The 278,918-nt window shown below is 38.1% G+C and overlaps 32 protein-coding genes, 1 long non-coding RNA gene and 2 pseudogenes across 41 annotated transcripts; 21 read left to right on the top strand and 14 right to left on the bottom strand.

The window, feature by feature from the left end:
* Nucleotides 1-3,274: 3,274 nt before the first annotated feature.
* LOC131789818 (uncharacterized) lies at nt 3,275-8,238 on the top strand (annotated as a pseudogene).
* A 4,787-nt stretch (nt 8,239-13,025) lies between these two features.
* Nucleotides 13,026-22,079, bottom strand: LOC136277067 (uncharacterized). 2 transcript variants are annotated; one of them, XM_066158715.1, is made up of 11 exons: nt 21,964-22,079; nt 20,736-20,824; nt 19,727-19,790; nt 19,401-19,474; nt 19,160-19,239; nt 18,379-18,440; nt 18,140-18,249; nt 17,421-17,627; nt 16,865-17,023; nt 15,887-16,012; nt 13,026-14,671 (listed from the first exon to the last, which is right to left on the bottom strand). In XM_066158715.1, exons 1-9 carry the CDS (start codon nt 22,036-22,038, stop codon nt 16,996-16,998), a joined length of 789 nt encoding a protein of 262 aa, XP_066014812.1. In that variant the 5' UTR covers nt 22,039-22,079; the 3' UTR covers nt 13,026-14,671; nt 15,887-16,012; nt 16,865-16,995. The 2 variants fall into 2 exon arrangements, with proteins under 2 accessions (XP_066014812.1, XP_066014811.1); XM_066158714.1 differs by lacking the exon at nt 13,026-14,671 and having other exon boundaries at nt 15,618-16,012.
* A 598-nt stretch (nt 22,080-22,677) lies between these two features.
* LOC136284127 (uncharacterized) lies at nt 22,678-24,143 on the bottom strand. The gene is made up of 3 exons (XM_066173952.1): nt 23,522-24,143; nt 23,139-23,225; nt 22,678-22,802 (listed from the first exon to the last, which is right to left on the bottom strand). Exons 1-3 carry the CDS (start codon nt 23,754-23,756, stop codon nt 22,678-22,680), a joined length of 447 nt encoding a protein of 148 aa, XP_066030049.1. The 5' UTR covers nt 23,757-24,143.
* A 6,475-nt stretch (nt 24,144-30,618) lies between these two features.
* LOC136276990 (uncharacterized) lies at nt 30,619-35,249 on the top strand. Its single transcript, XM_066158541.1, has 4 exons — nt 30,619-30,753; nt 33,200-33,329; nt 33,800-34,108; nt 34,766-35,249. The coding sequence occupies exons 1-4, from the start codon at nt 30,690-30,692 to the stop codon at nt 34,959-34,961; spliced, it is 699 nt and encodes a 232-aa protein (XP_066014638.1). The 5' UTR covers nt 30,619-30,689; the 3' UTR covers nt 34,962-35,249.
* A 1,410-nt stretch (nt 35,250-36,659) lies between these two features.
* Nucleotides 36,660-41,274, top strand: LOC131789821 (fibrinogen C domain-containing protein 1-B-like). The gene is made up of 3 exons (XM_059106992.2): nt 36,660-36,960; nt 40,510-40,659; nt 40,742-41,274. Exons 1-3 carry the CDS (start codon nt 36,660-36,662, stop codon nt 41,272-41,274), a joined length of 984 nt encoding a protein of 327 aa, XP_058962975.2.
* Nucleotides 41,275-46,352: 5,078 nt separating this feature from the next.
* Nucleotides 46,353-48,190, top strand: LOC136284126 (uncharacterized). The gene is made up of 3 exons (XM_066173951.1): nt 46,353-46,653; nt 47,420-47,569; nt 47,658-48,190. Exons 1-3 carry the CDS (start codon nt 46,353-46,355, stop codon nt 48,188-48,190), a joined length of 984 nt encoding a protein of 327 aa, XP_066030048.1.
* Nucleotides 48,191-51,849: 3,659 nt separating this feature from the next.
* On the top strand, nt 51,850-53,684 carry LOC136276792 (fibrinogen C domain-containing protein 1-B-like). Its single transcript, XM_066173950.1, has 3 exons — nt 51,850-52,150; nt 52,912-53,061; nt 53,152-53,684. Exons 1-3 carry the CDS (start codon nt 51,850-51,852, stop codon nt 53,682-53,684), a joined length of 984 nt encoding a protein of 327 aa, XP_066030047.1.
* A 1,933-nt stretch (nt 53,685-55,617) lies between these two features.
* Nucleotides 55,618-58,882, bottom strand: LOC136284467 (uncharacterized). The gene is made up of 3 exons (XR_010719209.1): nt 58,724-58,882; nt 58,283-58,363; nt 55,618-56,639 (listed from the first exon to the last, which is right to left on the bottom strand). It is a non-coding gene; the product is annotated as an uncharacterized lncRNA (long non-coding RNA).
* A 2,876-nt stretch (nt 58,883-61,758) lies between these two features.
* Nucleotides 61,759-63,677, top strand: LOC131789816 (uncharacterized). Its single transcript, XM_059106989.2, has 3 exons — nt 61,759-62,059; nt 62,832-62,981; nt 63,068-63,677. The coding sequence occupies exons 1-3, from the start codon at nt 61,759-61,761 to the stop codon at nt 63,598-63,600; spliced, it is 984 nt and encodes a 327-aa protein (XP_058962972.2). The 3' UTR covers nt 63,601-63,677.
* Nucleotides 63,678-68,207: 4,530 nt separating this feature from the next.
* LOC131789815 (fibrinogen-like protein A) lies at nt 68,208-70,015 on the top strand. The gene is made up of 3 exons (XM_066173949.1): nt 68,208-68,508; nt 69,263-69,412; nt 69,489-70,015. Exons 1-3 carry the CDS (start codon nt 68,208-68,210, stop codon nt 70,013-70,015), a joined length of 978 nt encoding a protein of 325 aa, XP_066030046.1.
* A 1,440-nt stretch (nt 70,016-71,455) lies between these two features.
* Nucleotides 71,456-77,644, top strand: LOC136284125 (paramyosin-like). Its single transcript, XM_066173948.1, has 13 exons — nt 71,456-71,480; nt 72,664-72,725; nt 73,202-73,263; nt 73,588-73,681; nt 74,144-74,187; nt 74,776-74,821; nt 74,907-74,944; nt 75,309-75,354; nt 75,740-75,771; nt 76,935-76,968; nt 77,089-77,136; nt 77,392-77,423; nt 77,575-77,644. The coding sequence occupies exons 1-13, from the start codon at nt 71,456-71,458 to the stop codon at nt 77,642-77,644; spliced, it is 633 nt and encodes a 210-aa protein (XP_066030045.1).
* A 2,901-nt stretch (nt 77,645-80,545) lies between these two features.
* LOC131789842 (serine/threonine-protein phosphatase 6 regulatory ankyrin repeat subunit B-like) lies at nt 80,546-84,836 on the top strand. The gene is made up of 2 exons (XM_059107015.2): nt 80,546-80,741; nt 81,726-84,836. The coding sequence occupies exons 1-2, from the start codon at nt 80,718-80,720 to the stop codon at nt 84,834-84,836; spliced, it is 3,135 nt and encodes a 1,044-aa protein (XP_058962998.2). The 5' UTR covers nt 80,546-80,717.
* Nucleotides 84,837-86,955: 2,119 nt separating this feature from the next.
* LOC131789847 (uncharacterized) lies at nt 86,956-90,325 on the bottom strand. 2 transcript variants are annotated; one of them, XM_059107020.2, is made up of 4 exons: nt 90,256-90,325; nt 89,107-89,384; nt 88,453-88,602; nt 86,956-88,068 (listed from the first exon to the last, which is right to left on the bottom strand). In XM_059107020.2, the coding sequence occupies exons 1-4, from the start codon at nt 90,273-90,275 to the stop codon at nt 87,518-87,520; spliced, it is 999 nt and encodes a 332-aa protein (XP_058963003.2). In that variant the 5' UTR covers nt 90,276-90,325; the 3' UTR covers nt 86,956-87,517. The 2 variants fall into 2 exon arrangements, with proteins under 2 accessions (XP_058963003.2, XP_066029955.1); XM_066173858.1 differs by having other exon boundaries at nt 89,107-89,439; nt 90,256-90,314.
* A 5,643-nt stretch (nt 90,326-95,968) lies between these two features.
* Nucleotides 95,969-101,998, top strand: LOC131789843 (uncharacterized). Of its 2 annotated transcripts, none has more exons than XM_059107017.2 (8): nt 95,969-96,094; nt 96,678-96,810; nt 97,851-98,135; nt 98,498-98,634; nt 99,237-99,372; nt 99,845-100,129; nt 100,881-101,023; nt 101,663-101,975. In XM_059107017.2, exons 1-8 carry the CDS (start codon nt 96,016-96,018, stop codon nt 101,845-101,847), a joined length of 1,383 nt encoding a protein of 460 aa, XP_058963000.2. In that variant the 5' UTR covers nt 95,969-96,015; the 3' UTR covers nt 101,848-101,975. The 2 variants fall into 2 exon arrangements, with proteins under 2 accessions (XP_058963000.2, XP_058962999.2); XM_059107016.2 differs by having other exon boundaries at nt 96,015-96,094; nt 96,690-96,810; nt 101,663-101,998.
* A 40-nt stretch (nt 101,999-102,038) lies between these two features.
* On the bottom strand, nt 102,039-108,508 carry LOC131789814 (uncharacterized). The gene is made up of 8 exons (XM_059106987.2): nt 108,260-108,508; nt 107,380-107,594; nt 106,195-106,374; nt 105,693-105,930; nt 105,182-105,552; nt 104,510-104,747; nt 103,854-104,242; nt 102,039-103,170 (listed from the first exon to the last, which is right to left on the bottom strand). The coding sequence occupies exons 3-8, from the start codon at nt 106,316-106,318 to the stop codon at nt 102,923-102,925; spliced, it is 1,608 nt and encodes a 535-aa protein (XP_058962970.2). The 5' UTR covers nt 106,319-106,374; nt 107,380-107,594; nt 108,260-108,508; the 3' UTR covers nt 102,039-102,922.
* On the bottom strand, nt 108,508-129,591 carry LOC131789848 (gem-associated protein 2-like). Of its 3 annotated transcripts, XR_010719067.1 has the most exons (14): nt 129,449-129,591; nt 129,016-129,103; nt 127,950-128,039; nt 127,272-127,328; nt 126,853-126,926; nt 126,493-126,562; nt 126,214-126,258; nt 125,373-125,441; nt 124,750-124,860; nt 120,049-120,107; nt 111,909-112,073; nt 110,273-110,372; nt 109,667-109,887; nt 108,508-109,102 (listed from the first exon to the last, which is right to left on the bottom strand). XR_010719067.1 is itself a non-coding variant. In XM_059107021.2 (11 exons), the coding sequence occupies exons 1-11, from the start codon at nt 129,553-129,555 to the stop codon at nt 119,213-119,215; spliced, it is 819 nt and encodes a 272-aa protein (XP_058963004.2). In that variant the 5' UTR covers nt 129,556-129,591; the 3' UTR covers nt 118,340-119,212. The 3 variants fall into 3 exon arrangements, 2 of the variants coding, with proteins under 2 accessions (XP_058963004.2, XP_058963005.2); XM_059107021.2 differs by lacking the exons at nt 108,508-109,102; nt 109,667-109,887; nt 110,273-110,372; nt 111,909-112,073 and adding an exon at nt 118,340-119,230 and having other exon boundaries at nt 124,719-124,860; XM_059107022.2 differs by lacking the exons at nt 108,508-109,102; nt 109,667-109,887; nt 110,273-110,372; nt 111,909-112,073 and adding an exon at nt 118,340-119,230.
* On the top strand, nt 114,742-115,936 carry LOC131789849 (uncharacterized). The gene is made up of 2 exons (XM_066173861.1): nt 114,742-114,969; nt 115,337-115,936. The coding sequence occupies exons 1-2, from the start codon at nt 114,795-114,797 to the stop codon at nt 115,789-115,791; spliced, it is 630 nt and encodes a 209-aa protein (XP_066029958.1). The 5' UTR covers nt 114,742-114,794; the 3' UTR covers nt 115,792-115,936.
* LOC131789844 (uncharacterized) lies at nt 116,480-118,278 on the top strand. Its single transcript, XM_066173860.1, has 3 exons — nt 116,480-116,680; nt 117,259-117,775; nt 117,932-118,278. Exons 1-3 carry the CDS (start codon nt 116,480-116,482, stop codon nt 118,276-118,278), a joined length of 1,065 nt encoding a protein of 354 aa, XP_066029957.1.
* LOC131789845 (armadillo repeat-containing protein 10-like) lies at nt 129,534-133,434 on the top strand. The gene is made up of 6 exons (XM_059107019.2): nt 129,534-130,005; nt 131,047-131,181; nt 131,374-131,559; nt 131,901-131,972; nt 132,053-132,163; nt 133,208-133,434. Exons 1-6 carry the CDS (start codon nt 129,655-129,657, stop codon nt 133,352-133,354), a joined length of 1,002 nt encoding a protein of 333 aa, XP_058963002.2. The 5' UTR covers nt 129,534-129,654; the 3' UTR covers nt 133,355-133,434.
* On the bottom strand, nt 133,411-136,276 carry LOC131789851 (small ribosomal subunit protein mS25-like). Its single transcript, XM_059107026.2, has 4 exons — nt 136,082-136,276; nt 135,223-135,329; nt 134,430-134,526; nt 133,411-133,660 (listed from the first exon to the last, which is right to left on the bottom strand). The coding sequence occupies exons 1-4, from the start codon at nt 136,267-136,269 to the stop codon at nt 133,645-133,647; spliced, it is 408 nt and encodes a 135-aa protein (XP_058963009.2). The 5' UTR covers nt 136,270-136,276; the 3' UTR covers nt 133,411-133,644.
* A 94-nt stretch (nt 136,277-136,370) lies between these two features.
* On the top strand, nt 136,371-137,900 carry LOC131789823 (small ribosomal subunit protein mS25). Its single transcript, XM_059106994.2, has 3 exons — nt 136,371-136,696; nt 137,308-137,398; nt 137,530-137,900. The coding sequence occupies exons 1-3, from the start codon at nt 136,462-136,464 to the stop codon at nt 137,714-137,716; spliced, it is 513 nt and encodes a 170-aa protein (XP_058962977.2). The 5' UTR covers nt 136,371-136,461; the 3' UTR covers nt 137,717-137,900.
* Nucleotides 137,901-138,079: 179 nt separating this feature from the next.
* Nucleotides 138,080-146,713, bottom strand: LOC131789822 (rabenosyn-5-like). The gene is made up of 9 exons (XM_059106993.2): nt 146,324-146,713; nt 144,986-145,086; nt 144,065-144,128; nt 143,237-143,398; nt 141,729-141,852; nt 141,210-141,267; nt 140,133-140,203; nt 139,535-139,621; nt 138,080-139,091 (listed from the first exon to the last, which is right to left on the bottom strand). The coding sequence occupies exons 1-9, from the start codon at nt 146,601-146,603 to the stop codon at nt 138,566-138,568; spliced, it is 1,473 nt and encodes a 490-aa protein (XP_058962976.2). The 5' UTR covers nt 146,604-146,713; the 3' UTR covers nt 138,080-138,565.
* Nucleotides 146,714-146,947: 234 nt separating this feature from the next.
* On the bottom strand, nt 146,948-160,520 carry LOC131789796 (muskelin-like). Its single transcript, XM_059106969.2, has 24 exons — nt 160,400-160,520; nt 160,239-160,308; nt 158,709-158,851; nt 157,680-157,768; nt 157,272-157,381; nt 156,321-156,458; nt 156,055-156,109; nt 155,487-155,564; nt 154,428-154,723; nt 153,657-153,755; nt 152,929-152,987; nt 152,716-152,802; nt 152,248-152,302; nt 151,617-151,669; nt 151,428-151,504; nt 151,250-151,317; nt 150,496-150,575; nt 149,963-150,152; nt 149,426-149,487; nt 149,178-149,229; nt 148,336-148,386; nt 147,918-147,987; nt 147,668-147,714; nt 146,948-147,369 (listed from the first exon to the last, which is right to left on the bottom strand). Exons 1-24 carry the CDS (start codon nt 160,483-160,485, stop codon nt 147,289-147,291), a joined length of 2,196 nt encoding a protein of 731 aa, XP_058962952.2. The 5' UTR covers nt 160,486-160,520; the 3' UTR covers nt 146,948-147,288.
* Nucleotides 160,521-160,574: 54 nt separating this feature from the next.
* LOC131789797 (uncharacterized) lies at nt 160,575-162,532 on the top strand. Its single transcript, XM_059106970.2, has 3 exons — nt 160,575-160,654; nt 160,893-160,956; nt 161,577-162,532. Exons 1-3 carry the CDS (start codon nt 160,586-160,588, stop codon nt 162,128-162,130), a joined length of 687 nt encoding a protein of 228 aa, XP_058962953.2. The 5' UTR covers nt 160,575-160,585; the 3' UTR covers nt 162,131-162,532.
* Nucleotides 162,533-163,683: 1,151 nt separating this feature from the next.
* LOC131789827 (uncharacterized) lies at nt 163,684-165,323 on the bottom strand. Its single transcript, XM_059106999.2, has one exon. It carries the CDS (start codon nt 165,120-165,122, stop codon nt 164,346-164,348), a length of 777 nt encoding a protein of 258 aa, XP_058962982.2. The 5' UTR covers nt 165,123-165,323; the 3' UTR covers nt 163,684-164,345.
* Nucleotides 165,324-167,449: 2,126 nt separating this feature from the next.
* Nucleotides 167,450-185,818, top strand: LOC131789813 (VWFA and cache domain-containing protein 1-like). Its single transcript, XM_066174464.1, has 16 exons — nt 167,450-167,632; nt 168,079-168,247; nt 168,400-168,572; nt 169,344-169,586; nt 170,073-170,214; nt 170,939-171,228; nt 171,553-171,694; nt 172,397-172,691; nt 173,407-173,600; nt 173,971-174,066; nt 174,666-174,993; nt 176,266-176,692; nt 177,775-178,022; nt 178,853-179,470; nt 179,663-179,776; nt 185,536-185,818. Exons 1-16 carry the CDS (start codon nt 167,450-167,452, stop codon nt 185,816-185,818), a joined length of 3,945 nt encoding a protein of 1,314 aa, XP_066030561.1.
* Nucleotides 185,819-186,700: 882 nt separating this feature from the next.
* LOC136284073 (uncharacterized) lies at nt 186,701-192,302 on the bottom strand (annotated as a pseudogene).
* Nucleotides 192,303-193,949: 1,647 nt separating this feature from the next.
* Nucleotides 193,950-199,612, top strand: LOC136284072 (heat shock 70 kDa protein 12A-like). Of its 2 annotated transcripts, none has more exons than XM_066173865.1 (5): nt 193,950-194,509; nt 194,918-195,219; nt 195,528-195,752; nt 196,498-196,675; nt 197,306-199,612. In XM_066173865.1, the coding sequence occupies exons 2-5, from the start codon at nt 195,028-195,030 to the stop codon at nt 198,388-198,390; spliced, it is 1,680 nt and encodes a 559-aa protein (XP_066029962.1). In that variant the 5' UTR covers nt 193,950-194,509; nt 194,918-195,027; the 3' UTR covers nt 198,391-199,612. The 2 variants fall into 2 exon arrangements, with proteins under 2 accessions (XP_066029962.1, XP_066029961.1); XM_066173864.1 differs by having other exon boundaries at nt 194,823-195,219.
* Nucleotides 199,154-208,036, bottom strand: LOC131789795 (carnitine O-palmitoyltransferase 2, mitochondrial-like). The gene is made up of 12 exons (XM_059106968.2): nt 207,862-208,036; nt 207,687-207,754; nt 206,596-206,801; nt 205,482-205,541; nt 203,723-203,826; nt 203,278-203,411; nt 202,737-202,939; nt 202,205-202,475; nt 201,954-202,062; nt 201,380-201,634; nt 200,374-200,599; nt 199,154-199,696 (listed from the first exon to the last, which is right to left on the bottom strand). Exons 1-12 carry the CDS (start codon nt 207,916-207,918, stop codon nt 199,365-199,367), a joined length of 2,025 nt encoding a protein of 674 aa, XP_058962951.2. The 5' UTR covers nt 207,919-208,036; the 3' UTR covers nt 199,154-199,364.
* Nucleotides 208,037-211,933: 3,897 nt separating this feature from the next.
* On the top strand, nt 211,934-219,891 carry LOC131789812 (VWFA and cache domain-containing protein 1-like). Its single transcript, XM_066173947.1, has 14 exons — nt 211,934-211,960; nt 212,719-213,309; nt 213,708-213,855; nt 214,108-214,391; nt 214,869-215,004; nt 215,468-215,741; nt 216,344-216,540; nt 216,717-216,797; nt 216,942-217,254; nt 217,506-217,694; nt 217,910-218,250; nt 218,346-218,496; nt 218,572-218,798; nt 218,884-219,891. The coding sequence occupies exons 1-14, from the start codon at nt 211,934-211,936 to the stop codon at nt 219,243-219,245; spliced, it is 3,321 nt and encodes a 1,106-aa protein (XP_066030044.1). The 3' UTR covers nt 219,246-219,891.
* Nucleotides 219,892-221,387: 1,496 nt separating this feature from the next.
* Nucleotides 221,388-230,630, top strand: LOC131789804 (VWFA and cache domain-containing protein 1-like). Its single transcript, XM_059106980.2, has 14 exons — nt 221,388-222,134; nt 223,315-223,905; nt 224,304-224,451; nt 224,727-225,010; nt 225,430-225,565; nt 226,023-226,296; nt 227,003-227,199; nt 227,376-227,456; nt 227,602-227,914; nt 228,167-228,355; nt 228,571-228,911; nt 229,006-229,156; nt 229,232-229,458; nt 229,545-230,630. The coding sequence occupies exons 1-14, from the start codon at nt 221,970-221,972 to the stop codon at nt 229,940-229,942; spliced, it is 3,495 nt and encodes a 1,164-aa protein (XP_058962963.2). The 5' UTR covers nt 221,388-221,969; the 3' UTR covers nt 229,943-230,630.
* Nucleotides 230,631-232,769: 2,139 nt separating this feature from the next.
* Nucleotides 232,770-241,709, top strand: LOC131789807 (VWFA and cache domain-containing protein 1-like). The gene is made up of 14 exons (XM_059106983.2): nt 232,770-233,002; nt 234,176-234,766; nt 235,165-235,312; nt 235,590-235,873; nt 236,351-236,486; nt 236,944-237,217; nt 237,974-238,170; nt 238,347-238,427; nt 238,573-238,885; nt 239,137-239,325; nt 239,541-239,881; nt 239,976-240,126; nt 240,202-240,428; nt 240,513-241,709. The coding sequence occupies exons 1-14, from the start codon at nt 232,838-232,840 to the stop codon at nt 240,902-240,904; spliced, it is 3,489 nt and encodes a 1,162-aa protein (XP_058962966.2). The 5' UTR covers nt 232,770-232,837; the 3' UTR covers nt 240,905-241,709.
* Nucleotides 241,710-242,735: 1,026 nt separating this feature from the next.
* Nucleotides 242,736-255,270, top strand: LOC131789787 (VWFA and cache domain-containing protein 1). Its single transcript, XM_059106958.2, has 15 exons — nt 242,736-242,936; nt 245,255-245,833; nt 246,043-246,178; nt 246,495-246,799; nt 247,011-247,140; nt 247,879-248,158; nt 248,674-248,870; nt 249,209-249,289; nt 249,372-249,690; nt 249,915-250,103; nt 250,922-251,268; nt 251,703-251,850; nt 252,919-253,166; nt 253,640-253,770; nt 254,175-255,270. The coding sequence occupies exons 1-15, from the start codon at nt 242,763-242,765 to the stop codon at nt 254,895-254,897; spliced, it is 3,987 nt and encodes a 1,328-aa protein (XP_058962941.2). The 5' UTR covers nt 242,736-242,762; the 3' UTR covers nt 254,898-255,270.
* Nucleotides 255,237-265,130, bottom strand: LOC131789788 (VWFA and cache domain-containing protein 1). 2 transcript variants are annotated; one of them, XM_059106959.2, is made up of 15 exons: nt 264,935-265,130; nt 263,732-264,325; nt 263,173-263,317; nt 262,239-262,537; nt 261,867-261,999; nt 261,486-261,759; nt 260,994-261,190; nt 260,466-260,546; nt 259,878-260,196; nt 259,287-259,475; nt 258,543-258,886; nt 258,198-258,345; nt 257,672-257,913; nt 257,171-257,352; nt 255,237-256,822 (listed from the first exon to the last, which is right to left on the bottom strand). In XM_059106959.2, exons 1-15 carry the CDS (start codon nt 265,079-265,081, stop codon nt 256,007-256,009), a joined length of 4,110 nt encoding a protein of 1,369 aa, XP_058962942.2. In that variant the 5' UTR covers nt 265,082-265,130; the 3' UTR covers nt 255,237-256,006. The 2 variants fall into 2 exon arrangements, with proteins under 2 accessions (XP_058962942.2, XP_066030239.1); XM_066174142.1 differs by having other exon boundaries at nt 257,171-257,319.
* A 1,867-nt stretch (nt 265,131-266,997) lies between these two features.
* LOC131789799 (VWFA and cache domain-containing protein 1) lies at nt 266,998-278,385 on the bottom strand. 2 transcript variants are annotated; one of them, XM_059106973.2, is made up of 15 exons: nt 278,148-278,385; nt 275,987-276,580; nt 275,601-275,745; nt 275,062-275,363; nt 274,440-274,572; nt 273,430-273,703; nt 273,068-273,264; nt 272,401-272,481; nt 271,703-272,021; nt 271,274-271,462; nt 270,123-270,466; nt 269,534-269,681; nt 268,879-269,132; nt 268,296-268,486; nt 266,998-268,114 (listed from the first exon to the last, which is right to left on the bottom strand). In XM_059106973.2, the coding sequence occupies exons 1-15, from the start codon at nt 278,319-278,321 to the stop codon at nt 267,389-267,391; spliced, it is 4,071 nt and encodes a 1,356-aa protein (XP_058962956.2). In that variant the 5' UTR covers nt 278,322-278,385; the 3' UTR covers nt 266,998-267,388. The 2 variants fall into 2 exon arrangements, with proteins under 2 accessions (XP_058962956.2, XP_058962955.2); XM_059106972.2 differs by lacking the exon at nt 278,148-278,385 and having other exon boundaries at nt 275,987-276,279; nt 276,369-276,517.
* Between the last annotated feature and the right edge of the window lie 533 nt (nt 278,386-278,918).

The following is a 278,918-nucleotide window of genomic DNA, read 5'->3' as shown; positions in this document are numbered from 1 at the left end:
TACATAAAATCTGACATTTTAACTCTTAATTTGTAAGTTAGTACAAGTATGGATATTAGTCTTAGTGTGATTTTTATTACTATACACCGCACAGGTGAATAATGGTTTTTGCGTGCCCCTGTATGCTGGTTCAGAAGTGATTAGCAAGACCTATTACCTCAGAACTGCCGAAGAGACAAAATCGCGCGTCAACAATTTCATTTCTGACCATTATTTGTTATATTGACAGAAATAAACTTATCTTTTTGGTTTCTGTGTAGTATACACAAGACAGATATTCCCCTTTGTTCAGTGAAAGAGGTATTATTTACCTCCGCTTCAGTAAATAAAAGTTAATTATAACTTATATATTCTTCATCGTTTATTAATATACATATTGTTTGAAAAAGTTTTGTCGAGTGTTTTTAAAACAAGCTTTTTGCTTGGAAGATTAGGCATTCACTCCCATATTTTAGACATTAAATAAAGTTATCCTTATCCATATTTTCACAAAGTTTGTATCAAAAATTCATTCAAACTGATTGAGAGTAGCAGGTGTTTAGTATTTTAATTTTATGGAAAGAGGAATGTAAGTATATAAAAGAAAGAAAAAAAACTCTATTGTCGATATGCCCTACAAGTAAATAAGATGCTAGTCGGGAGCCTGGTAAACTTGTATGTTTATGACATCAAAGTGAAAAATCCCTGTGGGATATGTTACTCTAACTGTGGTTGTACTCCTCCCTTTTGAAATAACAATTGTGTCTTTTGTTTTCTTTCCTTACTGGTCTAAAAACATATTTGATCCTGTTACATAGTCGTTAATTGATAGATTTGTAGACTTGCTATAAAAATAAAGCTTTCGAAGCTGACCCTTACGAAATGTCAAAGTTGGACTGAGACTTCAAGATGCATGCGCCATCTATTTTTAAAAGGTTTTCATTTTCTTTTCCTTTGTTATTTTTATTTTGGATTTTAGTTCACAAAAGTGTCAAAGGGTGTTACGGTCAATTTTAGTATTATGCATAGTATGACAGTTTAAAATTGCTTAATTGCACGCCATTACCAAAGAAAAAAAGGTAATTTCCCTGAAGCCAGTTGGTTTTGAGATCTTTGGGGCACGAACACGGTCACGACTGCAGGTGCTGACAATACTTGATGGATGTTTTCAAATAAAAGTTCAACAGCATATAAACTGCCTTATGGCCATATGCCTTACAGTCGAACGACTTTAAATTTGACAGTAGTTTCACATCTAAGTCAAATAAAGACAATCTCCTTTGAGCTGGCTTATACGTGGTTCAGCCACCTTACATGGTCTTCTCACGTGCACCTCCTTTGTATACATGATTCCCCTCACATGAAACCTTCTTTTGTTTTCCTTGAAGTCTTGTGCTATTATGTAACAATTTCGCTCCAGCCTGGTTAATGTCAAGTGTGGAGGGTGCCAGTTATTTAATTGTACATAATCTGAAATTTTTATTCTTAATTTGTAAGTTAGCATAAGTATGGATAGTGTTATTTTCATTACTATATACCGCACAGGTGAATAGTGCTTGTCACGCACCCTTACGTTCTGGCTCAGAATTGATTAGCAAAAATTGCTCTCTCCGAGCAGCCGAACAGACAATATCGGGCGTCAACAATTTAATTTCTGACTATTTTTTTGTATATTGATAAGAATAAACTACTCTTTCTGGTTTCTGTGTAGTATATACAAACATGAATTCACCTTAGTGTCAGTGAAAGTAGTAGATATTTACATGTATCTCCACTTCGGCGAATAATTGTTAATTATAGCTTACATGTTCTCTATTGTTAATCAATGTGTGCACTGTTTAAATTTAGGTTTTGTCGAGCGTTTTTTCAACAAGCTTTTGGCTCGGGAGACTAAGCGTCTACTCTCATGTTTTGAGACATTAAATAAAGCTATCCTTATCGATATTTTGACGGAGTTTGCACCGAAAAATTGATTCAAACTAGTTGAGAGTAGCAGGTGTTTTATATTTTAATTTTATGGAGCTAGGAATCTATTACGAAAAAGAAAAAAAAACTCAATTGTCGATATGCCGTGTACAAGCAAATAAGGTCCCAGTCGAGAAGCTTATGACCTGGTGATGTTTATCACATCAAAAATGAAAAATCCCTGTGGGAGATGTTACTCTTACTGAGGTCACGTACCTCCCTTTCGAAATAGCAATTGTGTATTTCGCTCGTTTTTTTTTCTGGTTTACAATCATATTTAAACCTGCTAGATAGCCGTTACATTATATATTTATAGACTTGCTACAACAATAAGGTTTGTGTCAAAGATGACCTGAGACCTCAAGATGCATACGCTTTCTATTCTTAAAAGGTTTTCATTTTTTTTCTCCTAGTTTTTTTTCTTTTTTTTGTATTTTGGATTTCAAGTCACAAAACAATGAAAAGTTTCAAAGGGTCTTACGGTCAATATTAGTACTATGTGTTGTATGAATGTTTAAATTTGCATGATTGCACGACATTATCCGAGGAAAATGTGTTAATTTTTTTATTTAAAAATTCTTGTCAACTTATCATTCAGAGTGGTTAGGTATTTATATATATATATATATATATATATATATATAGATATAGAAATCGCGTGCCTCCCTGGAGGAGTATTGTGTATTTTTTCTCGCGTTTTTTCTTGGTTGAAAACATTTATAAACTTGCTAGACAATCGTTAGATAATAGTTCATGGATTTGCTAAAATATATTAAAACTTGTTGAGGGTAACAGGTGCTTTATATTTTGATTTTATGGAAAGAGGAAGGTAATAGAAAAAAGAAAAAAACCCTAAATGTCGATATGCCCTGTACTAGCAAATGAGGTCCTACTCGAGAACCTTATGACCTGGTGATGGCTATAACATCAAAGTAAAACTTCCTGTGGGTTATGTTACTCTAACTGAGGTCACAACATTTGTGTATTTTTGCTCCCGTTTTCTCTGGGCTGCTACAAAAGTAAGGTTTTTGAAGCTGACCCTTACGAACTGTCAAAGTTGACCTGAGACCTCAATAAAACATACGCTATCTATTCTTTTAAAAGGTTTTGATTTTCTTTCCTCTTGGTTATTTTTTTTTCTATTTTGGTTTTCAGGTCACAAAAGAATGCAAAGTGTCAAAGGGTCTTACCGTCAATATTAGTACCATGCGTTGTATAACTGTTTAAAATTGCATGATTGCACGACATTGTCAAAGAAAAAGAATACTAATTCCCCCATAGCTAGTTGGTTTGAGATCTCTGCGGCACAAACAGTTACTGGCGATACCAGATGGATGTTTTCTCGTTCTGGTTCATTTTGGCATCGTATTCGGTGAAGGTATTTGCTCAGCAATGTAAGTTGACGCAACGATCTGAACACGGCTTAGTTCTCCTTGATCACGTTTTCAAATCATTCACTGTGGATCGGTTGGTTTCGTGTTATATTGCCTGCAATTCACAGCCTGCGTGCCAAAGCCTTAACTTCAGGCTGAGTGACAAAACTTGCCAGTTTAACAAAGAAACTAAGACTTCCTGCCCAGCCAGTCTGAAGCAGAATCAAGGGTTTATCTATGCTGATAACCCAGATCGAGGTGAGAATATCTTAAGAACAATTTTTTTTCCTGGTTATTTCGACAACCGAAGAAATTGCAAGACGTAGCGTCAAGGGAATTGGTTACGTAATGAGTCCACTTAGTTACAAGGTCTCAAGAAATGCAAAAAGTCTACGTCATTCCGTCAAAGAGTATTAAAAAGAAACTAAGATTTCCTGCCCAGCCAGTCTGAAACAAAATGCAGGGTTTATTTTTGCTGATAACCCAAATCGAGGTGAGAATATCCTTAAAACACTTTGGTTTTTTCATCGGTCCGTGTTTATTAAAAAGTATATGGTTACATTTTTTTCATGGATCTGCCATAATAATAATAATAATAATAAGTCTTTATTAAGCACTCTAAACAACAAACGTGTTTAGTTACAATGATATGAAATCAGCAAGTATAAAACTAATAAACTAACTAAATTACTAACTGAATAACTAATAAGAGAACAAACATCTATTAATAAAGGTCCTTTTGAAACGTTCAGTTCTGACAAGCGGGAGAATATAATTATGGCGCCTCTTACGTAGCGTATCCATTGTTCGCTCTGGTGGCAAAAGGTCATCTAAAGCTGTTGGAAAATCGCTGTCGGTGATCTTGGCCCACAACTTCTTATCTTTTAGAATAATAATATCTTCAATCGAAAAAAGCTCTTTACAGTAGCCAAGCTTAAAAGCTCTCTTGAACAGCCTGTCTATGCGACTCAGATACTTATGATAATACGCGCAGCCCCATACTTCTACAGCATATGTAAATATAGGTAGAATAAGACTGATAAAGAGAAGATGAAGATGATCCAGCGGCAGTCCATAGAATTTACAAACACGTAAGATGTACAGACGACTACTGGCTTTCGATATAATATTATCAAAATGTAAGTCCCAGTTACACGGATCAGATTGAAAAGTTACACCCAACAACTTCAGACATGGTTTACGCTCTATAGAAACCAGAGGAGCAGGTAAGGCCTTAGTGGATTTGCCTCTAAGAAGCATCTCCCACGTTTTCTTGAAGTTTAGTTGCATACGATTAGCAGATGTCCATGCGACGATCGATCGGACCTCCTCAGCTGCTAAATTGCCGTTATTAGCCAGCGATTTTACTGGAATACTTAATGTTAAATCATCAGCATATTTCACAAGTAAATTCTGATTTGGTAGAATGGCCTTAATATCATTGACCATAATAGAAAAAAGTATAGGGCCTAAAACTGTCCCCTGAGGGACACCTCTATTGATATTTACATAGTCCGTGACAATGGCATCAACAACAACTCTTTGTTTCCTGTTCTGTAAAAAACTAATAATCCAATTGGTCACGTATGGATTTATATCAAGTGTTTTCAACTTAGAGCAGAGGATATCATGAGGGACCGAATCAAAAGCTTTGCTGAAATCAAAAGAGAAGATTCTAACACAATCAAAACCCGACTCAAGTCATTTCAGCCAAGCATATTGACACTTAATTAAGGCCATTGTCGTATTGTGGCCTTTGCGGTATGCAAACTGGTCGAAGCTAATGAAGTTCTTCATATATTGAGATAATTCTTGTCTGTATACAAGACGTTCAAAAACCCTCATTATTACATTAGTCAGCGAAATAGGCCGCAACTGTGTGCAATTTTTAAAGTTGGGCTCTTTAGGCAAGGGAGTTATGTCGGCCAATTTCCAAAGATCAGGCACAATGTGATTTTCCAAAGAACAGTTGAAAATATGGGTAACAACAGGAGCGAGGTCGTACGCAAACTCTTTCCAAAACCAGTACGGGATTCCATCTGGACCAGAGGCAGTTCTTTTTAATTTCAGTAGACTCCTGGTAACACTGGAGACCGTTAAAACAGGCATCTCGCTTGATTCCGGGATAGTGACAGTGTCAATGGGTTTATAAAGGGGATCAGTGTTAATGGAACAGAAAAAATTATTGATCTCGCTCGGGGAGATAATTGAGCTTACTTGCGAGTTGGTAGACTTCCTTCCTGTCAGGGAATTGACTGTTGACCACCAAGATTTGGATCCTGCACTATGTTTCTCAAAATTCCCTTTAACTGCTCGAACTTGATTATCTCTGATCAACTTGTTGATTTTCTCTTGAAGAGTTTGGATCTCAATCGAAACAGAATTTCCTGACATGTTACTTCGCCGAATCAATTTTCGCCGTTGGTCCAGTAGATGTTTGATTAGAGGAGAAAAGAACGGGGGGTCCCTATTAGACACACGTACTGATATACCCGGAAAACACTCATCAAACATGGTCTTAATCTTGGTACAAAAAAGATTAAGTTTTCCATTCACATCTCCGCATTGATAAACATTGTCCCAGTTATGAAACTTCAACAGTTTATCCATATCCAGTTTATGATGATCACGAACATCTCTGAACATCACAGTTTTCCTTTCAGCCTTAAGTGGGATTCTGGGATATACCAGGACCACAGAGTGGTCAGATCGAACTAGTCCTTGAGTGACCGATACTTTCCTCCAAAAATGTGGGACGTTAGTAATCAAAACATCCAAAATTTTGTTCTTTCTTGTCGGTGTATTTACCATCTGGAATAAATTTAGTTGTGTAAGAAAATCATTGTAATCTAGCTGATTGAGGTCACCACAAATTATAAGGTTGCTGTTAGGATTACCAGTCAATAAATGATCACAACTATTTGTTAGATGTTCCAATAAATCATCAGGACAATATGGCGGATCTGGAGGATGATAAACAGCAGCCACATAAAAGCTTGAGTTGGGAGTTGTAATTTTAGCCCACAAACATTCAAAGGCATTATAAAAAACGCTGTCTAATCGTTCCAACAACCAATCGCTCCTACAGACAATAGCAACACCACCGCCTGACCGGTCAGTTCTATCCTTTCGCAAAATTGAGTAATCCTTCGGACAAACGAGATGAGATGGAAAATTTGGTTTAAGCCATGTCTCGGAGATGATGCAAATATCGCAGTTGTTTGAGTGCAATTCCATATGCAAAGCAGAAGCAGCATCAACTTTCACAAGTGATCTTGCATTAATGACCATACATTTGGGGATTATTCGGGGTAAAGAAGAAGAGTGAGTAGAAATGAAATGCAAATTTGTATCCTTGGGTCGAAGTCGTGCGCGTTTGGTCGTTGATAAAAAACAGTGGTCAGTGACACGAACTGGAATCTTGTGATGTTGTTGACGAGATCCAAATCTAGAATTAACACCAGCTCTACGACCTCTAGCTCTATAAATTCCCAATGACTTTAAGCGATGAATAAGATAATAATCCAGTTTAACCTTAGGACAACAGGAGCGAAGTTGAAATAAATTACGTCGACTGAAAGAAAATCTAGGTCTTGAAGTTTGAAGTGAAGCAGTCGGCATGTAGTTAAAATTTTCCGGACCCGGGTTAATTTCAACATCCACTGCAATAGATAGGTCCTTGATGAAACCTCTTTCAGACAGAGCAGCAACCGTCGAACCATAGTGTTATCAAGGAAACTTTTGTTGACCAGCAAACTTTTATTCCTTGTTACTCGAACAAATGAAGAAATTGGAAGATATAATTTCAGGGGAATTGGTGACGTAACGAGTCCACTTAGTTCTAAGTTCTCAAGATTACGTAATTAGTCTGTGTCATTCCGTCAAAAATTAGGCTTCTACCGTTATAGTTGCTAAAACCTAACTTTCATTCGTGAAATAGACCCATTTTTAAGAGCCAAACGGCATAACACCTGCCCTGTTAAAAACACCCTTTAGTTATGGTATTATTGAAACTTGTCTTTAACTGCAAATTATGATGTAGATCAATAGGTTGTAACAAGTATTTTCATTTATATAAATGTTAATTGTGTTGTTTACAATTGTATGATATGTTGATTACTCATGCAAAGTATGATGATTTGTTTGCATATTTTTGGTTGCAGCTCTTCTCGGGTCAGTTCCCTTCAAAGCTGCAAAGTCCTGTCAACATATCATTCAGAGTGGAGATTCTACTGGGAATGGAGAATACTGGGTCGACCCAAAAGGCACTGGGAACTCCTTCAAGGCTTTTTGTGACATGACAACTGATGGAGGTACCTCAGTCTTTTTTTTCTTTTTTGTTTTCAAATGTTGGGTTTTTTTCTTTGTGGTTTATATAACCAGGCTTTTTTTTATCGATAGGAGGCTGGATGATGGTGTTGAACGTTATTTCGCCAAGCCCCCAATCTTCAAGGTGGAATGGCACAGCTGAACAAACGTTTCAAGGTATGCGTAACTACGCAAACGGCAAAATGGCTATAACCAAAAGCGCCATGAAACAACTAAGAGCGTACATTAACTTTACCCAAATAAGATTTCACTGCAGCAAAGAAAAAGGAACAACATTCCACGTCAGAACGACTCTGAACAACAAAGGTGCAGAAGTGGTGCGATTTTTCAGCGGTGAAAGAGATGAGATGCCAGACTCGTGCGACTCCTTCGTCCGTATGGATGGTGATAACTCAAGACTGGCTCAGAATTGTGCGATATGGGCAAATGATGGTAAGTGGGGACATGTCAAGCATAGTGTTGTCTGTACAACCACGCAGCATTTGTGGGCGGTAAGTATCACTGTATAATTTCTATTGGTGGCCAATGGAAATGCGATGATCGTACTAACATCCTGTCTACTGGAGACTTTTGGAAAGTTTATATCCGTTGAAATACACGTTCTTGCAATAACTTTGTATTAGGACAAACCATAAGGGAAAAAGCGAAAAAGTCAAATGGAATTTCAAATACATATAAACTACTCTCTGGCCACTTGCCTGACAGTGGAATGACTTTTAATTTGATAGTTTTTTGACCTTGTAAATCAACTTAAAACACAGTCTCCTTGGATCTGGCTTATACGTGGCTCAACCACCTAATATGGTCTTGTCACGTGCACCCCCTTTGTATACATGATTCCCCTCACATTGAACCTACTTTCGTTTTCTGTAAAGCCTTGAACTGTTATGTAATAATTTCCCTCTACCAGTGTCAATGCCAAGTGTTTAGGGTGCCAGTTATTTAAGTGTACATAAAATCTGACATTTCAACTCTTAATTTGTAAGTTAGCATAAGTATGGATCTTATTCTTAGTGTGATTTTTATTACTATATATCGCACAGGTGAATAGAGCTTTTTGCGCGCCTTCATGTGGTGGTTCAGAAGTGATTAGTAAGACCTATAACCTCAGAATTGCCGAAGAGACAAAGTCGCGCGTGAACAATTTCATTTCGGACCATTATTTGGTATATTGACAGGAATAAACTTATCTTTTTGGTGTCTGTGTAGTATACACAAAACAGATATTCACCTTCTTTTTAGTGAAAGTGATATTATTTACCTCCACTTTGGTAAATAAATGTTAATTATAGCTTATATATTCTTCATCGTTTATTAATATACATATTGTTTAAAAAAGTTTTGTCGGGTGTTTTTAAAATAAGCCTTTGGCTTGGGAGACTAGGCGTGCACTCCCATGTTTTAGACATTTAACAAATTTATCCTTATCCATATTTTCACAGAGTTTATATTAAAAAACTTATTTAAACTGGTTGAGAGTAGCAGGTGTGTAATATTTTAATTTTATGGAAAGAGGAAAGTATATAAAAGAAAGAAAAAAAACTCTATTGTCGATATGCCCTACAAGCAAATAAGATACTAGTCGGGAGCCTAATTATCTTGTGATGTTTATGACATCAAAGTGAAAAATCCCTGTGGGATATGTTACTCTAACTGTGGTTGCGTTCCTCCCTTTTGAAATAAATCATATTTAACCCTGTTACATAGTCGTTAATTGATGGATTTGTAGACTTGCTATAAAAATAAAGCTTTCGAAGTTGACCCTTACGAAATGTCAAAGTTGGACTGAGACCTCAAGATGCATGCGCCATCTATTTTTAAAAGGTTTTCATTTTCTTTTCTATTTTGGATTTTAGGTCACAAAAGAATGCAAAGTGTCAAAGGGTGTTACGGTCAATATTAGTATTATGCGTTGTATGACAGTTAAAAATTTTCTTAATTGCACGCCATTACCAAAGAAAAAATGCTAATTTCCCTGAAGCCAGTTGGTTTTAAGATCTCTGGGGCACGAACACGGTCACGACCGCAGGTGCTGACGATACTAGATGGATGTTTTCAAATAAAATTTCAACAGCATATAAACTGCCTTCTGGCCATATGCCTGACAGTCGAACGATTTTAAATTTGACAGTATTTTCACATCTAGGTCAAATAAATACAATCTCCTTGGATCTGGCTTATACGTGGTTCAGCCACCTTACATGGTCTTCTCACGTGCACCTCCTTTGTATACATGATTCCCCTCCCATGAAACCTTCTTTTGTTTTTCTTGAAGTGTTGAACTATTATGTAACAATTTCGCTCCAGCCTGGTCAATGTCAAGTGTGGAGGGTGCCAGTTATTTAACTGTACATAATCCCAAATTTTTATTCTTAATTTGTAAGTTAGCATAAGTATGGATAGTGTTATTTTCATTACTATATACCGCACAGGTGAATAGTGCTTGTCACGCACCCCTTATGTTCTGGCTCAGAATTGATTAGCAAAAGTTGCTTTCCCCGAGCAGCCGAACAGACAATATCGGGCGTCAACAATTTAATTTCTGACTATTTTTTTGTATATTGATAAGAATAAACTACTCTTTCTGGTTTCTGTGTAGTATATACAAACATGAATTCCCCTTAGTGTCAGTGAAAGTGATAGATATTTACCTCCACTTCGGCGAATAATTGTTAATTATAGCTTACATATTCTCTATCGTTTATCAATGTACACATTGTTTAAATTTAGGTTTTGTCGAGCGTTTTTACAAAAAGCCTTTGGCTCGGGAGACCAAGCGTCCACTCTCATGTTTTAGACATTAAATAAAGCTATCCTTATCGATATTTTCACGGAGTTTGCATCGAAAAATTGATTCAAACTAGTTGAGAGTAGCAGGTGTTTTATATTTTAATTTTATCGAGCAAGGAATCTATTACAAAAAAGAAAAAAAAACTTAATTGTCGATATGCCGTGTACAAGCAAATAAGGTCCCAGTCGAGAAGCTTATGATCTAGTGATGTTTATCACATCACTATGAAAAATACCTCTGGGAGATGTTACTCTAACTGAGCTCACGTGCCTCCTTTTCGAAATAGCAATTGTGTATTTTCGCTCGCGTCTTTTTCTGGTTTACAGTCATATTTAAACCTGCTAGACAGTCGTTAGATTATATATTTAAAGATTTGCTACAAAAGTAAGGTTTTCTAAGCTGACCCTTACGAAATGTCAAAGTTGACCTGAGACCTCAAGATGCATACGCTATCTATTCTTAAAAGGTTTTCATTTTCTTTTCTCTTGGTTTTTTTTTCTTTTTTTCTTTTTTTTTTTATTGTATTTTGGATTTCCAGTCACAAAACAATTAAAAGTGTCAAAGGGTCTTACGGTCAATATTAGTACTATGTGTTGTATGAATGTTTAAATTTGCATGATTGCCTGACATGTTAATTTTTTTTGTTTAGAAATTCTTGTCAACTTATCATTCAGAGTGGGGATATATATATATATATATATATATATATATATATATATATATATATATATATATATATATATATATATATCTAGAGAGAGAGAATATAAATGAATGTGGGGGTAGGGTTTACCTTGGCATAAAGTGCTCAATGCTGTGGTAGCAGAGCTAAGTATGCATAAGTTAAAGAATTAAAGAGGACGAAGTACCGGTTGACGAGCGCTTAGGCGCGAAACCCAGAGTCACAGAGAATCGTCGCGTCCTCTTTAATTCTTTAACTTATGTACAAATATATATAGATATATATATATCGCGTGCCTCCCTGGAGGTGTATTGTGTATTTTTTCTCGGGTTTTTTCTGGGTTGAAAACATTTATAAACCTGCTAGACAATCGTTAGATAATAGTTTATGGATTTGCTAAAATTTATTAAAACTTGTTGACGGTAGCAGGTGCTTTATATTTTGATTTTATGGAAAGAGGAAGGTAATAGAAAAACGAAAAAAAAACCCTAAATGTCGATATGCCCAGTCCTAGCAAATGAGGTCCTACTCGAGAACCTTATGAACTGGTGATGGCTATCACATCAAAGTAAAAATCTCTGTGGGTTATGTTACTCTCACCGAGGTCACGTGCCTCCCTTTCCAAACAACATTTGTGTATTTTTGCTCCCGTATTCTCTGGGCTGCTACAAAAGCAAGGTTTTTGAAGCTGACCCTTATGAAATTTCAAAGTTGACCTGAGACCTCAATATAAATACGCTATCTATTCTTTTAAAAGGTTTTGATTCCCTTTTCTCTTGGTTACTTTTTTTCTATTTTGGTTTTCAGGTCACAAAAGAATGCGAAGTGTCAAAAGGTCTTACCGTCAATATTAGTACCATGCGTTGTATAACTGTTTAAAATTGCATGATTGCACGACATTATCAAAGAAAAAGAATGCTAATTCCCCTGTAGCTAGTTAGTTCGAATTCTCTGTGACGCGAACAGTTACTGGTGATACTAGATGGATGTTTTCTCGTTCTGGTTCATTTTGGCATCATATTCGGTAAAAACATTTGCTCAGTGATGTAAGTTGACCCAAAGATCTGAACATGGCTTAGTTCTCCTTGATCACGTGTTCAAATCGTTCTCTGTGGATCGGTTGGCTTCGTGTTATATTGCCTGCAATTCACAGCCTGCGTGCCAAAGCCTTAACTTCAGGACGAGTAACAAAACTCGCCAGTTTAACAAAGAAACTAAGATTTCCTGCCCAGCCAGTCTAGAGCAGAATGAAGGGTTTATCTATGCTGATAACCCAGATAGAGGTGAAAATATCTTTAAAACAAATTTTGTTTTCCTTGTTACTTCGAAAACTGAAGAAATTGGAAGACATAACGTCAAGGGAATTGGTTACGTAATGAGTCCACTTACTTACAAGAAACGGAAAAAGTCTACGTCATTCCGTCAAAGGGTATTAAAAGAAAACTAAGATTTCCCGCCCAGCCAGTCTGAAACAAAATACAGGGTTTATCTATGCTGATAACCCAAATCGAGGTGAGAATATCCTTAATACACTTTGGTTTTTTTATAGTCTGTGTTTGTTAAAAAGCATATGGTTACATTTTTTACATGGTTCTGCCATAGTGTTCTCAAGGAAACTTTTGTGAGCTATCAAACTTTTATTCCTTGTTACTTTGACACCTGAAGAAATTGGAAGATATAATTTCAGGGGAATTAGTTACGTAACGAGTCCACTTAATTCTAAGTTCTCAAGAATACGTAATTAGTCAGTGTCATTCCGTCAAAAAGTAGACTTCCACCGTTATAGTTGCTACAATCTAACTTTAACTTTCAATCGTGAAATAGACCCATTTTTAAGAGCCAAACGGCATAACAACTGCTCTATTAAAAACACCCTTTAGTTATGGTATTATCAAAACTTGTCATCAACTGCAAATTATGATGTAGATCAATACGTTTTAACAAGTACTTTCATTTATAAATGTTAATTGTGTTGTTTACAATTGTATGATATGTTGATTACTCATGCAGAGTATAATGATTTGTTTGCATATTTTTCGTTGCAGCTGTCAAGTCAAGTAAGGTTTTCGAAGCTATGTATCCTAAGAGACCTCAAGACACATACCCTATGTATCGTTAAAAGGTTTTGATTTTCTTTTCTTTTCCTTTTTTTATGATTTTGGATTTCAGGTCACAAAACGATACAGGGTGTCTTAAGGTTTTAAAGGGCAATATTAGTATTATGTGTTGTATGACTGTGTAAAAATTCCATGATTACAGGACATTATCCTAGGAAAAAGTGCTTATTTTTTTGTTTGAAAATTCTTGTCATATTATAATTCAGAGTGGAGATTCCACTAGGACTGGTGGATACTGGGTCGACCCACAAGGCAATGGGAACTCCTTCAAGGCATTTTGACAACTGATGGAGGTACCTCAGTGTTTTTTTTTCGTTTTCAAATGCTGGTTTTTCTCTTTGTTGTTTACAAAACAGGTTTTTTTTTCCAATCAATAGGAGGCTGGATGATGATGTTGAACGTTATTTTGGTAAGCTCTCAATCTTCACTGTGGATCGGTTGGCTTTGTGTTATATTGCCCGCAATTCACAGCCAGCGTGTCAAAGCCTCAACTTCAGGCTGAGTGACAAAACTTGCCAGTTTAACAAAAAACTAAGATTTCCTGCCCAGCCAGTCTGAAGCAGAATGCAGGATTTATTTACGCTGACAACCCAAATCGAGGTAAAACAAATCAAAACAAATTTTTTGTCCCTTATTGGAAGACATAACTTCAAGGGACTTACTTACGTAATGAGTCCACTTAGTTACAAGGCCTCAAGAAACGCAGAGAGTCTGGGTCATTTCATCAAAGAGCATTAAAAGGAAACTAGGATTTCCTGCCCAGCCAGGTTTATCTATGCAGATAACCCAAATCAAGGTGAGAATATCCTTGAAACACTTGGGTTTTCTTTTATCGGTCTGTGTCTATTAAAAAGCTTATGGTTACATTTTTTACATGGTTCTGCCACACCATTATCAAGGAAACTTTAGTGGGCCAGCAAACCTTTTCCCCTTGATACTTCGGTAATTGAAGAAATTGGAAGACATAATTCCAGGCGACTTGGTTACGTAGTGAGTCCATTTAGTTCTAAGGTCTTAAGAATACGTAATTAGTCCGGGTCATTTCGTCAAAAAGTAGACTTCAACCGTTATAGTTGCTACAATCTAACTTTCAGTCGTAAAATGGACTCATTTATAAGAGCCAAACGGCATAAAAACTAACTTATTAAAAACACCCTCTAGTTGTGGTATTATTAAAACGTTTGCTTGCTTGTCATCAACCGCAAATTAAGATGTAGAGCGATCAATACGTTGTAACAAGTACTTTCATTTATAAATGTTAATTATGTTGTTTACAGTTGTATGACATGTTGATTACTCATGCGAAGTATAATGATTTGTTCGCATATTTTTCGTTGCAGCGCTACTCGGTTCAGTTCCCTTCAGAGCTGCAGAGTCCTGTCAATATATCATTCAGAATGGAGATTCCACAGGGAATGAAGAATACTGGGTCGACCTACAAGGCAATTGGAACTCCTTTAAGGCTTTTTGTGACAACCGATGGAGGTACCTCAGTGTGTTTTTGTTTTCTTTTTCGTTTTCAAATGTTTGTTTTTTTCTTTGTTGTTTATATAACTGGTTTTTTTTTTTCAATCAATAGGATGCTAGATAATGGTGTTGAACGTTATTTTGCCAAGCTCTCAATCTTCAAGGTATGCGTAACTATGGAAACGGCAAAATGACTAAAACCAAAAGCGCTATGAACCATCTAAGAGCGTACATAAACTTTACCCAAATAAGATTTCACTGCAGCAAAAAAAAAAAAAAAAAAGGAACAGCATTCCACGTCAGAACGACTCTGAACAACAAAGGTGCAGAAGTGATGCGATATTTCAGCGGAGAAAAAGATGAGATGCCAGACTCGTGTGACTCCTTTGTCCGTATGGATGGCGATAACTCAAGACTGGCTCAGTATTGTGCGACATGGGCATATCATGGTAAGTGGGGACATGTCAGGAATAATGATGGAGAGAATCGTCTCTAAAACTACGCAGTATTTGTGGGCCGCAAGCATCATTGGATAATTTCTACTGGTGGCCACTGGAAGTGCGATTATGATACTAGCAACAACCTGTCTACTGGAGACTTTTGGAAAGTTTATGTCCGTTGAAGTACACATTCTTGTTATAACTTTGTAATAGGACAAAGCGTACGCGAAAAAGAGAAAAAGTCAAATGAAAATTCAAATGCATATAAACGACCCTCAGGCTATATGACTGGCATTCGAATGATTTTAAATTTGAAAGTTTTTTGACATGTAAGTCAACCAAAAACACAATCTCCTTGGATCTGGGGGAGATTCAGGACTGTGGAATCTGACAAGGGGAACGGAATTGGAAACATTTTTCTTCAAGGAAACTAAAATCAATTATAATCACATGAACTGTCTCATTTTCCTCGATGATTCTGTAGAGTTGTAACTGGACAGTTGGTCGTAATCGGACACCTGTAATCGGACAGTTACATGGCCAATTACATTGAGTATACTCAAATGAATCCAATAATCATAGAATTTATTACAGTAACCATAGCAAAGGCTTACCATCCCAAGCTGGGAATATTTAAAAAAACAGAGAGATGTAACCGCACGATGAATCTATTGCGCGCCCTACGCATCTCTAGACTGTCAAATTCTTCATAGTTCGGAGTTTCATCTGCACGTGCTATCTACCTGTTTCCTTCATTAGGCCATGGACTGTTGGCTCTGGACCTCTGCAAAGCATCCTGGGAATGTTGATTATGGATGTCTTCAATAAAGTACAGATTCCAAGACTCCACTCGTGTCGCTGGATTCGTCCTGAAAAAGAATTCATTAGAGACTTGAAAAAACCTTCATGCATGGCGCCCAAAGTTGTCTCCCATAAAACTGATCGGCTTCTGGAAATGATTACATACGTAATGACTGAGTTGGAAGGCCGGTTTCCCGTCTGGTCTGACAAAACTCAGTCAATTAGCATTTTATGATTTAAGCACCAAGTGGTTTCAAACTTTTTCTAACAGCCTAAATAGGACGTACTTGCAGTACTTGAAGAGAGCCTAATGAAAAACTATTAAAAAGATTCTACAGTAAAATCGTTTCTTTTTTTTCTTCGATTCAGCGCAAGAACCTTGTAATTCATCGAGAAGGCCGACTCATTTTCTCACTCTTCTTAATTTCAATTGAAGTCCACAATTTATATTCACGTTTTCAGAAAACGCAAAAGAGCCGTGTGAGTGTACGGCCGAACGGCCTTCTACAGACAGGTTCACGTCAATCATCTAGCCCTACTCACCTCTGCCTTCACTATGGCTTTCTAAGGAACTGCGCACTTAGGCCGTACCGTCATATGATACATTTACTTGTTGACTAAGTGCTCTCAGTCTGAATGCATAGACTGAGGGTAGCAAGCTCCGTGCGTCAAAACCGAATAAGCCAAATATTTTCCCGTACGGTCCTATCTGTCAAGTAACTCAGTCTGTAAGGTTTTTATCATATGACTGTCGCTTTTGCTTTCCACACTTCCATACTCACGTTTTGTTGGGGAAGCACAAAAGATATAAATAATGAAAAACATCTGATAACGAAAGTGTGGAAGGAAAATATTTCCCCTACAATGGTGCAAACTCGTGGTTTTAGCGCTGATCCAGACAGGTGTCAACGGATTCTTACCTAGTATAGTAGACCCAGATCTCTTGCTCATCAATTAACAGGTACATCATGTTAAACTCCCTGTTGTATGCCACATCTTTTAGCATGTTTACAGGAGAAATGGATGGCGGCGGGAGGACTGTGGAGAGGTTCTAACGCTTCCGAGAAATCAAACGAACACTACAATGCAAGAAACAAAAAAAAATGGTGATTTCAGTGCAGAGTAACTCCTTCCTAACTGCCTTCAAAGCTCACTAGAAACATCATCGAGTGAGTTTTAGTAATAAAAGATACTTAAGGCAGATAAGTTTAATATGCCAGAATGACGATTTAATTTGACACTGTCGTATTTTAGAACCGATTTCATTGTGAGTAAAGACAACTAATAAAAAGAAAATTGAAGGAGATTGCTTAAATCTTTCCAAAATTAGTTTTACCAAACTCTATTAGAGTCTGTAGATATTTAGTGTTAAAATCACTTCAGCAAAACCATGGCACCAGCCCCTCCCCCATTACCAGGAATAACTTGAGAACATCAATTGCACCATGCCCTCCCCCATTTTGTTTACGACTTTACCTGCTGTCATTTCCAACAGCCATAACACGCGTTGACTTTCCCTTACACGTGACCAGACTGAGTGACGTCACTGAGCAGCGTGATGAGGCCCAGAAATCACACAGATGGTTGAGTGAGAATACTTCGATGAAGCGATTAGAACAGCAGTAAAGAAGCTTTGAAGAGACGATGTTCATCCAGTAAATTCCCTCAGAAAATACAGGAATGCTGAAAAGTTTATGATAAAGCGCGTTAAGCTGGCTTGAGAATCAAGAATGACGAACAAAATTTTGTGCCCTTAAGAATTATAGTTCACTCTACAGCTACTGTAAGACTGGAAAGCAGGGCAACTGATTAAGAACTAGGGAGTGGTAAGTCACTTGGCCAAATGTACAATTAAATGTCACGGGGAATTAAGGCACACAAATTTATCCAAGAAGTAGTAAGTGCAGTTGACATAACACGGCGACGCAAGGTGGTATTATACTTTTATTCTGGACGCTGTTTCTAGAGCGCAACAAATCGTATCATCATTTGACTTTTTCAGCTCCGCTTATGCCATCCTATGGCGAACCACAATTAAATCGTTTGTGTGTTGGGCCGAACGGCTTAAACTGAGCGAAAAAGGCCGTCCATCTCCGTACTCGCTCGTCTCTTTTGCTTTTTCCGAGAACGTGAATTTTACTTTCGGACTTCATTTCAGTCGATAAGTACAGAGTATGGACTGTTAGTGCTCTCACCTGTATATCTCCTCCATAAAGTCAAGAGAGTTTACTTTTATGATACCATCCATGGCAGCAGTTATCACCAGCGCCGAATTCTCAGGGTGAAGCAATATCTTTGTTATGGCCTGAATATGGCGGAGGAAAAAAAACATCAGGATCCTTGAAAACCCATATTGTGGTTACTAGTGTCGTTCATGGTGTCTTCAGTACAAAACAGACAGTACAAAGCTGATATCGAATGGAAATAAGCTCACCTTAGAATGGCCTGAGAAAGTGTGTACTTTTCCTCCACTCTTTGCTCTGCTCCAAACATTTACTGAAAATCAATTGATATGAATAAAATGAGAAATACTAAGTTCTATATCTAACAAAAAAAAACAACAACCACAACCATAACAAGCTTTGACTTGATGAGCACATTTTGGTTTTTTGAGATTCTGTTTCCTTGCTTTCCGCCAGTCATGTGAACTTGTTTGGAGCTTACGTTCTTGCTCTTTGTCATAGGACAGTTTTAGATTAAGTGACAAGGGCACTGTGGGATTGCATCACCTTAGCCATAGACTAAGCTCCTACTGTGTTACGCGTATAGGCGCTGCTTCACGAAAATATCCCACGCTTCTTGCCAAAATCGCGGGAAGTCTCGAGTTTTGCCACTCGAAGACCGCGTCACATCACGAATCAGCCAGGAGTGTAGTAAACTGCGATCTTGCCATTCCATGAATTTTGGTGTAAGAAAAGTAGTAAAAACTCATATGTATAAAACGGACGAGGGGTCCACACCCCCCTCCCCCCCTTCCCCCACCCCCTTGCTTGTATGATAGGCCTCAAGAGAACTCACACCAAATAAACCAAATAAATCATAGTGACTTCCTCATTCTCGCTTTCGCGCGCTTTTAGTTGTTGAGCTACAAAATCTACCTGTGTTCGGGGTGGGTTCTAATTACTTTGGCTTTAGTTTTTCGACACTCAGTCAAAATATGCTCCATAACATTCGCTCACAAAACACTCAGCAGAGTTAAAACCATGAAATCTTACCATCACAATCAGTTCCTACGGTCACCAGAAAGTTACAAGCTTTTGAATAAACACATCCAGTCACTGGACCTCGGTGAGCGCTGCCAGAAAGAAATAGAAAATGACAAACATTAATTTGGCACTTTTTGTTTGCTCATAAAAACAAACCTCCGAGACATTTAGGCCTCGCACAATGTAGTCTCAAGTGTAAATTGAAAATTGAAAAAAACCACTAACAAAGGTTCACATGTACATCACTCACTCCAGTATCTGAAATAGAAGATTTCCTTCCATGTCGTAAGCCACTACATTCCGTTCAGACAGACAATAGAGACGCTGTCAAGAAAATATGTGTAGAAAAACAAAAGTAAGGTTTGAAGTGGATCAACATTAGCAGATTTGGCGCAGACTTCGAAAATAAGTGGATTTCAGATCGGGAGTCAGTCACAAATTTCAAAGCATGGATCCTCAACAAACCTTAGATAATGGATTCTGGATGTTCCTTCAAGACTGTACAGATTTCATTATATACTTAAATTTGACATTTTCTGCAGGTTTTCAGGACCAAAAGCTACAACATACACCAACCTGCATGGCTTCATCCAGCTCTACTTGTTTTACCCAGCTTCCCCCCATGTCAGGATAAGATGCCCTGTGGTTGTGATCACACACTATGCTAGTATCATTCAAAATGACCTCTAATTTGACACAATAGTACAATGACCACCGTGGGTGGTGGGTAACTACCGTAGAGAACACGCCCCTTTAGTTTTGGGTCTTCCAGTGTACTGGGTTTCAGATCATTCTAATGCTCTGCCACTTGCAAATTAGTAAACGCTTTCCCACATACACCACCCTTACTGGTTTAGTTCATTGCTCTCTAGTGCCAGCGTCTCGTTCTGCTAGTCAGTAAACTGTTGGTCAGTGTTTGATATTAACAGTGATTAGTTTACTTCTAATGGTATCTATATTTCACCAACCCAAAAATTATCATTTGAATTAACCAAGAAGCAGAGGAGGTCAGCTGGAATTAAACCTTTGTAGATCACACTTCTCCCTGCCCAAGAACATTTTTGTTCCTAATAAAGTTCCAAAGTTTTTTTTCCTATTAAGTCCCCATGAAACGAGTTAACCCTATGAACCCTGAGAGTGACTAGCAACTACTATCGCCTAACAATATCATCCCTGAATCCCTCATGAAGCTCACGAGAAGAAAGGAATTATCTCTCTCTAAAGAGGCCCATCATTATTTTAATGAATTTGCTTAAAAACAAAGTGTAGAGAACAGTGTTTGGAGAATGAGCATAGTGATCTTAGGATGTAAAGTAGGACTCTTGATGAGGGTTAATTAGGACTCTTGATGCCTGGTAAATCACAGAATGTTAGCCAAAATTGGACTAAGGGAAGGGAGATGAGTGAAAATGTAGCCTTTTCTTTTCTTTAAGCAATTTGAGGCTCCACTGGCACTTTCACACTCAGATTAAAGTTTGTACTTGAGTGAAAAGATCAAAATTGTAGTCAGTGAGGATGTTCGTCACAAGTGGTCTATATATGTTATGAAGTTTTAGATTGGCACTGTTGTTAATTATCATTGTACCTCAAAACCAAACCATAGTTGGCCATGGGTCTTGAATCTCTTTCCAAGGCTTTTTGTCTGTTTTTATCTAGTTCAACAAATGTCCAGAACTAAAAAAAAACATAATAGTCTAAATTAAAAGTGTTACCTAGAAAGCTTGTAAAATTCACCCTTTGATTCCCAGAGGTGTTAAATACTTACATGTTACTTCTTCTGACAGTTATCAATACAGTATGCAGAAAATCAGTGGGATAATTATAAACAAAACCATCAACTACAGAGTTCTATCTTGATGTGACAACAAATCATCTTTTGTTACCCAATTCACAAGGTACAAGCAAGTGTAAAGCAACTTTAGGGGTTAATAAAATGTTTTGCTGTCTTCAGTTGCATGTGTGGGACAAAGAATAGAAAACTCCTAGTCCCCTGTGAGAAATTGAACCTCATACCTTCAGATTTTATACTTTCATGCCTTACAACTGAGCCTGAAAGACTCCAAGCTGAGCTGAGTCATGGCTAGGTTCATATATAACACACATTCCCCATACAGCTAGGATCAGAAATGTTGTAAGTCTTTTTGCCAGTTAAGTATAACAGAGCATGAAGTATGATGAATTGTAAGGTTAAAGAAAAAATGACATACAAAGATGTTTCTTTGGCTTGTCACTAGTGTGGGGCAAATAATTATCACAGTGCAGAAGGAGAAAATTACCTGTTACTAAAAACTGGATCATTGCCTAATGCAATTCAAGAATTTTTATTGGCTTAGCCTTCATGACAAATTTGGGAAAATTTATCTATATTTTATAAAAGAATTATTCCATTTGCACTTGTTGGATGTTAAATGATTATGGCCACCTTGGCCCTCTGGGTATTGTTGGCTATCATTCATCTCACATTCAACATGTGCCTCTGGAATAATTGTTTGTTACATGATACTTAAGCTGAATTATACACGTATTTTGATAGGTTCCCACTTGTGATTTATTGAAAGGTAGATGCACAGGTGACATCACTAATGCCAAAATTTTGTCCTTTTCCATTATAATAAGTATAAAATAAATAGATTCCATGTTGGTCTGTACAGTTACTGTAATAGATTACAGAAGACATCCAAATGCCTTAAGGAAATCAATGACACAGCTGGCTGTGCCCATGTGCATCTTTTTTGTTTTTATTCGCTTTTTGACATCATCCACATTTATTATCTATAAAAAATTAAATTGTTAATTAGATTATCGGATTATACCTTCATGCCTCCTGTCCCACCAGTGATAAGTTCATCTTTAACATGATTGAAGACCATACACAGAACTGAATGCATCTCAGCTGCCACTGAAAATACTTCATGGAAGTTTAGATTGAAAACCTACACAAGGAGGTAAATAACAGAACATAAGACACATGACCCCTGTGAAAAAGAGGGTAAGTCAAAGTTGGTCAGACAATGATACATGAGCAGTACTGCACATCAAACAAATGATTACTGCTCCAGAACAATTAAACACCAGCCTGAGGGCGTAAAGCTGTTTGGGTGAACCAGCTCATCAAAGGCGACTGATGGAAAATGTCTTTACAAAATGACACAACAGATGAACCCAAGTTCTCCCACATTGCCAGCAGAAAAATAAAACTGGTACAGTCATTCAAATACAGAGAGAAACTGCACATGACTAGCAAAAAGATAAGGAACCTACTCTCTGGTAATTACTTAAATTCCAGCCAATGACTGTCACTTTTTTATCCAGAAAATTTTTCCAGCAGCTGCCCCTTAGTGTAGTACATGCATGTGCATGTACATCTGCATGACAACCCTGTAGCCTCAATTATACAAATATGTGATTTTCAAGCCATCTTTCCTCCTGTCAACTTTAAATTGTAAGTCCTGTATGTACCAATTGGACTGTATGTATGGGGAATATATCTCCTTTAATAAAAATTGTTTTACTTATTTAAGGAGCGTTTATAACTTGCCTTTAATGCATACTCTTTGGATAATGCAAAATAAACATAATTTGAACTTCCTTGCAAATATAATGAGCCTAAGAACATTAAACTGGTAGGAGGGGTAGTTCAAATGTCTTGTGACTGAAAACAAATAAACAATAAATTAACAAATTGTTTGAAAGCAATTCTAATCAGCTCATAATTTGCACAACTAATGGTCCTCTAAAGCTACAAAGTGAAGCCCATGTTATAAGAATACATTACAAATAAAAGATTTCAAAGAGAATAGCAGGTAATTAAAGAGATCATAATATTTAGTGTCTTATTTTGTAAATTCATAGATCTTTATTATAAGTATATTAACCCACAGAAATTATTTGATCATTACCTGTATAATGTCCTGCACACATCTTTTCCACAAAGACCACAATTTGATAAAGACAATTTGCTTGTTACTGTTATTCTTACATATTGTACCTGTATTATAGACACTTTCATAAGACCAACTTGTGATTCCTCTCGAGTCAAGGAATACAAACTGCCTGAATCGTGAATTGTGTGTCACTGAGGAAAAGAGACAAATTAAAACTAATAAAATCACAAGTAAATCATACAACTACTAAGAAGGGTGTCAATCATATGATCACCAACTCCTAACAAGCAGAAGACTAATTTTTTTACGACAGCAATGTCTATGCATGTGCTGGTTATTTGGATGTCAGATTTATAACTTTATGGGCATATTAACTTTCCAGCATTATCACTTAGATGAAGATAAAAAAGTTGGAATTTCCCTTCTGCCAACACCCTTCCTGTGCACCTTTTCTCCATCCCATTTTGGAATCATCCCTATCTCCTACCTCCGACAATCTCACAGTTTTTTGAGGCATGTTTGTATGACCCTCTACTCTGGAAGCCATACGGGATTTGCAAATAATTGCTTCTTTCACTGATGCTGTATGTTACTTCGCTTTCTGTCTCCTCGCCCTGTGATTCCACTCTGCCTCTTTCAAAGCATTCTACAGTCCCAGCATTTCCAGCATCAGGAACTGCTAGCTCCTCCTCTTTGTTCTCCAGCTTTGTAGGTCGATCCATTTTATATTTTAAAAGTTCTGGGACTTTTGCAATTTAATAGTATGTTGTGTTTTCAAAGAGAGGTCCATCACTATGCGAAATGCTATTCTGTCAGTTCACTGAACATCATATAAACATCTTAGACAAGCCGAAATAACTTCACTGCAATATATACAACGCGATATTGTTTTTTAGTGAAATGCCTTCAAAGAAACCCATGCAAAAGCGGAAAGCTTGCTGTCACGATTGAATCAAATTACCAAAAATTCCTCCACATCGGCAAATAAACCTCTCGAATGTTCCTTGATAGTTTTCGGTCGACAAGAAATTCCTTATGGACAACTGTTTACTCCACAGAGCCATTGTAGACTTGTATTCATTGTAGTATGGTACAAACATTCACATGTCGCCATTACCCTTGCGAAATGGCTTTTGGAATTCCTAGGAATTCCTAGGATTTTCCTAGGAATTCCTAGGAATTTATTCCTAGGAATTCCTAGGAATTCCTAGGAATTCCTAGGAATAAAGGTGTGAATTTTCACGGTAAATTCGGACTGGGAATTCCTAGGAATTCCTAGGAATTCCCAACCATAACAACTCTGGTTCTAAAAACCTAGAAATTCCTAGAAATTCCCAGAAATTCCCAGAAATTCCCAGAAATTCCCAGAAATTCCCAGAAATTCCCAGAAATTCCAAGCTTATAGCCAACAGGACTTGGAATTCCTAGGAATTCCTAGGAATTCCAACTCAGAGAACCAATGACTTTCCCTGAAAAGCTGTAAATCTAAAAAATTTCTAGGAATTTCTGGGAATTTCTGGGAATTTTTGGGAATGTTTAAGAATTACTGGGAATTTTAAGCAAAAATTTGAGGCTAATGATATAAAATAAATACTTTAAATTAAAAAAAACCCAGCTAAAATTCAAGTATTCAATGAAATTTATTTAGAAGCTTAATTAAGGCTTACATGTAAAATATTTTTGATTAAATAACATCAATGTGTGGTAATATTAGGATGGAATTTGATTTATTTTTCTTTTCTTGAAAACTTCATACGGATTAATCCTCAATTACAGCTATTCATATAAAATAGTTCTAATCAATCATTAAATTTGGTTTGACACAAATTGTGAATAAAATCTGTTGATTCTTTTCCATAAAATACAATATCTTAAGTTATATTTGAAAACCAAGCACTCTTGGGAGTGAAGGGGCTAATTACAGACAAATAAAATTGATTTTTTGATTAAAATCTTGTTGTAACTGTAACAATAAATTAGAATGAAGTTATCCTAAACTGCAAACTTAGCTGCTGTTTGTACTGTTTGTATTTTTTTTCCTGGGCTCACAATGAGTTGGCCTTGAATGAGGTTGTCAACAAGAACCTTGACCATTTTGTATCTGGATTCCTTGACATCTGAATTTGAAAAAAAATAATATATTAAAATATGTATATTTAAAGCTCAGACCAGGCTTTTAAGATGGCTATGAGGAAAAGGGCATTCATTGGATTCTCAAATTGGGAAATCTCTGTTATATTGAGTGACTTTTATATTGGAGTTAGTACATCTCTCTCATGGATTTTACTAAAAAAGGGCTGAATACATTATTTTGTTTTTACCCAGGAGGGCTTCTTTATGTACTAAGGTTTGTTTAATAACAGTTCCTATTATGAATCTTGAATGTTCCCAAACGTGACTAGAGGAATCTTGAAACCTTACTGATAGGTTTATTTCATTGTAAAGCATAAGCTTAAGAAACTGCGGCATGCAAGTGACCGATTCGATTCTCAGAATTATTCTAGTTTCAGTTGCGCCGAGCGTTACGTAAGCTTAATTCAACCCGCTACATCTATTATTTTATAAGATTTTGATCACGTAACGAATATCGCAATTTTTACTCACCACAAACTTTCAAAATCGTAGCTTTACAGATGGCCACTCGACCCTTGTTTGTACCAGTCAATATGTCAACTGTTGTCCCTTCTTTTAACTCCACGGCGCCAACGACTTTCTTTTCTTTTACAACACTCACGCTATTCTCGTTTTCCCATTGAACCACAATAAAAGCTATCTTTAGAAATGTTATATTAAGCAAAACAGTTGAGAAAAGCGATCAACCGATGAAAAGTGCATTCAAAGATGAGCGCCAAATGGAGTCTTCTTTGTTTCCGATCACGGGCATGATCACGTGGATCTTTTAGGACTTATCATTGGCTAGCAAAGTGAATCCGCTGGCTTGCCGATTGCAGTGTTAAGAGAAGCGCCTAACTTTATTCTGACTTCTCCGACCGGTTCTCTGCTTCTAGAAAATGGATAGCTTGGTGATACAAATAAAGATGTGAGCTCACTCTATGTAGAAATAATCGAAAAGAATCGATCGTATTACAAATGCACGATTTGTGGCCGAAAGTTGTCGAGGAAACAAAGACTCGAAACTCACTTGAGTTGTGTTAATGGCCAAGGTGAGAAATAACACAAGCCAATCACAGTTTTGAATGCGACTACAAATCATCTTTTACCCTCATACTTATAAAAGAAGGATACCACATTCGGAAGTATAAGAGATACATAGATGATCCCAGTGTACCAGTACCTTAATCTACAAAGCTTGACCGTAGCAAGCGTTCAGCAACACGTTCCAACACCGCCATCTCGATTCCTCAGTCAGTCGTTTCCAATGAACTTAAAGCAGTATTGACAAGAGAGTAGAGTGCGTCTTACAAAGGAGAAACATTTGTACAAGAGACAGGAGTAGCTATATGCGATTACAGAGGTGCGTTGGAACTCTGGTCCACAAATAGTTATGCACTGCCCGAAGTATAAAACAATCTTGTTGATAGCTGACAGACAGAGAAGAACAACAAGTAAACTTAAGAGCTGTTATTATTGAAGTGTGACTATCACTTTTCATTTTTATATAAAGAAGGACTTGTAATTTGCACCAAAAATAAAAAGATGTAATATTTTTTTGGGAGATCCAGTGATTGGGACATTTAAGAAATTAAGTTATGAAAGGAAACTTGGTTGGTACTTCTCACTACTAACAAGTCTTGTTGACAAATATAATTTCAGATCAGAGTTTCAAATAAAGTAAATTGAAGACGTCATATAAAAGGTGTTTTTCCTCTAAGGGAACATTGACTTCCTCTGTCTTGTCTGCATGCCAAATGTTTGCAAAGTGTGTGGATGATCCACAAGTATTGGAACATATACAAAACATTTTTGTAAGAGTTCCAATACTTGTGGATCATCCACACACTTTGTAAACATTTGGCATGCAGACAAGACAGAGGTAGTCAATGTTCCCCTTTTCTTACAAAAATGTTTTGTAAGAATAAAAACAGCAAAACAAATTACAGCAATTAGTCATGAAAATAGAGCAAAAAACTGAAAAAAAAAAAGCAGCAAAAACAATCATGAAAAAAGAAAGATTAATTAGGTGTTGAATTTGTTTGTCTAAGGCATGAAATTTCTACTAAAAGTATTGTCAACAAAAAGTCTCTGACAGCGTTTGAGGCAACTGAGCTTGACTGTTCCAAGGTTTTCTAACAAAGGCAACCAGTAATGTAGGTTAGGGAAGTAAGATAACAATGTAATTATTGTTAATTATTGTGGAAGTTGGCAATTTCCATTTAACATAACCGACAGCTGGTTCATGAGAAAATCCATATTAATGTCAAGATTTACTAAAACTTAGTTTGAGTGATAAATTTTATGATCTTTAAGTTATAAACATGTACATGTATGTATATCTCTTGGTAAGTTTTGTATAGCATACCTTTTATTGAGCCAAAGTTTTAAGCCTCTGAAATTACTCTTTTTCTTAAAACCTTCACATTCAAGGTATTGAGAATTTCTTAGAATTTATGTGGACCTCAGGGTATTAAAATTGCCTCAAATTCAATTCCCAGAAATTCCCAAGAGTTCCACACTTCTTAAATTATAGGTAGTTTGTAAAGCTGAGAATTCCTAAGAATTCCTAGGGATTCCAAGTCCTCACAAAACTGGAGTCTTCCTTTCCCAGAAATTCCCAGTAATTCCAAGCTTTTTAAATCAGAGTTCATTTGCATAGTTGGGAATTTTTGAGAATTCCTAGGAATTCCTAGGAATTCCTAGGAATTTTTAGGAATTCCTAGGAATTCCCAGAAATTCCCAGAAAACTGGGAATTCGGTTTGCAAGGGTCATTTGCATAATTGGGAATTTTTGAGAATTCCTAGGAATTCCCAGAAAACTGGGAATTCAGTTCGCAAGGGTAATGTCAAGAACACATTCTGCAATGCGGTCACAGTGTGATGGAATCCAACCAGCTGCAACTTTCTCGCCAAGCTTTGAAGTTAAAAATATGCAACTACCCACTGATTATCCAGAGTTGTTATCAACTTAACTAAAGTTTGAAAACACTAGGAAAAACTAGTTTCATTAAGTTTGAATAGGACTCGATTATTTCCATATTTTAAACAAATTAGTATTAATCTGTCTTGTCGAGTCTTGTCGCAGGTTGCTAAGATACGAGAAGGAATAGGTACTAGAGATTTGTACGGTGGCTACAGTGGCCCATAGGGGACACGTTATCCACTTTTTAAATTCAATTTTATTGCGTGATATATAATGGTAATATGACGGAGTGGAGTCCAATTCGGTCTGTAATCCTAAGAGTGATTAACAAAATCGGACGACCGCCAAGCGGGAGTCCGATTTGTCAATCATGAGTATGATTACAGACAGAATTGGACCACACGAAGTCCTTTCACCAACAAATCAGATCTGTTACAATTTCCGAAAATAACAAATACATTTAGGACAAATATGTGCAGTAGGGACAATGTCTCAGTAAAAAATTCCTCAACTTCCACGACTTTTTTTTAGGATAAGTGGTTGTTGCTAATTGGTTATTGTGATCAATTCTGTGATTGGTCGATTTGACTGAAAGGACTATGGTTGGCTGCTTCAACTGCCTGATTACAGGTGTCCGATTACAGCCAACTGTCCGATTACAACTCTTCAGAATGATTAGTGAAAAAAAAAAGCAGCTACTGCACCAATTACAGGAGCACAGTCAAGGCTTCTCTGTTTGTATTATTATAAAGAATCCTTTAAATTCCCCACGCATTACTTTCAATTTTCAAAACAGGCTTTATTTCCAAAACTAACAACGGTGTCGTTAGCATGCTCTATACTCTCATAGAGCACGCTACAATAAGCCAATCAAAATCCCTGTTAGAATGGTTCAAATAATCTGACTGGCTGTACAAGACTACAGCTGTCAAAAATGTCAAACAATCAATGTTCAAAAACTATCAAAGTTCACATTCTGCAATAGTTTACAAGCTGAAATAGTTCGGCAGGTCGAATTTAACACTTGCCTGAAGTTTTTTGGTCTCTAATACTGAATCTGAAAGTGAAATGTTCAGTGAAATCCGACTGAATTATGGCTCATAAAACACAAAAGTTTTTCACATGATACATGATAAAAAAAATAAACGACAGCCGAAATTCACCGAAACATGAAGATTGCTCGGGATGACAGAGCCGTAAAACTCGGCTGCAGTGACTGATGTTTGGTTCTTCTGTTGCTACATGCCGGCTCGCTTCTTCCTTAATTTCACTTTTAATTAACGAAAAAAGGCTAGAAAGAAGTCCCGGAAAAGGTCGGACATAGTACAATTTGGCAGATGGCGTGACAGCTTTAGCTCAACTCCTTGCTCGATACTCTTATAGATCACGCTCTTTCAATCAATGATAGCATGCGTTTCATTCGAAGTTAATCATAGATGGAAATTATCGCCCGATGAATGTTAAACTATCACGCGATAAACGATAAACTATCGCACTATAAATGAAAAATTATCGCGCGATAAATGATAAATTATCGGGCGATAAATGGGAAACTTGTTGGGTAGCAGGTGATTGTCTGTCACGCACGTTGTTTCCGTGGACGAGGGGACAATGGCTGCAACAGTTGGAAAGTTCTTTCTTAACGGGTTGGCGATGCAGAAGTGACATAATGTAATCAGAAAGATTAGATAATCCTCTCTTGTTCTCAGACACTGACAGCGATCGCAAAATCAAGGTTTACTGTACTGATTCACAGAGCTACGTGTCGCAGAAGTATTGTAAAGTACCGCTAAATGGTTTTTTAACGAAAATAAAACGAACTATTGACTTCAAAACATACCTCAACTATGGCAGCCATCGTCGTCCGCGGAAACAACGTGCGTGACAGCCGATCACGTGCTACGTAACAAGCCGTGGAGGCCTGTTTTCTAATCTGGAAGGCCCAGGAGTTATTACTTTACTTATTTCACCAGGGTTCAGCGCCCAGTTATTCAAAGGCCGATTAGCGCTAACCCGGGGTTAAGTTTCAATCTGGGTTACTTTATTCCCTTCTTAAAAGACCTATTTCAGATAATTTCTTCAATTCTTTTTTAGAACATCCAGGCATCAAATTGTAGGCAAAAATAAATATACTGAATATGCCTTTAAAGGTTTTAGATCTGAGGTCAGATTTAACTCTAACCCTAGGTTATCTTAACCTAGCTTTGAACAACTTGGCAAAGGGCAGATAACATTATCCAACGGAAAAATCGCTATCAGGCGGAAAAGAGACAGCAAAACGTGTAGCTTTATCTACCGGATTGAGTTTTATCCAGTGTATAACACCATCCAACCTTTGAACAACCGGGGCCAGGTGTTCATGATTTTGTTTACAGAAAGACATCCGTCAACAAAAATTAGAATTCATAATCTTAAAGAGATCATGAGCAAATAAGGTAATCCCTGTGGAGAGTGCAGCGAAAGGGATAAAACTCTACAGTCTTCTTTCAGTCTGATTGGTTCCCGCAATACAATAACCCCACAGGGTATATTTCTAGACCGTTGTTGAACTTTGCAATAGTAACATGAGCAAACACTTTTTGACTACAAATCTTTGCTTTTTTACGTTTCACCTCAAATGGTTCTAAAAATGTACAAAGGGATTTTCGCTCTGGTATCACTGGCGTGCATCTTGCTCGCAGGTAATTCTTCTTTTTCATTTTCGTGACCTGTCTGTTTAATATGACCTTTAAAGTTTTTTTTTTTTTTTAAAAATGTTGAATTAGTAATCAGCAAGAACCGTTGGACATGAAAAAGGGATGTTTTTAGTTTGTATAAGACTATTTCATGAGAAAAAGTTTCTCTATGGATGAGCAATTTCTTTCCGGTTCATCCACAGTGCAATCTAGATTTTCAGACGGTAATAAAATTTATCCCTACGCTAATGCTTCGCCGAAACATCTTTACCGGCTTATTTCAGAGACAAACTCTACTTGACTCACGAGTGAGATGCCTTGTGTGAGTATGTGCATCCAAATAATTTTTAAATGAAATCACGTTCAATGTTATCTTACATAAGCAGAAAAAAATTGTTACAAAACGTGTTTATCGCGCTTCGTTTTGATCAGTTGTTTCGATCAGTTGATGATCAAGAAAACAAAAGTAACAGATAAAAGTTTGTCTCAAAATAAAATTGGAGGCATTTCTAGCGACAAATTTAAAATGATGTATTTCCGAAAATCACATTTGCTTCCCCGGAAAAATTGTATCGCTTAATATTGCACGCAAACATTGCGGATAACTGTACAGGTGAAAACTACAAAATTCGCTGAAGTAACCTGATTTTCACAGTTTTACCTTATCTTGTATGCTTTTTTCAATAATATTTTTGATCAAGTTTCCCAGGTATAATCCAAAAACACTTGGAAAAAATTGGATATATATGACCTTCTAAACTTGTTTGTAGTAATTATACATATCTTCGTTAGCGAATCAATTTTGTCGGGTTTTCGTAACACTTCTGTTAAAACGCTCTCACATGTTTGCTTAGCAGAAGAAATCTTAGCAGAAGATCGACAGATAATGGAATCTTAACTCGAGATCTTAATTCAAGGCGCTGTAAAAAAGAGAAGAAAAAATCACCGCATTATATTGGTCTGAAATGATATGTAATTAACTTTCAGGCTGCATTGTGAGTAGTTCCTCTCATTCGCCGCCATTTTCAACATTTTTTTAATGGGGTGCGTGTTAAATTCATCCACCCTGGTAAAGCAGTCAGAGTTATTTTTGCATAAACTTATACAAAATGAAAATAGCTGAGTCAGTTTTGGCTGACGGTCGGTTTGTACAGAAGACACTCAAAAGAATTACATAAGGCGGTACACAAAAGGTTTCTGCAAATTTAACCTTTCTTATGCAAATATAGACCAGAAGCGGAAAAAAAAACAAACAAACGCAACGCTAGATTTGGCATAAAGCTGAGAACAGTTGGCTTTTTTGTGCTGATTGAATTTAATCAATAAACTATGATAGGAAGTTCCGAGATGAAAATCGAAAGGCTTCTTTTTTGTGATGAAATGTACTTTCTTGAACAGACTTGCTGGAAATTATAATTGATTCAAGTACTGTAAATAACATACGCATGTAATAATATTCGAAATGATTCTGTGAAAGTACTTGATAATGACAGTTTTACATGAGAAAGAAAAGTTCAGGTGACAAGCTCCATAACAATTTCATCTGTCAATCAGGCTTTCTGAGCGAATGTACAAAGACAATGACTTTAAAAATGAAATCATTAATGAACATTATGAAAATAGTGCTCGTAAAATTTAGGAAAAATTTAAATTTAACGGAGAGCACCAAAATATTTTTGCCGGGGATGACTACTTGGAAAAGTTATTTCTTTGAGTTCTGTCTCTTAACGATTATCGTTACTGGAATGAATTATAATTTGCCTAAGTGATGTTCTAATCAAGATAAAATTATTGTTAATCTTCTAAGCTGAATGGCTAGAAATTCCTTCTCAATAAAAGAATGGGTGAAAATATTGTTAAAGAAAAAACAAATTATGTGCAGGTCTTAAAAAAAAGAGGTGTCTGCAGAACGAAGTAAACCCATTTAATTTTACCTGCTTGACATGTCGTGGTTAAGTGCACTTCTAATGAACGGAGCACAGTGGTACAATTTTCTCCCGTGCACTAAGTGTCCGGTGAATGCTGCACGAGCTGTAATTGGTCACGTGGTGTAGCTGACGTCAGATGAATCTGGTTTTTTACGGCGTACAGCTCGCAAGCTTTTATTCGGATTTACTCAGAATTTTGTTTATAGATGTTTCTACGAAATTAACATGGAGATTTGTACAAGCAACTTTGGAGAAAACGAGTTTCTAACAACTCAAAAGACACGTCAACAGAGACGTTGAGGATTGTTTTGGCGCTCAGACATAATCTGTCACCTTTCTTCTCTTGATCATTGTCTAAATCGGACAGTTCTCCATGCTTGTTATGTACGTACATTTAAGAAATTTGATGACAGAATCAGTGGCATATCCCTTTCCTTCAATAGAATATAAGTAAGAACTAATCAGAAAGCTTGTTTCATTCAAGTTATCAATTAATTCCTAATTATTTGATTGTTTCCTATCAGATCTGCCAAAATCCGCTGGTGATAATCACGTCATCGTGAATAAATGCAGTGAAGATATGAAAATAGAAAAAGACATGATGTGCGCGCACACGTTTCTCAGGAAAATGAAAAATGGCACCGCAAACTGCAGGTTACTTATTTCAGAATCTGATGCTCATTGGTTATTAGATTTTAATTTTTTTTATGGCTTCGTAAAAACTACCTCTACCTCGAACTAAACTTCAAAATATTAGATTGCTAAGGATCCAGTTATTATTTATTGCCGGAGTGTGAGGGGGAAGTCGGAAGGTTTTGGGGAAATCACGTGGTTTGCAGGGCAAAGGAAGACTATAGAAATTGACCACCAAGTGACTGCCAATGAGGGGGAGATCGTGAGAATGCTACAGAGCCTTACAGGGGGATCCGGTCCCTCGGAAGCTGTTAGAGGACACAATAGAGGCAACAACAAAGCATTTGGAGAAAAAGGGGCTTGATATAGAGAAATCGCGAACGAGAGGAATCGAGGGAAAATATTCTTTGATGAATAAACCATCACTTGAAAATAAAATTTCTGCCATTTTCGATTCTTTGACTAAAACATTTTTTTGTTCACTTTTTCAGTCATGAATTAATGAATTTCATGGGCTGCATTAGGAACTTTACACTCGACCAGTGCTATGGTGATTACCTGAAAACTCATCACAGCATGATGGAACCAATGAGACGAATGGCCGACATGAAAGCCAGAATTCACAATTTTGGCCGCTTGATGTGTGGTATGGACGGAAATGGTTATAATGTCACAGGGCTACCTAAGAACATTACTGACCTGCTGAAATGCAAGAAAGAGTTTTACGACAATGGAAAAGCCTGTGCTAAACCGTTCCACGACAAATTCAAGGCCAAGACTAAACCAGAGAACTTGTGCAAGTAAGATACCAAAACTCAAATGAGGGTTACTGAGTAATCTGGGATTGGTTCAATTTTCGTTATTAAGCATTGTGATTGGTTAAAAACTAACTCCCGCCACTTTCTCAACCAATCAAAACTTGGTTACTTGCGTTTTACCGCGCTTCTGGCCGTTTGTATTTTTCTTTTCTTTTGAGATGTAATTAGCTGTTGTAATAAGTTTGGTCTTGATTTAAGACATTCAATCGAAAAGCGCTTTAACGAGCTTTTTTTCCGAGTTTTCTTTAGGAATCCTATCACAAGGCCATGCCTAAGCCTGGACGAGGCTTTTCTTCTAGATATCTTAAACAACTGTGATTAATCCGCTCAGACCCAAGACTAACTCGTTAAATTGGAATACTCTTCCTAAAATGTTACATGAAAACAGTTGAATTCCATAGCGTATCTGGGAACGAATGACTTTATTAATAACTACATTACATTAGATCTTCATGATTAATGAAAAGCATCATCGATACATTTGAGTCGGGAAAAGAAACCTCTAGGGAAAAATTTCCATAGATCATCTGGCTCTGTACGCCAAAGATTATTATTTATTTTTTTTTAAATGAAAGCTAACGAAGATTTATTTACCTCACAGTTGAAACGAGAACAGTAATAACTGCTTTTTTCTTTCAGATATTTCATGAAAGCAAAGGAGTGTCAGGTAGATTTGATGAAGAAGTACTGCGCACCGAGCAGGCCCCACAAGCCTGATCCCTTTAATCCATTCTGTCCCGGTGAAAAAGATCCGTCCTCTCATGCAGGAGCAGGAAAACTAAACACGGGTGTGGCCCTCGTATTTGTGGGCCTTGCTGGCCATTTTTTGTCGTAAGCCTCTGACTGCGGATGCACATGAGTTTTTCAGTTTACACTATGACACTGTTAGTAGAATCATAGCAGACGGCTTGAACAAAAGAATTTTGCGAAATCTTTATTTCATGTAGATGTCGAATGCATCCGTCCTCACGAAGCTCAGAATTTTACTATTGAATCAGCAATTGGAAGATTTTCCCAGATGTTATGCGAATGACAAATGTTAGTTTTCAAAGTTATCATATCCATTTTATAGTTATCATTTATTAGCCTGCCGTGCTTGGAAATTCCTTTGCCTGTTTGCTAGCACTGGAAATGTATACGTACAATAAAGCACTTTGAACACAAATAATATGGCGTGTTTGATTAGTGTTGCAGACAGAAGCCAGCCATCCGACAGATCACAGGGTGGGTAAACTTATTAAGCTCCATTATGTTGCAAAGAGAACTCTTTTGTCGGTTTAAGAGACAATGACGCGAAAAACTGATTTTAGAAAACGAGCTAAAATAAAAACCAAGCACGTTTGGACACTTCTAGTTTTTGATTAGTGATTTTTTAGGGAATTTTTGCTAAGCATCAGCGAAAATGAGAAAAAATCAAAGGAGAATTTATCAGCATATAAACTGCCCTCTGGCCATATGCCTGACCGTCAAACGATTTTAAATTTGACAGTTTTTTTCACAGTTAAGTCAGCTGAACATAATCTCCTTGGATCTGGTTCATGTGTGCTTCAGCCACCTTATATGGTCTTGTCACTATTTCTTGGTCATGGTATAATGACAGAAATAAAGTACTCTTTTTTTGGTTGCTGTGTAGTATATTAAAACAGGAATTCACCTTAGTGTCAGTGAAAGTGTTAGGTAATTACTTCCACTTCGGTGAATATTTGTTAATTATAGCTTATATGTTCTCTATCGTTTGTCAATGTACATATTGTTTCAATGTAGGTTTTGTCGAGCGTTTAATAACAAGCCTCTGGCTCGGAAGACTAGGCGTCCACTCTCGTGTTTCAGACATTAAATAAAGTTATCCTTGTCCATATTTTCACGGAGTCTGCACCGAAAAATTGATTAAAACTTGTTGCGAGTAACAGTTGTTTTATATTTTAATTTTATGGAAAAGGAATGTAAGTAAATAAACGAAAAAAAAATTAATTGTGGATATGCCATGTTCAAGCAGACGAAGCGCCATTCGAGAGCCTTCTCATGTGGTTATGTTTATCACATCAAGGTAAAAATCCATGTGGGATATATTACTCTAACTGTAGTTACGAACCTCCTCTTCGAAATAACAATTGTGTATTTTAGTTTGCTTTCTTTTCTGGTTCAAAAACATATTCAAACTTGCTAGATAGTCGTTAGATGATAGATTTGGAGACTTGCTACAAAAGTAGAGCTTTCGAAGCTGACCCTTACGAAATGTCAAAGTTGAAATGAGACCTCAAGATACCTACGCTATCTAGGCTTAAACTAATATCATTTATTTTCCGATTTCTTTCTTTTCTTTTCTATTTTCTATTTCTATTTTTCTTACAAAAGAATGCAAGGTGTCAAAGGGCTGCGGTTAAGGTTATTACTTTGTGATGCATGACTGTTTAAAATTGCATGATTTCACAACATTATTTAAGAAAAAAAATGCTAATTTCCTTATAGCCGGTTGGTTTTGAGGTCTCTGGGGCACATACACGGTCTGGACTGCAGGTACTGACGATACTAGATGGATGTCTTCTCGTTCTGGTTCATTTTGGCATTGTATTCCGTGAAAACATTTGCTCAGCGATGTAAGTTGACGCAACGATCTGAAAATGGCTTGGTTCTTCTTGATAAAGTGTACAAATCATTCACTGTGGATCGGTTGGCTTCTTGTTATATTGCCTGCAATTCACAGCCTGCGTGCCAAAGTCTTAACTTCAGGCTGAGTGACAAAACTTGCCAGTTTAATAAAGAAACTAAGTTTTCCTGCCCAACTAGTCTGAAGCAGAATGAAGGGTTTATTTATGCTGATAACCCAAATCGAGGTGAGAATATCCTTAAAATACTTGGGCTTTTTTATCAGTCTGCGACTGTTAAAAAGTTTATGGTTACATTTTTTATATGGTTTTGCCTTACTGTTTTCAAGCAAACTTGTGTGAGCCGACAAATTTATTTTTTCCTTGTTACTTCGACAACTGAAGAAATTGGAAGACATAATTTCAAGGGACTTGGTAACGTAATAAATCCACTCAGTCACAAGGTCTCAAGAATACGTAATTAATCTGCGTCATTCCGTCGAAAAGTAAACTTCAACCGTAAAATTTGCTAGAATCTAATCTTCTATCGTCAAATGGAAACATTTCTAAGAGCCGAACGGCGTAAAACTGCCTTATTAGGAACAGCTCTTAATTATGGTATTATTAAAACTTTTGTTGGCCTATCATCAACCGCAACTTAAGACGTAAAGTGATCAATACGTTGTAACAAGTACCTTCATTTAAAAAAATGTTAATTGTGCTGTGTACAGTCGTATCACTGTCTACAGATGTACAAGATGGCGGCACATGCGAAGCGGGCGCTCTGCCAAGTCTCTCTTTTACTGTTCCTATTTTTGATATTTTGTCAATTCAAGTATGACATGGCTTTTTATAAAAGCTCAACCTATATGCTGGTGAGCGCTGGTTATGATGCTAAGTACTACCCGGGCCGTAATGATGGTTTGAGAAGATCGCGTTATGCTGCTTCGGATACCACTCTTCCCGCTCTAAAAGCCTACAGAATTCTTAACATTGCACAGTTTAGTCTGTTTGCTGCTGGTCTTATACTGTTAGCTGGAGACATCTGTCCTCAACCTGGTCCTTCTTTTCAACTAAAAAATTCTGGCTTATCGTTTGGTCCCCAAAGTAGAGGATTAGCAATGGCTCATCTTAATATTCGCAGTCTGCTACACAAGATGGATCAAGTGAACCTTATCATGGGCGGTACTAAGTCGTTTGACATATTATCATTCTCGGAGACTTGGCTTAATGATTCGGTTACTGACGACGAGATTCTTTTGCCCGGCTATAGCTGTGTGAGGCGGGATCGCCAAGGAAAGGTTGGTGGAGGAGTGGCAATTTATTGCCGCGATTCTATCAATTTTACTATTCGCGAAGACCTAAATAATGCAAATGAAGCCGTGTGGATTCAAGTCAACCGAAAAAATTGTACACCTCTTGTTATTGGTTGTATCTATAGACCACCAGATCAACCGATCGACAACTTTACTGATAACTTCGGTAAATCATTGTCCAAGATCGACCCTGCGTTTGATAAAGTTGCGCTTGGTGATTTTAATATAGATTTTTCGATTAGAAGGAGAAATGCAAATTTGGCTCATAAACGATTGCTCAAGGGAATTGCTGAGCTACACGATCTCAAGCAAGTGATTGAATCTTCGACACGTGTCACGGAACACTCCGAATCTCTCATCGACTTATGCTTTACCAACGCTCAGCAAAAAATTACGGAGTCCGCTGTTTTAGATCCTGGTTTGAGCGATCATTCTTTGATTTACTGTGTCATGAAGAGCGGTCGTCACCGAGCTCCACCAAAAATGATCCAGTTTCGCTCGTATAAAAATTACGACAAAGATTCCTTTGTATCTGATCTCCGCCAAGTACCTTGGCATGTGGCTTTAAATAACCATGAAGATATTGATGACTGTATTGACACCTGGAACAAATTATTCTCAGAGGTTGCCGCAGTACATGCTCCAATAAAAACAAGCCGGGTTAGAGGCTTTTCTATTCCTTGGATAAACTCTAGCATTATAGCTCTAATGAATAAGCGAGATCACCATCTGAAAAAAGCCAAGGGGAATAAAAATAACACTCATTGGCGCCTGTACCGTGAATTGAGGAACAAGGTAACCCACAGTATCAAGAAAGCCAAATCTGATTATTACACTAACCTAATAATTAACGGCAGTAAATCAAGCTCTAAAGACTTCTGGAAAGCTTTAAAACAAACTCTACCTTCGTCTAAAACTTCCTCCAGGATTACCAGTTTGTTAGCTGATGGTGTCCTTCTCACCTCAGCTCAATCTATTGCCTCGACTCTTAATTCATATTTCGTGAACGTGGGTAAATCCCTTGCCGAAAAAATCGTTTCCGAACCGTACATAGCTAAAGCTACGGCCTGCCACTCGACTTTTACGTTTCAACCGATTAGTGAAGATTTTGTCTCCATGGATAATGGTTGCCTGACCGGTGCGGTTTTTTTAGACCTCGCCAAAGCGTTTGACACTGTCAATCACTCAATACTGCTCCAGAAGCTCTCAACTTATGGTGTTGATGATGCTGGCAAAGCCTGGTTTACTTCATTCTTAACAAACAGAACACAAATGACTAGCTGTGATTATGCTTGCTCCAAAGCTGCCGCTGTATCGACTGGCGTTGCTCAAGGCTCTATATTGGGCCCACTTTTATTTATAATTTACATGAATGATCTACCTGATGTTTTGCAATCCTGTCAGGTTACTTTATATGCAGATGACACTGTTTTATACCTCGCTTCCAAATCTACTGTAGACTTACAAAGTAAGATTAACGATGACTTAAAACGTATATGTAGGTGGCTTCGGGCAAACCAACTGACTCTGAATGTTCAAAAATCCAAATTTTTGCTTATCGGTAGTAGTTCCCGCTTGAACAAAGTTGAGTCCATACTTATTTCGGCTGATGATACCCCTCTCGATAACGTAGATTCTTTTACTTACCTAGGCATTGTGATTAATAACCACTTCTCCTGGACTGACCACATTGATTATATTCGTAGTAAGGTCAGTAGAAAGTTAGGTCTTTTAAGGCGTATTAAATCTTGCCTCCCCCTCAACGCTAGAATTATGTTTTTCAATAGTTTCATTTTACCTATTTTTGACTATGGGGATATCATCTGGGGAGATCGCGGAAATGCGTCCTTAATGTCTGAGCTGCAAGTGTTGCAGAATAAGGCCGCTCGCCTCATTTTAGACTTACCTGTTTATTTTTCCGCAACTGAGGCCCTAAAGAGACTTGGCTGGAAACCATTACTGCGTCGTAGAAAAGAACACCATGCCATCTTTATGTACAAATTAATTAACAACCATTCATGTAATACTATTCCTGTCACATTTAATCGGGACTTTCATGGTTACAATACAAGATCGAGAAACGACGTTCGAAAATCCAGTGCCACAAGAAGATGGGGTCATTGGTCGTCAGTTAACTTTAGCGCAGATGTATGGAATGGTTTAGACATCTCACTAAGAAATGCAAACTCACTGCCTGCCTTCAAACGTGGCCTGTCTAAATTTAATTTTGAATTTTAATTTACCTTACTAGTATTACTCTTAGTTAATACTTTGTGATTAGTATTTTTAATTAGTTCTTAGATTTAGTTTTAGTTATTTGTTTTTTATTTGTAATTTATCTTTGTATTAGTATTTAATTTAAGAGGACCCTCCTGTAAACCACTTTTGTGACGCTGGCATCCTCATTAAAGATTATAGTATAGTATGATAAGTTGATTACGCATGCAAAGTATAATGATTTGTTTGCATATTTTCATGACAGCTTTACTCGGGTCAGTTCCCTTCAGAGCTGCGAATTCTTGTCAACATATCATTCAGAGTGGAGATTCCACTGGGAGTGGAGAGTATTGGGTCGACCCGCAGGGAAATGGGAACTCTTTCAAGGCTTTTTGTGACATGACAACTGATGGAGGTACCTTGGTGTTTTTTGTTTTTCAATTGTTGATTTTATTTTCTCGCTTATTTTTACAAAAGAAGTTTTTTTTAATTCAAAGGAGGCTGGATGATGGTGTTAAACATTATTTTAGCAAGCTCTCAATCGTCATGGTGGAATGCCACCGCTGAACAAACGTTTCAAGGTATGCGTAACTATGGAAACGGCAAAATGGCTATAACCAAAAGCGCCATGAACCAACTAAGAGCGTACATAAACTTTACCCAAATAAGATTTCATTGCAGCAAAGAAAAAGGAACAACATTCCACGTCAGAACGACTCTGAACAACAAAGGTGCAAGAGTGGTGCGATATTTCAGCGGTGAAAGAGATGAGATGCCGGACTCGTGTGACTCCTTCGTCCGTGTGGATGGTGACAACTCAAGACTAGCTCAGAATTGTGCGACATGGGCATATCATGGTAAGTGGGGACATGTCAGGCATAATGTTGGAGAGAATCGTCTGTACAACTACGCAGCATTTGTGGCCCACAGTTATCACTGGATAATTTCTACTGGTGGCCACTGGATGTGCGATGATAATAATAGCAACAACCTGTCTACTGGAGACTTTTGGAAAGTTTATGTCCGTTGAAATGCACATTCTTGCAATAACTTTGTAATAGGACGAAGCATAAGTGAACAGAGAGAAAGTCAAATGGAAATCAAATAGTATAAAAACTGATGTCTAGCCATATGCCTGACATTCGAATGATTTTAAATTTAATAGTTTTTTTCACATCTAAGTCAACCGAAAACACAATCTCCTTGGATCTGACCTACATGTGTTTCAGCTACCTTAGATGGTCTTGTCACGTGCAACTCCTTCGTATACTTGACTCCCCTCACATGGAACCTTCGTTTGATTTCCATGAAGTCTTGAACTATTATTTAACAAATTTCGCTCTAGCCTTGTTAATGCCAAGTGTTGAGGGTACCAGTTTTTTAGCTGTACATAATATGACATTTTTATTCTTAATTTGTAAGTTAGTATATGTTTGGATACTAGCCTTGGACATATTTAGAGTGATTTTCATTACTATATACCGCAGGGGTGAATAATGCTTTCCGCGCGCCCTTATCTCTTGGTTCAGAGGTGATTAGCAAGTACTATTACCTCCGAGCAGCCAAAGAGACAAAATCGCGCGTCAACAATTTAATTTCTGATTATTATTTGATATTGACAGAAACAAACCAATCGTTTTGGTTACTGTGTAGTATATCCAAAACAATTTTTCACCTCAGTGAAAGCGATAGATATCTACCTCCACTTCGGTGAATAATTGTTAATTATAGCTTATATTCTCCATCCTTCGTCACTGTACACATTGTTTAAATTAAGTTTTATCGAGCGTTTTTAAAACAAGCTTTTGGCTCGGGTAATTAGGCGTCCACTCTCATGTTTAAAACATTAAATAAAGTTATCCTTATTCGTATTTTCACGGAGTTTCAACTGAAAAATTGATTTAAACTTCTTGAGAATAGCAAATATTTCATATCTTAATTTTACGGAAAGGGGAATGTAAGTACATAATCGAAAAAAAAAGAAACTTAGTTGTTGATATGCCCTGTAAAAACAGATAAGGTGCCATTCGAAAGCCTTCGCATCTGGTGATGTTTATCACATCAAAGCAAAAAAAATCCCTGTGGGATATGTTACTCTAACTGTGATTGCTTGCCTCTCTTTCCAAATAACCAATGTGTTTTTCTGTTTGCTTTCTTTTCAGGTCTAAAAACATATATAAACCTGCTAGATAGTCGCTAATTGATAGATTTGAAGACTTGCTACAAAATATTAAGCATTCGAAACTGACCATTACGAAATTGGATTTCGGGTCACAAAAGAATGCAATACTTCAAAGGTTCTTACGGTCAATGTTAATACTATGTGTTGTATGGCTATTTAAAATCGAATGATTGCACGACATTTTCGAAGAAAAAAAATGCTAACTTCCCTACAGCCGGTTGGTTTTGAGGCCTTTAGGGCACGCACAGGGAACAGGACTGCAGGCACTAACGATACTAGATGGATGTTGTCTCGATCTGGTTCATTTCGGCATTATATTCGGTGAAAACATATGCTCAGCGATGTAAGTTGACGCAATGATCTGGACTTGGATTGGTTCTCCCAGATGAGGTGTACAAATCGTTCACTGTGGTTCGGTTGGTTTCGTGTTGTATTGCCTGCAATTCACAGCCTGCGTGTCAAAGCCTTAACTTCAGGCTGAGTAACAAAACTTGCCAGTTTAAGAAAGAAACTCAAATGTCCATCCTTACCAGTCTAAAGAGTTTATTTATGCTGATAACCCATATCGAGATGAGAATATCCTCAAAACACTTGGGCATGCTTATCAGTCTGTGTCTGTTAAAACTTTGTGATTACATAGTTCTGCCATAATGTTATCATGCAAACTTGTGTGGGCCCACAATTTTTTTTCCTTGGTACTTCGACAACTGAAGAAATTGAAAGACATTATTTCAAGGGAATTTGGTTTCGTAATGAGTTCACTTAGTAACAAGGTCTTAAGAATACGTAATTAGTCTACGTCATTCCGTCAAACAGTAGACTTCGACCGTTAAATTTGCTAGAATCTAACCTTCTACCATCAAATTGACCCATTTCCTAAAGCCAAGTGGCATAAAAACTGTCCTATTAAGAACACCCTTTAGTTATGGAATTATAACTTTTGCTTGCTTGTCATCAACCGCGAATTACGATGTACAAGTACCTTCATTTAACAACGTTTATTGTGCTCTCTATAGTCGTATGATATGTTGATTACGCATTCAAAGTATGATGATTTGTCTGCATATTTTTTGTTGCAGCTTTACTCGGGTCAGTTCCCTTCAGAGCTGCAGAGTCCTGTCAACATGTTATTCAGAATGGAGATTCCACTGGGAAAGGAGAATGTTGGATCGACCCACAAAGCAATGGGAACCCCTTCAAGGCTTTTTGCGAAATGACAACTGATGGAGGTACCTTGGTGCTTTTTGTTTTCAAGTGTTGATTTTTTTCTCGGTTATTTATGGAAGCAGGTTTTTTTTTGTTTTTTAATGCAAAGGAGGCTGGATGATATTGTTAAACGTTGTTGGAAAGAATCGTCTGTACAACTACGCAGCTTTTGTGATTTCTACTGATCAACAACGACCTCTCAACTGGAGACTATTGGAAAGTTTATCTCAGTTGAAATACTCCTTCTTGCAATAACTTTGTAATGTAACGAAGTATGAACGAGAAAGAGAAAAAAAGTCGAATAAAAATTCATTAGCATATAAACTTCCTTCTGGCCATATGCCTGACAGTCGAACGATTTTAAATTTGGCAGTAATTTCACATCTAAGTCAAATAAACGCTCTCCTTGGATCTGGCTTATACGTGGTTCAGCCACCTTACATGGTCTTGTCACGTGCACCTCCTTTGTATACATGATTCCCCTCACATGAAACCTTCTTTTGTTTTTCTTGAAGTCTTGAGCTATTATGTAACAATTTCGATCCAGCTTGGTCAATGTCAAGTGTGGAGGGTGCCAGTTATTTACCTGTACATTATCTGAAATTTTTATTCTTAATCTGAAAGTTAGTATAAGTATGGATAGTGTTATTTTCATTACTATATACCGTACAGGTGAATAGTGCTTGTCACGCGCCCTTATGTTCTGGCTCAGAACATAAGGGCGCGTGATTATTGATTAGTAAAACTTATTTTCTCCGAGCAGCCGAACAGACAAAATCAGTCGTCAACAATTTAATTTCTGACTATTTTTTGGTATATTGACAGGAATACACTACTTTTTCTGGTTTCTGTGTAGTATATACAAACATGAATTCACCTTGTGGTGTAGATATTTACCTCCACTTCGGCGAATAATTTTTAATTATAGCTTACATATTCTCTATCGTTTATCAATGTGCACATTGTTTAAATTTAGGTTTTGTCGAGCGTTTTTACAACAATCCTTTGGCTCGGGAGATTAGGCGTCCACTCTCATGTTTTAGACATTAAATAAAGCTATCCTTATCGATATTTTCACGGAGTTTGCATCGAAAAATTTATTCAAACCAGTTAAGAGTAGCAGGTGTTTTATATTTTAATTTTATGGAGCAAAGAATCTATTACGAAAAAGAAAAAAAAAAACTTAATTGTCGATATGCCGTATACAAGCAAATAAGGTCCCAGTCGAGAAGCTTATGATCTGGTGATGTTTGTCACATCAAAATGAAAAATCCCTGTGGGAGATGTTACTCTAACTGAGCTCACGTGCCTCCTTTTCGAAATAGCAATTGTGTATTTTCGCTCGCGTCTTTTTCTGGTTTAAATCATATTTAAACTTGCGAGATAGTCGTTAGTTTATATATATAAAGACTTGCTACAAAAGTAAGGTTTTCTAAGCTGACCCTTACGAAATGTCAAAGTTGACCTGAGACCTCAAGATGCATACGCTTTCTATTCTTAAAAGGTTTTCATTTTCTTTTCTCTTGGTTTTTTTTGTTTTTTGCTTTTTTTGTATTTTGGATTTCAAGTCACAAAACGATGAAAAGTGTAAAAGGGTCTTACGGTCAATATTAGTACTATGTGTTGTATGAATGTTTAAATTTGCATGATTGCACGACATTATCCGAGGAAAAATATTAATTTTTTTGTTTAAAAATTCTTGTCAACTTATCATTCAGAGTGGTGAGGTATCTATATATATATATATATATATATATATATATATATATATATATATATATAGGAAGTCTGCAAGTCGATTTTCGCGTGGAACAGTGCTCAATACGTTGAAGCAGAGCAGGATAAATATTACGAGAGGAAAAAAAGGGACGTAACTACATTTCCCGACAAGCCTGTTTAATTCATTAAACCCCTGAAGAGTGAAGCGATTCACGAAACAGGCTTGTCGGGAAATGTAGTTACGTCCCTTTTTTTCCTCTCGTAATATTTATATATATATATATATATATATATATTTATATTGACATATATCGCGTGCCTCCCTGGAGGTGTATTGTGTATTTTTGCTCGCGTTTTTTCTGGGTTGAAAACATTTATAAACCTGCTAGACAATCGTTAGATAATAGTTTATAGATTTCCTAAAATTTATTAAAACTTGTTGAGGGTAGCAGGTGCTTTATATTTTGATTTTGAAGAGGAAGTCAATAGAAAAAAGAAGAAAAAAACCTAACTGTCGATATGCCCTGTATAAGCAAACGAGATCTAACTCGAGAACCTTATGATCTGGTGATGGCTATGACATCAAAGGAAAACTCCCTGTGGGTTATATTACTCTAACTGAGGTCACGTGCCTCCCTTTCCAAACAACATTTGTGTATTTTTGCTCCCGTTCTCTCTGGGCTGCTACAAAAGGAAGGTTTTTGAAGCTGACCCTTACGAACTGTCAAAGTTGACCTGAGACCTCAATAAAACATACGCTATCTATTCTTTTAAAAGGTTTTGATTTTCTTTTCTCTTGGTTATTTTTTTCTGTTTTGGTTTTCAGGTCACAAAAGAATGCGAAGTGTCAAAGGGTCTTACCGTCAATATTAGTACCATGCGTTGTATAACTGTTTAAAATTGCATGATTGCACGACATTATCAAAGAAAAAGAATGCTAATTCCACCATAGCTAGTTGGTTCGAGATCTCTGTGGCACAAACAGTTACTGGCGATACCAGATGGATGTTTTCTCGTTCTGGTTCATTTTGGCATCATATTCGGTGAAGGCATTTGCTCAGCAATGTAAATTGACGCAACGATCTGAACATGGCTTAGTTCTCCTTCATCACGTTTTCAAATCATTCACTGTGGATCGGTTGGTTTCGTGTTATATTGCCTGCAATTCACAGCCTGCGTGCCAAAGCCTTAACTTCAGGCTGAGTGACAAAACTTGCCAGTTTAACAAAGAAACTAAGACTTCCTGCCCAGCCAGTCTGAAGCAGAATGAAGGGTTTATCTATGCTGATAACCCAGATCGAGGTGAGAATATCTTAAGAATAAATTTTTTTCCTGGTTATTTCGACAACCGAAGAAATTGGAAGACGTAGCGTCAAGGGAATTGGTTACGTAATGAGTCCAATTAGTTACAAGGTCTCAAGAAATGCAAAAAGTCTACGTCATTCCGTCAAAGAGTATTAAAAAGAAACTAAGATTTCCTGCCCAGCCAGTCTGAAACAAAATGCAGGGTTTATCTTTGCCGATAACCCAAATCGAGGTGAGAATATCCTTAAAACACTTTGGTTTTTTTTATCGGTGCGTGTTTATCAAAAAGTATATGGTTACATTTTTTTCATGGATCTGCCATAGTGTTATCAAGGAAATTTTTGTTGGCCAGCAAACTTTTATTCCTTGTTACTCGAACAAATGAAGAAATTGGAAGATATAATTTCAGGGAAATTGGTTACGTAACGAGTCCACTTAGTTCTAAGTTCTCAAGATTACGTAATTAGTCTGTGTCATTCCGTCAAAAATTAGACTTCCACTGTTATAGTTGCTAAAATCTAACTTTCAGTCGTGAAATAGACCCACTTTTAAGAGACAAACGGCATAAAAACTGCCCTATTAAAAACACCCTTTAGTTATGGTATTATTGAAACTTGTCTTTAACTGCAAATTATGATGTAGATCAATAGGTTGTAACAAGTATTTTCATTTATATAAATATTAATTGTGTTGTTTACAATTGTATGATATGTTGATTACTCATGTAAAGTATGATGATTTGTTTGCATATTTTTGGTTGCAGCTCTTCTCGGGTCAGTTTCCTTCAGAGCTGCAAAGTCCTGTCAACATGTCATTCAGAGTGGAGATTCCACTGGGAATGGAGAATACTGGGTCGACCCACAAGGCACTGGGAACTTCTTCAAGGCTTTTTGTGACATGACAACTGATGGAGGTACCTCAGTCTTTTTTTTGTTTTTTGTTTTCAAATGTTGGGTTTTTTTCTTTGTGGTTTATATAACCAGGCTTTTTTTTATCGATAGGAGGCTGGATGATGGTGTTGAACGTTATTTGGCCAAGCCCCCAATCTTCAAGGTGGAATGGCACAGCTGAACAAACGTTTCAAGGTATACGTAACTACGGAAACGGCAAAATGGCTATAACCAAAAGCGCTATGAAACAACTAAGAGCTTACATAAACTTTACCCAAATAAGATTTCACTGCAGCAAAGAAAAAGGAACAACATTCCACGTCCGAACGACTCTGAACAACAAAGGTACAGAAGTGGTACGATATTTCAGCGGTGAAAGAGATGAGATGCCGGACTCGTGTGACTCCTTCGTCCGTATGGATGATGACAACTCGAGACTAGCTCAGAATTGTTTGACATGGGCATATCGTGGTAAGTGGGGACATGTCAAGCATAATGTTGGAGAGAATCGTCTGTACAACTACGCAGCATTTGTGGGCAGCAAGTATCATTGGATAATTTCTACTGGTGGCAACTGGAAGTGCGATGATAATATCAGGAACAACCTGTCTATTGGAGACTTTTGGAAAGTTTATGTCCGTTGAAATACACATTCTTGCAATTACTTTGTATTAGGACAAAGAATAAGCGAAAAAGCGAAAAAGTCAAATAAAAATTCAAATGTATATTAACCACTCTCTGGCCACATGCCTGACAGTCGAATGATTTCAAATTTGATCTTGTAAGTCAACCAAAAACATTATCTCGTTGGATATGGCTTATACGTGGCTCAGCCACCTTATACGGTCTTCTCACGTGCACCTCCTTTGTATACATGATTCCCCTCACATTGAACCTACTTTCGTTTTCTGTAAAGTCTTGAACTATTATGCAACAATTTCGTTCTAGCCTGGTCAATGTCTAGTGTTTAGGGTGCCAGTTATTTAAGTGTACATAAAATCTGACATTTTAACTCTTAATTTGTAAGTTAGTATAAGTATGGATATTAGTCTTAGTGTGATTTTTATTACTATATACCGCACAGGTGAATAGTGGTTTTCGGGTGCCCCTGTATGCTGGTTCAGAAGTGATTAGCAAGACCTATTATCTCAGAATTGCCGAAGAGACAAAATCGCGCGTCAACTATTTCATTTCTGACCATTATTTGTTATATTGACAGAAATAAACTTATCTTTTTGGTTTCATTGTAGTACACAAGACAGATAATCGCCTTTGTTCAGTGAAAGAGGTATTATTTACCTCCACTTCAGTAAATAAAAGTTGTATATAGCTTATATATTCTTCATCGTTTATTAATATACATATTGTTTGAAAAAGTTTTGTCGAGTGTTTTTAAAACAAGCCTTTTGCTTGGAAGACTAGGCATTCACTCCCATATTTTAGACATTAAATAAAGTTATCCTTATCCATATTTTCACAGAGTCTGTATCAAAAATTCATTCAAACTGATTGAGAGTAGCAGGTGTTTAGTATTTTAATTTTATAGAAAGAGGAATGAAAGTATATAAAGGAAAGAAAAAAACTCTATAGTCGATATGCCCTACAAGTAAATAAGATGCTAGTCGGGAGCCTGATAAACTTGTGATGTTTATGACATCAAAGTGAAAAATCCCTGTGGGATATGTTACTCTAACTGTTGCGCTCCTCCCTTTTGAAATAACAATTGTGTTCTTTTGTTTTCTTTCCTTACTGGTCTAAAAACATATTTAACCCTGTTACATAGTCGTTACTTGATAAATTTGTAGACTTGCTATAAAAATAAAGCTTTCGAAGCTGACCCTTACGAAATGTCAAAGTTGGACTGAGACCTCAAGATACATGCGCCATCTAGTTTTAAAAGGTTTTCATTTTCTTTTCCTTTGTTATTTTTATTTTGGATTTTAGGTCACAAAAGTGTCAAAGGGTGTTACGGTCAATATTAGTATTATGCGTTGTATGACAGTTTAAAATTGCTTAATTGCACGCCATTACCAAAGAAAAAATACTAATTTCCCTGAAGCCAGTTGGTTTTGAGATCTCTGGGGCACGAACACGCTCACGACTGCAGGTGCTGACGATACTTGATGGATGTTTTCAAATAAAAGTTCAACAGCATATAAACTGCCCTATGGCCATATGCCTTACAGTCGAACGATTTTAAATTTGACAGTAGTTTCACATCTAAGTCAAATAAAGACAATCTCCTTTTAGCTGGCTTATACGTGGTTCAGCCACCTTACATGGTCTTCTCACGTGCACCTCCTTTGTATACATGATTCCCCTCACATAAAACCTTCTTTTGTTTTCCTAGAAGTCTTGAGCTATTATGTAACAATTTTGCTTCAGCCTGGTCAATGTCAAGTGTGGAGGGTGCCAGTTATTTAACTGTACATAATCTGAAATTTTTATTCTTAATTTGTAAGTTAGCATAAGTATGGATAGTGTTATTTTCATTACTATATACCGCACAGGTGAATAGTGCTTGTCACGCACCCTTATGCTCTGGCTCAGAATTGATTAGCAAAAGTTGCTCTCTCCGAGCAGCCGAACAGACAATATCGGGCGTCAACAATTTAATTTTTGATTATTTTTTTGTGTATTGATAAGAATAAACTACTCTTTTTGGTTTCTGTGTAGTATATACAAACATGAATTCACCTTAGTGTCAGTGAAAGTGGTAGATATTTACATGTATCTCCACTTCGGCGAATAATTGTTAATTATAGCTTACATGTTCTCTATTGTTAATCAATGTGCGCACTGTTTAAATTTAGGTTTTGTCGAGCGTTTTTACAACAAGCCTTTGGCTCGGGAGACTAAGCGTCTACTCTCATGTTTTGAGACATTAAATAAAGCTATCCTTATCAATTTTTTGACGGAGTTTGCACCGAAAAATTGATTCAAACTAGTTGAGAGTAGCTGGTGTTTTATATTTTAATTTTATGGAGCAAGGAATCTATTACGAAAAAGAAAAAAAAACTTAATTGCCGATATGCCCCGTACAAGCAAATAAGGTCCCAGTCGAGAAGCCTATGATCTGGTGATGTTTATCACATCAAAATGAAAAATCCCTGTGGGAGATGTTACTCTAACTCTAGGTCATGTGCCTCCCTTTCGAAATAGCAATTGTGTATTTTCGCTCGTTTTTTTTTCTGGTTTACAATCATATTTAAACCTGCTAGATAGCCGTTACATTATATATTTAAAGACTTGTTACAAAAGTAAGGTTTGTGTCAAAGTTGACCTGAGACCTCAAGATGCATACCCTTTCTATTCTTAAAAGGTTTTCATTTTTTTTCTCCTGGTTTTTTCTCTTTTTTTTTTTATGTATTTTGGATTTCAAGTCACAAAACAATGAAAAGTTTCAAAGGGTCTTACGGTCAATATTAGTACTATGTGTTATATGAATGTTTAAATTTGCATGATTGCACGACATTATCCGAGAAAAAAGTGTTAATTTTTTCATTTAAAAATTCTTGTCAACTTATCATTCAGAGTGGTTAGGTATTTATATATATATATATATATATATATATATATATATATATATATATATATGTGTATATATATATAGATATCGCGTGCCTCCCTGGAGGTGTATTGTGTATTTTTGCTCGCGTTTTTTCTGGGTTGAAAACATTTATAAACCTGCTAGACAATCGTTAGATAATAGTTCATGGATTTGCTAAAATTTATTAAAACTTGTTGAGGGTAACAGGTGCTTTATATTTTGATTTTATGGAAAGAGGAAGTCAATTGAAAAAAGAAAAAAACCCTAAATGTCGATATGCCCAGTATGAGTTCGTACTCGAGAACCTTGTGATCTGGTGATGGCTCTAACATCAAAATAAAACTCCCTGTGGGTTATGTTACTCTAACTGAGGTCACGTGCCTCCCTTTCCAAACAACATTTGTGTATTTTTGCTCCCGTTTTCTCTGGGCTGCTACAAAAGTAAGGTTTTTGAAGCTGACCCTTACGAACTGTCAAAGTTGACCTGAGACCTCAATAAAACATACGCTATCTATTCTTTTAAAAGGTTTTGATTTTCTTTCCTCTTGGTTATTGTTTTTTTCTATTTTGGTTTTCAGGTCACAAAAGAATGCAAAGTGTCAAAGGGTCTTACCGTCAATATTAGTACCATGCGTTGTATAACTGTTTAAAATTGCATGATTGCACGACATTGTCAAAGAAAAAGAATACTAATTCCCCCATAGCTAGTTGGTTTGAGATCTCTGTGGCACAAACAGTTACTGGCGATACCAGATGGATGTTTTCTCGTTCTGGTTCATTTTGGCATCGTATTCGGTGAAGGTATTTGCTCAGCAATGTAAGTTGACGCAACGATCTGAACATGGCTTAGTTCTCCTTCATCACGTTTTCAAATCATTCACTGTGGATCGGTTGGTTTCGTGTTATATTGCCTGCAATTCACAGCCTGCGTGCAAAAGCCTTAACTTCAGGCTGAGTGACAAAACTTGCCAGTTTAACAAAGAAACTAAGACTTCCTGCCCAGCCAGTCTGAAGCAGAATGAAGGGTTTATCTATGCTGATAACCCAGATCGAGGTGAGAATATCTTAAGAACAAATTTTTTTCCTGGTTATTTCGACAACCGAAGAAATTGGAAGACATAACGTCAAGGGAATTGGTTACGTAATGAGTCCAATTAGTTACAAGGTCTCAAGAAACGCAAAAAAACTACGTCATTTCGTCAAAGAGTATTAAAAAGAAACTAAGATTTCCTGCCCAGCCAGTCTGAAACAAAATGCAGGGTTCATCTTTGCTGATAACCTAAATCGAGGTGAGAATATCCTCAAAACACTTTGGTTTTTTTATCGGTCCGTGTTTATTAAAAAGTATATAGTTACATTTTTTTCATGGATCTGCCATAGTGTTATCAAGGAAACTTTTGTTGGCCAGCAAACTTTTATTCCTTGTTACTCGAACAAATGAAGAAATTGGAAGATATAATTTCAGGGGAATTGGTTACGTAACGAGTCCACTTCTAAGTTCTCAGGATTAGGTAATTAGTCTGTGTCATTCCGTCAAAAATTAGATTTCCACCGTTATAGTTGCTAAAATCTAACTTTCATTCGTGAAATAGACCCATTTTTTAGAGCCAAACGGCATAACAACTGCTCTATTAAAAACACCCTTTAGGTATGATATTATTGAAACTTGTCTTTAACTGCAAATTATGATGTAGATCAATAGGTTGTAACAAGTATTTTCATTTATATAAATGTTAATTGTGTTGTTTACAATTGTATGATATGTTGATTACTCATGCAAAGTATGATGATTTGTTTGCATATTTTTGGTTGCAGCTCTTCTCGGGTCAGTTCCCTTCAAAGCTGCAAAGTCCTGTCAACATGTCATTCAGAGTGGAGATTCCACTGGGAATGGAGAATACTGGGTCGACCCACAAGGCACTGGGAACTCCTTCAAGGCTTTTTGTGACATGACAACTGATGGAGGTACCTCAGTCTGATTTTTGTTTTTTGTTTCCAAATGTTGGGTTTTTTTCTTTGTGGTTTATATAACAAGGCTTTTTTTTTTATCGATAGGAGGCTGGATGATGGTGTTGAACGTTATTTCGCCAAGCCCCCAATCTTCAAGGTGGAATGGCACAGCTGAACAAACGTTTCAAGGTATGCGTAACTACGCAAACGGCAAAATGGCTATAACCAAAAGCGCCATGAACCAACTAAGAGCGTACATTAACTTTACCCAAATAAGATTTCACTGCGGCAAAAAAAAAGGAACAAGATTCCACGTCAGAACGACTCTGAACATAAAAGGTGCAGAAGTGGTGCGATTTTTCAGCGGTGAAAGAGATAAGATGCCAGACTCGTGCGACTCCTTCGTCCGTATGGATGGTGATAACTCAAGACTGGCTCAGAATTGTGCGACATGGGCATATCATGGTAAGTGGGGACATGTCAAGCATAGTGTTGGAGAGAATCGTCTGTACAACCACGCAGCATTTGTGAGCGGCCAGTATCACTGGGTAATTCCTACTGGTGGCGGCTGGAAGTGTGATGATAATACTGGCAACAACCTGTCTACTGGAGACTTTTGGAAAGTTTATGTCCGTTGAAATACACATTCTTGGAATAACTTTGTACTAGGACAAAGAAGAAGCGAAAAAGAGAAAAAGTCAAATAAAAATTCAAATGTATATTCACCACTCTCTGGCCACATGCCTGACAGTCGAAGGATTTCAAATTTGATCTTGTAAGTCAACCAAAAACATTATCTCGTTGGATATGGCTTATATGTGGCTCAGCCACCTTATACGGTCTTCTCACGTGCACATCCTTTGTATACATGATTCCCTTCACATGGAACCTACTTTCGTTTTCTGTAAAGTCTTGAACTATTATGTAACAATTTCGCTCTAGCCTGGTCAATGTCTAGTGTTTAGGGTGCCAGTTATTTAAGTGTACATAAAATCTGACATTTTAACACTTAATTTGTAAGTTAGTATAAGTATGGATATTAGTCTTAGTGTGATTTTTATTATTATATACCGCACAGGTGAATAGTGGTTTTCGGGTGCCCCTGTATGCTGGTTCAGAAGCTCAGGTTAATTAAGGCCTGGGTCACCCTGTCTTTAACCCATATTTTCACAAAATTGAGAATAACTTAGCTATTTTGCGAGGGATTCTTCTCATACTTGGCAGAAATGTGTATCACTACCATCTCTCTCGGACTGAATTGTGGCAGCGTGATATGATACTCTCAACTGCCAAAAACAGTTAATTTAGGCGCCAAATTCGTCGGTTGCTTTCTTGAGCAAATTCCCACCACTAAACACAAGGCAAATCAAAATGCAGTTATCGCTATGAATATTTGAGACGTTTTTCATTGTTTTCCCACTTGGAATGGCTGCCAAAAAAAAGAGAGAGGTGCTAGGCAGATTAAATCAAGTTTTGTCTCTGCGAAGCTGCTTGCTCTATCATGGTTTTCGCCCGAAAACATCTTAGCCTTTACCTGGTTCCAACCGCTATCAACGAAAGTAATCCCACAGGTTCCTATTTATTTGGAAAAAAAGACAAATTAAAACTGTTTAAGAGGTGGGAATTTTGAAAACTCACAGTCACGTAATTCAACTTAGTGTCCGCCATTTTGACACGCGAGTGTTCAGAAGCAATAATTTAACGGCTGATACACCACCAAATACTAGTTGGAGCAATCTCAGAAGTAATACAGGCAAACTTTGTATACTTTTGATGATATTTATTTCTTTTTCTCGTTTTCTGAGGTCGATTGCATCTCTGTAAATCCAGGGTTAGATCGCCTTTGACAGTTCTAATAAAACACAATTGCAAATTTGGGCGGTAAGAATAAAGAACGTTTGTAATTTTATCCCAAGTAGTATCATATGACGAGACTGAATTACAATTTTGGCGTAAAAATTGAAATTTATCGCGAGATACGCACACTGATTCCTTGAAACTCTTCAAGATTTTGTTCCCTAACAATGGTACTACTCGATAACGAGCTAAGTGTATTCGTGTGAAACGAAAATGTCTGTCATTTTTAATTGTGGTTTGCAAGAGTTGCTGTAAAGGAGAGCTTTCGTAAGGTTGGAAGTGCTTCGGTTGAAACTAACCCTATTGAAAAGTGGAAGAACTATCTTGCAGCGTTCGAGGGTGACAGTCAGGAAGTCTTTGCGGTCGAACGTTCCACCTACGTCAAGAAATCCAAAGCAATTTGCAGCTCTTTCCGAAAGATGAACTCAAAAGCCAGGGCCCAGTACCAAGACACGTTTTCAATGGTAAAGTGGAAAGCTCTTAAAACAGCGCAGAAGAAACAGCACACTGTCAAATTGTGGAGGTTGTCAAGTGCACTATTATGCCATCCATAATTTTTTCCCTAGTGCAGAAACTCTCAAAACCCGAAAACTTTTAAAAGAGGCCCTTATTGAAAGTGGGGTGAAGACACAAAGTAAAGTGAAACCAACGCAAAAAGCCATTAAAACTGCTGTAAAACACATTTATTCCAAAGTGAATGGCCACTTTGAGAAAATATTTAAAATAAGCTTTGCTCAAGCACAAACAAAAGTGAAGGAACTTCAGCTCCAAAAAAAGAAAGACGCAATTGAAAAAAAAGGCAGCGTCGAGGGAGAGCACGCCAAGAAAAAAAAAAAACCAATGCTAATGTCTTGTCCATCTGGAGGAGGAGTAATGTTTCTAGTTACTTTGCCGTAATTTGCATGCCAAACAATGAGATCAACAATCTTCACCTTTACTTTGTTGCAATCTAGCATTTATTTAAAATAAGCACACTCTCTATAATATATTTGCCTTCATTTTCCAGTTTTTTAAAAGGAACGCAAGTACCAAATATTCCACTGTAAACTTAATCAATCATACTGAACTTCTTCCAACCAATGGAGAGAATATAATACTGGGAGAAGGAATTTTATGGTCGATGCCTTCTGAGACAGTACACACGATTTGATATAAAGGTTGTGGAAAAACAGTCTCTGATGCAGGACACCACAGAGATAATGAAGGAGGCTCACATTATGCAGGCACTCGCACCTAAAAATATCCCAACCATAATAGGTGTGCAGCTTCAAAAGCAGCCCATTTCCTTAATAATGGAGTTTAAAGGGGAAGACAATACATCTGTAACAATAAGCAAATTAAACTATTGTCTTGTCAGAAAAACAGTGCAACAATGCAGAATGTGCAAAGCTCACTCATAACAAATGACTGGTTGATTATTTCACATGATTTGACAGAAGCCCTTATACATATTCACACAAAAGGCTTTCTTCACTGTGATTTGAAGGCTAATAATGTTTTTGTGAGTAACAAACATGGCTACATCATCGATTTTGGAAAAACATGTGACAGCTCCTTTCCTCCTGCAAAGAAGTACAGCATCTGTTATCCTCATATTGCTCCTGAGGTTGTTAATGGTTCTCCCTGTAGCAAAGCCAGTGATATTTTTTCCCTTGGTAAAATTCTGTTTAAAGTAGGTGTTAAGCAAAACATTCCACTTTTGGTTTCCATGGCTCAAGAATGTTTGGATGCCAGCCCTGTAAGAAGACCAACAACAACAGGCATTATGGCAACACTGGCTTCCATAATATCTCACTGAATACTTTAAGCTTAAGCAGGGGTTTCACGGGCCTGACACTGGGCAAATTGACTGGCTGGGAACATAATTTTTCCTGCATGTTGTGACTGACATAAATCAGAATCAAAACATATTTTGTCTGCTTCCTTGTACATTTCCCATCACCTCAAAATCTTAATGAAACACTCTAATCAGGTAAAGTGACCCTAGCCATGTCACGGCAGGAGTCTTTTTATTGGGCTTTGCAAGGTTAAAATTACAATGTATGTGCATGTCTTTAGCAAGTTTATGTGTGCCCTTAGTCTAAACTAATTTTGTACTTCTGCTTTATGAATTGTGATTGAATGTTAAAGGGACATTTTTAATAATGCACAGATAAGGTGCTCTAGGGTCCATCAGGTACAAATTACTTCATAGGTCATACACATGTCTATAATTTTACATTGCTGCTAGATAACACACATGTACTTATTTATTTCCCAATTCCTGCCAATTATTGATCTATGAGATTGAATTTAGGCAAGCAACTGGCAGATCAAACTTAAAATTATAAACCAGAGTTTTAACCAGTTAGGCCACCATAGCCTTCTAACAGGAATATTGACTTGGAAGAGCAACAAAAAAAGCAAGAAATACAATTTTAAAATTTTCCTTTCTGACTTTGTAACAAGGGCAACCTATCCTGCTCTTAAGATGGCACATCATTTATGAGTAGGGCTGAGAAGATGACACATCTTATACCAGTTTGTGTTTGCTCTTGTCACAAAAAAAAACAGTGCCCCACTTGGGGCAACAGTAAGCACTGATAATTAATCATGTCTTATCAACAAACAGAGAAGGCTATGGTCAGAATCATATGCATGTATCAGAACTTTTGTGATGCATTTGAATTAAAAGATACTCCACTGGTGTAGTGGGTAGAATATTTACATTCAAATAGACACATATATCAGTTACAAATCCATCATTGACAATGATTGTTGCAATTATTACCAGTCAAAACTTAAAAACCAAACGGTTGACTATAATTAAAACTGATATAACATAATTTAAAAACCAAAAAAATGCCTCATAAATAACACCATTAACATGCTTGTTATAAATTAGTTGTGTGGAATAACTGGAAGGACCTCTTCAAGAAAATAAATAGGGATCAAATAGACACATATATCAATTACAAGTCCATCATTGACAATGATTATTGCAATTATTACCGGTCAAAACTTAAAAACCAAACTGTTGACTATAATTAAAACTGATTTAACATGATTTAAAAACCAAAAAAATTGCCTCATAAATAACACCATTAACATGCTTGTAATAAATTAGTTGTGTGGAGTAACTGGAAGGACCTCTTCAAGAAAATAAATAGGGATAACAGTAAATAAAACTGATTTTAATCAAGTAGATTCCCTTTGGAATCTGCAAGGGCTGGCTGGTTTTCTGTGTGAGTAATTAAAATTATTATTATATATTTATAGCAATTCAGTAAGGGAGCTCGGAATAAACTAACACACATTAGTACAGCTTTTTTCTCTTAGTTTTCAAGGAACAATTTATGACAAGACAATCTGCATCTTACATGTCAGCAATTAAACTTACCTAACAACTGCTTTGGGGGATTACGTTGGTCAGTAAATTCATCTGCTTCTTGGAGAAATTGTTTCCAAAGCATTCAAAAGCCTAAATTTTGATAAACACCATAAGTTTACACATCCTGATGTGATAGAGGATTTATCAAGCTAAATTTAATTTCAAAATTGAATGGTATATTCACAATGAAACTTTTTTCTATGCATTTGCTACAAAACATAGTACTTTTTTCTATGCAAAAGTTACAAACATTGTAAAACGCTATTGAGCTCTAGAAATGAGCGCTATATTATAAATTTATGTTGCATTGTATTTGCAGTGAAATCAATGAACATGTTGAGAGCGGTGTTTGTAGTCTTCGTAGGTTCAAAAGGGTTCTCTTTGGCTTTAATATAGCGATATCATGCCATTTTTTGAGGAAATGAAGATAGGAAAAGAAAATGTTATTACCTTCTTTTAATGTCTTCCTCTAGATTGTCGGATTCACCAGCGAAGATGGGAAAAACCAATGCAAAGCTGTCACTTCAAAATGGCGGATGCCGTTCACGAACTACGCGATCTTGATTCCAAGTAACTATGGTTACTCGCGCAGTCCACGCGAATTCCGCGAACCTTGCTGGGGGGGGGGGGCCGGGGGGGCACTGGAGGCGAAAATCATTATTGACCCAGGCCTTAATTAACCTGAGAGATCTATTACCCCAGAATTGCCGAAGAGACAAAATCGCGCGTCAACTATTTGATTTCTGACCATTATTTGTTATATTGACAGATATAAGCTTATCTTTTTGGTTTCTATGTAGTACACACAAGACAGATATTCACCTTTGTTCACTGAAAGTGGTATTATTTACCTCCACTTCAGTAAATAAAAGTTAATAATAGCTTATATATTCTTCATCGTTTATTAATATACATATTGAAATTAAGAGATCCTCGCAGCTAGGAACACTACTGAAACGAGTAGTTGTAAATAGGACCTGAAAAAATTCAGGCCCGTACGGGATTTGAACCCATGACCTCTGCAATACCGGTGCAGCGCTTTACCAATTGAGCTAACAAGCCAACTGGGAGCTGGTCAATGAATTGGGTCCAAATAAACATCCAAGTGAATGAAGATTTTAGATATATGAAAATTCACATATTTCCACTGCGGTAGAAAGATGAAATTAAGAGATCCTCGCAGCTAGGAACACTACTGAAACGAGTAGTTGTAAATAGGCCCGAAAAAATTCAGGCCCGTACGGGATTTGAACCCATGACCTCTGCGATACCGGTGCAGCGGTCAGGTCCTATTTACAACTACTCGTTTCAGTAGTGTTCCTAGCTGCGAGGATCTCTTAATTTCATCTTTCCACCGCAGTGCAAATATGTGAATGTTCATATATCTAAAATCTTCAATATACATATTGTTTGAAAAAAGTTTTGTCGAGTGTTTTTAAAACAAGCCTTATGTTTGGAAGACTAGGCATTCACTCCCATGTTTTAGACATTAAATAAATTTATCCTTATCCATATTTTCACAGAGTTTGTATCAAAAATTCATTCAAACTGATTGAGAGTAGCGGGTGTTTAGTATTTTAATTTTATGGAAAGAGGAATGTAAGTATATAAAAGAAAGAAAAAAACTCTATAGTCGATATGCCCTACAAGCAAATAAGATGCTAGTCGGGAGCCTGATAATCTTGTGATGTTTATGACATCATATTGAAAAATCCCCGTGGGATACGTTACTCTAACTGTGGTTGCGCTCCTCCCTTTTGAAATAACAATTGTATTCTTTTGTTTTCTTTCCTTACTGGTCTAAAAACATATTTAACCCTGTTACATAGTCGTTAATTGATAGATTTGTAGACTTGCTATAAAAATAAAGCTTTCGAAGTTGACCCTTACGAAATGTCAAAGTTGGACTGAGACCTCAAGATGCATGCGCCATCTATTTTTAAAAGGTTTTCATTTTCTTTTCCTTTGTTATTTTTATTTTGGATTTTAGGTCACAAAAGAAAGCAAAGTGTCAAAGGGTGTTACGGTCAATATTAGTATTATGCGTTGTATGACATTTTAAAATTGCTTAATTGCACGCCATTACCAAAGAAAAAATGCTAATTTCCCTGAAGCAGGTGCTAACGATACTAGATGGATGTTTTCAAATAAAAGTTCAACAGCTGCAAACTGCCTTCTGGCCATATGCCTGACAGTCGAACGATTTTAAATTTGACAGTATTTTCACATCTAAGTCAAATAAACACAATCTCCTTTGATCTGGCTTATACGTTTTGTTCAGCCACCTTACATGGTCTTCTCACGTGCACCTCATTTTGTATACATGATTCCCCTCACATAAAACCTTCTTTTGTTTTCCTTGAAGTCTTGAGCTGTTATGTAACAATTTTGTTCCAGCCTGGTCAATGTCAAGTGTGGAGGGTGCCAGTTATTTAACTATTGTATTTTTTTTAGTTTTTAATTTTTTCACACCCTCCCCTGTGTATATTTCCATTCACGCGCTTATATTTTTTACATTCGTTAAAGGCTATAGTATAATAGCCGAAAGCTCATATTTTAAAACCTTTTAACCAGAGAACGTTTTTTTTTTTTAATTTTTACCTTTTTCACAATGTGCACACTGTTTAAATTTAGGTTTTGTCGAGCGTTTTTACAACAAGCCTTTGGTTCGGGAGATTAGGCGTCCACTCTCATGTTTTAGACATTAAATATAGCTATCCTTATCGATATTTTGACGGAGTTTGCACCGAAAAATTGATTCAAACTAGTTGAGAGTAGCAGGTGTTGTATAATTTAATTTTATGGAGCAAGGAATCTATTACGAAAAAGAAAAAGGTTTTTTACTTGCCATAAAAATAAAGCTTTCGAAAATGACCCTTACGAAATGTCAAAGTTGGACTGAGACCTCAAGATGTATGCGCCATCTATTTTTAAAAGGTTTTCATTTTCTTTTCCTTTGTTATTTTTATTTTGGATTTTAGGTCACAAAAGAATGCAAAGTGTCAAAGGGTGTTACGGTCAATATTAGTATTATGCATTGTATGACAGTTTAAAATTGGTTAATTCCACGCCATTACCAAAGAAAAAATGCTAATTTCCCTGAAGGAGGTGCTAATGATACTAGATGGATGTTTTCAAATAAAAGTTCAACAGCATATAAACTGCCTTCTGGCCATATGCCTGACAGTCGAACGATCTTAAATTTGACAGTATTTTCACATCTAAGTCAAATAAACACAATCTCCTTTGATCTGCAGGCTTATACGTGGTTCATTTTCTTTTCCTTTGTTATTTTTATTTTGGATTTTAGGTCACAAAAGAATGCAAAGTGTCTAAGGGTCTTACCGTCAATATTAGTATTATGCGTTGTATAACTGTTTTAAATTGCATGATTGCACGACGTTATCAAAGAAAAAGAATGCTAATTCCCCTGTATCTAGTTAGTTCGAATTCTCCGTGGCGCGAACAGTTACTGACGATACTAGATGGATGGTTTCTCGTTCTGGTTCATTTTGGCATCATATTCGGTTAAAACAGTTGCTCAGCGATGTAAGGTAACGCAACGATCTGAACATGGCTTAGTTCTCCTTGATCACGTTTTCAAATCGTTCACCGTGGATCGTTTGGCTTCGTGTTATATTGCCTGCAATTCACAGCCAGTGTGTCAAAGCCTTAACTTCAGGCTGAGTGACAAAACTTGCCAGTTTAACAAAGAAACTAAGATTTCCTGCCCGGCTTGTCTGAAGCAGCATGAAGGGTTTATTTATGCTGAAAACCCAGATAGAGGTGAGAATATCCTTAAAACAAATTTTTTCCCTTGTTATTTCGACAACTGAAGAAATTGGAAGACATAACTTCAAGGGACTAGGTTACGTAATGAGTCCACTCAGTTACAAGGCCTCAAGAAACGCAGAAAGTCTGCGTCATTCCGTCAAAGAGTATTAAAAGGAAACTAAGATTTCCTGCCCAGCCAGTCTGAAACAAAATGCAGGGTTTATCTATGCTGATAACCCAGATCGAGGTGAGAATATCCTTAAAACATTTGGGCTTTTGTATCGTTCTGTGTCTGTTAAGAAGGTTATGGCTACATTTTTTTACATGGTTCTGCCATAATGTTACCAAGGAAACTTTTGTGAGCTAGCAAACTATTTTCTTTGTTACTTCGACAACTCAAGAAATTGGAAGACATAATTTCAAGGGACTTGGTTACGTAATGAGTCCACTTAGTTCTAAGGTCTCTAGAATACGTAATTAGTCCGCGTCATTCCGTCAAATAGTAAACTTTAACCATTAAATTTGCTAGAATCTAACCTATCGACAAATGGACCCATTTCTAAGAGCCAAACGGCATAAAAACTAAACAATAAGGAAGACCGTTTAGTTATCGTATTATTAAAACTTTTACTTGCTTGTCATCAACTGCAAATTAAGATGTAGAGCGATCAATACGTTGTAACAAGTACTTTCATTTATAAATGTTAATTGTGTTGTCTACAGTTGTAATATGTTGATTACGCATGCAAAGTATAGTGATTTGTTTGCATATTTTTCGTTACAGCTTTACTTGGGTCAGTTCCCTTCAGAGCTGCCGAGTCCTGTCGACATATCATTCGGAAAGGAGATTCCACTGGGAATGGAGAGTACTGGGTCGACCCACAAGGCAATGGGAACTCCTTTAAGGCTTTTTGTGACATGACAACTGATGGAGGTACCTTGGTTTTTTTTTTTTCCGTTTTCAAATGTTGGTGTTTTTTCTTTGATCTTTATATAGCCGGGGTTTTTTTCAATTAATAGGTGGCTGGATGATGGTGGTAAACATTATTTTAGCAAGCTCTCAATCGTCATGGTGGAATGGCACAGCTGAACAAACGTTTCAAGGTATGCGTAACTACGCAAACGGCAAAATGGCTATAACCAAAAGCGCTATGAGCCAACTAAGAGCGTACATAAACTTTACCCAAATAAGATTTCACTGCAGCAAAGAAAAAGAAACAACATTCCACGTCCGAACGACTCTGAACAACAAAGGTACGGAAGCTGTGCGATATTTCAGCGGTGAAAGAGATGAGATGCCAGACTCGTGTGACTCCTTCGTCCGTATGGAAGGCGATAACTCAAGACTGGCTCAGAATTGTGCGACATGGGCATATGATGGTAAGTGGGGACATGTCGCAAATGGTGTTGGAGAGAATCGTCTGTACGATCACGCAGCATATGTGGGCGGCAAGTATCACTGGATAATTTCTGTTGATGGCAACTGGGACTGCGATGATAATACTAGTGACAACCTGTCTACTGGAGACTTTTGGAAAGTTTACGTCCGATGAAATACATATTCTTGCAATAACTTTGTATTAGGACGAAGCATAAGCGAAAAAGCCAAAAAGTCAAATGGAAATTTAAATGCATATAAACTACTCTCTGGTCACGCGCTTGACAGTCGAATAATTTTAAATTTGATAGTTTTTTGATCTTGTAAGTCAACCAAATTCACAATCTCCTTGAATCTGGCTTACACGTGGCTCAGCCACCTAATATAGTCTTGCCACGTGCACCTCCTTTCTATACATGATTCCCCTCACATTGAACCTACTTTCGCTTTCCGTAAAGTCTTGAACTATTATGTAATAATTTCGCTCTAGCCTGGTCAATGTCAAGTGTTTAGGGTGCCAGTTATTTAACTGTACATAAAATGTGACATTTTAACTCTTAATTGTAACCAAAAGCGCTATGAACCAACTAAGAGCGTACATAAACTTTATCCAAATAAGATTTCACTGCAGCAAAGAAAAAGGAACAACATTCCACGTCCGAACGACTCTGAACAACAAAGGTGCAGAAGTGGTGAGATATTTCAGCGGTGAAAGAGATGAGATGCCAGACTCGTGTGACTCATTCGTAACAATTTCGCTCTAGCCTGGTCAATGTCAATTGTTCAGGGTGCCAGTTATTTAACTGTACATAAAATGTGACATTTTAATTCTTAATTTATAAGTTAGTATTAGTATGGATGTTAGTCTTAATGTGATTTTCATTATTATATACCGCACAGATAAATAGTGCTTTTCGCGAGTCCCTAAGTTGTGGTTAAGAAGTGATCGGCAGGTACTATTCACCTCCGAGCAGCCGAAGAGGCAAAATCGCGCGTTAACAATTTAAGTGTAGATGCTTAAAAGAAATTCAGCTACCAGCGGCCAGAGTGGAAACTTTTTTCCGCTCATATTTTGCTTATCGATAGGTATTGGTAAGTAACTAAACGTGATGTAGTTTGTTTTCATAAAGGCCGCTTTAATTTGGAGAAAATCGAAAAATCTGTTTTTGCTGTCGGCGACGTCAGAACAGCCAGAACTTAAGACGAAGTGGGCTGTTCTCAAAATTTCGCTTGCATGCAAAAGGGAAGAAAGAGAGATAAATATTTTGGTTATCCTTGTTTCTTCTTCCCATGTCAACATTATGCTCAACGAACTTGAGGCAGAGAACCTTTCAACTTCACCCGGGAACTTCAGCTGTCGAGCATTTTATCGGAAATGTTAGATTCGATCAACCTTTCTTTGCGATTTAATTTTACATCTTGTACACTTTCAAAGTTTAAAATTTTAAAAATCTCAAAATAGGTTACAGTTGAACGTTCCAGTAGTCAAGAGCACATTTGTCTTTAATTATGTTGTAGCCCTGCTGTGGAGTAGCGTGACAGAACAAAATTATTCCTTCCGTGAGGGTGTAGAGAAACAACGACGCGAAAAAGTGCCGGTCCTGTTTCCGTTGTTTTCGATTTCACTTCAAGTGGACATTTCATAATTCTCTCGCATCCTTTTCTTCAAATTTCGACTGTCCATCAAGCCGTAAATATATATATTTTAACAAAATATGGGGCCTTACAAATTTAAAAATATTTCCACAAACTTCTCTTGAGTTAAGTTTTCTATGAGACTTTTGCTGTAAAGCACTGTACTGTTGTTATGCCGATGTTTATCGGTTGACCTTCATAATGTGACACATTGCTATCAGACATCTTCTCGTGATGTATATCAGCCAGAACTGATGCGAGCAACTCAAAACGATCGCAGATTTTTAGATGATCATGTGAAGAGGTCATCTGATAATCTTTGTCCTTTGGATCACTCAGGGCATATGCTCTGCAATGGTCTGGAATGTTGGATGCTTCGAAACGTGCCCCCTGCAAAGACAATATCAGTTAGTCACACATAATAAATAGTCACCTTTTTTATGTTTTGGTCAGCACATGAAATAAAATATGCTTCACTAACGAGTAAAAATGCAATTTCAAAGCCGTCTTTAAGAAACTTCGAACGTTCTAATCACATGACCAGTGACATAACAACCTGAAGGTCGCATAGAGTGTATCTTCATAAACAGTTACCAACACGTTAGATTAAGTTTCTGCTTGTTTCAAAAAAGAAAAGATATAACCCCCAACGTAGTCTCCCACATTTTTTCGCTTAGGCAAACTGGCCACTTCTAAATGCTCTATAACATTACTCTTTCAAATATGTGAAGTGCTTTCAGTTGCTCAGAGCATGTCCTCGCACTGGGATAAAATGCACTTTTAGACATGGTCACGTGATTGATGGCCTTATCACACCAAGTTTGCGGAAAATACATGCTTCAGGTCAAGTTTCTTTTTTTCAAGCTTGAATCTGTTTGTTGACATCTCTATACATGCATATCATAAATTTCTTTTTAAATTTTACTTTAAAATCGACCTTCAGATAATGCTTTGCAGACTTCAGGCGCTCCTTTAGTTCCCTTACCTTAGACATTCCCAGAAATTCGTCGCCAATCTGTTTACTACGTCAGCGACATCGTCGAAGGCTTGACTCTCGCAGAATTTATCTAATCGAGACTTTGAAGAGACTTTCGTACTGAGGCGGAACAAAAAGTCAGGTTTCGCGACGATGAGACAACATTGAGGGCTCCTTACACTTGTTCGGAACACTGCACTGTCCATCCAATACCTAGGGATGTTCTATGTGCTGAATAGACTGTCGTCTGATCAATATTTCGGGGAGAGAAGGTGGTTGCTCTCGCCCGAATCAAGTCAACTTTATTATCTATGCCATGAAACGCAAACATCGCCTTGCGGCCGGTTACATCCTGCTGATAGCTAACCAGTGGAATACATTCCTTTGCTCTGTTCCTGTTTCTTCTGTCGTGACCACTTCAGACTCCCACAATCGATAGAAATAAACGAGTATTTTCCATAGTTCTTAGGTGGCTTGAACCAGTTTCCGTGTATTCAGTTCTTTAAGTTTATTGACGCAGATGTCAGAAACTGATTGTTGTAAAATTAAATTAATTACCAGCCAGACAATGTCTGTCTTAGAAGTATGTAATCGTAAAGATATAAAAAGATATAAAGGTCGAAAAGTTTAAAAGGTTTATAAACAGTGCTGTTTTTTGCTATTTTAATAAAACAATCCCTTTTTTCAGTCAGCCGGAGCAGACAGAAGGATTTTGCTCTTTGTCACGCAACTCCGCTCCTTATCGGTTTATCTCCTCAATTTACAACTCTGTTGTAACTAAATTAGAGGGTGGCAACGTCAATCAAATTGAAGTTGTTCATTCAGCCAACAAAGCTTGTCACAATTGAATGTTTGTACTAATATATCGTATTTAAGAAGTACGTCCAATTTCGATTTGGAAAAAAAGTTATCGTTCCTTTTCAGAAAAAACAAGACGTTTACGTTAAATATTCAAATGTCTCGTATTTCAACTAAATTTTGTTCAACTTCAGAGAGTTCGCGTGAGGCGCAAACTGGTAATTTGAATATTTACCACCAAACTAGAAGTAAAACCCTCTATGAACTCATGCATTTGAAAATATTTTATCTCGCTTTCTTCCCTTTTGCATGCAAGCGAAGTTTTGAGAAAAGCCCAATTCGTCTGAAATTTTGGTTGTTCTCAAGTCGCCGACAGCAAAAATAGATTTTATTGATTTTCTCTAAATTGAAGCGGCCTTTCTGAAAACAAACTACATTACGTTTAATTACTGACCAATAACTATCCATAGGCAAAATAACAGCGAAAAAAAAAATAAGGCTCTGGCCGCGAAATTTTAGTTTTGCTTGATTTTTATAGGCATTGGCTCTTAAATTCTGACCAGTTTCTGATGTATGGACAGAAAAAAACTAATCGTTTTGGTTACTGTGTAGTGCATACAAAACAGTTATTCACCTCAGTGAAAATGATAGATATCTACCTCCACTTCGGTGAATAATTTTTTATTATAGCTTATATTCTCCATCGTTCATTAATGTACTCATTGTTTACGACATTAAATAAAGTTATCCTTATCCATATTTTCAAGCAGTTTGCACTGAAAAATTGATTTAAACTTCTTGAGAATGGCAGGTGTTTCACATTTTAATTTTATGGAGAGAGGAAAATAAAGCGGAAAAAAAAACTTTATTTTCGGTATGCCCTATACAAGCAGATAAGGTGCCAGTCGAGAGCCTTCTCATCTGGTGATGTTATCACACCAAAGTAAAAAATCCCTGTGGGATATGTTATTCTAACCGTGATTGCGTGCCTCCCTTTCGAAATAACAATTGTGTATTTTTGTTTTCTTTCTTTTCTGGTTAAAAACATATTCAAACCTGCTAGATAGTCGTTGATTGATAGATTTGAAGACTTGCTACAAAAGTAAAGCATTCAGAGCTGACCTTTACGAAATGTCAAAGTTGAACTGAGACCTCAAGATACATGCGCCATCTATTCTTTTTTTTTTTTGTATTTTGTATTTCAGGTCAAAAAAGATTGCAAGGTGTCAGCAGTATGTGTTTTATGACCGTTAAAAATGCATGATTGCACGACATCATCAAAGAAAAAAAAATGCTAATTTCCCAATAGCCGGTTGGTTTCGAGGTCTTTGGGGCACGAACACAGTCAAGACTGCAAGTACTGACGATACTAGATGGATGTTTTCTCGTTCTGGTTCATTTTAACATCATATTCGGTGAATACATTTGCTCAGCGATGTAAGTTAACGCAAAGATCTGAACATGGCTTAGTTCTCCTTGATCACGTATACAAATCATTCACTGTGGATCGGTTGGTTTCGTGTTATATTGCCTGCAATTCACAGCCTGCGTGCCAAAGCCTTAACTTCAGGCTGAGTGACAAAACTTGCCAGTTTAACAAAGAAACTAAGACTTCCTGCCCAGCCAGTCTGAAGCAGAATGAAGGGTTTATCTATGCTGATAACCCAAATCGAGGTGAGAATATCTTTAAAACAAATTTTTTTCCCTTGTTATTTTGACAACTGAAGAAATTGGAAGATATGACTTCAAGGGACTTGATTACGTAATGAGTCCACTCAGTTACAAGGCCTCAAGAAACGCAGAAAGTCTACGTCATTCCGTCAAAGAGTATTAAAAGGAAACTAAGATTTTGAGGCTGAATGCAGGGTTCATTTAGGCTGATAATCCAAATCGAGGTGAAAATATCTTTAAAGCACTTGGGTTTTTTTATTTGTCTGTAAAAAAAGTTTATGGTTAAATTTTTTACATAGTTCTGCCATAATGTTATCATGCAAACTTGTGTGGGTTAACAAATCTTTTTTCCTTTGTACTTCGACAACTAAAGAAATTGGAAGACATAGTTTCAAGGGACTTGGTAACGTAATAAGTCCACTTAGTAACAACGTCTCAAGATTACGTATTTTATCTGCGTCATTCCGTCAAAAAGTAGACTTCAACCGTTAGAGTTGCTTGAATCTAACCTATCATCAAACAGACCCATTTCTTAGAGCCAAACGGCATAAAAACTGTCCTACTAAGAACACCCTATAGTTATGGTATTATAACTTTTGCTTGCTTGTCATCAACCGCGAATTACGATGTAAAGTGATCATTACGTTGTAACAAGTACTTTCATTTATAAATGTTACTTGTATTGCCTACAGTCGTATGACATGTTGATTACGCATTCAAAGTAAAATGATTTGTTTGCATATTTCTTTCGCTGCAGCTTTACTCGGGTCAGTTCCCTTCAGAGCTGCAGAGTCCTGTCAACATATCATTAAGAGTGGAGATTCCACTGGGAGTGGAGAGTACTGGGTCGACCCACAAGGCAATGGGAACTCCTTTAAGGCTTCTTGTGACATGACGACTGATGGAGGTTTGTTTTCAGCTGTTTTTTTTTTTTTTTTTCTTAGTTGTTTATATAACCAGGGTTTTTTTTTTTTAATTTAAAGGAGGCTGGATGATGGTGTTGAACGTTATTTTGGCAAGCTCCCAATCTTCGTGGTGGAATGGCACAGCTGAACAAACGTTTCAAGGTATACGTAACTATGGAAACGGCAAAATGGCTATAACCAAAAGCGCTATGAACCAACTAAGAGCGTACATAAACTTCACCCAAATAAGATTTCACTGTAGCAAAAGAAAAGGAACAATATTCCACGTCAGAACGACTCTGAACAACAAAGGTGTAGAAGTGGTGCGATATTTCAGCGGCGAAAGAGATGAGATGCCAGACTCGTGTGACTCCTTCGTCCGTATGGATGGCGATAACTCAAGACTGGCTCAGAATTGTGCGGCATGGGCATATCATGGTAAGTGGGGACATGTCAGCCATAGTGTTGGAGAGAATCGTCTGTACAGCTACGTAGCATTTGTGGCCTACAGTTATCACTGGATAATTGGTGGCGACTGGAAGTGTGATGATGATACTAACAATAACCTGTCAACTGGAGACTCTTGGAAAATATATGTCCGTTGAAATACACCTTCATGCAATAACTTTGTAATGTAGGACAAAGGATAAACGAACAATAGAAAAGTCAAATGGAAATTTATTAGCATTTGGAAGGCTATACACCTGACACTCTAACGACTTTAAATTTTTTAGTTTTTAATATCTAGGTCAGCTAAATGCAATCTTAATATTATTGGATATGGCTTAAATTTCCGTTGAAACTTAGTCAACGATAACCGTCCCTAAAATGATTGTAGTTGCGGGAATTCAACGCACAATCAGAAGCTGAATTCATTGACGGTTCCTATAAAAAGAACTAAGGGTAAGGCCAATTTCCTTGTAAATAGCCAAGGCAATAATTTTTCATGTTACTCATATCGTAGTCTTGTTCACGTTATAGCAATAACCTCAACAGCAAAGTTACTGAGTCTGCTCATCCGATTCATTTGTATTTATAATTATTTGAAAGCATGTAAATTAAATCACAGCAAACGATTAACTAGAAGAAAAAGTAGGGAAATTTCTCGTGCAACTCAAAATCTTTTTACAATTTCTTTTTCAGTTATTCAAAGATAAGATTCTATGCTACTGTTCCTGGGTTACACACATACAAAAAAGTGAATTGTATGTCCTTGTTATATTAATATACTATAACGGTCGTCAAACCCCGTCTTCATTTTAAATCAGTGTCGTGAAACATCCGGCTAAAACCAAGGAAATCGAAACAGACAACCAGAAGAAGGAAAATATTAATTTGGCATGGATTTGTTTGATCAATGAAGTAATGATTTGTGTCTCATGTAACAGCTTTTAAAAATGATCATGTTACTTCAAGAAGCTGGAGAACTATTAATTCTGTCAAAGCTTATCTTCATAATACCACACAGATACACCGCGTATGACATAAACCATTAAACATTTACACTTATTGGACTTACTGCAAGTCTTCAGTGCGGAAAAAAAAAAAATTTTTCATGTCTGATGCATGTACAGATGATTGATCTAAATCAATATGAAAATAATAGTAAATCACTTTTGTGTTACGAGTCGAATTTAGCAACAGACCCTTGAATTCATCATCCTAACGAAGGTACATCAAACACCTGGCAGAATTACCAGAAAATCGCCCGTGATAAAGTCACTATTTTTAACATCTTTGCTGGTACACAAGCAAAGGATGTGATCGAGAGAAGCGCATGTTTGCTAATACTCTGTCTCTATTTGAATGATCCAAGAGATTTCTCACGAAAAAAAATGAATATGACCCTAAGAACCCATATTTGGACAAAAGCCAAACGTCGATAATCCAAAATTAGAATTGCTATGGCAATTTCTGCTGGAAGAGATAAGCGCGCGCGACAAGTCAATGTAAGCTTTTGTGACGTCAGCTATATGTGACAGCACTCTACATGAGTCGCACGTCTGTTAAATTCAAAAGAGAAAAGGTTTCACAAAAGTTGCGCAATGGCCATGGCATCTCAAAATGCAGGTAAGTTAAAAGCTTCTCCTCTGAATGTTCCCGATGAATAACTCTAGTTGTATATATCGAGATCTTAAATTGCAATCGAGAAAGGTTTTAAAAGCCGAGTCAGTAGGCTGCGGAATGTAAGTATCTTCCAAACAATGCTAAGTTCGTAAGTTTGGGTGGAATCCCGAAAGGCTATTCACAGAGTTTAGGTCAATATTCGAAAAATAACTGTATTAATACTGATTGCTATATGAAATTGGAAATGGTTTAAAAGAAAAGTGAGGCGCAACAACAATTCAACTTTTACAGAGAAACATGAGGGAAAACAGGGATATCCTCTCGTAGAATTGCTTGCAAAGTTAAACCAATTGAATAGACTTAAACTAAGTATGTAGCTTGTGAAGGTTTTGTTTTTTTTTTCCGTCGCTGCTGAGGGTATATTGATTTTCCGGGTTCAATTTGTTTAAAAATTATTCCTGCTATTTTTCTTGTATCTGTGGCTGTTTACAAAACAAACGGTTCACGCGCGTGCGCCTGTTTGCGCGCGCGTGATATTCCTACGCTAACTTACGTATCGTGCACCAGTTTCTCTCGGTCTCTTGCAACTAGCGAGTATTTTCTGTTCCTTACATGGTCGAATCGCGAAGTTTAGGCTCGAGCTTTTCGAAGGTTGGATAACGCTACCCAATCAATTGCGATCCAGTGGATAAATGTGAACGAAACGTAATGCGCTGCTGTCGGATAGAGATTTTTTTAGTGGATAGTGTTATCCACCCAGCTGGTGCTAACAGTTAGATTTGCCTCGTTTTTTTTATACTAATTTTTGATTTTTTGTTGAAGTTACGCCGAAGGTTATGGAAGTCAAACGAAGGAAATAGTAATTTAGACATGTGGTTCAATTAAAAAAATATGTCTGTCGGTATTATGAAACAACGGTCTTTACCGATAGCGACATAGATTCACCATGGACAGCAGATCACATAGCTTTTCGGCGGATGCGACAACAAACTTGAAATTGGATATCTACTATTGTTTCTGTGAGCCATAAACACTATCCTTTTACAGACTCTGAAATTTTAACTAAACTGAATCATAAGGATATAAAAAGTTCCCTTGAAGATGTAACATCCACGAATAGCGAGTTTTTATGTGAATAATATAGATCTATTAATAATATTTTCGTCGCTGCCTTTTTATATGTTAGATCCCCATCAGAGTAAAGAGGAACTTGAAAAACTTCTCTCCGTTTTGGAGGAAGAGAATAGGGTAAAAGCATACCTTGTTATTTTCCATATAGTCTTAAGCGCATGAGACCCTGTGAACGATCGACTGTGAGGATTTATTCAAGGTTCTTGTGTACAAAATTTCGAATTCCATTTTTCTCCTTCCTCGTTATGTTTTGTTTTCATTCATGATGCACTTGAACTAATCAATTAGCCAATCATTTCCAGATAAACTAACCTTGAATCAGAAATTGGCACGCTTCATCTTTTTATTTGGTCGACAAAGTTTTAAGTCGCTTGTTATTTCAAACTTTTCTCTCGTTTTGTGTTTCTAGTTTGAGACTTCCCAATGGCTTTATTAACAGCGAAATGATGAATTTTTACATTTGTTATACATTAACCGACGAAGATTGGACCCAAGCCTTTATCAACTTCTGGATGCAACAGTATTTCTGGATCAAGATTGAAACTATTTGAATTACTAATACTTTTTTTTAAAACTTTTGCTCTTTAATTCAGAAATTAGAGATAGATCTGGGTGCTCAAAATAAGAAAATCGCCAACATATCGGCATTCCGTGCGTAAGTAATAAATGAATAATACAAATGAGCAATTACTTAAAGAAATTGATGGCTAGTTTGCACACAGTCACAGACAATAATAACAACTCGTTTGCAGCGTTTTTTTCGTTAAATGATCCACGATATGATTGTGAGCACAAGATTTCAATGGAGTGATATTTCTAGTTTAGGCCTTATTTTAAAAGTTACTCGGCAATTTCAACTGAATTGTATTCTTTAAACTTTTTTCTTTTCTTGAAGTCTTCTCGCTATACTCAAGGAAATTCGTATCCTCGAAACCGAACACGTCTCTGTTTTTTTTGTTTTGTTTTTTTCCAATTTCAGGGATACTAGACGAGCTATGGCCGAAGAGTTATACAAACTTGAGAAGGAAAGAGAAAACGTGATGGTAAAAGTAATCATTATTGATGCTGTCAACGTATGATTGTCAATAGGCCGTCTTGTTAGTGAAACGATTTCACTGGCTTTCCTTATACTAGGGAGATGCACACGTCTGTACTTCTCACAAATCTGGTCAGTGCTATTTCCTTCAGTGGTGCGAACCAGATGGAGGGCTCGAGCATCCGTGGGTCCGGAGGTCGGGGGAAGGGGGGGGGGCGTATGGGTTTTTTTACTAATTGTCTGATACCAATATTCTTGCATTGACAAGATCGTATATTACCATTCAACTTTCTGATTTTGTTCCTGAGGGCGACCGGGGGGAGGGGTGGGGGGAGCGCAGGTTGGTTTAGAAGTAATTTTAGACCTCCCTGCCAAAAACTCCTAGATCCCGTCCTGTTCCTTTTTGTTGCTATATAGAATATTATGATTGAGAAACTTCAACGAGATGACCTCGCAATGTTTTTACTCATGTCTTATTAAATCTTTTATCTGTCGACAGGATGAGCTGAAGAAGTTGCAGAACGAAAACGAACGCTACGAGAGGCAAGACTCTGAAATATGCTATTCTATCTTGCATTATTTAATTGAAGTTTCTAGCATTGATCAAAGTCAGTATCTGAGGGATTTACCACCTACCCCTCCCCTAGTCCAACATTAACCCTAACTTGTTATCAGTTGAAAGTAGTTTTGGGGTCAGGGGAGGGCTTTGTGCGCATTTGTTCAGATACCGTCGTAAATCCAAGTTTTTAGTAGTGTAGATTTCAGTTATGAAAGTGGAATCCACTTTCTTAAATCCGCTGCTTTTTATTCAATGATTAAGGGGTCCCTCACCGGTATCTGGATGTCCCATAGTGCGGTTATGCTGTAAAGAATAACTTCTCATTTACGAATCTCATTCCCGGTACCGATGATAGCTTATATTCCGCAAAGCTCTCTTCTCAATCAGACTCGTTTTCGAAACAAGAAGACATGTTCTACTGTTGAACCACTGAAAAGTGTAAGAATCTGTCAACGCTCTCGCGGTAAACTCCTCTGATAAACTTCCACTTTGCGACATATCTAAAAGATTGGAGGCTCTAGGCATTGCTAAAAAACCTTAGAGTGATTTATCGTTTTTAACATTGCTTTTAGTGAGCTGGACCAACTTGAAAGACGATCACGTGACCGACAGGAGCTGGTAAGCATAAAATTTACGACAAAATTCTGGAGAATTGTCACTTACTTATCAATATTCAGCTAAGAATCCTTTGAATTTTATGCAGGAAATTGTTAGCGACTCTGATGTAGAGGAAGCTGAGAGGTAAACAATATAATATAGCGCAATACTGAATACACCATTTGTAGGTATCCCTTCAAAGAATTGTTTAACGATAAAAATTTGGGTCTGTTTAATTATATCTGAGCACACTTCACCTTCAGCAAATTATAACAGATCCATTACAGGTCAACTTTTCATCGATTGCTTTTTAAGCCTTACTAATTTATTTTATTTAATATTCAACGAGATCTAATTGCATCTCAAAGTTTTTATGTAAATGAATAAACCTCCCTTTCCAGTTAGTTTAATTCCGTTCTCGTTCTCCTGATCCTTACCTTATCGAAACAACATAAGAATTTCTTTTCAGAAAAATTGACTATTTAACTTTATATTCAAATTCTTGTAGAAGAAATGCACAGCTCACTGAAGAAATAACAGATATTGAACACAGAGTAAGTATTTGTTTGTATTTAGGCGCAAGAAAGTTTCTTCTTCTCGTCCAGCTAAGAACTTGCAATCACTTTGAATGACTATTCTTAGTACATTTCTGCTATATAATTCATGGATTTTACAGATGACTAATTGTTTCCATTGTTATTTCATTTTCCAAATAGATTGAAATTTTGATATCCACCATAGCTGCATTAACCACATCAACGCAGGTTTGCAAATAGCACTTAACATTTCATCTCAAAAATTATCATCTGTGTATCATGAACTATTTTCTTACATTTAAGAACAAAGAGCACTCTTATTTTTCGCGCGAGAAGCTCCTTGAACGGTAGAAAAAAAAATCTCATCCATTTTTATCATAAAACTATTGCCATTTTCGTTTAGATGACAGAGAAGATCACAGCAGATTATGAGAGGTGAATAACTTTTTCTCTAAATTTCGATTTTTTTTCTTTTCATTTGATTATAACTATTGACAGCAGTTGATAACAAGTAAGCTTTTATTTCCATATATCATCCACAGCGAACTGGAAAATCAAAGGAAACAATTAAATGCCGTCACAAACAAAGTAGGTTAAAAGTTTTTTTTTTTCGTTGTCGATAAAAAACGTAGCTCTGATGACTTTGATGAAAATGTAAAGCGTCACTATTTTTCAGATTCAATAAAAAATAGTTTAGACCTATCAAATCTTGTATAATCTGGGAGAAAATCAGTATTTATTTCAGCATTGAGAAAAGCAGTGATGTCCATATTTCTCATTTCCTTAGAAAGCATTCGAGGAATTCGAAATCGAAAAGTTTCTAAATGAAATAAAGGTTTGTTCGAAATCATCATCATTTTAATATCTGATATCGAGTGCCCGTTCAAATAGGGGGAGGGAGGGGGGGGGGGGAGCGGTGAGGCCCGTGTTCTCCTCCACCACACACGGTGTGAGTTTTTAAGGATTTTAAGAGTAGCTTAAACAATTTTTAAAAACTTTAAAGAGGCTTAAGCGTTTCTTGAAAGTGACAAAAAACCGCGAAAACTGTTTCAAATGCGCCAAATGGCACCGCGACGTGTTTGAACTTGATACATGCCTCCGAATCCCTCTCCATCCGACCCTCCCTACGGTACATTATGATACATCACCGGCTGTTTCTATCTCCCCTCACTTCAAAATCGTTGGTGCTAAATTATAGTTTGTTATTTTCAATTATTTCCAATTATATCTCTTAAAAAATATAAGAGGATCGTAAGTCCCGGTCAAATGTACAAATCATTACCTTGCTTCTTAGAATCGAATGTGATGGAATAGTCTTTTGAAAGCTCCAAAGCAGAGCGTCAGGGACTAGGACAAAGAGACGAGAGGAGGAGGTTGAACACAAGATTTCTTAAAGCTCATACCGTTCCTAGTCCCTAAATACTCTCCCTTGTTCCGAAAATCTTTATTTCTCAGGAAGCAAATTTTGTTGTTTTGCAGATCATGGATGCTGATGTCGAAAGGTTACTTCCGTGTGAAACTTTCTTTTTTTCAAAATTTAAAAATTAAAAAGGTTCGTAAAGGTTCGTAATAGGCATTTCTTTTCTTTTTTTTTCCAGGAAAGCTGCCGCTTTGACAAAAGCAGAACAAGAGGTAGATGGAGCTTCTCTTTTGAGAATCTTAACTTTACTCTCGTTTTTCTTAGAATCATCATGTTTTTTTTAGTTATCAAATTACTTGTAGTGAATAATTATTAAGGCATTTTCTCCTCAGAATTCAAGTTTGGAGGAGTCTATCAAAAAGGACAAACTTGAAGTGAAGGTAAGAAATGCGAAGAGCTTCGTTAAATAACAGAACTAATAAAGGACGTGAGGCGATTTTCAAGTGAGTAACCAAATTTATCCTTAATTTGATTGCATGTGCTTTACTACGCCCTGTGATTGATGTAAAAATCCCCCCCACGCTCTCAACCAATGCAAACTGCCACCCATTATTACTAATCCACTCGAGCTTTTAGTCAGTTTTAAGAAAGTTAATGAAAGTATCGTCCATTTATGGTTTATTTATGTCTTTTAGGCTTTTAGAGAATCGATAAAGGAACATGAAAGGTAAGGAAAGTCTATCTCTTGGTAATATGTACATATTTAAGAAGAAAAGATCAGGGGATAATTAAATGCACATAGACTATTACAGACTTATTCAAATAACAGTTTTAAAGCAGCAACGATTTAATGCTTTCTCTATATGAATTTATTTCAGAACGGAACAACAGATTGAAAAGGATTTCGAAAACGCTCGTCTAGAGGTAATCTGCTGGTTTTCATACTAACTAGAATTTATTATTTCTCATCCCCGTGTTGATTTATCCCTTCGGCGTCACCATAATTTATATTTGTTTACATGAACAACCTGAGATACCAGGTGACCCAGTTTTTTTCGAACTAACTTGAATTCGACACTATCAGATATCGAAATTAGAATTTTTCTGTTTTGTAAGGAAAGCTTCTCAATATTGTGGCAAGGACATCAATAATAAACTTGTATGAGATACGAACGGCTTTGACCGTCGTTATCTTCTAAGGGACTGATTATCCCCGGGGAGGGGGGGGTGTGTGGAAGATTTTGACTGTGTCACGATTTAAAAAAAACCCGATACCCCCAAAAAGCTCTGTAATATTGTTATGACCACCTCCCACCCTCCTTGGCAGTTAATAGGCGGTCAATTTTCTTTCGTCCCCACGTTATACTCTGTTAGCGATGACTGATCCCCCATTCGATCCCCCTGAAGCCCATGTGATCCTCCCAAAAATCCTCAACATTTTATTCATCAAATTCTACTTCTTCTTTCAGTTTGCGTCGGTAATGAACGAGAGACAAACGTAAGTATTTCTCAAAAAATGGATAACTTTGTGAGACTTGCTTAACATCAATGATTTAATGACCATGATGGCTCCTCTCTGAATCTCTGAAGATTCACTGCTTCTAATAATTTTTTTTCTTACTTTGAAGCGTAGTGTTGTCGTCGGTCAATTATCTTAAAGTCTTGTTTTAGGTTTAACCAGTAATAAGACAAAATATTAACACTTGTTTTATTTCTATAGAGAGATTGATTACATCAAGATACAAATCGCAGATTTGCAAACCAAGTTACTGAATCATGGCAAACAAAATGAAGAAAAAAACGAAAATGTTAGAGGATAATTGTAATATAACCTTATTTCCAAGAAAAGCAACTTTTTTTTTATTTTTTGCTCTTTCATTTACGTTTTTTCTTCCTCTTTTTTATATTTTCTTTTTTTCTTTCCTCTTCTTAGGGTTTTGCAAAGAAGCCAAATTCACTTAAAAGAAGAGTCACTCGTTTTTTCAGAAGTACCACGGATTGATGGATTATTGAAAGATTTTATAAGATAACTTAACCTCCTGTCGTTACTGAAACTAATAAAATATCTTGTTGCTCTTCTGTGCAATGATATTATCTCGTTACTGCGTTACAGAAGGTTACTTAAAATTTGTATAAACTACAAGAATTGTTCGTCAACTATTTTGAAAAGAAATCCTTCTATTCGCTATAAAAATTGATCGGATGAAATAACGGCACCTGATTGTCAAAATGTGGAAATACGGTGGCCAATATTTTTTTAACTCTCAATATGCAGTAAGATTCATTCCAATTAATATTTAGTAATCACTCCTTTTAGTTTTGTTTCCGATTTGCTGTGACTAGAAAATAGGGTAATTGACCGCAGTTAAGGACCCTTAACAAGCCACTTTTTTCTCTTGAAATTACCTTGGTAGCTTATAACCTCTTGCCGAGTTTTTTCTGTTGCTAACGATCTTAGAAAAACCGCACTCATCATGCATCATCGATCATGACAGAAGCCCTACTCAAATGCTGTTTCTTTGTTGCTAACCATCATAGAGAAACCACACTCATCATGCATCATCGATCATAACAGAAGCTCTAGTCAAATACTATTTCTTTGGGAATGAGTGAGACATCTTGAACATTGCCTAATGAACGAGAAATCGAACTATTCATATCCCACTGAAAATGGCACAGCCAAACCAAGCTCTCAGCGAAACATGATCAAAGGAAGGGTAAGCAAGTTTTAAACTGTTTCTTTATGACTTCAAACTGTTTCAATCAATTGATATTACTCTACAGTTTCTCACACGTTTCTAGCTGTCATAATCAACTAAACCCGTCCTGACTTCAAGTCAATTTTCTTTGAATCTGTCACATGCTTGGGGTCTTCGAAAAACTGTTAATCAGAAAATTCGACTAAAAAGATGGCTTGTTTTTTTGCGAATAACATGGGGCACACGAAACTATCTTTGATGGTATTTGTAGTTCTCGTGACTGAAGTAATTTGCGTAATCATTTCATTTCCTCCTGACCAGCTCAGCATACATGCATGAAGTTCAGTATCTATTCCAAGTCGGCTGCATCAAGGTGCAACAACGATTTCGTTAGAGCTAGACTTCTTCATTGTAAAAGCCTCAATGATCATAATAACGAAAGGATTCTGCCGCGAGAGTACAAATTTCTTCTTAAACTAAAGCGTTAAAATTTGTAAGTATTTTCATTTGCATTTTCTTAATTTTTCTGGTCTGTCTTCAAATCAGAATATTTAAAGAGTTCTATTTTTGGAAAATTTTAAGGTCATTTCACCTTCAACTTTTTTTTTAGTTCGTTTCTGTTGTAATGCGAGGGGCTAAAGATATGAGCAAATCATTAAAATTGCATCTATGGTACATCGCTTAAAAAGAGCAGAAGGGGGAAGGAAACTTTGATCATTGTTTAAATAACCAAAATGACATCTTGAAGCTAATGAAACAAGATAATCGTTTCAAATGATATGACGCACATTGTGAACTAGGCCAAGGATTGTCGTCATCGTAAACTCGTTAAAAAGAGGCGAGCTCGCAAACAACAATTTAAGTCTAAGAAAACACTAAATTTCTTTTATATTAATACCAAGGTATCGACATTGGAAATTTTAAAACTGTTTTCAGTATATTTTGTCCGACTTCAATTCTAGACACAATCTTATCTTTGAAGAATGAGCGAGGGCAATGTTGTGATATCTTTGTTGTTAACGTGACTCAGTGACTTAAACATAATAGACTCTTGTTCCGTTCGAGTGATTATTTGGTAAACAACTTGATATTCGTTGTACTCATTAGATATGCCATCTGGTTTAATTAGTGGCGCTTCTGTCTGGAAAAATTTAGACGCGATCCAAAGCAAATATTAATCCCAGTTTTCTTGCAACCACGCCTTGACAAAAAAAGAGATTTGTTGCGAATGACAGCATTCACGTTGAGAACTGAGTCCTACTTTGTTAACGTAATGATCCATCATTTGGAGGGAAGAAGGATTACTTGAGTCACCGATGTAGATGGAATACGATTTGAGCTCTACGGTAAGGCATTCCAACCTATTTGAACCTGGGATCTTTGCGGCAGGATTTACGGTACAACATTGTCAATTCGCAATATTGTGTAGATTTGCGTAGTTTACAGATGAGTCTAAAAGTGAGGTCTATGTCAAAAGGTAACATGCTATCCTCAATACTGGCTTTGTCTTGGATAACACATTCGCTAAAAGTTCGCAATAACATTGAAGTCGTTTTGTCTGAAGCTCTTTCCCGAATCAAGCCACACAACTTGAGACAAATTTGTACAAACAGGCAATGATTGAAGTACTGAGCTTGCAAACAATGGTTACTGTTTACAAATTCGATGTTGTTGACAAGATACAAAAGCGATCTTTGTTCGAAGGCAGAAAATTCAGCTAATCTGATCAGTTCGTTTCGTTTTCTAGCACATCTTTCATTTTAAAAACGGAGTCAATCTGCAGTCTGTAACCGGGGTTGCTCAGATTACAAAAAGCAACGCTGGAAGCGGTACGAATGTTCTAGAAACGAGACATCAAAAAAATAAAGGGAACAATCGATCGCTCCGCAAAGAGGCCATTATGAAGTGAGCTGTAGCACGCATAGGTTAAGTAAACAAAACAGCTCTATCTATTCATTTGTTTCCGCGGAAATAATAGCGATGCCTGTTTACTGCAATAGAGATCTCTTCAATAAATGCATCTACGCTGGTGCAAGTGAAATGGTGCCGGGGACCAAATGAAACAAGACATTTGCTACAAAACATGGAGAAAAATGCAAGTAATTATCAACATTCGAGCGATACTTCATTTTCTCAAACTATTGACCCCTCGGGACCTGCTGGTAAACCACTCAAGACAAGTAAAGCTGAATTTCTGACTCCTAATAGCCAAAGGCAATATTTCATTTTCCAGAAATCTCTAAACTTGGGATTCTGCTTGATGGCTATTGTAAGTGCATCGGTCAAACTTAATTATTCATAATCTTAACCTAAGAATTTTTGGCTTTTAGGCGATGGAAAACTTTGCGAGGCACCAGGATATTCGAGGGAGACCAACGAGTCTCAGCTCAGTGATGGGACTAAGTACGCCTGAGAGCGACCTGTCTCTGCCATTCGAAGAAAACCTCACTGACCTAGTCCATGACTATCGCACTAATGAAGAAAGCTTGTTCGTCGAAAATGCAAAAAGAAGAACAAGAAGTATAGACTCTACAGGAGAACTCATACGGGAACTAAAGGAGATAAAAATAAATCAACTCCAACAATGCGAAAAAGTGGAAAAGGATCTGGTGAAGTCATTGACCCCTTTGCACATCGCAGCAGTGATGGGGGATGCATCAGCTGTCGAAAGGCTTGTCAGGGAAGGTGGCCATGATGTAGATCCACTATCTAAAGATCAGCGGACCCCACTTATCATGGCATGCTCATCAGGTAAAACTGACACCATTCGCACTTTGGTACACCTCGGAGCCAATGTCAATGCTTGTAGTGAAAGTGGTATGACACCCTTAATATTGGCTTCTTTAAACGACGATAAGACCACGATTCGCCTTCTATATAAACGTGGGGCGAAGGTGAAATGGAAAAACTCAATGGGCCTAGCAGCCCTACACTTTGCGGCATCTAATGGAAATGTAAACGCTGTTAGGGAACTTTTAAAGAGGGGAAGCGACCTCGATTCAAAAACAAATGAAGGATGTACCCCGCTGCACTTAGCTCTCCTAAATGTGCAACAGAATGCTATCGAGGAACTGATCAGCAGTGGGAGTGATCTTCACGCAAAGGATCAACATGGATACTCTCCAATGCATTATGCAGTCTTCTCGGGAAAAGCTCACATAACAAAAATTCTTCTCAATTACAAAGCTGATGTCAAAGCAAAAGACAACTGCGAATTCACCCCGCTGCATTTTACAGCACAAACAAATTGTGTTGAGGTTGCTAAGGAACTTATACAACATGGAGAAAAATTTAATGCACAAGCGAAGGACGGCATCACTCCGCTGATGATTGCTGCATTTCATAATAGCACACACGTTGGGAATTTACTGATAAGCAGCGGAGCAAAACGGAATGCGAATAACAAAGCTGGAAAAACAGCTCTTCACTTCGCTGCTCTCAAAGGAAATGTTCAGTTTACCCAGTTTCTGATCGATGTTGGTGTCCATGTTGATGCAGTCGACAACAATGGAAATACAGCATTACACCGCGCCTCGCAAAATGGACAACACAGAACCCTAGAAACACTTTTGCAAGCAGGAAGCATGGTAAATGCCAAGAACGATAAAGGCCTGACGCCGCTCATGATAGCATCAAACAATGGCCATGTAAAGTGTTGTAAACATCTCATTAACTTCAAGGCTAACTTGGATGCACCCCATCACACAACTGGAACCACCTGTCTTCATTTTGCATCAGAGAGAGGTCATTCGGATGTTATCCAGTTGCTGATCGAAAATGGTGCAGACGTTTCTGCAAAAGACAAACGGGCTCTTACGGCCCTGCATAGAGCGTCAAAGAATGGACATCTTGAAACAGTCAAAGTCCTCTTGCTGCGTGGAAGCGATCCAAACAGCAGGGACAGCTGGAGCTACACTCCCTTGCATCGGGCAGCGGAGTGTGGTCGCACTGAAACAGCTACTTTACTTATTAAACATGGGTCTCATATCTCCGCCACTGACAAATGGAAGTTTACGCCACTGCATAGAAGTGCCAGCGAAGGCCATGTCAACACTGTACGAACCTTACTGCTACATGATAGCGAAATACATGCAATTGATTGTCTGGGATACACACCACTCCACAGAGCTGCAGAACGTGGCCACACGGACGCCTGTCGATTGCTAATCAGAAGTGGGAGTAGCGTGCGAGCAACTGACTTTCAAGGGTTCATTCCACTTCATAGAGCTTCACAGAACGGACACAAAGAGACTGCAAAGCTTTTACTAAGGGAGAAAAGTGACATTAAGGCGAGAACATACACTATAAATTTGTCATCATCGAGCCTGAATTTACGAACAAATTCCTCAACGGGTCAGAATGGCGTCGCAGAGGAAAGCCGCCGTCAAGATGGCCATACGTCACTTCATTTAGCTTCAGAGAATGGTCATAAGGAAACAGTCGAGTTATTACTGAGAGAAGGCGCTGATGTCAATGCTCTTGATCACTGCGATTGTTCAGCATTGCACAAGGCATCAGAAAATGGTCACACCTCCGTTGTGGAATATTTGCTTCTCAAAGGGAGCAACATCAACGGTACGGACAAATGGAGAAACACTGCTGTACATCGTGCAGCACAAAACGGACACACAGATACTGTTGAAAGTTTGCTGGCTAATCGTGCCAGTGCACATGCAGTAAATCAATCCGAGTCCACGCCCCTGCACTGTGCTGCGACATCCGGACATCTGGAAACAGTTCAAGCTCTGATAGTCGTGGGAGGAAGCAACATTCATGCTAAAGATTCACGTGGACACACGCCTCTGCACCGTGCTGCTCAAAATGGTCATACTCAAGCCGTGGATTGCCTTCTTAGACAAGGTAGTGACGTGAATTCGTCGAGTAAAGAGAAGTCGACGCCACTAGTTCTTAGCGCGTATGGTGGCTTTACAGACACTTGTTGCGTGCTTATTAAATATGGTTGCTCAATAAATAACTCAATGAGTAGTGGACTCACGGCCCTTCACCTTGCTGCTCAGAACGGACACACGAAAACTTGCGAACTGCTAGCGACACGTGGGGGAAACGTACACGCTAAAGACAACTGGGGTTATACGCCATTACATCGGGCGGCGCACAACAACCACAAAGAAACTATCCAAGCTTTGTTGACGCATGGCAGTGATGTAACATCCGCTGACAAATTCGAATTTACTGCATTACAGCGCGCAGCGCAAAGAGGACACAGGGAATCTTTGGAACTTCTCACATCACATGCGATTCAGAGAATGAGGAGGCACAGTACTTTGGATCCTCCCAGGGGGAGACATGTTCACTTTGAGAAAGCAGACTCTGACTGCAATACCTGCCGAATGATGGGCCTCTACATCATCCCAGAAGATAGCAACGACGAAAACATCGGAGAGACTCGGAAAAGACGGCAAAGATTTCAGACAATGTGATACATTTCTGGAATCACTTGGCATAATGTTTTCTTTTTTAAAACTTGATTCCAGTGCAAGCTCTTCAATTAACGATTGATAAAAATATAGGCGAAAGTAATCAAAATTTAGTCGATTTAGTCATTTCAATGATAGACATATAATTTATTTTAAAATTTTATACGATTGTTGAATGCTGCGATTTACTATAATGACACTTTCAGAATTTCGTTGACGCCATTCGTGTATTCAATGTCACTACTTTTTAGCAAACGGGTCGTTGTGTGTTTAAATAACTGAGATGCAAGACGTGAAACGGGATCGACAATGATGGAAAAAGACGGGGGCTGGGCATACCAACTTGGGAGAGCGAAACAATTCATAAGTATTCAAACAAACATTTACTCACTTGCTCGTAAAAAATATTTTGAACAGTTCGCTTGTATAACATAACTTTAAGTGGGGCTGGAAACATAATACAACAAATTTAACGTCTTTTTTTGTGATCAAGTCGCTGATTCTGAGGAAACCCGTCAACGAGCGCGAGAAATCAATCGAAGTACCCAAGAAGACATGAACCGGCGCAAACAAAAACGACAGGATTTAGGAATCGAATGTTGCCGAATATCTAAGAAGAAGTTAGCGAAAACGGAATAGAAGTAGTGGTTTGTAAAACAAAGGCAAAAAAAAAACCTTTTCGAAAACGCTTTATGAATTAGATATTTTAAAAAGGCGGAGTTGAATAAACACGATTTGACAATTACAGAATTCGATCTTTTAAAATGTTCTGAACTTTGATAAACGGAGGGCGAAGCAAAATAAAGTGCGCTAGTACAATTAAATTACCAACAATGAGCGATCTCAGGTCCTGTCTACAATATACTGAGAAGACTTATAGGCCAAAAGCATCGTTTTAGAACTGATCCCGCCTTGTGTACTCGAGGGAAGTTTGCGGGCAGACGGACGAAAGAAAAAATCTTTTGTCAGCCAAAGTTTTAAAAAGAAACTGAGAAAACGAAAGCCTTTCGGAAATGCTGCCAGAGCCGCAAAGAAAATACTGTGAAAATTATATTGCGGCAACTAATGTAGTCCTCTTAAAAATTATTGCCTATCTGTTACGTTATTCACATGACCCGGCTAAGTGGAGGTATTAAACATTCGGGATTGTCATCGCGTCTGTGACACGGAGAATGGAATGACTTAATGATCAAACATTCAGCCGATGAAATTTTTAATCCGGATTATTCAAAGTGGCCATTTAATTACAACGTACAGAAAGGCCATTATACGGTCAAACATGCTCCTCCAACAGGATGTTGGATAAAAATGTTTGATTGCTCTGCCGGGACGATGGTGTCGGCAGTATCAGGTAAACAACGGCTTTAATGAATGTAGCAACCGCTGTGCACGTGCGTATAATTTTGAAGGGTTTCCTGAACCAATCCATGCAAAACAACATTACCTACCAAATAAAATAGCTTTCTGCAACAAGTGAAAACCAATGTCCAAATTTTCACTCGTGTATTTAGATAAAACTCCTCCTTTTTGCAGTGATTTGAAAAAATTTTCTATCAATGCAAAAACTGGAGCAATCCAGTTAATTCCGAGATTCTTTTTCAATTCGCGTCGTCTTGATTGTGTCAGTCGCTTTTGCGAAAACTCCCCACATTAAAACTTAACATTCTACAATTTAGAAAATACAAAAGAGCTCTCACCAGTTTTTAGCGCGGTTGATTCCTACTTGAGTCAAATTCTTCCCACAACTGCTCGAGCGGCTGCAATAAAACTCTTGCGACTTGCAACACATTCAAATTTAAGATCTAAGCTTTGCTAACAAATTTCTTGTGCGGTGTGTCTCATGGGAATTAACCTCCACTGTCTCACAAAAAGCGTGCGCGGATCAAAATTAGCAAATTATCAGGAACGCAGTCAAACAAAGCAACCATCTTTGATTTTTTGTGCGTCTTCGTTCACGACCAACAACATGAGACAAAAAAAATAAGCTATTTTCTGTAATTTTTTCTCAAAATTGATTTTTTTTAATTTTCACAACACAGAATGCAATGCTAACATTCGGTTTATACCACTGAAACTAATTAGATTATTTAAACAACGGCACATTCGCTACTATAGACATAACTGTTCTAACATTGATTAAAATTCTTGCAGAGTTTCTGAAATTAGTCAGGATACCTCACAATATGTAAAGGAGAAGTTTCTACGGGGAGGTGGGGGGGGGGGAGGGAGGGGCATTCATTACAAGATCACTGGTTTTACTATCAACTAAGTTGATAAAATAATTTACCCATTGTAAAAACTGGCTTGCGGCAGACACGACAGTATTTAAAGATCTTAAAATCCTGACTTTCATTAAATTACGTTATCTCACAATACGCACATTACTTTCTATAAACATGACAGTCTAGAAATTCCACCCACAGCGGTTTCAAAGGAACTTTTTTACAAAGAAAATCTATTCGGCTTGATTTTTTAGATGAAACATGCTGTGGAACGTATGCACAGTATAAATAAAGAAATTTTTTTAAACCATCAGTGGGCTGAAACAGGAAGCGGGGAAGGGGGGGGGCATGCTTCCTCGAAAAATCGTGAGTATGGAATTTCACAGTATTTCGGAGACTCAACCTCTATACGAGGCGTGTCTCGTTGCCAACTGCTTAGTTTCTGATCTCTTTTTCAAATAGTTAACGAACAAAGACCTGCCATGTATCTCCTACGGACAGAGGGGCCGAGGAACTGTATAAATCGTCACAGGCCAAGACAGAAGGTTTTATGTTCACATAATATTTGCCTTCCCAGAATATCGGATCGTTATAGATACGAAAACTGCCCTTATTTTTGAAATTTCCCCACTTCTCACATTCACCACGTGTCCCATTATTCCCCCATTTTGAACAGTTAACCGAAAGATAAGCATTATCCCCAGGTAACCTTTCAAACGAGGCACAAGCTCTTGGCTGACTGTTAGGATCTTCAATGAAATATTTCACCACGCTGTGTCCATTGATGTCGTTTTTGGTCATAATATGAAGAGTCCTGCCTGTGGTTTTTTTATGGCAGTAGAACCGTATCTGCGTGAAACCCGTGAGTTGTTTTAACTTAAATATTGCAGACACATCAATACGTATGATTCCTTTGCTGTAATTACTTATCATTCTGTAGTTTTTCTCTCTGACCATTGGCGTTAATGACGTGGTGTTTTTGACCACAGTTTGTGCGATCAGAGTCCAGCCACCTGAAAAAAATTTGTGACACTGAAACTCAGAATAAAACTAGCCAGATATCAGCCGGCTCAGAGTGAAATACACCTCAGGCAGAAATTACGTACATATACGAAAGATAAGCGAGTTCTGATTGGCTACCCGAACGGGCAAGATGGACTCATCTTACCCGCTCACGAATGCCCGTTTTGTTCCCGTGTTGCACTAAGCAGACGACTTACGAACTTGAGCGGAAGTCATCATCAGAGTCAAGTTACTTTGATTGCAATTTCCGTTTTGGTTGTCGAAACGTCAGTCACTATTACAGACAGCATTCCTTCTTAAGATTACTCAATCACACAACACAATCAATTGTTGCTCTTGCGTTCAAACCATTTCCTGTATTTCATTTATCGTACCTCCGTTTGTTTGCATATCACAGAAAACTGTAAAAGGGGCATCAGAGTTGGATGGAGCGATCCAATATTCTCCATTGGGAGAGTTCTCCTGCGAATCTTTTATATCCTTACAAGACAAACCAGGAAAGTCTTCTTCCTCGCCTATACGGCCTAATGCAAAAATAGATTGGAGGAAAGTAAGAATGAAGCAATAAAATCCAATAAAAATAGCCCAATTATTTTATCCATCCTCATAGCTTTTCCGTTCAATTATCTTTAAAGGTGTAAACGTGGAAAAAAATCCGTGGAAAGGTTGTAAAAATACTGAATCAGTAGGAGCGAAATCTTTGTTCATGAAAAGAAACATTTCGTATACGATGCAAAATGCCCACCTCTGATTAGCTCTTTTTCTTTCAAAAAAAAAACCCCGTTTGTCAAAATTGAAACGACAGGTTTTAATCTGGAAGGATTTTTTGACAGTCCTTTACCAAATGGCCATGACCACTAATTTAAAATGGCGCAATATTTGTTTAGTGTCTGAGTTACTTTGACATCTAATTTTGTGGGAGACTTAAATTTCTGCAGCTAACTAGCTAGATAAATTATGGCCTTTTGATTTAAAACTTAACGACTTGGTGAAAACATAATATTAAGATATGATATTTTTCGACTTACTTCTGAAGGGATTGTCCACATACACGTTTCCGTCTGATGGAACAAACCGGACTTCATTCCCGTTTTTAGTTCTGTTATTCAACTCACAAATGGATTTTTCTGCGTTGTAGTTAATACTTTGACACTTGACGTTACTTTTACACAATTGGAAACAACTCCAAATGTCTTTTTCGACCTGGCTTGTGATTGTGTGTCCCAGTAGTTTGTAATTCTCAATCGAGTTGGTTCTCGTGCATCCTTGAGCTAAAAAGCTGGCAAAAGATGCGAAAATCCATATGCTATGGAAATGGCAAAGTTTCAGTCGTCGAAGACAAATTTTTAGAGGCATCTCAACTAAAACGAACAAAGAAAAATATATTATTAAGAATCACGTTCAGTAATATTCAGTTTTGATATCAAAACAATGATGTGATTGGTTGTCCCTGTGATTGCCGGTCGTCAGTAGGACTACACTAATAAATCTTAAGAGAATCTGCCAATTGATTAAATGCGGCAAGGGCCGGATCTTAGTTCAGTTTAGAAAGCAAGCTACTTTGTAAAGGATGTCATGGTCAGAATTGTGGCGGGATCAGCGACATGATTCCGACGAAATTCTCGAAAGCCTAGTTAACTTAATGGGCCCAAAGCTACATTTTAAAGTCTCAATCTTAGGAATAGTAATGCAGGTCTTACCTCAAAAGCAAATACGCTTTTTTTTTTTTTTTTTTAAATTTCCTGATTGCTCCATTGTTTTACTTTCAAAGCATTCAATAAATCGATCGTGAATTCTAACAGGAGCGACAAAAATCAACTTTTCGGAGCCAATAAATAATTCCCGACCCATTCATATGCCAAAATTACCCCTGGGATTCAAGTCCGGACCCACGAAGATTCTCGTGATCAAGGGATTCCCTGTGAGCGGTAACTCAGTAACAAATCTTCCGCCTTTTTATATACTTATGATCGACTCAGTAATGTGGTTTAGTGAATAGCTTTACGCAATTCATCTTAAACCAAGTTTTTTTAGTGGCAACCAAGCTTCGAAACAGGATCTTCTGATAGTTTTAATTTCCTTAACTAGATCAATAGATTTGGAGCGTTTTTTCCCTTGCACATTATCTGGCATAAACCGATTCGTTTCAATCAAAATTAAAACGGCACTAAACTTACCTCATTGAAATATTCCACATCCTTCAGCACAACTATACCTCAAACAATTATGTCTTTCATGATGTTAAATCTTCCATTATGCAAATTTTTCATCAGATAATGTAATTCGTAATTTTTGTGTTGTCTTTTCTTATTTGCGAATTGTCAAAGCTCGGTGAAATAAATTTCAAATAAGATAACAGATTATTTTACAAAGCGCACCGATCTAAATAGAACTAATATGTTTGCCTTCTGTAATGTATTACGTAACATGACGATCAACATTGATCCTTTTTCATCATGAGTCGAATAATTCATCGAATAATGGCTAGAGCTTCAATCAGTTTAGGTCAGTCGTTTGGCCCTCACTCGTTCATTCGTTAGTATAGCTCAACGTCTTGCGTTTGTTTTCGTCCCGTTTATTTTTTCGTTCGTTGAATTAGTTAGCTGGGAAGTTTGGTTGTTAGGTTTGCTTGTTCCTCTTCTAGTGGGTTTCCCTCTCGCGTCTGTTTCATGTGCTCTTTTATTTACCTATTGCTTTATTTCGTCCGATCATCGACTGCTTACAAAGCGTCTGGCTGCTCATTACTCCAGTTACCCTGTGTGCTTTAGCAGCTCCAGCTCAATAGGTTGAACATCGGTTATAAGGGCAGACAATGTGTCTTGTTTCAACGCAAGTCACTGGGGTGATTTCATGCTTTCCCGTGTTATCCTACAATGTCTATCACGTCAATTCAAGCAAACAAATGATAAAAACCAGTAAAATGGGAGAATCGTTGATATCGAAATTATTAATGGAGGGAGGGGGGTGAGTTTCTGAGGAAACTAGGAGTTACGTCTATGGGAGCCAAATTATGTCATCAATTCAGTTGACAAAACCAAACTATCAAAAGTATTATTGTGTCATTGTAAAACATTCTGAACAGCAAAGGTACTTGAAACACTTAGGAATGAACTGTAAAAGTTGTGAAAGTTTCGAACCATGAAAATCACCCCCGCTCCTTATCTGTTATTTAGAATTTTAAAATAGCTCACCATTACAATGCTATGTTTTATGCATGAATGGTTGACAGTGGTTCGTGAAAAGTGTAAAGTGCGTTTTAAGCCAGGGGGCGGGATCACATCTTTTCGCAAGAGCAAGGCAATCAGTAAGAGACAAATAATTTTGCAAAACATGCTTCCCTTAGGTCACAAGTATGTTTTACAGTGGTTTTCGTTTTTCGAAAAGGCGTTTTCCAATTGCACACTGCACATTGCTACCTTAATGCACTTCATGATCCAAGTTGAAAGTTAATACGTGTCTATCTACCGCTGATCAACATTTTAAACATAAACTGAGTTTCATCGACACTCTAACCTTTTTGTTTTCAAATAAAGGCGCCTTTGGAATTGCGAGGTTGATAAGTACAGGAAAACTCACCGAGCCAACTATTTTACACAGACACCATGTATTAGTTATCTGAGCTGTGTGTCCGTGATACGCAGCTAAAAAGTTACAATTCAGTAGATTTAGCTAATCAGTTGTGTTATTGATGGTAGCAGGCCCCAACTTTGTCTACTATATTTATTAAACTTGCATGAGTCGTACTCTGACCGATTGATTTTTAAATCATTTAACAAGAACGTCCGTTGAATACTGCACTTTAACTTCAAAACACTTTTTTTTTACATAAAATTGAATGAAGATGAAAGAGAAAGCAAACACTTAATATATTCTTACTTTTGAAGAGGTTTCCATCTTATGTGGCTATTTCACCGCAGTAAACGTGCCTGCAGGTTTTGTTTTGTGTCAGTAATAACTCAACACTAATTGCTTCTAACAGAATGTACTAAGTAACTGTAAACGATGATATTACAGGTCACCTTAATCCTGATTTTTGGAAAGGAAACATCGTGGACGAGCTAAAATGTGGCTGATGAATACAAAATAACCTTGCATGAACTTTCTTGACTACCTCACAATAACCTGAGGCCGAATGACTTTCGATAAAAGTAATAATCTATATATATCTTATCTATAGGTAAGTGTTACCTCAGGCTTGAGAGAACCACTTACAGAAAAGATTAGTTTAAGTTTGGTAGAGCACGAACATTTCAAACACCAACGCTATTTTTGAAGAAACAAATATATACAAAGAAAGAATGAACAAATAAGTCAGTAACATTACTATGGACGTTAATCATTAAACGTGGAAAAGGTATATAAGTGTGAAAACATTGCATTTTAGCGTAGGACGTCACACATAGGTAATGTGCCTTAAAACAGGAGGAAAACATGAAGTTGGTGATTCTTCTGACGTTTCTTACGCTTTTTCAGGCTGGTAAGAATTTGAGAATGACTCTCTGTCTAGTTTTAGCTTCAGAAAAAATCTGACTTATAATGACTACTATAAGATATTCCTTTATTTCCTTCCTCTAGAAACGATTTTAATTTGTTTCGAGGAAATTGCTCTTTATGGACATCATATGATAGACAATAAAAGGTCGTGACTTAAAATTATCGCACATGTATCTGACCCGAATAACATCAACTTTAATTTCCGTTTGAGAAAGTGAGTGACACTTATTGATTTTCGTTCAATAAAATCAGCTAATCGTAGCAAACTCTTAACAGTTTTTACCGAGTGGATGTCCAGGTGATTAGATTTCAAATGCAATTCTTCATAACGACAACAAAATAAATAATCATAAAGTACTACTAAAACTGAACCAAGATAAAAGAGAGAACACCAAGAAAAATAGTAATAATAATAATAAAAATTAAACTTGATATATCACCCAGATTTTGCTTCGTTTTGCTCCTCTAAAAAACCAAAACACAAATTCTTGAAATTCTGCTTTTCATAGAGGAAGAAAGATAATTTTTTAATCCTACAATTTTTTTCTTTTTGAAAGCGTCATTTATTAAAACAAGTAGGACACCAAATCAACATGAAAAATATCTTTTTGATATTCTTTTTTCCTACATTTGTCATAAAAAAATTATCACTATTAGGTGACGGAAAATACTTAAATCGTTATAGGATATCAAGTTTACACCTCTAAAGGTATTCTTTACGCCTTATCACATATATACCTTATATCGAGATTTTTATACCTATCTGCTTTGTATTTGCATAAACAAGGAAACATGACGTCATCCTCGACCCAGCCCTTTGGCTCATGTAGCGAGAGAGAGTTTGTAGAACAAGCTGTTGGAGTCTGCGAGAAGATATTTTACCTGGAATTGGCAAGGAATCTTACTGCAGATTGCCGGTAAGGAGGAAAAGCTTTCATTTCTGTAAAGGAGATATGATTTTTGTTTGACTGAGCAGTTCCAAAATAAGAACGAATACTTCTTGTCATCAAACTCATATTTTCATAAGGGATCTTTAACACTGGCGCCTAAACAACTTTTGGTTCAAATTTTTAAACTGTAGTATACCTTCTGCTTTTTCGCTCTTTGCCAATATATTTTTTATTCAATCAGTGAGAGACGAGAGAGATTTAAATCATTGTTTATTCACGACAAAGAACGAAACAAACTCACCAGAATACATGACGTATCCACACCAGAATAATTAACACTTTACCGTCTATGGCTGAACGGGTTGAAATTTTCCACGTTTTTCTCCAAACAGCACGGTGCATGCGCAACTTTCAGCATGTTTTGTTAAAAAGACCCGCCAGTGCCTCGGAGGATACTTCAGTGAGGACCAAATAGACTATGCGGTCAACAAAACAGCGCTGTTCTTAAAACAAACTGGCTCGCCTCAGTGGTACTGCTCTAATAAACCAACCAATATGTCATCCTTGGATCCAGACCTCAGAGAGCATTTTCCCTGCAGTGATAAACTCTTCGCTGAGGGATACAAATGTACGAAAGACTTCAGAGAGATCTTCAACACTAACAGGAGTGACCCCAGATTGTGCGGGTGAGTATCTTTTATAGGAAACTTGATGTGTCACGTGTGTGGTTGAGATACTCTCTGTGTTACAGTGCTGCATAGCCTTGCCCGAACAAGAAAAAAAATTGTTTTTTTTTTTACAAAAAGTAGCGATTTTAATCTACATTCAGTCGTTGAAACTGTACGCGTTTTAAGATCTTCTCGAGTATGTTTAACCTACAATATAATTTTCATGTGTCTGTTTGTTTGTCTTTTCATGATAAAGATAATGTGATAAGCCATTCAGTTCTAAAATCCTCAGCCCAGGGTACTGCAACAGTAAGAAATGAACAGGCTTTCTTTCAAGGGTATTGACTTTGCTTAACCGGAGAAAATTGTTGAGGACAACAAATTAAAAGGAAAAAATAAATGGATAAAAAAAATAGAATTAAATGGACATGACTAATGGGGCAGAATTTCAACCCTATTTCTGTAGATTTAAGATATAACTTGACATACATTTATCTCGTAATTTTTCTTCAGAGCTTTTTCTGCTGCCAGGAATTGCACGCAGTCAGTGTTTGATCGTAACTGTAACAGTAGCATTCAGGTACCATCCGAAAACCGGTTCAACCCGTTTTGCAAAAACACTGGAAATGCAACCGTTGTCGCATATCAAGCCCCCGAAAAAATAGACACTAACGGGAATTGTACGCAAACAGTCTTTGATCGTTTCCGTAACGACACCATGCCCGTACCAACGCAAAATCAGTTCAACCTGTTTTGCAATAACACTAGAAATGGGACCACAATCGTATATCAAGCCTCGAGGAGGCCAGAAATCAGCGGTGCACGCAGGAACAAAAAATCGCTTTCAAGGATGTTGAGTATTACGCTCGCAGTGCTGTATGATTTTGTGATAAGGGGTTTGGGGTCGAACTGAAAGACTGGATCCTGGACTGGAAATGAACAGATTGGGTTCGGCACGAAATACCACAGTAATCTGATAAAAGTTGATGTCAAAAACCCATAGATTAAGGAACAAAATAAAGAAGAATCATCGTCCTTCCTGTATCGTCCTTTGAATCTTTAACTTTATTCTCTCGTAAGGTTTAATTTTAGTGTAACATCTACCTTAAGAAGAGCTGCGAGATCGATGTCGATACTGCACACAAGAAACCTGTGCTTTACTCCATTTCATTTCACCGTTTAAAAATTTTAAAATTCCGTCTTGCAGCATTAAACATAAAAATCATAATATTTATTCCATCTAGCAACAGTTACCAAGAATGGCTAATTACTCTCATTTAATCTCTACTTGACGAGTTTAGAATCGATAAAGTAGGCAACTCTGTCAGGGAGCCATAAGTCTGACATAAATAGAATGGGCGTCTTCAATGCGACAATTTCAAAAGCAAAATTCAGACAAACATAAAAACAATGTTGATAAAAAAAGAGAAGGTTTTTTCTAGAATGCTTCTTTTAAATTGTTGTTTTGTTATTATGTCGAGTAGTACAATAGCTCTCCCGGCTGCCATGGACATGGCGCGACGACTGCTTAGAGACCACGTGTATGACGTTAATGAACTACTCCAAGACAAATCATCGTGACGTTAAAAATCTAAATGACTAAAAACACTCTACAATTTATCGTTAATAAAGTGGACTGTACATGTTACTTGGCCATCTATGGGTTACATGATTGATATAGGCTGCCAAGCCGTGCGGCTGATAATTACGGTAGGGCAAATTATTGCATGATGTGAGGGCGATACGGGTGTTTGAGCACTGACAATATAAATATAATGAAGCGGATGCAACGGATCACTGAAAAATTGTTTATGTGAATATTAAAATCATAAGTTGTTTACGCATAAAGAATCACGACATTGATTGAAAACATGGACGCCATCTTATGGGTTTACAGTCATCATCTGTTATTTTTCTAATTATGTTTAAGACCTTCGCTGTTGGTTGGATTTTCTTTTTATCAGGTGAGCTAAACGCCATTAGAGCCAAACTGAACTTCACCATTGCATATATGTGAGCTTCGCCATTGCGCAGTAAATATTCGATAACAATTTGATTCCCTTATTCGCTTTAACATAAAGGTAAAAATTGCAAGACGAGGAAAAATGACTCAGAACAGAGCGATTGTAAGAGACAAATCTCTAAAAAATGCTGCAGACGGAAACGGACTTAATTATGGACTAGACTCTTTCCGCTTTTAGCATATTTATGCTGAAGTTAACAGTGCAAGGTCTACATTTTTACCTCCCCCACGGCTTGTTTTTAATAATTATCACAGTCTGATGTTCCTTTAAAATACTGAATATATGATATAGCCAAATTGTCAGGTTATTATAGAAGACATTTCGATAAATCTTTCATGACAATCGGCATCGTGTCTAAGCCAAGTTGTTCCGCCGTTCCTCCTGTTCTGCCGGAGCTGTGTTAAACATTTGGAGTATAGAAATGAACTAAACAAAATATTGTTTGATATAGGAATCTCTACATTCGTTTGTTTCACGAAGCTTATTGAAATTTATTTTTTGTTACCGCGTCTTCTACCCAAAGCTGTTTTATTAGAAAGATGCAGCGGATTACAAATGGTTGGAAGCTGCACTTTTCAAGAATACATTGACAAGGCTCGACAATGTACGACGGCGTTTATTGCAGATCTACAGAAAGATCCTTTTGTGGATTGCAAGTAAGGAGAAATCAAAAGCGTTTGTTGGAATCTGGATGAAACTTGAATTATTTAGTGTTAAATGGTCTAAAATAGTAACCTTAAACTCGAGAATTGCATAACCATTTACTCTTAATCCTTTAACTCCAGTGAGTGATTAGGACAGAATTTCTCCTTACTAGATCTACACAATATCATGCGGACAAGTGATGAGAATAAAGAAAAAGATCAATTATGGAACTATCACTAATTGATCCGATACCAAATTCTCTCAACTAACGTAATGAGAATCGTTTGGCAGACAGTAAGGAGAATTGCTAATGAGATCTTTGGAGTTAAAGTGTTAAGTTCTCCCTTAAGCCGCAGCTCATTTTCTTTATTAGGCTGACAAGTTCGACGATAGACACACAAGCGATCAAACATTCATTTATTATAAGAAAAAATGATGATCAAACAAATCTCATATAACACGTATATCTTTTCATATCACCTGTTTGTTAGATTAAAAATGCATCGATACTTTGAAGTGAACCTTAATTTTGATCACCTATGAGGGTATAAAAGTAAGGAAAGGTGTCTGGCTGAAGAATAGTAAAGTTATAGAAAATGATGAAAGAATTCCAAAGGGAATAAGAAAACATCAAGTTACTGTTTGAGGAAGATCTTCCGTCTCACAGAGGTCTCTGTCCGTTTTGAAAACGGTAGAAGTTGTGGACAGGTCATTACTTATCGGCGGGGACGGGGGGGAAGGAGGGGGAGAGATCGGTGACGAAATTCACCAGATCCTCTCATAAGGCTCTCTAATACTTTTATGATCCCCTTCATAGGCAGTTAATTGGCAGTCAATCGACTATACTTCCCCCTTATACTCTGTTGGCGTTGACTGGTTCCACCTCAGCTCCTCCCTGAAATCCTCGCGATTAAATTATATGATCCTCAGCCTTTACCCCTACCCCCGCCCAGGCGACAAATAGCGACTGTTCCTTTATATTGATTGACCTTGATGTTGTTATAGTTGTAAGATTCATCTGACAGTTTACATTCTGTTCTTTTGAACCCAGAATAATTTATGACAGAATGGTGGAGTGTACCAAAGATTACGTAAGAGATTGCGTTAGAGGCCTTGTACCCGATAATGATATTGAAGCCTTTTTAACGGAGGCAGCTAAGCAACTGAAATCTGAAGACTTTTACTGCAAGGATGGATTGTTTTCCAAGCCAATTCTGATAGACGAACAGAAAAAAGAAATCCCATGCAATGAAACATTTTTCAACGAATCCAGAGTATGTGGAGACACATTTCAAACGAAGTTTAGGAGAAACAGGGCTGACAAAAGTCTTTGCAAGTATGTTCAATATTTGAGAAAGTATTCTTGGATTGTAGTGCTGAGAAATTAAATGTAGAGAGGAAGGCGCTTTTTGGTTGCACTGAATGTTACAAAAAATAATAGTAATAATACTAGCTTTAGATAGTGAGTGATCAAACAAAATGAATTTTTTTTTTCTGCATTATATTCTGCTATGCACCTCACCTCAAAATTCTTTGGCGTATTCGTTGAATACAAGATTGAAGACGTTTTACTCTTGACTTAAAGACTTTATTTTCATTAATTTTTTCGTATTGTCATTGTTGTCAATAATTATATCAAATTTAATGGCTCAGAATAAGCTACTTACACTCAATTTATAATCATATTTTCATTCATAGGGAATTCACGGCCGCAAAGTCATGTTTAAAGGAAGCAGTCGATCAATATTGTCAATTTGACGCAGACGCAGCGGAAATATTACAACCGGCCTTTGATGGGTACAATCCATTCTGTATTGTTTCATCCGAGGAGGAAGGTGAGATATCATCATAGGCGATAAACAAATAAACAAACAAATAAACAATGTTCAGACACTCTCTGAGGATACTTTTTGCTAACTACGTGATAATATCATATGTGATAATCGTCACTTGAAGAAATGATGTAAAATGAGCTTTTAGGAATCAAAGCATGCCAGGAAACAGAGTTTCAATCAAAGAGCTGAGAATGAAGCAAAAAAGGGTGAAAAGCAAGGATACGGATTGGGAAGAAACAGTTATTTGAAGAACATAAAAACTTCACGTCAAATCAAGGCAAAAAATCCTTGACTTTTCTCCTGTCTTTAACGGGAATGTATCTCGTCCCTCAAAACCTGAACACAACAATGATTTGGTCAGAGCCTCTCAAGATTATCATTAGAAAAACTGATAATGATAATATAGCTATACTGATAATCATACTGAAAACAATAATGATGATGACAACGATAAAATTAAAACGACATACAGTCCATGAAAGCAAAAGGTACATGGTTGAAAATGTGTTCTACTTTGGTTGAGATCCCTTGATCTAATTATTGCCTTTTTCCTTTTTTTCTTGTAATAATCTGATTGACATTTGGTGAAATGGCTCAACCAGATGAAGATGAAGGTTATTATTTACAGGACGCTCAGTTGTTTGATCAGTGTTCTATGATCGCACAGCTGAACAGAACCAGACAGTGTATTACACTTTTTATAAGAAGCCTACAACAAGATCCGCAGGGAAACTGTAGGTTCGTGTCAAGTACTTTGTGATTGATTAATTTAACAAAGACTGAGGGAAATGATGGTAGATATTAATGTCAAACATAGCATCACTGACGAGAGTCAAACAGTCAGCAAATACAGTGACAATAGTAACAACAACCACAACAATAATTCGCTGTTTCGTTTTGTTTTGCTTTTTTTTTCAACTCGTTTTAAGGAGTTCACATATAGTTAATAAACCCGATTTTATTTTTTCCCGTAATTTAAATATTTTTCTGTCAGTGCCGGATTAAAATAAGCGGTTCAAAATTAAAATTAGTATTAACTTATCCATTTAAGGCAAGGAATATAACGTTCACGCATTTTTAGCAAAATTATTTTCGTGTGCTTGTGAGATAAATATATTTATTCGGAGGTCGTTCAAATCATAATTCGCATTTACTAGATTGGTCTGTGCGGAACACGAATAATTCTTATTCTTTTCCCTTCATCCAAAAGCGTGAAATACATTTACATGCAAGACTGTATTGTCTGCATGCTCCGATCCTGTCTTCAGAGGTATGGATTCATCTCTGAAGCTGACATTGAAGTACAAGCTGAAGAGTCCTTGAATCGCACAAACCCCGAGAATTTCTATTGTCGCGGCATGTTAGAGGCACCAAAAGCCTCCTCGGAGGATGAAGATCTTCAGTGCGATGAAGGCTTCTTTGAGGAAGAAGTAAAATGCCTAAAGGAATTCAACGATACTTTTATTGCCAATGTTTCGGATCCGACCCTTTGCAGGTAGGAATAATGCCAATGAAAAATAGAATATAAATTTTGCAGCATGAGATTTAGACGTTCATAATTGGCGCTCAATCTTACAAAAAACATGAAAGAGTTCAGAAATATTTTCATCGCCTAAATATGTCGAACACGAAGTATGAAAACCACACTTTTTATTCTATAGCTGTGCACTGTCGATGGAGGCAGGAAATTTGAGGGATTTAACAAATTCCTTTTGGTTCATGAAACCTGCTGTTTGTTTCATTTACAAATAGTGGGCATGTAAGGTTGAGTGAAGCGAAAGGTCAGAACACTTGTTCACGACATCTTTTATAAAGGGTTAGTAACAAGTTCTTAGAATTCGAGGGTCGCATAATCTTCCCATTTTATTGCGAAATCTTCTTCATCTCGAGTCTCAAATTTTTTCATACAGCCTGGCTGTATGAAAATAGGCTGGCGTTATCGTTGTTAGCAACGATAGTTTGTGCACAAGGCTCTTGCGTGAATGGAATTCATGGACTAATCTTAGTTATACTTCAGCAAAAAATATGTTTTGTGTAAAGAAAATTGTTTAGTCTTGTTCCTGCATGGCGGACAATGATCTCCGCCCTCAGGCGGGTGTCAAATATTTACCATTTACCATCACTTGTTTCATGTACAGGTTTTTAGCATTCCTTCAGCAAAAAATGTAGCTTTTCACATTTTGACTTTGAAAATTTTGAATTTATGTATGAATACTGTGCCCTTTCTCTACTTTAATTTCTGGCAGCAAATTTTCCGAATCTAAACAGTGCCTCAGAGATCTCATAACAACTCGCTGTCCAAGTGGGAGCAGAACATCTTCGCTTGAGTTCGCTTTGATATTTGATGATTACAATCCTTTTTGCTGGAGAGGCATTGATCAAGAACAAGGTACTCCTAACAAAGTACTCCTCTCCTAGCCCCTATGATAATTAATTTGCTTTTTATTGTAGACTTGTTAGAAGCCCTTTTTTGACCATTCCAGTCTGCATGAAAGAGCACAAACTTGTGCCTATTTGGGAATTGTCGTATCCAATGTCACTGCGTACCTACCCCTCCCCTAACTCAACATTAACCCTAAACTTGTTATGAGTTGAACATCGCCGAGTTAGGGGAGGGGTAGGGGCGCAGTTGCTCAGATATGACATCGATCCAAATTTTTGCTCAAATGAACTCCAGTTTGTATCTCAAAAGAGCATTTCTAAAGCTAAAAATTGATTTTCAAATCATGTAAATAAACCTTTTTAGCCTCAGGAATGTTTACCATCAAATGAATCACTCAGTAAGGTCACGAAAATAAAGGAAATGCTCAGCAACCGAAGAAGCTCTTGATTTTTTAATAGTATGGAGAGTATGAAAGGAGAATATGCATACTTATGTCGAAAGGGTTTGAAGCGAAAAGACTTATTTTACTGTGCATTAGATATTACATATCCAATATCATAATTTCACTTTTTTTATGGAAGTCATGCGCGTAATCAGTCTATGTCTTAACTATTTTTATTGTGGTCTTTTACTCTTCTTTCTCAGATGCAGCCCTCCCGTCGCCTACAGAAGAATTTAGCGACCCATGTTTAGCTGAATTTCCAACAGCTCCGTTATTATTACGATCAAAAGGAAGAACTCTTTCTCAATCTCATTTTCTATCGTTTGTCTTTTTTTACAATCTTCTCGGCTACTTGACAACGTGGATAAGTCCTCTAAATCAGAGGTAATGCAAAAGCAAAAATCCTCTAGATTAATTGTTCGTAAGTTTGCAGCAATATTTAATAAAGCATCATATTTAATTTAAGTAAATGAATGCCGTTAAAAGCCAGAATAGTTGTCTTTGTTGAGAACAGTACTTGTGTTTCGTGGTTTCTTTGGTTCATTTCACATAACAAAAGGACGCAAACAAACAAGCAAATAAATGACAAATAGTGATGATTGTTTCCCATTCTCCTTGGAAGGTTCCGGCTAACTTTGAACGGTTGCGTAGGATGTCCGACGGTTCATCTGATTTCAGACAGTTTCGTTTGATTTCGGAGAGTTACGTCTGATTTCGGATAGCTCCGTTTGATTTCGGAGAGTTCCGTTTGATTTCGGAGAGTTTCGTTTGATTTCGGATAGTTCTTTTTTAATTTAAGTCGGTTCTGTCGGATTTTGGACTCTTCCGTCCGAAACGGTTTCAGTTAGAAGACCAAAATCGGAACAGAACAATTTTATTTTTAATATCGGACAAGCAATAAAACACAACTCTTAACTACTATAGACTGGCTGCCTCGAACAGCTCTCGAGGCAATTTGCTGTCCATGCTATACATGCGTATATCAACATTATTATTATTACACTGCTATAAAGGTTTTTGTGTCGGTTGAAATTAAACAGGGCAACGATTTTCATAAATACTAACGTGAAAAGCGTCATCATGAATAAAAATTTGTGTACCATGTTCTTCAATACTTTGAACACAAGTTTTGAAAATCCCCACTTTCACTTCTTTTTTGTATTAGCTTCTTTGTCATCTTTCATCCGAGGAACTCTGATTCATAAAATTATGCATTGCAGCAGTCAGCCAATCACTTTCGGTTTACGAGATTATATTTATATCTGATCCCTCTACAAAGAAGGAACAAAAATTTCAAACCAAACCATCAGTCACGTGACACTACTTGTCTCAATCAAATGATCGTACTGTCTCACTTTCCCTCTTAAATAGTCGTCATTATCAGATAGATATAAAGACGCATCGAAGTTCATTTTTCCCGTTTGCCGTTGCCTTAAAAATTACGCAAAAAGAAAAATATTAGCTTATGTTATGGTCAACAGTTCTTCATGGGCATCTACAATGCATTCTTGTCTCCCAGTTCTGTGGTTAAAGATTAGGACGCCATTGATGGAATCTCGCTCCAGTGCACTCTCAGAGTAACATCGCCACAGTCTCCCGGAAGTGGAGTTTACTCGACCGAACAGCGCTTTCATGGCGCTAGGGCAATTGTATGAATTGATGGCGTGCTTATCATTGCATCTGTCATCCCGAAGAGACTGAACTGTATAGTCTGGGAAAAATGCAGATATTACCGTTAACATCTATTCAGGAAGGTCAGGTGTTTAGCGGGGGAGGGGAGGGCATGTTTGTAATGGGAAAGGATAAAGTAGTTGATCGTAAGTTGAACCTTACATCCAGTGTTTTAGTTTTGAAAACTGGTTGAATATCATTTCAGAATTCTTTCGGAGATATCAAATAAAAAATACCTATTACCGAAGCAACAGATAAGTGAAAATACGGTTGAAAAGTAGACTTATAGTTGACATTTCTTAGATTTCTTTTCCTAATTGCGCACTTAGCAATTTTATCGCGTACATCGCTAATTTTCTCACTTACCCGTTCAGCAAGTAAGTGATTATAAGATCAGCTCAAGATCAATTAAATTTTGAATCTCCGAGATCATATTCAAAGGAATTAACACTAAATTTCATCCAGGCTGACCTATTTTTGAGACCGGTTATTATTTATCACTAATAATATTCTTATAATCCCTCTTTAGTAGCAGTTAATAGGCAATAGATAATAATAATAATAATAATAATAATAATCCATAGTGCCCTTCATACTTTGCGACGACTGATCCCCTTTCCGTTACGCCTGAAAACCTTGTGATTGCCCCAAATCTTCGAATTTCTACTCTCTCTCCCCGCGCGCGATAAAAAATGACTGGTGACTTACACATATAAACTGTACCTGGCACTAAGCACTCCGAGTTTTCGATCAGTTGTATGTCTCCGTGGAAACCATTCCTGAATGAGCCCCAGCTCACCTCCGTCCCCCAACTGGAGCGACAATCACGTGACAGGGTCACTATAGTGTTAAAATCCAAAAGAATATCCCAGAAGTTGACACCTGTGATTTTCCCTACAAACGATTTTTCCAGGACAAACTTGCTTTTAGAATCATCGAAACCCTGTCCGATAATGAAGTTCCCAGAAATATTTAAAATGCGGTCTGTTTTCAAATTCATCACAGCAGAAAGTTCTCCATCACTATAAATATTTACACTAACAGCTAATCTGCGCCATGTGAAACAAACGTGATGCCATTGGTTGTCTGTTAGTCGTAGACTTGTTGTGTTCCTGAAAAAATTTATGAGAACAGAGTCAAAATTACCAGGTTCACGTATTGAAAAGAAAAACTCGCCATCATTTTTCCCAAGAGAGCATGATAAAAAATCATGCAATCTGATTGTTGCAAACCTTAGAGCGGGAAATCCTTTTTCTTATCTCTGCCCAAAAACCTGAGTTACAATAGAGCGAGGAGTTGTTTGGCGGTTGAGCGTGATGAGTGCAGTTCGTAAAAATATTTCGATCAGGTTTGCTGTGTCGTTATCGCACGATACTCACCCTTTGTCCTCATTGTATCTGAAATCCAGATTGCCATCTGAAGATACCGCGAGAAGAAAACTGTCATTGATGGAGTCTTTATTGTACGGGACGTATTGAAAGAGAGTTCCCTTTTCTTCCGTCTTATACCATGCACATACTGTGAACCTCTTCACAGTGTCTTTGACCGAAAAGCTGGTGTTGGCAACATTTTTTGTCGAACGGGTCGGAAAGTAAAGAGTGAAGTCACTTTCTTCCTCTACAGACAGTAATATCAAATTTACACATGAATTATTAATCATCACTCTGGTAAAATTTTTTTATCGATATCTAAATTCAGTTACCTCCTAGAAAAGCCGAAGCCAGTCCTTTTTATAAAAGAGAGAAATATTGTGTGATTACGGTTTGATTTATTTATAAGTATTAGGGGGGCACTATGGTAATCAGCCAATAAGGAAAGAGGATTTAAACCACGTAATACTCACGAACCAATCATTGAAGTATACGATTGGTTCATTTGTTCTACGTGATACAAAATACTCTTCTCTGACTGATTGTACCAAAGTGCCCCCTTATTTACTAACCCACTATCCGACCTTGCCAAGAGTTTCCTTAATGATACAGCTTTTATAACACAACCCCTGGGAAAAATCTCCTAGGAAAAATGTTTCAGCACATCTTCATGGGAAATACCTTTATGGACGTCTTCTGAATTAATAGCTTCCTTCAGAGGTAAAAGCGCTCCTGGAATATCATCCTTAAGAGCAAACCAGGAAAAGACGTTTCCGCTCTCTCTGCCATTTCCTCGGTATAAGGCGACAATGGTACGTTTCTCCAAGATAGTTCCCCAGATATTAAGACCACCCACGTAGCCAGCTAGTGCAGATTGACCGAAAGCTCTTCCTAAAACCAATTTGGTTTGTGCTGGGAAGGAGTAAACGCGTTGCAGCTCATCAATGCTGGCCACTTTACCATCCACCATAACTTCAAAATGTCCCGTTGTGGAATCCCAAAGGGAGCAGAAAAAATGTGATCGTTTATCTAGAAGCGGAAAATTTAACCACCTGCCGGAAAGAGAAATGTTTTAAAAATGTGGTGAGATCCGGTTTCTTACTTACACCGTTGTCTTTTCAGAAGAAAATTTGCCAAAACAGCACTGTTACATTCTTAAATTTCGTTGACTCAGCTGTATTCAAAAACCTACCTGACAGTTTTCTCATTCATGTTGAACATTCCTCTGTAACCTTTAAATTTCAATCCAAAGTAGGAGAAGGTGTCATTTTTTAAGAGTGAAATCATGGCACCTGCCTTTTCCATTTTTGGCGCGTAAATCCACAAACACATGGTAAACTTGATTAGTTCTTGAGGAATGATAGCTGTGACATTTAACAAATCTTCTCGACGTTTTTTCCCGAAGTGGACACTATACAACTTAGTGGAATCTGTTGGTACAAACACAGGGCGTAAAAATGAAGTCGTGCCACATCCTTACTACGCATGCACGAGTAACACGGCTAAACGACTGCGCAAGCTCTTAGCTGCCAAAGCCCAACCTTTTCTTTTTTGTTTTGTTTTACACAAAAGGCGTGTTCGTTCATTGTGGATATGATGTAAAATGAATGTTTAATCGCTTTCCTCTCGACACAAAGACACTTTTAAGAGTACACCGCGACGTTTTAAGTTTATCTGTGTTTGTCACGATTTACCTAAATATGTGGCGTTAGAAGGACATATTCGTACGTCTCCGCGCAGACCACTCTGCAATCCTAGTAACCGCCAGTCTACATGGTCCCCAAAGCCTCTACTGCTGCAGTTGTGAGTGTATGACATAAATTCCCTTGAAATATTTATCCAACGACTCCAAATGTTAAAATGCGAAATTTTTCCTAAAGAAAAAAATTGGCATTTTCAAGTGTAACAACGTGTAATATATTTTGTTTTGAGCTTTTTCTTCTTTGTTACATTTACTGCGGTTCGTTTTCGATCAAACAGTCATTTCGTTTTCTGTCACTTCCAGTCGGGTCTTTCAATCCATCAGTCAGTCAAGTAGTAAGCCCGCCTGTTCGTCGGTTGGTCGATTGTTCAGCCAACAACCCAACCCGCCAATTACTACATTAATCATTCGATTACTTTTAGACAGTAATTGAGTCAGTCAGTCAGTCAGTCATTCAACCAGACAGTCATTCAGTCAATCAACCAATCAGCCAGTCAGTCTGTCAGTTAGTCAGTTAGTTAGTCAGTCAACCAGTCAGTCAATCAGTCAGTCAACCAGTCAGTCAGTCAGTCAGTCAGTCAGTCAGTCAGTCAACCAGTCAGTCAGTCAGTCAGTCAACCAGTCAGTCAGTCAGTCAGTCAGTCAACCAGTCAGTCAGTCAGTCAACCAGTCAGTCAGTCAGTCAGTCAATCAGTCAGTCAGTCAGTCAGTCAATCAGTCAGTCAGTCAGTCAGTCAGTCAGTCAACCAGTCAGTCAGTCAGTCAGTCAACCAGTCAGTCAGTCAGTCAGTCAGTCAACCAGTCAGTCAGTCAGTCAACCAGTCAGTCAGTCAGTCAGTCAATCAGTCAGTCAGTCAGTCAGTCAGTCAGTCAACCAGTCAGTCAGTCAGTCAGTCAACCAGTCAGTCAGTCAGTCAGTCAGTCAACCAGTCAGTCAGTCAGTCAACCAGTCAGTCAGTCAGTCAGTCAGTCAACCAGTCAGTCAATCAGTCAGTCAGTCAGTCAGTCAATTAGTCAGTCAACCAGTCAGTCAGTAAGTTAGTCAGTTAGTCAGTCAACCAGTCAGTCAGTTCATCCGTCTTCGAACAATCCATAAATCAAGTTAATTTCAATAACACATCTCCACATATTATTTATTTTTAAAACAGAATTGGATGATTAGTCTCCGATATCCAACCTTCAAATGAACCATTCAAACGTTGATTGGGCAACGCCCTCTGCCCAAGAATAAGCTGCTCCCTTCCTTCAAACAATCTTACGAGATTAGCTGCCTTATTGTCGGGAAGCCCTTTCAGACTGTCCACGAATAAGTTGAGGCTGTCTTTCGGGTATTGCTTACTCAGGCATAAGTGATGCCAGTGACCGTCGTTGATTGGTGCAATGTAGAATGCTCTATGAATGAAAAGATGTAAAAAATATGAACCAAAATCGCATATCTTACAATTGAACCACATTATCATCTCAGTTATGATTGGTTAAACCTTTTTCAACCAAGAAGGATAGATATGTCTAACAACAGTTCCAAATGGATGGCACTTATATATGTTAGTATTTTGCGAAATGAAAAATTCAAATAGAAAAATAAAGAGAAATAAATAGACAAATAAAAAAAGAATTTGACGCTTTCTTCGTGATGGACTCATAACGAATAAATCTTTAGTCTCTTTAGTGTAAATTCTATTTTATCACTTGAACTGTGATGTGTTATTTTTAACTGCTTTCCTGGTTTTTGTGACAGAAGCTCCAAGAGCAATAAGTGGTCTGTGCGCAATGTCTTAAAACCTCATCATCATTATTTTTATTTTTATCATTATTATTACTTTTATTATCATTATTCTTACAGGATAGAATGACGCTATTTTCTAGTGAGAAGTGATATGTTGCTTGGCCGAATTGTCCATCAATCTTCGAGAGCTGGAAATTCAAGATATTTTATCGAGGGGCGGGAAACAACCTCGAGAGAGAATCATGCAGCAAGAAAATACTCTAGATTTGCCTTGGAATATAAGCACCAACTCAAGGCTCTGTTTATCGCATGCAATAAGAATCATAAATACCTCTCTTTTCCTTTAGTTACCAAGACGCATTTTCCAGTTTCACTACACTGAAAATAAGTTGCTGATCCGTACGAAAAAAGAGTCAAGTTGCCTTTTTCTGAGGTCTGCAGCCACAAACAAAGTGTGAATGTTTCCAGTGGGTTGATATTTCCATCAAAAACAACAAAGTTGGAAGTGTTGTCGGAGGGAAAGTGAAGGTTGAAATGATCGGCATCAGCTAAAAAAGCAGTCGATAAAATGTGCAAACATTTTGACAATGTATGGTTTTATGAAAGTAGTTGGAGGGTTTAGTGTTCTTTGGCGAGTTTTCGAACTCATTTTTGTCGCTTAAAGGTCAGCTCCCTCGGCTCGACTAGTTCAAAAGTAGAGCGGTTATTGTCTCTAGTATTCTGTCTATGCGTTGAGAGACGTGTAGAACAGAGCTGGGATTTCGCGACTCAGGGACGATTACGCCGAATTTAATTTCACTCGCTTAATAACACAAATGATGTTGAGGTATCAATTAGGTTTACGAATTGTCGTTCTATCAGCATGCGAAGTCGTGTATTTGTAATATATTAAGAAAACATAAAATAAAATCATTAAATTCGAAATTTTCTATCATTTTCTCTTGTCTTGCAAGCCACCATGTTGCTTCAGTTGCCATGGTGCATACAGTTTGATTCAGTTCTGTTGTCAACCATTGGTAATGACTTATGTACCCTAACAAGACACCAAACCTGTCCAGAATTCGCAGCGGTCCCCATATGTTTTCTTGTGAGCACATTCACACTTGAAAGTTGACTCTCCTGAACAACTTTCAAGACAGCGAGCTAGATTCATGCAAGGAGAGGACAAGCATCCCTACAACAAATCAAAAGATATTATTTGTTGCTAAAGAGAGCAAGCATGTCCTTTGTAGATATCAATTTATATTGTTTAATTGAATTGATTGATCAATTTTGGAGGATTTCTAGTTTGGTGGTGCGGGATTTCCCATTGACATCTCCCATGATGCTTCTCTTCACCCAGTTATCGGAAATGTTTTAACGAAAAATGTTTGTCGACCCGACCCAAACCCCCTTCGTACGTTCACTCCTTCTTCACTGTTGCATCGTTTATCATGGCGCTTCGTTATGCTAACTGAACGCTGGGCTACTATTTAAACACTTTCCTTCCCTTTCACTGATTCCTAGTTGATATTCATTTTTCTCTTGTTTACTTGGGAAAAGGAAGCTTAATTTCTGCAGCCTGCAAAACGTTTACAATAGGGATGTGTAATTGGGAAAGGTTCTCCAACTTTCCTGTAGAATTTCTCGTTATATTATACTTCAGTACAGTCAAACCCTTTATATAATGTCTGAGTAAGTCTGAATCCTAAACAGAGTACATCTCTTTTTTGCATAAAAACTGGTAATATTTACTAACCAAGTGGCTGGCTTCGTAATGCACAAGTCCATCAGACTTTTTGCACTCGGAAGGTGAGCATATACTTTGTGTGGCGTCATTCAGCTGACAGTTACCCTGCACGCTTTCATTTGAATTAAAACTGAAAGATCTGCATTCACGAGTCGCTGTACACTCCATTGCACAGTCCAAGAACGAGACAACTGTCACCCTTTTGATCTCATGATTCAACAAGACAAATCCTAGGGTTAAGGTATGGAAAAAAATTCATAATTACTCCTTTCCCATCTCTCATTTGCTGTTATTGTTTAAGTGTTTTTTTCAATCCTGAGGTCATTCCAAAACGCAGCTTCGAGTAATTACAACAACGAACAACGGAGAAAGTTCTCTTTAAATTGTAAAATGGCCAAGAAATTTTGAAAACATCATTACATTTATCTCTGAATTTTATAAGAATAAAAAGCAGATCTGTTTTGACTAAGATTATTCTACCGTTACCGACAATTATAGCCAAGTTTTGAGACAAAAAATACATGCAATTTGAACGGTACATAGTTGCATAACTAAGTATGTTCATCCATCTTATTTTAAATATCTTTAAATGTTCAGACAATAACATTCGCTTACCTGTTCCAACAAGTTCAAATCGTTTGGTTTTTGAGCACGATCCCGTGAGAGTTCGAACTACGCACGGGAAAGTCAGAGAGAGGAGAACTATCATCGCTACCTGAAGAGAGGACATATTAAAATGATTATAACACAAACAACTTGGTGAGCACAATATGTTATAATGCCTAATTGCATCATTGAAATAAAGGCGATAAGGCTTTTAATATTGAGATTAGTGATTAAGAGGGTGACAATTATACGGTGAAAATTAAATTCATTTTGTACAATAAGTGTTAAAATATTTCAATAGTTTGATTCCGAATTGTACTCTGTCCCCATTTTGCTCTATAGCTCTTCAAAAAAGACAAATTTAGGTGATCCAGTGACAACAACCCACCTCTGGAAGGCCGAGATTTTCAAGTACTAATGAATATGATCGCGCAAAAAGAGAGGTTAAATTTTACGTTATTACAAACAGGCCAAAAGTAAAATAATTGCAATCTGATTTCGGCCGTTTTAAGACGAGTGAAAATATTTTCTGTAGCTTAAACAAGTTATTTTTCGCTATTCTTTTATAGTGAAGATTTGGAGATTTTATGAAAAATAAGTGAAATCCGAGTTTAGCTATTTTGTATGTGTTTAAGCACGCAATCATTTTGCTTAGAATGGCCCAATGATGGCCACTTCTTCCAACGACATTATGCCACGGAATCACAAGACAGCATTACCAACTCTATTTGTTTCAGTTATTAATGATTGTATTTCATAGCAAGTGCTAATGGATTTTTTGGTTAAAGAGAGTCATTTGACTATCTTAAAGGCAACAATTACAACCGAAAAAAGCAATTTTCTTCATCGTTGGTTTTGTTTCATTTTTTTACTATTTTAGGCTCGGAAAGAAGGGAAATTGTAGCGTTGTTTAGTAGTTTTTGAATGTGAAAATTGTAATGCAATTACTGATGATAATTTCATGGAAAAAAAATCCGTTAGGCCTCTTGTAGCGGAGCTCGCAGAGCGTAGCCCCATAATTATACAAAATGGTAGTAGTAACCCATCAAGCCAGAAAAATTTGGACTTATGACCGCACGACAGTACAACCGACCGTCCAAGGTGCTACTTTTAACATGCGTGGTCAACTGTACCGCGGGCACGCCAACGCCACGGCTTTGTCCAGTAGTCCAGTGGTTAGTGCACCGGGCTCCGAGTCGTACGACCCGGGTTCCAGTCCTGACCGGGGCGAGGCGTTGTGCCCTTGCGACATGCGGGAAAAAAGGCAAACTCCGCTTTTAGGCTTGGCTAAATCTATACATTATTTCACTTCATTAGGGAAAAAACCACGAGATGAGGAATTAGTAATTATTTGTCTCTCAGAGAGGGGGATGGGGTGGGGTGTGTTGGGATTAGGATGTTGGTGGATCACGTGGTTTTCCGAGGAAACGGAGGGGGGATCAGTCGTCGCCAACAGAGTATAGAAAATTAACTACCTATTAACTGCTAATGAGTGGGGGAGGGATTGGGGGGATTGTACAAATTTGCATTATACAAATCTGGAGTAATTTTCATCTTACGACCAAAATCCTAAAGCTTTGCCCTCCCACTCAGGTGACAAATAACCATCCGTTCCTTTATATTGGTGTAGCGCGAGTCAACTCACCGTCTCTCAAACGTCAAACAACCTCGCAGCGTGGGTTCCGCCAAGCGTGTAGCGCACGACATAATCCCGATACTCGCGCACCACACACTCGCTGCGTTATGTGCCACGAAATTTTAAGCACTTGTCTGCTATAGCCGTAGATTTAGTTTCTTTCGGCTCCTAAATCTGAAGAAAACAAAAAATAGAACATAACATTCGCACAATGGTAACAAAAACATCTCGGTAAGAACATTATGCAGAGTTCAAATCTAATTAGTCTTACTGACGTGTCAAACTGGCACTAAAGTTAGATCAACAGGCATGGAAGTCGGCTAAAAGCGTAGAAAAATCTCCTATTTAGGAAAGATGAAGCGTTAGTTTCTGTTCACTCCAATTCCTTTAAAGAAATTGTCCTGCAGCGGACAAATTAGTAAAAATACATTTTGCAGAGTTCAGTTCTAAACGGCATGGACTTACATTAAACTTTTCAATATTTTCCCCAATGTTGGTCGTGTCAAAATGGCGTTCAAACGTGTAAAACAAATGTTGTCTAGTGTAATCTAGAAGTCTGACCATGAGCGTAGCAGAATCTCTCAGGTTAAGAGAGATGTAGCGTTGGTTTCAGTTCTCTCCAATCGCTATGAAATTACGTCGCAGGGAATTAATTGATGGCCTAGTAGCGTAGAAAATTAAATTAATCAAGCGACAACGTAACATCAGCAACAGCGGCAGCGAGAATGTGCACGTGCGTTTGAAAATGATCAATTTCCGTGTCGTTCATCGCAAAACAACAACCTGGAATAATCTCAATTGCGTTTATTTTGGTGAGCAGATTGAAAACTTTTAAAAATATATCTCGAATATTTTTTGAATACAGTAGTCGGAAAGAAGAGACATGAAAAAGGCTTGAGCACAAGACAGGTGATCTGAAGGCTTGTATTCAAAAGTATGCCCCATTACATGTTTTTTTCGCTGCTGAGCACTAAAAGGATTTAACATACGACATCGATTTAATGAAAACGCTTTTATCACATTTAAGCCACGAATGACATTAGAGACGCTGTGAAGGGAAACTAGGTATGAGCCAATAACACTGATTAATTTTGATGGTATAGGTAGAAGGAACAGTTATGGTAAAATCGACGACAGGAATTTTTTGAATCGGTTTGAAATCGCTTATAAAATTTAAAGAGATGAAGAATGGCGAACAGTTTTGAGCTTTGATACTGTTTCTAATTAAACATTACGCAGAGAAAAAAATGGCAATCGAATTCACCCAAAAAGGATGAATTACCGTTAATACATCTCGTTTCCCATTCTGCGGGAACGTGTGAAAGATTCAGTCGGTGAGGAGCCAAAGCTTGAAGCGTCCGACAGCTTTAGCGTCTCTTTACATGGGTTAATTTTCATTATCAACTCAGTCAATAAAACCAAATTATTTTGCTACATCCCTATCGACGGAACACCACAGTTTCTTTAGAAACTTGCTCCCTTTCATCATCAATTAATTTTTCAGGGACAGGGAATGGAACGTGAACTAATAATTTTTTTGCGTATTGGAAAACGTATCAATGCAAAATTAAACAGGAAATGCTGAACATTTGAATGATTTGACACTTTATGTTTGAATTACGAGACCATTTGCGAAAATTGGATTAGAAATATTTTCTTTCTTGTTCTTCGTTTGCAATAAAGTAGTTATAAAGTAGACAAGGTAAACGGTAGTTTTTCTTCACCAAATGGCATCCTTTTACCTCAAGAAGAAAAAGCGGTCAATTTTTTCGCATCTAAAACTTAAAACTCAGCAAGAAAAGTTTAAACGTTGTTTACGCTAAAGTTCGATCGAATACGAATCATCTGTTAAGTCAAAAAACTTATTTCGGACAAAAATCTCTGTACTTTACATGTCTTAATTGTTGTTATTTTAGAGCGATTGCGGAGGTCTTTCGAAAAATAAACATTTGGTCAAAACACAATAACTACAATGTAACAGGAAGCGCATCCGTTGACCAGTGCTATTATAAATATATTCGAAATAAAACGGGAAAAACTTAGTTCTAATGACATTGTACTGTTGACACAAATGTCACTATCGTTTTACGAATTAACTCCGCTTCCTCAAGAATGTTTTTAATTAATTATATTGTTTTATCTTTTGGAATTTCGATACACAATGATTTTTGTAAAATATTAAGGGCGTAATTCCTTGGGTTATTTTTTCCAACTGACCTTTTTTCATAACCTGGCTGTTTTGACGCGCGAAAGAAAGGTCTCACCGGGATGATGGCTGTTGAGGCTGAAGGTTAACATTTTGACGAATTTTAGGCTTATGGAAACATCTTTCAATTGTTGTCAACTGAATTTTTTGTCGCTAACTTTTTTAACGGCCAACAGTTACAATTTTTCAATTTTTACGCCTTACGGCTAAATTTTTGTGGCTGTTTTACGGCTAACTCCGTTAAGCCCCTCCAGAAACATATCCCCTGTGTACCGTGTACGTATGAAAAATTTACATAAGGTTAATCAATGTATTCAAATATGCTCTTCCAGAAAAACGTAAACATAATTGCTAATCGAAGTTTTCTCAGCGAATATCAAATGAAATTTTTGCTTGCGGTTCACTTTTCTTGGGAATAAAAAGTCTCTCATTTTCGTTTCATCGTAAGGCCAAAAATCGCGTCTCTGTTTTCATATTTTTAGATGTCAAGAATTGTCAGTTGCTATTTTAGCATAGCTCTAGTCCAGATTTACGATTGCCAAGTACTGACTTATTAACATCCGCTTCAAAACTTGTAGCGACGCGATTTCTGCATCTGCAAAATCGATAAAATTAAGCTTTATAAATCCTTCCTCGACTAAGAGTTGTTATTCCATAACTGTTCGATTACGAAGGTTGATCGAAGAAAGATGAAGTCCATTTTGCTGTGCTTGTGCCTATTTACTCTTGGTTCGCTGGCTGCGGACATTCCAACCGAAATGAACAGCGACAGTGTCCAAGACGCGAGCACAAAATCAAACGGCAAGGAAAGTTTTGATCCCGCTTCGGGTAATTCCATAATCACAAAAAGAGCAGCTTCGAAGCGTAAGTAGATCATCAGCTGTAATTGCTTTTGTCTTGCGACATCTACTGAATTTTTTTCTGTAACTTTTCAAATTAGAATCTGTTAAAAATTTGAAATTTTACTTTTTCTAGGGAGAATTTATAAGAGCCTTACATTTTTTCCATTGAATCACCATCAGCTAAACAGTCATGAAAAACGTGCCATGAACTTGAAGTTTTGAATTTGCGAGAACGACATGTAGCAGAAGATGCTATCTCTAAAACAAGAAGAGTGAAATGGTCAAATTTGAATTGTTACAGAGAATCGGAGCAAGTGAATATTTTATAATTCAACCATCGTCATAACCTGTTTTAATATCTGGCGCTTTTTTTTTTTTTTAATCCACAGACGGTTTCTATCGACTGAACTTCTCCCCGGTGTGTTTTAGCGCAAGCGGAAACCTCTTTGGCACTGTTACGATGCCATTCGCTGGTAGGCTGGCTGCGATGAAATTGGTTCACCGTTACGGCTACGTCACCTGCAACAAGCACAACCCCATTTACTGGTCTCACTGGGGTTGTGGTCATTTAAAAGATTATGTTAACGTTGTCATAACAACATCACTTAACAGAATCCTTCTGCCACCAAACCAGTTCCTCAAGTTTAATTATCAAGCGGGAAAGTGGTCTAAAGTTCCCGGATACGGCGCGAATTCCCCAGAGCTCATTCTGTCGTTCTTCCATCCTCGTTATGTTTACCGGGGACATCAGCTCCGTGTGTGGTATGGCGAAGACTTGATGAATTGGTACGAAGGAGATAACGCTGGAAAGGTCTGCTTTGATGTCTATGCCAGCTACGTCTGAACAGTTCTACACTACCTCCGTGCAAGAACTGATTTTTTGCTAGCTTGCTATCATTGCTTTTAAAGGCTTGACTAGTTTGATTAGGGAAAGTTAAATAAGCTGCGCATACTGCCTCAAATAAACCAGGGGAATTTGATAATTACAACAGCTGTCTGTTTTCATCTCCATTGCAGTCTTAACCTCTACTGTTCACCTGACCCTCTCGTTACCAAACTTAATTGATACCAAGTTCTAAATGTTAGAAACTTTGGACTCCAAAACCATAGCAAATAATCCATTCACGTAATGAACGCCAAACAAACAAACAAAAACACCCTCCCTGAAAATGTGGTCTTGTGAGTTCAGTTTTTTCTCTAAGAGACAAATAACTACATGAAAAGGGAGGGGCCCTTTAACCCCAAAATTTCCGGATTAAACAACCAACTCCCTTCCCTGGGAAATTAGATTTTGTTCGCGTCGATCAGTTCGAAGCTTCAACATCCTCCCGAGTTTTAAGTTTTAAAGATTGGTTTGATTTAAATTCCGCTCCTCGGGGCCAATGCAATGCCAGAAATGTTGTAACCGCGCGAAGAGTGGGACGAGAGTTAGCGCGTGTACTGCGCGCGCATTAAACATGACTCTTCGTCGCAAAATGAATCTTTATGACGTAACGTATTACGCGAGCTGTAAACAAAATGTGACAACAAAAATGTCACTATCAAACACACTGTCCCTGTTATTCGGCGAATTAGAGCCGTGGGTCGTGATAACTCTTGGCTTTGTGCATGTTTTAATAGTTTCCCTCATAGTTTTGCACAGAGACAAATTGACAGAGAATGCAAAGCCTGCGCCGCAGATAGTAGTGACACCTCCGTCAACTGATCCATCAATTAATGAAAATATTGGGAAGGTAAAAGGAAACAGTTTGTATTTAATGTTGTATTCCGTGAAAGGTTTTTCGAAGGGTGCCGAGGAGTACTTTTTAGAGACATTACTCACAAAACTGGAAAAATACATATTTCATGATGGACGGAAGAGCGGTTGTTTAGAGTTTATACGTAATTGGATAAACTGCAACAAAAACAATATGAATAATCTTCGCGAGCATAGGAAGTCCAAAAATTAAGAGTCCACCAAGAAGACTTGCACCTCAGTCCTTTCAGACAAACACCTTAAGAGCAAATTGCTTCTAGTTATTCCTGTGAATACTAACGTGATTCGCCTCAGTACTATTCACGCGTGATAGTTACTTAAGTCAGGGACAATGATTAACGTATCCACAACCGTATCGGTCGGCCAGTTTATCGTGGATGTCTCTTGAAAGAGGGCCAGCATAAGTTCCTCGAACACCAAATTTTCTGAATCAGTTTGCTTGACACGTAATTAGAAACTGCGTAATTTCGGGCACAAATAATTAAAATTACTCATACCGCTGTAAAAGCTAACAGAACACTAGAGGTCATCATACACTGCTGTTTTTCCCTATAGGAAGAAAACAGCTCTTCAAACAGTGACATTAAAACGGAACCAGTCACTGCCTACTGCAGCAACGGATGTCAGGGCGCATGCGCTTGTCCAGCCTTGGAATCCCATCTGGACATCCAAAGGAAAAGTGATCCCACATTGACGCCGCTCTCTTCTGAGCTTCCCACTCCACCTGGTGAACGAACACTCGAGCCTCTTCTACAATCAGAAAGTCGGAGCATGCACAAATTTAGGCAGAAAAGCACAGATGAAAAATTAGCTATCCAGTACTTCAAAGAGAAATCCCAAAGGGAGTCACTTAACGCCGGAGGTGCGGGAACAGGAGGTGAATTAGACATGGGTGAACGAAGGAAAAGCGAAAGTAAAGATAGCTACAAAGGCAAGGCAGCCAGCCGGAGCATGCCCATCTTCCGAAAGAAAAGCACGGATGAAAACAAATCAGTTTCATATGTCGTAGATAAACTGCACCGGAAATCAGATGACGTGGTAGGTAGACGAAGAGAAAGTGAATTCACCACAAGTGAGCGTAGAGGAAGTGAAGGGAAAAAAAGCACAAACAAGGGACGCAAGGACAGTTGGACTTCAGATAAATCCCGCCGAAAGTCACCTGACACCGGAAGCGTACAATCAGGAAGTGAACTTGACGGAAGTGAACGCAGAGGAAGTGTACAATCAGGAAGTGAACTTGACGGAAGTGAACGCAGAGGAAGTGAAGGGAAAAAAAGCACAAACAAGGGACGCAAGGACAGTTGGGCTTCAGATAAATCCCGCCGAAAGTCATTTGACACCGGAAGCGTACAATCAGGAAGTGAAATTGACGGAAGTGAACGCAGAGGAAGTGTGGGGTCTGAAAACTACAAAACAGAGCGCAAGATGAATCGATTTCAGAAATGGCGAAGACGTTTGTCTGGAGCCAAGAAAGAAGGAAATAAAAATAACGAGGACACCAGCATTGAAGTCACTCAAAGAACCTCCAAACAGGACAGATTCTTTACAGGCACTGCAAGAAAATATCACCTCTGAGAATGAAACGAATAGGGAACAGGTTACAGGCATTGAGCAAGAAAATCTGACGGCCTAGATACACTCTTTTATTATGCGAAATTTATTTTCATATGTGCGATTCTATTTAATTGAAAAAACAAAGTTAACAAGGGTTTGTCTTTAAGTTATTTATTTTTAAAGTCAAGTCAGTCATAATGTCCATAACTTCGAGTTATTCTTAATGTTCTGTGGCGTATGAAAATATTGTGAAAACAAAAAAGGACATTTTTTCCCGTCTTCCTTTACCTCACCTAGGTGTTTCAGTTTTTCCTCAGCTCTTTGGTCGATATTTTCAATAGGGGATGTTTCTTTTGCATATTTTCATCGTTCTAAATTTAAATAAATATCTTTAATTGTTACAGCAAAACTTGTAATCTAAGAGAGCTTTTCTCAAAATAAAATTTGGCCACTACATGAGCCATTGAAGATTTACAAGACATTTAGCCTTTTGTGTTTAAAATCTTAAAAGTCAGTTCTTCCAAATAACAAAACATGGCTCCAAATTTTCATGAAGCATCGACCAGGAATTGTTTCGTTACAGCCGAAAGTGTCTCTGATGATCTACATTTCTTGCTAAACAGAAGCACAGCAACATGGAATCTAGGCGAGTTCGTTCCTCCATCGTTATACGCAAATCTAGACGTACTAATTCAGGTTTAGATACGTCCACCAATTAATGGGAATCGTCAGGTATTCTTTACAGAACAAGCCAAAGCTACCCAAGAAATTTGCATCGTTCAAGAACATAACCACCATGGCAAGAAGGGTACGAATCTCAGCTGCAGTTTGGGAGGGACATTCGAGAACCGTTTACAAATTCTTTTCCTTTACTCAGCTCCCTAAATGAAATTTCTCCTTGGAAGTCTTGTTGTGTTTTAAATCGGAGGAGTAAAGTTACCCGGGATCTGCTAGGTCACTCTGACCAAAGTACCTGAGAAACAAGAAAATAATGGTGACCACAAAAAAAATGCTTAGGTAAACAACCTAAAACAGTGAGCCGTCCTTGAAACTAGATCACATCCAATTTTAAGTCTCTTCTTGTATTATTTTTTTCTCACCATCATGTTTTCACTAGCAGCATAGCTCCATTTTCTGCAGATGAACACACACAACCCACAATTCCTCCATTCGCTCTAACGAAGGGCTAACGCTTGAGATGTCAGCTTTGTAACTCTTCACGGTGGCTAATTAACGTCATCAAGTCAGTTGATAATACTAAATTACCCTTTTTATACTCTCCAACCGACGCAGCACCACAGTTTACTTAGAAATTTATCCCCTATATTCGAAAGTCTCTTTTACCTTCGACTGCGTTACGTGAACAAGTTGTATGATAAATTGCCGACGAAAACTCCGGAGACGTTTTAAGTGTTTTTTGTCGAGGTAGGGTTTGAAATTGTTTATTTCAGCAATGGAAAGTAATGACCGGCTTCTCATTCACCTGAGCCGTTGTTTTAAACCACCCGGCACCTCCTATAATATCCATACATGATCCAGCAAACAGCAACTAAGAATACTCAAACTTATCAGGTAGGAGTTGTTATCTTGACCTAACACCAAATTTTCGTAACTTATTTACAGGGAAATACGTAGCAGCTAAAGGGGAGGATTAACAATCAGATCTTGGGTGTTAAGGGGTCAATGAAAGCACAGAACAAGCGACAGCTCTTGATGTTAATCCTTTAACTATAATCATGTTGGCGCATAAGCGTAAACTTCGTGAACAAATAAACATCATCAGCGACATACCTTGAGACAAGTGTGATCATTAGATTCAGTGGCGTTACCAATGGATGATAAGGTGACTCCTAGAAAGAAAAATAAAGAAAAAAAAAGAGAAAACTCTTACTATCATTTCCTAGCTTCCCGCCTTTCAAACAGCTCAGAACTGATTTTTTTACCTATTCAGTCAAACTTGTCAGATCAGCGAAAGGCGTTTGATCCGCGCTCTCTTAACCCTTTCACTCCCATGATCTCATTAGAAATTCTCCTTGCCGTATACCATACGATTCTTGTGATGTTACTTGGGAGAATTTGGTATTAGATCAACTAATAATCCCCTAATTGATATTTTTCTTTATTCTCATCACTTGTCTGCTTGATGTTGCATTGATATTGTCAGGAGAAATTCTGACTTGGTCACAGGAGCTAAATGGTTAACGCATCCATCGCCTTTGCTTGAGTTTGCATTGCTTTTTTTGAGCTTGCAATATGAAAGAATTGAAATGCTCGTATAGAGAAAAGCCCAGGATATTTGCTTGTATAAAATATTGTTTCTATCACACAGTGCATAAAGTGTGTATGTTCGCTGATGAGAACAGTTAAATTTCATGGGAATCAAGTTGTATCAAGTCTTGACTCCACAAAAGCTTCCTTTTTATTTACAAGCCTACGTGTACGATTCACTCTCAAACTTCCTAATCTTAAGCCAACTGTTTTCTCCGCTCATGTGAAATGAAAAAACACCTTAGCAGTTTAAGGAAATCTTGGCACAGCAGTCGATTCCTCCTGGCATTCTAAGCCAGTCATCGTTCCGTAGTATGACAGATCGATCGAGGGACGCGAAGACTTTGAACACAAACGCAAATCACACCGTTCGCTCACTTAAAGTCTTATTCAACCAGCCATGTTTGATTGTGAGTTAGACCGTCGCTCATCCCCTCGCTACAAATTTTACAAAAATTATTCAGTGCTCATATTCAAAGCCAAAAAAACTCGGCGCTTATTTCACAATTTCATCGTTCAATTTGCTCGCGAAATTAATGAGTTTGTCAAGATGAATCGACAAACTCGCTTATCAGCCTTAATTTTGATTTGGGCGTGAATTTCTTCGCTAGTATTATTTTAGTCTAAGAGTTGATCACACAAAACAAAAGGGCTTTTGAATTACAGTTCTTTCAATTCGCTTCCAAGGTCAGTGCTAACGAGTCCATGCGTCAAACAACGTCGACCTTAAAGATTGGGAGAAAACATCAGGCATGTGATCCACAACAGCATGTTACTCTGATGAACCAACAAATTCTCCCCACTTTGAACAGCAATATCTCGTGGTCAACCTCATGAGATAGGCGCAACAGGTTATGACGTCAGTCTTACTTTTGACTGTTGCCATGGAAACCACCTTGCATCGAAAAAAGTGAAGAAAACAGACTTCTCAAAAAGCAAAGGGTTCCACAAAAAAATATTCACCAGTTTTGAATTATGTAACAAACAGAAACTTTCCCTCGGAAATTTCTCAAATCATCCCTGATAGATCCAATTTTGAAAAAAATTTAAATCAACAGAAGTTGGCATAAATTCATTTAATGGCAAATTTATCATACAAGGTAAAGAAAGCAATGCATAAATTTCACAAAATCGCTATTCCTAACTGACATAAACGTAATAAGAATACATTTACGAAATAATTTTCCTTTTTTTTTTCATTTTTGCTCGTTTGGTTTTTTTTTACATGCGTATCTACAAGAAGTGAAAGAATTCTGTTACAGCGGAACTAACGCTAACGGGTCATCAAAGGACTACGAGATTATTTGCGCATTTTGATAAAGAGAAAACGAAAAAGCCTGCCATGTTTATTGCCCGAAAAACCCAAATCCCACGATCTCCCTTAATTTCGAACGACACTCGGTTAGTGACACCTGAGGGTAGTTTAGCCAACATATCGATTGGATTACCTTTCTCAAAGCATCTTTCATTTCTCTTTTTAGATTGCTCTTTAAACCAAACACCTTGCAAGGTAACTTTCCCAAGGATTTTCCGGCATCTTTGCGAAAATTTCCATATGCGATTGTCTACGTTCCAAGCCCTGAACGGTTCCAACGACTCACTGTGGAAATTTGTTGTATTAAGTTGTGTAACAGTTAAGTCGCGTCTGAGTTTCCCCGATAACAGAAATCGCAATATACTAATCAGCAATTGAAATTTTTGAGGTGACATTAGAGCAAACCAAAAGAAAAAAAGAACGAGATAAGCATGAATTTAAAAAAGGAGAAATTGAGCCAAAGGGAAAGTCAGTTTGTTCTTGTAATGTGCCATTTGATGACTATTTTGGTATTAAAAACGACAGCGAAATATTAAATTAATTTTTATGATACAAAGTGATATAAATGGTGCAGCACTGTTAGTCAGAGCAGTTCTTCATTTTGCCTTCTCCTTTCGTGCAAGATGGAGAAAAAATCCAGTGGTTTGAGAATGTCCTCGTACAACAGAGCAAGTTCCTCATTACTGAGCTTTTTCGCATTCTCAGTCAGTCGACCGTCGCCTTCCATGACGGCAGGATCAATGCACGGACAAGGAGCGCTTTGAATACGATCTCGTCGCTTGACGACTTGAGGCGCGCTTGCCGTTGGCAGGCTTGTCAACCGCCCGCGGTTTTTGATGCGTTTTATCATTTGCACCTGCAGTATGGTATTGAACCTTAGCCTCCTTCCATTTGCGTTGCTCTTGATTGAGTCAGTATCCTTGGCAGCGAGATTACGGAGAGTGTTCCATTTGTCTAACCGTTGAATTTCTCGCATTATTGACGACAAGTTCGGAAAATCCTCGACGTGTAAAACCAAACTCATTTGGAAGCACGTATCACGTTTCTTTCTTGGATGATAACAGCGAGCACAAAACACGACGAAACGTGAGTAGCCTTAGCTTATGTAATCACTGCCTAAATTCTCGCTTTTAAGGTAAAAGATCCCCTTGTAAACGCACATTTTCCTCCTCTATCTGGCGCAACACCTTGGTGACGAGATTTTGAGAACACACCAGTAGGAAGTATTGGTTTTATTTCGATGGAGCAAAAAATTCTCACAACTCTACCACTTTTAGAGAAGAACATTTGGTCCGTAAAATAAAAAACCTGTCGAACCGGATCAAAAAACAGGTTATGTTGCGTCGGCAACAAAAGAGACAAGAACAATGCAAAAGCCTTCGATTGGCGCACACGACTGATAATATTTTAACACAAGATTACTCAGTAAGGGGGGCGGGTGTTTCGCGATCTTCAACACAAACGGCCAATAGACCGTTTTAGCTATGTGGTCAAATGGTTTGAAATGGGTAAGCAAGAAATCAAAATGGCTGCTCAAGTACGTGCTTCAGACGACATTTTATAGAGGAAATAGCTTCTTCTCTTGCCAAAATTTCCATATTCACGGATAAATCGGCACTCTAAGACTGTGGTAATATGGAAATCGGCGACAAAAGAAATTGACAGAAAAAAAGAGACATGGTAAATTTTGAGTTCGGCAAAGAAATAGAGAAGATGTTTTTCGTCTTGTCACCAGCGTGGGACTAAGAAAAGGTTCTGAGTCTCCACGAGGAATCGAACCTCAGACCTTTTGGATTCCGCGCTCCGATGCTCTACCACTGAGCCAAAGAGACTCCACGGTGAGCTAGGTCTATTACGAAGTTCATATAACACACGTCCTGCATACTGCTAGGATTAGCAATGTCAATAGCGTAATGTTTGTATAGGAGAGAAGGTAAATTTTCAGCTAGGTAAAGAAATAGAGAAAGATGTTTTTTCTCTAAAGGAAATGGAATTACAAAACACCAAGAGCCGGAAAAACAAACTTTTGAGCGCGCGATCTTCATAGATCGCAAAAAAAAAAAAAACTTGAAATGGGTACTAGAAAAAAGCAAATTTATCACAAAAAGTACTTCATGATGATTTTGTGATTTAAAGTTAGAATGAAGCTATATTTTGTTGAAAACTGTAAATTCTCTTTTTTGTTTCGCGTTGATTGTACACTTTGGTTATACGAATCGTATGTCAATCACTTGGTTTACGCTTTCTCAAAGTACGGGGCCTTGAATGTTGACACTCTGGAAATTGTGTGTGGTCCTGCCGATCATGGTTCTTAAATAACTGGATGACCGGCAGTCGCCAATTTTTATGATAAATTTTCAGAAATGAGGGAACATATACAATCCAAAATACTAACTTTTTCTAGGGAGGGGGTGAAGGGGGAGAGATCATTTTGTGGTGTTTGTTATTCTGTGTTTTTTTTCTTCCTCGCTTTGTTGTTGAGGATCAGTTGAAGGCGACCAACGCTGCATGACCAAGGTTATGACTGGAGACAACATAATGTAGCAGTCATCTGGCGAGAGCGGAAAAGTAGCCGAAAACAATATTAAGTGTCGAGAGATTTCAAGTAAGGTGTCGAAAGTAATTGAAAATTTTAATGATTTTTCTTTCCATTTTTACATTCTGCGATTGGTCTGAAAATTGCCTGCTACCATCGAAAAAAACAGCTACCTACTCATTGCGTTTTCCCGCGCTTAAAGAAGATTACGCGTCGTCGTTCTGAATTCTAATTGGTTACTGAACATATATCTTTACCCTGATTCGTTTTCGTAAGTACTTTAGATTTGGTTTTGCGCCAGTCAGTCATGATAAGTTCGCTGATTAGCGTTAAGCATCGTACCTTTGAATTTTAACAGATCATAAGTACATACCAACGATGCTCTCAGGGTTGCGCAGAGTCTGGCGAGAGTGCGAAGTAGTGAGGTGGTTCCTGGTAAAAGTGGCTTCTCCAGACAAACAAGAAGAGCATAAAACCACTTCCCCTTTAAAAAAAATGCACGTGTAAGAATTATTTCAAGATGCAGAGTAAGGATTTGGAGGGACGATTCTGAAATTACGTAGATTTGCCATATCGGACAGTTCGCTGACGAAAAATCGCATTTAGCACGAGATAAATAAATGTTTCAAGAAGAGGATAAAAATGTACATCTTAGTAGTGGACGCACGTTTCTCTGACCGTGGCAATAAAATACACTGAAAAACAGTATATTTTCTAAACTACAGGCACATCGTTGGCTGTATGGGTTGATGTAAAGCGGAAAATTGAGCAGGTAGAACGGTGCTTTAAACTTTCGCGTGAAACGCGCAAAACCAACACATATCCAGATAGACGTTTAAAGTCCTGCCCGTCTTTATATAATCACGACTAACGACAAATTTAAACGCCACAAATGAAATAAAAGTCCACTCATCTCCTTATTTCATGACATCGCTAATTGGACCATACCGATTGTATTAGACCAATACGTCCAAATTTTAGTTTGAATAGCTTTACCTGGTCATGAGAAAATCCGATTTCTTCCAGCCATTCAACGTGGAATTCTAAAACTTGCAGCAAAGTGGCCTGTAAAGTAAATGTAATTTCGACTAAAACAAAACAGTCTAGGAAATAGCACCTTCCAAATTGCTTGTAATTTCACAGTGGATCCGATTTTTTCGTGATCTTTGTGGCGGACGCGTGTTTCTCTGTCCGTGGGAAGATTTGTGACGAGTCAGGAAGAGGGTTCGGTGGGGGTCTGGCACTAAAACCGAGGGCCTGCAAGGAAGCTATCGTTTTTTTGTTTTTTTATTTATTTATATTTATTTATTTATTTTATTTTATTTTTATCCCGTGTATTCTCCCACGAATGTAGCTTTCTGGTAAGTAAAAGATGACAAGTCCAGTCGTTTTGACAAAAACTAGCGCCAGACTAGAGCTAGAACCCTTGTAACCTCTCGACGACTCGCGTTGCGCAAGGCCTATAATTTTCCGCGAGGGAACTGGGAAGAAACGGTGGTGCCGATGCGCTTATAACAAGGACCTACTCGCAAGGCTGTGTGGTTTTCTTCCCAACTGTTATTCTGGATGTCACACAACAAGAGCATTGCGTGACACCTACAGAAAAGCTGGAAAGGGATCTGAGTTCGATTAAGGTATGAAAGACGGAAGTGTGCACACACACACCTATAAAACAAACAAACAAACAAAAAACAGCAAAGAAAAAGGAACATCTAAGATATGGTCAGAACTCAATTTTCAAATCTTGCTGAGTTAGGGAGCTTCGACAAATTCATCGCTACGGCAACAAAGTCCTTAACACAACGTTACTATTTACGATATTTGCAGCCTGACTTACTTGATTAATTTGAAGAACAACACTCAATAAAGGAGGTGTCCCGTCCTGCAACAGGATTTTGAATAATTATTTACATGCACCAGGAGTTATGCTGCACATTTTGAAATTGAACTTTGTAAATTTTATTGATTTGTCATTTGCAATTATTTGTTAGTCTTTTGCACCTTTGCCCATCATCGGCTCTTTCACCATGAAATGATGATGATAACAGTATTTTATTTATACTAATTATTAGTAATTATTATAACACTAGTAACAACAATATTAAAATGAACAGACCTGATCGGTGCCTTGCGAATCACTACTTTCCAACAAATCTTCATCCTTAACACTTTTCTTGTTATCTTTTCTGTTCCAACAGTAACAAGGTTTAATTAATACAGGTATGATATGGCATCCAGTACTAACTGTTGCACAAATTCAAAATATCAATCATAGCTTGGAGTGTCTAACTAAAGCTGAATGCACATGAGGCAAATGAAGGTTTGTATTGAATTGAACTGCATTTTACTTTCTCCAAACAGTTCACCTTGCTGGTAGAAGACAAGCAGTCGAAACTTCATGACCAACATCAGAATTGACCACGGCAATTGAGATAACTTAAAACTATTATGTTTCTTGAAAAGTGTCTACAATTACCTGCCAAATATTTTCATAGTAGTTTGTTCTCCAAGACAAAAGCGGCACCATCCCATAGAATCAGATTTCTTTGGCTGTACAATATATAAAATAATAGAAAGCAATAACTACAGAATTGACCGACAAGTAAGAAAATTAAATGAATATCATGACTGACCTCTCCAAAAGCACAGACAGTGAGGACCAAGCGATGTGTCCACCAGCTTCATGATCTAATTAGTTATTCTCCCATGTCACTGCTTAAATATTTCTTCATAAAATTGGCTGGGAGAATTTTATGTTTGATCAAGATAACAACCACAAGTCTCTAAATTCTCTTTACCTTTTTCTGAATAATCTTTTGAAATTGTGAATTGTCAAACACTTCTAGGTGTAAAAAGTTTGATGATTTTAATCAGTAAATTATGCTGTGGGTTTACCAATGTTAACTTTGTGGAATCCTCTTTTCCAAGCTTTGATCGATGGTAAACAAGTTTCTGAAAAATTAGAGAGAAAAAAAGAATGTTGTGTTTGACACAACCTCAAATAGTAAAAGAGTCTCCTGTAAAATACCTTGTCAAAAATTTTTTCAAATTGAGTCTGAAGAAATGCTATAATGTTACACCAATAAATATCCATGAAAGCAAAAGGTGGAAGAAGAATGCTGATTCAAATCAGGAGGAAGATGCAAGAATGAATTTGCCAAACTCTGACTAGGAAATCATGTGCTAATGTATTACCAGGCAGGTCCTTTACTGGAACCCCAAAAGTAAACAAAAACTAGGGCTGCCAAAAAAGAGAAAGCAAAAGACAACAAGAACAACTATGGGATGCTGTGACAAGAATTTCACCAGGCAGGGTCATGAGTAAATGAAATCACAGAATCAGTGACCTTAAGATCAGAAAGAAAGGCAAACTATGAATGTCCTAGGCTACAACAAAGTCTGAAGTGAAGGGAGTAAGAAGACAACAGAAGGGAACAAATCTTCTAAAACTGTGCAATGAGAAAGCTAAGTTGTAACTTATACACCATTGATTTTGCTAGTTTCAGATAGCATGGGAAGTATACTTATTTTTGCCAATGAGAGGAATGCACAAGTTTAATAGTAAGCACTTACTTGTCTGATTTCGGCAAAATCTGCAGCTTGTTCCATCTGCCAATCAGTCGAAGGGGCAAATCCAGCTGGAGCTGGTGACCAACCAGATCTCTGAGAAACAGATCACAACAGCCAATTACAAGAGGAGTAGAATACAATATACACTTAATGTATCTCAAGGGAAACAGTTAGTTTTGTTTTCCTGAGAGCACTGACTTTGTCATGGGAATTATCAGGACTCAAGGGAAAACAAAACTAACTAGTTTTCCAAAGGGACCATACATTAAGTGCTTTGTCATATAATTACTTAGACTTTCCCTTGAACAATCATATTCATGCAAAAACAAACAAAATATTTAATGTGCTGTTGTATTTGGCATGCAGGCAACAACTGTGCAATTGTATCCCCGTCAGGATACATTTGAATTTGATCAGGGGCATGTAATCAAGAATCAATCAATCACAGTGCTTGCTGCATTGAGTGAAAGTCTAAGTCTGTAACAATGTTTATTGTTGTCTCACAATTTCTATTAACTTATGAAAGGAGCAGTCTACAATGTTTGCTGTTGTTCCACAATTCCTACTATCTTACAAAAGGGGCAGCATACAACATAAGTTTATGTCCCTCAATTCCTACTAACTCACTTAAAAGTAAAAGTGGAAAGCAACACGCTCTTTTCTTACTATCTGTTTACATGATACCCATCATACAAGGGGAGTCTTATTCACAGGTGGCACGGCTGATCAGAAGGCTGCCGTCCAACAGACCAACTGCGATGCTAATGATTTACAAGTTGTTAAGTTGTTATCCAATATTAACTAAAATGAAGTCAAGCTCAAAGAACAAAATGGCACTATTTTTGTTTTTTCCATTTTCAGTAGTATTATTATTTTTTTTTTTTTCACACCAGCAACACATCACTGATGAGCTACTTTATTTCCAAAACAATTTTTGGTTCCTTTTCAAATCTTATCATGCTGATCAATTATTTTTTCTTGATCACGCTGTGTATCTGTGTGTCAGCTAATTTTAAAATCAAAATATGAATTGCTTATGTCAGTTGTTTGAGCAAAATAGAACATGTACCTCATTAACATGAACAGTCTGCTTGCTTTGGAAGCTGTTGGTGTCAAAACTGGCCACTACAACATCAGGGCACTGCATAGCTTCTAACCTGGAAACAAAATTGTCTTCTTTCAACCCTTAAGCACCCAGAAGTGAATAACATGTAACTTCTTCCCAAAATATCCATACAATATCCTGCAAACAGGTATTGAGAATACTCAAACTTATCAGGTAGAAGTTATCTTGATCTGACATCAAATTCTTACAACTTAGTTACAAGAAATGTGTAGCAGGTAGAGGGGAGAATTAAAAATCAGATCTTGGGAGTTGAAGAGTTGAGTATGCATGCAAATGTGGACAGTTGTGAAGACAGAGTGCAAAATATTGAATTCAAAAGCCATGCATGAGGGATTTTAATGACATTTAAAACGATATTCCGAATTTTGATACTTACTGAACTCTTCGGAGATATTCATAACCAGACGATGGAAGCTTCGATTCGTCGAATCCATCATCATTTTCCCAGCCTTCGTGTCCAAAAGTTCCTAATACTGGCTCCATGTTTTCCTTAGCTTAACCGCACTTCAGCTGTGAAGGCGAGGCTACTAAGAACAGGAAGCTATATTGGTGTTATATGACATACACAACAGGAAAACCAACATGGAGGCCACCGGAAAGACGACGAGAATTGTTCTTTTTGGAGTTTGCTCTGTGTGTGCAGCTCTTGCAATAACATTTGGTATTTATTATCTAAGAGAATACAAGGGAAAGAAGAAGAAAGGAAGTATCACAGATGTTTTTGAATCGTTGCACAAACTGCGCGAAGATGACAGTGGTAGTTCCTTCGTGATAAAACAAGAGTTGGCGGAAATACTAAATGAGAACGGACATGGCGAGTTTACCAAAGGAACGATGGCTTCTTTACTAGAGCTTCTTGAAAAAGTAGAGGATCATATGTTAGAGAAGCTTCTTGTTGCGCTTCTGAACTGCTCAGCGTTCACAACAAACCAGGTAGTACGCTAAACCGAAGAATTATTATACTTCATCCCCGTGACTACAAGTCTACTGTAGACTACAATATCGATCATGAGAGGCCCATATATGCATAAACGGACCACAGAAAAGGGATTTTACCGACGGAATGCTTCTAGTTTAAGATAAACCTTCCTCTTGATCCCTATTTGAGGAGTTTTTGGGAGAAAAAGTAAAGATCTTTTGCCATTCTCATGATTATAATTTCCGTTTCCCTCTCTGCTTGTTAACCTCTCCGCTTCACTTTGTGTCGAATTTTGAAAGAATCGCACGTGAAAGTGAAAGAGCTAAGATTTTAATGTAACGGATCCATGGACGAGGAAAGTGTTTCACAGATGCTGGCACTGGCAGTTTCTATCTCTCTCCTCCAGTCTTCCTCCCCCACCCTTCAAGAATGCTCCGATTTAATCAGCTACTCCAAGTGTATAGTTTACAGGCACTACCAAATGATCCCTTAACCTACAGTCTTAACTATTCATTCCTTTTAACCCTTTAACTCCCAGATCAAACTTGTAACTCTCCTTACTGTCAACCATACAATTCTTATAATGTTAGTTCAGAGAATTAAGTATTGGATCAAGTAATTATCCCCAAATTGATATTTTTATCTATTCTCACCATATATCTAGTTGGTATTGTATTGATGTTGTAAAGAGAAATTCTCTGTTGGTCACTCATGGTAGTTAAAGGGTTAAGGACACTCATAGTGGGGTTGATTCAGGAATTTTTGAGAGGGAGGGGAGCAAACTTTGATTCCCAAAAGGCATTTCTCTCTGGATCTGCTATGCATATGTTGTGGTTCAACTTTATCCTTGGTTCAAATTTTATTTTCCTTTGTTTCAAACTCATTATCATACATTACAAAAATACCCAAATACAAAAATACCCAAAAAACAAAAGAACATAAAATTTGAACCAAGGATAAAATTGAACCATGACACATACATGTACATGTATAGTGTAAGCTCACAACAAGTTGATATTTGAGGTAGATTATTTTTATTTACTTTGTGTCTCTAGAACATTATTCGGGAGTGTGGAGGTCTTTCACGCCTTGTGACCCTTTTAACTCACCCTAAGAAGACCATCATCATCAAGGCTGTACAAGTGTTGTCCAACTTGGCCATGAACGAAAAAAATCAAGCTTGTTTAAAGGTATTACCCAGAGTTTTTGCTAAGAATAAGTAAATGCTCTCATACTTTGTTGTATTGATTCTTTAGGGAGGTTCTTTTGCCTGGTCTAAATTTTGCATTGATCATGACTGATAGGATGTTTTTCATGTTTGTTGTATGTTTGTTTGTTTTTTTATACAAAAATTTTGTTATTAATGGTGCCTTTTTTTGCAGGACAGCGTCTTTGAAATTATAAAGAACCTTGAATACTGTGATGTTCTTGATGATGATGATGTGATCACTGAGCATTTAAAACTAATGGTTAATTTATCTGTGACAAATACGGCACATGAAGAGATCATGACAGGAGCGCAAGCATTTTTCGATATCCTCTGCCGTTCTCACTCAGAAAAAATTCAGGTATAAGATATAAATGAAACATACTGTGAACTTCAAATTCCCAAATCAAGAAGCTCTTGATTGTTAAACAAATTCTCCTTGTCAGCACCTCATGAGATGTAGAGAGAACAGTATGGAGAAGATGCACACTGATGTTAGGATGTGAAGGGCTAGAAACCCCTAGGTGTCTGTTATTCCCTCATACAAGAGAGGAAGCCAGAAAAAAAGGAAGAAAGAAGGAAATAAAATTCAACTGGCAAAGTACTAAGTAAATCATTTGTTATCATTAATGAAATAAAGTGTCAGTTGAGTAAATTAATATTGTGTTAACTGACTCTTTCACTCTATTTTTGTTCCTTTAGAAAGAAGTTTTGAGACTGTTGGTGAACTTGTCTTGTAACACAAATAATCTGGAAGGGTTACTGGGATTAAAGGTTTGTCAGAAGTAAAATCAAAAGTTGATTTTTTAAACTTTCTTTACATATTGCACTGAAATTTTTGTCTCCATTTGTAGCCATTGCTGATTTTGCAGACATTTATGCTCGCAGACAACCAAGATGACATTGTTCTTAGAGCTGTAACAATTGTGGCCAACTTACTTTCCAGCCCAGATGGTTACACAGAGGTAAATAATTTGAAGAAGTGATAATATTAAATAATTTCAACTTAGTAACTATGAAAGCAATCTTGACAATAATGAACACTACTTAAGCAGTAGTGAAAATAAGGCCCTGAAAAAAAATCAACTTAAGTTCTGAAGATTGAAAAACAAAACTGTATTGGCTATGATACTCATGTATATCGAATTATTAAAATTAAGTCAACCCTTTATTGACTGAGTGAGTGGGTGACTGACTGACTGAATGACTGGCTACCTGACTGAATTACTGACCAAATGACTGACAGATGATTAAGTGATTGAGTGACTGCCTGAGTGAATGAATTCTGACCGACTGACTGACTGACTGAATGACTGGCTACCTGACTGAATTACTGACCAAATGACTGACAGATGATTAAGTGATTGAGTGACTGCCTGAGTGAATGAATTCTGACTGATTGACTGACTGACTGACTGACTGACCGATTGACTGATTGACTGACTGACTGATTGACTGACTGACTGACTGACTGATTGACTGACTGACTGACTGATTGACTGACTGACTGACTGATTGACTGACTGACTGACTGATTGACTGACTGACTGACTGATTGACTGACTGACTGACTGATTGACTGAATTACTGACTGATTGAGTGACTGACTGACTGACTGATTGACTGACTGACTGATTGACTGAATTACTGACTGATTGACTGACTGATTGACTGAATGACTGACTGATTGACTGATTGACTGACTGATTGACTGAATGACTGACTGATTGACTAACTGATTGACTGATTGACAGACTGATTGAGTGACTGACTGGGTGATTTAGTGACCAATTGACTGAATTACTGACTGATTGAGTGACTGATTAATCAACTGACCTTTTGATGAACTGACTCAGACTAACTGACAGCACATATGGATGGATAGACAAATGCACTAATGAACTTACTAATTGACTGATTGTCTACAAAATGGAAATGGGTCAGGGACCAAAAAAATTAATTGATTGATTATTAGATACATTGATTAGGTTTGTTTTTTTTTTTTGTAGCAACAACAAGCTGTCATCACGGAGCATCTAAATGTACTGTATGGAGAACTAATGCGACTTTTAGATCACACTGATGAGAACATTCAGTCACAAGCCAAGAGAGCACTTAGAAGTATATTTGCTTTCAGAATGATGTACACAACATGACAGATACAAGGATTTAAGTTTGGCTGGCTTAAAATCATGAGATGAAAAGAAGAAAATATTATTAAAATTGCATTTATTTAGTTTGTGGCCTCATAGGGCATTGATACATGAACAGTTACGACTGCTGTAAAAAGGAATTGTACCACAAGTTGACCATGAAATTGAGATTGCATTAATTGCATTGTCATTTGACGTGCATACAACTGTTTTTGTATTTCTTAACCGATGTCTAGAATGACAATTTTGGCTTATGCTGTAGGGTTCCAAGAGACACATGTACCTTCAACTTGTCATGAATTTCCATCACTGTGGAGAAAAATTAATCAATATTAGTAAGGATGATCCTTATCTACATAATCATGGTCAGTGGGGGATAGTTTTTTCTTTTTTTATTTGAGAAATGAGAGAAAGAACCACAATGAAAGAGAAAGATAATTAACAATGTCACAATTCATTATATATACCCAGGTGTCTTAACCCTTTAACTTCCAAGATCTGGTTGTTAATATTCTACCCTCAAGCTGTTACACATTTCCTTGAAAATGTGTTGTGAGAATTTGGTGTTGGATCAAGATAACTTTAATCTGATAAGTCTGAGTATTTTCATTACCTGTTTGTTGGATTTTATGGGAAGAAGTAACATGTTAATCTAATTCTGTGAGTAAGAGGGTTAACAAAAGTGGTTTTCACCATGGAGGAGGTAATTTTATAAAGAAACTGTGCTGCTGCACTGATGGGAGAGTGTAACAAGGTAATTTAATATCATTAACTGAGTTAATAATATAAATTGGCCACTATAAAGAGTTTTAAAGCTGACAATTTGAGTTTTAGCCCTTTGTTAGAGCGAAGCACTAAAGCTCAAAACGTCAGCTTTGATACTGGCCAATTTACACTATCAACTCAGTTGAAAATACTGAATTACCATAGTTTTCACCATAGTTTATACCAGCTCATTTGATCACAGCAAATTAAAGCACCCATCATTAGGGCCCAACTGTAAATTTTCCAGATTTACTCTGCTGCTGTGAGGTCTTGTTTCATTAAACCTTCTTTGCATGGGAATAATATTACGTACCCTGAGCTGGATGTTGCTGCGGCAAGTTTTACAACTTCTTGCATGATCTGTGATGGCTCCTTCTCTGCAAGCAGAATTCTTTCTTGGTGTTCATCCACTATGAAATGTAAAACAAAAGTAAAATCAACACTCCAAATTAAAAATCTCCAAAACTGTTTTGACTACCAAGATCACAGGTTCCATACTCAAAGGCATAGCCTAAAGGTAATTAACCTTGCCTAAGGATGTTCCCTCTTTTCTCTAGAGTTCTGCTGATGGTAATGGTGATGGATCTCTCAAAAAAATTTGTTTGGACTAATCTTCAAGGAAGCCAACAAAATCTTGACCCTTCAGAGTACATTTTTCAAAGGGGACCAATGAAAAACCTGAGGTTTCAGATTCCTCACATCTTTTCATGTGGTTAGGTTCAAAATGTGCATGAACATGAAACATCCTCACCAAACCCCCTTGTACAATAGGATGATAATCCTCAACCCTACCTCCTATGAGTGACCACAACAGAATTTCTCCTTACCACATCATTACAATATTGAGCAGACAAGTGATTAGAATAAGGAAATCTATCAATTAGGGGATAATTAGTTGATCCAATACCACATTCCTCAAACTAACATCATAAGTTGTATGCCAGATAATAAGGAAAATTCCATGTAAGATCTTGGGAGTGAAAGGGTTACAGTTCCAATGACACACTAGTATTGAAACCTTTTGGAAAATCATAGACATGCCCTGGTGAATGTCAATACTTGCTGGATAATTTTACCACCAATATAGCCTAGCAGTTACTACTTACTAAATGTTATAAGGAGTTCTGCATGTTCAGATTGATTTTGTGACCCTGAAAATTCAACATGTGGATTTTTAAACTTCAGCTGTGGAACATTCTCATAAAAGAACCGTCTGCAAGAGAGATAAAAGGATAATTATCTTAATTTCGTATGACTAGCTTTAGGAAAAATTAATTAAACTGAGGTAACATGAAGCCTCATGAAATGTGAACATCTCTTGAAATCATGATAAAAGGATAATTATCTTAACTTCGTATGACTAGCTTTGGGAAAAATTAATTAAACTGAGGTAACATGAAGCCTCATGAAATGTAAACATCTCTTGAAATCATGGCAATACATTTTTATACCAGGCAAATGAACAAAGGGGGTAAGTTTCTAAAGAAACTGTGTCCAGGCAGTCAGACAGGTTTTTAAAAATACTCCGTGTCCGGCTGTCAGAAACTTCGCGGTGGATACCATTTACTTTTGTTTATATGTCGACGAATTTTTTTTTAATCACTTGCATCTATAAACAAACATCGAGTACTTTTAATACGTTAAGATGGGGTATTACGTGGGAGTTCGGTGAAAATTTCTCACTACCGGGCACGTTCTTAAATAGACTGGATCATAGGGAGTACTAGATCAGAATTGTTTTCTAGATGTTTTACGTATGCACAAGCTCAGAAATTTCTTCTACTAAATGACCAAAGTGAGTTTTGAAACTGCCTAGCATTTCTAAACAACAAGAAGTTTAACAGAACATTTCAGGGGAAATTCTGACTAAATTTTTGTCTGCTGGACGCAGAATATATTCAAAACCCTGTTCGGCTGCCGGCCACTTCGAAATTTTAGTATATAGGTAGATAAAATTGTACTCACTCTGCGCCTCTTTGCTCAGGTTTTGGAATGTTAATCCTCATCTCTTTGACATCTTGATCTAAGACAACATTACACCTTTTTAAATGTTCGATTGTTCTCTGTACAGCATATCTGCCAATCTTACCGCTGTGAATGTTCATGTATTTCAACGCTTCGCGGTAGAGTTCAGCAGGGCTCTTAGCGGCCATGTTGGATTTCTCCTCTATAATATTCAGCGGCATGCACTTCTCTTTGAACTTAACTTCATGTAAAACATATTTTCAGCTGAGTGACCGCTGAAGCATTGAGTGTTCCAAGATGGTGGAAGAGTTGTAGGAACAATATGGCGTGAATAATTTGACTTGTAGAGATCGAACTTTGGGAGAATTTAAGTGTCCAATATGCCGACCGGAAAGTTTCCATTTCGCCGCACCTTCGAATTCCTCAACTTGGGAAAGTTAATATTAAAATCGGATGTGAAGAACGTGCTATTAAATTACACTACCAAACAAGAGAGTCTTGGCCTCAGAAATTTCATTTACAAAGATGTTCCTCAAATTCAGTACAAGAATCGTACTGTCCAGATTACGACGACGAGAAACAGATTAACCTATCCAGTGGTGCATGTATTTTTTGGTAGGTATTGAAAACTGTGACATTATTTTATCACAGTTACATAAACAACTGCGACATGAATTTACTGTAACCCTGTTACTCCTAAGGTCTGATTTTTTTATTTTTTCCTCTAGCTGCTACTTATTTCCTTGTAAATTATGTAGGAGAATTTGTTGTGAGGTCAAGAGAACAACTTCTGCTTTAAAGGGTTGAATGTTATCATTAAATGTTTGCTGGATGATGTATGGACATGATAGCTAGGGAGAAGTTATACGTTCATCACTTCAGGGGGTTCAAATTCTAATAGAGACAGAATTACTACTCATAGAGGTCAAAGCATATATGATATATGTATACATTCCGGGAGCCCAATTTCAAGCCTACAGGGTATAGGATTTTGCTCAAAAGTGATATTAAGGCTGGCTTGCCAATGTTTACCCATTAAAATTTGTAACATTGAGGTGGACGGGGTAAACATGTGTCACAGATGAACTGTCCTTTTAACTTAAAAACCTGAGGAGGGGTGTGGGGCTGTCAAGCTCTTTGCCTGCTATACTCAAGAGGGTGGGGGAAGGGGATCAGTAGTGTAGTTTTTTACTCTAATATATGTATGTATTGCTTATTTTCTTCAGGTAATGGAAAAAAGGTGGCAATGGATGTGGAAAGTAAAACTGGGCCTGAGATTTTGGAGATGTTTGGTAAAGTGGCTGGAGCTACAGAAATGTAAGTAATGATACCAACATTCATTTCATTTATCTTGAAAAATGGACATTTCTTATTTGAACCTAAGGAGATTTCAGCTCAAAACAAAGCATGTGAATTTAAGGCATTTGATTATTTTTGTTATAACGTAGGGAGCAAAAAGACAGTGTAAAAGAAAAATATCCAGGCCGATTGAACCCTGCAAACTTTGGCCGGTTTGGGCATTGTTACTGTATCTGTCAGAAGCCAGGACAAAGGCCATGCACAGCTATTGTTCCACATCCTGAGGCAAAGAAGCCAAAATTCTGGCAACTCAAAGAAGATGCTTCTGCAGGATAACTTATTATTGATCACTTATGATGAATGGGAACAGATATTTGTAATAAAATAACCATATGAAAATGTTGTGAATTTCCTGCTTCCACATAAATAGATGACTTGTGAATAACTACAGGTACTTCTATGACTTCCGAGTGTATGACATGGTTCAAATTTTTGAGTGGTTTCATATTTTTCACACCAGTTTGTTCCTTTTTTAGTTCTTCTTATATTAAGGAAATATATTTCTGGAACAAAGGGAAATCAAATCTAACTGGTTTGAAAGATTTTATGAAACAACAAAATTTTGAAGCACAACATCTGCAAAAGCCTATGGAGTGATCAAACATTTTCAAAATTAAATAATGACACTTTGTTCTTCAATTTCCAAAAAAAAGTATCTTCTTTTTAATTGTTTGGCATTGGTAGGTTTTTACAAGACATCTATACAGACTACTCCTATCCATTTAATTATGGAGTATCGTCTAACACTGTCACAAATATGGCAATATTTGATGCCAACACAGTGAGGCTATTTGTGTTTTTCACACCATTTTAATTGCACCAAAACACAACATGTGCTCTTGGATATCATTATATTCAGGGTATTCACATGATTTTATGCTAATTTGAAAATATTATCACAGCTTTTCAGTACATAGCTGCAAAAAAAAACTCTGGTTATCTTCAACAATTTTAACTAATTTGACAAGATTACTTTTCTATAAAAATACAAAAACAACAACAATTAAAAACTAAACGAAAATGAAAGATGCATTAAATTCAGTTATTAACTTCTTTGAAAATATTTGTTACCCATATACAAAATTATCCCCTTTTAAAATATTTCCAAAGGAAGCTAATAATTTGCTATCTTCCTTGATACTGCCGAATGTACTCCTCCTCTAGTTCCATAAGGTTTCTTTCAAGCATTTCAACTTCATCAAATTTCCGCTGTTGTTTTGCTTGAACAATGTAACTTTTTATAATATCTATCTGCTGCAGCATGGGGTCTGGAGAAGAGCCTTGAGTGATGGGGACTGGGCCCCAACCATTTCCCATAACAGACTCTGGAGTTTGCTGGGCAGTCTTAAGTTTGCTTGAAGGCTCATTTCTATTGAGGTCTCCATGTCCTTGTTGTCGTACTTTTGCTGCTCGTAATCTTTCTTGCATGGCTCGTTCTCTTTTTTCTTTCTCTTCTGCTGCTTTTCTAGCCAAAGCATTTGCCCTTTCTTCTTGAAGTTTAGTAATTTTGTCCACTGAAGGCAGATTAGGAAGTGTGAACATGTTTTCCTGTAAGTATCCTGTAGCAAAAGTTCTTATGCCTTTTTGGAGTTTCATTGTCTGATGACTTGGTGGTTTCTCAGCTTGAGTTCCAAGAGCTGCAATCTTTTTACTGCAAATAAGTGAAAGGAATAAACTTATGAAATCATAATGGAAACAGATTTATTATTAGAACACACTCAGAGGACTCCCCCAAATAAGTACTATGCACTTAGAATTTGTGTATAGTCAAACTATTATTTTCCACCCCCTCCTTCAAAAACATATTGGATCAATATCAGAATTTGAGAAACTGTGCACCAACCCTTTCCCCTGACCCTACATTGGCCCAGCATTAACCCAACCTTGTTATCAGGTGAATATTGTTGGATTAAGGGAGGGGTAGGTGAGCAGTTGCTCAGATATTGAGCCTGGAGTGGTTTAGGACTGGATTTATAGTCTCCAGTTAAAGAAAGCCAGCTTCCTTCCTAAGGTATTCCAGTCAGTCATACTCTCTTAACCATAATACAGTTGTCACTGACTTAGGCTATCAAAATTTCTTCAGTATCAACTCACCTAATGATGTCCACTGATTCATACATCCTCACTAATCTTGCACGCACTTCAGCAGCTTCTTGTAAATCATACTGAATATCACCTAAACTGTAGGAATAAACAAAGATGAAGATTCTTAACCCTTTAACCCCCAAAATGTTAATGTTAATTCTCTAGCTGCTACACATGTCCTTGCAAATCAGGTATAAGTAATTGGTGTTAGATCAGGATAACAACTTTTACCTGATAAGTTTGAATGTTCTCATTACCTGTTTGTTAGATATATGTATGGATATTTTAGGGAGAAGTTTCGTGTTAGTTGAACTTCTGGGAGTTAGAGGGTTAGCAAGACTATGGATTGAGCATTCCTTCCCTTCAGCAAAGTCCATTCTGTGGGTTCAATTTCATATCTGTTAGTCCTACTTCAGACCTACTGCTTTTAATTGTATTGCATAATCTTTGCTAAGATTTTTTTTGTAGTTTATTTCTGATTGCAAATAACAGTGTAACAGAAAAAAACCTATTGTTAATGTAATTATTATTTTATTATTATTATCATCATTATAATTTTAAAATGAACTTCTATAAAAAAGTCTAGGCAAGTTTTTATAATACTGACTTAATTGAATCAGCCATTTTGGTGTACGTGGGTTGTAACAATTCTGCCTCTGCCATAGAGCTCTTCATTTTCTGTAGGAGAAGAAGTTGTGATCATGGTTATAACATTTCAATAAGAGAGTGGTTCAGTGGACAATGTGTTTAAAATTAATGACACCAAAAAATAAATAAATTAATAACTAAACACCAATAATGATAAATGTTATTTGTGTAAATTAGAATTGACATATATTATTATTTTGCCGGCACAGAGAGGTGAACTAGGTTCTAGTGTAGTATGCATGGGAACTTGGTTAGGGGGTTTGAAATATTGACCGGTTAGTTATGTGTGTCATTCTACAGTCGGCCTTGCCACGTCATCTTGCTTTGTTTAGTTTAGTTTTCACTTACTCTGTTAGCCTTAATCACATTACCATCCTTAGTGGTCCCTATCATTCTAAGCTATTTTATGTAACGTCTTGTTTTCCACTTATATTTAAGTTATTAGGCTTTATTATATTAGTTTTGCCTTATAACCCCAAAGATGACGCCATGGCATACATTTGTGTTACACGGTCTCTATTTTTCCAACAGTTGGTTTTTTCAGGTTTACGTTTCTGACTGTAGCATGTTCTTAGAATTACTGTAAAGTGGAGTTTTTTCACATGAGTTAATAAAGTGTATCATGGGCCTGGCTGACCAACATGCCCATGCCTCCAAGTGTTACTTTGTGTATTTGGTAGTGTAGTGGTCAGGCAAAATTAACAATTATAGTTAATAACAAAATTGATGAAAATCAAATGGGGGAATATGAAAGACCAGCAATACAGAGATGGATCAAGAGGGTTGAAGGAAGAAACAACAAAAAAATAAAATTAATTTTTACTCCTCCCTGTATAATTAAACTTACATTCACAATCATGAAAAAAAACATTAGTCTCAAAATATATAAGAAATATACAAATAGTAAAGAGACTGAAGATTATCTTTGCAAATTAGCCTTTACATACACTGTAAGAGAAATGATATTTTTTCATGATTTAATTCATCAATTAAAATTTATATGAATAACTCAACCTCTAGCAATGCTTATTATTACCTCATACAATTGAACAACAGGGGGCTTTGTTTTCTTTTCCTTTTCTTGTCGATCATATCTGAGAGAAAAAACAAACAAAATTTACATTTTAAGGCCTGAAATTATAAAAAAAAAAATTGTTAATCACCTTTAAATGCCAAAGTGGTGGAAAATGGTTGCCAGGAGAAAAGTTGTAGTCACCAATTTAAAGACTGCATCTGTTTGAACCTTAAGTACCACAAATTTTGGCTCTGCTTCACTGTATGATAAATGAATTGACTCCTTAAGATTCTGCACCAGATCAAAAGGAGGGAACTGCCTCCCACAGATTAGTTTTTCTGACACAAGTTAAAGCTGGTTTGAATTTTCACATGAGTATAGATGCAATGACACAAAAAGTGAACACCAATATGTGAAAAAGTTGCAAAAAGATAGTCTTGGAGGAAGAGAATGGTTTGCTGCTGAGTATCATGGACTAGCCATTGACTTTTTTTTGCACTTTTAAAGCATGGAAAATGGTAAAGTACAACTGTAGCTTACCTCTCCAAACAATCCATACAGGCTTGACATGCACGAATACCAGCTTCATCAGAATCATCTTTGGAGTGCCCCTTTAATCTCCTGGGAAGGCTTGAGCCTGTCTGGTCCAGTTTTAACACAGAAACTATAATAAATGATAATATTAACATATGTAACATAGTCCTGAAGCAAAAAGTTCTTTAAAAGTAACATGTTTGGTTAATTCGACATTAATGTGATGTAGAATATTAAAAAAAAATAATAAAATAGAAAAAAAGCAAAAAGGTAACTAATTGAAATAAAACCAATGCATTGTTACACAGACTGCATGCACAGGGCTCATAATAACAGCAATGGCAAATTTTCAAGTCAAACAAAAGGCTTTGTTCACTCAACTCCTGGGATGGCCAGCCACTAGTGTCTTCAATTAGATAAAGGGTTTGAAATTGGACACTAATGTCTGAGATCAGACTCTACAGTGTCTTAAATCAGGTATTAGTGTTTAAAATCAGATACTAGTATCTAAAATCGGACACTTGTGTCTAAAATCAGATGCATTGGCATCTAATGTCAGGCATTAGTGTCTAGAATCAGACACAAGTGTCTAACACCAGGCATTGGTGTCTAAATTTGGACACTAGTGTCTTAATTCATACAATAGCATCTAAAATTGGACACTAGAGTCTAAAATCATACACTGATGTTAAGTGAGTTATTGCAAGAGTGAGTTGAATGAGTCATTGCATATTTGTATGGCCAAACTTGGGTGGTGTCTTAACGTTTTGATGGTACATGTACCATATGGAAAATTACTTTGAGTCTTGTACACAAATATTGTGCACCTATATGTATGAACAGACACACAATCTGCCAATTAGATAACAGAAAACAACAAAATGGATTCTGTCCTATAGCAGGACGTGAAATTGCACCTAATACAGGTGCCAGTGCAACTAAATTTTTCACTTTAGCAACCAAATCCTGAAAAGTAGTCGCCAAATCGCCAACTAGAATGCTTCATCATAACCATACCTAGAGATATCATGAATTTAAAAGATTTGCAAATTAAGATAAATCTGCAGCAAACTTCCTTGTTAAGTTTGTTTCCAAAACACAGAACATGCATCTCCATCGAAAACTAGGTACCATCTTGGATTTAGGTGAGCTTGAATGTTTTATATTATCCATTCTAGTGTCCACTTAGTAGAACTTTATAGAACTTAATTTGGAGGGTCTATCTAGAACTCTGAAAGCATAAAAAAAAAGTTTTTTTTTGTCTATAAAAATGGCGACCAACTTTTTTTGAATTGGCTACCACTTTGAAAAATTTAGGAGCCCAGTGGCTATCAGAAAGAAAAATTAATTTCATGCCCTGTATAGGCTCCATCACCTTTGCTGACTGTGGTTGTAAAGCACTGATTGGCAAAAATGAATTTACTTAAGACAATTGTGTGTTTTCCTTCATGCTATAAATCAATCATGTCTGACAGAACAACTAAAGTTAGTATACTTTAAGCATAGTTTCTTACCAGAAAAAGAAACAGACACAAACACTGAGCACTTTGCACACATTATTCCCCCACACAGCCTGCAGTGATGCCTACGTCGAGCCACATTAAACTGCCTCTTGCAAAGAGGGCAAAACTTCACTTCACTGTCAGCAATCCATGGCACCAGACTTCTCTCTAAAGCTGTAAAGGAAATATTAGGTTGGCATTTAAGACTGTATGGATAAACACTAGGTAACAAAGGGCCTTATTTGGGAAATACAGGTCTATTATTACAGACTGGAATGACAGGTCATGGTTCTAAAACTTATGAGCTGAAAACTAAGAATAGTCTCATCCAGAGTCAATAATCACAAGACTAATAACACACAACCAGCCGAAAAATTTCAAGAATTCAGCCCCACTCTAACAGCTTAGTGTATGAATGACCGAGTCATTCACAAACCAGGTAATAACGATGGAGGGTAAATTCATAACAATAAAAAGACAAACACAATGTTAATGGCACTATTAACCATTTAACTCCCATGAGTGACCAAGACAGAATTTCTCCTTACAATACCAACACAATATCAACCAGAGAAGTGATGAGAATGAAGAAAATTATCAATTTGGGGATACTTAGTTGATCCAATACTAAATTCTCTGAACTAACATTATAAGAATTGCATGGTTGACAGTGAGGAGAATTATAAATTTGATCTGGGAATTAAAGGGTTAAATGCTCAATTAACCCATTGAAATTGTTTTTTTTTTGTCTGCACAGAGAAATGCACAAAAAACAGTATGGATAATATACATACTGATATTAGGATGTCAAGGGTCAAGGAGACAGATACCAGTACTCACATTTTCTTCCTGGTCTCGTGGGTAACGCAGGTGAATCTTTAACAGTAACTCCTGACCTTAAAAGCTAAAATCATGATAAATTCATACGTAAAAAGAAGACGCATTCAGACTCATTAGTTAACAAAAGTTACCGGCTAAAAATTCCCAGCCAAGAAAATAAACTTTGGTCAGATAACTTTGTACACAAGGCAAGTGGTTCACACCAGCCACAGCTGTACCAGATTGGGTTGAATGATGTGCTACAGGAGTAATGAAACAGTCATAAATCGTTCCCACACTACATTCCCCATTAGTCCTTTAACTTCCAGAAGTGATTAACACATAACTTCTCCCAATAACATCCATACATTACCCAGTCAACAGGTAATGAGAATACACAAACCTATCAGGTAGAAGACCTTATCTTGACCTAATACAAAATTCTCATAACCCATTTAGAAGGAAATATGAAGGAGCTAGAAGGGAGAATTAACAATCAGATCTTGGGAGTTTAAGGGTTAATGCCTATCCTTCTCATTAAATGAATACCAGTCTGCCAGTATACAAAAAGTAGCAATAGAATAAGTAACTTCAAATTAGGAGTGCAGAAAGTCTTAGCTGTGATTTACCCTATTAAAAAATCCTAGGTAAGCTTCTGCAAACCGTTAACCCTTTACCTCTCATAAGTGACCAAGACAGAATTTCTCCTTACAATATCAATACAATATCAAGCAGAAAGTGATGAGAATAAAGAGAAGATTATTAGCTGATCCAATAAAAAATCTACATAGCTATATCACAAGAATTGTGTGGCAGATAGTAAGGAGAATTACAAATTAGATCCAGGAGTTAAAAGGTTAACAATTCCACAGTGATGACTTTATTCCAAAAAGACTATGTACATAATTACCAAATTGACCATTGCCAAGCAAATACACATACCTTCTCCAGTCTGATAAGTATTTTATTAGTTTCAACAACAAATCTGTCAATCTCTGCATCTCGTCTTTCCCTAAATTCTCTAAATCTGCTTCTTGAGGCTCCTGTGTTTGAGAGGCAAAAAGAAATCTGTTATTACTGATAATAAAATTGATGATGAGTTTTTCCCCTTCAATTAAACTGTTCACACCCTAACATCAGTATGCATATTCTCCATACTGCTCTCTACACATCACCTAAGGTGCTGACAGGAATCAATTTAATAGTCAGGAACATCTTTAGTTGGTGACCATAACTGTTAGTCAAGTTAGCAGGTAATTTAGTGTTAAAAATAGGGTTGAAAATGTAAATTGGCCACTGTAAAGAGTAAACAAGCTGATGTTTCGAGAGTTAGCCCTTTGTCAGAGTGATCAGCAAAGGGCTAAATTTGTTCAAAACATCAGCTTGTTTACTCTTTACAGTGGCCAATTTACGTTTTCAACTCAAATGTTCACACTAAATCACCTGCTATACTTTCCCATTGATGCAGTTTCTTTAGAAACTTACCCCCTTTACTCTAGTTACCATGATGACTTCGACTTGGATGTGATATGGTGAGGAGAAATTAGATACTTGTCACTCTTAGGGGTCAAAGGCCAAAGGCCTTGGCACAAGGCGCAAAAGCCACAAGTTGAAGAGCAAAACAAAATGAAGATCTACATTACTATATGAAATTCCCGCAAAACAATTAAGAACCGACAACAAAGACAGTTTACAATCTCAGCAAGCCGTACTCCACAAGAGTGTGTAGAGAAAGGCAAATCATGAAACGTTACAGAAATTGCTTAACTTCAAACAACTCCAAAGAAATAATAATGATAAAAATGACCACAACAACGATTAAATGTTTAAAAAAGCCAAATAGTAATTAATTAAAAAATAATCAAGGTGTATAAGTGTAAAATTGCTGCATTCTACAAGCGTGTGAATGATTCTCAGTCGCATCCATGTAGTTTGATGGAAAAAATGTAATGCCCAGAAAAAGAGCATGAAATGCGCAAGTCTTAAGAAACCATCCAATTGAAGCAGATAAATTGTGCTGTCGAAATTGGGGTATTCTGCCAAAAATATCGAAACCGGCATCTCTTGAAATAACCGAGCAACAGGGTAAATATTCGATTGAAGAATCATGGATGAAACATCGTGTTGACATAAGACGTCCACGAACTACACGCAGGCAGGGAAAACTTTAAGGGAAATGCTCAACGAATGACAATATCTCAAAGCTTGCTTCATCGTGTAGACAACAAACAGTGAAAGTTAAAACGTATTCAGCTGATATTGTATAAGAATTATTCTCACCGAAATCTTGCTGGTCCCAGAGAAACGGATCGACTCCTCTGCTTACAGGATTTTCAACAACACCATCTACAGAATCTACAGTTGCCCCGTCTGGTTCAGAACTCTCTATTTTGTTTATAATTTTTCTCTTCGCTTTGCCAAACGCCTCTCGCATTCGGCGAAGTGTGTCCTTGTCATCGGAATGACTCTCCTCGAAATGTCTTTGCAAAACCGAAGCATTTCCCAAATCCTTCATACATATTGGGCAAATGAAACCCTCCTTGATATCATCGTTCTCCATTGCTCACGTGTTAATTAACAATCGAGCGACTCAGTTGTCCGCATTTGTGCTAATCATGTCCAAAAACCATAACATCTGCCGCCATATTGGGACCGCAAATTCTTGTACCGCAGAGAGTTCTGGGTAAGGGGTATGGCCCCACCCACAAATAGGGGTTGTAGGGCTAATCGCCGTGGGGTCAAGAAATGATATGTTCTGTGGGAGGGGGCCGGGAATCAGAGGCGACCGTGTTAAAAGGAATGATTTGCAACTGCAGCTCGAGAAGTGATTGATATGACGACCCCTTGCACGCTAAAACGGTATGACGAAGTACTGTAGTAATAAAGAAAACAACTTTTCAAAACTCCTGGAAAAAAATTTGTTTTACTTCACACTAATTACAAAATACAAGCTTTGCATTGTTGACCTGAACCTAAGGGACAAGTAATTATTAATGGCCGAGGGGGAGGGGTGGAGGATTTTAAGAGATACAATCAAAATCCTTCCACCCACCCTCCCAGGTGATCAACAGTAACCTGTCTCTAACTTGTTTCAGAACCATAGTCTGTGTAGCAGAACAATCCTGTTCACGGATATGTTAAAAGTAGTTTTTGCTTCTTATTTTGAAAGGGCCGCTCATTACTCATCGTTTTTTTTCAATTCCGTGGTTCTTGATTGCTGTTTATTCACTGAATATTCCGAAATGTTAGAAAGTGATGAGATCTACAAGATTTCCTTTTGGCTGTGTCATGTGTTCAGGGAAGAAAGACACCAATGTATCAAACAACTGCAACAAGGAAACAAAAAAAAATTAATGCTTGGCTTAAAGCAGCTACCACTTTTCTTGTTCAGTTAATCTTGGAAGAAATGTACAGCGTGAGAGCGAAAATGACCGCGCAAAAGGCTGAGAAACCTCCACTGTTTCTGCTGTTCACTCGGCATTTAACACTCACTTTTTATCTCCCTTGCCATAGACTAAGTTTAGAACACCTATTGTAATTATATCGCCCACAATACAGGTTACATATCAAAGATCATTCGTGAAACACGTGTAGAAATGTGCACTTTGTTTGTGTAACAACTACCTGAGTTCTTCCAGCAAAACCGTCATTTAATGGCGGCGATAGAGAGTCTGAGGATTTAAGAGAAGAAAAAGAACATCAGGCAATGGCAGATAAGCACAAAGAGGAACGCACGAACAAATAGTCAGATAGCAGACATACAGGCACTTCGTTCTGAAAAAGGGCTAACACTCGAAACGTTAGCTTTAGTAACTCTTTACGATGGCCAATTTACATTATCAATTATGAAACATAACTATGAAAGATAACTCACCTGCGTCAGTTTCCATTCGATCTTGTGTGGAGACTGACTGAGAAAATAGACTGGATGCAATAAGACGAAACTGTAAACAAAAGAAAGGAATGCTTACCAACTCCAACCATTCAACACGACATACCTTATTTAAGCGATTTGTAAATCTACTATTAATAGGGAATTTTAAGTTCTCGTCCAGGGAAACACAAGAGCACTTGCAGATAACCTACAGTGCGCTTAAGTCTTCTGACGCGTAAATTAGTTAGAAGCTCGTAATCGTTCACTGATCGACCATACTATGCTCGTTTCGGAAAAAAAAAGAGAGAGAAAAGAAAAGAAAAAAAAAAAGAAAAGAAACGGGGGCTGAGTGGAGAAGGGAAAACTAACACTGGGTAACTTAGCTCCTTAACGTTTAGTATTTTATGGCTTTAATCACCTCTTGACTCTCGTCCGGATCATCATGGGCGACTGTCTCCGAGAGCTCGTGCTAGGGAGAAAAAAGCAGAGTGTGACTCAAATTTGAAAGAGAGAGTAAGATTCTTCTTGGAGGTGTGGGGCGGGGATAAGCCCAGTCCCAAGGAGCGCGGGCTTATTTCCAGAACAGCGGTTGACAATCGAGCTTTGGGCGGGGTAGAACAACGCGACTTGTTTCTCGCGAGGCGTGTTTTGAATTATGCCAAACTCGTCTTCTCTTTAGCACAGTCGTTTTGTTTCTTGCGAAGCGTAATCCGGCTTTTTGTAAACCAGTCTCGTCTCTCGCGTAGCGCGTTTTGGTACACGCAAGACATTTATGATTGCTCACGGGGTGCGTCTTGAATTTTGCCTGAAGTGTCTTGTTACTCACATGACGCTTTTTGTTTATTATGAAGCGCACCCTGTTTCTCGAGAGATGCGACTTGCTTTTCACAAGAAATGTCCTCTTCACTCAATGTGCGTTTGGCGGTTTCTCGCGAGTAGTGTCCTCTTCTCTTGCAAGGCGCATGTTCCGTATTGCGCACGTGTTTTCTGAATCACGTGTTTCTCGCGAGACGCACCCTGTTTCTCGCTTGTTATGCATTTCATTTTGCGAGAAGTAAATTTATCTCAAGTAGTGCGTTTGGTTTCTCGCAAGACGTAAAATTTTTCACGCAAGGTTGTCTAGCTCCTCACGAGACGTGTCACGTTTCTCTCGAGAAGCATTCTGTTTCACTCAAGACCCTTACTCCTTCTCACGAGAAGAGATTCGCCAGTATCTGTGCAAGATGCAAGTTAGGGGGAATTTAGAAATTTAATAAGTACCTGCAGATAACGAAGAGCTTCGTAAGGGTCACGAGCAGCCATCTCCTGAAACCTGAGAAGGAAAAACAAATAATAAGAGGGTCGTAAAGGAGGAATTTTTTGTGGCTTTACGCGTTCGGGTCGGGCGGGTCCAATACATGTTGATAGGATGAAAAAGTAAAGCCGACCAGTTAAATAAAAAGGATGCGGGATTAATGATACAAATTGGCAGTTAAAAAAAGGGGAAAAGCAATAAGTGGTAACAGTACCTTTGTTTACGAATTAAGTATCGACATCTTCTTAATAAGTGTTCTCTTGAAGGTCTTGACAACTACAAATAAACGGGAAATAAAATCAATGGACAGTATTAACAAGGCTAAACATTGATAGCCGCGTACCAAGTTGACCACTTTTTTTTGGGTCACGCAACGCAACTAAATTTTGATAAGGTAATTGCATGTTCTCGAGCGTAATCAGCGCATTCAATTCCGTTCCGTAAATGAATTTTGAAACCCTTGAAAAGTTTGAAAGTGTTTGTTACTCTCAGGTTGCAACAGAAAAATTTGACAACTAACTCACATCCAAATTGTAAAATAATGTCACACAAAGTAACATGCGCTGGGGCACTACGTGACAAACCCGGATCAGGCTAAGGGGTAACCTAGTTTCCTTGGCAGTCATTCTCTGGGATGTAGCGCAAGATGAGGGGGCGTTGCGTGACATCCAAGAGAACAGCCGCAAAGGAGACTAAGAGTAAACGAAATAAACAGATAGACAGTTAAAATTTTGAATCAAAGTCTGATTACCTTCAGCGACCAGAAGTCATCGAGTCTCATCTTGGGTATGCTGGATTTTCCAGGATTGCCTCCAAAAAGGTAATGTACTTTATGAATATCATCATACACCAACTGATGTGCGAACCGAGGGCAAGGCTCTACATTCTGCATCTTGGTCCAGTACTGCTGACCCATGTTCTCATTCTTGTAAACACAAGACCTACCAGAAAAATAGTAATTAGAAGGATCCATAAGTTGTAAACTGCAGATTAACTTTGTGTGTACAGCTGTTGAATTAGCAGAAATCGGACAGAACCTTAAGAAATCAAAAGGAACCGTTCGAAATCAGACGCAAACATCCGAAATTAACTGCAAGCGTCCCAAATCGACACCAAGCGTCTGAAATTAGTCGAACTGTCTGTCTGAAACCGGACACAATTGCCCGAAATAAAACGACACTGTCCGAAAAAAAAGAAACAGAACCTAAAATCAGACAAACTGTCAAAAGTCGGAGCTCGTTTGGGTGGTTTTATTGTCAATTTTCCACGTTTTAAAATACTTACCACGACTTTCGTTCCATATCGTATACCCAAAAAGAATTCCTGACTGTTTCTTCACGTTTTTCCTTGTCCTTACTGAGACCCTAAAGAGATGAACGAACCCATCAAATTACAGCTCTTCAAACTTGATGTAACATCCAGTCCACCGTGCAAACAAAAACAAGGGCTCCAAAAAGCTCCTGTACAGTTGCAACTAAAAAAAAACACACAAGGTTTTGTTGCGAACCTTATAACTTGCTTAAACTGACGAGGGAGGAGAGGAAAGGGGAGGGAGGGGGGGGGAGGGGAAGCGTAAATAGTGCAGCACGCTATACGTAGCCACAAAGACCTGGCGCTTCGTATTTTTCTGTTTCATCGCAGATGAATGTGCTCGCGTTATGTATCTGTAAAATATCGTAGCCATTACTCTTACGACGAAAACTGCAGACCGTAATTACTGTGGGCTTACCACTACTGATACAGTCACGCGCGTGCGTGTACGAGTGTAAACTTCTAACTTCGCTTTTCGGACCATTGTCGTGAATGGGATTTTTACAGACGCGTACCGTGATCGTATGTGTAATGGTTTATCAACTACATCCTGTTGCACTGTACACTGGGAGCAAGCCTTCATTTTTAGTTGTGGAGAGGTTTGCTAAGGGTTTGGCACTAATAAGTGCCAAGCCCCTTGCAGACTCATGCTTTCCCGCTCTCAACTTTTACGTAACAAGAGAGACGGTTACGTAAAGAACTGCAGGCTCAAGAGAGATCTACTTACAGATAATACGTGAATTTCGTTAAGTCCAGGATCAATTGTTGCTCTCTGAGTAAAACCTGCTGCAGGAACTGTAAATAAAGAAACAGAAGGATACTTTAACAAAACTCATAAATATCATTAAATTAACAACGGCTACTATAGTAATTGTAAAAAAGAAATGCAGTGATTGTAGATATACCTTGATCCGATTCTTTTTTGCTTCCATCGTATATAAATGATATTTCAAGGGTGTCCACATTGTACGTTATAAAGTCACTGAAGGATAGGAAAAAAGGTCCTAGCATTACTCAAAATGAAAAAAGTTTTGCATGCTTTAAGTAATTTGGTCATCAGATGAGATTCACTTCAACATCACTGCATATAGTACCTTAAAAATTCTCGTCCTCTTTGTCCAGCGAAAATATATAGAAGTCTTTTCTCCTGCGTGAAGAAGAGTTGGAAAAAAAGAGAAACTAACATTAAGAAATTCGTTGGTGAGCGTTATTCGCCAAGCGCTTAATTAAACAAGTGGTTAAACAAGTGGACATTACAGTTTGATAGCTCATTCTCCCAGCTACAATAAATTAAGGTTTTGTTATATTTCTTTCAGTGCAAGGGCCATGTAGGTCAACTTTGCTTAAAAAATAGTGCCTATTTAGGGGTTTCCATGGATAACACCCCGTCATGCTTGGTACCAGGGCCCCTCTGGATAACAGCCATGCAGCTGAATAGGCCACCACGGCCAGTGTTCTCCCTTATTTTAAGCATGACAAGTAAAATAAATTTTCAAAGCGGTAAAGCAATATTTTTACCCGTTGAATTTTAAAGAATTCCAAGCAATTTTAAACGGTAATAAGAGGCACTACAGGTGGTAAATGTTACCGGTTACTGCCTGAAAAGGAGAACAATGCACAGCTAAATAAAGTTTACCTCACTCTTTCCTTGAGAGTGCTTTTCTAAGGACAATGATATTCATAATTAAATATTTGAAAGTTACACGATTGTCTTTCCTGACTTACTGGATGAAATAACATTGAGTGTCCTATCCTTGATCGCAGCTCAGGACAGTCGTCCCTACAAAAAACAACAGAGACAAAATCAGTCCAGCTACTGTTTAAGTCAAAATTGCACCATTAAAATGTGAGATCTCTGAAGCGTCACATTTGCATGTTGTATCGATACGATAAAACGAATTTGTTGAGCAACTTCCCAAGTAACAGAATTTCACAGTATGCAGTGTTATTATCCCTATCTTATCATCGCCTGTTTCAGGCGTTCAGTTAGTAAATTGAAGCACAATATTAAAGAGCGCTATGAGAGCGGCGGAGTGAAAAGACAAGAGAGGTTTGGTTCGGCTCGCGTTAAGTCTTCTACGCAAGTCGACCCAAACTTCCGCCGCTTTTCCGTCATCTACTGTTTCAGTCCGTTTTCCAAACTGAATGCCAGGAACTGGCTAATTCTAAAAACATTTTCAAACTCCAGCTTACTTGAGTTTATTCCAGGTATTTGTTTGACAGTTGTACGAGTACAGTCCGCTAAATAGGGTTTCCTGTGCTCTCTCGTCTCCACTTGAGCTAAAAAAGAAACTACTACTTTTAGCTCTGCGGATAAAAATGTGAAGGAAGAACAAACAAATCCGTTCAGCCTTTTCTACAATAAACCTCTTAATATATAATGATTTCTTCTCCTTTTTTTCCTACCTTGTGAGTACACGACCACCAAACACATAAATTGTGCTTTTTTCAACATCAATACACATCTGCAAAATGAAACAACAAAAGGTTATAGGTCGTTGCATATCATGGAGCAGGGAAAAAGATTCCATGCTGTATGAAAAAATTTGACAAAAAGACTCTAATGATGCAAATTACAGAAAAATTTCATTTTAACAAACATTCTTTTTTTTCCTGCTAACAGAAGAATTAACCATTAGACCACCAAGTGTAGCTAGCATCAAATTTTTCCTCACAATATCACCCCTGAATCAAGCATAAAGGTCATGATAATAAAGGAAATGATCACCAAGTAAAGAAGCTCTTGATTGTTAAACAAATTCTCCTCTTCAGCACCTTAGAAATTGTATGAAACAGTTAGGTGAATATGCATACTGATGTTATAGTGTGACAGACAACAGTGTGAGCCATCCGTTTTTGAACTTTGGTCAACCGTTTAACGTTTCGTGCTATCCGTTTTTATTTTTGGTCAACCGTTTGAAGGCCTAAGCTATCCGTTTTTGGACTTTGGTCAACCGTTTAAATTTTTTGCCATCCGTTTAAGCGGTTATGGCATCCGTTTAAACGCTCGAGTTAACCGTTTACTATCCGTTTACAACCGTTTTTCGAGACCGTTTAACGGAAAAGCGTTAGTGCCCGTTTTCCCGTGGAGGGTCACAAATATCCAAGAATAAAAAATCCAGTATAACACAGACCTGATGGTCAAAAATAAGAGGTGGCCCTCCTTCAGATGCTGTGTCTGCACTGATAAGCGTCCATTGATTTCTGGTTATGTCATAAACATAAAAATCACTCTGGTAAAATAAAAAGAAACAAAACTAGCGATCAGAAGTCTGTTAAATAAATAGAATTATTGATGCTGTGCATCTATTCAGTAATAGATCACATATGACGACAAAATAGAGCAAGAACCAAATTGTAATTTATATAATAACAGAGCAAGTTGTTTTTAGTGATGACATCATCTGTGCATCTGTCCTCCAATAGTTCATATCTAAGAACCAATCAAAATGCCTGGATAATTCAAATTATCATGTAGAATACTTTTGTCTATGGTTGAAACAATATGAGATTAATATTTCTCAAAATATTATAATTTAATTTTTGGAAACTTTGTTGTGATTTTACAGCGAAAAATGGGAACTTAAAAAAAGTTTGGCTAAGAGCCCTGAGTCATGAAAAAATATGACATAAAATGAAATACTGTAATTTAGTGCTCAAATGTATTTCAGTATTGTAACAATACCCTTAATTAGAGTTGTCTCTGAATAATTCCAAAACATTAATCAAGCTGTCTCAGTCAAAATTCAAAGGAAATATAACCAATTATTCAGACACATTTAAACCAGAATGGAGGTTCAAATGATTTCTTTATTACAAACTGTCAAATTTGAACAAATTGCATTGACTATAAGTCACTCAATGGTCACCAATTCTCTCTGTCACACAATTTAAGTGTACATTACCTTAAGTGGTGTTACATTTCTCATTCCTGAGTCTAAGTATCTTCCCAAAGTATATAGCAACTTTCTCTTGCCATCCAGACACATCTTGTGACAAGACCTGGCACATGGTCCACCTTCCTGCTCTGTATCACGTGACAGACATGTCCATTGAGAAGATTCCACAGTAAATGACCAGAAATCAGCCAGGTCCACCATCCCATCCCAGCCGCCAAGCAGGTAGATCACCTGAGATTCCATGTCAATTGACATCTGATGCCCACCTCTCATACCCGGCCGTGAACTACTGCTATCATCATCTGCGGTCAGAACATGACAATGAACATTGGTGTTACTAATGTAACATACAGTTTTTACTGCTCAATTTCAATTTGATTGTTGGAAGCAACTACAGTCCTCCTAAAGAAAAAATTCCTTCCAATATTCTATGCATTTTGTGAAGAATTGCATAGTTTATAAACATGCTATTTACAGATAGAATGTACGAAACACCAGGTGCATTTCTTCTCTGAGACTCTGCTGTGTTCTCTTCACACTGACAAGTATCTAATTTCTCCTAACAAGATCAGCTCTGATTCACATATTCAGGTCATGGGAATGAAGGAATTGATCATCAAGTAAAGGAGTCATGATTGTTAAAAAAAGTCTCCTTGTCAGTACCTTAAGAAATTAATGTAAGAGAACAGAATGGAGAATATGCAAACTGATGTTGGGGTGTAACAGGTTAAAGATCAGAGAATTCTCCAGCCACAGAATTACTAATCCAGTCAAATTTTGATGACCACATTATTTTTAACTCAGATGTTGAGAATTTTCCCCAGCCTTTTACACTATTCTGCTACTTAACTTCTTAAGTGATACAACATTAAAAACTGAATTCATATGTTAATAATCTTGAAAATGAATGTGATTCACAAGGTGACCTTGTTTATAAAATCTTACAGTCTTTCATAAGAAGGATTCTAATCAGTACATTAATTTTACTTTTAAATGGTGTTCTAAATGAGTAATTGCACAGCTTAATGACTCTTATACCTTAATGTCATCCCCTCAATAACTTACTTTGAGCAGCAAGAGGAATTATCGCTTTCCACTTGGGTTTGTAATCTTGCTGACTGATATAATGACTAAAAATAGCATCTAGAGAACAAACAATACACACAAATTAAAGCTTACTTTAACCCTTTAACTCCCAGATCAAATTTGTAATTCTCCTTACTGTCAACCACACAATTCTTATCATGTTAGTTCAGAGAATTTAGTATTGGATCAACCAATTATCCCCAAATTGATATTTTTCTGTGTTCTCATCACTTATCTGATTGATATTGTATTGACATTGTAAGGAGAAATTCTGTTTTGGTCACTCATGGGGATTACACATTTAAAAAAGTTAATCTAATGTAGAGTGGTTTGACTGTGCTCTGAAAATGGCTAAAAAGGGTACAAAGAACAGACAGTAACCATTACAAGTGCATGTCAGCACATGAAACATGACATCAAATAAAACAAAAAATCTGCCTCTAAACTTGAAAGTTAATTTTGGTTCACATGCAGCTGAATCAACATTACTATGCAACTACCACCTCTACTAAAATCTCATATTACAGAAAATCAAATAGAAAATTACCATTTGAAGCTTGTTCTATGATTTTCTCACATCCATCGAAGTCATTATCTATCACCTGGTAAAAAATTATACAACAAAAACAAAATAAATTGCAATTTCAATTTACAAGTAACAGTTAAATGCAAAATATATCATCATGGACATAGACATTTATTTAAATTAAATTAAATTAAATTGCCATCTTAAGAGTTAAATCAATCTGTTTACACCATGCGCACAGCACCAAACAATAACAATTGAAGATAAACTCATGACAGGATTGTTACCAGTTTCTGATGGAGTTCTGTCAGCATGGGGTGCTCAAGATTGATTTTTGTTCTTTTCTGCAAGGATTCAAAAGCTTCTGCATAGTTGTGCTGTCGAAAATGTTTCAAGCAAAGACGTATGGCTTCTCTTTCACGATACTGCAAGATGACAGTCAGAAACAAAATTAATTAACAAAAATCAAAAGACCGGAATTAAGACAAAGTAAGAGAAGTCCTGAAATGGGCTGCTGTGGATGATTACAAGTTAGGTTCAACAATCTGAATGGAAGTCATTTCCAGATTACCCCGATGATGTCTTGTGTTAAGATGAACGAAATATCACTCTGCCATTGTCTCTGACTACAATCCTTTTTAGGAGTCAGAGTGCCACAGATCCCAAAAAGCCTTAACCTTTAACCTCCATGAGTCAGACTAAGACAGAATTTCTTCTTCCGATATCAACACAATATCAAGCAGACAAGTGATGAGAATAACAAAAACTGTCTTGATCTCATACCAAATTCTCCAAACCAACCTCATAAGAATTGTATGCAGACAGTAAGGGGAACTACTAAAGAAATCTTGGGAGTGAAGGGGTTAAAACATCATGGAACACATAAAAAACAAGGACTGTTCCAGGACCTTCCAGGCCCAAGACTGATTTTTCCAAGACATAAAAATTTCACCTTAAACTGTCTCATTCCCAAGATTTCAAAATCAATTCTCCTTACAGCCTATGCACATTTCTTACAATGCAAATTTTCAAAACTTTATTGTTTGATTTAAGCAGATTTCCAGGACTTTCCAGTCCTGGAAAAAGTCAAAATAAAATTCCAGCACTTTTCAGGTTTTCCAGGACCCATAGAAACCCTGGTACTGCATTGTCTTAGAGCTATAGAGTGACTCAGGAAGCATCTAAGCTGGGATTCACCATACACATAAATCAACAAATGATCAAGAAGTACCACTTACAGTATTAAACCATGTAAGACTTGGCTGAACAATCTCTGGATCATCTACTCCCGAAAGCTCCACAAACCAAATACTGAAGTTAAAACTGGGTCCCCATGACATGATTGGAACTGAAAATAGTTGGAAAGAAAACCAGTGAACTCTGTTTGACTGCACTCTCAGAGGGCTTCTTTACAGCTTTTTTCCCCTGAAAATTTCTCAGTTTTCATGGCATTGGTATCAGCTGGTTAAATTTCAAAACTAAATTAAGAGCATTTTTTAATTCCATATATTTTGGTCATCTAATTTAAATTGATTTTTAGGAGAATGTTCACAAATAAAATTTAAGGTATTTGGCAATTAATTAAAAACAAAAATAAGGAACAATGATCACTACATTGAATTAAGAGGTAGATTGTAGGAACTCACCAATCTTTATAAATTGACAAGGGAACATTTTGCCATCCAGTTCATGCTGAAGCTCAAATGCCTCTTTTATGTGATCATTTCTTAATCCGCTGCGAAAAAAAACAAACAGTATCTCAGAAAAGGCTCTATTGACATTCTGTTTCAACAAGTAGTTAACCTTCTACACTCATGAGCAGGGCCTGAAATTAATTTTGTTTCTGACAGCCACTTGGCTCCTAAATTCTTCAAAGTGGTAGCCAATTCAAGAAAAGTTGGTCACCATTTTCAAAGACAAACAAAACCTCTTTTTTATGCTGTCATTGTTTCAGAAATTAAGTAGGGGTAAAGATCTTTAACGTGCTACAAAATGGACACTAGGATGGATGATATGCAACGTTTAAGCTCACCTAAATCAAAGATGGCGTCTAGTTATTGATCGAGATGCATGTGCTGCATTTTGGAAACAAACTTAACGAGGAAGTTTGCCGTGGATTTGTCTTTGCAAATCTTTTTAATTCACTAGATCTCTTAGTAAGGTTATGATGAAACATTCTAGTTGCCAGTTTGGCAACTAATTTTCAGGATTTGGTCGCCAAAGTGAAAAATTTAGTCGCATTGGCGCCTGTATTGGATGCATCTTCATGCCCTGATGAGGTAATCCTTCAACCCCTAAAAATGACTAGCATCTAATTTCTCCCTAGAATGTCAGTCCTGAATCAAACAGTAAGGTTATAAGAATAAAGGAAACGATCACCAACTACATGTAAGGAAGTCCTTGATTATTAAACAAATTCTCCCTGTCAGCATCTTAAGATATGTATATAAAACAGCATGGAGAATATACATATGTATGTAAGGGTGTAGAGGGCTACAGTAACACTGTGATTATACTTGTGGATAAAAATATAAAATAGTAGAGAAATCAAATCCTGTATCAATAAAATTTGATTATTTTTAAACACTTCCACAATATTCAGCCAGTCTTACTGGAAATCAAAAGGGTCCCTGCAATAATTTATCAGGATCCAGAGACACTGTGAAACCAGTTACCTTTGCAACAACTCAGTCATGTGTTCATCATTCAGTCCACCATAAATCTTAAACTTCCTAAGATTGCATACATGGGTCTTCTCATACTTTCCAAATGTGATAGTCATAACAATAGCTGGCTTCTCCAATTTCAGTATAAGAAACTAAAAATAAAAAAGGTAAAAGCTTTCGCAGAAGAAAACAAACAAACAGATAAACAAACGATAAAATTAAAGCTAACTGCTGTTGTTTACATACAGCTATTTCAATTTACGTTGTCGGATCAAAGCCTCAAGCCTACAAGACAAGACGGAAGGGGAATATGGGATCTTAATGAATAATTATCAGCAAAATTAACAATGCCTCGTCCATACAGGGAAGATCTCCGATGTCCATGTCCATCTCGTGCCGACAACCCCAAAAGCCTAAAATTAATTCTAATCTACCCATACCGCCTTTCGGTCTTGTCCCGTACCCTTGAAGCTCTGATCCGACAACGTAAATTGAAATAGCTGTATACAATTCTCTCAATTCTTTCAACCCTAACGGTGACCAACACCTGATTTCTCTATACTTGATTACTGCGAAGTCATTTATTGAGACCATGAGAATAAAGAAAATGATCACCACCTTACAACTGTTAAACATATTCTTCTTGTCAATACCAAATAAAAGGTATAGAGAAGAGTATAAAGAATGCGGATACTGATGCTGGGGTTTAAACAAATGATAAAGATCTTTCGTGCGAGAAAGATGTTCCTTGTTTTGTCACGAGCAGGGAACAAAGGAAAAAAATTTTGAGTCCCCATGAGGTCAATCACACCTCAGACATTTAGGTTCTGTGCTCCGATGCTCTATGGTGAGCAAGATCCACTACAAAGATCATATATGACACACGCTCTGCATACTTTTTAGATCAGCAATGTCAATAGCATCATGTTTGGCAAATAGAATAAGAAGATGGTAAGTTTTAAGCTTGGTAAAAAAATAGAGAAAGATGTTTTTCATCTTGCCACAAGTGTGGGACAAAGAAAAAAACATTCAGGGTCTCCATCTTTGATCTGAGTTTCTATTTTATAATAAACTTTGGAAAACTTAGGTGTGGCATGCACAAGACCATGAGTTATATTGAAAACTAATATCAATGCCTAATGTCATAATACTGGATTTCTATCCTTTACAAAGAGCAAACTCTCCATACTTTTGTCCACTCACTGAGGACAAAAAAATCAGCTGTGATACACCCCCAATTTTTTCTGTGCATTTATAACCTGATATAAGGTATACATCAAAACCAAGGTTAAGTGTAGATGGTACTCAAGACAAAACTATCAGAGCAAATCATCCTAGCATCTTCCAATTTGTAATTAACAAGCTGCTCCTTACTAATCATTGCAGATACAGACATCGGCTAGACACTTGCCTAGTGATTATTTTATATTATGATTTGAATTAATCATGTTGTTTAAATCGCGAGTATTTATCACAGATACACGACCCTGTTAATGATTTGTAAGCTTATCCACGTGACGATCGCCATTTAATTCTTACCTGCGGAGGGTAGTTGCTATCGGAAGACCATCTCGAAGACTGGTCATTCGGTTTGTCCTCCAAAATATTCCTGAATAAAATTTAAAAATTTCCAAAATTAGCCGATGTCACCTTCGCGAAATTCCACCAAATGATAAAAAGAAGCCTTGATGAGGTCTTACGTGGGCAAATAGTTTGCAGAATAGCTGGAACATTTGTGGATCGTGTATGTTAACACACGAGTTTCAACGGCTACTGAAGCCGCCATTTTGGCGTACTTCGATGATTGCGCAGTTGCATGCACGCCCGAGTATCTTCATGGGAGAACTGAGCCAGCTGTAATTTTACTCAGCAGATTAGTTACCAAAATGGCGGTTGTCTGCGGTCGAAATCTGCGTTCTTTGTGTGGAGTTTTTCGAGCTTCTTTGGGCCTAAATGTAAGATATTACTTATATTTAAATAATTTTGGTGGTATTTTTGAGTATTTTTTTGTAAATTTATCGTCGATCTTTTCTTGAAATTGATTTCTTTTGCGGCTGTAGTTCTAACATCACATGTGTGGAATAGATTTTTGCTCAGAGTTTGAAGTTGCCAATAGACAGCTTCGTAATCTAAATCGTGCGCAGCTGTAAACTTGTACTTACAAGCACTGTACATTATTTTATCTCTTGTAAGAAAATTCCCCAAAACGGTTTGTCGATGTCTTCAGCGAGAAAGTTTACAAATGGAAGCGTAGCAGGTGAGCTTCAGTGTCCCATAATTATCTCTGCCCCATGGAATCCCCCTCGAGAAGTCGAGCTGTACTTAAACGCCTCCTGGGAGTTGATATGGATCCGGGGGAACGCCCTGAACCTTAACTCCCCTCCCCACTCCCTCCATTTTTCCCTTTTATTATAACTATTTATGACTTTAAAACTACCCCTTTATTTATCTTTCAATGGAATTGGTAATCCAATCATCCACAATGATTCGCTCTTCTTCCTAGGTGAGCACCAAGGTCATCACTGCAATCAATTTCACTATTCCAACTCTAAGAGATGAATCCTAACCAGATTGTGCATAGAATAAACATTTTTTTTCCCTTTAACCCTTTAATTCCCACAAGTGATTGATATGAAACTTCTCCCCATTATATTCATACATGATCCAGCAAACAGGCAATGAGAATACCCAAACTTATCAGGTAGAAGTTTTTTTCTTGATCTAACACCAAATTCTCATAACTAATTTATAAGAAAATGTTTAGAAGCTAGAGGGGGGAATTGACAATCCCATCTTGGAAGTGAAAGGGTCAATTAGGTTTCCCCAAGGCCAAGTTAAGTTACATAACAACTAACTGTGTGGTTTTGTCTTTCATAGGTATCATTCCATCTTCCACCAAAGCCTTACAGCAACATCCTATTTACAAAGTTCAAAATCCAGGATACTCAGTGCAACAGAAGCAATTATTCCATGGTCACAGTTCTCTAACTGTTCCTATTTTGTGGCAAGAACCAAGTCTAGCAAGGCAGTCAACAATTGTGTTCTCAGCCATAAGAAATAAGCCTTATCCTGACCTTGTGTTGAACAGCACAAGACTTTTTGCAACAGTTAACCAATACCGTTGGAAAAAAGTAAGAACCAAGGCAGATATGCCAAAGAAACATATTCCAAAATCAAAGCGAATCCTTTTGGGTCCTCAAAGGAAAGGTGTCTGTATCAGAGTCTTCGTAAGAAAACCTAAGAAACCAAACTCTGGCAACCGGAAGTGTGCTTTGGTAAAATTGAGTAATGGAAAAGTAATCACAGCCTATATACCAGGCGAAGGAGCAGTGTTACAGGAACATGCAGTGGTATTGTTTGAGGGAGGCAGAGTTCAGGACTGTCCTGGAGTCCAATATAAAATTATAAGAGGGAAATATGACATGAACTAATAAAAAAAAGAATGTTTAGTAAGTAACCCTTTCACTCCTAAGATTTGATTGTCAATCCCCCATCTCTAGCTGCTAAATGTGTCTTTGTAAAATATATATCTACCTGATAGGTTTGAGTTTCCTCATTACCTTTTTGCTGAATAACGTATTGGTTAGAGTTTATATGTTAATCACATCTGTGATTTTAAGGGTTACCATGAGATGAACTAGTCTTTGAGTTGTACCTTTGGTGACTGAATTGTGGTTCACAGTACAGTTGGAACCAATGCCTGTTACCTGCAGGGTTTTATGTGATGAGGCTTGTTACAATACCATATGACAGCATATGCTCTGCAATTATAAGGGAACTGAATTTGTATTAACGTTGATTGACACACATGTTGTAATAAAGTTTTGAAAAATTCTGCATAAAGTTATTGTATTTGAGTTTTCTTGGAGCTTTTAATTGTTGACTGTTAAGGCCCCTAAGAATGGCCAGCATCTCATTTCTCTGTACAATATCACCCTCAAATCACAAATTAAGGTCACTTGATGAAAAGGAAATGATCACCAACTTAATAGGCTTTGATCATTATAAAAATTTTCCTCATCAGCACCTAAGATAATGTAGCAAGAACCGTATGGAGGATATGCATACTGATGTTAGGGTGTAAAGAGTTACCAGAAGGCTTCTGCATCAGAGGATCTGCCTCAGGGCTGGTAGTGAATTATTTTAACGGGCATTTAATCTAAGCTCTATGGTCTGCGGCTACATCTTTTTATGCATGGTTTAAAGAAGTTCAAACACTTACTCAAACAATATTAGTCACACCCACGAGTAGCATTTTCTAAAGCGTATAGAAAAAAGTCTGCAATATTTTTTAGTTTTGAAAACCGTTTGTCTGTGTCATTAGCACAAAGACGAATAACACGTACACATTTTGGGCCGTTATAAGTAAGGATGACGTGATGATGGTCTAGACTGTTGGAAAATTAAGGACAGTTTTTCTATTTTTCACCATTTTTTGCCGCGGCAAAACAGTAGTGCGGCATGGAGCGGGTTGCGGTTCGCTTCCGCCGGTCTTTTCAGACATAAATAACATTGAGTCACATGAAGTGAGAATCATTTTCTCGATATGAGTTTTACTCGGAAAAAATTGCCTTAGAAATTTCGGGGAAACTGAAAGTTGTTCAGACTTTTTGAGAAGCTTAGTAACGATTCAAATAGAAGAAAATTACATCTTCACACTCAGGTAATTTTAAATGTTACTATTACGTGAATAACTTAAGATTTTGATCTAGTTGGGTTCAATAGCAGCTGATTGCTCTCTTCTACGTGCTGTTGTGCTAGAATTGGGGTCCGATCGATTTTGATAAAGGTTCCCTGCGCAGATCATTTGCTCAAAACAAGAGTTCTGAGTCCTCTTAATTTTAGTTTTACAACTGACCGCTTGCGATGGAAATATACGTTAATTGGCATCAAGGCTTAAACAGTAAGTGTTTAATATTGATCCTAGACAACTTCCAACGGAACTGATGATCAAATTGAAGAGCATACATAAGGGCTCGTGTCAGTAAACGCATATTTTAATTATCATAATGCTTATGATCATACACATTTTTTAAAGCATAGTGTGTGCCTCTTGTATACCAAAAGTTATATATTTAAGTACGATAAAATCTATGAGATCATATCAAGCGACATAATAGTGTCAAAGTTATTTAGAAGTGTAAACATTTAGCCTCAGAACACGAAATTTAAGCAATTCAATTCGGCCTTTTTTCATCTTATGAACTGGTTGTCGACCAGTACACACTAGCCTTCTAGAAAGAATTCATTCTGGCATAGCACGTAAACCAGAGCAGGAATTTACTTAAGGGTATAAGATGAATAAAAATACTTCAAAATTTTTAGATGTTCTATAACATCATTTTCACACCGATAAAGTTGTAGGCCACTTGATTAACAATAGATACTATTATCGGTGTATATCCTAGGTAACCGTTAATTAGAGTGATTTATAATTTCAATTTATGTTTTTTAATATATAATTCGATAATAAACGTGTTGTAATCTCAATTCATATTCTTTATAAATAAAGTCATGAATTTACAATATGGAGAAATATTGAGACACAAAAACATATAGCGTATCCTTATCGACTCTACGATTCTATGATTGTCATATTGCTTGCAATCGAAATTTCCAGTTTTTTGTTTTCATTATTGAACGTTTTTAACCCTCTGCTGTAAAGTGACAGTAAATAACAGCCTCAGTCTCTCCCTGCTCATTATCCCAGGTAAAGTACTCGTAGTCTTCGTCATCCGTCGGCAAATCATCATACGAACATTTTTCGTCATCAATAACCAGTACAAATTTCGCTTTCTTAGATATTGCCTTCCAGAATGTTTCATCGTTTTTCTCGCGGTTGAAATCACGAAATAGTTCCTTAGCGCTGTACGATATTAACATCACGTCAACTTTGTTCATGTCGTTGATAAGTGTTTTGTTTATTTCCACGCTTTCAAATTCAAACCCCAAGCTTTGAACATAGTGCATCCAGCCCAGCTCTCTGTCGTAGCCAATGAACTGTGGTGACTTCTTCCCTCTCGAGCTGAACGGAAAAGCCTCGCTAAGGAAGGTTTTAAACCCGTTGAGATCGGAACCAGGCCCACAGCCCAGGCTCAACACAGTCTTTACACTCTTGAAGAAACGTTGAGGGACATACTCTTGTTCAATTGCTTTCTCGATAGCCTTTTTTGTTAAGCTAACTCGAGCGTTAAAGAGCTGCAGAGTGTAATATGCCCTGAAATTCTGGCTTGCATAACACATGGGTCTCCAGTTCCAATTGTTCTTTATTCCTTGAATATATAGCACTTTCCCCTCACCGGGATTCGTAAGTTGTTGCTCGGACAGTGCTTTGATGATTTCTGATGTGCCTGGTAAATTTTCTTGGTCTTCTTGTGATCGGCCAAGTTTAGCCCTCCTCCCCAGGTAAGCTGCCATCATCATGTTTGCGTTCGCCGGAATTTGAGCCCTCGTCTGTGCGCTGGTCTGAATAAATTCCGCTATTCACCTGTACGATGGTTCGAACTTCTGGGATCTGTCTCGAAAGTACTAATGTCTTTCGGTTTTATACTTTCCTTCAGCACAAAAGGCCCGAACCAACTTTGTAACTGACTTCCGCTTGCGCGCCTTCAAACGTCAATATTTTGACCAGTTGCTGCTCTGTTAGTTTATCTTTCTCCCATATATGTAGTTGACTTCGTGATATTGACCTAAAGGGCAATACCACTATTTATTTTTAGAAGAAACTACGTCACACATTTTCTACGGAACACTGAACACAAATGAAAATTTGAAAGCGTACGCTGTGAGAGATCCTTTGATAGCGTAAAACAAAATTAATAAAGATTTTCTTGATAAAGACTTGACAATGTTTATTGCACTTTTCTTCATTTTCACTCCTTAAACGGTATTGCGTGGATTGGATTTGCATAAACCTATTTTTTTTGCAGCTGCTTTAAGAAGCTTTTATCCCAAGAGAATTTAAAATAACAACAATCGTTGTCTAATTTGTACTGATAGTTTGTCAAATATTACGGAATAATTTAGGAAAACGTTGATCTACTAATCTCAGCAAGAACCATTTGAAGCGTACCAGGAACATTACTCAAGCAGCGCCTCCAGTCATCCGCTTTCTGAAATCCTTTTGAATATTGAGAGTGGCCCCATATTAAATTTTACTCATATTGTTTGTTGTGATATTCACTTAAGAGACGAATTATATATAATCGCAATAATGCCTGACGCAGGATTAGGAGAAAGGTTCTCGTTTTGATTTGCTGATTTAGGATACCGATTATTACATATCCTCGAGAAATTGAATTTTGGTAAATTAATCCTCATTATTTCTCATAACTTCAGGTAATATATTTCTCTCGAGAAAAATGCAGAAATTTTTGTACAATTCCGGTGCTGGGAAACAGAATGAAAGGGTTTGGTACCAGCATGCCGTAAGAATTGGTCTTTAAGTGTTAAATTTTTTTCGAGGTTCGCCTATGACGCTTTTACAACGTGAGCAGAAATTTGCAGAGCCCAAGGGCAGGAAAAAATGAACGAATAACTCTTGGTTAATGAGCTTACTTCACGAATACACAATCCGGAAAATTAAAACTGTTTTGCAAGCTTTTATTCCCACGAAACGTCAGTCGGCGAGGATATTTATACTATTATTCTTTAGGATAACACATGTTTTCGGCTCTGTCTGTATGAACAACTTGTATCCCGGGTAAAATCCAGGATATATTTCGGAGAATTAACATCATGTTGAGAAACTAAGCTTAATTTGCATCTTTATTGACGTGTTTTCCCCTGATATTCAACGTACTTTGCACGCCTACGAGTTTAACGGGGAATTTTTTTTTTTTAAGCTGGGCGTGATCAGGAAGGATGAGAAATAGACACCGAATATTGAAAACTGCATTAACTGCATGAAGACAGTTTTACCGATTGACCACATGAGTCATACGTAGCCGAAGGCAAATGGCAATTCACTTGAATTTTCAGTATGTTCAATAATACCGCAATTCGTATTTATCTTAAAAAGTGCAATTACAGAAAACAGATGAAGATAGTAACAAAAATGCAACAAAAATAACACTCAGGTATTTCAAGGCATTTAAAGAAAGCAGGTGAAGAAATAAAGAAAAACATTGTGTCGGAAATAAGACCCACGTTGTGGCGTAATGTTAGTGCTGCACCTGCCGAGAAATCGGTGGCCGTTAAATTGAACCGACAACGGCCACTTTTTATAACAAATATCATACGAGCAGATTAGGCATTTGTTTCTGATATCAGTGGCAATTTTCTGTCTATGGAAACCGATAAACAAATAAACAAATAAGCAAACGATGACAGAAACTTCAAGTAAAATGCGTCAGAACCGGTTGAGCAAAATATTCAATTATGTCTGCGCAGTCGACTTCAAACAGACTTACGCGCGCACGTCAGTTACGAGTAAATTCTTAATTGAGAGGGCACCACGAGCCACATCATTTTGCTGATTTATACTTTAAAATGCGTAATAGAGATGGTAGAGATTATCAAAAAAATGAAAAAGTTTTCTTTTTGCGAAAAACTAACTATTGTAGGTATCAAACGGCAGAGTTCAACTCAAAGAAACCATTTTGGAGCTTCCTTACGTCATCGCTTAGCTCATTAAATACGTGCTGTCTGTGACGTAACCACATGGTCGAAAATTTTCTCTTTCAAAGATAAAGCTCAGCCGCAAAATGTCTGAAAATCAGAATTTTGTAACGTAGATTTGCCATCCAAAAATGATCGCATATTTGAAGGCGATTCGTTTGTGCCTTCTGATAAGCTTGGCTGTTCCAGGAAATGTTGCAAAGGGTCGGATTGCACGAGATCTTGATGATATTAAGCCAAACGAGGTTGTTGAAGAGTTTAGCAAACACATGAAACATCTTGCAAATGACGCGAACGACTATAATGCACTTACGGTTAGTGGGGTTAAGATCTACATATTTTATAACTAAAAAAAAGCAAAAAAACAGAAATGTGAGAAATTGAGATTGTAGTGTTACAGAAGAACACGGTTTGCATGAAATTTGGCGAAAAACAAACAAACAAACAAGCGGGCTGGCGGAATTTCTTTAGATCGATTTACAAGGCGTCGATCACACTTAAAGAAATCCAGCCAATGACAGTTCTTGAAAATCACAGTTGCACAATTGAAAACTGATAGCAAGTTGCCGGTATTCTGCCAAAAAAAAGACACTATGGGAAGCGTTCTGCGCATGTGTAAGTCCTAAACCTCTAAACAAGGACTCGGATTTTTCCATATACCGCTTAGTGACAAGTGTTTTAAGGTAATAAGTAAATGAATAGATGCTTACCTACCAAATATTATTCGTAATGTATGATGTTTCCTCATTTCCATTTACAGGAAGATGTTCAGAGCTGGATTCAGGAAGCAGAAGACTTGAAGAGTCTCAATCTTGTGAAAGGTCTTGCTGCCAAATTAGGGAAACATCTAATAACGAAAATTAAAGCTGTTGAGAGCATCGCTGTGGCAGTTTCGAGAGCTCTTGAGGAAAACAGGCAACCCAGACAACGTAAGGGATTAAGGGAGATTACTCTTATCTGTTAAAAGGCCAGATCCAAAGCCACGCCCTAGATGCCATTCCTTGGACCGTTTACCTTTTCTCACTGTTATTCATTTACTTTTTATCTAAATTTTTCATCTAAGTTCCTTGATTTTTGTTAGCATACCACCGATGCTGTGATTTGCCCAAAGAATTGGAGTTAAAGTATGATCCGCGGTACAAGGAGAGCGTTACAGATGCTGTGATGTGTAAAATGCTGGCCCCACATCATTTACCGGAAAAAGAAGTTGACTTCTCGTCTGCGAAAACCGCGTTTGACACGAACAAATTACATGTAAGTGTAAATAAGAACAAAACCTGAAAAGAAGAAAAGGAAAGGTACTTTGCAAGGGACGTCGGCACGTTTTGAAACGTGATGGGGCGGGGGAAAGGGGAGGTTATCGTAAACCAAGGCACACCTATACTCTAAAAAAATTTCCAAAATTTTCTTTCGTAATTCATTGCCAAGGAAGAAAACTCTCTTAAGTCTCAAAAGAGTCCAGTAAATCGAAATCGAGTATGGATAATGTGAAATTAAGCAACTGTTTCCAATAATGTTTTACAACATATTTTTTTTCGTCATGCGCAATCCTAATTGAACGATTTATAAAAAGATTACGAGGCTGAATATTTAACCAATCTGGCATGGTCTGATTACGATAGCTACCGCATCGAAACGAGGGGGCATAAGGCTCTACCCCCTTCAAATTTTAGTTAAGCGGAGCAACAGCCCTCCTTTTCCCCAGGAGGAAAATTAGGAATTGGCTGTGACAAACTTGATAAGTCCATGCTATATTTGTCAAACACAAACCGTAACGTAATCTTCTTCGTACCCGTTTTTTGCAGTGTCACGCAATACTCACTACCCAGAAGTGTGGAGATTGCTGCGTGACATTCCGAAAAACGGCTGCGAAGTAGACTACTCGTGACTCACCTCCATAAAATGTCTGGCGATATGTTTGTTGCAACTCTTCCACCCTCAATCGTTTACAAGTAATTAATAAAGATGCCAACTTCCTTTTGCCTCCTTTAAATGGAACCTGTATTTTCTGCTTTCCTTCCATAGAGTAAATGGCAATATTTTGGATCCAAAGATGGAGCAATGTATAATTTTCCTTCGTGCCGTGTTCCGAAGTGTGGCACTTTTGACCACAGGATAAGACCCTGGTACGTGACAACTGCCACGCCGTCCCCTAAAAACATTGTTATTATGGTGGATTCCAGCACATCAATTGGTTATAACAAGACACTGGATGACGCGATGAAAACAGCTAAACTGGTGGTTAGCACACTCAATCCTCAAGACAAGGTTTGTGAGCTGTACTTTTCTGATACAAACGTCAAATCAAGTTAGTTACAGGTCTTCAGGTATATCTATTCCCATGGCAAAGTTCTAATAGGTTACATAGTTAGTCCGCTCGAGCGTGAGTGAGTCCATCAGTCAGCTCTTCTGCCTGTCAGAAGGCCACTCATTTAGTTAGTCAAGCAGTCAGTCGGTCAGAGCGGGTAGATCAGCAAGCAATCCGCCAGTCCGTCGATCAGTCAGTCACTAGGTCGGCAATCGGTGAGCGAATGATTTTCTATTCTGTTTAGTCAAGTAACCATCCATTCAATAACTTATATTAAACAACGGGCCGCTCGTTCGTGCAGTCTATTAGTAAGCTGGTTTATCACCACTCATGCCTATGGTCATAGATTTACTGCTCGAGCAGGTGATAGAAAAACCGACAAATCAATCAACAGTCAACTTACAAAGACTCTACTGTTACTTCTTTTCCATAAATTTTTTCCGCAGGTATCGTTGATCCTCTTTAACTCAACAACCTTTCTGCCAGCTGACAAAGACGTTGACGAATGTTACAACACTACCATGGCCTTTGCCAGCACGTTTACCATCAACTACTTGAAATCTTTCATCAACAGAGCGCAACCGAGAGGTAGGAAAGCTACAGCCTATGCCGTAAACTCGTATTTTTTGAAGTATTTACCGGTGCCTACCTTTGAGCTGGCCCGAGCCGGAAAGGAATGGCAAACATATTGCTGAGATCATCGCACAGTCAGTCCATTTTGAGTTTAAGCGACATTTGGCAGCGTCAAAATTAGCAAAAATTATGTCGTAAGGAAATGGGAAATTTCGTAGTCAACCAAGACTTCCTCTGAATTCTTATATCTGTTGGGTTCTTCAAACCAAATAAGAATGAAGTTCCCTGAAAACCACAGAAAATATAGGAAACTGCAATGCACATCTACTTTGACTTGTTTTGGAGTTTTTGGAAGTGTGACCACCATTCCTGTACTGGCATACTGGTCTAAATTAAATCTAAGATAAAAAAAATAAAAAAGAAAAGAAACATATTTTTGCTGTTATCATCATTATCATTATCACTATCGTTACTATAATCGTTATCACTGCTGCTACCGTTTTCGTTAATGTAATCGTTATTGTCATCGTTACCATTACCGTTATCGTTGTCGTTACCGTTATCGTTACTATAATCGTCATCGTTATCGATGTCGTTATCGTTATCATTACTGTAATCGTTATCGTTGCTGTTATCGTTGTCATTATCGTTATCGCTACCGTTATCGTTGCTGTTAACGTTGTCGTGATCATTTTTTGAATTCATGAATTTCTGATGAGTTTGCTCTGTGTTGAACCAGGTGGTACACGATTTGTCAGAGCCTTCGCGAAAGCATTTCAGATCCTGAAAAACACAATAAAATCTTCTTCCGAGGCAATTAAAAAAAGACCCTCCATGTTTCTCCTGATCACCGACGGGGTAACCAGAAATAAGAGCATCGAAAAGAATAGCTTGAAAGCAATCAAGAAAGAATACAAAGATTTTAAACAGGAAGTACAACTCATTACTTCGTTCAAGGTGCTAACATTACTGCTTGGAGGCAAAGTCCAGAAAGAGGGATCGTTCTTGAAAGTTCTTATGAATGAAATGGTAAGAGCGCAAAAATACCACAAGAAAAAAAATAAAACAAGAATTTAATTTGTTAGTGAATTACGATGAAATTCTTGCCCCAACCTCCCACTTTGACTCTTTTAACTCCCAGGAATGACAAAAAAAGAATTTTTCCAATACATTTTCGAGCAGAAGGGTATCGAGAAGAAAGAAACAATTCAATAGTCAGATATTTTCTTATTCAACTCTAGGACTAAGAAAATATAGAGAATTGAAATTCAGATCTGGGGTTAAGAGGGTCACCTTGAAAAACAGCAGCAACAACAATAGCAACAACCTCAAAACATTGTTATCATTACACAGGGCGGCAAACTAATGACTACAGATGGTACGAAAGACTCCTTTTCCAAACTAAAGGGTTACTTTGACTATCTGATGGAAGTTACACCGGCTCGACAAAGTCTGGCAGTCCTCTCTCCACCCTATGTGGATGCGTGGGGATTGGGTAAGAAATTATGTCGAAGAGACTTGTAGAAAAGCTTCGTCAGAACCGTTCACTAGCCTTGATGGAAGAATCGGCTGATAACAGTGACCGTCAGATTATCAGTTTGGGTGTCCGTTTTGTCTCATCGAGATATAATAGGGTTGACTAGGGGAATACTCACTATTTATTGCCTGGGGTGGGAGGTGGAAGATTTTTTTCGGTGGGAAGGGATCATATGGTTTTTAGGGAGAACTGAAAGGAGATCAGTTGTCGCCAACAGAAATTTAAAGCCAATTTACTTTACAGGGAAATTATAAGAATACTACAGAGCCTTATGGGAGATCAGATAAATTTCATCTTGACACAACAAAAATCCCCCAGCCCTCCAGTTGATAAATAATGACCATTCCTAATCAGAATAAGAAACATAGTAAGATTTGAGCTCTAAGATGACGTAAAGAATTTTTTTTCGTATTGTCACGAGCGTGAGACAAAAAAGAAATTCTGATTCTTGGAGAGATCGCACCTCAACCTCTTACCTTCGGATTCCATGGTCCAACCATAACCACTGAGCCACAGAGAAAAAATGGTCGAGGTTCATATGTGACACTTATTCCATACTGCTAGGATCAGCCATTTCGAAAGCGTCATAGCATGTGAGTGAACAAAATAAAATAGCAAAGATAGTTGAGTGTTCAATGTTGATTCAACTTTTGTCTCCAGGCTATATGATAACAGCAGCAAGTGCCTACTTCTATGACAATGCACTGGCAGGTGTAGCTGGTGTAGATATCCCCATGACCGATTTGTTGGCTGATGTTCAGTATTACAACCAGGCTGGTCCCAATACTTATGCATTCCTCGTTGCTATCAAGTCTGGTCATGTGATGAGTCATCCCAAACTTCCGAAACCGGAGTCAATATCTGAGGATCCGAATTCAGTGAACATTTTTGAACTTGAACCGGGAAAAGAATTTAGGCGTTTATTTGACGAAGTGAAGGAGACCGGCGAACCACGGTGAGTCGCAAATTATTCACAGTTTGACGACTTCCACCCGTTGTCCGTGAATCAATAATTGGATCTTGTGCACTTTTGAAAGCCTTGGTTGACATATTAGAGCCCTTTTCGACTGTGTGTCGTAAAATCAAAATCAGTGTAATCACCACGGCCAATCAGAAGACAAGCTAATACCTTGAAGAGCCAATACGAACTCCAAAACCAAAGAACAAAATGCTGTGGCCTCAATGTTGCATCTGATTGGTTGAGAGAGTGGCGAAAGTTTTCTGGACCAATCACAGAGCGAACAAAAGCAAAAACAAAGAAAACAGAGAAATACCGGATTATTCTCGAACTCAATAATCCCTAGTCCATCAACTTGTCGGCTGATAGTCGATGCACATTTCAGTCGATAATCGGATGATCGCTGGCCGATAATTTACCAACAATCAATCGATAGCTGGCCGATGTTGCGATGCACGTGCTTATTTTCGCTATGTATGAGTCGTCAAAAAAGTATTATTTTTCGATGGTCGAGTGCGACAACGTCAATCTGAGACGGTAACCCGAAAACCACAACCATTAAAGCCTTGTCGATGCATAATTGTAAGAAGATGCATTTGTGCGCTAAAACTAGAATGGATAAAGAAGTCTGATTTTGAAACTTCCTTGACATGTTTTCCTCACTCTTTTTTTTTTTTTTTTTCATTGTTGTGTTTTTCAAATTTTATTTTAGAGAGAAAGAATTCCCGCGAAGGCTTTCTACTTCCAGGGGAGGAGTGTTGGGAGACGGAGTTCAAACAGAAATAATAAGTTATTCGTATGCCTGTACGCCTGTTGAACTTGGAACCGACAGAGGAAAAGAATACATGGTTTGTGTTGCTCTCGCAAAAGGAGACACTGGAGAAAAGTACGCGAGCAGGCTTATCAGTGAGTAATTTCTTGATCCCTACTGTTTCGAACTCATATTTATGTATTTTTCATGGCATAGAATCGGGGAGTAGGTTTCCATGAAATTTGAAAATGATAATTCATTGGAGGTATATCAGGCGTTCTTGTTCTCAGATGATAACTCTTAAAGAGAAGTTGTTTTGACGTCTCGCTTAAATTCGGAGATTGGTTAACTCCACAACTTTCTAAATGTTCCGTGTCGGGTACGCATTCTGTAGAGAGGGGTTGAGATGAGAAAAGCTTCCCCCTCAAATTTAGAAATTCCATTGTGAAAAAAAACCTCAGTATAATTTTTTTTCTCTGCAAAATGTTCTATTACATCTGACCAAGCAATGACTATTTCACTTAGCAAACTCAATGTCAGCAAATCCTATTGCCTATCACCGTATGGATGTTCGCGCGGAGACTACGACTTGTTATCATACGGACAGTCTGTCTTATCCAGGTAAGATCGGGCAGTTTCTCTGTGTATAGAAGTGGGGCGGGAGGGGATGGGGGCTGGAAGGAAGAAGGAAGTAAGAGAAGTCAGAACTTTGCCATCAGAGTAGAGATGCGAGAGCTTGAACGGTTAACGGTTGAAGCTTACAAAGACGTTAGCAGTCTTAATATCACAACCAGATTGAATGCGATAGATTTGAACGACGACGTGTTTAGACAATCAATGGCTTGATGTTGAGTTCACTTGTACACTATAACAATCTTTTTAGCACTCTAGGTTCTGTAGCAGGTTGTGTCACCTAAAATATTAGGTCGGTATGAGGATAGCTCAGGGTGCCGATCGGCACAGATTGCAAATCAAGAAATTTTAAAAAAGCTTCAAGCTATATTTTCATCGAAGACAAGCTCTCGCAAAGAGGTTTTAGAAGACGGTTTACAGAGAAAAATCGACAACCCGAATAAAAGTGAACACCATAAATGCCATGACCCTTGTGAAAACAGAATACCAAATATCCAGTTTACGCATAGAGGGAAGTGAAATAGAGGAGACAGAGAGAAGTGAAATATGCCTTCGCTTAGATCAACCTTAGTATTTCTTTTCCTCAGATCGCTCCGTAGTTAAATTCAGCGCAAAGGCTTTCATTGATCCTGCAAATTATCTAGAGGTAGCAGAAAACGCCACAGCTGTCCGAGAGTATGTTCGGGAGCTACGCTCATTCCTCTATTTACACAAGGCTGGTGATAAATTTGATGTCAATCAGATCATGACAGCCGTATTGACCTCACGAGCGGATGAAGCTTGGTTATCTCGAGAAAATCAGGATAAGTATTTGAGGAAATTTGTGCGTCGTTACATTGGGACCTACAATGGCGTCTTAAGGCTGTTTCCCGGAGCACCTCTGCCTCCTAATTTTGATCATACCACTCGCTCATGGTAAGCTGGGGTGTGTTTGGGGTATCAGGTGGTTAAATTTGAACTACCGATTGCTCCCCTCCCCGCGGGCTCTAAAGTATACTAATAATCTCTACGCATCAGCAATCACTCTTTATACCTTCCCCACCCCCCATTATAATCTGATAGCAACCACTGATTCCTTTTCCATTCCCTCTCTAAACCATGTGATCCCAAAACCACATTGTGGACCGTAATCGGGCATTGGTGTCTAAAATCTGGCATTAGTGTCCAAATCAGAAGATATTGTAAAAAGTCAGATACTAGTCTCCAAAATTGGACACTAGTATCTAAAATCAGAACATAGAGTCTAAAATGAGACACTAGTGTCTAAACTCGGACCTAAGTGTCTAAACTCGGACACCAGTACCTAAAATCGGACACTACTGTCCATAATCGGACCCTAGTGTCCAAAATCGGGTAATAGTTTCAAAATTCGGACATTATTTCCAAATTCGGAAATTCAAGTCTCACATCGGATACCTGAGTCCCAAATCAGACACGAGTGTCAAAATAGGACACTAGTGTCAAAAAACGGTTGCTAACGTCGTCCTTGCCTGCCTCCTAGTGTCTAAAATCGGAACCTGGTGTCTAAATTGAGACACTAGTGTCTAACATCCGACACTAGTGTCCAAAATCGCACACCTGTGTCAAACATCAGACACTACTGTCACTAGAGTTCAAAATGGGACACTTGCAATCAAAATTGCACCCTAGTGTCTAAAATGAGACGCAAGTGTCCAAAAGCGATGCCTGATTCTTGTTGTCTAAAATCGGACACCAGTGATTAAAATGGAACTCTATTGTCCAAAATCGGACAGAAGTGTTCAAATTGGGACACTGGTGTCCAAAATAGGACATAAGTGTCCAAATCGGATACTAGTGTCGTCCTGTGCCTGCTTCCTCGCCACTGAAAACCTTTGTTTGGTTGAAAATACCAGATTTAACTTGTTATATCTTTTTCATTTTTTCGAGTTTCGGTGCATAAGACATAATCTTATTTATATTTTCGTGACTGATTTCGATTATCAGCTTTTTCTTGTAACTGTTTTCAGGTTATTTTTTTAATTGATTAAAGATTGGATCAATATCAGTATCTAGGCAACTGCCCACCTACCCCTCCCCTGACCCAACATTAACCCTAACTTAGGGGAGGGATAGGTGCGCAGTTGCCTAGATACTGATATTGATCCTAAAGGTTTAGGCTCTGACTGTTTTTATCTACGTTTTATATAAATTGTTTGTTTCTTTTAGGTACCTTCGTGCTGTTGCAAATCGCCCAGACTTCATATCTTTTGCAGCCCCATATCTAGATCCTCTAGGTGCTGGTTTCATTGTTTCAATCAGTCAGTCTATCAGAACTTCATATGGTAGAAAAAACTTGTTTGGTGTCGTGGGAGGTGATCTTACTGTCTCAAACTTTGGCGCACACTTCAAAAAAAAAGTTGGAAAAAAGTGCTTAGATTCCAAAGGGAGCCTGCGTTGCTTTCTCCTGGACTCAAGCGGTTATGTGGTTTATCATCCAACCTTTGAAGATGTTGGTGACAATCCGAATAAGGTTATCAATAGACACATCACGATTATGCACGCCGGTATAGCAAGGAATTTGATCAAGAACGGTAAAATGGTCAAGAAGGAATGCCAGAACTTTATCCTCTTAAAGTTGCAACGATTCTATGAGGTACACAGTAATTTAAGGTGCAGCAGTGCTAAACCTATAAATGAGTTAAGTGTCTAACGAAACTGTAGTGCTGCGCTGGTGGGTAGGGGGAAGATGGAGGGGGTAGGGGGAAGGGGTAGGAGTTAGGGGGTAGGGGGTAGGGGAAGGGGGTAGGGGGTATGTGTAGGGGGTAGGGGGTAGGGGGCGAAAAGTTTATAAAGCTGATGTTTCGAGCATTAGCCGTACAGTCAGCGAATTTAGCTTTTGAGAAATATTGGAGGTCTACTTTGAGAAAGCCTTTAACCCTTTCACCCCTAGGAGTGATTAAGATTTAATTTCTCCTTATATTGCCAACCTTAAATCAGGTAGCAAGGTCACGAGAATAAAGGAATGATCACCAACTTAAGAAGCCATTGATTGTTTTAAAAAAAAGTCTCCTTGTCAGCACCTTAGAAGGTGTATAGAGAACAGTATGGAGAATATGCATACTGATTTGAGGGTATAAAGCTTTAAAACTCTTGACAATGTTCATGCTCTCGAGAATACTTTGTTAAATTTTATTCTCAAGCAGTAGCATCATTTAAGTATGATAACTGTGCCTGGTTGACTCACGTTGTGGAGCACCGGACTGCCGCACGGTAGGTTGAGGGTTTAAGCACTAGACTGGACCAACATTCAGGGTCTTAAAATAACTGAGGGTAATGTGCTGCCTTTGGACATCGGTAAATGGTTAGACATTCTAGTCTCCTCGGATAAGGACAATAAGCCGTAGGCCACGTCTCCTGCCTTTCCTCCGTACTGGCTAGCAGGGGACGTTAAAGAAATTGCACACTTCTCGCACAGAGTAGGAACGTAGCTCCCGATGTTGTGGTCTGGCCTTGTCATTGTTTATATAGATCCACATTTAAACCAGCATTAAGCTAAACTGGGCCAGCGTGTCTAAATGTCGCAAATACATACATATATACATACATACATACATACATACATACATGTTTGCCCATCTTAGACTCGGCAGCAAAAACTTTCAATAGAACAAAACCTCGAGTATTTTTGGTGTGAAAAATAATTGAAACTTTCGTATGTCTTATACTCTGTTTCAGATCAAGATAGAAAACGGCCTATATATAGGTACACTTGGAAAAAAGAGTCATTGTCGTTCATACGCAATCATTGAAGTTCCCGAAACAAACGTATTTGTGGTTGTTACCAAAAGTTCTACGTGCCTCATAAACCGTGATGCGTGCACCTGCGGATACGTGTGCAGGCATCACGAGAGCACGCATTGTGAGTGTCCGTGTAAAGCTCGCTTGACATACAACATCTGTAACGCAAGCCTCACTGAAGAGAGGTAAGTGATTTGGAAACAACTTTCACGACCGACAATCAGGGTCTAAAAATAACTGAGGAGAACTTCCTGCGTTACCTACGACATTTGCAACTGGTTAGACATTCGGATAAGGACGGTAAACCGTAGGCCCCGTCTTCTGTATCTTCTCTGTACTGATTAGCAAGGAACGTTAAAGCAATCTGGCCAAAGTTCCCCGCAAAGTGTCGTAAGTCAACCCAGAAAACTTTCCTAGGAGGAAATTTAATAAAACTAATGCACTGTACTGTACTGCTTTTCTTCATGGAACACAAATGAGTTTTGTTGAAAGTAGTTCAGCAAACACTGGGTGAATCAGGATGATGTCCTTTTGAACACGTGGAGTTGCATCATAAGTCAAAGCTTTTCTAAGTCTTTGTAGAAAGATGAATCGCGAGTTTAAACTTGAGGGTCTGTCAATTCGCTTTTGAGTTGAGGGCACGTGGAGCTAAGGAGTTTTTCTGTGTTGTGCTGTGGTGACCCTATGAGTCAGATTTATGGTCAAAATAGGTTATGAAACAAATGGGAATTTTTCCCAGTACATTTTTCAAAGGATCAATGTCAGTGTCTAAACAATTGCGCACCTACCCCTCCCCTAACCCAATATGAACACTAACTTGTGATCAGTTTACTTTTGTTGATTTAGGGGAGGGGTAGGTGCGCAGTTGTTCAGATAGCTACCTTTAAACACAGTTTTAGAGCGCCTTGGTTTGATTCTTTAATATTTAATTGTTGTTCTACATACAATATCTCAAATCTTACGTGTTGACCTTATAAATAAATTATAAGTAACTGTATTATGTTCTATTGTTTAGCAACATCCCGCTGTGCACCCAGCCTTCGCCTTCAGTACCAAAGCGTGGGCCTCTAAAGGTGAATTCCGCTGACCTTGGAAGATGCATCAGCGTGCACTGCGAGCGGTACGATGAAAAAGAGTGCAATGAGATATTCGGGTGTTTCTGGTGTAACAGGGAAGCTGATGGCTCGCTTCTCAAGGAACCCAAATGTATGAGTGACCTACAGTGTTATGATGGAGTGATGGATCAAGAGAACCCCTTTTTGTTACCAGAGGTTCCGAGAAGACAGATTCAAGGGGATCGAAAACTGAACAAGATGTTACTTATCATAATAGGATCAAGCGCCGGAGGACTTCTTATTATCATTTTGATCGTTGTTGTATGCTGCCTGCACAGGAAGAAATTCCAATATGAACAAGAGCAAATGGAATTTCAAGCAATGGATATGTTGATAGACCCTACGACTGTGATAGATGCGAATGAAGGATTCAACCAAATGTCGTTGAACTATCCTGGCCAAAGTAAAGCTATGCAATCAACGATGGGGTTGAATTATCCTGGCAAAAGTACCGTCATGCAGTCAAAAATGACGTTAAATTACCCCGGCAAAGGAGCAGGCAGGCAGTCAAAAATGACGTTAAATTACCCCGGCAAAGGAGCAGGCAGGCAGTCAAAAATGACGTTAAATTACCCCGGCCAAAGCACTGTTCAGGCCCCGATGCAGTTGAACTACCCCGGTCAAAGCACCATACAGGCCCCGATGCAGTTGAACTACCCCGGTCAAAGCACCGTACAGGCCCCGATGCAGCTGAACTACCCCGGTCAAAGCACCGTACAGGCCCCAATGCAGCTGAACTACCCTGGTCAAAGCACCGCACAAGCCCCCATGCAGTTGAACTACCCCGGCCAAAGTACAGTTATGCCGTCCAACATGCAGATGAGGCTGGGCGGTCAGGATATGGGTTACTCAACCCAAGCTATGTCTGGGATGTGGCCGACAAGGTATGGTCAATCACAGATCATGCAGACACCGCAGGCTCCTGGTGGTCAACGTGGGAGGCCTACTGCCGGAAGGCGCAGACCTGGACCAAACCGACATGTTTCATTCACTGACGACGTTCAACACCAAGAAATACAAAAGCCCGCGCCCATTTCCGGAGATGAACCGATAGTTACCGACGAAAATGGTGACTCCGAAGACTGACATTCATTCCTTTATTACAAGTGATTTGTTTTGTTTTGGATTTTTCTAAAATCTTACTGTATTTCATGGTTTTCTTTTTTCGGCATTTTAAGCTAAATCACTTACACTGGCTTTCAACAAATAACTTTCTGAATTCTGTACTGAGTTTCTATTTCAAAACGAATAAAAAATGAAGCTGGGCTAACAGGTGTGTCACTGTTTAGTAAGGCTGATAACTGTGTTTGAAGGCCGTCACACGAATCCGGTATCCCCATGTAAGAGGAAAGCCTCTTTTGGCATAACTCGTTCAATTTCACACGATTTCACGAATTAAACCTGGATATTAATTTAAGCGAATTTGATCTGCTAAAAATAATGGAGGTAGCAGATTAAAGTTCACTTTCCTACGTGGTTGAAAGACGAGGTCTTTTTTTTTCATTTAATTTTGAAGTGAACTTCTTAGCACATAGCCAACCAGAAAAACTTGGAGGAAATAAATTTATTTTAATTTTAGATCATTTAAATTATTACAAGACACTGTTAAAGAAGTATCATCGGCAAATAATCTCGTAAAGAAAAAAAAAACACATAAAAAATATATGGATTTTGAAGCGATAAATATGTTTGCCGTAGAAACAAAACCTAAATCGATGAACCCTACGGATGTAACCACAGTCAATATCGACTAAGGATCAATAAACTGCTATAACTTCCGGCGTGCCAATGAGTTTGGGTGGCACTGGATGAGTTTTTTTGTCTCAAACAAAGTCAGGAATGTGGTCCTCAATGGAATGTACGTTTCCTTACAGATCACGTCCTCTGTTTCCCTCAAGGACGATAGGTGAGCTAGCAGAAGACTACGATTCTTTTTTTTTTGAAAGCTGGAAAACTGCAAAAAAACAAAACGTGGTCGGTTCTGTCAACACCTCCGTGAAAAACAGACTTAACCCTCGAGCAACCCTGATACAGAGGTTTATTTCGGCTCCTATAACGCTAAGAAGATTCATACTAAACATACGAGGAAACTAGAGGAAACGTACGCAGATGAACCGAAAGTTGTCTAGGGCCTAACCACAAACGCGCAGAAGCCATTAACAGCTTGAAAATAACAAAATAAGAGGAAAACGAGAACGAAAATTACCTTTTAGGTAGAGAAATGCATAGCTTCCGAACATGAATTCCTAATCAAGTCTCTTTCGATATTAATAACAATGATAATAACAATATCGATTATCATAATAATAAAATTGATAATAAATTAACCAAACAACAGACAAAATATTATATGCATAAAAAAACATGTTGGATGCTCAACAGATATAGTGTTTGCAAAACGAACGACTCCTGTAGTTGCATGTCACATATCCAACATTCATTTGGCAAGGTTGAACAAGTGATCATCTACTTGAACAGTTCGATTACCAGCACAAGTGCACCATGTACTTTGAGTTACATGTCATGGTATTCTAACACATCTACACCAGATCTTTTCAACAGCAAATTAAATCAAGCATTGCATCTCCATTCTTCTATGCTACACAGATCTAGAAACTCTGGTTTTTCGGTATCGTGAAGAGTGATGAAATTCAAGCTACGTTGTTTGAGAGGCATGGGTGATGAATTATACAAACATTAGACTAACGCCATTAGACTAGCTGCGATATATACATTGGCGTGCGTGTGTTAAATACCTGCGAATGAAGTACTACGTGATCTGATGGGATCTTTCCCATTCATAATTTTCCAGCTTCCTTTTCTCACATCATAGGAAGCTTTAATCTTCAGCTCTCATCCTACTTTTCTATGAGAAATAAGTCGCTGTAGCCGACTTTTAAGTAATCGCATCGCAGATGAATATTGCACGTATAAGCTCACTTGGTGCACGACTTGCTTGGCTATCGACGAAATCTTGATCATAAAAAACCGAAAGAGTCGTTTTCCCTCTCACTTCGCACACAGATTGAATTATTTTCGAAGTGAAACTGGCGGTTTCTTCAAAGTCCGCGTAAAATAGTGGTTCCAAACACAAAATAGATTACTTGCTGGTTACGATTAATTTTCATAAAGGTGCTGGATGATGTTTAACTGCTGATTTTCATTAAACTATCCAAGGCCTCACTCTCGTCTTCCATTGCCGTGACAGAGATATCTTAGCATTTCGGCTTAACCTGGATTTAATTGACGTAATTATATGTTCTCTTGCGCATTTCTTTTTGAAATCGCTGGTTCCATCATTGTGGGAAAGACATAGCCACTCTATCATATAAAAGGATGCTACTCAAACATCGTCACACCCTTGAACTGAACACTGCAGTCTGAGCTTCGATAGGGATAAGAATGATGTATTTGTCGAATCTTCGCCTGAACGGGTGGGGGGGGGGGGGGGGGAGGAACTCCTTGAAATCTCCAACTAAGAACAAAAGCTTGATACCTTTCAATCTGATGTGCTTTAAGGACGTCTTTAATTAAATTACTGACAATAAAGGTCATGGCTGGCTGCCAAAGAAGATTTTGGCAACTTCGGTCTCGAAACAAAGGTAGTCTTGTGTAATTTTGATTCCCTCTTCTTTGTAATGCCGTCTAATCACGCGATTGACGTCTGTAATTAACATTCTCGTTTCTTAGTAAATTAAAGAAATTGGCTAGGAGTCTGATCCTCGTTAAGTCTCCTTTTACTAAATGGTCCGCTCTTTCCTTGAAGTCAAAATCGTTCAATAGTTCTAACAAGTCTTAAGGCAGCCAGAAATTATCAAGAACAGTGAACAGAGTGAAAACCGAATTATACAATTATTCCAAATCACGAGGCTTCAATTCGAAGAAATCACAGATGCACAACATCTGATCCTGATCATCCTGTAAAACATCGCTCTGCTGCATCACAACTAAATTCAAGTGAATGTGTCTCTTGGGTTTAAGGAATGGATGTCGGAGTCTTGAAGGAAGGAAGGATATCCTGGCTCACCATACCATGGTTGACTCAAATATATATCATTGCTTCCACGAGTGAAAGAGAGGGCAAAACCATGCCAATGAATGATCCTCCAAATTCAACGGCTCCAACCACATCCTAACGATATCCAAACGCCTTATTTTGTTTGTTTGTTTTTTAATAGCTATATTACTGCTAGCCATCTGCTTTAAATATTACTGTTCTGCGACCTCGGAAAATTTACTTGGACACAAAATTGATCTTTCGATTTTTTCACATTTTTCAGGCATTGGCCCCTGATTGGACCTGCTATATTGCGCGAATAGCAAATGACCAGCATGGGGTATTATCTCAGTAATATTCTTAGCAACCGTTGTTTTTTCTTGTCACGCAACGCGCTAATTTTGGGGGGTAGGAGAGCGTCCAAATTTTATAGTCATGCGATTTTGGCTTGAGATATTAGCAGTTCAGATTCAAATTTTAACCCTCTACAAAGACTCCTTAAAGCTACCTCATATTATGTATAAATTATTCAATTAAATGATGAGAATTGTTACCCTTTACCTCTCCTTTTAATATCGCGTGACGTACCCTAAATTCAGTTATTTGTTGGTCAATAACTTTGAAAGTGCTAGCTGGAGTACAGAGAAGAAGCCTTATACGTAATAATAACAGGAGTGATTAAGATTTAATCCCTCCTCACATTGTCAACTTTAAATCAAAGAACAAGGTCACGAGAATAAAGAAAATGATCGCCAACTAAAGAAGCTCTTGATTAAGAAAAAAAGTCTACTTGTCAACACCTTAGAAGGTGTATAAAGAAAAGTATGGAGAATATGCATACTGATATTAGGGTGTAAGGCTTTAACACTCCCGAAAATGTTCTTGTCCCACGAGAATACTTTGTTAAATTTTATTCTCAAGCAGAAGCATTATTCTAGTATCTTAACCGTGCCTGGTTGACTCACGTTGTGGAGCGCAGGACTGCCACACAGTAGGTTGAGGGTTCAAGCATTAGACCGGATCAACATTCAGTGTCTTAAAATAACTGAGGATAATGGTTAGACATTCTAGTCTCCTCGGATTATGACAATAAGCCGTGGGCCACGTCTCCTGCCTTTCCTCCGTACTGGCTAGCAGGGGACGTTAAAGAAACTGCACACTTCTCGCACAGAGTTGGAACTTAGCTCCCGGTGTTATGGTCTGGCTTAGTTATTGGTAATAAAGATCCCCATCTAAACCAACGTTAAGTTTAACTGGGCCAGCGTGTCTAAATATCGCAAATACATACATATATACATATATGTTTGACTCATCTTAGCCTTGGCAGCAAAAACTTTCAATAGAACAAAACCTCGAGTATTTCCGATTTGAAAAACAACTGAAACTTTCGTATCTTTTATACTCTGTTTCAGATCAAGATCAAAAACGGCCTATATAAAGGTACACTTGAAAAGGAGCGTCATTGTCATTCGTAGGCTATCATTGAAGTTCCCCAAAGAAACGTATCTGTGGTTGTTTCCAAAAGTGCAACTCGCTTCACCAACCGGCCATGTACACCTGCAGCAACATGTGCAGGCATCACGAGAGCACGGATTGTGAGTGTCCGTGTAAAGCTCGCTTGGCATACAACATCTGTAACGCCAGCCTCACTCGCGAGAGATAAGTGATTTGGAAACAACTTTCACGACCAACAATCAGGGTCTAAAAATAACTGAAGAAAAAATTAGCTGCGTTACTTACGACATTTGCAATTGGTTAGACGTTCGGATAAGGACGGTAAACAGGCACCGTCTTTTTTATCTTCTTTGTACTGATCAGCAAGGGGCGTTGAAGCAATCTGGCCAAAGTTCCCCGCAAAGTGCCGTAAGTCAACCCAGAAAACCCTCCCATTGGAGGAACACAAATAAGTTTTGTGAAAAGTAGTTCAGCAAACACTGACTGATTCAGGATGGTTTCCTCTTGAAAACGTGGCTCTGCATCATGAGTCGAAGTTTTTCTAAACACTTTGTAGAAAGATGAATCTCAAGTTTAAACCTGCCAGTTCGCTTTTGAGTTGAGGGCACATGGAGCTGAGGAGTTTTTCTGTGTGTGCTTTGGTGACCTTATGAGTCAGATTCATGCTCAAAATAGGTTATGAAACAAATGGGAATTTTTCCCAGTACATTTTTCAAAGGACTGCATCAGTCAAGTTGGCGGTATCGACTCTTCAAAGAATTAGCTCCTAAAAATTACGGATCAATGTCAGTATCTCAACAAATTCGCACCTACCTATACCCCTTCCCCAACCCAACATGAACACTAACTTGTGATCAGTTTACTTTTGTCGATTAAGGGGAGGGGTTGGTGCGCAGTTGTCCAAATAGCTACCTTTAAACACGGTTTTAGAGTGCCTTCAACGATGGCGTTGAACTACCCTCGCCAAAGTACCGTCAGGCAGTCAAAAATGACGTTAAATTACTCCGGCCAAAGAGCAGGCAGGCAGTCAAATATGAGGCTAAATTACCCCGGCCAAAGCACCGTACAGGCCCCGATGTGGCTGAACTACCCCGGCTAACGTACAGTTATACCATTCAACATGCAGACGAGGCTGGGCGGTCAGGGCATGGGTTACTCAACCCACGCTATGTCTGGGATGTGGTCGACAACGTATGATCATTCAGAGGTCATGTCTTTTGCCCCACAGCAGAGCGCCATGCAGACACCGCAGGCTCCTGGTGGTCAACGTGGGAAGCCTACTGCCGGAAGGCGCAGACCCAGACTAGACCGACATGTTTTATTCACGGACGACGCTCAAGGTGGAAAAAAACAAGAGCCCGTGCCCATTTTCGGTGGTGAACCGATAGCTACCAACAAAAACGGTGACTTGTAAAGCCTGGCATCCGTTCCTTTATTGCAAATGATTTGTTTTGATTGGACTTTTGTGAAAACTTATTGTATTTTATGGTTTTTGTGGCATTTAATGTTATATCACCTTTCACTGGCTTTCAACCAATAACTTTCTGAATTCTGTACTGAGTTGCTGCTTCAAAACGAATGAAAAATGAAGACGGGCTAACAGGAGTTTTAATGCTCAATGAGGTTGGTAACTGTAAGTGATGGTCTTCACACGCATCCAGTATCCCCTTGTTAAAGGAAAGCTTCTTTTAGCATAACTCGTTAAATGGCTTCTCGAATTAAAACCTGGATATGATTTTAGGCGAGAGACGAAGAGACGATAGGCGATAATGATAGTGAATAGATATGAATTAAGGGCTGGCATAACAGCTAAAGACCGGGATCTAAATCATGATCCCCTCGTATACCCGTCCTATCCCCTATCGCGCCTTCGAAACGGAGCATATCCCGGTCTCGCCTTCCTATTTTCATCCCGTATCTCTCCTTTAAAATATCTCTTGTCTTACTTATGCTGGACCATCATCGAAGCACTATCTAAGTGAGACGGGTGGTTTCTTCTCCGCTCCGTACACTATTGGTTTTAAGTACTAATAAGTAACTCGCCGGTAAAGGGCAAATTTTATACTGATACTTAAATGTATTTAAATGTTGATTTCCAATAAGTTATTTGCAAGTTTTACGGGCTGATTTACGGTCGTTGAGCTTGTCTTTTAAGCTACCCGCTTTGCCCTACAAATGTCGAGATAAAACTAGGAAATTTAAAACGAGTTTAACAACTAAAACATGAAAAACTAAAAAAAAACTCATAAGAAAAAAAATGAAAAACTCAAAAGACTCACATGAACAAACAAAGAAGCGAGGTTAGTTTGATTTTATTCGAAATTAGATCAAGTTTTTGGGCTGTAAATGCGAGTGCTAATTGCTACTGAAATCCCCATATTTTGTCCACTATGCAACATAATCATATTTATGTATTTACAGAGGCTCCTTTTTCGAGCTTGGGCTACTCGAGATATGAACTATTAAAAACGATCTTATCCTTCTCAACTCCAAAAATTACGTAATATTCAACAATCGTGACCACAAAATTCTTAGATATTGCGACTAGTAGAATAACTTGTTCGTCTACAAAAGCGAAAGATAATCATTAGCAACATACACAAAACGCAAAACACGACGATTAAAATAAATTCTAATGATAATCATCAAATGGTAATGATTAAGTCCCAAAGTCTAAATTCAACCAATGAACGATATGTTTATGGCAAGGTGACAATAGATTCGCAAGCGTTTAATCCTAAGTTGCTCCTAAGCGTCATTCGACTTACTATTATGTAAGTCAATTTTACAGCTATGCCTCATTCACCATCACCATTTTAATCTACAGTCAGGTTGTATTTGGCCTTAGTGAAGAATCCTGTCTGTCTCTCAGGGGAGTGTTAGCTATTAATCTCAGAGAGTTTCCTTCATTTAAGGATTGTCACTTTTAAAACGACTTCAGTTTTTCGAATAACTCTAGCCGACGATCCTTCAAACAAACCTGGCCAAAGAACCAAGCTAATATATCCTGAATTATGCTCGGGATATTTCATGGTGACTTGATGGAATTTAGGATCGAAGACAAGATCTGTCTTGTTTAGAAAAGAATTTCCTTGTATGAAATAGGGCGGAGTCTGGCACACCATCCTCCAAGCATACCTGCAACACCTTCTCAAATACTTTTCCATTTCTTTTTTAGCGAAGAAGTCTCTTTGGTAATCTGATAATCCTCCGTTTTCTTGGCGTTGAGAGAGAGAATTATAAACTCTCTATTTGAGCAAGAAAGAAAGGAGAGAAATGCTCAACATGAATTACATAATAATCATACAGAGCAATGCACTATGCACTTTTGCGGATTTATAATTTAACTTCTCGATGGGAATAAAATTTTCGCAACCTTTTCCACTTACTGATGCTATCTGTCCGTTCGCAGATTCGTAGGCTTTCATTAAATTTGTTTCAGTTACCTTGATGATTGCGTCAATGTCACAACTTTTTGCTGTCTCCTTTAAGATTGCCTTCAAATTGTTCATATCACTTTGGCCAAGAGAGCTTGATTGACGCTGGCCACGTTTGACAGAAAAAACTACGGAATCATTCTGCGTAAAATAGGAAAGAGACATATTACACTGACAATGAATGTTGTAATATGTTTTATATTTTATTCAATACTACTCATCCCTTAATGATTTATTGGTTAATGATTGAGATGATTGAGATTACTAAAGCAAAATTTTCATTAAAAAAAGGAATGTAACAGGCCTTCAGAGCCAATAGGGCTTTTATAAGCTCAAAACACATCAGTAAATATATATTTTTTTATGTGCCAGTATTTCGGTAAACGTGGTTTTCCTGTTTCTGTCGTTCAAGAGTGCCACCACTACACCCAAAAAATTGATCTACAATCAGCACTACAAACGGCTGAGAAGGAAAACACTGATCGAATTTCATTTACTCTCGCTTTCACCCTCAAAACCACATAGTTAGATCTATCATTCTTAAAAACATTAAATTACTTCAAAACGATTCAGAGACTGGTACTATTTTTTCGCAAACTCCACACTTCGTGCAAACGTGACAAAAACGTAGGCAACTTTTTGGTCAGAAGTTCATTTCAAACCAACGACCAAACTGGAACTTTCAAATGCGCTCGCTCACAATGCAAAACTTGTCCTTTCATTCATAACGTAGAGCAACTGTCGGGACCCACGAGATCCATTAAGATCTCTGATCACTTTAAGTGCACCTCCACCAATGTCATTTACTGCACAACTTGCACTTATTGTGAAACAGGAAGACGACTAGGTGACCGATTCCGAGAACACCTTCGCGACGTAGAAAGAAATGACAAGGACGCATCCAAACCAGTCGCTAGACACTTAAATCTCCCTTATTATTCCAAGCAGCATATGGAAGTTTGCGGCCTATCCATCAAGGCAGTTCGGAAAGCCGCAAAACTCTAAAACAAAAATTTATCTTCCAAATCGGCACTCTTAATCCCCGCGGTATCAAGGAGCGCTTTTTATTCAATTAATTTATTTTGTTTTCTCGTCACTATATTCCCACCAATGGTGTTGCTCCATTTCCTACATATAAACCCACACACAGTCAACAATTCCTCCAATCGCTCTGACGAAGGGCTAACGCTCGAAACGTCAGCTTTTAAACTATTTACGGTGGCCAATTTACGTTACCAACCCAGTTGATAATACTAATTCATGCGGTTATACTCTCCCACCGACGCAACATCACAGTTTTTTTTACTTACCCCCTTTATTTTAGTAAAGCCGTCTCATTCGCTGGGAAAAAGATGCCATTTAGAGCATTAAATGGTCGAAGACCCGGAGGCAAATAATCGAGCAAGAGAAAAATACCACGATGTTTTCGGATCGACCGCAAAGCTTTCTTGACATGCTAAAGAGGAGGCTTCCTCGCTCATCATGTAAACCTTTGCGTCGATCCTAAACCATCGTTGTATTTTTTTTTCGGTACGTTGCATTGTCTCCTATTACAACTATCATACTAGGAAGATTCTTATGAACTGTTACAAATATCCTGTAAATAAAATTATCCAATAAATATATGTTATTTGCCGGCTGGGAGGTCCGTATGGTGAAAAACTGTGACCGAGGTCTTGAAAATACTGCCCGAGGCCGTAGGCCGAGGGCAGCATTTTCAAGACCGAGGTCACAGTTTTTCACCATACGGACCGACCCTTAGCCGGTAAATAACATATTTATTGTTTTTAAACTTGACGAAATTCTTTCCGAAAGAACCCGAATGATTTATGGCCGTAAATACGGCAAGATCTTCCATAAACTGAACAATTTTTGAGTGGGTAAATGGTAGTTAAAATAGAGGTGATGCAAATTTAAGAGAGATGCCTCAGCGAAACATTTTCATTTCCGTAACAATAAAGGTGATTTAAAAGGCTTCCAAACAAACTTTGAAACAATATTTTTACAAGTATCTGTCACAATCTGACACCTGTCAATTAGAGAGCGCGCAAGAAAAAGAAAATCGAAGGAACATTTGAAAACCAACAGAACTAGTTTGGCAAGGACTGTCACGACAATGTTTTCTTCAAAATCAGTTAATGATCTAACAGAAAGTATTATTCACTCTCATCGACGATTCATTCATGTACGAAGATTTACCTCTGTTCATTAAGTAAACGGCGAGGAAATTAATTGTGAGTAAATTCAATCTTTTTATTTTGAAGTTGTGAGAGTTTGCTCGTTTGTTTGCTGTAATGGCGTGTTTAACTCTGATCTTTCCTTCACAAAAACTAAATTCGAACGGCACACTCCAACGAGACACAAGGGAATGTAATGCGGCCTTTTCTCAAAAAAATTCCTTCAATTTCTGTTGTGCAATTTAAGGTACAAATGTCCAAATTGAACGGATTATTTGTTGTAGAACTTAAATTAAAACTTCGCTCGCTCTTTCACTATGAACAAATTGCTCGAGAAAATTCAGATATTAAATGAATGAAAGTTCCATCGTTCAGTTTAACTGTAACCAAATACCTCACGTTCCAACTTTCTGAGTACTTTTTGTGAACGATTAAAATTAATTGCAGAAGGTTTTTAGGCCGCTTGTTAACCAACGTAATGACACTATTGTTTATACAAATTCATTCTGAAACCAATATTTTTCTGTCAACCAAAGTGATTTGATAGAGAGAAAAGAGAGGATTCATAAGTTATTTATCGGCTTGAGGTAGTGACCGACGTGTTTGCTTAAAAATACTGCCCAGCCGGAAAACGAGGTATATTTATGAAAAATGACAACGAAAGTTGGGATGTACTCGGCGACTCACGAAAGCGTTACCGTGGCCCGTGGGCAGAGATAGGAAAATACTGACCGGGTAAAGAACCAATCAGATTGCAAGATTCGTTACCGTGCCCTCTAAAAAACAATAATATTTTTTACCTTTCCTTCAGAATATTGAGCTCCTATCTCCGGTGCTGATTTCATCATGCACGAAATGCCTTGAAGGAAATTTTCTTTCAAAGTTTGAGCTGCCTGGAACGCCTCCTAAAATCAACAATTAAAATTTGATGAATTATAAAAGACATGTACCATGAAATCATTAAATACAAAGACATTTTGAATTTATGAGGTTTTCTGAACCGGTAAGAATATTTCATGTAGTTTCACAATGTGCTTTTTGGATATGACATCAATTCATAAAACGCAATAACTAAAAGAAGGAAACGAGATTCTCGGAAGTCAGTAAATATCACTTTACCTCAAAAATCAGACAAGCGATACGTTGGTCTTCAATTTCAGCCCATCTAGAGGTTTCCTTTTTTATTCGCGGTTTTCTCGATGTAGTCGATGGCATCCATCCTCTCATGATCATAGAACTCTTCGTACTTTCCTTCCAGCTCAGATGGTCGATTGGAACTTGAGATATTTTCATTGACACTTTCACTTATGCGAGCGTGGTCTCCGGTAAATCGTCGCAACCTTAAAAGATGTCAGTGAGTCACAGTCACGCATTCACCGACGGCAAATCGACAAACAAAGAAGAGTTTTGAGTCCAGAGCTCTTCTCTATTCATAACTGTATCTAAATTGAAAGCGTAAAGGGATGATGCCCTCTATAGTTTGCAAGAGCTCGAGAACTTAAGGAGGGGTGCATAATGGGGTTTGGATCGTTTACTTCCGAAGATGTTTATCGACTAAGTTTATATTACATTTTCTGAGTAAATTCCCCTGCACAACAAAGGAAGATTTAAGTGAAGTCCACTGACATCACTCAATTCCATTTATACTTTCCACAAGATATTCGCGAACACACTGAAACATAAAATTCATGCAGGGAAAAGGATTACACTGCCTTCACTTCTCTGAAAAGGAAGTACTCTTGCTCACGCTTGTGTCATGTTTTATAATTTCCTATTGTTTCTTGTAGTGCGAAAATTCCGCTCAAATGTTTACAGGTTGAGGTCCTCAGAGATTAATCTTAAAGATACAGAATATCAACCCCTACCTTTCCTGACAAGTACCCAGTTCAGTCTCCAGAAACGTGTTTCGCTCCACAAGATCTACGTTATTAGCTAGAAACTCTTGGCATGTATGAAACGCGTTTGAATATCTGACGAGTTCCTCTCGAGTAAAGCTAGATCTGCCCGCATGTTGGCTTGCAGAATGTGGATCTCTACCATAACTAGCCTCTGCCATATGTCCTGCTTTGACGGTTAGTACTTCAAATGGGTCAGACTCTATTTGTGACGTCAATTTTCGTGAGAGATAGGACAAAACTGTACCCATAAACTACCTTAAGAAATGGCATCCGCCTTTTCAAAAACTCTAGGAAATTCTGCGAAGTTTAAAACTCACACAGACGCGCTCACCAAATTTGAGCATCCTTTCTCAGAAAAGCGGTGACGTAATTAATATATTTTTAGCACGAATCAACACTAACCGTTTTTTTGAGCCGCAGTGTCATGTCGTGTATAATACGAAGTCTTACAACATGTATAACACGAAGTATTATATCATATTAGGCTTAAAGGGAACTTTTCCCTGAAGATGCATTGGAACGGAAGCCATGAATTTTCGTTTAAAAATAAGTAATATTGAGATAACAATTCTTCCTCTTTCTCGGAAAAGCAATGACGCAATGTTTTGTCCTAATTATTTACCAAATAGGGAAATTTCGAATAGACTGAAATCACATCGGTATTTCACCCGACACAGTTCCTAGATGCACTCTCAAAATACTTCGTTGACTACTTTTAAGTTTCACTCTGTCTTTCCTTTACCGTAACTAGTTTAAAACACGTAAGATTGATGGCCAACTTACACAGCCATTCAGACTACGTCACTTCTTTAAGTACCCGTTTCAGTCACTTTCCACACTTTGCAGCTGACCCTGGACAGGAGAGAGAGGTGCGATTATACAATATGTATAACACTAAGTATTATATCATATTAGGCTTAAAGGGAACTTTTCCCTGAAGATGCATTGGAACGGAAGCCATGAATTTTCGTTTAAAAATAAGTAATATTGAGATAACAATTCTCCCTCTTTCTCGGAAAAGCAATGACGCAATGTTTTGTCCTAATTATTTACCAAATAGGGAAATTTCGAATAGACTGAAATCACATCGGTATTTCACCCGACACAGTTCCTAGATGCACTCTCAAAATACTTCGTTGACTACTTTTAAGTTTCACTCTGTCTTTCCTTTACCGTACCTAGTTTAAAACACGTAAGATTGATGGCCAACTTACACAGCCATTCAGACTACGTCACTTCTTTAAGTACCCGTTTCAGTCACTTTCCACACTTTGCAGCTGACCCTGGACAGGAGAGAGAGGTGCGATTATACAATATGTATAACACTAAGTATTATATCATATTAGGCTTAAAGGGAACTTTTCCCTGAAGATGCATTGGAACGGAAGCCATGAATTTTCGTTTAAAAATAAGTAATATTGAGATAACAATTCTCCCTCTTTCTCGGAAAAGCAATGACGCAATGTTTTGTCCTAATTATTTACCAAATAGGGAAATTTCGAATAGACTGAAATCACATCGGTATTTCACCCGACACAGTTCCTAGATGCACTCTCAAAATACTTCGTTGACTACTTTTAAGTTTCACTCTGTCTTTCCTTTACCGTACCTAGTTTAAAACACGTAAGATTGATGGCCAACTTACACAGCCATTCAGACTACGTCACTTCTTTAAGTACCCGTTTCAGTCACTTTCCACACTTTGCAGCTGACCCTGGACAGGAGAGAGAGGTGCGATTATACAATATGTATAACACTAAGTATTATATCATATTAGGCTTAAAGGGAACTTTTCCCTGAAGATGCATTGGAACGGAAGCCATGAATTTTCGTTTAAAAATAAGTAATATTGAGATAACAATTCTCCCTCTTTCTCGGAAAAGCAATGACGCAATGTTTTGTCCTAATTATTTACCAAATAGGGAAATTTCGAATAGACTGAAATCACATCGGTATTTCACCCGACACAGTTCCTAGATGCACTCTCAAAATACTTCGTTGACTACTTTTAAGTTTCACTCTGTCTTTCCTTTACCGTACCTAGTTTAAAACACGTAAGATTGATGGCCAACTTACACAGCCATTCAGACTACGTCACTTCTTTAAGTACCCGTTTCAGTCACTTTCCACACTTTGCAGCTGACCCTGGACAGGAGAGAGAGGTGCGATTATACAATATGTATAACACTAAGTATTATATCATATTAGGCTTAAAGGGAACTTTTCCCTGAAGATGCATTGGAACGGAAGCCATGAATTTTCGTTTAAAAATAAGTAATATTGAGATAACAATTCTCCCTCTTTCTCGGAAAAGCAATGACGCAATGTTTTGTCCTAATTATTTACCAAATAGGGAAATTTCGAATAGACTGAAATCACATCGGTATTTCACCCGACACAGTTCCTAGATGCACTCTCAAAATACTTCGTTGACTACTTTTAAGTTTCACTCTGTCTTTCCTTTACCGTAACTAGTTTAAAACACGTAAGATTGATGGCCAACTTACACAGCCATTCAGACTACGTCACTTCTTTAAGTACCCGTTTCAGTCACTTTCCACACTTTGCAGCTGACCCTGGACAGGAGAGAGAGGTGCGATTATACAATATGTATAACACTAAGTATTATATCATATTAGGCTTAAAGGGAACTTTTCCCTGAAGATGCATTGGAACGGAAGCCATGAATTTTCGTTTAAAAATAAGTAATATTGAGATAACAATTCTCCCTCTTTCTCGGAAAAGCAATGACGCAATGTTTTGTCCTAATTCTTTACCAAATAAGGAAATTTCGAATAGACTGAAATCACATCGGTATTTCACCCGACACAGTTCCTAGATGCACTCTCAAAATACTTCGTTGACTACTTTTAAGTTTCACTCTGTCTTTCCTTTACCGTACCTAGTTTAAAACACGTAAGATTGATGGCCAACTTACACAGCCATTCAGACCACGTCACTTCTTTAAGTACCCGTTTCAGTCACTTTCCCAACTTTGCAGCTGACCCTGGACAGGAAAATTACGATGTCGTAGTTGCGATCGACTTTGGAACATCGTTCAGTGGATTTGCTTTCTCGTTTAATCACAAAGATGGAAGTGATGAAATTTACATGAACAGAGAATGGGGGAGCGCACAAGGTTATTCTACCCTCAAAACTCCGACCTGTTTACTGCTAAACCCATACAAGAAATTTATCAAGTTCGGTTTTGAAGCTGCCGAGAAATACGCGGAACTGGAGGATGCAAAGGACAAGAGCTTTTACTGCTTTGATCGGTTTAAAATGATGCTGCATGGTAGTGAGGTAAATAGAAATATACTTTTTCTAGTAAAGCGCCTTTTGTAGACTGTTCAAAGTAAAATGAGCTGAATTGGCTAATTTATATATGCGTTTAATCTTTGAGGAGAGTCTATGACCAACCTTACGTTCTCATAATTCATTTTGAAGTAGAACTTTTTACCTATACACCTTCAGAAATTTGATTCACTGATAGGCAGTAAGTTGTACCGTTATTGATACACCTATCAAAGCTACCTCAATCAATATGCTACCTCGCTTAATTTCAAAGTAATTTAATGAATAAATTTACTAGTTTTGATTTTACTCTCAAGGGAACATTGAATAGGAACAGTCTCCTGAGTGCTCGAAACGGGAAACCTATGCGTGCTCTTGAAATCTTTTCAAAAGCTTTGGGCTTTCTGAAAGACAAGGCTCTGCAGAGAATACACCAACAGAGCGGAGTGGAGTACACAGCAAGAGAGGTGCGATGGGTTGTCACTGTCCCAGCAATATGGAAGCAATCAGCCAAGCAGTTCATGCGAGAAGCAGCCTATGAAGTAGGTTGACGACAGTGTGCTTCACCTTTAAACTATTTACAGTCCTCTTCTTTACATTTGCATGATTGATCCGTAAACTATATAGTTTGATATGTGGAAATTGAAAACTTAATCGCTGGTGCGATAGATTGTTACACCTGTAAATGCCTTTGACAAATTTGATAACTTTCTTTTCGTCAATAGCTTGTTTCCATCGTTCACCTAAATTGAGAAAGGGCACTATGATGTTTGTGATAAGTAAACACATGTTTGTGATAAATCTTCTCAAAGTAAGGTCTAGTTCTACCATGCACCAGTCTTTCAACCGATGACAATGTGCGCTGTCGGGGAAACGTTGGAGCTATGTAACAAATGTTTTATCTACTCCTTTATTGTTGTTGTCGAAGTTAGCAACAATATTATTGAAATTTCACTAACTAAATCCAATATGTGTCATTTAATTTTCTGCACATGCCGAAAAACCTAGACACTATCTTACTTACTTTTCTTAATGTAACTTTTTATTAAACCCACGTCTCTTATTCCAATTATGCTACGTAGCACTCCACTTACTCTCAGTAATTACTAGTCTTTTGACCATAACTTTACCATTGCATTATCATGCAAGTTTTTGAGATCTAGCTGTAAACTCTCTTACTTTTTTCCATAGCTTTTTTCCTTTAGCCTTGAGCGAGCTTAAATAAAATAAAAAGTTTAAAAGCATGAAGTCGCATGAAATTTAAAGGAAAAAAAATCACTCTTTCAGGCGGGCCTTTCTTCTTCGATTGACTCCAGTCAAGTGATTATCGCCCTGGAACCAGAGGCTGCAGCAGTTTACTGCAGGGACCGTAAACTAAGGGAGTTTGTGGAAGGGAACGGCGACCAAGTAGTAAAAGACACTCTAGTGCCTGCAAAGACACAGTACCTAGTAATTGACAACGGAGGTAAAGATATATGTTTAACCAATTTTTCTCGTCTACGAAATACGACTTCATTTAGCAGGATCATTTAAGCTACTGCGCTTACCTGCAATTTGCTCAGGCCTAAGAGCCTCAATCCTCACCAAACACACATTAATGTTTTTACGTTTGGCTTAACGCGGTCAGCTGCCCTCGGCCAGCTCGTTGTCGTTAAAATAGAGCCTTCAAGGAAACTCAAAATTAGCGGGCAGACCGATAAAATCGTTAGCAAAACAAATTGTATTTGTAAAATTCCGTGCTCCAACGTAAGATTAACTATTTCAGGTGCAAAACGTGTGTCATCTCTAGGTCGGTAATGTTATCAGGAACTTAGACGTCAATAATCACTCTTGATTTCTTTAATATTCCAACTGATTGGCATCCTAAAGTTCCCACAGAACTACCTGTACATTTTTTATGTCATTTCCAGCAAGCCAACACTAATTGGAAACACTTTTACCTTAAAACTTATAATATCTGTCTTAGTTCTCCGGTAATGTCGTAGTCTCTCTCTCGTTTTAATTTTATCCTCATCAACACCGTTTACGTTATTGCTGACGTTATTATCAATAGTCACGAACGGTGAAATAAATTCATCAATTGGGAACATTTCAGGAGGAACAATGGATATAACTGCCCATGAAATTGAAGAAGGTGACACCATTAATGAAATCTTCCATGCTACTGGTGGCGATTATGGAGGCACCAAAGTCGACAAGGAATTCGAAGACCATCTGGATAAGATATTTGGAAAGATATTTATGGATGAATTCCGCCGTGCTCATCCGTCAGACTGGCTGGAGCTGATGAATGACTTTGAGGTCAAGAAGCGGTCAGACCGCGTCATGACAGGAGAAATTACAAGAATCAGACTCCCCGCCAACTTCATCAACCTCTTGAGACATGAAAGTGCTGCTAACTATAATGCAATAATTAAGAAACACTTGGGAAAAGATTACGACGATAAAGAAGTTAAAATCTCGAAGGACTACCTCTGTCTTGGGCCAAGAACAATGAAGTCTTTGTTTCAACCAGCCATCGCGTCCATTGTTGATCATCTGAAAGGTCTCCTTAAGAAAAAGGAGCTGCGAGAAGTCAAGCTTTTGTTCCTCGTTGGTGGTTTCTCTGAGTCTCCACTACTTCAAGCCAGAATAAGGGAAGTGTTTAACGGAAAATACAACATCCTCATCCCAAACGACGCCCAAACTGCTGTGGTGAAAGGCGCTGTAATGTTCGGAAAGCGACCTGATATCGTGGTAGAGCGATGTCTTTCCGAGACGTACGGTACAGACATCTACCAGGACTTCATTACAGGTTACCACGACATGAATAAACTTGTTCTGGTCGAGGGAGTACCGAAGTGTAAGGACATTTTCTCCATCCTGGCCAAAGAAAATGAAAAAGTCAAAATAGGGCACTACAAGGAAACGTTCAAGTACAAACCGGTCAGGTCATCCCAGACAAAAATCGGCTTCAACTTTTTCACTTCCCGTTCACCAAACGTCCGTTACATCACAGATGCGGGAGTCAGAAAACTACCCGGCTGCTTCTCAGTGGTAAGTCCTGATACATCAAAAGGCACAAACCGCAGCATAGAGCTACGACTGTATTTCGGGACAGAATTGAAAGTGGTTGGCGTGGACCTCGAAACAGGAAACGAAGCGTCTACTTACATTGACTTCCTGTCACAAGTGGTGTAATAAGAGGAATCCAGCAGACAAAAATTTGGCAGAGTTAACTGGGCCATTGATTTTACGTTAAACAAATTTTCCTATTGTGTGACGCAATCATTTAACAGGAAGACTAATCAGACATAGTTTGATGCTACACTGGTTTGCAGATTTAATGAATGTAACCGAAGAAGTTACAATTCATAGACCCAACGTTTCGACACTCCTGTCTAGTGCTGGTGGTAACGCCTTTGTTTGGAGGCTTGGCACATTAACTCCGCCCACGCTCCTTTAAATCGTGACGATGGCGGTCTGCTTCCTGACGCCTATTTACACCTCGTCAGAAAAGAGGCCGCTAATTAGTGATCATATAAAAGGACTTCTTGTTGCAGCGTTTAGAGCACCCCTGATGAAGGCACAAGACAGGAGTGTCGAAACGTTGGGTCTATGAATTGTAACTTCTTTGGTTACATTCATTAAATCTGCAAACCAGTGTAGCATCAAACTATGTCTGATTGTCCACCTGGTTGCCGTGTGAACTTTAATATATTTTATTTGCGAGGAAGACTAATGTTGCTAACAACATTCCACGCCTAATAGCGTTTCGAACGTGAAGTTCAAAGTTGTGGTATTCTTGCACATTGATTGTTGAGTTAGGTTAAGGAAATTTGGAAACCATTGTAGTCCGCGGATTAACGCATAATTTGCAACTGTTATTTCTCAGGTGTACATAGCAATGTAGATGGTAGAACCGACGTTTAGCCAAATTAGGTAATGGGCTGGAAAACAAACATTGGTATTAACACTCTTCCATTATAGTTTAATACAAACGGATTTAAGTTTCATTCATAAAGCAAGTTTTACAACTAGGCTTTGGATATAGCCTTTGTAATCGTATCCAAATATGATGAATGGTTTTCCGTAGCAGAGCCCAAATTTGGACCCTTATGTGAATTGTTACTAAAACCTTTATTTTAATAATGTTACATAATAATGTTGGTCGGTCACTCTTTGAAGTTTTTTCCTTCAAGAACGCTGTAAATATCCTCTAAACTGAGTCGAACACATTCCAAAAACCCTCGCACATCTCTATTTGGTGGATAGCTAGTTACGTTACACCCCAGCCAGTCGTCTTGGATCCCATATCCCACTCCAAACCCGTCCCGCACCACGGGACCAAATCCGCCAAGCATCAGTGCAGGACTAGATAAGGTACTTGTGGAGAGGATGATGTGATTGATTTGTTTGTAAGCAGGGTCTTGGAAAATATCTGGGACTTTACCCGTGGACTCTGCCAAGGTACGCAGGGCGAAGAGATGACGGTCAAAACCTTGACCTACCAAGTAAATCAGAAGGAACCATTAGGTCGTTTTCTTCCGCGATACATCGTTTGTCGAAATTAGGCACAGCATACGGTTCGAGCGAAAGAGTTTCAGGCGATTGTATAGTGAATTTGTCCAGATACTGAGCTGTGCTGCTGAAGCGGACTTCGTTGCGATAATAGTAAAGTTTATCGAAGTCGGTTGACACAGTCAAAAAATAAACAGTTAGTACTCCATTTGGCTACTGTTATAGCAAAATTTTTACAGCATTGAAAAGAACTGGGGTTATATGATGATGTTAGAAAGTAGCGTTGCAGAAGATTCGTCTCGCATGCTAAATAGAAAACTTGCCGCATCTCACATACTTATGAGAGCGCTTTTCCACAAGAGAAAGATGATTCAAGAATATAGTGAATAATTGACACTAAACCACTAATTAAACAGAAACAAATTATCATAACAAAAATAACAATAATAATAATAATAATAATAATAATAATAATAACAACAACAATAAGGATGATCCCAAAAGTAATAGTAATGATAACTTATAGGTCTAGATCAAGAACCTCACTATTCCTCTGTCGGTCTATCCCTAGGCTCCAATACTGATTAAACTAGCCTTCTTTTAATTTTGATTGGTCTTTTAATTGTAAACCATTTTGTGACAGTTTGACTAACAAAAACTTACCCATGGCAGCCTCTTTGGTGAGTTTTGAGTGCCAATCAGCAGCTCGACGGATTCTGTCCACCATTTCCTCTACCCCCGCTCGGTGTGATTTTTGAAACGCTTCTGAGCATGCTACCGTGGCGTTGGATGCTGGCCTTATTGTCTCTGTTCGCCCGTGTCTGAAAGCTGCAGTACTACAGGATTCGTAAGTAGCAACAAACTTGCCGTTTTGACGAAAGAAAGCCATCTGTTGCAAACAAGAAGGAAAAATATCTCACTGAAAAAACTGAATTTTTTATAGAATTCAAGTAATCACTAACTTGTGTTTTTTCAGTGTGCTAAATTTGAAGTTGTTGGTATCAGTCTAGGTAGCTTCTACCTACCTTTGAAGAAAAATTACAATCGTGAATAAAAGGGATAAGTTTCTAAAGAAACTGTGGTTGTGCGTCGGTGGGAGAGTGTAACAGAGTAATTTCCCATTATCAAATGAGTTAATAACGTAAATTGGCCACCGTAAAGAGTTTCAAAGTTGACGTTTTGAGCGTTAGCCCTTCGTCAGAGCCCCTCGCTCTGATGAGGGCTCACGCTCGAAACGTCAACTTTGAAACTCTTTACGGTGGCCAATTTAAGTCATGAACTCGGTTGATCATACTCCACAACCAAATTTTAACCGTGTGTATAACAATAAATCTTTAAAACATTTTAAGCTTTGGTGTGAATGGGGCATTAGTTAAAAGGCCTAGCAAGCCTTAACACGCATGATTACCTTAGCATCGATTCATTTACACGAGATTAACCCGGCTCCCACGATTGATCAAGACAGAATTTCTCCTTACAATATCAATACAATATCAAGCAGACAGATTATTAGTTGATCCAAGACAAAATTCTCTGAGCCAAAATCATAAGAGTTGTGAGGAAAATAGTAGGCAAAATGACTAATGAGATCTTGAGAGTGAACGGGTTAAGGAAATGAGTGACAGTGCTATGAAACTCAAGTAAACAACAGAAAATAGTGTTTACTTACCTGAATAGCCAGCTGCATGATTGCATCAGGGCTGAGTTTCTTGCTCTTTATATAATCTTTTCCATATGTGTGAACCTGAAGCTCGGCAATGTCTAGTCCATTTACAGTTTTGTCGAATTTCTCTTTAGCGGCGCTGATTCCTCTCTCAATTTCAGGGTTTAATTTAAAGTCCAATTTTCTCGCGGTCGCTTGCGCGTTGAAGTTTTGAGCGGTGGCCGGGGTGCAAGCCGGCCGAGTCGTAGTGTCTTTATAAACCTGTGAAAGGAAAAAATTAAGACGTTGATATCGATAGTTGTTCGACTTGAATTCTAGGTTGATATGAAAATCCTAATTTGCAAGGACAAGAAAACAGAATATGAAGCGCGGATACCAAGCGCGGGAAAAAGTAACGCAAATGTCCAGAGCGGGAAAAGGTAACGCGAGTGCCAAGCGCGGGAAAGGGTGACGCGGATACCAAGCGCGCTTAAACAGTGGCACAAGAGTCAAGAGTGGAAAAATGCTTATATTTCTTTCCTGTGAGGTTAACAACTTATCAAAGTCGCATTATGTAAACTAAAGAATTTACTATGTTTACCTCATTGAAGAAACGCAACACAGCAACTCCATCGCCCCAAGCATGTTCAAAATGAACTGCTGCTTTACCATCGTTGCAAATTATCAGCTGGAATGACTTGTCGAACCATCTGAGAAATAAAAAAGTCACAGAAAATATTTACCTGACAATGCTCTAAGATAAAGAGCTATAAAATAAGTAGATGCAAGGCTTCCATTATTTACCTCGCTACAGTAATTCACACATATAGAGAAGCTTTCAAAGGTCTTTACCTGTTTCGTCCATCACCATGAAGAAACGTTCGCGTAACATCCGCAATACTGCTAACGTCATGATCGTCCAAACAGAGAACAAACACGGCGCTGTCAATCAACTTGAGGACCTCCTCATTACCTGGAATGGCTTCCAAAGCATCGCGCATGCTCGCCCAACTGTCACGATTTTCTGACGTCAGAGCAGCTACTGGGAAGTTGGGGGCAGGAGTGGAGTCTTCAATAATGTATTTGAGATTTTGATATATGGTGGCAGTTGGGACTATGTTACCTAAAAATGAGAAAAGTAACACGTTCACATTTAGAGAACCAGTCACGGTATTGAAAAACAGTCAACAAAGTGAAGTCTTGTTCATTAACATGGAACTACTTAAAGATAAAATAGTTCCCATCGACCTGAAATATTTAGCACGCAATATTTGAGCCACATATTTCCTTGCTCTTAAAATTATTTCCCTTGTAACATGTCCTGGTCACCGTTTTAAAAATACATCTCTTTACTGTGATACATTTGTGATGTTTCCGATCTTACCATCTGTTGTGATTGTGTCAAACACGTAAAAGTTTCCTTTTCTCATGACAAGAATATGCCGTCCGGTTTCAAATGTGGCCAGTTTGTCTTTTTTCAGCTCTGGTATCCGTGTGGAGCAAAACAGTCTGCTGTACTGACTCATGTCCAGAGGAAAAGCTTTCACAAGAAATGCACCATACCAAGACAGCTGCCGAGGAACAAACCTGAAAATAATATCATGAGCCATTAACATCAGTATGAATATTCTCTCTGCTGTTCTCTATACATTTCCTATGGTGCTGACAATGAGAATTTGTTCAACCAATCAAGAGCTTCTTCAGTCGCTGATTATTTCCTTTCTTCTCATGATGTTATTGTGTGATTCAGGGTTGACAATGTAAGGAGAAAATAGATGCTAGTCACTCTTAGGTGTCAAAAGGTTGACTCAAGAAGAGTAACAAACTGCTAATAGAAAGAGCATGACCGAGTATTGTAAAAGCAAAAGAGAAGTAAATCACAAAATACCAAATGCATTTAGAGTAACTGACTGTAAGAAACATACCTTATAATATTCCGAAACCACTGTGTGTCACTTGATTTGGGATTTAGATGAAATATATCAGGCTCAAGAAAAAGATCATCTAATGATAATTTGAACCTCATCGCAGACTTAATCATGTTGGTTGCCCTGACAACCTATCACAAGAACAAAGCAAAGAACACTACACTTTAGAAATTGCTGATCCAAGCATTATGCAGGAGGAATGTCATAATTAAACCTAGCAGTCGGCTTAGACTTGCCATTCTAGTACTCTAACTGAAAAGTGTCACAAAATCACAGCTCAAATCTTAAGGGGTTTGAGGTTCAAATAGTTTTTCCTTTAGCAGTGCTTGTTGTCAAAAAAAACAAACAAAAAAAAAAAAAACAATCAGTAATAATAAGTACAAATGTAAAAAAAAGGGAATCTTTCTTTGAATCCAATACTGCAATTTTATCATAATGGTACCTGATTATTATTTTCAGCCACTGGATCATCTTTGAACATCAGGAATGGATTGTAGTTTAGAACTACAGAATCCCTGGCTTCTAAATACATGTCATACCAAGGACCTGATAGACAATGATATCAAGGACTCTAATAAGTCAGTTGAAGGGACACATATTAGTATTATTTCAAGTATCTATGTGTTCATAAATGAAAAAAAATCTGCAAGGTGATTTGGTGACATAGGATAGGTAAGAAGAACATTAGAAAGCTTTTTGAATAAAGTAGATTGCCTTTATAAAAAAAAATGCTCATGGAAATAGCCAACTGCCAAAAGTGTGGTCTAGCTTGATGAAAAATACATTTTTCTATACAATACAAATTTTACAAACATTCCTTAAAGTTGGCTTTTCAGTGACAATGTATATAATTTTAATACTATCATAACTTAAAATGATGATGTTACTAACAATTCAAATAATACAACAATTAAAAAAAATTAGGATATTACTTAAGCAAAAAGTAGATGCTAAAATTAATAAGATAAGAATAATACAAAAGAGGAAATTGAGTAATGAAACTGAAGCTAAGTTTTCATTTGTTGGGAAAGAGACAAACAACTTGACCCTTAGTTTATGATAAAAAGTAGGAGCAGAGTTGCAGAGCTCAAGCCTTTCACTTCCAAGATTTCATTAGTAATTCTCCTTACCGTCTGTCATACATGTGTTATAATATTAGTACAGAGAATTTAGTATTGGATCAACTAAAAATCCCCTAATTGATATTTTTCTTCATTCTCATCAGCTGTCTGCTTAATATTGTAATGATATTGTAAGAAGAAATTCTGTCTTGGTCATTCATGGGAGTGAAAGGGTTACAAGAGTTGTCAAAACTGTTCCACAAGCCGACTTTCACATCATCAGAATAAAAGCCTTTCTTTTTTTTTTTTTATTCTACATTTCACACCACAATGTTACTATACACTAAAATATCTTAATATTAAACATTTTAGTATTTTGCTACTCATGCTAAGTCTTTTCACAAGTTGTGCTATATTTTGACCAGCCTGAACGGCAAGTCAAAATACAAACAAGGAGTCGAATACTCAGCAATAATACACACCAAAATGCTTAATAAGTTATTTAGTATTACAATACATTGCTTGCAATACAAAACTTTGATACTAAACAAATACAACTTAAAATCACTTAGCATAATTTTCACCATTTGACTTACAATAATGTATAGATTTAGCCAAGCCTAAAAGTGGAGCTCACATTTTTTTCCCCACACGTCTCATCAACAAAACTGAAGCCCCTACTATGGATAATGTGCGTATATTAATGGATTTTCATTCACAACTTCTCCGTGTCCAGAGCACCTTGTACATACGGTCGTATGGTCGTAAGTCCAAATTTTTTTGGCTTGATGGGTTTTTACTATTTCATATAATTATGGGGCTACGCTGCCTGCACTGCAAGCTCTGATGATGTTGATGTGCCCTTAGTACAGTTGGCTGCGCATACTAAAAGTAGCACCTTGTATGTACAGTTGTATGGTCATAAGTTCAAATTTTTTTGGTGTGATGGGTTACTACTAATTTGTATAACTATGGGCTACAATGTGTGCTCTGCGTGCTCCACTATAAAATATGGGTGTAATGATACAAAACATACTTGCATAAAAACAGAACAAGACATGTAGCTTAATTTGAATTCTGTGAACTATGCAGGCAACACTTTCTAAGTCTGTAAATAATTTTATAGCTTTTATGAGATACCTGCTATGTAACTTGTATGTTTGTTGCGCTTGTCTTTCTGTATAAGCTCTGCATGAAGGCCTGTTGAAGAGAACACAAAACACTGTGTGGGCAAAGAAAAACTACTGGTCATTATGCTAGCATAAAGTTTCAAAGGTTTTTCCCCTGTGCATTGCAAAAGTATTTGAAAGATAAAGGATAAAATAGCCTCCATTTTGCACACAAAAATGCACAAATATTTGTCTCTGGACACTATCTGTTCCTCAAAGCTCACAGTTTCCCTTGAGCTTCACTCTACAAACACTGTTTGCCTCTTGGAACCAATACTGTCCGCAGACAAACATCCACGCATTATTTAACACCAATTGGGGCTATTGTTCATAGAGTAAGCTGATGAAAATTTAAATATATAGTTTCAAAAGATTTTTGTAACTGAGAAAACCTTATAAAGCTTGTTGGAAGGTACAGGTGAAAATTTATATTTGTATATATTTATATGCTAGTTCTACAGGGATTTAGCTACGAAATTAGGCTGCTGGCTGAAATTTGGAGAGAGGCAGCCAAAAGAGAATGTTCTAGACCTTGAACGATTATACATCTAAGTGTGTAATATAAGGAGTTCCAGTTGTGCTTTTACAAGGTGATTTCCAACTGAATTTATTCAGCCAGTGATTGCTGCTTTTTCATTTAGCAAATTTCTCCAAGCCAAGACATGTGAATTTTACAAAGCTGTTGAATTTCAGCCAGAGTTGTAGCTAAATAATTCTCCAATCTCTGATGCCTAAGAATACTATTTCACAAGTCAGCATCTTTTAGATTCTGAACCCTAACATCAAAATCTGTTTTCTCCGTACCCTTTTATACACATATCTTTCGTTATTGACCAGGAGACCCTGTTTAACAATCAAAGCTTTTTAGGTTGGTTATTCAGCAGTCTTACTGTAAAGATAAATTAGATTCTGGTCACCCTTAGGGTTTAAAGAATTAAAGAATTATTTAAAAAACAATGTTGGAGAAGATAGTATTAATTATAATTACAACAATGATATCATAATAATTGTAACAAAAATAATGACAATCCCCAAAAGACTATGATAAAATAATACAATTTAATATATTTTAATAAATTACACACCTGGAGCCTCACGTTTCTGAAACTTTTCAACAAGTTGCTTAGTGTCTTCATATTGTTCAGGTGTTAACAAAGGTTTCTGTGCATCCAGATACCTGCGACATGTGTCTTCTAACTTTGGAATTGGTAGCCGAGGAAGGCTGTCTTGAAAATGAAAAGTGGGGACTTTTGTCCTTGGTTCAATGTATTTATCATCCTCTGAACTTGAACTATGCAAAAAGAGAAATGAATTTTGTTAAGATAGCTAGCACACATTACAAATGAGTACACACTAACTCATATATATGAGGAATTGCAATTTTTCAGACTGAGTTTACCACATTTTCTGTAATTGTTGGAAAAGGTTTGTCTTAACAAATTTAAGATCTGTTGGTGAAATTTATATTAAATTTCCAGCCCCTACATAAGCAACATTGAAATTACAATAACAAGACAGGCAAATGAACCTAAATTTATTAATAACAATAGAAAGAGACATATTTTTCACACAAGTATTTTCTCTGCCATTGAAAATTATGCAAGAAATAATCATGCTACCTGAAATATCAAATTTTCATAAATTTTTACACTTTTAGATCTGGGGCCAGGTTGTTCGTAGTTTGGTTTAGAGAACCTATGGTTAGTGTGTGAGATCTGATTTCAGATCTGACAGCTTTAAAAGAAAATTCAGTGCAATTTTTTTGTCTACAATATAGTTGGATTCTCTAAAAGGCACAGAAAAAATTATCCTATAAAGGCTTTTGAACAGTGGAATAAAGAATCCCAGAATAAAATTTAACCATGGATTAGTGCTAATCGGCCTTCAAACAAATGGGCCTGGATCCTTAAGGTAAAATTCTAAAAATAACTCCAGAGGTGTGTGAATTATGTCTGTCAGTGAAGCTCTAGATAGTGTTTGCAGAGATATTATCTGTTCTTTCACCAGCTTCCCTAAGCTTCCTTGTGCAATTCTCATATCAGAGTTAACTTTGACGATTTCCTTTACCAAAAACACCCAGAACTCACATCAACAAGTTGATGACTTCTATATTCTCACTACCATTAGCGAGTATTGATAAATAAAAAGAAGTAGCATTCTTAACAATTCTGCCTACCTGCTGAACAGTCTGCTTTGACATCTTTTAGTAGCTATTCCAGAAGGGGAAAGGAGACCGACTGAGCTCTTAAAGGAAAAAATTAAGCAAACATAACTATGGACTGAAAATATTTCACATTGGCACATGCCCATGTCCTCTCGTAAAGACGTTGCACTAGCTTAAAAAAAGTTACCTTTAAGCCGGTTCTAGTTGCTTTCCCTTTACCTAAAATGACTCTAGTAAAACTCATACTCAAGCTTAAATTTGACCTTTCATTGAGACCCGTTTAAGAATTAGTTCAAACTATTATAAGGGTTATTTTTGGGACACCTTGCATGGCCTCGTTCACTCGAACGAAGTCCACTTTATCAGCCCGCCAGCAAATTGAACAGCGGATTTGTTGTTGAGATATATATGTTGTGTAAGATATATATGATATATATGTTGTGTAAGTCGGCATCGTGAGATGTCACGAGGTTGAAATAATGAATTTTGGAATGGTTAGTGATGAAGGGAAAACGGAATACGGAAAGATTGATTTGATTGAGCTGGGATGGCGTTTTGACACTGCACTCCACATCAGCTTCTTAACAATTGCATGTGTGAAAATTAGTTTAAATCCTAAGTAATTTTTCTAAAACAGCATTATTAACAGAACGAACGCGTGGGATTTTTCAACCAAACAGGAAGTTTACAGAATTTTCATGTGTTCAGTGAAGTAGATCGGCTATCCCACGTGCGTTCTAGTAGTTTTACTTTCAGGTAATTACCCATGCTATTACGAACACCTGCGTAAGGTGACAAGGCGAGCTGAAGTAAACGATTCCGGTCGAACAACCGACTTTTAGGGGATTTTATCGATACCATAAAAAAATGGTTCTGATCGATCAAGCCGAAAGTGCATTGAAACAGACAACTTTCCGCCAGAATGCAAATAATGTATCAGATCCGATAGACTTGATGCGCAATATATCTGACGTGTTCGAATATGCAAATAGATAGATAGATAGATAGATAGATAGATAGATAGATAGATAGCTTCATTAAAAATCAGATGGCAGCCTAATAAGGCTGAATTTCATGATTATTTACAATACAATACTGGCTAAAATTATAAATCATACTTACAAGTAAATATACCGTATTTAATTGAATAGCGTAACTTGTGTCTAAAACTCTTAAACAAAAGTAACACGGCCCTAGCAAAAACTAACGGAACGACTAAGTTGAAATCAATTAGCAATGAAAATTATCTAGAGAAGACAACGCTTACACTGGCGAGAAATAAAACGCTGCCAGCGTTACGTAATTCTTACATAACCTTATGCAAAAGCACGGACCTAATTGAATAGAAACATAGCATACAACGGTAGTTCAATTGAAAAAAAAACAATATAAAATAATTTCGCAGTTACTTGACGATAAACATAATACAAATTCTAGTTTCTATGATCACGAAAGTGAAATATTGGGATCAGGTAACGTCATTCGTTAAAAATCGAAAAAAATACTAGCCAGGAAAAAGCGTTGGGGTTCAACGTAAGCAGTATCTTGCTGTGGAAACGAGCTGAAACGGCGACTAGAAGACGGTGCTAGCTAAGTACGACTGTCACCTCAAAAACATGGCGTCTTCCTCGTTCCTTCCTGAAAATGGGAATTCGGTCGCAGTAATGATTTTTTTGATGACGTTTTGTCCGTGTTGCACAGCTGATTTACTAGATCCAAGTCTTTTCAGTCAAACATTAACCAAACTAGCTTCAGATGGACTTGGCGTCTCTAATTTGCAGGTAAGATCAAGATTCATAGTTTGGATACACGTGAAGTCCTTTCAATTCCTGTGTATATCAAAAACGTTTTGCGCAAGAAAAATTTGTGTAAATGGTTACGTCCTGCAATGTATTACTGCCCACCAACAGCATTATCTGGCGGATAATTTTATGTCATTTCTGCTGCTAAATAATTTAACTAATTAAGTAGTGTTTATAGGATTGAAATAGATCATAAAAATAGTAGGTGTGTACCAGGCATATTAAAAATTTTTGTAAGAAGAAAAAAAAAAGTTGGCACTGGCTAAAAAATATTTTTTGGACGTTTCGGCTACTTAACTGTTGTCTTCTTCAGCAGAGATAAAAAAATGCAAATATCTAACGGCGTCCTGCTTGGTATATGTCCACGTGTATGATAAAACTAAATCTTGAAGGAATTTTTTAGTGTAACCATAGTCTTTAGAGTATTTTTAATGGCTCTTAAAATTCTTAATGTTATTTTACATGTTTGGTAGCGTTTAGTGTTCGTTTAGAGCGTTTCTATCTCGCATGGAATACCAAGCTTCAAGAATTAGTCTTTGTCGCCACGCCGATGACCTTTCAACAATTTCAACACTCTCCAAATCTATTTGGTGACTGTAAAGCATATGGTGTTTGGCCAACAGAGAGTTTTCATGCAGTGTTGCTAAGGCATTTGTGTGTTCTTTCACGCGTGTTTTTAGTGCGTGCGATGTTTATTAGGTTGGCGGCCATTGTGAATGAAATTAGCACGGTAGTTATTAGCGGCGAGGGCTTTCGCTACTCGCTTAGTTTCCCGAGACACTTCGTCCTTAGCGGAAGGATGTTCTTTGCGCGATCCATGAGAGTGCGCACGACCGAGTTTTTGTACTGGGGATGGTGGTGTGATTTGAAAACAAGGTCGGTGTTAGTAGCTTTCCTGTAGACAGGCACAGTGGTCGTGCCATCTTCTTGTCTGGTTTTTTTAGTGTCAAGAAAGCCAGTGGAACCTTCTGATTCTATCTCGATTGTAAATTTGATGTGAAGGTTGATGGAATTGAGGTGTGAATGAAATTCATCTACGTGTTCCCTTTACACACACGTAGCTGTCATCTACGTATCTAAACAACCATTTGGGAGTAACGAAAGCCCTCGCAGCTAATAAATACCATGCTAATTTCACAAACAATGGCCACCAACCTAATAGACAACACGAAATTAATGATACCAACCAGCGCGGCTTGGTTATCCCGCTTTATGCCAAAGGATTTTCCGAGAGAGTCACTAAATTTCTTCAAAGTTTCAACATCAAAGTCGCCTATAAGCCTATCCGCTCAATCCCGACCGTAATTAAAAAGCCAAACGACACGATGGATCGAGAGAGAGGCTTCCAGAGGAATCGTGTACAAGCTCAAATTTAAAGATTGTGATTGTGTCTACGTTGGTCAGACATCGCGCGCACTAAAACACACAGCTTTTATTCTTGTTACCGAAATAGATCATAGTTTTCATACAGTTTCATGTTCCACGATCCAGCTCCAATGAGCTACACATGATAGACAGGAGGAGACGGTTAGATACTCAGCGACAAATACAAGTGGCCACCATGGTCTATAAATCTATACATGGTCTTGCGCCCGACTATCTTGGTTCTCTTTTCACTAAATATGATCCTCCATATAATCTAAGGAACTCTGAAAACAAACTAGCTGTTCCATTGCCTCGCACCAATTTCCTAAAAAATAGCTTTAGCTATAACGGTGCGGTTATATGGAATAGCTTGTCCCCTGAATTGCGGCAAGCAAAATCACTTCAATCCTTCCGAAATGGTTGTCGCAATTTCTTCCTCTGAATCGACAAAACACACACGGCATCTATGTAAAGCAGAATTTCCTTATTTTTTTCTATTTTACTTTTAAATTTTAGATCATGTTTATATAGATTAAAATAGATTGTAACTGTAATAATAGATTGTAATAATATTATTATTTTATCTGATAGATTTACCGTGTCTAAATAAAAATAAAGTTCAAGTTCAAGTTCAAGTTCAAGTTCAAGTTTTTAGAAGTGCCACTAGAGAGGAGTACGTACACAAAAACCTACGACCGGTCACGTTTGCCACAGATTTCCTTCGCTCCACTCAATAAACACTGAGCAATCATAAAGATATCAAATATTGACAGGGAAGCTGTGGTGTTGAGTTCTTTACAGCACTCTGTTCAGTTAGCATCCACGCTTCTGGAATTTCTAGTCCACTATCCCTGTTGATGTTGCTAGGGTGAAGTCTTATATAAATTGCCTCTTTTACGCTGCGCGGGTAGTAATAAGGATCACGATCAATCCAGATGGCGTAGTTTACGGGATTCCCTGTAGATGCGGCAAGGTGTACGTCGGAGAGACTGGAAGAGCTACGCAAGACAGAATTAAGGAGCACGATCGAGACATTCGACTCGCCCGTACTGAGACCTCCGTCGTTTCAGAGCATGCCCGCAACACTGGACCATGACAGGACGGAAAAACGTGTGGACTGTAAGTACCTCCCGTTGTCCCATACAAAGCCTTAGAAAACTTTTCTAAGGCTTTGTATGGAACAACGGGAGGTACTTACAGTGCATGCATTATCCGTCCTGTCATGCAAGCCACTCTGGAACGAAGTAAAGTTTATTGATCGTGACCCTTATTACTACACGCGCAGGGGCAAAGAGGCAATTCATATAAGACTTCACCCTAACAACATCAACAGGGATAGTGGAATGGAAATTCCAGAAGCGTGGATGCCCACGATCAAAAAACGCAACAACAGGAGAGCCGTGCGACAGCGGACCGCCGAGGGAGCAAATCACTGAGTGAACAGCAAGTATCGAAATGCACCAATCAGAGCTGTTGTAAAAACAACTAATCACAGCAGAACATCCTGCTTTAGAAGATCACGCATGACCAGTCGACCTGGTCGTCTGAAGAAGACTATCAGTATGCAGTCGAAACGTCGCGTCTACATCACACGTGACTACATCGTGAGACAAACCAAAAAATTAGCTTTTATTATAAGTAAATAATAAATAATTTTCATCTTCATACCCGTTCAAGTCCTTCTTGCTTAATCCCAATCTCAAAATCTATCTCTTCCACCAACCATCTCAAACTCATTTTAAACGCACCAGTTCAACTGACAGTACACCGGTGACATGAAAAGAGTCGTCACGTCAGTTGTTTGCTTCTTTTACAAATCCTTGGTTTTTCCTTTTTTATCTATTTCTTCTTGTAAATCTTGATTACCTCTTATCTAGGAGCATTTTGACAGGTTAAAGTTTACAGAGACAGTCGTGGATGGCAGTCAACTTATCCCCAATCTAGCAGCAAGTGTCTCAAACAAATTCAGAGACAGGTTTCACGTTGTACAAAGGCTTAAAACAGCTGTTGAGTCCTCCTGGCCCACACCTCCCTCATCAATCCCGACAGAATGCTGTCGAGTGTCAAGTTCATCTAAAAATGTAAAATATGACTTCAGATTTCGCAAACGACTCGACATATCAAGTGCGTGCGTAAAAGTATCTCAAAATGCTCCCCCATCACCTAAACATGTCGCCAATTCAGTCGTGGAGGAGATGAAAAATATTTTGCAAGATAATCCTTTCATCAAGTGGCAATATTTTGCATCAGAAGAAGGCACGTTGGCTAATTACCCTGCATTTGAGGATACGGAAGATTGCAGATCTTATGATCCTCGTTTCAGGCCATTTTACGTGGAAACGGCCACCCCGAAGCCAAAGGATGTTGTTCTTGTTCTCGACACCAGTGGATCGATGAAAGGAAGCCGGCTAAGGATCGCTAAGGAAGCTGCTAAAACTTTTCTGAGTACAACGAATCCCAGGGACAGGGTGAGTATGAGGAAAAGTTTGTGTGTATGAGAGTAAAGCATTCTGCAATCGTTTGATAATCCTATTTCTCAACGGAAATAAAAGGAAAATATGTTTTACACATTATTAGATTCCCTTCCCCTTTAACCCTAATACAATTGAGAAGTGATCTTTCACACAGCATATACTAAAGTGCTGAATAAAGGACTTAAATGAATGATCAATTGATTCGCCTAACTATTGAAAGAGTTGTCAACAACTAAAACACGGTGATTTGCCAACGCTATGTTTGCATGCTAGCTAGGTAGCTGACTTAACGATTAACCCAACGACTTACCACCGCCTGACCTCAGGAATTACTCACTCACTGACTTATAGAATGCTTTGACGAAAATATTATTTTCCCTTCTTTATCATAGATCGGAATAGTAAGCTTCAGTGATAAAGCAGCCACACCAATAGGGTACAGAGGTGATGGGCGTGACTGTCACAGCGAACGTTTAGCAGATGCCACACCAATCAATATAAAATACATGGACAGCTATGTTGATTCACTGTCTGCTGGAGGTAAAAATCAATCAGTCCCTGAATGTGATCTTCATGACATCTTCACTGATTACCAAAGCAAAGTCGACAAAATGAGAGTTTTAAGTTTTGTAGGTACAAGGTTGAGTTATGCCAAATTTAGCTTGATCTGAGTTAATTCAGTAGTTTGCAGCCTTTCTCATCCATGTGTTAAGTCAAACACAGCTTCTAAGGCTCTTCATGAACTTATGATAACCATAATCCTGTGGGGTTTTTTTCTTTTTTTTAATTCAGGAGACACTCAATACTCCAAAGCTTTCCGCTCAGCCTTCAATCTACTGAAAGGTTCCTCTTCTGGAAGAGAAGCCTCAAGGACGAAAGTCATAATCTTTCTAACGGATGGTAAACCAACCGACGAACCAACGGAAATCATGCAAACAATACAAACAAAGAACGCAGAGCTTAATAACAAGGTGGTAATAATGACGTATGGGATGGAACAGGACTTACAAATCCTTCGAGATATTGCTAATCAAGATGGTGGACGATATGGAGTATCGCAAGCCTCTGACGTTACTGTAAGTACAACCACCGTATTCACGGCCCTGTCAATAGCGCAGGATGAAGAAAAATCCAGGCTACCCATAAAGATCCGAACCTTAAACCTTCCAATTTGGTAATCGAGAGATTTTGGCCATGGTGACGTTTCACTTTTACTGTCACAGGAGGGCCGACATACCTGGCCAGAGCTATGCATGCAGACTTGATTTCCATAGCCAGTCCTTTTACAGGAAATCCTCAGCATTCGCATTATTTATCCATCAGTTTAGAAGCTTCTAAGCTAACAGGAAATGTGAAGACATCGCATCCTGTTCAATAACAAGATAAATGAGCTTAGCTTGGGGCAAGGGATCAAAACAGTATTGATTACTCGTACTCAAGAACAACTCTGTAGACATATGGAAGCTTAGTGTATCAGTTGTCCTTTGGAAGACCTCCTTAGTCATTCACAGAGGGCTGAAGTTAAACTTCTCACTACTTTCCTTTTATTATAGGCAGGGGAATTTACTTACGTGGGAAACACAGAAAATTTGCGAAGAGACTTGGCAACGTATTACGATTTCTTCTCTGAAAACTTAGTGCGCGATGCACCAATCATATCCATTCCTTACATTGATGCTTTTGGCACGGGTAAGAGTCCGGTGTAATAGTAGCAGATAAAATAAGGAGTTACAGCTGTTTTTGGTATGTTAAACTTGTACAATAATCAATGAAGGGCTATTATAATAATTAATTAAATGTGTAATCATGAGGATACAAGCCGATCAAGAGGTTTGATGTGGTCGACTGGTACCGCAAAAATGGTCTCGAGGTGATTCAGTCAGCCTTTTCTGGTTACGGTTTTTAACCTAGTTATGTATTTTTTTTAAACACTTGTTTCTTGGTCTTCCTCAGCCCTACAACCCTTTGTTCATTTCGATTCTCCTTCAGCGCAAGAGATCAAAATTCCTCTCTCGAAGCTCACTTGGTGGGAAATCACTTCTGCGTGACAAAATGAACACTAAGATCATTACAGCAAAGTCGTCCAAGACCATGCATGTAAAGGAGTGTGAAGGGCAAGTTAACCATTGAACTTGTATATCTATCTCGACAGGTCTGTTAACTTCCATAACACTCCCATGCTATTACCAAGGGAAATTCATCGGTGTTGTTGGTACCGATATTAGCATGGAAGACCTTCTATCGGAAATCACATATTTTCAGAGAGGCCAATCAAGCTACGCTTTTATGGTGGACAGTTCTGGGAGGACCATGATGCACCCTCTTTTACCAGCCCCTTCAGATGCATTCGGTGACCCCATTTTCATGGATATAACAGCTTTAGAAGCTGAACCCGAGTTTACCTCAGTGTTTCTATCAATCAAAAGGTAATGGGCTCTTCGAAGTAATTGCTGGGGCCAAAACCCATCGTAGCTTCGCTATGAATGAGAAAGGCAGCTAAGAATAAGGAATTTGTCGTTGTTTTTATTGGGGAAAGGAAAATTGAAACTAGTTTCGATGTATTTCCTCTGAATCGATTCAAAACAACGATAAAAAAAGAGATGAAGATAGAAATACGAGAGATGGTAAGTTTTGAGCTCGGTAAAGAAATAGAGAAAGATGTTTTTTCGTCTTGTCACGAACGTGGGACAGCAATGTCGAAAGCGTAATGTTTGTTGATAGAAATACGAGAGATGGTAAGTTTTTAGCTCGGCAAAGAGATAGACAAAGATGTTTTCTTTTTCGGAATCCGAAGGTCTGAGGTTCGATTCCTTATGGGGACTCAAAATGTTTTCTTTGTCCCACGCTCGTGACAAGACGAAAAAACATCTTTCTCTAAAAAAAGAGAGGTACAGGAAATCTCGACCGAATCTAGGTTCTTTGAATTCGATTTCTTTTATTATAGAAACAAAGGTCTTAGTTCGGACGAAATACTCATTACCAAGTTGAACGTAAAGCAATTGAATGATTTAATTTTATCTTTCCCAAGTGGTAAATCAGGACAGAAAACATTTTCATCAAAGCGTTTCCTGGCTCGTGGTGGACAAGTGGAGGAAGGAGTGACAGTTGCAACTTATCGATCAACCTATTTCTGGGGACCAGTTCAGCACACTAACTTTACTGTTACGATTGTGGTTAAAGATGGCGATAAGGATGAAACACTGGACACTCAGACTATTCCTTCCGGTAAACCAAAGCATCAATAGAAAAGATGCAAATTATCAGAAAGATATTGACTGACTTTACGTTTCCACGTTAACGACTGACCTTTTAGATCCTTAAAATGCAACCTTATTTTTTAATTGAATTCCTTCACGTACATGTTTGTTGTACCTTTAAACATTGTGCGCTTTTCTAAGCAGATTTTGAATTTTTATACCATCGCTTGGACTTGGTGAAGCCGGATTCGCCATGCGTTCACTTTTCAAGATATGCAGCAAAAGGTTTGTAAGCCCCCCGCCCTTCCCCATCCATGAAATGTTATCGTCGTCATTGCTATTTATGCTCAGTGATTTTTAAAAGTATCGCGACTCTTAACTGTTGCATCATATTATAGAGCAATATCACAACCCTTATTATTGTCACAGATTCAACAGTGGTAAAGTTTAGTGCAGAAGCCTTTACAGATCCATACAAATACCTTGGTTTGGATGAGTCAGTATCTAAAGTGAACGCTTACGAAAGATTTATGAAAAATGCAAGAGCAATCAACCCCGGATTTAAAAGTGGCATACATAATACAGTCTTAGCTACCAAGAAGGTAGAAGATATTTGGTTTCGAAAAAAATCGGAGTACACTACACATCTTGTTTGGAGATATGTTGGAACAGCCAATGGTGTTTTCAGAATGACACCTGGAACTTTGCTGGCCAAATCTTACGATCCGAGGAAAAGACCATGGTTAGTAGTTTAAGGTTATAAAATTTACATTGGGAGTATGTTTCACATTCTTCCATCATTTTTTAACTTTAAAAAGTGTCTTTGGAGTCAACCAATCTTTGTCTTCCACCCTCTGTGTAGACATCATTCGTTCACAAACAGAAAAGTATGATAATCCACCCGAACGTCCCACATACCTATGCTATTGGGCGATAAAGCTTTAATTACCATATGATATATCACATTATCAAATCACCTTTGTCATTTTTTAGGTATCACACCGCTCTCAGCAATACGGGGTCAGTTGCCCTCTCCACGCCCTATATAGACGCCTTCGGTGCGGGAGTGGTGATAACTGCAGCCCACACGCTCTACCGCGGTGAGACAAACAGCCAGCATAGTACAAATGATCAGGTCATTGGAGTCATGGGCGCAGATTTCCCCCTATCATACTTTCAAAAGTAAGCATATCATATTTTGTAGACCGCACTTCTAATACATAGCTACCATATCTTTGTGTCTATTTCACTCTGTGCAAAACAGATCATTCTATTCTTATTCTAACCATAGATACTTAAAGTACCGAGGTGACTTCCTTTCCAGGCTAACACCGTTTAAACCGAGGTTGTCTTGTTCTAATTTTTGCCTTAATAATAACTTAATACTTTTGTTTCAGACTTCTGACAGACACATACCCAAAGTGTGAGGAGAGCAGCTATGATTGTTTTGTTTTGGACAGTGCTGGATTCCTAATCATGCACAATGATTTCCTACAGCCAGATATAACGGCAAAAACTCTTGAGTATGTCCACATCACAGAAAAAGAGAAAGACATCTCCGAAGATCTGATACAAAAAGGTTATTTGGTAAAGAAGGAATGTCGAAATTTGGAGAAAATCGGCTTGCAGAGCTTTTACGAGCTAAAGCTTCCATTTCAAGGAGTGAGTACTCTTGAGAATGGAAAACGTTGCAAGAAGTATCAGCTCTTGAAAGTTGGTGGAAGTAATGCCTTTTTGGGTAAGAGAGATGGGAAAAATCTGACAGGTGTGTTACAATAAAAAATATATTTTAATATACGCTGAGAACGTTTCTTTTCTCTTTTACATCAACAGGAATCATATCAAGGGAGGGCTCGTGTTCATCCAAGACTTGCAGCTGCTCCACTAACAAAGAATGTTCCAACGTGAAGGGATTGACTTGCGAATGCCCTTGTTCCTCACGCCTTGAATTCCATTACTGTAGGAGTGAATTTCCAGCCAGCAAGTAAGCTTATCATAATGTGAAAAGTTGATAGCACTGGGTTTCGTATGTAAGCTTAACAGCTTTATTTTCTTGCAGTATTTCCATTTGTCCCGTGCCAGCGACTGTTTTTCTCTCTGAACGAGTAAATGATCCTTCAGTAAATGGCTTAGGGAAATGTTTCGACCCACAATGTGACAAGAAGCCTGATTCAGAGTCATGTGACGGAGTCGTGGGCTGCTATTGGTGCGTTAGAGATAAGTTCAATACTCCTCTTTCCAAGAAATACTGCGCAGATATCAATACCTGCTATGGTGGCACACAAGGTATGTCTTAAACTGTTTATTCGAAGACACTTTTTCCTGAAATAATGTATCAAATAATGTATGTACTTTATTGTTCATTCTGCAGGCACAAGAGCCCCAGGAAGCGGTAGTATTCCAACCGACCCCACCAATCTAGAAGATGACGATAAGGGTGGTCTCTCGGCAGGTGCCTTTGTCGGTATTGTTCTGGGGTCGATCGCTGTCATTATTGTGCTTGCTTTCATCTTTGTTAAATGTAGCAGAGAAAGTACTCCAAAAACGGTTGCAGCCTTGGCTCCGGCTCCAGCAGTGGAATACAATGCACTGCCGCCTACCACCCATCCACCAGAATGCGCATACCGACCTGAGCCTGGTTTTCCTGTGCATAGCGCTAGTGTAAATATACCGCCACCTCCCAGTTATGATCAGGCAATGTCATCTTTTCCTACCGCTTCTGCACCGCCCTAAAAACGTTCTTATAGGAGTGTGCGTTAGCGTTTACTAGGTTATATGAAATTAAGGAGAGCTTGATAATACATTCACTTTACCAGGAGTGGTCCGTAAACGAAAGAATGATTCAATGACACTATAATACGTTCTGCCAGATAAGAGACGATCCGACCTCTACTATTCTGACACAGATCCTGCTCTTAATCTGATGTGGTGTTTCTATATTATATCATAAGCTCAACAAATTTTAGTCGAGTCTTGTCAAATCGAACCTATTAAAGGTACAAGCTACTAATATTTAGGAAACGAACGCTTCGCATTTTTCTCACTACAAGGTTCTCCATGTTTCGTAATTCTGGTTAGAAAAATTTCTCTTGATTAACAGTATCCGTCGACAGTCACCCCCACGAGAGGAGTCATTTATTGAGCGATATAATATCTATACTATATCATACTTCAAGTATAACTTGTTTCAAATATAGAAATGAGAGCTAAAAACAACTCTAAGGGACTGTTACAGGCAAGGGAAAGAATGGGGGAGTATTGTTTTTTCGTAGCACTGAAAGTAAACATTTTCGAAATTCAAACGAGGCCTATAAATACGGTTAATGTTTAGCTTTAAAATCCAAGCTCTGGTCGACCATCAGCATAATAAATAAACTTTGTTGGAAATAGAAAATTTGATATCACTGGGTGACCAACTTAATGTAAACAACAGATGTAACGGTAGCATTGATCAATTACCAAGAGCAACAATGTCGCTTTCTGTAACGACACAAAGATATGATAAAATTGGTCGATTTTATTAAGTCTGTACATCCTTAACCCATATTTCCTTAAAATGATATTTGCTGTGAATGACTTTCGCTCAATGAGGTCCCAGTTTAGTTCCCAATCCTTTCTCCCTTGGTAAGAATGAAACTAATTCGTGTCTCCAGCCTAGAATATAATAGTTTCACTTGGTGTATCGCAAAAGTTACCTTACTCGAGATCAGCCTGGCCATCTTTCTCTGTGTTCGCCAGCTTACTCATGACAGTTAACCAAGGAGAACGACTTAACGTTACCGGAGAAGTGAAATTTACTAACCACTGAAGACTTACGACATTTGAGTCTTGCAGCCAATAACATCATTACAAACAAAGCTTGCTGGAAACGGACTTACAGCACACGACCGACATAATATTTTAACATGACTCTTCTGACGACTTGCACTGAGGTCGTAGGAACGTAAGTTTCTCCGATTAAGTCTTTCTCTGCACTACCCTTACCCAGAGAACTCACTTAGTGCTTAAGCATGCTTATCCTACTCAAGTATATTAAGGCTAGGCCAGCCAATTAAATATGCATGTTAGTAGAAGATGCCATCTAGAATGGTTCGGTTAAGAATTAGTTAAAATAATTAAGTGGGTTATTTTTAGGACACCTTGTACGGCCTCGATCACTTGAATGAATTCTACTTTACCAGCCCGCCAGCAAGTTGACCAGCGGATTTGTTGTTGAGATATATGCGTTGTGTAAGTTGACATCGTGATGATGTCAGGAAATTGAAATAATGAATTTTGGAATGATTGATTATGAAGAGAAAACGGAATGCGGAAAGATTGATTTGAGTGAGCTGGGATACCGTCTTGACACTGCACTCCACAACAGCTTCTTGAAAATTGCCTTGTGTGAAAAGTAGTTTAAATCCTAGGTAATTTTTCCGGAACAGTATTTTTAACGAAACGAACGCGAAGGATTTTTCAACGAGACAGAAAGTTTTCAGAATTTTCTCGAGTTCAGTGGAGTAGATCGGCTATCATTCATGCATTCTCGTAGTTTTACTTTCATGTAATTTCCTATGCCATTACGAACGCCTGCGTAAGATAACAAGGCGAATTGAACTAAGCAAATTCCGGTCGAACAACCGATTATTACGGCATTTCATCGATTCCGAAAAAAAAAATGGTTGTGATCAGGCTAAAAGTGCATTTAAACAGACAACTTTCCGCCACAATGCAATTAATGTATCAGATCCGATAGAGTTGTTTGCGCAACCGTACCTATCTGACGTGATCGAATATGCAAATATACTTCTGTGTGTTCATAATCACTGAAGCTAAATACTTCCTGAACGCACGATTAATCTAACTCTTAAATAGACAACTATTTGGATGTAGAGATGTGTACATGTGTAAACGTGATTCGACTGAAAGTAAGTAATTATTACAAATATCCAAGTACAAATATAGCAACATCAAGAGTAACGACAGAGCTAAGTGAAATGGAAACGAACTTAAAATTTCTGGCGTAACCAGGTCCGGCAGTAAAACTCTTAGACAAAAGTAACACGGCAAAAAGTAACGAAACGACTTACTTAGTGCAACTAGCAGTGAAAATTATCTAAGGAAGACAACGTTTCTACTGGTGAGAAATAAAACTCTACGGGCGTTACATAATTCTTACAAAACCTCACGCAAAAACACGAACTTCTTGAAAAGAAACATAACATACAAAAGTAGTTCAATTGAAAGAAAAACAATATAAAATATTTTCGCAGTCAAATTACGATAAATAGAAATGCAAATTCTAGTGGCTACAATCACGAAACGGAAACATTGGGATCAGGTAACGTCATTCGTTAAGATCGAAAAAATACTAGCCAGGAAAAAGCGTTGGGGTTCAACGTAAGCAGTATCCCGTTAAAACGAGTTGAAACACGACAAGAGGACAGTGCTGAGTACGACAGTCATCGCAAAAACATGGCTTCTTCGTCGTTCCTTCGTGGAAATGGGAATTCAGTCGCTGTAATGCTTTTTTTGATGACGTTTTGTCCGTGTTGCACAGCAGATTTACTAGATCCAAGCCTTTTCAGTCAAACACTAACCAAACTAGCCACAGATGGACTTGGCGTCTCTAATTTGCAGGTAAGATCAAGATTCATAGTTTGGATAAACGTGAAGTCCTTCCAATTCCTGTGTGTATCAGAAATATTGGTGTAATATTTTGCACAAGAAAAGATCGTGTAAATGTTTACGTCCTGCAATGCTTTATTGCTCACCAACAAAATTTCGTGTCATTTCTGCTGCTAAATAATTTAACTATTTATTTTAAGAAGCGTTGATACAAATAGATCATAGTTTTCATACAGTTTCATGCTTCCCGATCCAGCTGCAATGAGCTACACATAATTTTTAGAGGTGCAACTAGAGAGGAGTACGTATACAAAAACCTACGACCGGTCACCGTTGCCACATATTTCCTTCGCTCCACTCAATAAACACTGTGCAATCATAAAGGTATCAAATATTGACAGGGAAGCTGTGGCGTCGATTTCTTGACAGCACTCTGTTCAGTAAACTTGAAGTGTAACACAAGGATTACATGGTTATTTAAAATAACACTAACAAGAAACAGTTACTGAGTTATCAGTAATCTGAGCCCAATTTTTACATTTGGACAGATAACTAATTTTCAGGCGATATTGTTTTCAAGAATGAAAAGATGACTCTTCTTTAATTTGATCATACAGTCATATTTTGGGTAAAAGGAAAAGCTCATCTGCATTAACAAAGTACTCAAACTGACATTCAGACAATGAAATATGATTCATTTGTAGGTCGACAAAACAGAAACAATGCTGAGCGAAAGTTAAATTACTGGCGAAAAATAAAGATGCATGTCACGTGACAACAAATAATGACAATACAATGTAAACATCGATTCGAAGGAAATTCGATTACGTTTTCTTTATCTTAAATATACTCAAGAATTAAAATGAAATAATGAAAAGGGAAAAGCGAACAATGAAACAAAATCCTTAAAATATGATTATGTCTCACAGTAACTATAAGCAAAGAATAAATAATTTTCATCTCCATACCCGTTCAAGTCCTCTTTGCTTAATCCCAGTCTCAAAATCTTATCTTTTGACTCTGTCTCTTCCTCCAGCCATCTCAATCTCAGTTTAAACGCACCAGTTCAACTGACAGTACACCGGTGACATGAAAAGAGTCGTCACGTCAGCTGTTTGCTTCTTTTACAAATCCTCGTTTATCTCTAGTTTTATCTATTTCTTCTTTTAAATCTTGATTATTTCTTATCTAGGAGCATTTTGACAGGTTAAAGTTTACAGAGACAGTCGTGGATGGCAGTCAACTTATCCCCAATCTGGCAGCAAGTGTCTCAAACAAATTCAGAGACAGGTTTCACGTTGTACAAAGGCTTAAGACAGCTGTTGAGTCCTCCTGGCCCACACCTCCCTCATCAATACCGACAGAATGCTGTCGGGTGTCAAGTTCATCTAAAAATGCAGAATATGACTCCAGATTTCGCAAACGACTCGACATATCAAGTGCGTGCGTAAAAGTATCTCAAAATGCTCCCCCATCACCTAAACATGTCGCCAATTCAGTCGTGGAGGAGATGAAAAATATTTTGCAAGATAATCCTTTCATCAAGTGGCAATATTTTGCATCAGAAGAAGGCACGTTGGCAAATTACCCAGCATTTGAGGATAGGGAAGATTGCAGATCTTATGATCCTCGTTTCAGGCCATTTTACGTGGAAACGGCCACGCCGAAGCCAAAGGATGTTGTTCTTGTTCTCGACACCAGTGGATCGATGAAAGGAAGCCGGCTAAGGATCGCTAAGGAAGCTGCTAAAACTTTTCTGAGTACAACGAATCCCAGGGACAGGGTGAGTATGAGGAAAAGTTTGTGTGTATGAGAGTAAAGCATTCTGCAATCGTTTGATAATCCTATTTCTCAACGGAAATAAAAGGAAAATATGTTTTACACATTATTAGATTCCCTTCCCCTTTAACCCTAATACAATTGAGAAGTGATCTTTCACACAGCATATACTAAAGTGCTGAATAAAGGACTTAAATGAATGATCAATTGATTCGCCTAACTATTGAATGAGTTGTCAACAACTAAAACACGGTGATTTGCCAACGCTATGTTTGCATGCTAGCTAGGTAGCTGACTTAACGATTGACCCAACGACTTACCACCGCTGGACCTCAGGAATTACTCACTCACTGACTTATAGAATGCTTTGACGAAAATATTATTTTCCCTTCTTTATCATAGATCGGAATAGTAAGCTTCAGTGATAAAGCAGCCACACCAATAGGGTACAGAGGTGATGGGCGTGACTGCCACAGCGAACGTTTAGCAGATGCCACACCAATCAATATAAAATACATGAACAGCTATGTTGATTCACTGTCTGCTGGAGGTAAAAATCAACTAGCGTTCTTTTCCATGTCATCAGCAGTCCCTGAATGTGATCTTCATGACATGTTTACTGATTATCAAACAAAGTCGATAAAATGAGAGTTTTAAGTTTTGTAGGTACAATGTTGAGTTATGCCAAATTTAGCTTGATCTGAGTCAATTCAGTAGTTTGCAGCCTTTCTCATCCATGTATAAAGTCAAATACAGCTTCTAAGGCTCTTCATGAACTTATGATAACCATAACCCTATGGGTTTTTTTCTTTTTTTTTAATTCAGGAGACACTCAATACTCCAAAGCTTTTCGCTCAGCCTTCAATCTGCTGAAAGGTTCCTCTTCTGGAGGAGAAACCTCAAGGACGAAAGTCATAATCTTTCTAACGGATGGTAAACCAACCGACGAACCAACGGAAATCATGCAAACAATACAAACAGAGAACGCAGAGCTTGATAACAAGGTGGTAATAATGACGTATGGGATGGAACAGGACTTACAAATCCTTCGAGATATTGCCAATCAAGATGGTGGACGCTATGGAGTATCGCAAACCTCTGACGTTACTGTAAGTACAACCACCGTATTCACGGCTTAGTCCATGGCGCAGGATGAAGAAAAATTCAGGTTACCCATAAGGATCCGAACCTTAAACCTTCCAATTTATTGGTTGAGAGATTTTAGCCGTGGTGACGTTTCACTTTTATTGTCACAGGAGGGCCGACATACCTGGCCAGAGCTATGTATGCAGTCTTGAAGGAAATCCTCAACATTCTCATTATTTATCCATCAGTTTAGAAGCTTCTAAATAACACGATAAATGAGCTTAGCTTGGGGCAAGGGATCAAAACAGTATTGATTACTCGTACTCAAGAACAACTCTGTAGACATATGGGAGCTTAGTGTATCAGTTGCCCCTTGTAAGACCTCCTTAGTCATTCACAGAGGGCTGAAGTTAAACCTCTCACTCCTTTCCTTTTATTATAGGCAGGGAAATTTACTTACGTAGGAAACACAGAAAATTTGCGAAGAGACTTGGCAACGTATTACGATTTCTTCTCTGAAAACTTAGTGCGCGATGCACCAATCATATCCATTCCTTACATTGATGCCTTTGGCACGGGTAAGAGTCCGGTGTAATAGTAGCAGATAAAATAACGAGTTAAAGCTGTTTTTGGTTTGTTAAACTTGTACAATAATTAATGAAGGGCTATTATTAATTAAATGTGTAATCGTGAGGATACAAGCCGATCAAGAGGTTTGATGTGGTCGACTGGTGCCGCAAAAATGGTCTCGAGGTGATTCAGTCTGCCTTTTCTGGTTACGGTTTTTAACCTAGTTATGTATTTTTTTAATCACATGTTTCTTGGACTTGCTCAGCCCTGCTACCCTTTGTTCATTTCGATTCTCCTTCAGCGCAAGAAATCAAAATTCCTCTCTCGAAGCTCACTTGGTGGGAAATCATTTTCTGCGAGATAAAATGAACACTAAGATCATTACAGCAAAGTCGTCCAAGACAATGCATGTAGAGGAGTGTGTGGGGCTAGTTAACCATTGAACTTGTATATCTATCTCGACAGGTCTGTTAACTTCCATAACACTCCCATGCTATTACCAAGGGAAATTCATCGGTGTTGTTGGTACCGATATTAGCATGGAAGACCTTCTATCGGAAATCACATACTTTCAGAGAGGCCAATCAAGCTACGCTTTCATGGTGGACAGTTCTGGGAGGACCATGATGCACCCTCTTTTACCAGCCCCTTCAGATGCATTCGGTGACCCCATTTTCATGGATATAACAGCTTTAGAAGCTGAACCCGAGTTTACCTCAGTGTTTCTATCAATCAAAAGGTAATGGACTCTTCGAAGTAATTGCTAGGGCCAAAACCCATCGTAGCTTCGCTATGAACGAGAAACGCAGCTAGAATAAGGAGTTTGAAGTTGTTTTCATTGGGGAAAGAAAAATTGAAACTAGTTTCAATGTATTTCCTCTGAATCGATTCAAAACAACGATAAAAAGAGATGTAGATAGAAATACGAGAGATGGTAAGTTTTGAGCTCGGTAAAGAAATAGAGAAAGATGTGTTTTCGTCTTGTCACGAGCGTGGGACAAAGAAAAAATTCTGAGTTCCTTCGGAGAGACCTTCGGATTCTGCACTCCGATGCTCTAATCACTGAGCCACAGAGACTCTACGGTGAGCGAGGTCTGCTTGGATCAGCAGTGTCGAAAGCGTTAAGTTTGTAGATAGAACTACGAGAGAAGGTAAGTTTTGAGCTCGGTAAAGAAATAGACAAAGATGTTTTTTTTCGGAATCCGCAGGTCTGAGGTTCGATTCCTCATGGTGACTCAGAATTTTTTCTCTGTCCCACGCTTGCGACGAGACGAAAAAACATTTTTCTCTAAAAAAAGAGATGTACAGGAAATCTCGTCCGAGTGGAGGTTCTTTGAATTCGATTTCTTTTGTTTTAGAAACAAAGTTCTCATATAGTTCGGACGAAACAACCATTAACAAGTTGAACATAGAGAAATTGAATGATTTTATTTTTTTTTTCCAAGTGGTAAATCTGGACAAAGAACATTTCCATCAAAGCGTTTCCTGGCTCGTGGTGGACAAGTGGAGGAAGGAGTAACAGTTGCAACTTATCGGTCGACCTATTTCTGGGAACCAGTTCAGCACACTAATTTTACTGTTACAATTGTGGTTAAAGATGGCGATAAGGATGAGACACTGGACACTCAGACTATTCCTTCCGGTAAACCAAAGCATCATTGGAAAAGATGCAAATTATCAGAGAGATATTTACCGACTTTATGTCTCCTCGTTAACGACTGACCTTATAGATCCTTAAAATGCAACTTTATTTTTTGATTGAATTCCCTCACGTACATGTTTGTTGTACCTTTAAATGTTGTGCGCTTTTCTACGCAGATTTTGAATTCTTATATCATCGCTTGGACTTGGTGAAGCCGGATTCGCCATGCGTTCACTTTTCAAGATATGCAGCAAAAGGTTTGTAAGCCCCCCGCCCTTCCACATCCATGAAATGTTATCGTCGTCATTGCTATTTATGCTCAATGATTTTTAAAAGATATCGCGACTCTTAACTGTTGCATCATATTATAGAGCAATATCACAACCTTTATTATTGTCACAGATTCAACTGTGGTAAAGTTTAGTGCAGAAGCCTTTACAGATCCATACAAATACCTTGGACTGGATGAGTCAGTATCTAAAGTGAACGCTTACGAAAGGTTTATGAAAAGTGCAAGAGCAATCAACCCCGGATTTAAAAGTGGCATACGTAATACAGTCATAGCGACCAAGAAGGTGGAAGATATTTGGTTTCGAGAAAAGACGGAGTACACCAAATATCTTGTTTGGAGATATGTTGGCACAGCCAATGGTGTTTTCAGAATGACACCTGGAACTTTACTGGCCAAATCTTACGATCCGAGGAAAAGACCATGGTAAGTAGTATATGGTTGTAAAATTTACATTGGGAGTATGTTTCCCATTCTTCCATCGTCTTTTAACTTTAAAAAGTGTCTTTGGAGTCAACCAAGCTTTGTCTTCCATCCTCTGTGCAGACATCATTAGTTCACAAACAGAAATGTATGATAATCCACCCGAAAGTCCCACATTCCGATCCCCTAAGGCGATTAAGCTTTATTTACCATATGATATGTCACATTATCATTTCATCTTTTGTCATTTTTTAGGTATCACACCGCTCTCAGCAACACGGGATCAGTTGCCCTCTCCACGCCCTATATAGACGCCTTCGGTGCAGGAGTGGTGATAACTGCAGCCCACACCATCTACCGCGGTGAGACAAACAGCCAGCATAGTACAAGTGATCAGGTTATTGGAGTCACGGGCGCAGATTTTCCCCTATCATACTTCCAAAAGTAAGTGTATCATATTTTTTAAACCGCACTTCTATTACACAGCTATGATATCTTTGTGTCTATTTCACTCTGTGAAAAACAGATCATTCTATTCGTATTCCAACCATAGATACTTAAAGTACCGAGGTGACTTCCTTTCCAGGCTAAATAAGTTTAAACCGAGGTTGTCTTGTTCTAGTTTTTACCTTCATAATAACTAAATACTTTTGTTTCAGACTCCTAACAGATACATACCCAAAGTGTGAGGAGAGCAGCTATGATTGTTTTGTTTTGGACAGAGCTGGATTCCTAATCATGCACAATGATTTCCTACAGCCAGATATAACAGCTAAAACTCTGGAGTATGTCCACATCACAGAAAAAGAGAAAGACATCTCCGAAGATCTGATACAAAAAGGTTATCTGGTGAAGAAGGAATGTCGACATTTGGAGAAAATCGGCTTGCAGAGCTTTTACGAGCTAAAGCTGCCATTTCAAGGAGTGAGTACTCTTGAGAATGGACAACGTTGCAAGAAGTATCAGCTCTTGAAAGTTGGTGGAAGTAATGCCTTTTTGGGTAAGAGAGATGGGAAAAATCTGACAGGTGTGTTACAATAAAAAATATATTTAATTTACGCTGGAAACGTTTCTTTTCTCTTTTACATCAACAGGAATCATATCAAGGGAGGGCTCGTGTTCATCCAAGGCTTGCAGCTGCTCCACTAACAAAGAATGTTCCAACGTGAAGGGATTGAGTTGCGAATGCCCTTGTTCCTCACGACTTGAATTTCATTACTGTAGGAGTGAATTTCCAGCCAGCAAGTAAGCTTATCATGATGTGAAAAGTTGCTAGCCCCGGGTCTCGTATGTAAGCTTACCAGCTTTATTTTCTTGCAGTTTTTCCATTTGTCCCGTGCCAGCGACTGTTGTTCTCTCTGAGCGAATAAATGATCCTTCAGTAAATGGCTTAGGGAAATGTTTCGACCCACAATGTGACAAGAAGCCTGATTCAGAGTCATGTGACGGAGTCGTGGGCTGCTATTGGTGCGTTAGAGATAAGTTCAATACTCCCCTTTCCAAGAAATACTGCGCAGATATCAATACCTGCTACGGTGGCACACAAGGTAGATCTTAAACTGTTTATTCGAAGACACTTTTTCCTGAAGTGTGCATCAACTGATATATGTACTTAATTGTTTTTATTCTGTAGGCACGAGAGCCCCAGGAAGCGGTAATATTCCTACCAACCCCACCAATCCAGAAGATGACGATGATAAGGGTGGTCTCTCGGCAGGTGCCATTGTTGGTATTGTTCTGGGGCTGATCACTGTCATTATTGTTATTATTATTACTACTTTCATCTTTGTTAAAAACAGAGAACGTTTTTCAAGACCGATCACATTCTTAGCCCCAGCTCCAGCGGTGGAACGCAACGCACTGCCGTGTATCACCCGTCCACCAGGATACCCATACAGACCTAAGTTTGGTTTTCCTGAGAATAGCGCAAGTGTAAATATACCGCCACCTCCCAGTTATGATCAGATAACGCCATCTTTTCCTAATGCTTCTGCACCACCCTATGCACATTACCATAAGGGTTTACATTAAGTAGAACTTGATAATCCTTTCACTCTACCGGAAGTGGTTCGTAAACGAAAGGATGATCCGGTGACACTGTAATACGTTCTCCCAGATATGTAACGGTGCGGCCTCCCCTATTTTTACACAGATCCTGCTCTTAATCTAATGTGGTGTTATAAATATTATATCATATGCTTAAATAATTTTAGCCGAGCCTTATCGCATCGAACCTGTTTGAGGCACAAGCTAATACGATTTATAAAATAAACGCTTCGCATTTCTCTCACTGCAGGGTTAATTCTCCATATCTTGTAATTCTGGTCAGAAAAAATTCCCTTTATCAACAGCGTCCATCGACAAAGTCATCTCCAAGAGAGGAGTCATTTACTAAGCAATATAATATCTATGCTATCTCATATTTCAAGGATATCTTGTTTCAAGTATGAAAATGAGAGCTAAAAACAACTCCAAGGGACTCTTATAGGTGAGGGAAAAAGAGGGGAGTATTTTCTTTTCGTAGCATATTTTGGAAGTTCAAACGAGGCCTGTAAATACAATTAATATTTAGGATTTAAAACCCAAGCTCTCGTCGACTATTAGCATAATAAATAAACTGTGTTGGAAATAGAAAATTTGATATCACTAGGTGACCAACTTAATGTAAACAACAAATGTAACGGTAGCATTGATCGTTTACCAAGAGTAACAATGTCGCTTTCTGTAACGACACAAAGATATTATAAAAATACAATTGGTCGATTTTATTACGTCTGTACATTCTTAACCCATGTTTCCTTAAAATGATATTTGTTGTGAATGACTTTCGCTCAGTGAGGTCCCAGTTTAGTTCCCTATCCTTTCTCCCTTGGTAAGAATGAAACTAGTTCGAGTCTCCAGCCTAGAATATAATAGTTACGCAAGGTGTATCCCAAAGTTACCTTACTCGAAATCAGCCAAGCTTTCTTTCTCTGTGTTCGCTAGGATCCTCTCAGTCGCCCCTTGTGATGCTTAAGTTATTGGGAAAATTATAGGGGAACTCGACCGATCGATAGATCACGTTTAAGATGACTGGAAGGGCTACAATCTTTTGGAGAGCGGCACCATATGGACGACTTACATATCGCATATCACATTTAACCAAGGAGAACAACTTAACGTTACCAGAGAAGCGAAATTTACCAATCACTGAAGACTTATGACATTTGAACCTTGCAGCCAACAACATCACTGCAAACAAAGCTTGCCGGAAACGGACTCGTAGCACACCACCGACATAATTTTTACACGACTCTTCTAACGACTTGCACAGAGGTTGTCGGAACGTAAGTTTCTCCGATTAAGTCTTTGTCGGCACTACACTTACCCTGAGAACTTACTTAGTGGTTAAGCATGGTTATCGTACTCAAGTATATTAAGGCTTGGCCAGCCAATTAAATGTGCATGATAGTAGAAGATGCCATCTAGAATGGTTCGGTTTAATCTATATGCCTAAAAACCTGCGCTACTAGTAAAAAATATCTTCATTAGCAAAAAATACAAACTCAAGCTTAAATATGACCTTTCATTGAGACCTGTTTAAGAATTAGTTAAAATAATTATGTGGGATATTTTTAGGACACCTTGTACGGCATCGATCACTTGAATGAATTCTACTTTACCAGCCCGCCAGCAAGTTGACCAGCGGATTTGTTGTTGAGATATGTACTTTGTGTAAGTTGACATCGTGATGATGTCACGAAGTTTGGAATGATTGATTATGAAGGGAAAACAGAATGCGGAAAGATTGATTTGAGCGAGCTGGGATGCCGTCTTGACACTGCGCTCCACAACAGCTTCTTGAAAATTGCCTTGTGTGAAGAGTAGTTTAAATCCTGGGTAATTTTTCTAGAACAGTATTTTTAACGAAACGAACGCAAAGGATTTTTCAACGAGACAGAAAGTTTTACAGAATATCCTCGAGTTCAGTGGAGTAGATCGGCTATCATTCATGCTTTCTCGTAGTTTTACTTTCATGTAATTTCCCATGCCATTACGAACGACTGCGTAAGATGACAAGGCGAACTGAAGTAAACAAATTCCGGTCGAACCACCGATTCTTACGGCATTTTATCGATTCCAAAAAAAAAATGGTTTTGATCAGGCTAAAAGTGCATTTAAACAGACAACTTTCCGCCAGAATGCAATGAATGTATCAGATCCGGTAGAGTTGTTTGCGCAACCTATCTGACGTGATCGAATATGTAATAACATAACTTCTGTGTGTCCATAATCACTGTAGCTAAATACTTCCTGAATGCACGATTAATCTAAATCTTAGATAGACAACTATTTGGATGTAGAGATGTGTACATGTGTAAACGTGATTCGACTGAAAGTAAGTAATTATTACAAATATCCAAGTACAAATATAGCAACATCAAGAGTAACGACAGAGCCACGTGAAATAGAAACAAACTTAACATTTCTGGCGTAACCAGGTCCGGCAGTAAAACTCTTAGATAAAAGTAACACGGCAAAAAGTAACGAAACGACTTACTTAGTGCAACTAGCAGTGAAAATTATCTAAGGAAGACAACGTTTCTACTGGTGAGAAATAAAACGCTACGGGCGTTACATAATTCTTACAAAACCTCACGCAAAAATGCGAACTTCTTGAAAAGAAACATAACATACAACGGTAGTTCAATTGAAAGAAAACAATATAAAAAAAATTTCGCAGTTAAAATGACTTTAAATAGAAATGCAAATTCTTGTGGCTACAATCACGAAATGGAAATATTGAGATCAGGTAACGTCATTCGTTAAGATCGAAAAAATACTAGCCAGGAAAAAGCGTGGGGGTTCAACATAAGCAGTATCCCGTTAAAACGAGTTGAAACACGACAAGAGGACAGTACTGAGTACGACTGTCATCGCAAAAACATGGCGTCTTCGTCATTCCTTCGTGGAGATGGGAATTCGGTCGCTGTAATGCTTTTTTTGATGACGTTTTGTCCGTGTTGCACAGCAGATTTACTAGATCCAAGACTTTTCAGTCAAACACTAACCAAACTAGCCACAGATGGACTTGGCGTCTCTGATTTGCAGGTAAGATCAAGATTCATAGTTTCGGTAAGTCCTTCCAATTCCTGTGTGTATCAGAAATATTGGTGTAATATTTTGCACAAGAAAAGATCGTGTAAATGTTTACGCCCTGCAATGCTTTATTGCTCACCAACAAAATTTCGTGTCATTTCTGCTGCTAAATAATTTTACTATTTATTTTTAGAAGTGTTGATACAAATAGATCATAGTTTTCATACAGTTTCATGCTTCCCGATCCAGCTCCAATGAGCTACACATAATTTTTAGAGGTGCAACTAGAGAGGAGTACGCATACAAAAACCTACGAACGGTCACCGTTGCCACATATTTCCTTCGCTCCACTCAATAAACACTGCGCAATCATAAAGGTATCAAATATTGACAGGGAAGCTGTGGCGTCGATTTCTTGACAGCACTCTGTTCAGTAAACTTGAAGTGTAACACAAGAATTACATGGTTATTTAAAATAACACTAACAAGAAACAGTTACTGAGTTATCAGTAATCTGAGCCCAATTTTTACATTTGGACAGATAACTAATTTCCAGGCGATATTGTTTTCAAGAATGAAAAGATGACTCTTCTTTAATTTGATCATACAGTCATATTTTCGGTAAAAGGAAAAGCTTTTCTGCATTAACAAAGTACACAAACTGACATTCAGACAATGAAATATGATTCATTTGTAGGTCGACAAAACAGAAACAATGCTGAACGAAAGTAAAATTACTGGCGAAAAATAAAGATGCATGTCACGTGACAACATATACTGACAATACAATGTAATCATCGATTCGAAGGAAATTCGATTACATTTTCTTTATCTTAAATACACTCAAGAATTAAAGTGAAATAATGAAAAGGGAAAAGCGAACAATGAAACAAAATCCCTAAAATATGATTATGTCTCACAGTAACTATAAGCAAAGAATAAATAATTTTCATCTTCATACCCGTTCAAGTCCTTCTTGCTTAATCCCAGTCTCAAAATCTTATCTTTTGACTCTATCTCTTCCTCCAACCATCTCAATCCAAGTTTAAACGCGCCAGTTCAACTGACAGTACACCGGTTTCATGAAAAGAGTCGTCACATCAGTCTTTTGCTTCTTTTACAAATCCTAGTTTATCTCTTTTTTTATCTATTTCTTCTTTTAAATCTTGATTATTTCTTATCTAGGAGCATTTTGACAGGTTAAAGTTTACAGAGACAGTCGTGGATGGCAGTCAACTTATCCCCAATCTGGCAGCAAGTGTCTCAAACAAATTCAGAGACAGGTTTCACGTTGTACAAAGGCTTAAGACAGCTGTTGAGTCCTCCTGGCCCACACCTCCCTCATCAATCCCGACAGAATGCTGTCGGGTGTCAAGTTCATCTAAAAATGCAGAATATGACTCCAGATTTCAAAAGCGACTCGACATATCAAGTGCGTGCGTAAAAGTATCTCAAAATGCTCCCCCATCACCTAAACATGTCGCCAATTCAGTCGTGGAGGAGATGAAAAATATTTTGCAAGATAATCCTTTCATCAAGTGGCAATATTTTGCATCAGAAGAAGGCACGTTGGCAAATTACCCAGCATTTGAGGATAGGGAAGATTGCAGATCTTATGATCCTCGTTTCAGGCCATTTTACGTGGAAACGGCCACGCCGAAGCCAAAGGATGTTGTTCTTGTTCTCGACACCAGTGGATCGATGAAAGGAAGCCGGCTAAGGATCGCTAAGGAAGCTGCTAAAACTTTTCTGAGTACAACGAATCCCAGGGACAGGGTGAGTATGAAGAAAAGTTTGTGTGTATGAGTATAAAGCATTCTGCAATCGTTTGATAATCCTATTTCACAACGGAAATAAAAGGAAAATATGTTTTACACATTATGAGATTCCCTTCTCCTTTAACCCTAATATAATTGAGAAGCGATCTTTCACACAGCATATACTAAAGTGCTGAATAAAGGACTTAAATGAATGATCAATTGATTCGCTTAAGTATCGACTGAGTTGTCAATAACTAAAACATGTTGATTTGCAAACGCTATGTTTGCATGTTAGCGAGGTAGCTGACTTAACGATTGACCCAACGACTTACCACCGCCTGACCTCAGAAATCGCTCACTCACTAACTTATAGAATGCTTTGGAGAAAATATTATTTTCCCTTCTTTATCATAGATCGGAATAGTAAGCTTCAGTGATGAAGCAGCCACACCAACAGGGTACAGAGGTGATGGGCGTGACTGCCACAGCGAACGTTTAGCAGATGCCACACCAATCAATATAAAATACATGGACAGCTATGTTGATTCACTGTCTGCTGGAGGTAAAAATCAACTAGCGTTCTTTTCCATGTCATCAGCAGTCCCTGAATGTGATCTTCATGACATGTTTACTGATTATCAAAACAAAGTCGACAAAATGAGAGTTTTTAAGTTTTGTAGGTACAATGTTGAGTTATGCCAAATTTAGCTTGATCTGAGTCAATTCAGTAGTTGGCAGCCTTTCTCATCCATGTGTAAAGTCAAAGACAGCTTCTAAGGCTCTTCATGAACTTATGATAACCATAATCCTGTGGGTTTTTTTTCTTTTTTTTAATTCAGGAGACACTCAATATTCCAAAGCTTTTCGCTCAGCCTTCAATCTGCTGAAAGGTTCCTCTTCTGGAGGAGAAACCTCAAGGACGAAAGTCATAATCTTTCTAACGGATGGTAAACCAACCGACGAACCAACGGAAATCATGCAAACAATACAAACAGAGAACGCAGAGCTTGATAACAAGGTGGTAATAATGACGTATGGGATGGAACAGGACTTACAAATCCTTCGAGATATTGCTAATCAAGACGGTGGACGATATGGAGTATCGCAAGCCTCTGACGTTACTGTAAGTACAACCACCGTATTCACGGCCCTGTCAATAGCGCAGGATGAAGAAAAATCCAGGCTACCCATAAGGATCCGAACCTTAAACCTTCCAATTTGGTAATCGAGAGATTTTAGCCGAGGTGACGTTTCACTTTTATTGTCACAGGAAGGCCGACATACCTGGCCAGAGCTATGCATGCAGTCTTGATTTCCATAGCCAATCCTTTTACAGGAAATCCTCAGCATTCTCATTACTTATCCATCAATTTAGAAGCTTCTAAGCTAATAGGAAATGTGAAGACATCGCATCCTGTTCAATAACAAGATAAATGAGCTTAGCTTGGGGCAAGGGATCAAAACAGCATTGATTACTCGTACTCAAGAACAACTCTGTAGACATATGGGAGCTTAGTGTATCAGTTGCCCCTTGTAAGACCTCCTTAGTCATTCACAGAGGGCTGAAGTTAAACCTCTCACTCCTTTCCTTTTATTATAGGCAGGGAAATTTACTTACGTGGGAAACACAGAAAATTTGCGAAGAGACTTGGCAACGTATTACGATTTCTTCTCTGAAAACTTAGTGCGCGATGCACCAATCATATCCATCCCTTACATTGATGCCTTTGGCACGGGTAAGAGTCCGGTGTAATAGTAGCAGACAAAATAACGAGTTAAAGCTGTTTTTGGTATGTTAAACTTGTACAATAATTAATGAAGGGCTTTTATTACTTAAATGTGTAATCGTGAGGATACAAGCCGATCAAGAGGTTTGATGTGGTCGACTGGTACCGCAAAAATAGTCTCGAGGTGATTCAGTCTGCCTTTTCTGGTTACGGTTTTTAACCTAGTTATGTATTTTTTTAATCACTAGTTTCTTGGACTTGCTCAGCCCTGCTACCCTTTGTTCATTTCGATTCTCCTTCAGCGCAAGAAATCAAAATTCCTCTCTCGAAGCTCACTTGGTGGGAAATCATTTTCTGCGAGACAAAATGAACACTAAGATCATTACAGCAAAGTCGTCCAAGACCATGCATGTAGAGGAGTGTGTGGGGCTAGTTAACCATTGAACTTGTATATCTATCTCGACAGGTCTGTTAACTTCCATAACACTCCCATGCTATTACCAAGGGAAATTCATCGGTGTTGTTGGTACCGATATTAGCATGGAAGACCTTCTATCGGAAATCACATACTTTCAGAGAGGCCAATCAAGCTACGCTTTCATGGTGGACAGTTCTGGGAGGACCATGATGCACCCTCTTTTACCAGCCCCTTCAGATGCATTCGGTGACCCCATTTTCATGGATATAACAGCTTTAGAAGCTGAACCCGAGTTTACCTCAGTGTTTCTATCAATCAAAAGGTAATGGACTCTTCGAAGTAATTGCTAGGGCCAAAACCCATCGTAGCTTCGCTATGAACGAGAAAGGCAGCTAAGAATAAGGAATTTGTTGTTGTTTTCATTGGGGGAAAGGAAAATGGAAACTATTTTCGATGTATTTCTTCTGAATCAATTCAAAACAACGATAAAAAAAGAGATGTAGATAGAAATACGAGGGATGGTACGGTTTGAGATGGTTTGAGCTCGGTAAAGAAATAGAGAAAGATGTTTTTTCGTCTTGTCATGAGCGTGGGACAAAGAACAAATTCTGAGTTCCTTTAGAGAAACCTTCGGATTCTGCGCTCCGATGCTCTAACCACTGAGCCACAGAGACTCTACGGTGAGCGAGGTCTATTATGAAGTTCATATGACACGCGTCCTGAATACTGCTTGGATCAGCAATGTCGAAAGCGTAAAGGTTGTAGATATAACTACGAGAGAAGGTAAGTTTTGAGCTCGGTAAAGAAATAGACAAAGATGTTTTTTTTCGGAATCCGCAGGTCTGAGGTTCGATTCCTCATGGGGACTCAGAATTTTTTCTTTGTCCCACGTTCGCGACAAGACGAAAAAACATTTTTCTCTAAAAAAAGAAATGTACAGGAAATCTCGTCCGAGTCGAGGTTCTTTGAATTCGATTTCTTTTGTTTTAGAAACAAAGATCTCATATAGTTCAGACGAAACAACCATTAACAAGTTGAACATAAAAAAATTGAATGATTTTATTTTTTCTTTTCCAAGTGGTAAATCTGGACAGAAAACATTTCCATCAAAACGTTTCCTGGCTCGTGGTGGACAAGTGGAGGAAGGAGTAACAGTTGCAACTTATCGGTCGACCTATTTCTGGGAATCAGTTCAGCACACTAATTTTACTGTTACGATTGTGGTTAAAGATGGCGATAAGGATGAAACACTGGACACTCAGACTATTCCTTCCGGTAAACCAAAGCATCATTGGAAAAGATGCAAATTATCAGAAAGATATTGACCGACTTTATGTCTCTTCGATAACGACTGACCTTATAGATCCTTAAAATGCAACTTTATTTTGTGATTGAATTCGCTCACGTACATGTTTGTTGTACCTTTAAATGTTGCGCGCTTTTCTACGTAGATTTTGAATTCTTATACCATCGCTTGGACTTGGTGAAGCCGGATTCGCCATGCGTTCACTTTTCAAGATATGCAGCAAAAGGTTTGTAAGCCCCCCGCCCTTCCCCACCCATGAAATGTTATCGTCGTCATTGCTATTTATGCTCAATGATTTTTAAAAGATATCGCGACACTTAACTGTTGCATCATATTATAGAGCAATATCACAACCTTTATTATTGTCACAGATTCAACTGTGGTAAAGTTTAGTGCAGAAGCCTTTACAGATCCATACAAGTACCTTGGACTGGATGAGTCAGTATCTAAAGTGAACGCTTACGAAAGGTTTATGAAAAGTGCAAGAGCAATCAACCCCGGATTTAAAACTGGCATACGTAATACAGTCGTAGCTACCAAGAAGGTGGAAGATATTTGGTTTCGAGAAAAGACGGAGTACACTAAATATCTTGTTTGGAGATATGTTGGCACAGCCAATGGTGTTTTCAGAATGACACCTGGAACTTTGCTGGCCAAATCTTACGATCCGAGGAAAAGACCATGGTAAGTAGTATATGGTTGTAAAATTTACATTGGGAGTATGTTTCACATTCTTCCATCGTCTTTTAACTTTAAAAAGTGTCTTTGGAGTCAACCAAGATTTGCCTTCCATCCTCTGTGTAGACATCATTAGTTCACAAACAAAAATGTATGATAATCCACCCGAAGGCCCACATTCCGATCCCATTGGGCGATTAAGCTTTAGTTACCATATGATATGTCACATTATCATTTCATCTTTTGTCATTTTTTAGGTATCACACCGCTCTCAGCAATACGGGGTCAGTTGCCCTATCCACGCCCTATATAGACGCCTTCGGTGCAGGAGTGGTGATAACTGCAGCCCACACCCTCTACCGCGGTGAGACAAACAGCCAGCATAGTACAAGTGATCAGGTTATTGGAGTCATGGGCGCAGATTTTCCCCTATCATACTTCCAAAAGTAAGCGTATCATACTTTTTAGACCGCACTTCTATTACATAGCTATGATATCTTTGTATCTATTTTACTCTGTGAAAAACAGATCAATTCATTCGTATTCCAACCATAGATACTTAAAGTACCGAGGTGACTTCCTTTCCAGGCTAAATAAGTTTAAACCGAGGTTGTCTTGTTCTAGTTTTTACCTTCATAATAACTAAATACTTTTGTTTCAGACTCCTAACAGATACATACCCAAAGTGTGAGGAGAGCAGCTATGATTGTTTTGTTTTGGACAGAGCTGGTTTCCTAATCATGCACAATGATTTCCTACAGCCAGATATAACAGCTAAAACTCTGGAGTATGTCCACATCACAGAAAAAGAGAAAGACATCTCCGAAGATCTGATACAAAAAGGTTATCTGGTGAAGAAGGAATGTCGAAATTTGGAGAAAATCGGCTTGCAGAGCTTTTACGAGCTAAAGCTGCCATTTCAAGGAGTGAGTACTCTTGAGAATGGACAACGTTGCAAGAAGTATCAGCTCTTGAAAGTTGGTGGAAGTAATGCTTTTTTGGGTAAGAGAGATGGAAAGAATCTGACAGGTGTTTTACAATAAAAAATACATTCAATTTACACTGAGGACGTCTCTTTTCTCTTTTACATCAACAGGAATCATATCAAGGGAGGGCTCGTGTTCATCTAAGACTTGCAGCTGCTCCAGTAACAAAGAATGTTCCAACGTGAAGGGATTGACTTGCGAATGCCCTTGTTCCTCACGACTTGAATTCCATTACTGTAGGAGTGAATTTCCTCCCAGCAAGTAAGCTTATCATGTTGTGAAAAGTTGATAGCACCGGGTTTTGTATGTAAGCTTACCAGCTTTATTTTCTTGCAGTATTTCCATTTGTCCCGTGCCAGCGACTGTTGTTCTCTCTGAGCGAGTAAATGATCCTTCAGTAAATGGCTTAGGGAAATGTTTCGACCCACAATGTGACAAGAAGCCTGATTCAAAGTCATGTGACGGAGTCGTGGGCTGCTATTGGTGCGTTAGAGATAAGTTCAATACTCCTCTTTCCAAGAAATACTGCGCAGATATCAATACCTGCTATGGTGGCACACAAGGTATGTCTTAAACTGTTTATTCGAAGACACTTTTTCCTGAAGTGTGCATCAACTGATATATGTACTTAATTGTTTATTCTGCAGGCACGAGAGCCCCAGGAAGCGGTAATATTCCAACCAACCCCACCAATCCAGAAGATGACGACGATAAGGGTGGTCTCTCGGCAGGTGCCTTTGTTGGTATTGTTCTGGGGCCGATCGCTGTCATTATTGTGCTTACTTTCATCTTTGTTAAATGTAACAGAAAATATTTTCCAAAACCGATTACATTCTTAGCCCCGGCTCCAGCGGTGGAACGCAACGCACTGCCGTGTATCACCCGTCCACCAGGATATCCATACAGACCTAAGTTTGGTTTTCCTGAGAATAGCGCAAGTGTAAATATACCACCACCTCCCAGTTATGATCAGATAACGCCATCTTTTCCTAACGCTTCTGCACCACCCTATGGACATTATCATAAGGGTTTACATTAAGTAGAACTTGATAATCCTTTCACTCTACCGGAAGTGGTCCGTAAACGAAAGAATGATCCGGTGACACTGTAATACGTTCTCCCAGATATGTAACGGTGCGGCCTCCCCTATTTTTACACAGATCCTGCTCTTAATCTAATAAGGTGTTATAAATATTATATCATATGTTTAAATAATTTTAGCCGAGCCTTATCGCATCGAACCTGTTTGAGGCACAAGCTACTACGATTTATAAAATAAACGCTTCGCATTTCTCTCACTGCAAGGTTAATTCTCCATATTTTGTAATTCTGGTCAGAAAAATTGCCCCTTATCAACAGCGTCCATCGACAAAGTCATCTCCAAGAGAGGTGTCATTTACTAAGTAATATAATATCTATGCTATCTCATATTTCAAGGATATCTTGTTTCAAATATGAAAATGAGAGCTAAAAACAACTCCAAGGGACTCTTATAGGTGAGGGAAAAATAGGGAAGTATTTTCTTTTCGTAGCATATTTTGGAAGTTCAAACGAGGCCTGTAAATACAATCAATAATCGACTATTAGCATAATAAATAAACTGTGTTGGAAATAGAAAATTTGATATCACTAGGTGACCAACTTAATGTAAACAACAGATGTAACGGTAGCATTGATCGATAACCAAGAGTAACAATGTCGCTTACTGTAAAGACACAAAGATAAGATAAAAATGCAATTGGTTGATTCTGTTTAGTCTGTACATTCCTAACCCATGTTTCCTTAAATGATATTTGTTGTGAACGACTTTCATTCCTTAAGGTCTAACTTTAGTTCCATATCCTGTCTCGTTTGGAAAAAATAAAACCAGTTCGAGTTTTCAGCCTAGAATATAGCAGTTACACAAGGTGTATCCAAAAAAGATGCCTAACTCGAAATAAGCCGAGCTTTCTTTCTTTATGTTCGCCAGGATCCTTCCAATCGCCCCATGTGATGCTCAAATTAACGGGAAAATAATAAGGGAACTCGATCGATCGATAGATCACGTTTTAGAAGAGCCACAATCATTCAGAGAGCGACGCCTTACAGACGACTTACTCATAACATTTGACCAAAGAGAACGACTTAACTGTATCGGAGAAGCGAAATTTACCAACCTCTGAAGACTTACGACATTTGAGTCTTGCAGTCAGTAACATCACTGCAAACAAAGCATGTTGGAAACGGACTTATAGCACTCGACTGTCATAATCAGGAGAGATTCATTACGCAGTCTTTGTAGCATACAAGTCTCAAAAAACTCTGGGATTAAGGTTTGCAAATTTACTCCGTTTGAGGAAACGTGTTTTGTGATGTCACTGAAAAAACAATGTCATATGACATTTGAAATCACGAGGAACCTGTTTTTTTTATGGAGAAAAATTTATAAATCAGTTTGATTTATCGTTGCGAGCATCAAAACAATTAAAATAGCATTTACAAATTATGCACATTTAATTAGATAGCCAAGCCTTAATACGCTTGAGTAAGTTAGCGCAGTGCCTCAATTGTCGGACAGGCTCAGAATGAAAAGAAACCAAAGAGATGGGTTAAGATTCTGCGCTACAATAGATAAGCTCACGGTTACGTTTGTTGTACATTCAACCTCGGTTTTCAACCCGTACGAGAGGAGTTTTTCCGTTTCGCTCCTGTATGAGGGTTTTGTTAGAGAATACCATTACACTAATTTCCTGCTGCGGTTTCAAAACGCCTTAAGAGTGTTCAAAATAGTCGCGCAATTAACATACCCTTCATAATGCTTCCATTCAGATGCAAATTGCTAACGCATAAATAGTTTCGCAGAATTATTTGCCGAACATTAAAAAGGAACTTCCGTACACGAGGAAGGGAATCTCAAAATGGTTTCTGTCCACAGCGCTCGCGGTCTAATTAGACGTCAGATTGTGCTGATATTCCTTACGTTCTTGTCGTTCTCATCCAAAGCTTATGCAAGTCTTTTAATCGAACCCTCTTTCATAGGACAAAAGCTACAAACCTTTGCGAAGGAGGGCCTCGGTGTTGACGAGATGCAGGTACGTGTAACAAAACATAACTTCGCCGTTGTTAAATCAACGAGTTACGAAAGTGAATACTGATTAATGCAAAAAAAAAACTACTTTCATAATAGATGAAACGGAAAACAGTACGGGATAACAAGAATATCGAGTGAAGCAATATCAGTCAGTGAAAAACCTTTAACCGAGCTGAATTTGGTGAAGCTCTTGTGAGGCTCTGCGTCGAGGAAATGATTCATCTCAAATCCCTTTTTCTTTCGTATCTTACAACCACGAAGTCGTCATGATTTAAAATATTATGCTCGCAAAGCTAGTAAAACTTGACTCGTGCAGATTTTGTGGTAGCCCGTTCATACAGTTCATATTTGTTTATCAACAATCAGTTAATCACACCGAAAGACCTAATTATGCTAAGTTATGAGATATAGTTAGGAACATCAAGATTTCAGATTGAAACCAGGTCACGAGATCTACAAACGTGCTGTTGATTAAAGCTGCAGTTGATTGATTTCTTCCTTCCTGTTAACTGTTTGCATTCAATCGATGTCTAGAATCGATCCAACACTAAAACTTGTCCAACTAAGTACATGGTGCTCTCAGTAAAAGAAATCCACTAAATTTTATGTCTTCAAAGCGAAAGTAAAAAGGCCACATAAAGTTGTGAGTAGTTGTCCACTTTGCATAGTATATTTATCACATTTAAGAGCACCCCGCAGGCAGAATTAATTCTACTCACAATTTAACATAACTTTGAAGATAAATTGATAACCGAGCTCTAACAAATATCTAACTCTGAGAATCAGCTACCTTTTGTGAACGAGTCGACTTTCGAAGCCGAAAACTGATAATATTTACTCTTTCGAAATTATCATGTCATCCTTTTAATATGTTTCGTAAGCTCATCGGAAATTAAGGACTTAGCAAAATGTTTGTTTGGCTCATTATGAATACGCCTCTTCATAGCTGTCTGATGTTAACGACTTTTTAATTCACGCGATAGCAAAACAGATAGTGATAAGGCTTTAAAATGTTGACGACTTAAAAAATATGTTGCTCGCGCTTTGCAGAGATAATTCTTGCATTACCGATGTTAAGAAAAAGCAAATTCGAAATCGCCTGAGAAAGCGCCTCAACCGGTGCTCCAAACTGGAAATTATGTATCGCTGGGTAGATTTATTTCCATTCGTCATTTAATTAATTAATACGCAAGTAGAACTTAACGCCATTTCAAGTCATTGATGAATCGCTGAATTAATTCAACTCAACTCTTGCATTAATTTTGTTCCATTATTGCCAAATTCGCAATTATACAGCCAGATGTCAACATCAAATCGTCACGAAATAGCAAATAGTGTGATGAGTTTAATTCACAACCGCGACGAGCGACGATTAGATGCAAAAAAAAACAAAAAAAAAAAACATCTTACCACCAAGATGTTTGTGCAGGTAGTGTATTGTGAATACTCTCATTAAGATGGCAATGCATTTAGGGAAGTATGCAAAGCTCTAAGTGCACCAATGACCAAGCTCAAAGAATGACGGAGGTTGAAATGTAAGTCATGCCACAAAATGTTCCTTATACCCTCTTGAAGTGAATGAGAAAATACGACTTCGGCAATAGTGTTAAGGACACTAGCTAGAAGGCTCATTTTTAATGAATTAGTTATTGATGAGTTTAATTATTTCTATTATCCTGTATACGAACCTAGCTACAATATTTATCCCTTTGTTTACGTTTCTATTTGTTTATTTAATCGGATCTTAGGTTTATTTTTCCAGCATTGGGCGAAAATATATGAATTATTTTCAATTGATTTGAGATTTAAAGGCCAGAATTGTTTCAGATGCCAGTGAACGCCCACCATTTATATAAGAACGATAGGCTGTTAACCAGCCACCAAATTCTTGTATTTTTTGGTACTTTAACGTAGTTTGTATTAGTTATCATCATTTTAATCTCGTTATCGGCGTTAAGGCCCAGCTTTTTACATGCAATTTTGTTTATGTGTTTCGCAACATTTCATCAGATTTAAAGAATTTCGTTGCATTATTGTTTCAGTTTTCGTTCGTTCGTTCGATTGATTGATTGATTTATTGCAAGATTAAGATCCGTCAACTTTGGTCTATTTCAATATCGATCTGTAAAATAGCCCCCAAACACTTCGTCAACCGCGTCTTGGAGCGGCACCGCTTGGAATTAGATTTTTGGTCGCCGCAAGCGCTATGTGTCGCAAATCACCCAAATTGACCTGACTGTGCTTATTAACCAAGAAGTTCTGAAGCTCGAAACTTTGCCGAGGAAAAAATATGTCTTACACTTTTCTTTTGTTTCATAGGAGTATTTTGATAGCCTCAAATACCACGAACAAGAATTGCGAGGAACCAATATCGTTCCTCTGGCAAATGAACTCAGGGATATCTTCAAGACAAGATTTACTATCGCAGAGCGGCTCAAAAAAGCTGTCGAACATGCTTACGGCACGACAGAGGAACCCTTTCCAGAGTGCTGTAAATTCGACAAATCTACACTTAAGTATGATGTGAGGTTCCGCTCTAAAGTAAATCTTAACAGTATGTGTTTGAAGATCGCTGGAACTGCTCCAAAAAATCCAATACATCTAGACAGGACGATTTTGAAAGAAATGAAAGCCATCTCAGATGAATATCCTTCTGTCAAGTGGCAGTATTTTGGATCAGAACAGGGTGTCATGACAAACTTTCCAGCGTATGACGACACCGTAAAGTGTGACGGTTATGACCCTCGCTTCAGACCATTTTATGTGGAGACTGCTACGCCTGAAGCTAAAGATGTGGTGCTCGTGATTGATACAAGCTTTTCTATGGTCGGAGACAAACTAGATACAGCTAAAGAAGCTGCGAAAACCGTGCTGGATACATTGAACCCCAAAGACCAGGTTGCTAAGCTAGTTGCCACTACACTAAGGCTGGGTTTAGGGTTAGGCTCCTCCATAGAGAGAGTTTTTTTTTTATTCATTTCCCCACTTACGGTGAGCAGGTAATCCTCTCAAGGCCAGAATAACAATGATGGAGACAGTTGTGAAATAGCGGTTGTTTGTCGAGAGGTGAGGGTACCACGTGACCATCAATATCATCTTTACCATAGGTTGGTATCGTGTCATTTGTTGACAAAGTGAAAACTCCAAACAGTGAAAACTGCTACAGTAAACAACTCGCCCTTGCAATACCTCCAAATGTAAGAAACATGAAGTACTTTGTGACAAATCTGGCAGCCTCCAATGGTAAGAATTTTTGTCGATTGACTAAGAACTTATTTACCAGCCTTTAAGGCTAAAGAACGAAAGATAAAAAGTCATTTGGAACTATTTTCTGGGAAACTAGACGATAGAGTTCTGGGTTCTTGCGTACATGCAGTCATCGAAGGACAAAGCTCAAAACTTAAAACGTTTTTCACTCTGTGAGTTCACTTCTCAGGTCTCGGAGTTCAAAAGATAATGGTTTAGAATTTTCAAAAAGCCCTCGCATCACTTTTTTGACTCACTCTCTCACGGACGTTTTACATAATCAGTCTTCAATCGTACTTTTGTTGCTTTCCAGGGTATACGAAGTTTAAACCAGCCTTTGAGAAAGCGTTCGACCTACTGCAAGGATCAGTAGCCAGAGGCTCGGGAAAAAAAAGGAAAAGGGTCATCATATTTCTCACAGATGGAGCTCCAACGAAGCAAAACGAAATCAAAGATTCATTTGTCACAATAAGAGACAGGAATGTGGAGCTTAACAACTCCGTCATCATTCTAACATATGGATTCAATAAAAACCATGATGACATTCTGATCCACATTGCCAACCAAAACGGGACAAAATATGGTGTTGCGGCAAATACATCTGTTGGAGACGTAGCGGTAATAAAAAACAACTACATTTCTAGTATTTAATAATACATTTAGTGAAGTTTACTCTTGTCAGATCCGTACCAAAGGGAATGCAATAAACAGGTGCGCAATATGAAGATCTCAAGGGCGAGAGAGTTTAGGCCACAATTTCTTCAGCCTCTCTGTGTGCTGTGTAATCAATTAAATAATTAAATAACAGTCTCGTTTACTTTCCCCTTAGCGTGGAAGTTACACCTACATAGAAGACATCAGAACGCTGAGAAGTAAAATGGCTACTTATTATGACCTGTTTGCTGAACAGTTTAGTCAACCAATTGTCTCTGTTCCGTATGTTGATGCTTGGGGAACAGGTTAGGCATAGTAATAGGCCTTAGAATTGGTAATGGTGAACAATAGATTTAGAGATTTGAATGTTTTTCATGGCTCACAATACTACAAAGCCTTTCCTGTTATCTCTAGTTCAAATGGTAGGTCTGTGTTCTGAATCCTTCGCGGTGGAGGAAGAGACAGAAGGCTAGCTCCATTACTTAATAAACTTCTATATTGAGACAATAGCATGTAGATCTTTCGGAAAGGTTAAACTGAAAAAATACGAACATGTTTAGTTGGTTCGGTCTCCAAAGCTGAAAACAAGATGTAATTTGAACTACGCCAAATATTCCTCATTCGCGTGTTAATTTCTTAACCAGGTTTTTCTTAATCTTCTTTTATGGTTTAGTTGTTATCGTTGCATTGTTTGCACTAAACACCTTCCTTTTCACCTGCCGCATTATGATACTTTAACCATTATCGTCCTTCCTGTTTGTTGTTATTGTTTTCATCGTCTTCATCTGCCTCCCTTCACTGAAATTACAGGTCAGGAAAAAAAAAGATGAGTGTGACCAGATGCATTAATCTTCCTTGCATTTATCACCCATTCTGAGTTACAAATTTTCATGGAGTTATTCGAAATTGCATTATTTTAGCTTCATCATGCTCTACTTGGTCGACTTGAATTCTTCTTCGTTTAATATCGTTTCCTTACGGTTTGACACCACGCACTCTCCATCAATGTATTTATTTATCAGCTGATGATAATTATTCTCCAGGACTTCTGGTATCTATCACCATAGCTTGCTATAACCATGGAAAGTTCATAGGTGTTGCTGGAACTGACATTAACATTGAAGACCTAATGCCTGACTTCACCAAATATTTCAAGCAAGGAAGAACCACTTATACTTTTATGATCACTAAATCTGGAAGGACCCTGATCCATCCACTCCTCCCAGCACCAGCTGACGCTTATGGGGATCCTATTTATATGGACATAAGGAACCTTGAGCGACCAGAGGCAGACTTCAAGGAAGTCTTTGAATCAATGACGAAGTATGTTGTTCATAGCCTTGCCTGGTACCGAGGTCTTTGAGCACCATTTATAATATTTCAACAAGAAAAGATTTCGTAATCAAATATGACAATTATATCAATGCTGCATGAAGCAAATGTAAAGCAGTTTACGTTCTATCCCTTTGCAAACTATGGAGTTTAATAAGCGCCATATAAATTCATATGGTTAGATTGATTCAGTACATTAACTTACGAATTAACACTAATAAATCGATACCTACAAATAATTATCATAAACATAATAGAAATATTAGCAAATAGGCTGCAGACGTAACTTTTGAGAAAGAGCTCTTTCCTTCGTTCTGATGAGGGCTTTCGCTCGGTACATCATTTACGAAGAAGTTGTGTACTCAAGGGGGAGTCGCTGAAGCTCGAGATAACTGGACGTGAGTAAAAACTCCTATATTCGCCCAATATCCTATAAATTACGTTTAAATTCCTGGTATAAACTCATATTCAAAATCATTAATCCGAAGTTTTCATTACTTTACCAGCGGCACAAAAGGGTCTAAATCATTCAAAGCCACTCGCTATTTACCAAAAGGAGGTGTTACATTAGATGGAGTCACGGAGACGTCTATTGATTCAACTTACCACTGGTATCCTGTGTTTGAGACGGAATTTTCTGTTTGTGTTGTTATACCTCCCTCTTTAAAGAATGATGTGTTAAGACCTCTGCAGATCCCACATGGTATGGATGTTGTGAATGTTTTGTTGTTAAATAAACAAAATTCTACACACTGTTAACTACGAATTTTTATTCTCAATTGCGTGTTTCCGACTGTGTCTGCCTGTTGGTCATGAGTTATTCTGTCTTTCTGTTTGTTTGTCTGTTTGTTTCTTGGTGCCTATATTACTACCTGTCTGTCTGTTAGTTTTTCCGCTAGCCTATTGGACTCTCTGTCCGAATAAGTTACAGACTAACTTTATTGTCGGTCAATAATCAAAGTCTGAGTGGTCTTTATTGATACATTTATAGTAAAGAACAGATCCAAACAGATTAAATATTAATTCTGTTTTTTCCATCAGGCTACACATTCACGTATCACAGAATCGACCTGTTACCGCCGAAGAAACTTTGCTCATATTTTGGTAATATCACAGCTAAAGGTAAATATCCAAACAGCTGGTGGGCCTGGTAAAGATTCAAATCCTGGCTAATTCAATCCAACTGATTTGCTCTTTTCTTCAGACACCACCGTTGTGAAATTTGCCCCCGATGCCTTCTTAGACCCGTACACGTATATAGGATCACAGGAGACCAATGTAACTGTTCTGTCACTTGGCAACTATATGACGAAACGACCTGGTAGCGAGTCATACTCCAAATTAAGAAGTGGTATACGAGACTCGGTGACTGCTACTTGGAAACTGGATGATATTTGGTTGCGCAGTAAAACAAACTTCACACAGTACGTGATCTGGAGGTACATAGGTACAGCTAACGGTGTATTCAGACAAACTCCTGGTGGAGCCTTGCTAAAAAATTACGATCCAAGAAAGAGACCATGGTATGTGGCATTATTTTTTGAATTTTCAATCGGTTAATCATTTTTCGCTCTATTTATGAAGTTTGACCCTTCTTACTCAAAGGATGTCAATAGAAAGCATATCAACATTTTTTTGGTGAGGTCGAATCCATATCTGGTTTGGGTAAAATACGCTCATTCCTTTTACAGAGACATATCTGCTAAAGGTTGTGTTCTAACTGAAGAGATTTTTGTGTCTATAACAGGTATAACACAGCCTTACTTCATCACGGATTACTCACGCTTACAACACCGTATTTGGATGTGGGAGGGGCTGGAGAGGTAATAACTGCAGCCCGTGCCTTATTTCACGGTGAATCAAATCACTTGTATCGGGCTTATGATGAAGCACTTGGTGTATTGGGGGCAGATTTTCCATTGAGGTATTTTTACAGGTAAGCTTATTGCAGGTAGATAAAGGGAGTAAGTTTCTAAAGAAACTGTGGTGCTGCGTCTGTGGAAGAGTATAGCAGGTAATTTAGTGTTACAACTGAGTTGAAAACGTAAATTGACCACCGTAAAGAGTAAAAAAGTTGACATTTCGAGCGTTAACCCTTCGTCAGAGCGATGACGAAGGGCTAACGCTCGAAACGTCAGCTTTTTTACTCTTTACGATGGTCAATTAACGTTTTCAACTCAGTTGTTAACACTAAATTGCTTACTGCAGGTATTCCTGTATTATAATAAATACAGCGCTTTTGATCTCTGAAGTAACTGTGGGTCAAATAGTTAGGATGATCCTAAAAGGGCGAAAATGACTGATATTTCGACCATTTGGGCGGTTATTATATCGTCACATTTAAAAGAAGATTTATTTGCAGTCGAATTTTTTAAAGTCTGGTCCACAACAACGGATAGCTTGGTTTTTTTCCAATTTTATTAGCTTTTTAAATAGATTTATATAACACAACTTATCTAGCAGTTGCGTTCCATCTGCAAAGCTAGCCCAGTTGTTGTTGACATCAGTTACGTGAAGATGGTCTTCGTTAGGAAACATTCAATTGAGTTTCGAAACCAAAACACCCCACCCAAATAGACTAAAAATAAATTGTAATTGTCTATGAGAGCTTCTTCTCGAGGCGGAACAGGAAAGATATCACGTTCTTGCGATTTTTAAAGTAGAAAGCGGATCTGCAAAAATTTGTGATGTTTTTAAAATGTTGTTCTTATCCAAAAGTTAACGACAGTTTTCACGTCTATTCGAATCCAAAAGGCTGCTTACTGATGCTTACCCCAAATGCAGAGAAACTGAAGACTACTCGTGCTTTATAATAGACGACGCTGGTTTCTTGGTCATGCACGAGGACTTTATGGTCCCCTCAGCCTCAGAAGAAGGTGGAGTCGAGAATGTGCATATAACCGAAAAAGAGAAACATATAGCACTACACATGTTCCAAAACGGATACTTGAAGAAAAAGGAATGTCGCAAACTGGAAGACTTACAGATGCAAACATTTTATGAGGTCACTTTACCAAATGGTGGAGTCGATGCGCTCGACAATGTTGGGGGCTGTAACCGATACCAACTCGGAAAAATTGGAGGAACAAACGTGTATTTAGGTTTGTAGATAGATAAACTATTTGAAAAAGAACTCTAATCTTCTCCAAGTTTACAAATGCTTTTTCTTAAATCATGAATTGAATGTAAATAAGCCACTACCCTATAGGCTGGGTGGTAGTTGAAATTGGTGCTGAGAACTTTCCTAAAATAAGCTTAGATTTGGAAAGTGTCAGGCTCATTTGGTTTTGGGGTAAAACCTTTTCAATTTTTGACACATGAGAACTACCATTATCTGACATACTTTACAAATCCTTTTTTCTATATCACCATTGTAAAATTTTTGAAATCCTGATCATTACTTAAGTCACATGTATATTTGAATTTTACCCTTTCCATCGACGCTGGAACAACTGAGCCTATGTGCCTGATTTTTTCTCGCTGCCAATGATACAGAATAAACAGAAACAATAGTTTTGTGCTACGTTTTTCGCAGGAATTTCTGTCAAAGACTCGATCTGTTCTTCACAAGCCGAATGCACCTGTTCCTCGGGCAAACAGTGTCTAAACCCATCCTCCTGTGAATGTCCATGTCACTCCAAGCTTGCTTTTCGGTATTGTCTTGGAGAGTTTCCCAATAACAGGTTGGAGTTATTTAAATACTTATTTTTTGGTGATTTGATCCACCCTCTATCTAAATCGAGCGTAATTCTTCACGTTAGTTATGATCTATCAAATATTTTTGTCGCGCGCGATTGATCTAAGCGTATCGTGTGACCAAATATTCCCCAGCTATCACCCTTGTGATGATCCCCAATTTTCAAACCCTACGTCCATTACGATATCTTCGTTTAAAATTTATTCCAAATTGTTGCTGAAGAAGAAGACGCACCTCCCAAGCAGCAAACCGTTAGCCGTTCGCACACATTTCTTTCATTTTTACGCGCGTGGCAAAATATTTGAAGGATAATAAACACAATAACCTCTATTTTGAACCTCATATAATTTTCCATGGATGTTATCTATTCATCGAAGCTCACAGTTTTGCTCAAGCTTCGGTTTTGGAAAACTGCTCGTATCTTGGAAACGATAACGACCGCTGTAGAAGCCAATCCCCCGCCTAACCTCAATCCGCGCGGCCATCCATACCAGTTTGACTTTCTCGCGGACCATGAAAATATAAAAGTGTGATCTCGAGTTCTAATGCAATCGCGAGTATGTTCTTATGCCAGCCGTATTCCAAAATCGTCCGGTAAATTGCCCTTTCGTAGAGTATCCGTTACTTCATATGTTATTTCCATCTTGTAATTAGTTCTACCGTTCCTAATTTATTATGTTCGTAATACTTTATTCAGAAAACGCTGGCAATGGCGTGTAAATAGAAGGCTTCGGTCGAGTTGAAGGGAAATTTGATTCCTCTTCAATTTATTTCTGATGCGTTGGTTATGACCGCGGATAAATATCCTACATGTAGTTCAAAATGACTAAAATGAAACACGCATGATTCCCTGTAACTCTGAGTTTCGTGCTTACGCACTCGTCAGACAGATTTAATTTCAATTTTAGTCATTTTGAACTGTATTTCGCTCTACACTCATGTTTATTGAGCACTTTCCAACAGCATTTGCTACTATTTCCCTCATATATATACATATATATATTTTCGAGCCAAATAGAGGCCATTGTTTATTTGTTTTGCCATGTACTTTCAGTCTTCCCATTTGCCCAGCACTGGGACCAAAACAAGCAGATTTTGATTCATTTTCTACTCTTAAGAGTGAAAAATGTCTTGAAAAATGCTTTGATCCTCATTGTGGAGAGAAGGATGAGCAAAGAACATGTGATGGACTGGTAAGCTGTTATTGGTGCAAGAAAGACAAAGACGGTATATCGTTGTCAAAACCTTACTGCGGCACCTCAGAAAAATGTTTCAGAGGAACAGAAAATCCGGTTGATAGAGGTAAAAAGCTTTTCAATGTTATCCATTATCGGTAGCCCGTATGATTCGATTACGTAATTAAAAACAAAAAGAATTTCCCCTTGCGATTGCTGAATTTCCAAACAAGTCGCCTCTTTTAATTAATTTCTTTTAATGTAAGTTTCAAATAAGATCCACTCATCGCGATCGCTCAGAGCATGTTTGAATAAATTTTAAATTAGAGTGTAATGGAAACGTATACCCAGTCGAAGCGATTATGGCAGGTAAATCTCTCACTTGTTAGCAATGATTAAATGGCAAAGGTCCTTAACAACTATTATTTCTCGACTTCCGGTACCTTGTGGATGAACGTCGTGTTAACAAATTTCAGTTGTTAAGCTGCTAATAAAGATCAGGGTAATGTACTTGGTTGACTGAGACGACTAATCATAGTCTTAGCATTTTCTATACAACCTTATAATAAAGATTTGATAATTTTCCCATTAATTCGACAGATGATGAGCAAAATGACAAAATTTGCCAACCCTCAACAGATCGTGGATCTAAAGGTTTATCGGTGGCTGCCTCTGTTGGAATTTCCATAGGATGTGTATTTGCACTTTTGATTCTGATTGGAGTTTATAAGGTGAGATGCCGTAGACATGATTATAATTTATATTCATATACTTTTAGAAATTTTTCTCTTGCTAAATAAGAAAAACATAAAGCACGGGACAAAGGAACTATTTCTCATTCCGCACTCGTGTCTAGGATTCGAGCTTCAGCTGTTTCGATTCCAGGTCAGATGACTTATCTCACTCTACAGAACACAGTGAGCGCGTCTCTTTATAAATTGATAGTCTCCTTGAAATTTGAAATGGTATCAAATAGGAGTCTAAACGGGAAATTTTAATTGAAAATGATACAGTATTATGCAGTATTATTACTAAAGGTCTTCAAGAAGTACATTATTGCCATGCATGCAAAAAGTTTCTTTGAAAATTCCACTGTTGAACTATAATTTTTTTACTTTTGGTTGCTCTTTCCAAGGTTGTAAAGTGTCACCAAAATACAGGACCACGCCCTGTGAGGACGTTTTCCACACAAAAGAGCGCTGCAGCTCAGTTAACCGACCATGAAATGTCCCATGGGAACCAAGGACACGATTACGAGGATCCCAGAGATCTTATGATGCCACCCGGGCCACCCTCATACAATGAAGTGCTACGACAACAAAACCCAAGTTACAGTCCTCCGTTGCCCACCATTCCTGAATCAACTGATCCTGCCCACGTACAACCGGTCATTCCCGGGAGGAACGCGGTCAGGAAACAATCGGTGTACAATCCTCCTCCTGTTCCCCTGACAAGGAGACCATCTGGTGCCATAGAACATCCGGGATTGTTTCAGCATGGTGTTCAACCGGCAAAGAACATGAAAAGAAAGTTTTCTCTTGACAGTTCTGGAGTTCTGACGTCTAATGAAAGTCCACCACCGTTAGCTCCCAGAGCAAGAGGTTTTTCTCATATCACCCCCCCCATATTAGCCCATGTTCCTGAACTGTCCACTGCCAGTCTTCCACAAAAATCTAACGAAGCAGGGGAGTTAATGTACAGCAACACAATATCTACAGCCAGAGATGCACGAGCACTACGTGAAGAAGAAAAGGAAGATGAAGATACCAACGACGATCTTGGCTATGTAGAATGTATTCATGCTCGGAATGTCGCTGGGGAGCCGCAAGCAATTTATGCTAAGGACTCAAAATTGTAACATTCATTGCGGATATTGTAATGTAATTTGACTAAGATAGGAAGTTTTTCTCAGTGTGCATGAGAGATTTTTGTGATCAATTTAAGCCATGCATGCGTTAGTACCACGATCATCATTTATCTACGGGCGTTAAATGCAAAACGATAACAATAAGCTGTTTTTTTGGGGACTTAAAGATAGACAGTGTTGCAGAGGCTAGATTTAAGCAACTTTGCAGTGCTTAGTGCTAATGAGAGATCACCACGGAATTGTTGAACCCACTTGGGTCCACATATTCTGTACCTATACAAAATGTGAACTGACTTGAAGCCTTATTGAATAATCATGTAAAACGATTGCTCTTGATAAAAATGTCGAAGTTATTAACCTTTAATTTACATTTCATGATATTTCTATTTAATAGCTTTAACCTCCTCGATTAGAAGGATCCGTTTTGATTTAAAAATGAGACTTTCTTGCATTCTACCTCTCTACAACTTCTACTACTTAAACTACTACTACTACTACTACTATTACTACCACTACTACTACTACTACTACTACTACTACTACTACTACTACTACTACTACTACTACTACTACTACTACTACTACTACTACTATTACTACTACTACTGTAATAGTGTAGTTAGATCATTCGGGTGAGCGTAGTCCTGAGAAGGACTGTTGTCGGTAGTGGTGACTCTACTACTACTACTACTACTACTACTACTACTACTACTACTACTACTACTGCTGCTGCTGCTGCTGCTGCTGCTGCTGCTGCTGCTGCCGCTGCTGCTGCTCCTCCTACTGTTTCTACCACTCTCAGTGATATCGATTAGAGTAAAAGAGTTTCTTGATACAGGCTGTATCAGTCTCTAAAAGCTGTTTTCAACGTGAAACCTGTGTATCATTTATATCTTCCCCTCGCGCTGTGTGTTCTAATAAAGCTTACGAATTGATATTTATCTTATTGCACCAGGCGTGATTTAAAACTTGATGTTCTTATAAACAAAATTCGCCTCTATCAGTATAATTCTACATCGTCATTTTTTACTGTCCGATGGACAAAGTAACGCGTGAGCTGTAGGTGCACATACACAAGCTCCTTTACTTCTGTTTCCTTTTTAAATGTCCTGCACGGCCGCAATCTGACCGGTAAATTCTATATACCCATCAGGATCAAGGGAAATAGAACCCTCACTATCACGATGTTGAAGATTTGGCTCATGCAACGTATCTTGCGTCGCTGTGTCATCAGTAGACGACAACGCGCTGGTTGCTAACGAGTGATTCTGAGCAGGTAACATTTGAGATATGTTTCCATAAGGACGCTCTTGGTTGTCGTGAACAATAGGAGAAACAGTTTGTGGTGGTTTATCTTCCATTGAAAGCTTTTCCTCGGAGATGGACGGTGGTGGGGGTATAACAGATGGACGCCTCTTTTCCGGAATCTCAAGCAGTCTGCTCTCAATTGAATGCATTTTTATTGGTCCAATGAACCTTGCCCCAGAGGAGTGGGTCGCAGATGTGCTCACCGTTCGAGCTACAGAATGATTTCCAAGAGTTTTCCCTCTTCCGTCATTAGTAGAAGGGGGAAGGCTCGTAGTTCGATGAAAACCTCGAGTTGTTACAGTGGATAGTTTCCTTTCTGGTGTAGGTGGTGGCTTACTACTTTCTCGGACCCTTATTTCTTCATAGGGTGCTGGCCATGGAGTGAAATCAACTGAAGCTTGGTGGGATCGCCTTAGATCGTCAGGTTCTTCATAATATTCATCGACGTCGGAAGATTGAGTCTGGGCTTCTGGAGGAAGAGGTGCTGGTGGACGTTTAGTGATATTAGAGGTGTTCTCGGAGTTTTCAGGATCTATGATGTATTCCGTGGATGCGCTGGTGTCCTTTCTGGTGGGTGGTTGACTGTAGCTACGAAAATGTCTTAACGCCTGGGAAAAAAATTAAAGGAAAAAGATGCTAAGCTACGAAATTGGTATAAATCAAAAAGTAAAATAAATTTCACATCAGCCATTTGTGAAATGTCTATCCGTCTCGTGGTCGTCGGTTGCAAGTGTTCCATTTTTCCGACAACGAAATTTAATAAAGATTAACATACAATCAACATAAAGAAAATGCAATTTATAAAATTTGAAAAGATAAAAATAGGAACGAATGCCTTTATTCTTAGTCTTGGGTAGTAACGAATAGATGTATCTTACAAATCATCATTCCTACCGTAACAGGATCAAACCCATAAAAAAATATATAAAGTGTTCGGATATATGTTCAGTCCTCACCAAGATCGAAACTATTACTACCACAGCTAAAGCAGACAAGCATCCTGTGACAATCCCAGCAATAGCTCCAGACGACAACTGATTCGAATCATCATCATCGCTCAGTTTACTGCTGTTTTTTCGATCGATAGGGCTTGATGGTTTTGGACCTGGAAGATCAGTTGGACATACTCTTTGTTCAACTGTAAATGAAAGGCATTACAGAAAATTGTTAAGGCGCTTTCTTGGAATAATTTGTCGATTAAAAAGGTTAAAAATCTCGTTTTAACTACTTTCAAGCGACACACGAGCAACGTCAGTCTCCTTGCAATTTCGATACGTGATCGAGCATAATGAGGTAGTGGGAACAGACAAAATTAATTAAACTTAAATTTCTCTTAATCCTGTAAAATATGAAATCTGCAGCAGCTAAAGGGTAGAAGTGGGAGTTAAACCCTAGGAGCGCTGATAAATATGATTCTATCGGTTGACCAATTATATTCAAATAAGGTAGAGGCTGACCTTCCTTTCCTCTGAAGCACACCTCAGCAGCAGCGCAGTACGGTTTAATCAGTGGTATATCATCCTTGTCGTGTTTGCACCAGTAGCATCCCACAACGCCTTCACACTCTTGTGAAGTGTTCCTTTCACCACAGTGAGGAATGAAACACTTTTCTAACCCAGATCCGGAGGTGCAAGGAAAGGAAGGGGTAGAGTCACTCGTTGGTTTAGCACTTGGTAATGGAGGTGGGCAGATTGGGAGGCTGGAGATTGGAATGAATAAGTTAGGTGAAATTATACGCGTAATACAGTGTATTCAATATAATATAATACACCGATTAAAAACTGTATTCTTGATTTTTCAAGTTTTTCGTATCGGAAGTTTTTGTAACCATTTCATTTGGAAGGGCGGTCTACAGGGCATACAGCGAATTTTGATTATTGATCTTAAGGATCATAAATTGATTTCTATAGTATTGAATGTTTCACCATATGCACGTTAATGTTAGCTTTATCAAACTGCTTCAAGGTGCCTACAGCAACTAACCTGCTTTCGGGGAAATGGTTGCGACAATAATGAAACTCCAGGCGGGAGGTGCAAGGGCACTCGCACGTAGGGTTAAGAAGAAAGCACTCGTTATCTGATGAACAGGGACATGCCTCTGGAGGGCAAAATGAGTCTCTTATAGCAACTCCTGTGAATTTAAAAAAGTGTTAAGTTATTCCAACTGATACAGAAATAAGCAGACAAACAGAGAAGGATGAAGGAAGGACACAAAGAGAGTCAGACAGAGAGAGTCATAGAGAAGGAAAACAAACAAACAGAGAAAGATGGAAAGACGGACTCGGAGAGAACTCGGGGCCTGACGAAATAGTTTAAAGTATGACATACCTAAGTAGGAATTGGTTCCTTTGATTTGTCTTAGCTGGTATTTCGAGCATCTTACATCACTTGCAAGAGTGTCTACTCCAATTTTTGTCAGGTTAACTTCATAAAAGCTTTGCTTCTGAATCTCATCCAGATGGCGGCACTGCTTTTTTATCAAGTAATTTTTCTTGATGAGGTCTTCGGCGATGTGTTTTTCTTTCTCTGTGATATGTACATATTGTACGTCTGACGCTGTAGCCGAGGGAAGTAAGAAGTCCTCGTGCATGATAAGAAAGCCAGCGCTGTCCATTACGAAACAGGAGTATGATTTGGTCTCCTTACATTTTGGATACACATCAGTTAGTAACCTGTATTTAATGAGATATAAATATAGTGAGATACATTATGAAGACACTTGTTATGAAATATTATTGGGGAACGTTTGAGACAGTGTTTATTTCATTCGTGAGACTCCATGTTCTCTCTGTTGCGTTCTTGCTTCTCCAACAGTTTTACATCTTAAAAATTTCGCGAAAAGTTTTCAAGTTTGCCTGTTTGCAATTCACGGCGGTCTTTTCCCTGCTTGACTACGTGCCTTGTTTAAGGTTTACGTCAAATTTTGGGATTTTTTCTGTCTTACCATGCTTATGCTTTGTAGTTTCTTTCACGTTATAGCAGGCATTTCGTTAAGAAGAAATTTCTCGTGATTAAGATAGCTTCTTTCTCATAGTAACAAGATGATGTAACGACTATATAATAGTTATGTACCTATGGAAATACGTGATGGGAAAGTCAGCCCCCATAACTCCCAACACTTCATCATTGGTACTGTGAACGTGACTCGACTCTCCGCGATACAAGGTTCTGCCAGCGGTTATCACTACTCCAGCTCCTCCCAAATCAAAGTATGGAGTTGTAAGAGCTATCAGTCCTGTGTGAGACAGGGCGGTAAGATACCTAAAGGGATTACAAATCAGTCCAAAGATTTAATTATGTTCTTTCTTTATAAGGATCAACTCATCCAGTCATAATAACAAATGTTTATCATCAGAGGTTGATTTTAATTGAAACGTTGTCGAAAATATGGCTTTAACGGTCGTTTAACCGAGCCACAATACGAATGGTGCTGGTTGTAAATATAATGTATATTTTATTTATACGGACTGTTAAGAGGTGGTCATTGTTAAACTGTGTCTGTTAAAGTAAACTACAAACCTGATAAAAAATAGAAGTACATTTTCAAAAGCTATGGCCAGTTTTTGATACGACACGAAGACCTGATAAACCCGATTCAACGAGTGTATGGAAAAAATGCAAGGTTAGACTCTTGTTAATAACAGGTAACATTGCCTTACTAACCAGGTTCTCTGTCTTGGGTCGTAAAGTTTGTTTTCAATTCCGCCTGGAGTGGACCTGAAAACTCCATTTGATGTCCCAATGTAACGCCAAACCAAATATTGTGTGAGGTCAGCTTTTTCACGCAGCCACAGGTCTTCCACTTTCCATGTTGCTCTCACTGTGCCCCTGATATCATTTTTCAGGCCAGGATTGGTTACTCTTCCTGTCTCATCTTTCATATAAGCATTCAATAGCTCAACATCAGCTTTTGTTTCATCCATACCAATGTAGTTGTAGGGGTCTTTGTACGCCCCTGGAGCAAACTTAACCACTGTTGTGTCTATCAAAGACAAAGAGCATGATGTGCAAACTTGGGACTATTAAGAACGAGCAGTTTTTGAGATAAATTGGGACTTATGCAGCTAGCGGTTGTTGATCCCGCTTTCTACATTGCCAAGGTAACTGAAAAGGGTTATCATAAAACATAAAGGCCTTTGGGATATGTAAAAAAATTCGTAAGCACATTATTTATACTGTTTTTGGTTTCCGGGAAAACAAATCACAAATAGTTAAGATTAGTAACAATCAGATGGAAATAGCCTCGTTTACCTTTTGTCGCTGTAATTCCAAAATGAGAACATAGTTTTCCAGGATTATATAAGTCGATTCGGTGGTAATCAAACTTGTATCCTATAGAAATAGCAGCAAGATTTAGTCTATTATTATGCCTATCCTCATGCTCATGTTCCCAACAGATAAGGTCAAGAATGCGCGGTGAAACCCAAAACCAGCCAAACCATCTGAAATACATATTCGACCCGGAGACGGGAAACATGAAGAACAACTCTGTTCCATTACTAATCAGATTTATACTTTTCTTACAACGAAGTAGGTATTTATGAAAGACCTCAATATCCTTTATAGACTTTCTTGCTATTTGCTATACATCTTCTCCAGCTTGCTTGCAAGTTAATGTCCATACAGAGAACGAGTCTGAGAAATACTGAATTCATTCGTAGCTCATCAAAATTTAGGCCGAGCTTAATTTGAAAATCTCTCTCTCAAGCAAGGAAAAATTGAAAAAAGGACACAGGACGTTTATTGTAGGCAAAAAGGTTAAGTCTAGAAAAAACTTACCGCTTGAAATTGAAGGCGAACTTAGCTCATCCTTAGAATGGGATACTGGTACTACGACGCCAAGAGAGAAGTCGATGTCCTCGATTGGTGTCCAGAAATATGTAGTATTAACTTCCTTCATTGTCACTCCCTCCTTTTCTGTTCCACCTCGTGGCAAAAATCGCTTTGCAACATACGTTTTCGAACCTCCAATTCTCCTGAGAGGGCAGAAGAATATAGTGCGTGTAAAACTAAAGAACCCAAGAGTTTTATCAGATTGACCACCAGTTTCCTTATTTACGGTCAAATTTCTTAAATCCGTAAGGAATAAAAGGAAATCAAAGCCTTTAAGCCACTCTTTAATTGGAAAGATATACCCCAAACCCATGTACAAAAAATTATAAAATTAAGTCCTGTTCATTGGTTATAGACTGACTGCGAGACTCATTTCGAAGTTGTGAGCTTTGCTGTGGATAAACGATGGACATAAATGATTGAAACATTCTTGCTTACTTTTGAATTGACTCAAAGACTTCCATGAAATCTTTCTCTGGTTCCAAGGCTCTGATGTCCAAATAAACAGGCTCACCGTAAGCGTGAGTGGGCTCTGGGAGAAGAGGATGTATGAGGGTCCTACCGGAATTAGTGATCATGAACGCATAAGTACTCTGGCCTTGATTGAAAAAAGTTATGTCTGATAACAAGTCTTCAATATTGATGTCAGTGCCTGTTACACCGATAAATTCTCCGTTATGAAAACAGGGCAGGGTAATCGACATCAAAAGTCCTGCAAAACATAGTAAATAACCAAAAAATTATATGATATCATCAAAAGATAACAAAAGAAATGAAAACCGATTAATAAAATCGAACATTGGAAGGGTTGATAGTTACCTGTTCCAAAGGCATCAATGTACGGAACAGATACAACTGGATCGAACCGGATCCCCAGCGAAAACAAATTGTAATACTTAGCCATTTCACCTCTCAAGTTGTTTATGTCTTGCACGAATTTGTATCTTCCAGGCTAAGAAACAATAATTTTGCGATAATTTTTTAGTAAAAAAATTATGAATTATTGACTGTTACTCTAAGTTAATTGTGAACAATACTGCGAGGACAAAGGGAACTCTCTTCCTTCGTGTTTGCCCAACCCTCTCTCCTGTCCAAAGATAATACAAATGTTTTGTGGCAAGAGATGATAAAAAAAATCTGTCAACACCCTAAAACAAAATGTTCATCATGGTGGTACATGTCAAAACTTACTGTGATATCACCAACAGAGACGTTGGCAGGTATTCCATACTTTGGTGTGTTTTGTATCGCTATGTCCTCAAGAATCACGGAGTCAGCCTCTCCAAATCCATATGTTAGGATAACAACAGAGTTGTTGAGCGCAAAGTTTTCATCTCTGATGGTTTGAAAAATATCTTTTACGGGATCAGCTGGAGCGCCATCCGTCAAGAATAAGATGACTCTCTTCTTACCCTTTCTCTCCTCCCCAGAAATTGAGTTCTTAAGCAGACTGAATGCTTTTTTAAAAGCTTGTTTGTAATTGGTGGAACCTGAAATAATTAAATAACTAATTAATTAACTAATTAATTAATAAATGACTGAATGATTTTAAACACATCTAGTTGTAAAATATAGAACGAATTCCCTATATAGATAAATGACAAGAAGTAGAAGGACAGGAAATATCAAAGCTTAACATTTCCGGAACAGACTTCATGAAGAGCCATTTGATCAGTTGTTGCAAGGCCGGCTCGATTTCATCTCTTGTCGAGTGGGTAGGGGAAGGGTGAGAAAATCGTAGAGCTATTTCGATTATAGTAGCTGGTAATCTAGCCAAAGATGTTGTCTCAGCAGGCAATTGACAATAATCTGCACGTTTTTCCAGCATCCTTTTCAATGATGTAAATCGTTTATTTTTCGTTGATATACCGCGTTTTTTTCTGTACGTATAAGACATCGATACAGGATCATAAACGCAGCAAACTGATGTAAGACCTATGAGAGTCTCCACTGATGAATCCGGAATATATTTTTGACTTCAATGATAGTAGACCTCGTCATAAACATAGAACAGAAGAGATCACGGCGCAATTACTGTAAAGACTTGTGATCGTTTCCGTTAACAGATATCAAGCGCTGATATATTTCCTGATATATTTGAAATATGATGTGTCAAGGTTCTTACCATGTGGTATCAGGTTGCGTACGTATCTCTTCATCTCTTCAATATTTGTAGGGATCGCCTGGGCCAGCCTTTCACTGTAGCAAGGGCTTTTTGTTCCAAGTTCTCCTGGTGTTGAAACGTCATCGTTGAATGACACAATTCCAATCTGAAATTAGCCAAATAGTTAATGTTATTGTCATATACCTGTAAATAAAACTTTTTCCTCAGAACCTTGGAAAGTAGATGATTTTTTTGTATGAGGTGCTGCAAACTAGGAATTCACAGTGGAATCACGCTCAACCCGATATCATTACGGTGTGTCGGTGGCTTCAAATTTACCGAACACGATAACCTTAACTTAATTTTCCACCGGTCCTCGTTCAGAGACTTTCGCCATTTTCTGTGAACGACGGATAATGTCGAGCGAAGGATTCTTGTTTGCGAATAAATTTGCTCGTCGAGTATCGTTCGAAACTCTTTACGGTGGCAAATGAACGTTATCAACTCAGTTGATAATACTAAAATTACCCATTATATTGCAAATGCATTTGCCGAAACCTTGGGACGAGGAACAACGCACCTGGTCCTTGGGGTTCATTGTTTCCAACACTGTATTAGCAGCCTGGATAGCGCCGGTAAGTTTTGTTGTGTCCATAGATGCACTTGTATCGATGACGAGCACCACATCTTTCGCTTCAGGCGTGGCAGTTTCCACGTAAAATGGTCTGAAACGAGGGTCATATCTATCACAAGGGTCTTTATCGTCATACACTGGAAAATTGGTCATGACTCCTTCTTCTGACCCAAAGTATTGCCACTTGATAAAAGGATACGTTCTTGAGATATCTTTCATTTCACTGACCACTCCTTCATCTAAATAGCGTGGATTTGGCTGGGCACTGCCAGAGATTTTTAAGCACACATTGTCCATGTCCACTTTAGAACGGAATCGTACATCATATTTCAAAGAAGATTTGTTTACCATACAGCATTCTTTCTGTGGAGATACCTGAACAGACTCTGTCCTGGCATACGACTCCTCCACGGCCTTTTGAAGACGTTTGGCAACTTCAAACCTTACTTTAAATTTGTCAGACAGTTTGACGGCAAGTTCAGGGGTAATGACCTCTCCCTGTATTGTCCTTTTATGATACTGAAGACCATCAAGATAATTCTAAAAGATAGGCGAGAAGGACGGAAACCTGTTTTAGTGGTGATCTATCTTATACATTCAAAAGGAACAATGCATAGGAATAAAAGAAAAAAAAATTTTGTTTTGTTTTGCTTTTATAACGAAAACAATTTGGCTTCTTGAGAGTTTTGGGTCACTAACTGCATAAAAGGGAATGTTTATAGGTTGGGTGACGTGAACTAGTTATGAAAACAGGAACTTAATTGATCAATCGTGACTTCGCAATTCCGGCACAGGAACATAAAGATATAAAAAATATATCATAATTAAACGTTTATGATCAAATGTGACTTTAATTAAAACATAAAATTCCCGAGACACCAGTATACCTGCCCTCAAGTTCAAGAAAGTCCGAGATAAAGAATTTAAAACTTTTATTGGTCCGGCATGGCGCTTATTCAAACGTGATGAGGCATTTTCAAAATAGTCATTTGTACTGTGCTGTATGATGACAAAAGAATGGGAAATAACAAATTCCAATTTCAAACTTAAACTTTTAAAGAGCAGGACTCAAACTCTAGGTCGCAGAAATTTTTCAAGATCACATAACACATTGCTGATGATGAGAGAGAATATGGAAATTTAGCCTACCTGCATTTCTTCCACTCCAAGCGCGTCCCTGGCAAACTTTTGAAGTTCTACCCCAATAAGGGAAGGATCTAGCAAACCTGAGGTAACATGCAAGGCGAAAATGGAGAGTAAAACCACGAGAAAAGTTTCCATTCGGCGTACATCCATCGCAGATCTTAAAAACAAGTATTCCGCTTTGCTACTTACTCCCTTTACCGCCCACGTCCCTCAGGTCAGAGTTTAAACGTATATTTTACGATTTATGTAAGTATTGTTCGTAAAACTAATATATTTGGCGCATGATTGATTCCATTGTTGGTCTAAAACATTTCTGTTCATAATTATAGTTTGTGGTCTGCCGACTGCGCCTTTAGATGACATACTTCCTGCCAAAACGGGTCGTTTTACCCAAGTATTTTGCAAAGAACAGTTTTAAATAAGCCTACTTCTTTACAGTTCAACATTAAGACGTGTTTTCAGTAAAACTCATAGGCTTCACTGAAAAACAAGAAAAACAATTTCATGTTCACGATCTGTGTCGGGAATTTAATAGCGACAAGTGAAATTACTTTCCCTGCGTATAAACAATGAAGCATCAACATCGATGAAGCGTTTATTGGCAATTATGTTTTTTTGCACCAATACATTCTGTGTCATTTTGTTTACAGGTGGCTTTAGGTAACGGATAGAAAGGTCAAAAAAGATTCCCACCGCGCCTTTAACTCTAGAAACCTCATTGCCACTTTGCGGGTGTTTTCCGATATAGGACGTACAGCTCTTCTCGTTTCACACTCGTATTTACATGCCATTTTTTTGCCATTTTGTGTAGGTGATTGTGACGAACGTATGTATTTGGCTTATGTCTCATTGTTGTGCAGCCGATAAACAGTAAATTTTCGATCACTTCACCAACCAATAGCTTAAGATAACGGAAAAGAAGAAATAAAGTTAAATATCCACTTTGCAGTTTTTCTGCCGTTAACCTTATCACGGTGTAAGTGGAAGGCCATTAAAATTTGAAATATGAGTTCCTCTGCCTCTTATATTTGCATCTCTATTTTCGACTTTTGTGTGATATTACAAAAACACACCAAACTTTGTATGGTAGAAAGAGATTTTCAGGGACAGCATGGCAAAGAAAACTTGTCTAAATAGATTATTCTAATGTTACCAATTGACGGTTCCGTTTAGAAACTGCCTGAGGCTGTACGACAACCATGTGCAGAGTTCATCATCTTTCTTTATGTATTTACAGATAATTATCATTCATAGGAAAAGAAAGTTGACCTCCGCGGGAACGACAGAGTAAAAGCTGAAATTAAGTCCATTTCGACTACAGGAAGTTAAAATGGAATCATTTAGAAAGCTCTACCGCATAAATTCACAAGGAGTGGGTTTTGGCACGAAGTACAATCACGTTCTTAAGAAAAATATGAAAGGTAGCGGAAGGTAACTGGTGATACAAACAAGCAAATTTTTCCCTCAGCTTGAACAAACAGAAACAGCAGAGTAGTTGAAGTAGTCATTGACGTAGTTTAACTGTTTATATGGGCCATTCAAGCGAGTTATTTTGTTTCTCGTCTTCTTGTTTATTGAGTTCTCTCGATGTGATCGGCACTCCCTAGAGTTTTTAGTTTCACTTAGCAAGCACATAATTTTTGGTCCGAGTACTTTGAATAAAGATTTTTAGTGAAACTCACGCTGGTAAGATATTTTTTATGCACCCGAAAAACGTTTTGCTACCGGTAACTGGCTTAGAATAATTATTTTAAAAGAATGGTTGACGTCAGAAATATTGGCTGTGGTTTATATGCTTGATTAGATTTAAAAGAGAGAACGCAATGTGGTTTCGAGGAGAGTTGGTCTAAAGCCCTTGGTAGTCTGGAATAACTATTGTTTGGGTGAGGCCATCTTCAGGTGTACGATATTTTGGAGAGAAACACAGATAATACCATGTATCGGTGACAAAAATTATCCTTTTTTTCCTTCGTTTTTGCTATATTGAACGTCTGCATTCGAACGTGACGTGGTTTATCTTCCGCTCTGTCTTCATGGTAACAGCTGATACAAATCAAAACAATTGGCTCTTTGTAACGTTTTAATTAAGCTAGTTACAAGATTCATTTGAAAACTGCGACATAGCAGTTTAAAGTACCCTTTCAATGCTTTGAGTCAAGCATTTTGTACCGAAGTATAAAACGCTGAAGCAGAAAGATCAATCAAAATGAGTTCGACTTTCTTGCAAAAGGAACACATAAAATAAACTGTACATTTAGAACAATATTCCGCGGTAAAAAGTTATTTTGATCTACAAATGACTGTGCCTTCTGAGGTGCATAAAACAGTGAGTTGTCAAAGCAACCACATTCTTCACCCAAGTCGGTCTGAAAGATTTGAAAAATCTGCTGTTCACATTTGCTATTCAGCAATTCATTACGAGTCAATACTCTTTGAAACATTGTCCGTCATTACAAGTTACACATCAATGCAAATTATGTTATTGTCAGGATCAAGAACAGTAGAGTCGCAACTCTCTTGTCTCGTAAGAACGTTTACTGGTGTGTTAGAGTTATGCGGCAGCCCATTAACCTCAACAGAGGAAGGCGTCGTAGCTTTGGATGGCCTCCCGTCAGAACCTTTTTGTGTTACGTTGCTATCAGGCTGCTGCACATTATTAACTTCCTGGGTAGTGCAACCAGCATCAAATGCCGAAGTCTGCTGCTGATCCTCCGTAACCTTTTCTTCTTTTGAGACAGACTCAGGGAAAGTCCGATTTTCTTTAGGAATCACTGGTGCTGGAATGAGCACTGCACCTGTCCTGACATTTTGCAGAGACACATCGCCCTGTGTGTCTGCACTGGAGGAACGCCTTCTGCAGCTATCCAGAGTGGACATCACAAAACTTGTCTGTCCAGAAGAACCTCTTGCTTCTGATACAGTCGTAGGTAATTGCTTCCTTGCTGAGACAGCTGGAGGACTATCTCTGACGTTATCATAAAAGGCTTGGTTTAAATACGGTCCTCTGTTTAATCTATTATAAATATTAGAATCAGCAGACACTGGCTCAACAGGTTGGGGGATCTGCGCCACAGGTTGCTGCTGAGGAGGATCCGGAGAGGCACCTTGAGTTCCAATGACAAACATTTGTTCGGCAGAAGGACTTGTGTGCGAACTTGACTTATTTTTACAACGCTTTATCATCTGACGAAAACAAAATTGAATGAGGTAGTTTCAGAATTGAATCAAACGCAATCTAAGTGAATTGTGAATCTTACGTATTGCTTAGGTATCGATACATTGGTCAAAATTACTAATGAGAAATTTTAAATGAGAGAGTGCTCTGCCAGGTGTTCAGTTCAAATACAAAACTCATACTTCTTACCAAAACGACTGCTATTAATATAACAGCTTCGATTGCCATACAACCAGTAATAATTCCTGAGATAGCTCCGTACGACAAGTGACGAGATTTCTTTTTACTGTCAGGTTTTACATCAAAACTGTGGCTTTCTTGTGTGGGATGGGAAATGACAGCTGTGCTTGGTGATTCGCTTGGGCAGATCTCGTTTCCAACTGTACCATATAGGAAAATTTAAAAAAAACATTATTGTTCCACAATGACTAATAATTAGAAGAAGGGATCTTGTATCGATAGATTTTGATGGGATCCTTGTTAAGGAAATTTTCATCTACGGCCCTCTGATTCATACAATGTAATCACAGAAGCTTTGGGTTCATACCGTTGAAAAGTTATCTGAACTAAAAAAAAAAGCAAAAGGGCACATAAAAGGTTATACGAAACACAGAAGTTCCAACGAAGGAATCAAGGCCTAACTCTCGACAAAACACAAGGAGAATGACAAGGAGAATGACGACCTCTACTGAAAGGTAAACAAGTCAACCTCAAGGTTTTTTCACCATTTTTTTAGGCTGAACAATTCGGAAACTACTTTCATCTCGAATACCTTCCTTTCCTTTGAAGCACACGTCAGCACTTGCGCAGTACGCTTTCTCCAATGGTATATCGTCTTTGTTGTTCTCACACCAATAGCAACCAATGATGCCTTCGCACGTTTCTGAACTGTTCTTCTCGCTGCATTTGGGAACGAGGCAATCTTCCAAGACAGGATCTTTACATGAGTTAAGTTGAACGATGTGGCTCGGAGCACCACAGGCTGCTGATAAGACCTCCTCTGCCGAGGGTGCACAAATAGGGAGACTGGAAAAATATTTTTGTTAAAGTTTTAAAAACGTGGACTCTATCCAAACGAATAGCTCATGAAAGCAGCCCATATCATCTCTCTCTTTATGGAAGGAAATTGATAATTTCCTAGAAAGGTTAATGGGGTTAACTACCAGCTGTTGTTTATAAGCAAATGATCTTTAGCAATTCTTTGTCTCTTATTTCTAGCCCTGGCTGAGAACTGGGGCACTCTAAGAGTACATGAACAGTATCTTTTTCATGAGCAGAAAACTCAAACCTATTCATAGACAGTCCTTTATTATAAGCATTAAGGAAACTGCACCACTTACCAAATTGTCACCTAATGATGTCTAGAAACGAGCCCAAGATAGGTCAATGCTAACTACAATACTGGAAATCACACTTGGTTGACCAACCTGCTATCGTAAAACTCATTGTGGCAGTAATGGAAATCCAAACGAGACATGCAGGGACACTCACACGTCAAGTTGAGAGGGGAACAATTTTTATCAGTGGAACAGGAACACGGCTCTGGGTGACAAAACGAATCTCTGACAGTAACACCTAGAAACAGGCATTAAAAAGTGAGAATAGATATTTCATCTGACAGACTAACGGTGCCAGTGGTCGATTAAAGACTGAGCACTGAATGATTGCTTGTCTATCTGTATGACTGAGTGACTGAACAGCGACTGACTGCCTACTGACGAACGGACCAGTCATTTTTTCCACCAGGAGGGTGGAGGGTGGGGGTGTCGAAGGGTTTTGGTTTTGTCACGATTTACCCAATCCCCTATTTAGCTCTGTAATATTCAAATGAACCCCCTTCATTGGCAGTGAGGTAGCAGTCAATTTTCAATGGTTCCCCTCCTTTATAATCCATTGGTGACGACTAATTCCTACTCCTCTCCCCCTAAGTGATTCCCCCTAAACCCCTTGTAGTGAAGTAGGTATCTTCAATACGAATTACTGTATCTATCCAGATGAAAAGATAATTGTTCATACCTAAGAAGGCATTGGTTCCCACAATTTTCTGCAATTGGTATTTCGAGCATCTTGCACCACTTTGAAGAGTGTCTGCTCCCCCGAGGGGCAAGGAGAGCTCATAAAAGCTTTGCTTTTGAATCTCTTCCAAATGACGACAGTGCTTTTTCACCAGGTATTTCTTTTTGATGAGGTCTTCTGCGATATTTTTCTCTTTCTCTGTGATATGCACATATTGTACATCAGACGATGTGGCTGACGCAAGTAAAAAGTCCTCATGCATGATAAGAAAACCACCGCTGTCCATTACGAAACAAGAGTATGTTTTGGTCTCCTTACACTTTGGATACACATCAGTTAGTAACCTGCCAATGATAATTCTAAATGTTACAAAACATAAGGCTTAACCCTTAAACTCCCAGATCAAATTTGTATTTCTCCTTACTGTCAACCATATAATTATCATAATGTTAGTTCAGAGAATTTTAGTGTTGGATCAGCTAATTATCCTCAAATTGATATTTTTCTTTATTCTTATCACTTATCTGGTTGATATTGTATTGATATAGTAAGGAGAAATTCTGTCTTGGTCACTTATGGGAGTTAAAGGGTAAAGAAAGAGGTGTAACATATCAATTCCTACTGCTGATGGCGAAATGTTTCGTTTTTTATTGTACTTTCGATTGATTTTGCACAAAGAAAGCTTTCAACTCGTGTGATTATCTTTTTCAATTCATTGCAAATCAATGATAAAAAAGCCGTTTTTGCTGCAGTAAACGCTCCAAAAATCGCTTTAACTCAATAAACTCTACTCTTCCTTTCTTGTTCCAGTGTGTTAGTGAACTAAAGGGCTGTAAACTAAAGATTCTCTCATCTCCCCCTAAAAAACCTAAATTGGTAAGCTCTCCTTGAAAGAAAGTAAGGAAAATAATGAATCCTTAATGAGAGCTAACCAATCAGTAGTTTATCTTTGGCATTGAACTGAAATCTTAAACGATCGTGTCGATATTAAAATAGCTAATACGCTATTCAATCAATCTTTTCTTCAATTACCAAATTAAAAAGGAATTGAGAACTGTCTAAATTCTCCACAGTTTTCGTCCTGAACTGGAAGTCTCTTAGGATCAAATTCTGGTCTTTAAGAACAAGAGCACGATATAAAAGATGATTACCTATGAAAATACGAGAGAGGAAAGTCAGCTCCAATTACTCCCAACACTTCATCGTTTGTATAATGCAGATGACTCGGCTCTCCGCGGTATAGTGCACGGCTGGCGGTTACTACAACTCCGGCTCCACCCAGGTCTAAATAAGGAGCAGTTAGAGCAAGTAAACCCGTATGGGCCAAGGCAGAATAATACCTGAATAGAAGATAATAATGATATTGGTTTGTTGAAATAGTTCGAGGGGGAAAGTAACTGTTGAGTATTGGCTTGATTTTTGATGTTGGAATTTGTGTTAAGCTTTTAAACCCCGGATTCAACCATGGGTCAAAGTGATACCTTTTCCTGATTGTATGCATAATTTTGGTGACGTGAAGTATCATAATAGACCGACTAGTCTTCCTTGCAAAATATTTCAAGGAGAAAACACTGTCTTACCATGGCCTCTGCCTTGGATCGTAACGTTTGTCTATCAAAACACCTGGAGAACTCCTGATAACTCCATTTGCTGTCCCGATGTATCTCCAAACCAAATATTGGCTAAGGTCAGTTTTGTCATTCAGCCACAGGTCTTCCACTTTCCATGTTGCTATTACAGTATCCCTGATGTCATTCTTCAGACCAGGATTTGTTACCTTCCCTGTGTCATCTTTCATGTACGCAATTAATAACTCTACGTCTGCCTTCGTCTCGTCTTTGCCAATATAGCTGTAGGGATCCTTATAAGCTCCTGGAGCAAACTTCACGGACGTGGTGTCTGTTGATAAAATATTGAAAAGTGCATTTTAGGGTTAGTCATCATCTATTACTTGGGGGGAGGAGTGGATGTTTCTTTCTGGGGATTACAGGGTATCTGTGGGGGGAGGGTGGGGGATCAATTGTCACCAATAGAGCATAAAGGGGGAATAGACAAAATTGACTGCTTATTAAATGCGAATGAGTAGGGGGGAGGGGGCGATCATAAGGATACAGGAAGAGATATGGGGGGCTCAGGTATGTAACTGATCCCCCCCCCTTCGTATCAGAAGCTTAAGACAATGGCATAGAGTGGCTGTCTTTTTCGATGTAACTCATTTGAATATCACGTTGTCATTGATTCAGCTAGTTTTACTTACTCTCCCATTTTAATTCTTTACCTTTAGAAGCATTCGCTCCAAAGTGAGAGCATATCTTGCCAGTATGGTATAGGTCGATTCGATGGTAATTGAATGAGTAACCTGCCAAACCAATGTCATGAATAGAAGTTATTGTATGGTCTATTTAACAATTATTCCACGAGCGTGCGTTGGATTTGAGATAGAAGATAGCCAACGAGGCTATAATAATAATTTCATATCCAACATGCGCGGTATGATATAATGGCTTATAACCCATGAAGGCTAAGCCAATGTTTACTCTTGAATTCATCATCCAATGATCCAGATTTTAACAATATGAAATATGTCAAGTAGAGAGATCTTGGCATATTATCATAGCTCCCTTAAAAAAAATCAAGTTTCCAATCCTTTTCAGAAAAAGTCGCTTAAGGTCCTATAGTATCAACTCAACTTCTTCAATGCGATTTAGTTACAAAGAACATAAACATTATTTTAAGCATTAGCTGGTGGATTGAGGAAGGGCAACCTGGAAATGCGACACAATTGATAACAGGTCAAGGTTGCATACTGGATTTCCGTTGAATATTTTCTACAAGATGAGAAACTCCAAGGGACACTTGCGATAGGATCCGAGAGTAATTCAATAAGTTGAAATAATCGATCAAGCTTAAAGCTACGCCTTCTGACATAGGCCTTATAATTTTACCATTTGGCATCTGGAGTGGTTTCAGTTGGTCCTTAGAATGAGAAACAGGAACAACCACGCCCACAGTGAAGTCGACCTCCATTAAAGGTGTCCAGAAGTATGTGCAGTTCACTTCCGTCTCTGTCACCCCTTGTATCTCTGTTCCCCCTCGTGGTAGAAATCGTTTGGCAACAAAAGTCTTTGACCCAGATTTTCCTCTTTGAAGATAAAAACAACACATTCTATTTTTGGGAAACTAAAGTTAAGCAAAGGTAAGGAAGACAAATGTTTGAATAAACTACTCAGGAAACACTGCCATGTGTGTGCCAGAAAGGACGTTAGTCCTGTAGTTAGATTGAAGCTTTTCTGTAAATTCAACCTACTTTTTGATCGATTCAAACACCTCCTTGAATTCTGCATCTGGCTCCAAAGTTGTTATGTCCATAAAAAAGGGGTCCCCATAGGCATCAGTAGGGGCTGGTAGGAGAGGGTGGATAAGGGTCCTTCCAGAGTTGCTTATCATGAATGCATAAGTACTTTGGCCTTGATTAAAGAATGTTATGTCGGACAAAAGGTCCTCAACGGTGATGTCAGTCCCTACCACGCCAATGAATTTTCCATTGTGAAAACAAGACAAGGAAATCGTCAAGACTTGCCCTGAAATCAAGGTTGGGGAAAAATAGCTTTGATACGTGAGTAAGTAATAAAATACATTTTACTGATTTTATGACGTGATGAAGCCGCGCAGGATTTCAGGAGAATACGAGAAAAGTTTTTAAATCACGAGCTGTCAGAGTAAGGTTCTCGATTGTTCTTACAACATCTCAAGTGGGTTTATCACTTCATAAAACCTGGAAAACTGAAATTTTTTTTCTGTTTCCTTTATGGAATAAATAATTTTTGTCTCTCAGAGAGTATCAACTATTTTGTTCATCAAGTCGCTAATTATAGAAAAACCCGTCAAAACGCGAGAAACCAATAAAAGCGCTCGAAAGAAAACAAGCAGCGTAAATGACAACAACCAAAATTATGAAACAAATTAGACAAAGAATCCCTAAATAAACTGTAGAGGAAACTGAAGGGAAATATTGGTAGGCAAAAACTATGATTTGCTGTTAAGACGTAAATCAATTTGGACAAGGAAAAGCGAACTTTGAGGTTAAAATGTTGGTCTGTCTCCGTAAATCAGTTTTATGGACACTGGGATGGATAAGCACACTATTTAAGGGTCAATTTATACTACAGAAATCTTCATAGGCTTTGGCAGCCAAGCGAGTCAGTAACGTATCTACACCTAACTTGCCCAGTAGCCGTAACTGCACGACAATTACCATTTGTCTCTGATAATCATACAAATTACAAAATTAAATCAAAGGTGTCTGATTCAACATACCTAATCCAAAAGCGTCCACATATGGCACAGACACAACTGGATCAAGGTGGGTCCCCAGCGAGAATAAATCATAATAGGTGGCCATGTCTCCTCTTAAGGTTTTGAAGTCCTTAACATATTTGTATCTGCCGGTCTAAAAGGAATATAAAAAGGGTGAGTAAACCATAACTAAAAAAACTCAGTGTCGAAAGCAATCCTAGAAGGGGGTGCTGTGGTGCTGCGTCGGTGGGAGAGTGTAACAAGGCAATTTGGTATTAGCGGCTGAGTTGATAAAGTTAATTGGCCACCGTTTAGAGTTTGAGGAGCTTTCAACCTTTTAACGATGGCCAATTTAGGTCATCAACTCGCTTGATAATACCCAATTACCGAAATTGCTTTGGTTTTACCTTACCTTGCTCTTTGATTGGTCCAAAAAATTCGCACCATTCCCCACCAATCAAATGCAGAATTGAAACCGATGCGACTTGTTCACTCGCTTTTTCCCGCGCTTCGGGTAGCTGGCTTGTTTTTATTCCGCTTCCTCCTGATTAGTCGTTGCGATTATTTTGGTTTGGGTTTTTACGACACTCGATCGAAATATACTTTAATACGCAAAACGTTATTAAGATGAATGCCAACTTACTGTGATGTCTCCAACCGAGATATCTGCTGGTATGCCATATTTTGCTGTGTCCTGCTTCGCTATGTCTTCTAGAATTGTTTGGTTTACATTGCCAAATCCATACGTTAGGATGATAACGGAGTTGTTGAGCTCAACATTCTTATCCCTTATTGTACGGAAAATAGAGTCCTTCTTAATATCCGAGGGTTTGCCATCCGTTAGAAACAGAATGACTCTTTTCTTTTTTTGCCCCGATTCTCCAGAAACTGAACCCTTGAAGAGACTGAATGCTTTTTCAAAAGCCGGCTTGTACTGACTCAGACCTGCAAGATTATATCATAAGAGTCCAAAGGAATCATCCAACATTGTGATTAACGAATGGCAGAAGGACAGTGCGAGATCTTAGAACATTCTAAAGATCTTTAGAATTAACTTAGAAAAGATTGTTGCGAGTATTTAAAATGAAAATTATTTGAAATGTCTGATAATCAGAATTTGAAATACGCTTTGTCAGTACTGCCTGCAACTCACATTGTAGTAAAAATAATTTCAATATTTACCATGCGGTACTAATCCTTCCACATAATATTTCATTTTCTTTATATTTATAGGAACTGCTTGTGCTAATCGTTCACTATAGCATGGAATTTTGCCCCCAGCGTCTCCTGGCGTTGACGCAACAGTACAAAATGAAACAACTCCAACCTGAAGAGATAAAATCATGTTTCATCATCACCCAGAAAAGGCAAAATCTTTAATTTTTTTTAGTAACTATCCTTTAGACACGTTGGTTTAGACTCAGGGAATTTTATGAAATGAAGGACATTATATCCTTGAATAAGTCCTCCCATTTCCATCGTCTCATGTTTTATGCCTACCTGGTCCTAACCTCCAACGGGAACTAATTTGATTTGATACTTCCAAATTGTGCCAAACTACTTCTTACCTGGTCTTTAGGGTTCATAGTGTCCAATACTGTTTTTGCAGCTTCTTTGGCAGCGTGAAGTTTTTCCCCAGTCATGGATGCGCTGATATCAATAACAAGCACCACATCTTTGGCTTCATGTGTAGCAGTTTCCACGTACCATGGTCTGAAACGAGGGTCAAACCTACCACAATCCTCTTTATCGTCATACACGGGGAAAGTGGTCATTACACCTTGCTCTGATCCAAAATATTGCCATTTGATAAAAGGATACGTTCTGGAGATATCTCTCATTTCCTCGGCAACACCTTTATCTAAATAGACAAGGCTTGGAAGGGCACTGTTAGAAATCTTCAAACAGACACGGTCCATATCCACTTTGGTATGGAATCGAATATCATACTTGAGTGTGGATTTGACAACATTGCAGCATTCCTCTTGAGGCACCGGTTTAACAGAGTCCGCTCCGACGTATGATGCTTCTACAGCTGTCTTGAGCCGTTTTACGACCTCAAATCTTACTTTGAACTTGTCAGAAAGTTTTGCAGCAAGTTCAGGAGTCACAAGATCTCCTTGCACTGTTCCCTTGTGATACTGAAGGCTTTCGAAGTACTGCTGCAAAGATCAAAGAAAACTCTCAGGCGATACAAGATCAAAGTTGAATAATGCATGCATTGTTTTGATTGGATCGTAATCAAGGTCTGTTGGAGGATAGACGCATATATGATGTCATCCTTGGCAATAGTTATCTTTTCTTTATCACATGAAACAAATAGATTCTATGTTTCCGTGCACCTGTGACGCTAGATCACAAATGACGTCAAAATGTGGTAGGAACACCCATGACACTCCCGGCTGCGCCTCGTGGGCCACTTTTTCGTCATCTGTGACCTATTTCTGAACAGTTATACGCACGACAACAGGAAGTCTATTTGTTAAAAAATAATAAAAGGCTAAGCTGTAGAATTTACATGTCATTGACTAAGAATAACTTTTACTGTGTTATGCCTCGATCTTCAAAGCCTCCCGACACATGTAAATGAGGTGGACCAAAGTGGCAGGCCATTCTGCTGTTGCTCGTAAAAAGTTCCGTTTTACGCCCTGATTTGTTTGTCTTTTAACAAACCCATCAATTAAGGGCTTAACTTTTGAGCCTTTAGGCTTAACTCGTGAGGAGAAATAACAAAATTATGATGTTGAAAGGGTATGCCATCACTTCCTCTTTCGAATGCGTTCGAAGCAATGGCCGGCGGTTGTGTCACCGAAACACAGTTTCCCAGCATAATTGTACCTTGGAGTTTCGAACCAAGGGTTCCAAGATCTTTAAGATATGAAACTAAAATTAAAAAAAGATGCTCTGAGCTACAAACAGTCTGATTCGGAACTGTTATGTAGGTAAACGCATCCCGTTTGCAATGTCGTCAATATTAGTGATTAGTCAGAGGCGAGAGGCAAGCATAAAGACGAAACATTAAGATCGTTCTAAGAACTTTTCCGAGTGAAGCTCTGAATGACTTTCATTTTATTATTAGCGTTGAGACGAGATGATCTTTGAAAGGAAAATTTTGAAAACCGTAGACATGGTTAATGATTCAAAATTACAAGAATCAATACGTCTGAAGTGGGATATGCATCTTGTTTGTGGCGCATAAATAATTGGCAGGCAGGAACTAAAGATGTTGGATGACTCAACATTTTCAGAAAGTCAACAGCTCTAATTACAAGTTTTTCACGAAAAAAGGATGAAACATTACTGATATTATCTTGCAACGGTTGATGGTTATGCCATACATCACAAGATAAATGCGGATGACTGCTTCGTTAGACATGAATGATAAACAGGAACTCGTTAGATTGTTAGTCACGCAGATGATCCGTAAAAAAAAAATCGAAATACAAAACTCACAACTTTTCAAAAAGTAGATAAGAAGTAACCTGTACATATCTCAATTAACGTAATCACAAATAAAGGAAGTAAATGATAACAAATAAAAAAACAAATAAGGAACTAACTCTCACAGTTGCAATGCAATTTAAGAAATTGGAGAAAATAAACCTTGCAAATAAATCAGGCTTCAACAAGGCTCGAATACAAACCTGGGCTTTTCTATTCTATCAATTATATTTCTTTGAAAAAATAGTCCCTGATACACCATACCGAGGGAAATTAAATATCCTATACCTGCATTTCGTTCACTCCTAGCGCATCCCTGGCGAATGTTTGCAACTCTCTCCCTATCAACCTTGGATCCAGAAGACTTGCATTTGTTTGACTCGCTAGCAAAATGCAGAGGGCTAGTAACAGTATGAAGGCTTTTCCATCTTTGAAGAAAGCTTTTCTTGTTGTCAAAGCCATTTCTTTTAACTTATCTCCGCTCTCTTCCGCTATTTTCACGTTCTGCGCTGGTGGCTCTTAAAGCAGACTTACATTTCAAGACTGCGCACTTATTTAACAATGGTATGGTAATTTATATAATTTGCGTCGTAAGAGAATCGTGTAAGACCTCATGTCACACGACATAACTATTTTTAAAGTGTAGTACGACTCTAAATATAAGTAAAGTGAGACCGAAAAGTAACACAATTGAAAGAATTAGCCTCAAAATGAAAAAGTTTGATCAAGAATGGAGGAGACCGTTGTGAGGTTGTGAATTACAGCGGATGATCGAAGTACTTTTAATTACGTAACTCTTTAATTGAAAGACCCCCTAGCGAGTAAAAATAGCAGTAATTGTAATCAGCTTAGGTGTTTTTGGATGTTGCTTGGTAGCCATGCAACCAAATAAAAGAAGGGAAAAACCCCCTCATGACTAATCGCTGTCGCGCTGGTTTAAGGAAAATCATTCTGTGCACGTAGTGTTGCTATATATGGATCTCTGTGTGTCGGCGATTAACAATTTTTTGTTCTGTGATTACAATTCGATTTTATTGACCATCAGTTGTCAACTGGTCA

Source organism: Pocillopora verrucosa, chromosome 11 (genome assembly GCF_036669915.1).
Source record: "Pocillopora verrucosa isolate sample1 chromosome 11, ASM3666991v2, whole genome shotgun sequence".
Lineage (NCBI taxonomy): Eukaryota > Metazoa > Cnidaria > Anthozoa > Scleractinia > Pocilloporidae > Pocillopora > Pocillopora verrucosa.
This window is presented reverse-complemented; position numbering and strand designations above follow the sequence as displayed.

Coding starts and splice junctions, on each gene's coding strand:
- LOC136277067 (XM_066158715.1), bottom strand. CDS start 22,038: ATGCATTCAGTTCTGTGTATGGTCTTCAATCATGTTAAAGATGAACTT. Junction 20,825..21,963: donor GTGGGACAGGAGGCATGAAG/GTATAATCCGAT, acceptor GTTTTTTTTTAG/TTCTGGACATTTGTTGAACT. Junction 18,250..18,378: donor CTTTCTCAGGCCATTCTAAG/GTGAGCTTATTT, acceptor CGCCATATTCAG/GCCATAACAAAGATATTGCT.
- LOC136284127 (XM_066173952.1), bottom strand. CDS start 23,756: ATGGATCGACCTACAAAGCTGGAGAACAAAGAGGAGGAGCTAGCAGTT. Junction 23,226..23,521: donor AAACTGTGAGATTGTCGGAG/GTAGGAGATAGG, acceptor TCTTTTCCTCAG/TGACACACAATTCACGATTC. Junction 22,803..23,138: donor TGAAAGTGTCTATAATACAG/GTACAATATGTA, acceptor ATTTGTTTTCAG/TCACAAGACATTTGAACTAC.
- LOC136276990 (XM_066158541.1), top strand. CDS start 30,690: ATGGTTCTAAAAATGTACAAAGGGATTTTCGCTCTGGTATCACTGGCG. Junction 30,754..33,199: donor GGCGTGCATCTTGCTCGCAG/GTAATTCTTCTT, acceptor GTTTCCTATCAG/ATCTGCCAAAATCCGCTGGT. Junction 34,109..34,765: donor AAACCAGAGAACTTGTGCAA/GTAAGATACCAA, acceptor TTTTTCTTTCAG/ATATTTCATGAAAGCAAAGG.
- LOC131789821 (XM_059106992.2), top strand. CDS start 36,660: ATGGATGTCTTCTCGTTCTGGTTCATTTTGGCATTGTATTCCGTGAAA. Junction 36,961..40,509: donor TGCTGATAACCCAAATCGAG/GTGAGAATATCC, acceptor TTTTCATGACAG/CTTTACTCGGGTCAGTTCCC. Junction 40,660..40,741: donor TGACATGACAACTGATGGAG/GTACCTTGGTGT, acceptor TTTAATTCAAAG/GAGGCTGGATGATGGTGTTA.
- LOC136284126 (XM_066173951.1), top strand. CDS start 46,353: ATGGATGTTTTCTCGTTCTGGTTCATTTTGGCATCATATTCGGTGAAG. Junction 46,654..47,419: donor TGCTGATAACCCAGATCGAG/GTGAGAATATCT, acceptor TTTTGGTTGCAG/CTCTTCTCGGGTCAGTTTCC. Junction 47,570..47,657: donor TGACATGACAACTGATGGAG/GTACCTCAGTCT, acceptor TTTTATCGATAG/GAGGCTGGATGATGGTGTTG.
- LOC136276792 (XM_066173950.1), top strand. CDS start 51,850: ATGGATGTTTTCTCGTTCTGGTTCATTTTGGCATCGTATTCGGTGAAG. Junction 52,151..52,911: donor TGCTGATAACCCAGATCGAG/GTGAGAATATCT, acceptor TTTTGGTTGCAG/CTCTTCTCGGGTCAGTTCCC. Junction 53,062..53,151: donor TGACATGACAACTGATGGAG/GTACCTCAGTCT, acceptor TTTTATCGATAG/GAGGCTGGATGATGGTGTTG.
- LOC131789816 (XM_059106989.2), top strand. CDS start 61,759: ATGGATGGTTTCTCGTTCTGGTTCATTTTGGCATCATATTCGGTTAAA. Junction 62,060..62,831: donor TGCTGAAAACCCAGATAGAG/GTGAGAATATCC, acceptor TTTTCGTTACAG/CTTTACTTGGGTCAGTTCCC. Junction 62,982..63,067: donor TGACATGACAACTGATGGAG/GTACCTTGGTTT, acceptor TTCAATTAATAG/GTGGCTGGATGATGGTGGTA.
- LOC131789815 (XM_066173949.1), top strand. CDS start 68,208: ATGGATGTTTTCTCGTTCTGGTTCATTTTAACATCATATTCGGTGAAT. Junction 68,509..69,262: donor TGCTGATAACCCAAATCGAG/GTGAGAATATCT, acceptor CTTTCGCTGCAG/CTTTACTCGGGTCAGTTCCC. Junction 69,413..69,488: donor TGACATGACGACTGATGGAG/GTTTGTTTTCAG, acceptor TTTAATTTAAAG/GAGGCTGGATGATGGTGTTG.
- LOC136284125 (XM_066173948.1), top strand. CDS start 71,456: ATGGCCATGGCATCTCAAAATGCAG. Junction 74,822..74,906: donor CACGTGACCGACAGGAGCTG/GTAAGCATAAAA, acceptor AATTTTATGCAG/GAAATTGTTAGCGACTCTGA. Junction 76,969..77,088: donor TGACAAAAGCAGAACAAGAG/GTAGATGGAGCT, acceptor TTTTCTCCTCAG/AATTCAAGTTTGGAGGAGTC.
- LOC131789842 (XM_059107015.2), top strand. CDS start 80,718: ATGGAATACGATTTGAGCTCTACG. Junction 80,742..81,725: donor AATACGATTTGAGCTCTACG/GTAAGGCATTCC, acceptor TTTGGCTTTTAG/GCGATGGAAAACTTTGCGAG.
- LOC131789847 (XM_066173858.1), bottom strand. CDS start 89,434: ATGCCTCTAAAAATTTGTCTTCGACGACTGAAACTTTGCCATTTCCAT. Junction 88,603..89,106: donor TGTGGACAATCCCTTCAGAA/GTAAGTCGAAAA, acceptor TTTTTGCATTAG/GCCGTATAGGCGAGGAAGAA. Junction 88,069..88,452: donor TGATATGCAAACAAACGGAG/GTACGATAAATG, acceptor AATTTTTTTCAG/GTGGCTGGACTCTGATCGCA.
- LOC131789843 (XM_059107017.2), top strand. CDS start 96,016: ATGGGTTTACAGTCATCATCTGTTATTTTTCTAATTATGTTTAAGACC. Junction 96,095..96,677: donor TTGGATTTTCTTTTTATCAG/GTGAGCTAAACG, acceptor TTCTACCCAAAG/CTGTTTTATTAGAAAGATGC. Junction 98,635..99,236: donor TGTTTCATCCGAGGAGGAAG/GTGAGATATCAT, acceptor TGGCTCAACCAG/ATGAAGATGAAGGTTATTAT.
- LOC131789814 (XM_059106987.2), bottom strand. CDS start 106,318: ATGTCATACACTCACAACTGCAGCAGTAGAGGCTTTGGGGACCATGTA. Junction 105,931..106,194: donor TTCTAACGCCACATATTTAG/GTAAATCGTGAC, acceptor TTGTACCAACAG/ATTCCACTAAGTTGTATAGT. Junction 103,171..103,853: donor CTCGGAGTGCTTAGTGCCAG/GTACAGTTTATA, acceptor CATTTTTCCCAG/ACTATACAGTTCAGTCTCTT.
- LOC131789849 (XM_066173861.1), top strand. CDS start 114,795: ATGAAGTCCATTTTGCTGTGCTTGTGCCTATTTACTCTTGGTTCGCTG. Junction 114,970..115,336: donor AAAAAGAGCAGCTTCGAAGC/GTAAGTAGATCA, acceptor TTTAATCCACAG/ACGGTTTCTATCGACTGAAC.
- LOC131789844 (XM_066173860.1), top strand. CDS start 116,480: ATGTCACTATCAAACACACTGTCCCTGTTATTCGGCGAATTAGAGCCG. Junction 116,681..117,258: donor TTAATGAAAATATTGGGAAG/GTAAAAGGAAAC, acceptor TTTTCCCTATAG/GAAGAAAACAGCTCTTCAAA. Junction 117,776..117,931: donor AGAAAGTGAATTCACCACAA/GTGAGCGTAGAG, acceptor GTGTACAATCAG/GAAGTGAACTTGACGGAAGT.
- LOC131789848 (XM_059107021.2), bottom strand. CDS start 129,555: ATGGAGCCAGTATTAGGAACTTTTGGACACGAAGGCTGGGAAAATGAT. Junction 129,104..129,448: donor GAATATCTCCGAAGAGTTCA/GTAAGTATCAAA, acceptor TTTTGTTTCCAG/GTTAGAAGCTATGCAGTGCC. Junction 120,108..124,718: donor TGATCTGTTAAAATTCAAAG/GTACGATGCTTA, acceptor TTTTCTTTCTAG/GAGTCACCTTATCATCCATT.
- LOC131789845 (XM_059107019.2), top strand. CDS start 129,655: ATGGAGGCCACCGGAAAGACGACGAGAATTGTTCTTTTTGGAGTTTGC. Junction 131,182..131,373: donor AAAATCAAGCTTGTTTAAAG/GTATTACCCAGA, acceptor CTTTTTTTGCAG/GACAGCGTCTTTGAAATTAT. Junction 131,560..131,900: donor CTCACTCAGAAAAAATTCAG/GTATAAGATATA, acceptor TTGTTCCTTTAG/AAAGAAGTTTTGAGACTGTT.
- LOC131789851 (XM_059107026.2), bottom strand. CDS start 136,269: ATGGCCGCTAAGAGCCCTGCTGAACTCTACCGCGAAGCGTTGAAATAC. Junction 135,330..136,081: donor CCTGAGCAAAGAGGCGCAGA/GTGAGTACAATT, acceptor TCTCTCTTGCAG/ACGGTTCTTTTATGAGAATG. Junction 134,527..135,222: donor AGAACTCCTTATAACATTTA/GTAAGTAGTAAC, acceptor TACATTTCATAG/TGGATGAACACCAAGAAAGA.
- LOC131789823 (XM_059106994.2), top strand. CDS start 136,462: ATGCCGACCGGAAAGTTTCCATTTCGCCGCACCTTCGAATTCCTCAAC. Junction 136,697..137,307: donor AGTGGTGCATGTATTTTTTG/GTAGGTATTGAA, acceptor TATTTTCTTCAG/GTAATGGAAAAAAGGTGGCA. Junction 137,399..137,529: donor GTGGCTGGAGCTACAGAAAT/GTAAGTAATGAT, acceptor GTTATAACGTAG/GGAGCAAAAAGACAGTGTAA.
- LOC131789822 (XM_059106993.2), bottom strand. CDS start 146,603: ATGGAGAACGATGATATCAAGGAGGGTTTCATTTGCCCAATATGTATG. Junction 141,853..143,236: donor TGTGTCTGTTTCTTTTTCTG/GTAAGAAACTAT, acceptor CATTTATTATAG/TTTCTGTGTTAAAACTGGAC. Junction 140,204..141,209: donor CTGTTGTTCAATTGTATGAG/GTAATAATAAGC, acceptor CTTCTCCTACAG/AAAATGAAGAGCTCTATGGC.
- LOC131789796 (XM_059106969.2), bottom strand. CDS start 160,485: ATGGCGGCTTCAGTAGCCGTTGAAACTCGTGTGTTAACATACACGATC. Junction 157,382..157,679: donor TTGTCAATTTATAAAGATTG/GTGAGTTCCTAC, acceptor AACTATTTTCAG/TTCCAATCATGTCATGGGGA. Junction 147,715..147,917: donor TCGAATGGAAACTGACGCAG/GTGAGTTATCTT, acceptor TTAAATCCTCAG/ACTCTCTATCGCCGCCATTA.
- LOC131789797 (XM_059106970.2), top strand. CDS start 160,586: ATGGCGGTTGTCTGCGGTCGAAATCTGCGTTCTTTGTGTGGAGTTTTT. Junction 160,655..160,892: donor GAGCTTCTTTGGGCCTAAAT/GTAAGATATTAC, acceptor ATCTCTTGTAAG/AAAATTCCCCAAAACGGTTT. Junction 160,957..161,576: donor TACAAATGGAAGCGTAGCAG/GTGAGCTTCAGT, acceptor TGTCTTTCATAG/GTATCATTCCATCTTCCACC.
- LOC131789827 (XM_059106999.2), bottom strand. CDS start 165,122: ATGATGATGGCAGCTTACCTGGGGAGGAGGGCTAAACTTGGCCGATCA.
- LOC131789813 (XM_066174464.1), top strand. CDS start 167,450: ATGATCGCATATTTGAAGGCGATTCGTTTGTGCCTTCTGATAAGCTTG. Junction 171,695..172,396: donor TGTGGATGCGTGGGGATTGG/GTAAGAAATTAT, acceptor TTTTGTCTCCAG/GCTATATGATAACAGCAGCA. Junction 172,692..173,406: donor AAGGAGACCGGCGAACCACG/GTGAGTCGCAAA, acceptor ATTTTATTTTAG/AGAGAAAGAATTCCCGCGAA.
- LOC136284072 (XM_066173864.1), top strand. CDS start 194,842: ATGGCCAACTTACACAGCCATTCAGACCACGTCACTTCTTTAAGTACC. Junction 195,220..195,527: donor TGATGCTGCATGGTAGTGAG/GTAAATAGAAAT, acceptor TTTACTCTCAAG/GGAACATTGAATAGGAACAG. Junction 195,753..196,497: donor TGCGAGAAGCAGCCTATGAA/GTAGGTTGACGA, acceptor TCACTCTTTCAG/GCGGGCCTTTCTTCTTCGAT.
- LOC131789795 (XM_059106968.2), bottom strand. CDS start 207,918: ATGAGTTTTACTAGAGTCATTTTAGGTAAAGGGAAAGCAACTAGAACC. Junction 202,940..203,277: donor TGGTTTCGGAATATTATAAG/GTATGTTTCTTA, acceptor TATTATTTTCAG/GTTTGTTCCTCGGCAGCTGT. Junction 201,635..201,953: donor TGTTGCGTTTCTTCAATGAG/GTAAACATAGTA, acceptor TTCCTTTCACAG/GTTTATAAAGACACTACGAC.
- LOC131789812 (XM_066173947.1), top strand. CDS start 211,934: ATGACAGGACGGAAAAACGTGTGGACT. Junction 211,961..212,718: donor GACGGAAAAACGTGTGGACT/GTAAGTACCTCC, acceptor CCTCTTATCTAG/GAGCATTTTGACAGGTTAAA. Junction 214,392..214,868: donor CGCAAGCCTCTGACGTTACT/GTAAGTACAACC, acceptor CTTTTATTATAG/GCAGGGGAATTTACTTACGT.
- LOC131789804 (XM_059106980.2), top strand. CDS start 221,970: ATGGCTTCTTCGTCGTTCCTTCGTGGAAATGGGAATTCAGTCGCTGTA. Junction 224,452..224,726: donor TGATTCACTGTCTGCTGGAG/GTAAAAATCAAC, acceptor TTTTTAATTCAG/GAGACACTCAATACTCCAAA. Junction 227,915..228,166: donor GATCCGAGGAAAAGACCATG/GTAAGTAGTATA, acceptor GTCATTTTTTAG/GTATCACACCGCTCTCAGCA.
- LOC131789807 (XM_059106983.2), top strand. CDS start 232,838: ATGGCGTCTTCGTCATTCCTTCGTGGAGATGGGAATTCGGTCGCTGTA. Junction 234,767..235,164: donor CAACGAATCCCAGGGACAGG/GTGAGTATGAAG, acceptor TCTTTATCATAG/ATCGGAATAGTAAGCTTCAG. Junction 238,886..239,136: donor GATCCGAGGAAAAGACCATG/GTAAGTAGTATA, acceptor GTCATTTTTTAG/GTATCACACCGCTCTCAGCA.
- LOC131789787 (XM_059106958.2), top strand. CDS start 242,763: ATGGTTTCTGTCCACAGCGCTCGCGGTCTAATTAGACGTCAGATTGTG. Junction 249,290..249,371: donor TGGTAATATCACAGCTAAAG/GTAAATATCCAA, acceptor TCTTTTCTTCAG/ACACCACCGTTGTGAAATTT. Junction 253,167..253,639: donor AGAAAATCCGGTTGATAGAG/GTAAAAAGCTTT, acceptor TTAATTCGACAG/ATGATGAGCAAAATGACAAA.
- LOC131789788 (XM_059106959.2), bottom strand. CDS start 265,081: ATGGATGTACGCCGAATGGAAACTTTTCTCGTGGTTTTACTCTCCATT. Junction 260,197..260,465: donor TGGAATTACAGCGACAAAAG/GTAAACGAGGCT, acceptor TGTCTTTGATAG/ACACAACAGTGGTTAAGTTT. Junction 257,914..258,197: donor AACCATTTCCCCGAAAGCAG/GTTAGTTGCTGT, acceptor TCCAATCTCCAG/CCTCCCAATCTGCCCACCTC.
- LOC131789799 (XM_059106973.2), bottom strand. CDS start 278,321: ATGGCTTTGACAACAAGAAAAGCTTTCTTCAAAGATGGAAAAGCCTTC. Junction 273,265..273,429: donor GTGTTTGAATCGATCAAAAA/GTAGGTTGAATT, acceptor TTATCTTCAAAG/AGGAAAATCTGGGTCAAAGA. Junction 272,022..272,400: donor TGGAGCGAATGCTTCTAAAG/GTAAAGAATTAA, acceptor TTTTATCAACAG/ACACCACGTCCGTGAAGTTT.